General features: G+C 41.2%; 2 protein-coding genes across 17 annotated transcripts; one reads left to right on the top strand and one right to left on the bottom strand.

Annotated features, from left to right (window-relative positions):
• The first annotated feature begins 384 nt into the window (after nucleotides 1–384).
• Nucleotides 385–125,428, top strand: Slc25a26 (solute carrier family 25 member 26). 13 transcript variants are annotated; one of them, XM_074044173.1, is made up of 12 exons: nucleotides 400–568; nucleotides 3,290–3,446; nucleotides 6,269–6,378; nucleotides 32,619–32,723; nucleotides 34,432–34,479; nucleotides 98,184–98,228; nucleotides 112,156–112,225; nucleotides 118,074–118,138; nucleotides 119,247–119,320; nucleotides 122,366–122,548; nucleotides 123,515–123,695; nucleotides 124,907–125,428. In XM_074044173.1, the coding sequence occupies exons 1-11, from the start codon at nucleotides 536–538 to the stop codon at nucleotides 123,630–123,632; spliced, it is 1,008 nt and encodes a 335-aa protein (XP_073900274.1). In that variant the 5' UTR covers nucleotides 400–535; the 3' UTR covers nucleotides 123,633–123,695; nucleotides 124,907–125,428. The 13 variants fall into 13 exon arrangements, with proteins under 13 accessions (XP_073900286.1, XP_073900280.1, XP_073900275.1 ...); XM_074044175.1 differs by having other exon boundaries at nucleotides 401–568; nucleotides 122,366–122,511; XM_074044174.1 differs by lacking the exon at nucleotides 98,184–98,228 and having other exon boundaries at nucleotides 396–568.
• On the bottom strand, nucleotides 124,323–232,702 carry Lrig1 (leucine rich repeats and immunoglobulin like domains 1). 4 transcript variants are annotated; one of them, XM_074044169.1, is made up of 19 exons: nucleotides 232,478–232,702; nucleotides 196,769–196,840; nucleotides 187,433–187,507; nucleotides 158,576–158,713; nucleotides 156,300–156,443; nucleotides 154,511–154,654; nucleotides 151,654–151,797; nucleotides 149,118–149,261; nucleotides 146,191–146,271; nucleotides 139,994–140,065; nucleotides 139,161–139,232; nucleotides 134,595–134,758; nucleotides 130,789–131,109; nucleotides 129,279–129,560; nucleotides 128,575–128,994; nucleotides 127,976–128,101; nucleotides 126,942–127,088; nucleotides 125,992–126,276; nucleotides 124,323–125,903 (listed from the first exon to the last, which is right to left on the bottom strand). In XM_074044169.1, the coding sequence occupies exons 1-19, from the start codon at nucleotides 232,696–232,698 to the stop codon at nucleotides 125,644–125,646; spliced, it is 3,312 nt and encodes a 1,103-aa protein (XP_073900270.1). In that variant the 5' UTR covers nucleotides 232,699–232,702; the 3' UTR covers nucleotides 124,323–125,643. The 4 variants fall into 4 exon arrangements, with proteins under 4 accessions (XP_073900270.1, XP_073900272.1, XP_073900271.1 ...); XM_074044171.1 differs by lacking the exon at nucleotides 232,478–232,702 and adding an exon at nucleotides 208,368–208,439; XM_074044170.1 differs by lacking the exon at nucleotides 187,433–187,507.
• Nucleotides 232,703–288,358: the final 55,656 nt, after the last annotated feature.

Here is a 288,358-nt window from a genome sequence, read left to right on the forward strand (position 1 = left end):
TTTAATAATTTCTGATGATGAATTAATAGAAATTCAGACAAAATCAGTACAGGTAAGAGCAAGGAGATACACCAAATGAAATAACCGATTTGGGTTGTGAATAATAGGAAACTACTGGTCTCACCTGAAACTATCCCTGACCTTTTGCAGTCCCTCCCTCCACAACAGCCATTCCTCTTTTGGGTTAATAATTCGAATCATTGTACCCTAGGGGCAGGGATCCTCTCGCCTAAATCCTAGCCAGGCTCATTTTCTCGCGAGAGTTCCTACAGCTAGCTGCAACACAATTGGCGGCAGGAAATGGAGGCCGAGAGGAGCCACGAGACTTGGCACGCTGTGACCTCCCCAGGCCCCGCCCCTCTAGCCACGCCCTCCTCCTGGCTGCGTCTGGTGGGTTGCACGTGCAGTTGTTGTGGCTTGACGTAACGAGATCCCGGAAGTCGTTAGTGTAGGTTCCGCCTCCCAGATGGCGGCGCCCGGTGCACCGGTCCACATCCTCCTTCTGCTCAGCCTTTAATTATAGGTTTGCGGGACCATGGACAAGCCGGGGCTCACGGCCTCTCTGGTGGTGAGTGCGGGCCGGTGGGGTGGGTTGTTTGGAGTGATAAGAGGTTGGCACTGGGGCCCGTGGGAGCTTCTTGGCGTAGCCGTCTTCTTCCGGTTTTGCGCGTTGGTCTCTTCTCGGGTCACCAGAAGCGAGGACTGGGAGAGAGCACAGAGCGAAGCCACGTGTGTCCTGTCAAGGAGACTGAAGGAGGACGACCTGACTTCTAGTCGCCTGCATGCTCGTTTTCTGAGAGCGAAAACAGCTTTCATTATGTACATCACTTTGAACTTGGGAATTAAATAAGATATATTTAACTAAAGAACCCCTTATTCAAATCGCTCACAGCCCCTCTGTCCCAGGCTACGGTTGTCATTTTGCTATGTGTATTTTTTTCTGTCTCAGAAAATGTCACATCCAACCGTTCATTCAGCACATACTTAATCTGCTGCTTCTGCGCCAAGTTTAGGCTTGAAGGTCATAATTGAGCACAAAGAGCTGTGCTATGGATAAAGAGCCTGTCAATAGATAGGCTTCTTATTTAACGCCTTTGAAAAAATATGAGAAGCAACACGTTTTAACATCAAAAAGGAAAAGAGCAAGTGCAAAAATCCTTTCTCAAATATTGTGGATCCTCTGTTGTGGAATGCCTGATACGGGAACAGAAACACAGCAGTGATCAAGACAGATTGGCTGGCTGTGTTTTCATTGTGCAGGAGTGGGCAGAGACAAACAATAAACACCATAATTTAAAAAATGCTTCTTTCAGAGCAAATAGAGACCCAGAACCATTTATTGATGTTAAGTAGCTAATGTTGGAGTGCAGGTGTCCAAGATAAAGCGGTGAATAAGCTAGGCCTGCCCCAAAGGGTCAAGTGTTAAGAGTTTTTCTTCTGAACATTCAGTAGTATTACAAAGTGTTTTGTCATCTTACAGTTCTGTGTGGGAAGCTCTGCTATCTCAGAGGTGCCAGGTGAGGGATGTAGGAAGAAAAAGGTGACTGTGCTGGCTTGTACTCTGAAGGATCATAATGTCAGATGTCATAATTAGTATCAAAGTAAAATAAAAGAAAATTATATGGAGGACTCAGGAAATAGCTTTTAATTTTGACTTGGAGCTGGGAATGGCTTTATAAGGAATGGGGTGTTTGGTTGCAGCCATAGAACTTTGGCAGAGGTGTGTGTGTGTGTATAGGGTGGGGGAGTGAGGAGTGTAGTGAGGAGAGTGGTCTGCTGGCAACAAGGGGCATAAGAAGGGCATTCCAGACCTAAACACAGCACAGAAATGAGAGGTAATGTATTCACATGGTTCAGCATTCAAAAGATAGGAAAAGTTAGCAATTCAGTTAAAAACTTAGTATGTAGGAACCACATATAGAGTTTCCACTTTATGGCTTGTCTGGTTTTGATTTACATCTGTAAATGATGCCCTTAGATATGTGTTGACCTTTCTTTGGCACTATCTTTGTGATCATATTTTTCCACATTTCTTTTTTTTTTTCACAAAAGCATATCAGTTTGGAAATATTCTGCATATAGTTCACTATGATGAGGTCCAGACTTTAGTTTTAATTACATTTTAATGTGCAGCTTCTCTTAAGCAATGTGATGTTTCTTGGGAGATGACTAGTTGGAGCCAGCTCCTTAGTTTTGGTCACTTAAATTTAAAATTATCAAAGAATTTTTAAATATAACAAACAGTAGAGAAAATACTATATGAATCCTTGCTGTGTGTGTGAATGTGCGACTTAAAGTTCAAATCTAGATAAAGATTATTAGCTGTTTCAAAATGCAAGTCTCAAAGTAGTATTGCAGATTCACTACTTATTACTTAAAGCAACAAAAATATAACATTCAGGGGAAGACAGGGAACTGGGGATATAATGGAGGTGGTGTACTTGTTTAAAGTACACTGTACACATGTGAAATTATGAAAATAAACCCCATGTGTTATTAATGTATACCAATTCAAAATGCAATGAAAATAAAATAAAAAGATAAAAAAGATTCAGTGTATTTGGAATCTGAATTTGAAGAACTTTTTAAGAGTATCTTTTTTTATAATGTTTATATTTTCCTTTTAACAGATGTCCAAGCATTATAATTTAAATCCGTGTCTAGAATAATACAAAATAGCTTTTCAATATATGTAAAGTGATTATAAGTGAAAAAAAATAGCATTGGGTCTGTTATGAGAAGGTGGCCAAGATAAAATTGTTAAGTGGAATAAACAAAGTACAGAACAGTGTATATTGTGTACCATCTTTTATTTTTAAAAAAGGGAAAAAAATACATCCTCAAATTTGCTTGTATTTGCCTAAAGTAACTGGAAGGTACAGTAGTAAACCAAGAAAAGTGGCTGTTTGCCTGAGGTATTAGGAGACTTTGTACTCTTTACTTTTTTGAGGTTTTTTTTTTTAATGTTAAAAAATGTTTTTGAAACATGTAAGTATATTAAAAGTGAGTCAAAATTGTTTTAAAAATAAGTTAATTCATTAAAATTAATTCAAAAAGTAAATTTAGTTCAAAATTTGCAATTTGTAAATATAGCACAATTATGGTTACTTTTCCAAGAAACTGTTTGAAGTAGAAAGCCTTTTGACTATTGTAAAGAAGTTTGTGGACCAAAAGGTATGAATATATATTTAGAGACTTCTGTCTTCCTGTCCTGTTCCATAAATGGCAGAGAGCTTATTTTATTGTAACCTTTATTTTCTTTTCTTTCCCCTCCAACCTTTTAAAAAAGGCTGGTGGAGTAGCAGGTGTCTCTGTTGACTTGATATTATTTCCTCTGGATACCATTAAAACCAGGCTGCAGAGTCCCCAAGGATTTAATAAGGCTGGTGGTTTTCGTGGAATATATGCTGGCGTTCCTTCTGCTGCTATTGGATCCTTTCCTAATGGTAAACATTATGTTAATATTCTCACTGCTACAAAGGCAAGATAATGGGATTTATTTTCAGCATGGTATGCGATATTGCCTCTAGACAGAATTCCCCATGTGTTTTAGCTTATCTTCTGAATTTATTTTTTCTTTTTAAAATCCATTATTTTGAACCGATAGTATTGTAGATGGTGTTCCAATATGTTTATAATAGAGAAAAGATTAATTTTTAAAATAGGTTTTTGTTGTTAAAATTCCTAGGCAAAATCCTTAAAATATTGCTTTATCATAGATTGTGATTCTATAGAGCCGTGGTTCTCACCCTTGCCTGGACACTGGATCTCTTGTGAGGCTTAGCAGGTTTGATAGTTTCCCAGGTGGTTCCAGAGTGAAGCCAAGTTGTCTGACCACTGCTTTGGAGAGTATGCAAGTGTTGGTTTTTTCAAATACTGGCCTTGTTTTAATTGTTTATTCATGGCCTTTGTGTGTCTGTGTGTGTGCTGAATATTGAATCCAGGGCCACCCCACACATGCCAATAAGCAGGTGATCTACCATTGAACTATATCTCCAGTCCCTAGTAGATGATTCTAGTGGTATTTAAAAGCAAATTAAGTCAACATGGACATCACATGTCCCCAAAATCATGGCTCACTGTGATTCTTAAATTCTGCGGTTTGCTTTCTCTTATTCCAGGATAAATAATGAGAAATTCTTCCCCTTATGCTAACCTGACACTTAAATGCCTGGCCTGTGAACATAGCATTCTCATAAAGATTTTTAGTGGAGAGGGGAAAGAAGTGTTTCCATACTTTTGATTATCATTTCCTTTCATCCTTCCCCCCAGCATTCTAAAGGAGAGCAAAATATTTTGAGGTTATCCTTGAATTTTGTGTATCTTAATACTTGAATAATGGGTTACAAGTTATTATTGGGGACCCACTTGATATAAAGCATGGCTCTAAGTATGGGAGGGGGCATGGGTTTCTCCTGAGTTTGTCCACATTGGAATCACCTGTAGCCCACCCTCAGAGATTATGGCTCAGTTGGTTTCAGATGTGTCCTGGGCATTGGTTGCTTAAAAAAAATTTCAGTGTGACTCTAATATGTGGACAAGTTTGAGAACCTCTGGAATCATAAAGGAATATGCCATAAGTCCCTTACTTTTGGTCACCAGATTTTGTAGTTTTCTCCTTCACTTAGACTCATCATTCCTTAGAATGTTTTCTCTTACATATTGCATGTAAGGGATTGTTGGAGTATTACCTGTAGGGTGTAGGGTACACAATGCTGACATTAAGATCACAGGACTATTTCATAATCTTCCCAGGACTTATGTAATGCATGGAATGTGGTTTTGAATTCATGTGCATGTGTCTGTGGGAAGGTGGTATTCTTTGCCTTACTTTTTTTTTGGCTGTATGAGGGTAAAGAAGTTAAAGCCTAGGGTTTCAGAGATGGCTTTAGTTTTCTACAAATTTGGGGTAAATGGAATTTTTCTTTGTGGCTCCTTTTTTCCTTTTGCTGTTGGTTAAGGTTCTTGTCTGAGTAGAGAACATCACTGTAATCAAGCCTTTTTCCCTTTTTAGAAGAGAATGTACAGAAAGCATAGGTTTTGTGTGTGTGTGTGTGTGTGTGTGTGTGTGTGTGTGTGTGTGTGTGTAGGACAGGTAGAAAAGACTAGGTGTCAGACAGCCCACCTCTTCTTTGCTTTAACTTGCTCAGAGCTATACTTGGAACCCTACCGTGCTATCATTTCCAGCTAGTGGAGCTTTCTGGTGCAGGGAGGGGGGTTAGAACTTAGATTCCTAAAGGACAAGAGTATCCAAAAGTAGCTATAAATTAGACAAGCTTGAGATGGCTGATGTGAAGCCCAGGAAGTTTTGGCACTGTCTTTCCCATTTTTCCCTGGGTTGGGATGATGGTGGTGTGGGTACAGGGGTGCATGTAGAATTTACAGCTGAATGTGCAGAGCTATTGTATCTGTACATTTATTGTGTGGGCCAAAGCGGGAAAAGCTTTGTGAAGAATCACACACGGAAATTGGCCTGCATACTTGAGACTGCTGAATTGACAATTATTCATGTGTTTAACTGTGCTCCTCATTTGGCCTGGTGCATCTTTGTTGACAGCCTGAGGGTCCTTGTAAACTTGTTGACTTTGGAGAAGTTTGGAGAACTGCTTTTCACTCTCCAGCTGTTTTTCTGAGTGTTTGATGTTCTCATGTCCTTCCAAACATGAATTAGTCATTTCTTCATCTTTCATGCCTGATCTTTTATGGAAGTGATAAACATCTTTTGATTAATAATACGTCGAAAGTTATAAATTCCTCCTGTGCAACTATGATTAGTTTATGGTTATGGGGTAGCTTTTGAAAGATTGCTATTTCTGTTTAATTAAATAGTTGATTATTTCCTTGTTAAGTTGAATTGAGAAAGTATAACTTTCTTTTGAGTAACCAGCAATAAAATGATAGACATTTGAGGAGTATGTTTGCATTTTAACCTATTTAAATGTAGCTGATTGTTTTATGACCATATGCAGTGATATTTTGGATCATAGAAACCCATATCATTTTGTAAAGAGTTGACTGAAAAATGTGAAGTCACTTGTCGGTACAGCTTGGCAGTGCTGGGTTTTCTCATAGGTTTCCTAAGGGCTGGGCTCATGTCGTTTGCATTTTTCAAAGTCCAGGGCCAGGCATAAAACCTGGCTTCAGTAAATCCTGTAAAAGTGAGGGTCGAAAGAAGGTGTACATTTATCTTATCTCCTAATTGAATAGTTATTGTCATGCATTATTCAGAAATATTTCTTGTAAAAGACTGACTTATTTTAAATTTTAGCTGCTGCATTTTTTCTCACCTATGAATATGTGAAATGGTTTTTGCACACTGATTCAGCTTCCTGTTTCGTGCCTGTGAAGCACATGTTGGCTGCCTCTGCTGGAGAAGTGGTAAGTAACAAGTTACGTGAATAAATATTTCAGAAATGCAAATCGTGCATGTTTTTGGTACAGATGGTTATTTCATTTGTAAAGTTTAAAATTTTTAAACTGATACAGAAAAAAAAAGTTAAACAATTTTTGTACCTTGTGATAGTTTAATACATTTGTTTATTTGTTTTGGTGCTGGGGATTGAACTTGAGGCCTTGCGCACGCTAGGCAAGCACTCTGCCACTGAGCTGCAACCCTAGTCTTCACTGTGTAATGTTTAAATGAAAGTAAATATATTTATCTTCTTAAATTTATTATTTATTTCTTTATTGTGGAATTTATTTAATTAAAAAAATTTTTTTTTAAAGATAGGATCTTGCTATGTAACCCAGGCTGGCCTTGATCTTAGAATCTTCCTGCCCAGTATACGTGGTGTGTACAACCATGTCTAGCTTTAGCAGATCTTTTATTAATTATAAAAATGATAAAAATCCCAATAAATTTAATGGATTAAACATGACAGTTAAAAGGTTTAGTCTTAGGATAAAAGAAAAATTCAACTGTGCACTATTTACAAGAGTTAGAACTAAAACATAATTACACAGATAGAGATGGAAGAAGATATTCATGTAAGTTGTGTTAGCTTTGGGTCAGTATAAATTGAGTTGGAAGTACTTTTCCAGAAATTCCATCTACAACATTTTTTCAGGTTAGGTTAGCCACAGAGAAATTTGCACAAGATTTATAAGGTGGGAGTGAACCAGCAGCTGTGTTTATGCTTAGAAGGTGGACCTGGGGTCAGGCACTGGTTTAGCTCATGCACCCTGTCACTATTCTTTGCAGGTTCACTTTCTTGGCCTCTGGCCTACAACTTCTTGAGCTCCTGTCTTTTCCTTCAGCTTCTCCAGATTCTGGGTCAAGTTTATAGGGTCTGCAATGAAGAATATTAGCTTTTACTACAGTTCATCTCCTATAGGTTGGTGAGAAATAGATGTCAGTTTCTAGAAATTATGTATTCTCTATTAGTGTTACTTTCAAAACACATAGTCTGGTATTTATGCAATAATAATAGACCCCTAGCCTTGTGATAGGCAGGGCACATAACAGGAATAGCTATACAGGAAAGGAAAGGGTTTTGGTCTATAAGTTGTTTCTCAAACACTGTCTTTTCTTCTGGCCAAGCATGGTGGTACATACTTGTAATCCTAGCACTTGGGAGACTGAGGCAAGAGGATTGCAAGTTCAAGGCCAGCATGGGCTGCATAGTGAGCTTGATACCACCCTGAGCTACATAGTGGGGCCCTGTCTCAAAAATCCAAACAAGCAAACAAACCAAAAAAACTCCCAAACCAAACCATAAAAAATCCTACAAACTTTTTTTCTTTCTGATTGGAAAAGCAATGGTATATGTTTACATCAGAGAACTTGGAAAACAAATCAGCCTTTAGAACATTTATGTAAAAAACAATTGTGATAGGGTATGGTCTTGTTTTTTATGCATTCTTTTTCCTTGGCAAAATTTGGATCGGAGGGCTGAGCATGTAGGGGCATACCTATAATTCTAAATACTGGGGATGTGGAAATAGGTCTGAGGCTGGCTTGGGCAAAAGTTTAAGACTGTATCTGAAAAAAATAAACTCAAGCAAAAAGGGATGGGGATATGGCTCAAGTGGTAGAGACCCTGTCCAGCAAGGGTAAGGTCTTCATTTCAAACCCCAGTACTACCAAAAAAAAGAATATAGTGAATTGGCAGTAAGGAAAAGAGAGGTCTTAAGAGAAAAGTAGAAGTAAATATTACTTTAAGAAGGTAATTTAAAAAAATGGCTTTTTTGAGACAAAATTTGTATACAATTCCCCTATTTAAAGTTTGCAGTGCAGTGGTTTTTAGTCTATTTGTAATTGTACAACAAACACAAGAGTCAGTGTTAGAACATTTTCATACCTAACAAGAAACCCTTGTATCTTTTATCAGTCATTCCTCATTTTACTCCAGACTTCCCTCATAGACAGTCACAAGTCTGTTTTTTGTCTCTTATGATTAGCCTATTCTAGATATTTCATATAAGTGGAACCCTGTAATATTTGGGCATTGTGACTGTCTTCTTTCAATTATCATAGTTTTTTCCAGATTCACCCATACTGTAGCATGTATCAATACATTTCTTTCTTTCTTTTTTTTTTTTGCAAAATATTCCATTATATAGATATGCTGATCTTATGCACTCATCAGTTGGTTTCCACTTTGTGGTTCTTAGGAATAGTGTTGTTGTGGATGTTCATGTGCATGGTTTTGTATGGACATAAGTTTTTTCTTGTCTTGGGTTTATAACTAGGAGTTAAATTGTTGGTCATATGCAAACTGTGTTTTACTTTTTGAGGAACTGACCAGGCTGTTTGATAATGTGACCACCAATTTATGTTCCTACCAGCAATATAAGGGTTTGTCTACTTGCTAAATGTCTAGCAGCTGTCTTGTTGGGGTTTTGATTTGCATTTTCATGATGGCTAATGACTTAGAGCGTCATCTGTTCTTCTTGACTATTCTCATGTCCGCTTTGGAGAACTATTCAGGTCCTTCCTGTCTTATTAAATTCTGCTGTCTTTTTGTTGCTGAGTTGTAGGTGGTTTTTTTTTTTTAAATATATATTCTAGATAGAATTTTCTTACCAGACATATAATTTGAAAACTTTTCCTCCCCTTCTGTGCATTGTCTTTCCATTTTTAAAATATGTGATCTGAGACGCAAGCTTTTAATTTTGAAAATGTCTCATTTATCTATTTTATCTTCTGTTGTGTGTTCTTTTGGCCTCACACTTAAGAAACTGTTGCTTACACAAGGGAGGGGTGAGGATAGGTAAGACACCCAAAAAACTAGATAGCATTTGTTGCCCTCAATGCAGAGAAACTAATGCAGATACTTTAAAGTGACAGAGGCCAATGGGAGAAGGGAACTAGGAACTAGAGAAAAGGTTAGATCAAGAAGAATTAACCTAGAAGGTAACACCCACGCACAGGAAATTAATGTGAGTCAATGCCCTGTATAGCTATCCTTATCTCAACTAGCAGAAACCCTTGTTCCTTCCTATTATTGCTTATATTCTCTCTTCAACAAAATTAGAGATAAGGGCAAAATAGTTTCTGCCTGGTAGCAAGAGGGTAGGCGGGGGAGAGGGAGGAGGTGAGGAGGAAGGGAGGGGGTGGGGGGGAAGGAGGGTGAAATGACCCAAACATTGTATGCACATATAAATAAAAGAAAAAAAAAAGAAATTCTTGCTTAATCCAAGGTTGTAAAGATACACACTGATGTGTTCTTGTAAGAGTTTTATATTTTTAACTCTTAGGCTTAGGTCTTGTATCCATTTTGAGTTTTAATTTTTGTGTATGGTGTGAGGTAGTAGTTTCACTTTATTCTTTTGCATGTGAATAGCCAGTTGTTCCATACCTTTTTTGGAAAGACTTTCTCGTCCATGGAATGGCCATGTCAGTCTTTTCAAAAACCAGTTGATGGTTAGCGTGGTCATACACAGCTGTAATCTTAGCATTTGGGAGGCCAGGGCAGGAGGATTTTGAGTTCCAGGCCAGTCTTGGGTGTATATTGAATCTTTCTTTTTTTTTTTTTTTGGTGGCACTGGGGTTTGAATTCAGGCCTCACACTTGCTAGGCGGGTGCTTTAACTGCTTGAGCCACTCTGCCAGCCCTTGGGGTGGGGGACTGGGGGGGTGGGGGTAGGGAGGGGTATATTGAGACACTGTTTCAAAAAGCCAAAAAGAAAGAAACAGATAAATTCTACAAATCAATTAACCATAGACCTGTTTATTTCTGCGCTCTCAGTTCTATCCCAGTGCCTGTCCTTTTGTCAGCACCACACAGTCTTAGTGTAGCACTGTAGCTTTGTAGTAAGTATGAGAACCATTATGACTTCTCCAACTTTGTTCTTTTTTAATGTTCTGGCTGTGCTGGGTGCCTTACATTTCCATTTGAATTTTAGAATGAATTTGTACATTTCTAGGACTGGAGGCATGGCTCAAATGGTAGAGTGCCTGCCTCGTAAGCATGAGACCCTGAGTTCAAACCCCAGTATTGCCAAAAACCTGAATTACATAAGCTATATTCAAAACAAAATAGAGGCAATTTGTACATTTCTGCAAACAAGGTAGCAGGAAGTCTGAGATGTATTATACTGAATTGTAGATTAATTTAGGGAGTATTACTGTCTTAGCGATACTGCTTCCAATTCCATGTGTTGGAATTGATAACCCTCCAGTTCTGAAAACAGACACACAAGATTCAGAAAATCTTGGCAAGGCAATTTCTCTTGATCAAGAGGGTGCAAGCATGTGCTCACTCCAGCTGCACAAACACGAAAGCACAAAATGGCTGACCGTGGGTCCTCCTTATATCTGTGACGCAGTCGTACCTGTTCCTCACCTGGGATTTGTCCAGGTCAGAGGTTCACAATTTTTCCCAATTGGCTAAAAGGATTGGGGGATGGGTTAGGCATGCAGTTTGGTGGGCAATGGAGTTGTACAGGAATCCGGAAGAAGAATCAAGGACCCTTTAAACATGCAAGTCACTTAAGATGTCGAAGTGAGGAATTTTTAAGTAATTTAAGAGAGTAGCAAATACTTTGATAAAAAAGATCCTTTTTCTTACACATGCAAATTTGTCCTTCCATTTGTTTAGGTTTTCAATTTCTTTCAACAATGCTATGTACTTTTAGAGTGTAAGCACTGCACTTCTTTCATTAATTTATTCTTAAGTAATTTATTTTTGATGCTATTGTACTTGAATTTTTAAATTTCATTTTCAGTTAATTCACTGTTACCATATAAAAATAAATTGATTTTTGTATTTTACCTTATATCCTGCAACTTTGCTGGATTCATTTATTCTAAAAATTTTTTACTGGATTCTTCAGGGTTTTTTATATACAAAATCATACCATCTATAAATAGTTTCCATTCTTCCTTCTCATCTGTATGCCTTACCTTTTTGATTTTTTATCCCCCTTTTTTGGCCTGCTTCCTTTGGTTGGAGGCCCCAGTAGAATGTTAAATAGAACTGGTGAGAGCAGATAATCTGGTCTTATTATTGATCTTAGGGGGAAGACACTCGTTCACCAAGCAAGATGTTAGATGTGAATTTTTCATAGATGCTCCTTATGAGATTGTGGAAGTTGACTTTTATTCCTGGTTTCTTCAGTGATTTATTTATTTTTAAATCATGAATGAGTGTAGAATTTTGTGAAATGCCTTTTCTGCTTCTCTGAGAGATCATGTGCTTTTTTTTGTGATTTATTTTGATGTATTGATGAAGGCATGCCCCAGTGACTAACTTCTTCCAACTAGACTGTACCTCCAAATAGCCCATTCAACTATAAACTCATCAATGGCCATAACATTATACAATATGTTTTATATTGCTGAATTTGGTTTGCTAATATTTTGTTGAAGATTTTTATTTCCTTATTTATATGAGTTTGTAGTTTTCTTTTTTGTGATATCTTTTCCTGGTTTTAATATCAAGATTATTCTGGCCTCATAGAAAGAGTTGGGAAATGATAAGATAATAGTTTGTTTAAAGGCTATCTTAGGGACTAGGGTTGTAGCTCAGTGGTAGAAAGCTTTTATTACCTAGTATGTGCAAGGCCCTGGGTTCCACTCCTAGCTACACAGGCACACACACACACACACACACACACACGTATGCATGTACACACACATACAAAGAGAGGTTGTTTTAGAGAAATGTAGTGTAATTATTTCATTTTGGTTTTAAAAATGTATGAAAGTATGGAAAATCTAGGAGAAATGGAATTATGGAGGAAACAGTCTCAGCTCTAAAGAAAAGCAAGTCTATTCTTGTTCATGTGAGAATTTGAATGGTTGAGGTTGTGATGAAAAAAAATGACCTCTAGCCCTTTTTGGTATTTTTGCATTTAACCTAATTATTTTTATATATCTGGGTCATATAACACTTTATACTTTGCTATTACTGTAAAGTGAATTTCTTGGACAAAGAAATGAGTTATTTCTTTTAGCTGTATTATTTATTTATTTACTGATGGTCCCAAAGGTTGAACTCAGGGCTTTGAGTTCAACTTATGCGTTGTAATAAGTAATAAGCATAAGTGCTACTTATGCGTTTGAGCCATGCCTCCAGCCCAGTGTATATATATATGTATGTATTTTTGTCAGATGTCTCACTATACGTAGCCCGGACTGGCCTGGAACTCAGGATCATCCTTCCTAAGCCTTCTGAGTGCTGAGATTACAGGCATGCACCAGTACATCTGGTCTTTAAAAATGATTTTGTGGAGCCCAAATTAACTTTAGATTCTAAAATAAAATTGTTTTCACCATTTGCTGCAGTTGTAAAAGTTATGGGTCTAGCAATACAATAATTTTTTTTTTTTTTTGCAGTACTGAAATTTGAAGTCAGGGCTTTGTGCTTGCTAGGCAGGGATTCTACCACTTGTGCCATGCCTCAAGCCTAACATATATCGATGTTGAATTTTAATCAACTAAAAATTCATTTACAGTTTATTATGTTGAAAATAATATGCCAGATTTATGAAGTTTATGGAGATGTTGGTTTTATTACTCTAATGATCTTTGAACATTCTGTAAAACCTTCTCAATGCTGTTCAAAATCAGTTTTTCAATAAATGCTTGCGAAAGAAATAACCCTTTTGTGTTTTAGTAACTTGTTTCTGTTTCGTAGAACACAAATTTTTGGTTTCAGATTCATGCAAACGTGATTGCTAAAAATAGGAGAAACAGGTGAATTTAGAGAAAATACATTTTCTTTTCTTTTTTTTCTTAGTATATATTCATTGTACAAGGGGGATTCATTGTGACAGTTCCAAGTGGACTTACATTATACATTGGTTAGATTACCCCCACTGCCCCTCCCCCTCAACCCTCTCTCAGAAAATACATTTTCATATGTAAAATAAAAAGATCAGAAAGGCATAGAATCCTAGAAATAAGAGGTAGTTTAGTGGGGTCATTATTCTGTAACACATTTGCTTTGATATAAGCTTATTTTGCAGAGAGGTCCTCAGAAACAATACCATATTTTGTTGGTATTATGTATGTCCACAGTCACTTTGTAGTAGCAACTGTGGAAGCAACTCAGAAAGAAAAGAACACTGCCAGAGTCATAACCGTCCCCGTACTACCAGCTTCATTAAATCCTAGTGATGAGTCAGTACAACTGTAATTACAGCCTTCTCCCGTATGCTTGCAGTTTGGAACACAGTAAACTCGGCCAAATAAGATTTAATACATAACCAAAGCAAGATGAGTCACATTTGTGCTGTTTTTATTAGGAACTTTGCTTTACCAATTCTCTAAATCCCACCTCAGTTATTTTACAACTCACTTTTTTGTCACACAGAATAAGGTCCATGAGAAGCAGAATTCATAATTAGGTCCAAAGTTGGGGCTGGTTTCATTTAGTAGTATGGATATAATATGTAATATTATGTATTAGAGCAGTAGTGATTTTTTTTTTTAAGGTTTTCTGGTTTGACTTTTCTTGTATCTTATCCTACTTTTTGCTTTGTTCATGTCATTTTCAGAAGTAAAAGAACACTGAAAGTAGCCAAAAGTAGCTGCTGTGAATTTAATGTCTGTGCATGGGTGACATGAGATATCCTCACACATAGATGCTGGTAGACTATCCTTTTCAAGTCTCTTTTTTGGTCCCATTCTTACTTGAATTATGTCATATTTTTTAAATGTCTTTCTGACAGCTAACAAAACTTTTCCAGGGTGGCCCAAGGCGTACCTGCTTTAGAACTAATTTCCTGCATAACTGGTCACAAGTGAAGGTTTTTGGTGATGGCACTGGGGGTCCTGTGTTATAAATGAGATTCCTAGATGACTGTGTGATTCACTGCGGTTTAAGTACTGCTGATTGAGGATTATCAGAAATTTAATTTATACCCAGTAGCAAGTACTTTAATCATATTGACTCAGTGGACTCCAACAGTAGAAGTGTCACATGTACGTCAAACTTGTCATTCCTTTGATTTTCCTCAGAGTCACATATTTTAGACCTACTAAAAACTTTAATAGACTGATTTTTAAATTTCTAAACAACTTTGTGTACAATTAATATATAAAACATTTGCATATCTAGCAAAGCACTTGATGATTTAGAGAGATCTGTATGTAGAGGTATTATTTTTGAGAGTGGTATACTACTTGGACGTGTAGATTGGGGGTTTACCAAAGTTCAAGTAAGCGTTACAGCCCATGCTGTTGTAGAGCCTTGTAGATACATGCACCTTGTGTTAAGGTTGACCTACTGTATAATAAGGTCAGTGGACTCCTTTGTACTACAGTCCATTCATGGATCTTATTGGATTCCAAATATGGTTAAGCTTCCCACCAAACTGGCTGCTTATGTGATGAGGTGCATTGATGATGTGAGGTGTAGTTGTCACTGACAAAGCACAGAGCATGTGTTATTGTTAGTGCAGCTTTAAACTATTTTGTTTGTGCTGTTAATACCATATTTGAAAATGAATATGTAATGTTCTTTATTGGCCTTTTCCAAGATGAACCACTGAGCAAGGTAATTAGAGAAAGACTGTTAACTTTTGAAATGTATTTTATCTTTTGAATTAATTGTGATAGATTTTGAAATAGTCACAGATTAACACAGATTAAGTCTTGTTTGCAGTTGTAATGTTTTGCTAAACTCTTGCATAGTTGTGTAATTGAGTCGTAGGGGATAGGTTGAGTAGAAAGTAAGATACCGAAACTCATAGTACTGCTGCAGATGGAAAGTGCTAGTGTGTAAAAGTGAATGGAGGTAGAAGTGTTTGGGTGTTACCAGGAAATGTGTTACAGTTAGACCACTCTCAAGTCAAACAGGCACTTTTCTTTTAGATGCCTCATAGCACATCCCTGTGCTAAGGGGAACTGTTACCATGTTTTCCTGTCTCTGGACTTTTCAGTGTGTCTGGCATTCAATACGTGATGCAGGCTGACTTTAATTCCTTAAGACTGTAAGCCGTAAGAAGTATACAAAAATTATCTCAACAATATAAAAAGTAACTTCTTTTCTATTAACATCTTTTAAATCTTTTCTTTTCATATCCATATGAAAAGTCCTCATAAAAGAGTCTGTTCCTCTCTAGGACTCCTTGATTCCTTGTTTGTCACAGGCTGTTTTTGTTTAGCTCATCTTAGTTACATCTATTGTTTTTGTTGTCCTTGCCTGTGGTATTCTTGCCTGGCAGTATGGATTTAGATGTGAAGTCCTTCATGTGTCTAGGATTGAGGGTAGAATGACAGAGGTGCTATGAGGGGCTTTCCATCTAGAGCAGATGAACACATGTGTGCATTAAAGTACTACAGGTGCTTTAAGGAAGAGAAGTACAACGTCCTTCTTTGAAGTGAGAGTGTGAAGGTAAGGAATGGTTGGTTTTGTCTTGATTGGGGTGGGTGGATGGGTGTTGATTTGGAAAAGGCCTCACTAAATAATCTTTGAGCCACATTTAATAATAATAAAAGCAATAATAATAATAACAACTACTAGTATTATTGTTAATGGGACTGGGGTTTTTGAACTTAGGGCTTTGTGCTTGCAATGTAGGCACTGTACCACCAGTCCACTTTGCTCTGGTTGTTTTGGAAATGGGGACTCACCAGTTTATTTGCCTGGGCTGGCCTCAAGCCACAATCCTTCTGATCTCAGCCTCCCAAGTAGCTAGGGTAATAGGCGTGAGCCTCTGGCACCCAGCTAATTAATTTATTTTTACAATAAATTTTGTTTTGTACATTTGTGTACATGTTATAGATACATATAGGTAGTCAAATATAATTTTTTTTCATTTTTCTTTTATTATTCATATGTGCATACAAGGCTTGGTTCATTTCTCCCCCCTGCCCCCACCCCCTCCCTTACCACCCACTCCGCCCCCTCCCTCTCCCCCCCCAATACCCAGCAGAAGTCAAATATTATTGTAGTGAAGCAAATTAATACACGCATCTTCTCCTCACAGTTAACTCATTTTCCTTCCTCCACAAGAGCAGCTAAAACCTACTCATTTAGCAGGAGTTTCAACTGTAGTGTACTTTTACTACATAGGTTTTAGAATGGGGTGGTTTTTTGGGTGGGTGAGTGCAAGAAGGGGTCTAGCAGTTGTGAAAAGACTCTGTTAATATTTCAGGTTCGGTTGGAGTGTGGGTGATGGGGTTATTGTGAGGTGAGGGGGATCTTGCCTGCTGTAGTGAAGAGCTTGACTTTTCTTCTTTGAGGGCCTACACAGAGCAGAATCGTGGTTGTCAAAAAGGTTGTATGCTGCTGGGTGTGGTGATGCATGCCTGTCATTCTAGCACTCAGGAAGCTGAAGCTGGAGGATTGCAAGTTTGAGGCCATCCTGGGCTATATAGTGAGTTCATGGCCAACCCGGATTACATAGTGAGACCCTGTCTCAAAACAAAGCAACAATAACAAACCAACAACAACCACCAAAAGAAAAAAAAGAGTGAAAAGAACAAAAGGTCATCTGACAGCTGTGTGAAGTTGTGACTATGGTAATCTCCAGGAGAGATTGCCAGAGTAGAGGCAGGGAGATGAAGAGAAAGAAAGTTCAATTATGACTAAAGAGGTAGAATTGACAGGAAAATGATAATATTTCACAAGCCCTTCCAAAACATTTCTTCAGTGCATTTTTTTGTGTGGCCAGCTTGGATTCTCAGCAGTTAACTGAGCTAAATTCAGTAAGCATATCCCATGTTTCCAGCTGTCCCAGCTATCTGAAGCTGAGCACGAAGAAGGAAAGGAAGGAGAGAGGGTTTGGAGTGGGCAAGGGTCAGGGCTTGCCCTGGCTCCCCTTGGCTGTGTTTCTTAGTAACCCTTTTTTTTATGGTCTGTGTCTGAATATGCTGAAGGCTCCTCAGGGATGGGGGGGACATCTACCATGTGTCTTAACACATGGTAGATGTCCATGTTAAGGGCACTCATCTTTTCTTTTTTTTATTATTCATTTATTCACATGTGCATACATTGTTTGGGTCATTTCTCCCCCCCTGCCCCCCTCCCCCACCCTCTTCTCCCTTCTCCCCTCAGTTCCAGGCAGGTCCTGTTCTGCCTTTATCACTAATTTTGTTGAAGAAAAGAGATAAGCCTAATAAGGAAGAGAAAAGGTTTTTGCTAGTTGAGTTGAGGATAGCTATACAGAAATATTCCTAGCATTGCTTTTGTGTACACGTGTTATGACCCATGTTGATTCATCTCTAACTGATCTTTACCCTGGTTACTGATCCCCTTCTCATGATAACCTCTGTTGCTTTAAGGTTTCTATATTAGCTCCTCTGGAGTGGGGACATCAAACGCTTTCATGTTTTGGGTTTTCTGCCTAATTTCTATATCACCCAAATGTGCTCTCACCTTATCATGTGATCCAAGTCCAACCACCATTGCTGCATTTGCCCTGGATCTAAAGTCCGCATGTGAGGAAGAACATATGATTTTTGGTCTTCTGAGTTTGGCTGACATCACTCAGAATCATGTTCTCTAGTTCCATCTATTTATCTGCAAATGATATGATTTCATTCTTCTTCATGGCTGAGTAAAATTCCATTGTGTACAAGTACCACGTTTTCTTGATCCATTCTTCAATAGTGGGGCATCTTGGATGTTTCCATAACTTGGCTATTGTGAATAGCGCCACGAAAAACATGGGTGTGCAGGTGCCTCTGGAGTAATCTGTGTTGTATTTCTTTGGGTATATCCCCAGGAGTGGGATTGCTGGATCATATGGCAGTTCTATGTTTAAATTTTTAAGGAGTCTCCAAGTTTTTTTCCAGAGTGGTTGTACCAGCTTGCATTCCCACCAGCAGTGGATTAGGGTTTCCCATCATCTTTTCTTAATACACGATGCTGCATCCATTCAAGTGGTATTGATTCATGATCTAGGACAGTGTCTTTCATTAGATGAGAGGGAAGGAAAGCTCTGTGTTGGCTTTTTATCTGTTTTTGGAACACAATTAAGTTGAGTTTGATAGAAACAACATGATTTTCATACAGGATGTTGAAGTTGAAGGAACCATATTAGGCCACAAGAGAGTAATTCTTGTCATTTATTACCACTGTGTTGTAAACAGGGGAAACTTAGTCCTTCTCTTAAAGGACCAAATCACTGAAGGAAGTTAGGATTAGCCACTTCTGGGTGAGCCTGAACTTTCTCAGCGATAAATCTTTGTTTTTTAAAAATGGTGGTTTCTTAAGATTAAAGTTCTTGGTAGCATGATGAATTAATGACAGTGGCATAAATATGCTTTGATTCAGGTGCTTCTTGTATGTGTAGCACTGCATGCAATGTGTACTCAGAAACAGTAGAAATTTTCATCCCTGTTTTTGAGGAACTTATAAATAACTGGTTGAATCCATTTGTTGAATAACTAGGGACTGTCTTGAGGCCCTCTGTAAGATGGCTGTATAGTGTGGACCATTGGCTGTTGAGTTATGCAGATGTGACTCGTCCATGTGTAGACTCATCCATAGACAAGTCACATCTGCGGTGTATGCTCTTGTGTCTAGAGATGATTTACTTCACTGAGCCATTGTCTTCACTATCTAAGGAAACAGGATTGATGCTACCCCATACACAGTTCTTACAGGGATGAGATGATGCAACACTTAAGTGCTCACCCTGTGTCGCATGCATATGTCCAATAAATGGTGGCCTAGTCCTATGTACACACATTGCCCTGTGTCATGTTTTTAGACTTATAGTATTGAGAAGGTTACTGGGTCATAGATGAAAGAATTCAAATTCAAAATAGTTTAGTGAGTTGCTCAAGATTTCCTAGCTACAATAAAACACCATTTATTGCCAGGAACAACAAATCAGTTTAAGAATTCAAATCATTCTAGGTTTCTTAAGAAACAAAAGGCCAGGCTGTTGATTACTGCTATAGGCAAAATCCCCCTCCCCCCAAACCTAAAACTGTGTTACCTTACTTGGCAAAAGGGGTTAGGCAGATGTGATTAAGTAACCCGATACGGGAAGAATTTCCTGAATTTTCCAGATGGGCCCAGTGCAATCACAAGATCCTCATACCATTTAAGCTGCTGGCTTAAATATGGAGGGAGGGGTCACAAACCAGGAATGCAGGTGACTCCTTTGTAGCCTATGGAAGGCATGTTGCCTGATGTCTTGGTTTTAGCTCAGGAGGATCCATTTTTCAGTTCATGTAAAAATGTACTGTAGCAAATTGCCACTAAGTATATTACAGCAGCACCATTACAGTCTGCTCCACTTTCAGGTTTTAATACTGGTAGAATCTGTAAATCCATGCCTGGGGCATTTGTTATATTTTGTAAAACTGTGGCTCATTTCTATTATGGAAAGGTATAGAACTGAAGAAGCCACTTTAGGCTTACCTCTTGGGTTGTATAAAGTTCTGTGAACAATTTTTACACACAAGGCCTAAAAGATAATGTAACGATTTTCTTCAAGAAGACTGTTTGTCCACTTGGTATATAGTCTGGGTTACCAGGGACAGCAGTGCTTATGACAGGAAGAAAAGACTGATACCTATGGAAATTTATGTTTTTTCCTCATAATACATAGTGGCTATTTGTGTAAGTGGAAGGACTCTTGAAGAGATGGTCTATAAACTTATGCCCTAAAAGAAGTAGCTAAATTTTATTTTTTAAATTTTTTTGCTTTTGTTATTTTTCTTTTTTCTTAATTAAAGAAGTAATTTATTATTGAGACTATAACTTTTCAGGTACATAATTTTTTTTTCCACCAACCTTTTCTGTGATGAGTTTTTCTTTTTATTTCTTTCTTTCTTTCTTTTTTATTATTCATATGTGCATACAATGCTTGGGTCATTTCTCCCCCCTGCCCCCACGCCCTCCCTTACCACCCACTCTGCCCACTTCCTCTTCCCCTCACCCCCTCGATACCCGGCAGAAACTATTTTGCCCTCATCTCTAATTTTGTTGAAGAGAGCGTATAAGCAATAATAGGAAGGAACAAGGGTTTTTGCTGGTTGAGATAAGGATAGCTATACAGGGAGTTGACTCACATTAATTTCCTGTGCGTGTGTTACCTTCCAGGTTAATTCTTTTTTGATCTAACCTTTTCTCTAGTTCCTGGTCCCCTTCTCCTATTGGCCTCAGTTGCTTTTAAGGTATCTGCTTTAGTTTCTCTGCATTGAGGGGAACAAATGCTAGCTAATTTTTTAGGTGTCTTACTTATCCTCATATCTCCCTTGTGTGCACTCGCTTTTATCTTGTGATCAAAGTTCAGTCCCCTGTTGTGTTTGCCCTTGATCTAATGTCTGCATATGAGGGAGAACATACAATTTTTGGTCTTTTGGGTCAGGCTAACCTCACTCAGAATGATGTTCTCCAATTCCATCCATTTACCAGCGAATGATAACATTTCGTTCTTCTTCATGGCTGCATAAAATTCCATTGTGTATAGATACCACATTTTCTTAATCCATTCGTCAGTAGTGGGGCATCTTGGCTGTTTCCATATCTTGGCTATTGTGAATAGTGCCGCAATAAACATGGGTGTGCTGGTGCCTCTGGAGTAACCTGTGTCACATTCTTTGGGGTATATCCCCAAGAGTGGTATTGCTGGATCATATGGGAGATCAATGTCCAGCTTTTTAAGTAGCCTCCAAATTTTTTTCCAGAGTGGTTGAACTAGTTTACATTCCCACCAACAGTGTATGAGGGTTCCTTCCCCCGTCCCCCCGCCCCCCCCCCGCATCCTCGCCAACACCTGTTGTTGGTGGTGTTGCTAATGATGGCTATTCTAACAGGGGTGAGGTGGAATCTTAGCGTGGTTTTAATTTGCATTTCCTTTATTGCTAGAGATGGTGAGGATTTTTTCATGTGTTTTTTTGGCCATTTGAATTTCTTCTTTTGAGAAATTTCTGTTTAGTTCACTTACCCATTTATTTATTGGTTCATTAGTTTTGGGAGAATTTAGTTTTTTAAGTTCCCTATATATTCTGGTTATCAGTCCTTTGTCTGATGTGTAGCTGGCAAATATTTTCTCCTACTCTGTGGGTGTTCTCTTCAGTTTAGAGACCATTTCTTTTGATGAACAGAAGCTTTTTAGTTTTATGAAGTCCCATTTATCTATGCTATCTCTTAGTTGCTGTGCTGCTGGGGTTTCGTTGAGAAAGTTCTTACCTATACCTACTAACTCCAGAGTATTTCCTACTCTTTCCTGTATCAACTTTAGAGTTTGTGGTCTAATATTAAGATCCTTGATCCATTTTGAGTTAATGTTGGTATAGGGTGATATACATGGATCTAGTTTCAGTGTTTTGTAGACTGCTAACCAGTTTTCCCAGTAGTTTTTATTGAAGAGGCTGCTTTTTCTCCATCGAATGTTTTTAGCGCCTTTGTCAAAAACAAGTTGGTTATAGTTGTGTGGCTTCATATTTGGGCCCTCTATTCTGTTCCTCTGGTCTTCATGTCTGTTTTTGTGCCAGTACCATGTTGTTTTTATTGTTATTGCTTTGTAATATAGTTTGAAGTCGGGTATCGTGACATCTCCAGCATTGTTCTTTTGACTGAGTATTGCCTTGGCTATTCGTGGCGTCTTGTGTTTCCATATAAATTTCACGGTAGATTTTTCAATGTCTTTAATGAATGTCATTGGAATTTTGATGGGAATTGCATTAAACATGTAGATTACTTTTGGGAGTATCGACATTTTTACTCTGTTGATTCTACCAATCCATGAGCATGGGAGATCTCTCCACTTTCTATAGTCTTCCTCAATCTCTTTCTTCAGAAGTTTATAGTTTTCCTTGTAGAGGTTTTCACATCTTTTGTTAGGTTTACACCTAGGTATTTGATTTTTTTTTAGGCTATTGTAAATGGAATTGTTTTCATATATTCTTTTTCAGTTTGTTCATTATCCGTGTGTAGAAATGCTAATGATTTTTCTATGTTGATTTTATATCCTGCTACCTTGCTGTAGCTATTGATGGTGTCTAGGAGCTTCTGAGTAGAGTTTTTTGGGTCTTTAAGGTATAGATCATGTCGTCTGCAAATAGGGATATTTTGACAGTTTCTTTACCTATTTGTATTCCTTTTATTCCTTCTTCTTGCCTAATTGCTCTGGCTAGGAATTCCAGTACTATGTTGAGTAGGAGTGGAGATAGTGGGCATCCTTGTCTAGTTCCTGATTTTAGAGGGAATGGTTTCAGTTTTTCTCCGTTAAGTATAATGCTGGCTGTAGGTTTGTCATATATACCTTTTATAATGTTGAGATACTTCCCTTCTATTCCTAATTTTCTTAGAGCTTTTATCATGAAATGGTGTAGATCTTATCAAAGGCTTTTTCTGCATCTATTGAGATGATCAAGTGGTTTTTGTCTTTGCTTCTGTTAATGTGGTTTATTACGTTTATTGATTTTCATATGTTGAACCACCCCTGCATCCCTGGGATGAAGCCTACTTGGTCGTGGTGAATAATCTTTTTGAGGTGTTGTTGAATTCAGTTTGCCATTATTTTGTTGAGGATTTTTGCATCAGTGTTCATTAAGGAGATTGGCCTATAGTTCTCCTTTTTGGAGGTGTCTTTGCCTTTTGGGATAAGTGTAATACTGGCTTCATAAAATGTGTTAGGCAGTTTTCTTTCCCTTTCTATTTCATGGGGCAGTTTAAGGAGGGTTGGCATCAGTTGTTCTTTAAAGGTCTGATAGAATTCAGCAGAAAATCCATCATGTCCTGGACTTTTCTTTTTGGGGAGGCTCCTGATTGCTGCTTCAATTTCATTTTGTGATATAGATATATTCAGGTGATTAATTTCCTCTTGGTTCAGTTTTGGATGATCATATGTATCTAGAAATCTGTCCATTTCTTTTAGATTTTCAAATTTATTTGAATATAGGTTCTTGAAGTAGTCTCTGACAATTTCCTGGACTTCCATGGTGTATGTTGTTATCTCCCCTTTTGCATTCCTGATTCTACTAATTTGGGTTTTTTCTTTCCTCATTTTAGTCAGGTTTGCCAGAGGTCTGTTGATCTTGTTTATTTTTTCAAAGAACCAGCTTTTTGTTTCATTAATTCTTTGTATGGTTTTTTTGTTTCTATTTTGTTGATTTCAGCTCTTATTTTCGTTATTTCTCTCCTATTTGTTTTGGGATTTGCTTGTTCTTGTTTTTCTAGGAGTTTGAGATGTATCATTAGGTCATTGATTTTGGGATCTTTCAGTCTTTTAAATATATGCACTCATGGCTATAAACTTTCCTCTCAGGACTGCCTTAGCTGTGTCCCATTGGTTCTGGTAGGTTGTGTTTTCATTTTCATTGACTTCCAGGAACTTTTTAATTTCCTCTTTTATTGCATCGATGACCCATTGTTCATTAAGTAATGAGTTATTCAGTTTCCAGCTGTTTGCGTCTTTTTTGTCTTTACTTTTGTTCTAGTTTTATTGCATTGTGATTAGATAGTAAGCACGGTATAATTTCTATTTTCTCATATTTGCTGAGGCTTGCTTTGTGCCCTAGGATATGATCTATTTTGGAGAAGGTTCCATGGGCTGCTGAGAAGAATGTATATTGTGTAGAAGTTGGATGAAATGTTCTGTAGACATCAAGTAGGTCCATTTGATCTATTGTATATTTTAGATCTTGAATTTCTTTATTGATTTTTTCATTTGGATGACCTATCTACTGATGATAATGGAGTGTTAAAGTCTCCCACAACGACTGTGTTTGAGTTAATATATGCTTTTAGGTCTTTCAGGGTATGTTTGATGAAATTGGGTGCGTTGACATTGGGTGCATATATGTTGATATTATTTTCCTTTTGGTCTGTTTCCCCTTTTTTTAGTATGGAATGTCCTTGTTTATCTCATTTGATCAATGTAGGTTTGAAGTCTACTTTGTCAATGGTAAGTATTGCTACTCCTGCCTGTTTTCGGGGGGAATTGGCTTGGTAAATCTTCTTCCAGCCTTTCATCCTAAGCCTATGCTTATTTCTGTCGGTGAGATGGGTCTCCTGTAAGCAACAAATTGTTGGGTCTTCCTTTTTAATCCATTTTGTCAAACGGTGCCTTTTGATGGGTGAATTAAGTCCGTTAACATTAAGTGTTAGTACTTACAGGTTTGTGGTGCTTCCTGTCATTTAGTTGTCTTAGTTGTTTGAAGGTTTGATTGTGTGTACCTAAGTTGAGGTTACTGACTACTTTCTTGCTTTTTCTTTTCCTGTAGTTTGGTGCTGCCTGTCCTTTCATGGTTATGTTGGGTTTCACTTTCTATGTGCAGAATCCCTTGAAGAATCTTTTTTAGTGGTGGCTTTGTGTTCACATATTGTTTTAGTTTCTGCTTTTATTGCTCCATCTATTTTGAATGATAATTTTGCTGGGTAGAGTATCCTGGGGTTGAAGTTATTTTCATTCAGTGCCCAGAAGATCTCACCCCACGTGAAGTAGCTAAATTTTAAAGAGGCAGGATTTACACATTACACTTGGTTTATGAGAAAGTGCAATTCCTTATATAACCAGAAGATGGTAGCCCTGACACACAAATGAAAGTTTAGTTGTAGAGGTGTTTCATTTTAAGTAGTAGTATAGAAAGATATGCTAAGTATTCTTAATTTGAAACCTGCTTTCTCAAAAGAATTTTGGGACTTACAAAAAGACTGTGGAATAAAATACAAGTAAACTTTGAATTTCAAAAACTTCAGTATTACGAGTAGTCTCCATGACCCCCTTGTAGTAATTTGCCATAATGAGTTTGTTCTGCAAAGTCCAGCGTACATTTTACTTTGAATGTGACTAAGCTTTGATTGGCTTTGTATAGCAGATTGTCAGGTTCCTGTTGAATATTCTAGAGTTGCCAATTGAAATATGAAAATTTCGCTAATGTTAAACTCTATAAGTCTAATAAGTATGTTTAAATATGATATAGTGTAAGTGAAAAGTAATTTTGGAGACTGTAACAAAAAGATTTAGATTTTACCTTTGCTTCCTATGCCAGGTACCTCTCTATCCTCAGATTGATTTACATATAGAATGCTTACTAACTAGCTTCTGATATCAGAAGAATGTTTATTTTGCTGATTCAATTTGTTATATTAGGTCTTAAATCAGATAGTTTTTTGGCAGGGTGGTATGGGAATTGTGCTCAGGGTCTTCTACTTGCCAGTCAAATGCTCTACCACTTGAACCATGTCCCCCAATCCTTAAATCAGTTAATGTTTTTATAAAATAAATGGACGTAGTTGGGAAAAAGGTACATTAACCTAAGGTACCAATGGGCCAGTGTCTTTAATGAACATTTCCATAGCAAGAGGACAGAAGTGAGATTGTAAAACTCTGGCAGTTGATGTATTAGAGATTTAGAACTTGGCTGTGGCAATGGAAGAACCAGAGATTTTAGCAGTATCCATCTCTTTCTCTCTTTTCTTCCTTTGAGTCCCTTCAGTCATTTCACCTAAGTGATGGTAATGTGCTCTGTAATTTATTACTTTCAAACTGTTGGTCTTATGATTTATAGTTTTGCATCTTTGTATTTTGTTTAATAAATATTACAAGGACACATTCAGCTCTATTGCAACAGCCAGTGAACTTTCAGAAAAGTTTTTCTTTATGTCAGAGAAAGAAAAGTCTTGGTAACAACATCAGTATTAAATCAAAAAGATAATCTGTAGTTTATTACATTGTCGGTACTAATTATAACAAGTCCAGCATTCCATCTGAATGTATTTTCTTTATGGAAAGCCTTGATTGTCTTGTGTCTTGATACAACTTTTAACAGAAAGTGTCCTTGGGTTTCATGAAAATGCCCCATTCCTGTGTCAGGCTCATTCTGAGCCCCAGATGTGTGAGCTCTGGGAAAAAACGCTCTTTCACAGGAGACCTCCAGATGACATTACCTTTATTTCTTTTCTTAGAACCACAGTACTGTAATGTGGTTTTGTTCTTGTGCAGTGAAATACTCTGTTGTAGCTCAAATTCAAATCTCAGAAAGATCAGAGTTAATTGGAAACCAAGTGGAAGGCACCTTGAGGTACTGGTGAAACACACGAAGGTATTATTTTCTAGCCTCTCTCCCAGAATGTAAGGAAGCCATGCTGGGTGCTTTGTACCCCTTCAGTCAGTCGGATTGCTTTTCATCTGAGAACCTTTTCAGAGTTTTTCTTCTGCATCTGTATTTTTAAGAAATAAAAACATAATATAAGAACATGGAGGGTTATGAAGCATGAAGTTCCATAAATATTTATGCCAAACCTCAAAAGTAGACAATTCCTATTTTCTTGACATATTGGTGTCATATTTCACTATTGACCTGTTGAATTGAAAAATAATAGGAGTTAGTATACCCTCTTCTTCCTTTTCTTTCTTTCTTTTCATTTCTTTCATGAGTTTTAGATGCTGGGAGCTGTCCTTTAGATTCACAGACGTTTCAGTGGACTTTATTTACTATCTTGACTGGAAGTTTACACTCTTACTAATAAAAACTATTTAGGTTTAGGCCTGATGAGTGAGTAATCTGTTTAATCTGTTTTTGTGAATTTATTGTTACTAAATTAAATACATGTTCTTTTTGTTAAGGCTATTAAGTAGGTTTGCATGTAAAAATGTTACTTACTTTCTATTTTTATGTCTTCATGGTGCTGGAGATTGAACACAGGGCCTCACACTTTCTGGGCTGGCGCGCTCTCACATGAGCTGCCTCTGGTCCCTAAAAGCATATTTTTTAATTAGTCCTTTAATTTTGAGCTGCCTCTGGTCCCTAAAAGCATATTTTTAAATTAGTCCTTTCATTTTATTTCCCTTCACTTAAAGACTTTTGTCCTTGGTCTGAGACTGTGGCTCAAGTGGTAGAGTACCTGCCTAGGAAGCACGAGACCCTGAATTCAACCCCACTATCACAAAAAAAAAAAAAAAAAAAAAAATCTTTGGTTTGTAACAGATATTTTTGTTCTTTGAAATTGTTAAAAAAGAAAAACTCAAATGTTATGAATATAAACACATGGTAACTCGAGAAAATGTAGAAAATACGGATAAGCAGAAAGGTTGAAACACAACTGGTAATCACACTCTTACTTTTTTCTAGTCTTTATGTCAGTATATGTATGGGCTGTCCAGTACAAAGAAAACATTTAAAATTATGGAGTATTGATAAAGTCATTGCTGGGGAAATGATTGATTTTTTTAAAATTATGTGGTATAAGTTAATAAGTAAAGAGTGTTAGGTAAGACATTTTATTTGGAAATTAGGGATAACGGAATCTTTTGAGGTAGAGACGAAAAGGTATGACTGGGGGAAACTAAGAATTCTAGAATAAGTACCATAAATATTTCTGATCCAGGAAAGTTGCACATATGTACTTACAACTGTTTATGTACACAGTTATATTTATCAATTAAAAAGTAAGCTCACTTTAGTAAAAGTAAAAAAAAAAAAATCAGACCCAAGGGAGGCCAGGAGAATGCCAAGAAGTCACTTTGAGCTGGGGCCACAGTTACAGACCTTTGTGGGGTTGAGTCCTGAATGAAAGCAAAGTCTGTGTCAGTGCACTGTGACTGATGCTTCTGGCTGGAGCTCCTGACTGCCTTTTTCACATTTTCTGGGTCTTTGTATACTATCTCATTTCTTTCCCTGGTCATCAACCTCTGTCTTGCTGTTACCAGTCCCCCCATCATGTGTGCGAGTATTACCATCTGAAATAAAACAAGTCTGCCTCTTCCCCACCATGACCCTCTTTAACTATAAACTCATCTCTTCCTCTGTACCTTCCCCCCTTCAGTCCTCCCTCTTTCTCCCTCTCTCCCTCTCTCTTTCTCTCTCCCCACTCTGTCTTTTTTCCTCTCTCTCCCCCTTTTCTTTGTTTACACTACTGGGGAGCCAGCTAAGGGCTTCATGCATGCTAGGCAAGTAAATGCTCTGTCATTGAACCACCTTCAGCCATCTCTTACTAGCCAGCTTTCTCTGGCAGTAGCCCACACTTGCCCATATGTGTCTGTAAGTCACTTAGGAATTCAGTGTCTTGGATCTCCTGCCCAGCCACTCTGTTGAAACAACTCTCTAGTAACCCTCTTTCGTACACTGCTCAAGTCTCTTGATGCATTGCTCCGCAAGTCTGCATGTGAGACTTCTGGCCCCCTAAATGTCAAGTAGGTTCTTCGTTGTTTGCAGTTGAAATTGATCCTTTGCAACCTACAGAAAAAGATTCTCTTTTGGAAGGTTGGCAGTTATCGTCAGCTCTCCCTTGCCAACAGAATACTGATTTGACTTTGGCACAGTGGTCCTTAACCTGCATGTTCTCAGCTTCCCTAGCAAAGGGTGGCTGTGTCACACGATTCTAGCCAACAAGAAATGGCATGTCTGCTGGAAGGACATCTGAGAAAGAAGAGGGGCTTGTTCTTTTTGGCTATGGGCCAGTGGTGTGAAGGGGAATGGTGAAGGGGATAAGTGCTATGTTTTACACACCAGGCCATAAGGCTAAGGAGTAAAAGCCCGTGTGCTGGAGTGGCAGGGGAGAAGGTTAGGAGCTCTTGTGTACTTTATTGAGGCTCTACATTAAGTGTTGAATTGCTTGTTACCAAACAACTTATAACATAAGTACATGTTATTTGCTGATGTAATTGAATCATCTTTCATAACCAGTCTTCTGGTATTTGTGCCCAAAAAAGCTGTGCTTACCTTAATTGACTCACAACACTATTTTGGCCTTCGAATATGTGGAAGACTGGAGAATGAGGTTTGGGAAGTGAAGGAGGAGAAGACCACAGTAAGAACCACACCTGAGGAGGATTGTGGCTACTCTGCTACCTCTGGCACACCCTAGAGAGCAGACACAAGTCTGATGCCTCCCTCTCTGGATGCTGCATCTGTGGACCAAAGTCAGTCTGTCCCAGCAGCTCCAGAGTGCCACCATTTAGGGAAGCATAACAAAGGACATAGATACCATTTTCCCTTTTCTAGTAGCCTCATTAAAAGTACAAAACAGGGTAATTTTATTATACTGAACACATTCATAATATAACATTTCAACATACCAGTATAAAAGAATCATTAATGGATTGTTGTACATTACTTTTTCTGACCTTTTATTTCACCTTTTCAGAATGTAATATGTACTTTATACTTACAGTATGTCTCTATAGTATAGACATACTATACTTAGTATGTCTCAGTTGTCCTAGCAAGTTTTCAAGTGCTCTGTAGCCTCATGTGGTCAGTGCCCTGTGTATTGACCAGCATGCTCTAGGCTCAACCCCTGGTGGCAGAGTTTGATTAGCCATAATGAACTCACCTGGTTCCAGTCCTTCTGCAGGAGGAAAGTCATCTGCTCTCTTTGATTGCCCTCCCTGGGAAGCCTTTCCCAGGAGAGTTGGGCAGCCAAGGAAGAGGGAGGTGCTCACTGTAGCCATATGGCCCTCCTGCTCCTCTTGTGTAGTTGCTCAGTTCTCTGTTTCCTGGCCTTCAAAAAAAAATGTTTTTCCATTTTTGGCCTTTTGCTCTTTTTCTCTTGGCTCTTTTTTTTGGGCAATCAGTTCTTTTGGTATAAGCCATCACTTGTATGCAGATGGCTTCTGTATTTCTAGCTCTGGTATTTTTCTAGTTTTATAACCATATAGTCACTTCTTGGCTGGATATAGTTCCTTACATGTCCCACAGTCTTCTCCCACTTGGCATTTCCCATTTCAAACATACCATCTTTTCTCTAATAACAAATTTCATCTTCCTCTACTAATAACAAATTTCATTTAATGGGACCACCATATACCCATCATCCAAAATCAAGCCTAGGGCATTTTATTCCTGACTTTTCCTTCAAATTTGGCCCTTTTCTGAACCATATTCATTTCCTGGAATCTTTTATCAAACTTTTGTAGTGATCTCTTATCTCCTGCTTCTGGCTGATTTTTGCTTCTTATCTCCCCCCCCAGCTCCACTGTTCCATACACTGCAGCCATAGTGATGTCCTAAGTACAGGTGCTCATTCCTCTGCTTAAGATTCTCCCTTTGTCTGTGCAGTGAAGGTCAGGCTCCTTCAGATGGTGTATAGGGCTTCCTTGTCTTTGTGTCCAGACTTTCTGTTACTTCTGACTTTGACCTGGTGCTTTGGTGATAGGGAATGGCTCAGATGGCTACAGAAAGTGGGATTCTGTGTTGATACAGGCTGGCAGTGTTCTCTGAACACTCTCCTTTCTATTTATGTGTTTTCCTTCTGTTGTTTCTTAATCCCATCGTGCCCTTCCCACCTTTCTTGCCAGCTCATTCTGGCTCATTTGGAAGGTTTTCTGAAGGTATAATATCTGGCAGTTTCCCTGAGTCTGGAGGTTAGGCTGAATACCCCTCTTCCATGTTTCCCATAATCCTTGTCTGTGCTGCCTCCTTCTTCCTTCTTCCTTCTGTTATTATTAGGTGGCTGTATATTAGTGAATCACAAGACCCATGGGGGTCTTGTGCAGTGTCTCGCTCAATATATTTTGTTGAACTGATTTAAGCAAGTTTGAAGGGAGAATGGGTAGAAAATATTTTGGCTCAATTGCTGACTTCTTTATGAATAATAAGCTTTCAAGTGTTTGATGAATGAAGCAATGGAAATCAAATTTTATTGTCTTATAAATGCCATTTTGGGGAGAAATGTAACTTATCTAATGAATCTTTGGTTCTCATAACCATATCTGTTGTTTTGGTGCATCATCATAAAGGTACTGTTACTTTTTAACTTTCAGAGGTGATACGCCCATGCTGGCTGATTCTATAACATCTAATATGACATCACATGTCATCTTTGTATCTTGGGATACTGAGACTTACACCTTTTCTGTACCTGTTCTGCTTTTTCCAAGGGTAGTTCCAAAGAAGAATTTGCCAGTGTTTGTATCTGGAACAGAGGTTGGCAGGTTAGCACCTATTTTTGTAAATAAAATTTTATTGGAACACAGCCAAATAATCCATTTGTGTGTTATCATCTGTGGCTGCTTTGTGCTACAACAGTGTGGTTGAACAGTTGTGACAGAGACCACATGGCTTGCAGAATCTAAAATGTCTACTATTTGTTTTTTGACATCAAAAGTTTGCCAGTCCTTAGAGCCACTTAATTTTGGAAAGACAAAGCCTTACATTATTTCCACATTGGGTCGTAATCTTGGCTTAGTATGTAAAGGTGTAAGTATAGGATTTCAGTGGAAACAGTTGATCAGTTTATGTGTTTCCCGCCCTGTATCCGGTCTCCTTTTCCTCTGCCCTGCCTCCTGTCTTCTCTGGAAATGTACCTTCTGGTTTGACCAATTCTTTATTCTTCATTTATCTTTCTCTTCTGAAAATAAGTAGGCTTCATTTACAACGTAAAGGTAAAAAATCCTGGAAGTGGCAACATTAGAATCGTTTATTGACTGGTAAGGTGTGAGTAAGGGATAGTGTCAACTGGAATGCTGGCACTGGGCCAAGAATGCCTGGAGTCCCTCCTCAGGTGTTGCATGGTGGGGACATCCAGCAGCATGGTGGAGGTTGGGCTGGCGGGGAGGGGAGGGTAGAAGGGCAGAATTACCATATGATGGTCAGTCTCTGCCGATGTGTTGCATTGCTTCCAGTAAAATGTAAAGCAAAAGTCCTTTTGGTTCATCCTTTGATCAAACTGGATTGAAACATTTGTCATGTGCCACATGTTTTTCTACGTGTTGGAGATTGATAAAGTGTAAATGCTCTCTTGTCACTGAGTGGCTTATGGATGCATGTAATGGAAGGACGTGTTAGGAGGTAAGAGGCATCTACATAGGACACAGGAGGAAAGATTTGGGGCTGACAACACTCCAGGCATTTTTTTTTTTTTTAAATATATTGAGCACTTGCTAGGCAAGCAGTCTACCACTTCAGCCATGCCCCCAGTCCTTGGACTTTTAGTTTGTTTTTCAGATAGTATCGTGTGCTTTTGCTGGGGTGGGTCTGGGACTGTGATCATTACCTCTGCCTTCCATATAGCTGGGATTATAGGTGTGCACCACCATTGCCAACTTGTTTTTGAAATAGAGATTCACTAATTTTTTTTTTCCCAGGCTGACCTCAAACCTTGATCTTCCTATCTCTACCTCCCAAGTGGCTTGGATTGCAGATATGCACTATATGCCTGGCACTTGCATTTTAGGTTTATTTTTTTAAACCTTTTGATGTCTTGCACTAAGCTTTTACATGATATATTCTTACTATAAATTTTGCTTTTGAAAAGCTTTTCAAATTTTGCAACAGTTATTTTCTTCTTAGGATATAATTAAGTATATGTATTTTAGGTTGCCTGCCTAATTCGAGTTCCTTCTGAAGTGGTTAAGCAGAGGGCACAGGTATCTGCGTCGTCAAGAACATTTCAGATTTTCTCAAATATCTTATATGAAGAGGTAAGATGTGGTTTTAGGTTCTCTCTCTCTCTCTTTTCTTTGTTAAGGAAGATTTTTATAATTAAGAACACTGTGAGATGTGTCCCAGGAAACTTAGAGGAAATTTCAGAGCTGAATTTAATGTCCAATGATAGTAACTTTGGGGGAGGGTACTAGAGCTTGAACTCAGGGCCTCATGCATGCTGGGAAGCACTCTACTACTTGGTCAGCCCTTTTGTGTTTTGTTTTTGAGACATGGTCTTGCTAACTTTACCCTGGCTGTTCTCAAACTCATGATCCTCCTGCCTCTGCCTCCCAAGTAACTAGAATTACAGGTCCGTTATGGTAACTTTTTGTGTGTGTATGTGTGTGTGGGACTGGGGCTTGAACTCAGGGCCTACATGTTGAGCCAGTCCACCAGCCCTTTTTGTGTTAGGCATTTTCAAGATAGGATGTCACGAACTATTTGCCTGGGCTGACTTCGAACTGTGATCCTCCTGATCTCTGCCTCCTGAGTAGCTAGTATTACAGGCGTGAGCCACCGGTGCCCTGCAGTAACTTTTTTTCTAAGATTGTCTTTGCCTTTCCTTTGTTTGTGAATTTTTATTTTCATATTTATTTCATTGTCAAATTTTGAGGCAAACATACATTGAGTGTTTCTGCTGTGTGTGCCCTGAATTTAATCTTTATGCCGTTATTTCAGAATTAGAGGTAGGACAAATGGTAATTATGTAAAGTAAATTAAAATATTATATTAAAGCATCCCAACAGAATTTGAGGGCTAATAGGATAAAACTTTAATAATGGACTGATAATAACTGGTGTGATAATATTTATCTCAAAATATGATTTCTCTTTTTACTCATTAGTGTTAGCCATGGGTCAGAAATTATTTGTCCTAGCCATGTAACTGGGAAGCATTTCAATATTTTCCTTTATAGTTTTTACAGAAGCCTTTTGGTATTGTTTGTTTTGGCTTTTTGTTTTCTCACACAAGGTCTTGCTATGTTGCCTAGGCTGGCCTCAAACTCCTGCCTCAGCTTTCTGAGTAGCTGGGATTACAGTCATGTACCACTATACCCAATGGGTTTTTTTCTTTTTTTTTCAAATGCGAATCAATCTCAACGAATCCAGGTTTTAGATGAGATCGGGCGCATTCAGGGTGGTATGGCCATAGACTGAGTCCAGGTTTTAGAAAAGTTATTTTTAATACTCTGTCACCTAGGTAAAGAAACACTGAATATCTAATTGTACAAATGAGATCAATCCTACAGGGTCCCCATTGGACCAGTTTGGATAGTTCAGTAGCTAAATCAAGATTTGTCTGGAAATATATACTACTGCTTTGTTAAGAGATTATTAATAAACTTCTGATTTTACAAGCTACTTAGTTATCTTTTTTATATGAAAGAATAACTGGCATTTGTATGCATTTGCTTTTGGAAATATATTTAAAGCACATCATTTTTTTTTCCAAGAGAAAAATGTTGAATAATAGCAACCAAAACTAGATTATTGTGGAACCCTGTTTTATTTTTAGAGATGCTCCACTTTAAAGGGGCTAGCCTGAGCTTCAGATACTTTCAGCTAGCTTAGAACCCTTAAATTGTGGTGGAGGAGAATGCTTTAGAATTCAAATTTTAGAGGATGTAGTCTGCTTTTTTCAGATTGTCGCACAGAAGTCTTCACTATTTAACTTTCTGATCTCTTGACTTTTTGTTTGTTGCAGGGCATCCAAGGATTGTATCGAGGCTATAAAAGCACAGTTTTAAGAGAGGTAACTTACTCAGTTCCACTAATGAAGTACGAAAGAATGATGAATTTGTTCAGTAAACTTAACGATCAGAAATATGTTTGGAGAAACCGGTTTAAAGACCCAAGGGAGATCCTGGTCCCTCTTAGAAACACTGTTGAGTCTTATCTTGGTTCTTACATCTGAAGGAATGAGAGCTGGGCTTGCTGGAAGAGCCAGTAGTAAGAAGAGCCACCCATCATGTAGCCTCATTATTATTCTAGGGTGGCTTAATGTCTCTTACATCCAGAATGTTAAGAAATAACTACTAAGAGTAAGCCATCAAGTTAATTGGTGTAATATGGAGAAATAATGAAAAATTGATGATGAAAGAAGCACTGTAAGGTACATGTTTCAGAAGCCTGTATCAGGGAGGTTGCACTTGGTTCTTTGATAATGAAAAGCAATGTGCTGGGAAGTTCATTCTGGACTGGAGGTCTGGCACTTGAAATGCAGTGGGCCCCAGGACAAGCCATTTCACCTTTCCCTGCCTTATAAGTCTAAAATTCTGTGATTCAGCTTGTGAGAACCAACCACCCGATCTTCCTTCCTTCCTTTCCTTCCTCCGTCCCTCCCTCCCTCCCTCCTTCCCTCCATCAAAAAAGCAAAATTGTACTAGCAGAGAGTAATTTCAGTGCATTTCTTTAGGCAGCATGTTTTCCTCTTTGCCTCTCATAGGGGAGGCTCTTTTAAAGTGCAAAAGTTAAATTTTTAGATAGACCCAAAAGAAGTCTTTGGTTTGGGACAAATTTCTATTAAAGAAAACACAAGTGAGAATCTGTGTATGTCTCCTCTGCATCCATGTTTCCTATTTGGAGTTCCTGGGATGATTAATATTTTAGTGGTAAAGTGTTTTGAATGTAAATACTATCAGAATTATCAGAATATTGAAAGCCTTTGAAGTGACTCATTCTTAAGTAGTTTTTTGTTTTATTTTGTTTTTAGCTCTAGATTACAATCTTTCTTAAGGCACACCAACACTGTCACAAGTGACTTAAAGCTTTTATTTTCGTAAGGTTACAGCCTACATTGTAGCCTAATTGGTGTAGATCTTTGAGGAGCTTCTTTTGGTGGCAAACTGTATGTTCCATAATTATTTGTGTGAATATGACTTCTGTCTTTCACAAACATCACCCGTATTGTGCCTTCATTCTGTAATTTTTTTCTGACTTGCTACAACTGTGTTATTTACTCAGCTTTCACTGGGTTGGAGAAAAAAGTGAGGGAGGGAGTAATAAACCTTTATTATTTTTCTGAAAGGTGCTGAATAAATGAATATATTTCCATTCCAGAGAGTACTTTGTTTTGCATACAAAAAGATAAAACACATGGTTACAACTATATTCTGTTTTTTAAAAATTTTGTTTTGACATATGTTATATTAGTAATTAGTTTTTCAGCTGCAGTCTTTGTAAATAGTGTGACCTTACTGAGATGACTTTGTTTACTCAAAATGGCAGTGCTTTGTTGGAAATTTAATTGGGGTCTTCTGTATTATGCATATTCATAAAAGATCCTTCAGACCTGATTTTATTTGAAGTATTGCTTCTGTACATATTCTGAGATGGAATGAGAGAAGAATTATTGCTGAATGAAATAGAGCTTCTTTTCCAAGTGAGAAAAATAAGAAGTGATATGTTTGCTTTAAACAAAATTTCTGCATTATAAATAGTTTCGATTCTTACATTATCCTGACAGCAATATCAAATCTTTTTGCAAAGAGCTTGTTTGATTGTTTCAATAAAAAGTACATGGAAGCTTTAGTGGGAACCACTGGGAAACTTACACATTTATTCTTTGTGCAATTTTTTTCTTAAAAATAGTTTTATCTCCCTAGCAGTAGCCCATTAGAATGAGATTGAAGTTTGAATCCATGTATTATAAGATAGATTATGTTTGCTCTTTAGGTTTTGAGAATGCTGTCACACTTTTTTTCTTTCTTGCTGCATTTGATGTTTGTGGAGATTGCATGCTTATTCCTTATGTTCTTCTAAACTATTTTAGTTACTGTGAATTTTACACTGAGTCTAGGCAAGGTCAACAGATGATACTATTTACCTCACCCTTTCGGTTTTCATTTTCTCGTGGTGCTGGCTAAATTAGACGTGGCTGTGCATCTTGGTGCACTGGTTTTACTGCAGTACAATGAAAGCAGAGAGCAGGAACATAGCTTCTGTCATAGCCAAGATGATTTCAGATGGTCCATTGGCCTGAAAATTCTGTGCAGGGCAGACTAGTCCTGTTGAATATGAGTTAGAAAGATGTCTGTATTGAAAGCAAGCAGAGAAATGCAATTTGTTTCAAAAAACATTGGAGTAAGTTGAGTTTGGCAGATACCTTTTACCCACAAATTCTCAAGAGTTGGTTTTAGATGCCATGTAGTGGGTATCATGCAGCACATTTCTGTCCTGAAGGCTTCATGTGTGGTGGGGAGGTAAATAGGAAGTGTATACTCCTAGCACAGGATAGTAGGGGCTACAGTGTGTGTGTGTGTGTGTGTGTGTGTGTGTGTGTGTGTGTGTGTGTGTGTGTGTGTAAAAGATGCTTCAGGAGAGCATTCATAAAGTGAGTATTTGCAAGGAGACTCAGCTGATGTTTGCCTGGAGACTGGAGGGGAGCACATGGGAAAAGTCCTGGAAAGAGGCAAACTATGTTCTGGGAAGTTCAGAGGATAAATTCCTGGTGTATGGCTCCAGACTGCACAAATTTGAAGGGAAGAAGCTGGTTGGAGTTGACTCAGTGGCATAATGTTCCATTTTAGCAATGAACAACTCCTGCCTTCCTTGAGTTTGGAGATAAATGAGGATTATTCTCTATAATTCCACTTTTGCTATAATAAGCAACCAAGTAGGCCAAACAAATCATTTCAGCCTGCTCATCGAAGGCCCCAATATTTAGGTCCAAAAACACCACTCCTTGAAAATTTTACTCCAAAGTAGATACAGTAGCTTTCCAAACCTGTTTACCCTCATCATCCATTTGAGGCAATGAGAATTTCCCCAAATCCTGGGGCTGGACATGAGACAGATGCTTTAGTGTTCAGCTGACCTTGAAAGTATCCTTCAGAGCTCTGCTGTCTGTCCACTCAGTGCCTCCCCCAAACTCTTCATGTTATGGTAGTCTCTCCTGTGTCTTCCAGAGCATTCTGTACCTTCTTGTCATTTGTTAGCCTAGTATATTTGTGATATAATTTTAAATCACTTCATAAAGAGTGCTGTCATTGTATAGTACTCCATTATACAAACGAGCCATTATTTACTTAATCAGTACCCTGTTGGTGGACTTCACAGATATGCTACAATGTTTAATATTGTTCCTATGTCATTTTGTACATGATTGACACTGTTTTTAGGTTACATGCCAAGAAGTAAAATTACTTGGTTACAGATATAGGCATTTATAATTTTGATAGCTAACACCAAGTTGCTGCTCTTCATGGAAATGCAGTTGACACATTTGCCAACAGTTTGGGAGCTCTCTGTTTTCTCTGCCTCACCAATTGTACTAGCAATGTGTGAAATGAAAAATGATGCCCTGTGGTGTTAATTATAAGTAAGACTGGGCATATTATCTTGTATCTCAGAGCTATTTTATTTCCTTTACCTTGTACTGATTATTTGAGTCATCTAACCAGTGAGACTTAAGTGGCGAAATTCATGTGTGTTCTGTGGTACCTATGACAGTTTGTACTCAAGAAGTATGAACTGTGGTTATTAATATTCTTGGTAACCGAAAGAGCCTTTGACAGTAAAGGACCCCTAAGTGTAATATACAACTCTGCTTCATCTCTGCCTGCCATTGACATGTTACCTGACATTTTGGAACTCAGGTTTGCCCATATGTGCTGGGAACTTTGTATTGTCCGTTCTCCTTGAACTCTTACAGCAGTTCTATGCCACAGTGTTATAGCAATGCAGCCTGCAGGAAACTGAGAAGGTAAAGTTGGCTCTAGGTTGTTAGCCTCCTGTCACCAGGATCTGTCTGCATTTAAATGTGTGACTACTGTTTCATGATACTGAGTAGCAATTGCCTTGCTTGAATGAGAGATCATACAACTGTGATTGTTGGTAAAACTTGTTAGCTATAGTTCAGTTTCTGTAAACTTTGGAAAAATAGTTCTTATAAATCTGGTTTGATTAGAAAAGTAGTTAGTGCTGTAATAATTCATTTATTTTCTATATCTTAGTAATTCTACTGAAAAGGGAAAAAAGTGATGAAAAGCCTTTCCAAACTTTTAATGTGAAATTGTTTTTGAGATAAAATCCAATGCAAACATATTGAACCCTATTTTAATCCTACATAATTCACTTTATTAACTATGACTAAATAGAACATCTGTTAAAATTCCATAATGTTAACTTCATGGGAAAAGAGAAAAGAAATTCCTGTTTGCTTTTGGAATTTGTCCATTGTTTTATTGTTCAGGCTTTTAGTAGCTGTGTAATGAGACATTCTTACTAATGGGAATATTAACAAATTAAAATGAAATTTCCCTTTTAATCACAGAGGCTTATAAAATGAGTCATCTAATTGCATTTAAGTTACTGTAACTACTGTAGAGATGTTCTATGAAGAATGAGGGATAGTTCATTCAGCTAATCCTTTAATGCAGGAACCTAAAATTATTACTCCTCAAATATGGATTTTAGTCTACAGTTTTTCTCTTTAGACATTTTCAGGGATGAACAATTTAGTAAAATTATCTTATGTAAAAAAATTACTTTAACTCTTCAGTACATATTTTCTCATGTTTTGTTTACTTGAAACCAGCTGCTATTTCCTTTTGTCATTCTTTGAACAAATTTTGTTTGCACTGTAAAGTTTTGAAAATGCTACATATTTTATTTCTTCACATTGGTCATGTCTTCCTGAAGGGGCACCATTTCCTGTGTGTATGGTTTACAAGAAAGTTAAGTGAAGAAGGAAATTATCTGTTAATTCTTCATTTTAAATGTTGGAATTATAAAAGTTTTGAGTGAGGTTGGGTCTTTTTTTTTTCCCCCTTGTGTTTTTTATCCCATGTGGAATATCTTTTTCATCTCTGTGGGTTATTTTGGATTGTGTTTAGGTTGCAGATAACAGAAAATCTGACTACAAAAACCTCAGCAAATAGAGTTTACTTTCTTTCTTCAGAAATCTGAAGGTGGTTAATTGAAGGCTGGTGTATTTGTTAAATGATACTGAGGAGGATCTAGTCTCTTTTCATTCTGCTTGGCTAAGCCTTTATGCCCTGGCTAATTGGCTGATAGCTGTAAAATGTTGGCTGTGCTTTCAGGCATTGTGGCTCCATTCCAAGCATGAAGAAGGAGAGGGCAGGAGAGTACACTAGTTTTGTCTGTTCTGTTTATCTGGAAAATAGATGCTTTCTTGGCCTTCTTGAGTTGCATGGGGACTGGAGAGTTGAGCAGGTAAATTTTCAGTGCAGAAGATGAAGGCAGTGAAAGAGAGGGCTGGCAGTACTGTTACTGAGCCACCCTACAGTGTCTGCCATGTTCTGTCACTCAAATCCTTCAAGCTAAAGTTCCATCCCTTCCTAAAGGAAACCATTTCATGCATCTCTGATTTCAGCACATACTTAGGTATTGTGTTACCATCTATGAGTGCTTGTCTGTATGAAATTTTTTTTCTTGTCATTAAATTCTACTTTGTAAACTTTAATGTCTGTTTTTATTCTAGTCCTGCCACCTTTGTTCTTTGGGTCATGAGTGTGGAAGCTCTTCTAAAAAATTATTATGTGGTATCTCTGAAATTATTATTTTGAAGACATGAGTTTACTTCAAAATTACTTATTTTTATTACTTTTGATTTTAAAGTTAAAATCTCAGTCCTAATCATACATAAACACTTTCCTTAAAAGGTATGTAAATTGCATTTTAAATTGGGGTAATAGCTTATGTTTAGTAAATACTTAAATTGTTCTAATCAGTGTGTTAAGTTCTTTGCATGCATTATCTCATATAATCCTCACAATAGCCCAACAAGTGATCTCTGCTTTACAATAACCTAAGCTTAAGGTTGTGGTTGGCTTAGGGTCTCACATCCAATAAGGGAGACAACTGAGGCGTCCAGAGCTCATGATCTTAACCACTGTGATACGTTATGTATTGTGCATTTTATATGTAGATAAATTTTTCTGGGGAGGCAAATATATATTTAAAAAGAATGGTCCATATTTGTATCTCTCTTTGGTCTTTAATCCTTTAGATAGATTTTAGTGCCAGGAGTTTGGGGAATATAAATTTTCACCAACCAGAAGTCTCTATGACAAAAGATGTAGTTAGAGGACATAACTGTTGAGAATCTGATTTGATAGAACTGTTCATGGAGAACAGTAGCTTCTAAGTGCATCTTATGCAGTATTTGCAGATGGGCTCATGCCATGTCATTGTCAGCTCACACGCCCCATCTCTTAGGGGCCTCCTGTGACTACTCAGGCTAAAATAGATCTGTGACTAACAACTCAGCTGTTCCGCTAGTATGCAGCATTGTCTGACATAATCTGTATTTCTTGATTACAGATTTATTACTTGCCTCCTTCACTCTACTGGAACACCCATACTGTGGGTGTAGGTGCTTCCCACTGTTAATCTAATGCCTAAGAGTGTCACACGTGGCACACTCAGAAAATATTGAATGAACAAACTGATAATCATACTTCTCAGATGTAGATTGATTTCAGGTACTTAGATTTTTAAGATTTCTGGCAGGTGCTTAGGCAAACATGCATTTGGCAAGAATTTGGAGTCCTCACTTAATTCTCTGGCAAATTAATGATTTCCTTCTTCCCTTTCTCCTTCTCTCCTTCTTTCTTTCTTCCTTCTTCCCCACCCTTTTCTTTTCTTTCTTCCTTCCTTTCTTTCTTTCTCATAGTACTGGGGTTTGAACTTAGGGTCTTTTCCTTATTAGGCCATTAAATTAATGGTTATCTGACAAATAAATGTTCTACTCATCCAGTAAGGTCAGTTTTCTTTTTTATCTTTTCTTAATGCATTTCGTTGTATTTTTGTGCCTTCCATAGATAGCCCTTTTTAAAATTTTGTCATTTTTTTGTTAAGGTTGCTCCTTCAAATATTTTATGTGTGCAAGACATTTTATGAAATGACATGTGAAAATAGTAAACACCTTATTCATGATCCTTTATCAGGGAGGTGCTAATTATGTCTATTGAACATTGTTGGTTAAGGGTTAATCTTGAGATTCTTATACTATATATTATCTTACCACCTGAGTAAATGCTGTCTCATAATGAGGATGAAAAAAGAAACTATGTATTAAGGAAACTAAATATGAAGTCAAATCAAGGATAGTGGTTGAAGGAGATTGTTTAAAGGAACTATTGAAAATTGCCAAAAAAAAAAAAAATTGCCTGTGGGATTTGATACCTGACTGCAGATTACCTGGGCTCATATAATGAAAATAGTTACAGTTTGAATACTAATTATAATCATGCACTTTACATATGTTTTACAAATCTTTAAATTAAACTGTAAAATACTAGCTTTTTTCAGATTAGTAAGCTGGGGTTTAGAAAAATTAAGTAATGGAGGTAGGAAATGGTGGGACTGAAATTTGAGGTCAAGCATGTAAAATTCTAAAGCTTGTGTTCCTTGTCACAGTGTGCCTCCTGCTCAAGTCTTATAGATGAATGCTGTGGTTTATTCGTCTTAAGAATTTTTCAGTAAATCCTAGGAAAATAAAATGCTGGCAGATCTGCAAGACTTGGACCAAGATCTGTTGAGCTGAAAGTAGAGCACAGTTTCTGAGGATTCTAAAAGATAGACCTAAATGAACTCATGTGTGTGGGCAGAACCTATTGAGATGTTTCTAAATTGTGCATGTATTAATATTGACTTCAGCATCCTCCTCTATCCAGCTTTTACTAAGGTTGCTTAAAAATGTTTTGACTGATTGGCCTTCTGTCTTCTTTTCTTCTCTGGCTTTCAGATAACAGTGCAATTGGTGAGAAAAAGTTGATAATTTTGGCATTGCAGTGGTTTTGGTACACAGCCAAGTATTCAGCAGATAACTTACTGACTATGACTGGTGAAGAAGAAACCAGTGAGGGAAGGATATTTCTTTTCTCTTTTAAACATACTTTGCTTTTTGTTATTGAACTTGTTGATGCAGAGCTGGTGGTACAGAATAAGACACTAGAGGGTGTACCATGCCTGTCTTAAATGTTGATGGCAGAACCCTTAACATGCATGTCTGCAATCTTGAGTTGCTTGCCTGGCAGTGAGAAAAATGGTTCAAATTAGAAAGTAAAAATCCAAGCATGAGAAATATTTGTTTAGGTTCTATTTTTATTTTATATTTTACTTTATTTTATTTAGAAAGGGTCTTGGTATGTAGCCTAGGCTGGCCTCAAACTTGTGATCCTCAGCCTTCCAAGTGCTGGGATTACAAGCATACTCCCTTCCCAAAGCTGCAGCAGCTACTAGCTGTTGAGCAATTATTGTTCTACCAATACCCATACCTCCTTCCTGCTCCTCTACATTACTTTGAAACAAATGTAGACATTGTCTTATTTTATCTAGAAATATTTTACTGTGACTATCTTAAAGATAAGACCTTTAAGTATATTAAAATTTCAAAATGAATGTCATATCAGAAAGATTAGTGTTACCTGCTCTTACTTACATGAGATATCTAAAAAAGGTGAACTTGTAGAAAGGTAGAGTGTGGTTCCCAGGGGCTGAGGAGGGTGGACTGGGGAGATGTTGGTCAAAGAGTACAAACTTTCAGTTACAGAATGAAGCTCTTCTGGGTATTGAAAGTATAGCATGGGAGTGATGGATGTGTTTTATTAATTTGATTATATGGTAATCATTACAAAGTGTAAGCATATATCAGAACATTTGGCAATCATTTTTTAAATGAATGTTATAGTATCAAAGTATTTTCCCCAAGCTACTTATCAATTACAGAGAAAAATAGTAATTTTACAGTTGGAAAAAGTGGCATATGTAGCCTTATCCAAGTGATCAAAGGTAACATTGTCACTAGTAAGATACAGTGACATAATTCTCAGTACAGTGAATCAAGAGGGACATGATATCATTTCTTTGGTTTTCTTACCCCCCCAAAATGATTTAAATGTAGTCATGAGAAAATATCATACAAGCTCAAATGGAGAGCTATAGTACAAAATTGTCAAGATGGTAATAAATAAAGCTGAAAGAATTGTAACAGATAGGAAGAGCCTAAGGAAACAACAGAAAATGCAATGTGAGATGGCTGCTTTGGATCCAAGATCTGGAAAAAGATGTGTAGGGGAAAGCTGGGACATTCAGATAAGGTCTACAATTTAGCTGCTGGAATTGTGGCAGTGGTGGTAGATGGTTTTGATAGTTATCCTCTGGGTAAGTTGTTAGAATTAGAGAAGCCAGCAGTAGAGTATTTATGAACTCTGTACCATTTTAGCAACTTTTAAAAAAAATCTATTAATTATTTCAAAGGCAGAAAGCTAAAAAAACCAAATTTAAACATTATGTGCAATATTTAATTTTAAACTATTTTCTAACATAACGATAAGGTAAATTTAAGACTTAATTTTTATTTTAAAATTTTATCAAAGAAATATGTACAATCAGTTAACAAGTCAGATGATATGGAGCTAATTTGATGAGAACAATCACCGTCCCTCCCTCTCAATTCTGCTCCCACTTTTGAGATAACCTTTTAAAACTGTTTCTATCTTTAGGTTTCCTGATTATACCATTCTTTTGATTAATATGTCTAACTGAGCTTCTTAATTTTTCTTTACTGTCTGTGGTCTTTGGGACAGAAGATGTGAGGTTGCTAACACTATCTCATTCTAACATTCCACACAAATAAATTTCATTCCTTCGGTTATTTTACAAACTTTAAGTTGTGTATTTAGGCCTCTTTGCCATCTTGCCCTCCCTTTTCTTTCTTTTTTTTGTACATAGGATGAAACCTAGGGCCTCATATAAACGAGCACTTTACTACTAAGCAGCACTTTGCCTCTGTGTTTTTGTTTCTTATGCCACAAACTTTCAGCATCTTAACACGTCCTCTTCACGTGTTAATTCTTTTTTTTTTTTATTTACTCAGCTTAACTTGCAAATTCCACATTTTGGAAAGACTTTCAGCTGTAATTTCACCCGACATTGTGAAAGTGGTTGACGGTTTTATTCTATCCCTTACTCACAGTCACTTCTTCCATGATTTTTGTGTGGATTCTAAAAATTGAATACTGGTGAACTGGTGTGTGTAGTTTACTGAGACTTCAGAGTGCTCACCAGGCCTGAGTGTGCAAGGGCTATTATTTCCTTTGGTGTTACTCCTTTGTCACACTGAAAGGTGTTTTCAGCATCAGAGTCACAGAGATCTTTTCTTTTTTCTTTTTTTATTTTATTCCTATGTGCATACATTGTTTGGGTCATTTCTCCCCTCTTCCCCCCGCCCCACAGAGATCTTTTCTTGTACTCCAGCCATTGTTTAGATTTAATCCCAATAAAAATTTTTTAAAAATTAATCCTATAATTCAATTTCCTGAACATTTGGGACATGAACTTTTTTTCTTGGAATTTCTAATTGTCCTTTTTTGGGAGTTTGGGGGAGGATGTGTATTATCTGCCTCTTTTCCTATATTTAAGTGTGGCAACCCTGAAATCATACTGTCTTTTGTACTGAGTCTCTGTCCCTTGGGAATGTTGTACTCTTCCGTCTTCCTCTTCTAATCTGATATTCAATGTGTCTGGTCTTCCTTCATTGCTTTGCTGAGTTGGATTTGCTATTTCCTGAAGGCTACAGAGCCCAGTGGTTCACACCATGGACTTTGCAGCCAGGCTGCCAGCTCTGCCTTTGCCAAGATTCATTAGATGAAAATGATAAAAGGTATGATAAATGTATGACTATAGTTCATTTATTTCAAGGCCCTTTCTTTTTTTCCCCACAGTTTTGGTTAGATAGTTGTTGCTCTCTGAGTCATCTGAAGATAACCATTCATAGTGACTCTTTGGCTCAAACGTCTTTCACTGGTTTTTTAAATTTTTAAACTTGCTGTGCATCTTAGGCTGGTTTTGAACTCACAATCCTCCTGCCTCAGCCTCCTGAGTGCTGAAACTATAAGCGTGTAACACCATTCCAGGCTCTGGTATATATATTTTAAACAGGAAGAAATAATGATGAAAGAAGCATTTTGATATTGACAGTTTAGCATGTATTTCAGTTATGTTTGGGAAATGAGTAAGTGTATTTGCCTGCAGGGATCTCATAATCTGATTACCACATCCTGAAAAAAGCTCATCTAAGCTTTGATCCACATATTGTCAGTGTTTCCTGCTGTTTGTAAATTATCCTGTACTTCTGCTTTGGGTAACAGACTGAGGACCAAGTTACAAATCACTTTGGGATGAAGGTGATTCATCCTCATAGGGTAAATTCCATTTGTCTTGTGGAATATACCAACAATATCTGTGTGATATGTCTCATATTAACTAACAGATCTTATGAAAGTGACACTGCTCATTTATCCATTGGCTTATACATTTGTTTACCAAGGGTTTTTCTTCATCCTTTTAGACACTGAGTTTGAAAACAAATATTTGTAATGCACAGAATACACCTCAATAGTAAAAGCCTTACAGCTTTTGTATCTTCACAGGATCCTGTAAAAGATTACATGTTGCATTTGTTTTTTTTCCCTGGCATTGGCATTCTTGTAGAGTCTAGGGCACTTATCCAATAAAGCCCCATAATGTGGATTACTTTATGATTAGCTTCATGTTATTTTATTTTCGCATGGGTACTACATAAGCATCGTTGGGTATTTTATATTGTGTTATACCAGAAATTAGGTAAGTCCTGCTCTTTGTAAGGCAGAGTTAATCATTTGAGGAATGTGGGAAAAACTGTTTCTGTACACTAGAGATTGACTACTACCTTGTTATTAAGAAGTGATCCATGGGGCAAGTTTTGGAGACCCTGTGATTGTCCTGTTCCCCAATAATCTTTTGCCTAATAGTTTTAACATCTGTGGATACTTCTTGCTTGAAACATTTATTACAACAGTATTACACAGTATTACAAAACTGTTTTCCTAATACTGTCTTTTTCTCTGGATTTATGAACTGGTATTCTGTGAAGAAGAGCTTTCCTCTTTCACCCTCAGATTTGTTTTTACTATCCCTGTGGGCTAATTTTTAAAAAAAATAGCTTCATTGAGACATAATTCACATACCATACAATTCCTCACTTAAAGTGACAATCTAGTAGGTTTTAGTGTACCACAGATAATGCTACCCATAACCACCATGAGCTACCCATCATGAGTTCTCTTTTATTCAGAAATTAGGGTTCATTACCAGTGTTTCTCTTTTTGATGCTTAAACTATGTTACATGTGACCGGACGCAACCTCTTCAGACCTACCATCTCTCTTCTTACATCTGCCCATGAGTCATTGCGAACCTCCTTTATGTTATCACAAACCTTCCCAGCCCTACCCACAGCCTCAGTGTCGCAGTTCTGAAATTCTCTGCAGCCCTTGATGGATTTCGGTGGGGAATGACATTTGGAAACCAAGACTTGGGTGCTGGGTGTATCACTGCATCTATACTCGCGTGTTGGCAGGAAAAAAATTTTTTTAGTTAAGTACATTATATCCTACTTCCCTTTCCTACCCTTCTCTATGTATTTATGCCAGGCAAAAACAGCATGTAATTACGGTTTATTTTCAAAATTGTGATATTGTGAGAAGCTTATAAATATTCACTTCTACAGGCAGCATGAATGTATGAGGTTAATTTAAAAATGAAAAGGTAGTAAAGAAATAGTTTATAATGCTAGTGTAAAAGACTGATTAATTGATACTAACTGATTGTGAAGACTGCACATGATATTACAGAAAAATTCCATGGCCTGTTGTAATAAAACAAAGGCAAAATATATCATGCTTGATACTGATTTGAATGTCAAAACTTGTTTTATACCCAACTCTAATTATATATAAATTCTTATTACTAAGGACACAAAATACTTTATCTTCATTTCTATTTGAAATGTTGAACAATTGGCTTTGTATGTGTTTGCATGTGAACTTTCAGTGTTCACTCCAGAAACAAAATTTCTGCTTTCAAAATAGGACATTTGACTATCCACTTTTAAACATACAATTACATAACCTTGTATAATATAAATATCACGTTAATATAAATATATTTATTTGAACTTTAATGAATTTTAATGAATATGTAAAATGATTCCTTTTTGTAGCAAAATGACACAAGCTATATGACTTAAGTGTATGATATCAAGACTTTGATTACTCTAATAATTATTAATTTCACTGAAGCTGAAATAAACTGATGTATTAATCTACCCTTTTAAAAATTAAATGGACTTTTTGTGGTGTTCAGTACTGTGAATTTTAACATATGTGTAGATTTATATAACCACCAGCTCAGTCAGGTACAGAGCATTTCTCTCACCCCTGAAACTCTTTTGTGCCATCTCTTTGTAGTTTCACCCATTTTCCTACTTCTGACTGCCGGCAGCCACTGATCTGCTCTCTGTTGTGGGGTTCTTTCTTTTTAGGAATGTCATTTCAATGGCATCATACACTATAATATTGTAAGAGTGGTTTCTGTCACTCAGCATAATGCTGTTGAGGTTAACCCCAGTCACTGTATGTGTCAGTAGTTTGCTCCTTATTGCTGGTTGCTGGTCCATTGCTTGAATGCACAGTAGAATACGAAATAGAGTCTGTTTATCCATTCACCCATTGTGGGACATTTGAGTCCTTTCCAATTAAGACTTAAAAATTGTTATGTACAGTCATGTTTTGGTTTTTGTGTGAATATAGGTTTTCATTTCTCTAGGATGGATACCTAGGAATGGGATTGCTGGGCTGTAAGGTAAATACAGGTTTAACTTCTGAGGAAATCAACAAACTCCTCCGTGGCTGTACGGTTTGGATTTCCACGAGAGGTGTTTGTCCTGCATCCTAATGAGCACGCGGCATTATTGGGACTTTTTATTTTGGTCATTTTAATAGGTGCATTACTGATATCCCATCCAGGTTTTAGCTTTCATTTCCCTGGCGGCTGATGATATTCGACATCTTTTCATGTGCTTATTTGTCATCCTTGTATCTTTTTTGGTGAAGTATTCATTCAGGTGTTCTACCATTTTTAAATTGAATTGGTGTGTTACTACTGAGGTTTTTTTGGTTTTTTTTGCACTTGGGTGTGTAGTTGTTCAAACACTATTTGTTTAAAAGACTGTCTTTTCTCCATTGACATGCTTTTCATTGTTGTTGTCTCTTTGAGACAGAGTCTTGTTATGCAGCTCAGGCTGGCTTCGAACTGTCCTCCTACCTCAGTCTCCTGAGTGCTGAGACCACAGGCATGCACCACCATACCAGCCCATTGAATTGCTTTTGTATATTTATTAAAATCAATTGAACATATTGGGTCTGTATCTGGAACAAATATGTACTAGTTTCTTACTATTTGCCAGACAATGTCTTTGTTTTTGAGCAGCTGTCATGAAAGATGGTGTTTTGATTTTCTAAGGCATTTCCCTGTTTTTTAAATAAACTTTTTTCTTGGTGTGGTTCTAGTGTTTGAACTTGGGGCCTTGGGCTTGCTAGGTAGGCTTTCTACATGTGAACCATAACTCCACCCCTTTTTGCTTTAGGTATTTTTCAAATAGAGACTCACATTTATGCCTACGCTGAACTGGACCATGATTTTACCTCTTTTTGCTTCCTGCATAGCTGGATGTCAGGTGCATGCCATCACCACATGCAGCTTTTATTGGTTGAGATGGGGGTTTTGTGAACTTTTTGTCTTGTCTGGCCTTGAACTGGAATCCTCTTGATGCCTACCTCCTAAGTAGCTATGATTGCAGACATGAGTCACTGCACTCAGCTTGGCTTCTTTTTAATTTTTTTTTTAAGTGATAGGATGAGCTACATTAAAAAGTAAAATCCAAATGTGTGTGAGTGTGTGTGTATGTGTGTATGTGTGCCTTCCATTTTTTCCCCAGAAAAACTTTTTTTAAAAACTAATACAAGTGTATGACTAAAAACATTCCAGATTTATGCATTTTCATATTTTTTCTTTCATTTTTCCTAGAATGCCTCTTTTCTCTTGACTTCCTATACTGTTACTACATGTGCATCAGTGGGTTAGGTTAGCTCCTCATCTAATTTTGATACATAAGATAGTACTTTTTCCTTATAGAGATTGGACCACTAGGTTGTTTTAGTTGCTATTACATCATCATATAGTAAAAATAATCTGAGCATTCACCTGTTTGAAGATAGGTGCTATGTGTTTTAGTTTCTCTGGGCATGAAACATCTTGGCTTTCAGTTTTCCTATTCATGATATCCTATAAAACCAAGACCTAACGTGATCTACTAGGGTTACTCATCTGCTTTGTGTTAGAGAAACCTAAAACCCAGATTATTTGACTGTTAATCTAGCACTACCTTCCTAGAATAGAAACTGCAAACTGTGCAATTAATACGAGCTTTTTCATGAAAAAGGCAGATTATGGAAAATTTCTTTGTATCCTATGACTCAAAAGCACCTGGTTGCAAGAACAATATTGTTACTGAAGTGGTGACCCTGTGCTTTTGAGTTCACCTAATATTTGTGGAGTGGGATACAAAGCTTTCCTTATTTGTGTGGCAGGGCACACATAGGCACTTCATTAGCAGGTGAAAGTCTAGTGTTGGTGAGTGTAGAAGTGAGTAGTTAGGGAATGAAGCCTTTTCTCTGTGGGAGTTCAATTAGGTTAATGCTTTTACAAAACTTCCAAAAAAGGAGGACAGACTAATTGGCATGTTGATGTTTTTAGCATTATAAAAAAATTATATGTTTAACCGCCTTTAAGACTATTGAGGTGGTTGGGGGTGTGGCTCTATTGGTAAAGTGCCAGCCTAGCAAGCATGAGGCCCTGAGTTTGAACCCCAGTTTTTTAAAAAAAAGTTAACTGAAATCTTTTTCAAAGACTTGGACTCTAGACTTAAGTTAGAATTCCATCTGCAGTGAGGGAAAAGTAGAACTCCAAGTTGCAGTGTAATTTGTTTGAAAGGCCCTGTATATTACTCTCATGTAAGTCAGAGGAATGAGTCATCTTAGAATATCAGTATTGAATAGAAAAGCTTAAAAATGACCAAATCTAATTTCATTCCTGTCCGTACTCATCTTTGAATGCTGCCGAGAATGGTCAGTTTGTTGAATTAATTAGCATGGCTCTGATGCCTACTTCTTGCTCTTCAAACGTAGTGATAGGCTTTGTTTAAAATCTAGTAACCTGCTTACTGTGGATTTTTCATTGATTGCCACAAGTAACAGGAAAATCATTGTAGCAGATGGGGTCATGGGCTCAAATGTGTGGAGAACAGAGGCAGACACTTTGTTCTTAGCTCTGAGGTGTGGGATTTCATGTTAGAAGGTCTTCAAGAAATGTACTGTCATTGCAGTTAAAGAGTAAAGTTCATCAGGAATACTTGACTAAAATTTATGTTGAGATGATGTTAGATATATGCCAAGACCCACAAAAATGATTAGATATACAAAAGTTATTGATATAATGTAATGCAAAACAAAACCTCAAAATAGATTACCATCCATTTCACAGCTTAGAAAGTATTAAATAGATATCATTCATGTTTTGGGCTTTTTGAGGCATTATTCAGTATATGTGGTTTGGTCAACTTGGATTGGCCTTTGCTTTTTCTGAAATTTGCATGTATTTTAAAAACTATTATTTATATACTGTTTCTTAAAGAATTGGGGCCATCAAAATTGGCAGGCATTAAGCATGCTAATTAGTTCAACATACTGACCAATTCTCTGAATTATTAGTTCAAAGAAGTGTGTGGACAGGGATGAAATTAGATTTGGGCGTTTTTCACTCTAGTTGTTTTAGGATACTTTGGGTTGCTTTGATCTGTAAATAACAGATGTTTTTCATGCATGGTTCAGGATACATCAAACATATTCAAAACGATGTCTCAGATTTAGGATTCATTGTTTTTATCCTGAATTGGATATGCACACTTTTAAATTCAGCTACAAAAAAAAAATTTGAATTTGTGTTTGAGAGTTAAAGTTAGCGATTTTATTTTTCCTAGCAGATTGTAGTTTTTCCTAATATGCATGCATTAGGTTAAACTTGCATAATGTAGCTAAAGCAGTACATAAGTTACTTTCTCATTTGCTAAAATATATTAACTTATTCAGATATTAAGTTTTAAGAATAAAAGCTTAGGCAGCTATTAAAGCATGAAGATTGCATGTTTGTATGTGCATATGTTTGTATGTACACAAATATAAAAACACTTATGTGTGTATATGTATAAACATACAGTTACATATTTTAGATACATGTAAAGGTAAGCATGTTTACTTTAATGTTTGCTAAATATTTCTGTTTTACTTTAATAATTAGTTGAAAACTAAAATTTAGATTAAACTTAGTCTGCTTTCATACTGAAGTGCACAAAAGCATTGTTTTTAACTTAAGTATCATAATTTACAGCTCTTTTGGCTTGTATGTGAAAAAATTTTAGTATTGGGAAGAATTTTTATAAGGAATGGTATCAAATGAATTAAGGTAGGTGGGGTAAGGAAAGTAAGAACTGAGAGATCCTTGAGTCCTTGTTTTCTACACTTGCTGATCAGGAGGCTCAATTGGTGTAGGCCCTGCAAGATTGGTATATGATGCAAGAAAGCCATGTGACAAGAGTCCAGACAATTTCTCTGTGACAACCACCTACTTGCAAGTTAATATGGGAAATAACAGTGTCTTGTATTAATTCTAGAAATGAGGTATCATTTTGTTTGATAAAGTCATCTTTTTTTTTTAATTCATTCAACTGTGTGAGGTTTTATAATGCATTCCATTTGTGGCTTTTCTTTATCAAAATGTTACCACGGTAGTAGCCTCTTTGTTACATCAGTCATAAGGATAGTGAAAATCTAGTTGTAATTATACAGTTTACTGTCTTGTGCCTTCTGAGGTTGTTTAATCATCCTGGAATTGATTTTTTAAAAGGTTGGTAAATTTTGACTTGTGGGCCAAATCCAGACCACAATTTGTTTTTGTAATAAAGACTTATTGGCACACAGCCACTCTCATTTATGTATTGTCTGTTGCTTTCATACCACAAAGGCAAAATTCAGTAGTTATGACAGATACTGTATGGCTTACAAAGCCTAAACTATTTATTATCTGGCTCATTATAAGGAAAAGTGTGGTGGATCCTGGAGTAGGTAATCTCTAAAGCCTGTGCTCTGCCTGGAATGGATTTCCTTTCTGTCACTTTCTCTCTAATTCTAAAGTCCAGAAGTCTTTCTCATTACCAACTTATCAATTATGAAGAGGGTAAATTGTTGAGTAGATTATTGGTTCCAGAGTGTGGTTCTTGGACCAATAGCAGCAGCCTTACATGGGAACTTACTAGAAATGCAATTTTTAAGGTCCCACCCCAGACTTTCTGAGTCTGGTTCTGTGTGGTAGGGCCTAGAATTTTTGTTTTATATCCTCCAGGAGATTCTGATATGTGCTGAAATGTGAGACCCATTGGACTGGATGATACCAAGTTCATTTAAAAGATTTTTCTTATGGGGCTAGAGGTGTAGCTTAGTGATGGAGTGCTTGCCTAGCATGTGTAAGGCCCTAGGCTTAATCTCCAGCCTAGCAAAACAACACTGCCCCCCACCCAAAAAAAGTTTCCTTTGTTCTGTTTTGAAATAAAAACATAAATTCTATAACCTTTTGGGGGATAAATCAGGAGAAAGATGATATTAATTTTATTAGAAAAACTGGTAAAATTAATGGTTTGTTTTATGTAATAAAAATTTCTGTCATAAATTGTGAATTAAAATATAATGACAAATAAAATAAATGAGTGATGTCATGAGGCTTTTTTTTGGTAGGATGTTACTTTGAATTATTTTCAAGCTAATGGTTTGAATTAAATAATTTTCAGAATAATAGAATGACATTAAGAATTACTTTGCTTATAAAGAAAATGCCTTAAGAAAAGAACATTTAATTAGCTAGTCTGCCAAGTTATGGAAACAGCCAAGATGTTCCACTACTGACGAATGTATTAAGAAAATGCGGTATTTATACACAATGGAATTTTATGCAGCCATGAAGAAGAATGAAATGTTATCATCTCAGGTAAATGGATGGAACTGGAGAACATCATTCTGAGTGAGGTTAGCCTGGCCCAAAAGACCAAAAATCGTATGTTCTCCCTCATAGGCGGACATTACATCAAGGGCAAACACAAGGGGATTGGACTTTGATCACATGATAAAGCGAGAACACACAAGGGAGGTATGAGGATAGGTAAGACACCCAAAAAACTAGATAGCATTTGTTGCCCTCAACACAGAGAAACTAAAGCAGATACTTTAAAGCAACTGAGGCCAATAGGAGAAGGGGACCAGGAACTACAGGAAAGGTTAGTTCGAGAAGAATTAACTTAGAAGGTAACACACATGTACAGGAAGGCAATGCGAGTCAACTCCCTGTATAGCTATCCTTGTCTCAACTAGCAAACACCCTTGGTCCTTCCTATTATTGCTTATACTCTCTCTTCAACATAATTACAGATAAGGGCAAAATAGTTTCTGCCTGGTAGCAAGGGGGTAGAGGGGTAAAGGAGGGAGCGGGGTCGGGGAGTAAGGGAGAGGGTGGGGGGAAGGGGGGAGAAATGACCCAAACATTGTATGCACATATGAATGAAAAAAAATAATTAGCTAGTCTGCTGTGGCTGGATTTCATACTCATTTTAAATACGATCTCTGTTGAATTGACTTTATACTCAGTGCTAAAAACCACTAGAAATGAGCACCAGAATACTCATCTTTGTTAGGAAAGATCACAAACACTGTGCTTTGTATTAAATCTCAGAGAGAAATAGCAAAATCGAACATGTCAAGAAAGCATTACAGGATGACATTGTTATTTGGAGAATTACTTTCATCTCTGAGCTATCTCACACCTGCTTCATTTGGCACAAAATGTTTCCATCTCGTGAAAAACAGTCTGCCTTCCCCCACATCCAAGGTGTATGGATTCAGCACAGTAATAAGGAAAATGTTTTAACACAAAAACTCACTTCAAAGTGCCGTCTGAAAATTCAAGGTATATAAACTGGGTTAACCAACTTACTTTTGTCACAAGGGACCCTTGCGAACGGGGTATGTGTGTGTGTATGTTTGACTGCATACACATAAAGATACATTTGTTACATTACATGTTATATATTTATGGTTACGCACTTCCAGATACATTTAATTTGATAAGTATATGAGTGGGTATGCCCATGTTTCTTTATGTATATGTACTTAATGCATATAGCAAACTTTTGTATGTTATTGGTTCTAAGAGCTGTGTTAACCCCTCATTCGTTATTTTCTGAAGGCCTATTTGTTTGCTGGTTGATTTTACTTTTCTCATTTTTTAATGTGCCAAACATACAGTGTGATTCTAGGTACGTGTGTGCGCGCACGTGCATGTTTATGGAGAAAGAGTTATATGTCTCCAAATGAGATGTTAAATTTTGTGAAGCTGCTTTTTCTCTGAGACACTGGCTTAAATATTCAGGTTTATGGTTTTTTTTTTTTTTCATTAAATACCATGCTTATTTGACTGTGATCATAGTTGTTTGTGTAACTCCTCGAGAAGCTTTGTCATGCTGGTGGGTTTGCAAAAAGGAAGTATTTATTTGCTTCAGTTTTTTGGGGAGTGGGCTCAGATTTCTTTTTCACATTTTATAGATGACACATTTGACTATCCTTGGGCAAAATCTAGTTAAAAATAATAGTACTTAATATTTAATAAGCTACCAGGCTTTTGCGCCATCTGGAACTTTTTTTTTTCTTTGCACGAAGCATCTGAGTTTCAGCTGTTAGCATTTCTCCTTTGCTCTGGGAAGGGTCAATTGCTTTAAAAGTCTTTGATGCTTGCTGTGTCAGCCCTTTTCATATTTTCAAAATGGCCATGTAAAAGGGCTTTTCATCCATTCATGCTGATAATTCTTTTGAACTTGAGGCTTGAACCAAACTAATCAAATTTAATTACGGCTCAAGACCCGTTACAGTGAACTCCAGTAGACTTATAGGCTAGGTTTTTTCTCTTTTATTCTACTTCTTCTTTTTGTTATACTGGAATTTAGCCATTACCAATATTATATTAAGTGAGTAAGCTATTGACTACAATTTGGAGGAATATTTTTACTTGCCAGATTTTTGTTGCATTGATATTTGTAATATGACTTGAACTTTATTCTTTTCTAAAGGAAATAGTGGATTAGTCACAACTGGAATGTCTCTCTTGCATAATACTTTAGGTGATCTTTTCCTGTTCATCTGTAACAGTTTAAATGATCAAAACCCACAATTAAAATTGAAAAGCATTCTTAAAGCATGCTTTGGTTTTATTGTTGCTAATGCTTATTTTTGTTCTTAAGATCCAAAAATAAATAGGATTTATATACCATCCTCATAGGAATATCACGTGATTTGTATATATTTACCTAGCATTCTGAATGAGATTGCGTTCTTTCTTTTCACTTCACTAAAAAACTTTTTTTTGAACAGTAGTATTTATTGGAGAGAAAGTAGGAAATATAAATGTTTAAGAGTACAGCATCTATTAAGGGGTGGATTAGTATCGATATTTTTAGTACTTCAAAATGATTGCTAACACATGTGTATTATACTTTGGTGTCTTGTTAAATTCACCTCTTACTCTGTATTTATGCTTCTGTATGTGCAGAGTGCTTTTTTCCAAATTCTGTCCATTTTAAAATTAAATTTTGTTTGGATTTCTAAGCAGATTGGGGAGTAATGGCACTTAAAATACTTGGAAGTTTGTTTTCACTGCTAAATAAAATTACATGTTTTATAATACTGGACCAATTTTTGACCAGCAGGAATCAAATGACATAACTCATTCTTTCCTCAAGATATTTGATTCTAAAATGGAAAGAAAGGTTCATGAAAAAGCACATAAAGCAGGGCTCCTGTTAAGGTGAAAATTGGCTTTTCTATTTTTTAATTATACTTAAAACTGTTGTCTGAATTAATTCTAACAAGGGCTCTTGTTTAAAATGAAGTGAAATATGAAGTTAATTTACATACTAGCAAATATGAAGTTGATTTACATACTAGCTACTTTGAAGTATAATTTTGCTTGTTAAGTACCCATATTTAAATGAATTTTAGTAACAGTGCTGCCATGTGTAGGACAAGTTCACTCCATGTTAGCTTCAGAATTGTTTGCTTTGGTTAGCCTTAGAATTGTTGGCCACAGTTACCACTCTGGTAGAGGGTATGGCCAATTCTTGTATGCCTTTTGACTCACATGCCAGGGAGCACGACATCTGCATCTGTTTGTCAGTGTTCTTGTGTAAGCAGAAGTCCAGACTATGATTGGGAAAATAAAACCCCAACTAACAAGAGGAACTGAATCTTGCTGGGCCAACAGAGAGTAGGGGTTAAAATTTTAGAAAAAGTGCCTCCAGTTCCATACATGTTTAGACAGAGTACTCTGAACATTCTTTCAGTCTTTTCTTGTCTAAGTATTGCTGTTAAGAACTTAACGTTGGCAAAATATGTTTTCTCTATAGGTACAGATGCCGAGAGATATGGAACTAAATACCTAGAGCCATGAGCTTGAGAATCATGATAGTTGGTGGTTAGGAGCATGGATTTTGAAGGTCGCCTGTCTGCGTTCAAATCTCAGCTCAGTACTTACAGCTGTGGGGCCTTAGGAAAGTTGTGTTTAAACTGTGTTGTCTCATTTTCTTGGTCTTTGAAAGAGCAATAACAATATCTCCCTCCTAATGTTGCTGGGAAGATCACATATGTTTATACATGTTAGGTGCTTAGGACAGTGCCTAAAGTATAGTCCTGTATAAATTTTCTCTTGCTTAGTCTTGTTACTGCAACCATAATGTGCTAATGCCTTGTACCACTCATGTGTTTGTGGTGATGCGCAGATGTAAACAAATCTGTTGTGTTAGTCAGTTTTGCATTACAAAACTAGAGACAGTCACCTTAAAGAGGAAAATTTTATTTTGACTCTGTTCCAGTCCATGGCCTCTTTGTTTTTGACCCTGTGATAAGGCAGTAATTCATGGTGGGGGGTGTGTGGTACATTACCTGCCTACCTCACAGTGGCCTGGAAGAGAAGGAGATACTGAGGTTCCAATATCTCCTTCGAAGGTAATGCTCTCCAATGACCTAAAGGTTCCACTTCCTGAAGGTTCTGCCACCTCCCGGTAGAGCCACAGGCTGGGATCCAAGCCTTTAACACATGGAACTTTGGAGGACATGCAGAATCCAAACTATAGCACCTGTTTAGATATGTTTAGATAGGTGAATACTTAACCATTTTGTCACAGTTGCCCATAGTATTCAGTATACTAACATGCTCTACAGTTTAGGTATATTGTAGGTGGTTTTTGATGGATTGTTCAACAGTGCCTTTCTAGAACATGTCTTGGTTATTAAGTGATTCATGACTATATCTGCTCAAAACCCCACTTTCTAAAGCACATATTTATTTTATAGGCATTTTAATGCAGTAGCAGAAAGAGGCTATACTTTTACCCCTTAGCCCCTGTAGTCAAGCCCAAGTGTTCTGTCTGTGGGAGGCCACCTGACATGTCTGAAGACCAATGGAGGGTGTGGGTCTGGTCCCTCTGCTGTCAGAAGCTCTGTAGGCCTCATGGGGGCACCTCCCTTTCTGTGTTTGACCAGAAGATAAGGTGGCTGGATCAGATAATCATCAGGATGTCTTCTGGGTAACATTTTGGCCTGAATCAGGAAATATTTAGGATTTCTGAAACTTCAACACTTAATCAAGATCATCAAACTGGTATGTTCCATACTTTTCACTCCATTAAAATGACTAACTTCAGTAAAGTGTGATGTCATATCAGGATCACTTAGGGGAACATGTGGAGGTGCTTTAGATGACTATTATTGTTCTACTGCTGTGTAACAAATTACTTCAAATTTAGTGGCTTAGAATATGTGCTCTTGATGTCACAACACTGTAGGTCAGCAGTCTTGGCATGGTGTAGCCGAGTTCTCTACAGCCAAGGTATTGGCTGGAATTGGGATCTCATCGAGGCTCTGGGTTCTCTTCCATGCTCACATAGCCATTGGCACATTTCATTTCCTTGTGGCTATATGAGGGGGACCCTGCTTTCTTGTTAGCTATTGGATTGGAATCACACTTAACCCTCCAGAGGCTGCTCTCAGTGCCTTTTCATGTGGCGCCATCCATACGCCCTGTCACAACATGGCAGTTTCTTTCTTCAAAGCCAGCAAAAGAATCTCTTGTACTTCTCTTTAGCTTGAAGAAGACAGGCCTATCCAGGAGACGCTGTCTTGATTAACTCAGAGCCATGTCATTGAGGACCTTAATTACATCTTCACAGTCCCTCCACTTTTGTCATGAATGTGACCTCATCATAGTCCCATCTACTTTCAGGGCAGGGTTGTTGAGGGCATGTACAGCTGAGAGTAGGAATCTTGGGGGCCATTCTAGAATTCTGCCTGCAACAGTGACTTACTGAAAAGGATTCAAGAGTATATCATATCTAAGATTAAAAAAAAAAAAACTTCCTTTTTGAACAGCAGTGTTCATCTGCCCACTTTCATGTTTTGTTTCTAGTTTCAGAGAAGGAGGGCTAGAGTCTCAGGAGTTGGTGGACTCTGATCTGCTAAATGCTGTGTGTTGCTCATGTGAATGAGCTGTACTCACAGCAGGGGGTGCTCTGCAGGAGCAGTGCTGAGTATGCTCACTGACACCTGTGCTGCACAGTTCCTGGCATTTTCAGGAGCCACTGGAGTATAAATGGCTTGGGATTCCTTGTGCACTGATAGATTTGAGAATGCTTTGAGAATCATTGTATGTAGTCTTGGCTCTTCTCTCGATGTGTATGGAACTGATTGACCACCTCTACCATGTAGGTAGTAGGTAATGCAGAACTTTGCAGTTTTCTATACTTTGCAAAACTCCCCTACTTACCAAATGAACTATAATGAAAATTGATATGTTAGTATCTAGAAAATGACTTAGGATAGTTGCCGGGTGCTGGTGGCTCATGCCTGTAATCCTAGCTACTCAGGAGGCAGAGATCAGGAGGATTGCAGTTCGAAGCCAGCCTGGGCAAATGTTCTGGAGACCCTATCTCGAAAAAAACCTTCACAAAAAAGGGCTGGTGAGTGGCTCAAGGTGTAGGCCCTGAGTTCAAGCCCCAGTACTGCAAAACAAATAAACAAAAAACTTAGTAGACTCATCAACATTTCTCTCTATAATGTTAAGCTTAAAAAGATTTTGTCACCAAAAAGTGAACTTTTGGTTTTTATAACATGGTCATATCATTGTTAGAATCCTGAAGTTCCTTACTAAGCAACTAACAATTTTTAGGAACTAAAATTTATGCTTGCAATTGCAGAAGGCCCAAGAATTTTGGAAAGATCTCTGTTGCATTCCCCATCTATGATAATTCTGAAGCTCATTAGGTTGGTGGTGAGAAGTTTGGGGAAGGAGTTCTTTTCCATTACTAAGTATATTGCTATATATATATATATATATATATATATATATATATATATATACACACACATATATTTATAAATATTTAATAATATATATAAATATATATATTTATAAATATATATGTAAATATATATTTATAAATATATATTGCTATATATTTTTTCCTGGTCCTGTGGATCAAACCTGGCCTTGGGTATGCAAGGCAAGTGCTCTGTCACTGAATACACCCCAGCCCTAATGCTCTAATTAAAAGACTCTTGAGGTATCTTTTTTTTTTTAACCTCAAGTGCACCGGCATATTTTTCTGCTTAGGTGGTTCTCTTAAGAGTAACATGGTTACAAAATTCAATCAATGGTGTGAAAACTGGAACTCCTTGTTAGGATTTTAAAGGCTATATTAACAGAGAGTTCATTGGGTTAAGGATAGAAGGGCTTTTAGATTGATATATTTGAGTGATACTTAGCATTTGTCACTTAATGCAGATGTACTTGCTGGATGGCAGAGATGAGAACAAAGAGTATATATAAAGGCAGAAAGAGACACAACCATCATCAAGGAGCTTATAGTCTTGAGGAAGGAAATGAAGAGTTAGCATCATCTAGATCAGGTTGATGTTTAGAGAACTAGTTAGTGAAATAGGAAAGTGTATCTATGGCATAGCCAATTATAAATTTCCCTAGACTTGGAGCTTTTCTGCATATAACTTAAGTCTGATATAATTCCTCCCTCTTTCCCTCCTTTCTTTTTCAACTCTTCTTCTTTTACTCCTCCTCCTCTCTCCCTCTTCCCTCCTCTCCTCTTGTTGAGAGGGGCTAGAAACAAGGAACACCGTATAGGACAAAATAAGACCAATATGACATGTCTTTATAATTTAAGAGCTTAGCTAAATTGATATAAATGTACTGATGACTGCAGTCTTAATTTTTTTTTTTTTTGAGTGAGATCTCACTGTGTTACCCTGGCTGGCCTCAAACTTGTGGGTTCTTGTGATCCTCCTGCCTCAGCTTCCTGAGTAATTAGTAGCTATAGATGCTCATCACTGTGCTTAGCTGCAGATAATGATTTATTTCTAGTGAGTTTTTAACTACACTTAAGAACTTTTTGTGATAAAATGTGCATAACATAACATTGGCTATTTTCATCATTTTATGTGGATAATTCAGTAGCATTAGTAATATTCACAGTGTTTTACCTGTATTGACATGTATATTTCCAAAACTTTTTCATTACCCCAAACAGAAACTCTATAACCATTAAGCAATAAATCCCCTTCTCCCCTTATCCCAGCCTGTAGTAACTTCTAATCTACTTTCTCTGTCTAAGAATTTTCTCAAACCCTAGCCAACTTTCTTGAAAATTCTTACATTGAAAGAAATGAACTTTAAAGGTAGTTATAGGGTGGTGGATTTTGAGATGATTCTATAGTGAATGATCTCTCAAGGAAAGAGTCCTTTGTATTAATATTATTTCATTAGTTTAATATGACCTTCAGTTTTTTGTTAAATAGGACACTTTCATCCTGTAAAATTTAAATATACTACTAGTTGAAGATATTTAAAGTTGTATAATGCACTTTTTATTGAACAAGTAATGAGATCTATGTTTTCCAATTTCTGGAATAAAAATAAAACTTGATAAGTAACTGCCACAGTTCCAATCTCATTACAACTTCAGTGGAGTTTTCTTATTAAGTGAACTACTTTCCAACCATAGCTACACTGTTTACTGTAGGCTTCATAAGACCTCATCCCAGAGGTTGTATTGGAATTGAGTGTCTTGCCTTTAACAGACTTCTAGGGCTCTGTTTGTTTCCCACAATTTTCTGCATGTTTGCTTCAAATGAACCATAAAATGATTCAGTGCCAACATGTGGTTTTCATAAGAAATAATCATGGGCAAATGAGTACTGACTTAGAATTTGAAGTTTTATACATATGCTGTGGCATTTACTTCCAAGTAAATTTACAGCTCAGTTACCCAGTCAGTGTTAAATAATGATCAGTTATTATTTGGAATTTTTCATTTTAGGTATCAATTACTTGGGGTTGCCTGTTGATTGAAAACCATATATTTATTGATGAACAATTTTAAGCAAGTTTTTCATAATACATTTGTAGTCAAGTTTAAGAGGGAACAAATTTCGCCCAGGGCTTTTTCTTTTCTTTTCTTTTTTTGCCTTCTTGTTTCTGCATTGTTCTGGCTTACATTGCATCAAAATGACAATTTCAAAATGACCAAATATGATATTATAAAACTCACTTCTTTACAAAGGTTGCTGTTGAAAGTGAGACTTTTGAAGAAAGAATTTACATTGGGATTAGGTGTAAGTGGTGATTCCTTTCTTCCCACTCTGTGGTAGAGCAGCAGGAGACAGCTGTTCTGTGTAAATGCCTCTCTTCTCTCAGGTGGGTAGAGGGGCCAAGGAGATGGAGGTGTGGTAAGGGGTGATGAGAGAAAGAAAGCTATGGAGACCACACTGGAATTGAATGTCTTGCCGTTAACAGGCTTTGACTAACCTAAAACCACGTTTTCAGCTTGGGAGTAATAAAAATGATTTCTAGTCTAAAAAGTAGAAACGTACAATATCTAAAGCAATATACTTTACCAGTTAATTAAAGTTCACTTATAAGTCCAGTTTTCTTTTGTCTTATATTTTATGTCAGTTGGGAAGAAAAAAAACCTTTTCCTTGGCTCTTAGATTTAATGGTTGAGAGCCTAGAAATTACACAGACATATTAGTAAGAATAAAGAAATCAGATTTAATTATTGTGTATACACAGAAGGTCATAGGGAAACGCAACTCAGGTGGTTAAAATTTGGGGTCTGTATACCATTTTAACACAGGACGTGGAGGAACAGAATATGCGACTTCTTAGAGTGGGGAGAGGGGCGGGAAGGGCACTTAAGGAAAAACAAATGGCTGTTTGGCAAGATAAATGACAGGGGAATAAGTGGGAATTGTGAGGATGTCTGTTGGGGTATGGGATTGACCTCTTCAAGAAAAGAAGCTTTGAGTTGTTCCTGGGGAGGGGATTTATGACAGTGAAATTCTTCTAAGAGATTGTGTAAATGTGCCACCATTTGTTTATCCATCTTCCTATAGAAGAACATTGGGTTGTCAATCTGGTGCTCTAAAACAACTATGAATATATTTAGGCAAGTTTTTGTGTGGATATTTATTTATTTTTTTGAGTAAATACTTGGGAGTAGAATTGTGGGTCATATTGTATGTGTGCAACTTTTTAAGAAACTGCCAAAATGTTTTCCAAAGTGATTGCACCATATTATACTTCTGCCAGCTATGTGTGAGAGTTCTAGGAGTTCCGTGTCCTTGCCAATACTTGGTGCTGGCAGCCACCTTAATTTTCTCTTTTCCATTCCAATATGCAGTTATTGTATTTCTTTTTCTTGGTTTACTGCATTGGGTAGGCCCTCTAGTGACATGTTGCATAGAAGTTGTCACCATGAACATCCTTTCTGTTTTCCCAGGCTCAGGGGAAAAGCGCACCGTCTTTTGCCATTCAGTGTTGGGGTAGCTGCAGTGGTTCTTATAGATGTTCTTTGTGCAGCTGTCTTAAATGAAAATGTCATTTTTTTTCTTTTACAATATCAGAGAACAGGAGGACAGAACAAGTCCTGTCTGAGGGCGAGTTGGTACCAGTGGGAAGGGGGAGAATGTGGGGAAAGGGTGTAGGAGGGTGAATATAGTGCACAAGCTGTGTGCACATGTATGTGAATGAGAAATGAGACCTGTTGAAAGTATTCCAGGAATGGGAGGAGGGGGGAAAAAGGAGAATGATAGAGGGGGTGAATTCAAATATGATATATTTGATATAAAAACTTTTGTAAGTGCCACAGTGTACCCCTAACACAACAGTAAGAAAAAAAAATGTTCTATATAAAGTTGTTCTATATAAAAGTTCCCTACTGTTCATAGTTACCTAATGGCTTATTTAGTTACAATGGGTGTTTAATTTTTCTAAATAATTTTTGTGCATCTGTTAAAATCATGTGGTGTTTCTTTGTTCCAGTAACATGGCACATTCCTTGACTTTAGGATGATGAAACAACTTTGTATTTCTGAGATATATGTCACTCCTCATGTTGTATTACCATTTTTATAAAATTTCTGAACTCCCTTGGCTAATATTTTGTTAGGCATTTTTTCCTTATCTTTTCCTTTTGCCTGCTACTTTAGGCTTACTTTGCTGTTCGCTTTCCAGATTCTTAAGTTGTAAGTTTAGATCATTGATTTGTAGACATTTTTTTTCTTATGTAAGCATTTACATAAGAATGGCCCAAGCGATAGAGCACCTGCCTAGCAAGGGTGAGGCCCTGAGTTCAAATCCCAGTACTGCCCCCACAAAGGTAACTTATAGTGTCTCCTAAGCACCAACTTAGTTATATCTCCCTAAATTTTTTGATATGTTGTGTTTTCATTTTTGTTCATTTCACAAGATTTTTCTTTTTTTTTATTGTTTTATTATTCATATATGCACACAAGGCTTGGGTCATTTCTCCCCCCTGCCCCCACCCCCTCCCTTACCACCCACTCTGCCCCCTCCCTCTCCCCCCCACCCCCTCGATACCCAGCATAAACTATTTTGCCCTTATCTCTAATTTTGTTGAAGAGAGAGTATAGGCAATAATAGGAAGGAACAAGTGTTCCTGGTTGAGATAAGGATAGCTATATAGGGAGTTGACTCACATTAATTTCCTGTACGTGTGTGTTGCCTTCTAAGTTAATTCTTTTTGATCTAACCTTTTCTCTAGTTCCTGGTCCCCTTTTCCTGTTGGCCTCAGTTGCTTTTAAGGTATCTGCTTTAGTTTCTCTGTGTTAAGGGAAACAAATGCTAGCTAATTTTTTAGTTGTCTTACCTATCCTCATACCTCCCTTGTGTGCTCTCGCTTTTATCATGTGATCAAAGTCCAATCCCCTTGTTGTGTTTGCCCTTGATCTAATGTCTGCATATGAGGGAGAACATACGATTTTTGGTCTTTTGGGCCAGGTTAACCTCACTCAGAATGATGTTCTCCAATTCCATCCATTTACCAGTGAATGATAACATTTTGTTCTTCTTCATGGCTGCATAAAATTCCATTGTGTATAAATACCACATTTTCTTAATCCATTCATCAGTCACAAGATTTTTCTGATGTGCCTTTTCACTTAGGATATATAAAGGCCAGGTAGAAAAAGGCAGTTAATATATGAATATTTTTCTTGTGTTTATCACAGAGCTGAGGCTGCAAGGGACCCAAGTGAACCGAATTACACAGGGTACAAGCCCCTCCAAGAAGAGGTAGAACCCAGAAATTGTTTCTCCTTTGGCAAAGAGAGAGAGGTGGTGACCATAAAAGTGGTGAGAAGGTTAACGGAAATCTTAACACACTCTTATAGGCAGAGTGTGGTTTTCATGGTAGTTTAGAATTTTCAGATGCTCTCGTATCAGGAAAGTCTGCATGCACTCATTAGGTCATTGCCATGTTACTTCACCAGTGCATACAAGAAGGATTTGGGGACAGGGCAGGAGACTTGAGGGAGCACCCTTGTGGTACAGAATTTGGGAGTGAAGCAGGAGTACCCAGAGAAGCCCCTATGCTCTTGAGGCCCTGAATAAATCTAAGATTTTGATTGGGTGCCACTGGAGAACAGGCACAAAACTACCTTCCTGAGATCTCCTCACCTGCTTGCAGAAGGACAGTAACCCACTCCTCCCCCAGTCCCAGCAGAGGTTGACTGCTGCTAGTAGAAAAGGGGTTAGAAATCCTACATTAGGGCATGGGGACATGGCTAAAGTAAGAATGCCTGCCTATTGTGCCAGAGGCCTTAGGTTTAATTCCCAGTACTGGAAAAAAAAAAAAAATCCTACCTCAGCCTTGCAGTTACACTAGGAATTGCCATCTGCCACTGGGGTGTGTGGGGGTGGGGCTAAGTATCTTAGCTGTTACCAAGTAAATGATTGATTCCTTATAGGATAATGGTAGGTTCCAGAGGACTGATTTGCAGCCTCATTGCAAGATACACTGACTGGTACACTTCAGGACTGAAGGAACATTGTTGTTTCTTTTGATGTTTGCATGTTGACATCCTTTGTTGGTTTTATATTTGAGATGTAATTATTCTTGTGTACTTAAGGTATACATAGAATTGTGAAGTTTTTATTTAGAATATCAGTCCTTTATCATGAACCTTGTAAATACATACCCAGTTTCTGTAAGACTTTTCTGTTCCATACAGAAGTTTTATACTTTTTGCAAAACCCCATCATTTGCTTTTATGAAAAGTCCTGCAGTCTGCAATCCCAGCACTTAGGAGACTGAGGCAAGAGGATCATGAGGTTGAGGAAGTCCTGTTGTGCTTTTTTTCTGATGCATAATTTCCATAATCTAAAGTGCTTCTCTTTTAAGTGTACAATTGGGTGCCTTTGTACCCATGTGTATATGTTGATAACCACTACCCAGACCAAGATACAAAACTTCGTCATCACCCCAGGCCCCTTCCCATTTCATGTTCATCCCCGGTGTTAACCTTAGGGTCTTACCCCTAAGAGTTAACCACTGTTTTGATTTTCAGCACCACAGATCAGTTTATCTATGCCTAGCCTTCATATATAAAGAATCTCATAATATTGTGCTCTCTTTTTTTTTTGTCAGTCTTCTTCCACTCTGTGATTCAGCTATGTTGCTGAATGTATAGTAGTTCTTTTTAAAAATAGTTTTACTTTGTATATTCCATTGTATGAATAGTAGTAAATTAGTTTTTCTGTTGGTGGATACTGAGTTATTAGTTTTTGATTAATTGTAAATAAAGCTGTTATGAATACTCTTGCACATGTCTTTTTTGTGTTGTCATTCATTTCTCTTGGGTGTATGCATAAGGGCAAAATGGCTATGTCATACAGTCAGATGTATATTTAGCTTATTGGATACTGCTAAACTTTTGTCCAAAGTGGGTGAAACAATTTGCATTCTCAAAGAAAAAGTGTATATTCATTTTCTATTGTTAGAGAGGTCCTTTTTGTTTTCTATTTTACTTTATTTTCAAACTGTAATATCCAGTGTAAGAAATAATTTGTGTAATTGAGTGACAAAACAGTTCTGTGGAATATGACAGTTGATCAAGGTCTAGCGAATCTCAATATTCTTAAAATGTTGTTACAGAAGCAGTTATTCTTTCAGTATGTTCCTTTTAACAATTTAATTTCAGCTCATGCAAGTTCTTAAGTAGGGCAGGGATTTTTGTCAGGGAAAATTTTGTGGTGATTTAAGTGTTTTGGCATAGAGGAAGCTTTTCACTTATCTCATTTATTTGATTGTATTTGAAAGGAAAAAAAGATTTATCTTTCTTTAAAGGGAATGAGAGGATAGTAGTCCTGTGGTCTCTAAGCTCCCCTTCTACCCGGAACTCTGTAGCATGTTTGGGGCTCTCAGGACTCTGAGTCTTTTGTTAACCCTCTATAAAGCAAGCTCGTCCTGTGATTGCATCATTTGTACTTGGCTTAACGCGTGAAGTGGTATGGTTGAGGACCATTGTTTAGAAAGTGGTATTGTCACAGGGAAAGAAGCACGGAGAATGTTATCACCTGTAGAATAGTCAAAGTGCTTAGAAAGTCTTCCAAACCAAAGAGGAGGACAGGCTTCTCCCGTTAGGAGACCACACTGTCTCTGTTAGCTTCTGACACGGGGCTTTTTATCTCACTGGATTGGATATTTGTAAATAATTTAGTCTCACAGGGGCATTGATTCCTAGTCCATCATTTTGTTCTGTGGCTTTTATGCGTGACCCTCTCTATTCGTAGATATTCTGCATGGAAATTTCCTGTTTTCCCCTTTCTTGCTCTTGGACATGCTGGCTCTGACTGTGTACTCTGGATGAGGTGTCGGGAATAGCAAAAGGGAGCAAACTCCCCTTTACTGGTCTACAGTGCCCCACAGCCATCTGGCTCATAACCAAATGGCATGGTACTTCTGCTCTTAGTTGCCTCTGTTTCTGGCAAGAAGTAATGCTACAATGATAACGTATATGGTCTTGGTCTTTTAACTTAACCATGTGCCTATGGGGCCTTGCCCTCTGTGAAGTGGAACTCCACTGGGAGATTCCAGAGCTAGGCTGTTTGGTGGAGCCATGGTAACAAAGGCTATCCTGGAAAGACAGGAAGCAGTAGATTGTCTTTTCTATAGCTTTCCAAATTCTGCATATGGTTTTGAGTTAGCAAGTCACAGATTTAAATCTTACACATTGTGTATGACACATACATATGCGTTATGTTAGTACATCCACACATAAGAGCTTGTTGTGTTACAACAAGCACATAGATATGTAAGCATACAGGAAGGCTAAAGAGATTTACTAATACAACACAATTGGAGAAGCTCCATAGACCAGGCGCTTACTCAGGATTGCTATTTCATTTTTCTTTCAGGTTGGAATTTGATAGCATCTCAAAGCAGAATGGTTTGAATGTTCACAGACCTACATATTCCTTTATTCTTTATTTCACTTTGGTGATTCTTAAACTTCAATGTGCATAAGTTACTCCATAAGGTTGTATGTGGAAGATATTTTGAGCTGACTTGAGTACTTCTTCCTATACTATGCTTAATAGTTGCCTTTGTTCTTGCCTAGCTCATTGTCTGAAATGGACATTGTTTGAGTGTAGTGAGTGCCTCACAGGTGGTGTGAGAATGTGCAAGTAAGGCAGCTAATGTAGTCTGAATCAGTTAGTAGCATTTTCCTAAAGGTAATGCTGTTTTTGGTCTAAAGTTCTCTGTGTGAGTAGTAATTAGATGAAAAAAATTGTGCTGTGGAGGCTGAGCATTCTAGGTGGAGAAAATCAGATGTATAAGGGCTCTTGGGATAAGGCAAGTGTAGCATAGAGCACTGAAGAGGATAAAGTGGCTTGAAATGGGCTGGTTCTTGTAGGGCCAGGAACTAAAAATAGTAGAAAATCGATGGAGGTTTTATACAGAAGGTTCTGTAGTTTGAATGGTAAGTGTCCCCCAAAAGCCCAGGTGTGGCCCTCGAGGTGGTGCTTTTGGAAGGCTGTGGAACTTTTAAGAGATGGAGCCTCATGGAAGGTCTTTAGATCATTGTTCTTTAGATCACAATCCCCCTTGAAGGGATTGTGGGACTTTGGCCACCACTTCTTTTTCCCTTTTACTTCCTGGCTATGACGTGAACTGTTTTGCTCCACCGCATGCTCCCACCATGGTGTGCTTGCCTTGTCCAAGGGTCACAGGGTCAAAGCAATAGGGCCAGTCATCATGACTGAAACCTCCAAACTCTGAGCCAAAGTAAACTTTTTCTCTTTATAAGTTAATTATTAGAGGTATTTCATTATAGTGATGGAAAGCTTACTAAACACCGAAGGTAATCATTTTTGTTTGTTGATCTATTTTTTTAATGCTGTCTCTTGCCCCCATTGGAGAATGGGTTGAACTAAGGGTGCTATGGAGAAAAATAAAACTGACAGGATAGGATTGGTTTCTATCTTGAGAAGAGAAAGGAGGTGCCAAGAAGGATCAGCATGTTTCTGCCACAGCTACCTGGATGTGTAGCGACCACAGTCAGGGAGCTAGGGAGCCCAGGAGAAGGCTGGGCTTTGTAGGCTGGGTATTGGTCTATGAGATAGGTGGTGGGGCATACTGAGGTTGAGTGTATTGCCTATGAGATAGCTAAGTGCAGCTATTGAGTAGGTTGATCATAGGATCAGGAGATAAAGGGACTATCTGGTTTAGAGAATTTTGGATGGATTTTTAAAAACTGAGTTGATAAATAGTTTTCTGAGTCTTAAAGTTTTTATTGGAATATCCATTATTACAGAAATTTACAAATATCAGATTATGCTAATAATTTTTTTCTGTCTTGATTTTTTAATAGCTTACATGACAGCAGCAGTACTGAAGGAAAGTAGAGTGACAAAAGCCTTAAAATAAGGTATTCTCTAGAATCATATGTAGAGACGCTCCTAGCCATCCCTGATGCCCAGGTCTTTATTATCTCTGACTTGCCTAGTAAGTGTTTCTCTTTTATGGATTAAATACTGAGACTTACAGGGCATTGAGAAACTTGCTGAAGGCCATTTGGCTGATGTGGATTCCAATAAGAGTCTGCTTGGCTTCATAGATTTTTAACTCTTTCCACTAACCCTGTTGCAGTCCAAAAAAAAGTTAAGCCAAAATTATAATCTGTGGTCAACCTAAAATAATTTCTTGCAGCATCCATGGTCCCATAGATATGTGGACTATTTTATAACGGCCCTTAGCCGTTTTAGCCCTTGCCTACCTTTCTTGGTTTAGGCGGTATATAAAGCAAATAAACAAGTCTGATCCTGTGGTGAATTAGATCCACCCCCCAGTTCATGTGCAAGTGTGTATGTACACACACACACACACACACACACAGAGTTGTGATGGCTTGGTCTGGTTCAGGTACTCTAACATTCTAGAATACAGGTTTAGAGTTTCCTGCTTTTCTCTCTGGATTAGCTTTAGTAGATCATCCATGTAGGTCTCAAAGTTTCTGCCTATATTATGTGAAGCCTTGGAATTATTTCTTATTTTTTTGGAATGATACATTATATTGATCAACTTTTTAAAACTATGTTCCTTAAATAATCAGGGATTTTTTTTTTTGGCATTCTTTACACTGAAAAGACCAATTATAAAAGGGTTCCACTAAATATTTTCCTTAATTTGGAAAATAAAACAAGCAAATTCTTGGTTAGTTCTGCACATTGAGCACAGCTTCGTAGCTTATGCCAGTGGAAAAGGAGTAATTTAGTCCTGCCTGCATCACAGAAGTGTGTCTTAAAGAGTTTTGACAGACTCAGAAAGACAAGTGTCACATGTTTTCTGTCACATAGCATTGGTAAAAAGAAAAAGATCATGAAAGTTGAAGGAGACTACTGGGGGAAAGGGGATGGGGAGGGAGGAATTACGATTAAGGTGCGCTATGTACATGTGAGAAAATGTCATAATGAAACCCATTATTTTGTATCACTAATACATGCTAAAATAAATACAGTATAAAGAGTTTTGTACTTTTGGCAATTGGTACTATTATTCTTTAAAATTTTTTTATCAGTATAAACTAATTGTATAAAGGGGTCTCATTGTGATATTTACAACATGCATATAATGTACTTTGATCAAATTCACCCCATCTGTGTTACTTTTTCTTAACCATCATCCCTCCTCCCTACTCCTTTTTAACAGTTTTTGGTGGGTTTCATTGTGTTGTATTCAAAAGATACACAATATATTTCTATAATATTCATCCGCACACACCTTCTCCCCCCTCCCCCCTCCACCTGCTGGTTCTCTCCTCCCCTAACAGTTCCCCTTTTATAATCATGTCATATCTTTTCTTTGGGTCTAGATTCTGCATATGACCAAAAACATGCAATATTTGTCTTTCTGAACTTCGCCTGTCTTGCTTAACTTGATCTCCAGTTCCATCCATTTTCCTGCAAATGACGTAATTTCATTCTTCTTGTGGCTGAATAGTACTCCATTGTGTATATGGTTTGGTACTTTTTTTCTAGTGCTTGAGCCACCCCCACCCCAGCCCTCTGTGCTTTGATTATTTTTGAGGTACCCTATCAGCTCACTTATTTTCAGATGGTTTATTGTTATCCTGGATCCTATAAGGATGGGACTATAAAAGGTTTGCCATCTGACATATTTCTTTCTCCTGTTTAACAACATATCTATTCATCTAGAACTGCTCATTTACATTACAAGACTTTTACCTTATAGATACTCCCCCTGCCCAGTGTTCAAAAAACAGTACATAACATCTTTATAGTTCTTTAAGCAATGAAAATCATGTGTTTTGAACCTTTCATTGAGTGGGGAGTTTGTATTGGGGTTTGAACTCAGGGCCTTGCTAGGCAAGTGCTCTGCCACTTGAGCCATGCCTCCTGTCATTTTTTTCAGATGGGGATCTCACATTTCTGTCACAGGGCCAACCTGGACTAGAGTTCTCCTACCTGAGTAGCTGGTACCACCATGCCCAATTTGTTGATTGAGATGGGGGTCTTGCTAATTTTTGCCTGGGCTGACTGTGAACTCTGATCTTCCTGCTCCCTCCCTCTGGTATTACAGACATAACACCTGAACACCATACTAGTTTGAACATTTTTAGTTAGCAAAAAAGCACTATTGACTTCTACCTTTAATTTTCCATTTGATTAAAGATATAATTTAAGATGTCTTCAGAAAATATTGATGTTTCCTCATCAGAGGAAAAATTACCCTATGACAAAGTGATTTACAATGTTACTTTCTCCTGGCCAACTTTTGTTAGAAATCAAAAACACACACTGGTTAATTTTTAAGTTTAATTGGAATTAATTATAATTTATAGCCTATTTGTAAATATGTAAACAGGCTTGGTCAATCCCTGGCCATTCATACATTTTAAAGATGGGTAAAGTGGAGAAGAAATAATTGTTTGGGTTTTAAGCTAAATTTTCCCATTAAGTCAGTGGTACTTTTAATAAAATTATAATTTCCTCTAAAGTTTTGCATAAAAGATTTTCTGTATTTATATTTAATTTGCATATATACCATAATTTGTTTTACTGTACTTTCCCCATTGGGATTTTTCTGTAGAGTTTTAAATTATGTCATTCTTAAGAAATCTTCAGCTGGGTGCTGGTGGCTCACATCTTAATCCTAGTTACTCAGGAGGCAGAGATCAGGAGGATCAAGATTTGAAGCCAGCCCAGGCAAATAGTTTGCAAAACTCTATCTCTAAAAACCCATCACAGAAAAGGGCTGGTGGAATGGCTCAAGGTGTAGACCCTGAGTTCAAACCTCAGCACTACAAAAAAAGAAAAAAAGAGTGTCTTCATATTCTTAAAATTCTGCGTCCTTCTGCTGACCAAACACATTTATAAAGTTATTCATGTTTTATGCATGTAAGTAGTGCTAATTGGAGAAGCAATGGATTGTTTCCCCAGGAGCAAGCTAGAGTGTATGCCACTTAATAACAAGGAACACTGCACTAAATTTGCTTCTTAAAAGTTCCTTTTTTCCCATTTCCACCTTCCAGTAGTGAATGTGCTAGGCAAAATTCAGACTAGTTTCTTTTAGAGTTTTAATTTAATTTTTGCAATGCTGGATATTGAACCTGGAGCCTTGCACATAGTAGGCATATGTCCTACCGTTGAGATGTATTCCCAGCTCTCTACTAGAGTTTTAAAGAGAATTTAAAAAAATTTTTTTAGTTAATTTTATTTTATATTTTGTCAGTACTGGGGTTTGAACTCAAGGCCTTGTAGTTGCTAGGAAGGTGTTCTACCACTTGAGCCAGGTCTTCAGCATGGGAACTTTTCATTATAAAGCAAGTATATATTTATTACATTTTAAAATATAAGTAAATCGAATGAAGAAAATCACCAAAATACATTTGTTCCAGTCTTTTTCCTCACTTTATTTTAATACGATTTAGGTTTGAGATTGGAGATTATAAATCAGCTTCTAGATTTAATAGCTATGGCTTTCTTTTTTCTTTTTGAGGCAGGGTCTTCCTATGTAGACCAGGCTGGCCTCAAGCTAGTGCTTCTTTTGCTTCCTGCTTGTGAGTATAGCTATGGCATTTTATTATAAATGCCTTAATATGCTGCTTCTAGGGATCTATTCATTCCTTCAGTAAATTCCTTATTGAGGACCTGCATTGTGGCAGATGCTGTTCTGAACACTTTGACTTACGACACCTCACTTCCCACATCCTTAGCTTTCCTGCTTTCTCCTGATTTTCTGGTTGACTCCTAACTTTTGAACTTTCCAGTAAGTTGGCATGACAGCTAGGATGTAGTTTTTGAGGGAAACAGAGCAGCCAAAGGAGACTCTAGGTTAGGCTACCTATCCATCTGGGTCTTTGTACTTGCTTTTAAGATTGGAGATACAGGAGCAGATTTGTAGGAAGATCAGGAGTTGGGTTTGGATGTGTTTAGTGAATGTTACTTATTGGACATCCAAATGGAAATGTTGAGTAGACCGGAAACACTGATGTTTCAATTATATGTGAGAAGATGTTGGAGAAAACTTTAAACCTTATGTGTACTATATTATAATTTAGTTTATATGGAGCCTTTTAAGAAAGGTGCCTCATTTAAAAATGCTTACTAATTATCATTTTACTTTTTATAGCTACAGACAATTCGGTGGTATTTTATTATACTCCCAAAATAAGGTTTTATATTCTGAGCACTATTCCAAATAGCTTTTAAGTCTTTAAGATGTTAGTCATCTTTTTTTACTCATTTTATAGCTCTTGTAGGTTTAGCACATGTCCTTGATTTGTAAAAAGGAAATTAATTAAAATGTTACCATAGTTACAATATGAAATAGAATTAGCAAATAATATACTTTTTCATTTAGGGTATTTCTGCCTGGAACAGTTAAATAATGATTTTGGTCTTCTGAGTTTTAATTTGAAAGGCTTGTTCTTTATTATTTTAAGAAGAGAAAATGGAGATTTTTCTTTTTGGCTATGATTATGCTACAGAATGTGAATGAAGTGGAAACAATCTTCAGATAAGCATTTTTTCTTTTTCACAAGGATATGTTTATTCACAGCTTTATCAAGCTGTTAGTAAAAGTGATGTAATTTATATGTCATTGTACTCTTGTTTTAAGTGTACAGTTTAGTGATTTTTACTATAGTTATCCAGATGTAATTATGCAACACTATTTTTCATCATTCTAACACTGTGCCCATTTATAGTTACTGTTCTATAATGTTGTTACATTATCTTCATTTAAAAAAACTTGTTTGAGTCTTTTCCTTTTTTTTAAAAAAAAGTAAATTTTAGGTCTAGGGGTGTGAGTAAAGTGGTAGAGAGCCTGCCTAGCAAGCACAGGCCCTGCGCTCAAAACCCATTAGTGAGAAAATCCCCTTTCTTTTTAGCTTTTTTTGTTTCTGGTGGGACTGGGTTTTGCACTCAGTGCTTCACAATTGAGAAGCAGGCACTCTACTACTTGAGCCTCCACTCTACTTTGCTCTGGTTATTTTGGAGGTGAGGTCGCCCAAAGTATTTCCCAGGCTGGCCTGGAACCTCCCAAGTAGTTAGGATTGCAGGTGTGAGCCACCAGTGCCTGACCAGAGTGGTCTTAATTTATAGAATATTGCATAGTCAACACAGAGTTACCATAGACTCCACATCAAGTTTACCTCCTATTGTACATTTGTAGTAGTTGTTGAGCCCGAATCTGTAGGTGCATTATCGATTAACTGCGAAGTCCACACTTATTCACATTCCTTTGGTTTTTATCCAGTTGTTTTTTTTAATCTGTTTTCTGTTGTAGGATTTCATCCAGGTTATCATATTGCATTTAGTTGTCATGTGTCTGTAGACTCTTCTTGGCTGTCACAGTTTGTTAGTATTTTCTTATTTTTGATGACCTTGACATTTTGGAGGCGTCAGGTATTTTGTGAACTGTCTCTCTTTTAGGATTTGACTGATATTTTTCCCATGGTTAGACTGGTGTTAGGGAACATAGTACCAACACGATTTATCCCTGTAAATGGTGACCTTGATCATCTGCCTGAGGTTTGTCAGGTTCCTCTGTTTGCCATAGTGTCCTTTTTAGAAGGAAATCACTGTGCATAGCCACACTTAAGGAATGGGGAGTTAGACTCCTCCTTCTTGAAGCCCCGCAGAATATCTACATTAGTTATTTGGGAAATATTCAAATTTTTTCATTTATTGCCTATGGTCCCAGCTACTTGGGAGGCCCAGGCAAAAAGCATGAGACTATATTTGAAAATAATTAAAACAGAAAAGGTGACAGGTGTGTGGCTAAAGTGGTAGAGCCCTTGCCTTGCAAGTATGAGGCCCTGAATCCGAGTTCTAATACCACAGAAAAATACTTTTACTCATTTAGGAGGTGTGGCTCAAGTGGTAGAGTGCCTGCTTTGCAAGCATAAAGTCCTGAGTTCAAACCCCAGTCTCAACAACAACAACAAAAAAAGTTAATTAAAAACTTAGTCATTTGATTATTTATTATAATAAATAATAATATAATAAATGATACATCAGTTTAAAATCCTGGATGTTTATTTTGTACTTGGGTGGTAATCCAATACTACTTTATTTTCTTGCTCAGTTTTGGTGATCATGTGCATTTTCATTTGGCCCTTTGCCCCTGTCCCTTTGCCGCTTTCCTTGATTGTTGTGGGTGAGTTGGTTTGTTTGTTTGTGTGAATACTTGGCCATATTCTTACTGCAAACTGTTCCAAGCTCATCTCCTAACTTTCTTGACCCTGTGCTGGAATCAGTCATTTCTCCAAGGAATCCTGGTCTGCTCTCTCTTTATCCTCTCCACTAGTAGAGATGTAAAAACACTTTTGAATGTATGTAATATGCTCACCATTGTGGTAGGCACTTGAATGTCCAAGGTGACACCAGTTGAATTGTATACTAGTATTATGGCACAAACTTAGGGAGTCCTAGTACATTTCTCTTGTTCCCCCTCTTATGTAGAGCTTTTTAATTACAAAATTTAACTCACTGATTTTGCACACTCATGGGTATCACTGTGACATTTCCATATATGTGTACATTGTGCTTTAATTGCTTCCATCCTCCTTACCCTCCCCGCTACCCCGACTTCTTCCCTTTCCCAAATAATCCCTCCTCACGAACATGGTCTATGTACTTTGTATACATGTGTGAATATAGAACAGTGAAACCTGTCCAAATTGTTACAAGAAGGGGGGAGGATGAGGAAGAATGATGGAGTGAGGGGAATCTAAGCTATATTGTAAGTACATATTTAAAATATCACAATGAATCCCTGCTATGCAACTTATATTTGCTAATAAATTTTTTTAAAGCCCCTCTTCTACTTTAAGGATTTTGTTTTTAGTTTGCACATATTAGAGAAAATATGTGATGATCGTCTTTCTGTATTTGTCTTATTTTACTTAAGATGATCTCCAGTTCTGTCCATTTTCCTTCAAGTGACATGATTTCATTCTTTTTTGTGGCTGAATAAGATTTCATTGTCTCTATATATCCTATTTTCCTTATCCTAAGTGTCCATCTGTTGATGAGCACCTGGGTTGTTTCTTTGTCTTGGCTATTGTGAATAGTGCCACAATCTACACGGGCATTAGGTATCTAGCTAAATTATATGGCAATGCTGTCTTTAGTTATTTTAGAAATTGAAAGTTTTATTACAGAGTAATATACTAATAATTTTAGTTTTTAACAGAATTTCTGTACTGTTTTTCATAGTTGATGGACCAGTTTATATTCCCATCAACAGTGTATAAGGTTTGTTTTTCTCCACATCCCTACCAATCTTTATTAATTTTGTTTATTGGACACTAGCCATAGTGACTGGGGTGCAGTAAAGTTTCATGTCGTTTTGATTTACATATCTCTGATGACTAGAGATGCTGAGCATTTTTATGTATTTGCTGTCCATTTGTATTTCTTTTTTTTTTTTTTTTGAGAAGTCTGTTCGGGTCCTTTGTCCATTTATTGATTGGATTACTTGTTCTTTTGTTGGTAATTTTCTTGACTTCTTTATATATTTTGGCTATTAATCTTGTGTCAGATGAATAGTTAGCAAAGATTTTCTCTCATTCTGTAGGCTGTCTCTTCACTCTGGTGATTATTTCCTTTGCTGTGCAGAAGCTTTTTATTTGATGCAATCCCATTTGCCAGTTTTGCTTTATTTTCTGAGCTGTTGGAATCCTATTTAGAAAGTTGGTGCCTTAGCCTATATTTTGAAGTGTTTTGCCTATGTTTTTCTCTAGTAGTTTTAAAGTTTTAGGACTTACATTAAGTTCTTTGATAAATTTTTAGTTTGTTTTTGTATAGGGAGAAAGATAGGGATATAGTTTCAGTCTTCGATGTGTGGATGTACTGTTTTCCCAGCACCATTTGTTGAAGAGGCTGTTGTCTCTTTAATGTATGGCTTTGCCACTTTTTGTAAGAATTAGATCACTACAAATGTATGGGTTTATTTCTGGGTCCTTTATTCTGTCCTGTTGGTCGACATGTGCGTTTTTAATGCTAGTACCATGCTGTGTTGTTACAATTACTTTGTAGACTATTTTGAAATCAGACATTGTGATACCTCCAGCACTGCTCTTTTTTGCTCAGGATTACTTTAACTGGGATCTTTCATGCTTTCGTATTAATTCTAGTTCTGTGATGAATGTCATTGGAATATCGATGGAGATTGCATTTAATGTGTAGATCACTTTTAGTATAGCCGTTTAAGCAGTATTTATTCTGTTGATTCATGAGTACTAGAGGTGTTTTCATCCTCTAATGTCTTTTTCAGTGCTTTGTAATTTTCACTGTAAAAGTCCTTTACATCTTTGATTAGGTTTATTCCTTGGTATGGTTTTTTTAGGATATTGCGAATGAGGTGGTTTTCCTGATTTCTTTCTCAATGAGTTATTTATGTATAAAATAGTAGTGACTTTTACATGTTGACTTACTACCCTGCTTCTTTGCTGAGTGTGTTTATTAGATCTCAGGAGTCTTCTGATAGTCTTTAGGGTGTTCTAAGTACAGAATCTTAATTTGCAAACAGGGATAGTTTGACTTTTTCCTTTCCTATGTGTATCTCTTTTATTTCTCTTGCTTTATTTTGTTCCTGGTTATAGAAGAAATGTTTTTCAGCTTTTCTCCATTCAGTATGAGATTAGCTATGAGTTTGTTTTATATAGCTTCTATTATTATCATTACTATTTTGATGGTACTGGTGCTTGAACTGAGGGCTTTGTGCTTGCTGGGCAGATGCTCTAACACTTGAGCTACTTCCTGCACCCTTTTACTTTATTATTTGAATAGGTCTCATGTTTATGCCCAGGCCAACCGGGACAACAATCTTTCTGTTTATGCTTCCCACATAGCTGGGATGACAGCTGGACGTGACACCATCACGTCCAGCTTTTTCTTGGATGACTTTTTTCTTGCTTTTTGTCCGAGCTTGTCCTGAACTCGAGATTGTCCCAATCTCTGCTTCCTGAATAGCTAGGATTATAGGCATGAGACACCATGTCTGGCTAGCCTTTATTTTGAGGTATGATGATTCTATGCCTAGTTTTATTAGGGCTTTTGTCATGAAGGGTTATTGAATTTTGTCAAAGGCCTGTTCTGCATCTATTGAGATGATCGTGTAATTTTTATCTTTGATTCTGTTGCTATATTCTGTTTATTGATTTGCATATGTTGAATGATCCTTGCATCCAGGAATGAAACCAAGTTGATCATGGTGCATGATCTTTTTAGTGTGCTGTTGAATTAAATTTGCAAATATTGTTGCGATTTTTTTTGTATCTGTGTTCATCAAGAGTATTAGCTACTTTTCTTTCTTTTTTTGTTTTTGTTTTTGTTTTGTTACTGTGCCTTCATCAGGGCTGGCTTCATTGAATGAGTTTAGAAGTGTTACTTTTTATTTCATGGAATAGTTTGAAGAGCATTGGTGGGAGTTGTTTAAAAGTCTGGTAATACTTAGCAGTAAGTCTATCTGGTCCTAGGCTTTAATAGTTGAGAGACTTTTTATTACCACTTTGTTTTTATTTACTGTTATATTCACTTTTTATATCCTCTTAATTCAATTTTAGCAGATCATATGTGTCTAGAAATCTGTTCATTTCTTCTAGATTTTCTAATTTATTGGAATATAAGTTTTTAGCATATTTCCCAATGATTCTTTGGGTTACCGTGGTCTCTACGATAATAACCCCTCAATTGTCTCTTGTTTTCTTAATTTGGGTCTTCCCTCTCTTCTGGTTAGTTTGACTAAGATTTGTTAACTCTTGTTTATCTTTTCTTTTTTTTTTTTTTTCATTTTTCTTTTATTATTCATATGTGCATACAAGGCTTGGTTTATTTCTCCCCCCTGTCCCCACCCCCTCCCTTACCACCCACTCCACCCCCTCCCGCTCCCCCCCTCAATACCCAGCAGAAACTATTTTGCCCTTATCTCTAATTTTGTTGTAGAGAGAGTATAAGCAATAATAGGAAGGAACAAGGGGTTTTGCTGGTTGAGATAAGGATAGCTATACAGGGCATTGACTCACTTTGATTTCCTGTGCGTGGGTGTTACCTTCTAGGTTAATTCTTTTTAATCTAACCTTTTCTCTAGTTCCTGGTCTCCTTTTCCTATTGGCCTCAGTTGCTTTAAGGTATCTGCTTTAGTTTCTCTGCATTAAGGGCAACAAATGCTAGCTAGTTTTTTAGGTGTCTTACCTATCCTCACCCCTCCCTTGTGTGCTCTCGCTTTTATCATGTGCTCATAGTCCAATCCCCTTGTTGTGTTTGCCCTTGATCTAATGTCCACATATGAGGGAGAACATACGATTTTTGGTCTTTTGAGCCAGGCTAACCTCACTCAGAATGATGTTCTCCAATTCCATCCATTTACCAGCGAATGATAACATTTCGTTCTTCTTCATGGCTGCATAAAATTCCATTGTGTATAGATACCACATTTTCTTAATCCATTCGTCAGTGCTGGGACATCTTGGCTGTTTCCATAACTTGGCTATTGTGAATAGTGCCGCAATAAACATGGATGTGCAGGTGCCTCTGGAGTAACAGTCTTTTGGGTATATCCCCAAGAGTGGTATTGCTGGATCAAATGGTAGATCGATGTCCAGCTTTTTAAGTAGCCTCCAAATTTTTTTCCAGAGTGGTTGTACTAGTCTACATTCCCACCAACAGTGTAAGAGGGTTCCTTTTTCCCCGCATCCTCGCCAACACCTGTTGTTGGTGGTGTTGCTGATGATGGCTATTCTAACAGGGGTGAGGTGGAATCTTAGCGTGGTTTTAATTTTCATTTCCTTTATTGCTAGAGATGGTGAGCATTTTTTCATGTGTTTTCTGGCCATTTGAATTTCTTCTTTTGAGAAAGTTCTGTTTAGTTCACCTGCCCATTTCTTTATTGGTTCATTAGTTTTGGGAGAATTTAGTTTTTTAAGTTCCCTGTATATTCTGGTTATCAGTCCTTTGTCTGATGTATAGTTGGCAAATATTTTCTCCCACTCTGTGGGTGTTCTCTTCAGTTTAGAGACCATTTCTTTTGATGAACAGAAGCTTTTTAGTTTTATGAGGTCCCATTTATCTATGCTATCTCTTAGTTGCTGTGCTGCTGGGGTTTCATTGAGAAAGTTCTTACCTATACCTACTAACTCCAGAGTATTTCCTACTCTTTCTTGTATCAACTTAAGAGTTTGGGGTCTGATATTCAGATCCTTGATCCATTTTGAGTTAATCTTGGTATAGGGTGATATACATGGATCTAGTTTCAGTTTTTTGCAGACTGCTAACCAGTTTTCCCAGCAGTTTTTGTTGAAGAGGCTGCTATTTCTCCATCGTATATTTTTAGCTCCTTTGTCAAAGATAAGTTGCTTATAGTTGTGTGGCTTCATATCTGGATCCTCTATTCTGTTCCACTGGTCTTCATGTCTGTTTTTGTGCCAGTACCATGCTGTTTTTATTATTATTGCTTTGTAATATAGTTTGAAGTCAGGTATTGTGATACCTCCTGCATTGTTCTTTTGACTGAGTATTGCCTTGGCTATCCGTGGCCTCTTGTGTTTCCATATAAATTTAACAGTAGATTTTTCAATCTCTTTGATGAATGTCATTGGAATTTTGATGGGAATTGCATTAAACATGTAGATTACTTTTGGGAGTATAGACATTTTTACTATGTTGATTCTACCAATCCATGAGCATGGGAGATCTCTCCACTTTCTATAGTCTTCCTCAATCTCTTTCTTCAGAAGTGTATAGTTTTCCTTGTAGAGGTCTTTCACATCTTTTGTTAGGTTTACACCTAGGTATTTGATTTTTTTTGAGGCTATTGTAAATGGAATTGTTTTCATACATTCTTTTTCCGTTTGCTCATTGTTAGTGTATAGAAATGCTAATGATTTTTCTATGTTTTGTTTATCTTTTCAAAGAGCCAACTGTTTGTTTCATTGATCATTTGTATTCTTTTAGTCTCTGTTTCTTTACTTTCAGTCTGATGTTTATTATTTTTTCTTTCTACTGGTTTTGTACTTGGCTTATTCTTGCTGTTCTTAGACCTTGAGCTGCAGCACTAGTTATTTATTTGAGATCTCTGTGAAATTTTTCATGTAGGTACTCATAGCTGTTAACTTTTTAGAACTGCTTTCACTGTGTCCCACAGGTTTTGGTATGCTGTGTTTCTGTTTTCATTTTGAAGGTAGGAATTTTCAGATTTCCTCCCCTATTTCTTTAAGGACACACTATTTCTCCAAAACTGTGTTGTTTAATCTTCATATGTTTGCATAGTTTCTCTTGTTCTTGATTTCTAGCTTCATTCCTTTATAATCTGATAAAATGCAAGAAATTATTTCAATTTTTTTATGCTTGTTAAGACTTGCTTAGTTGCCTAAGATATGATCTGTGTTGGAGAAAGCTCCATGAACTGCTGGAATGAATATGCATTCTACAGCTGTTGGATGCAATCGTCTGTACATGTTTGTTAAGTGCAGTTGATCTACAGTATAGTTTAACCCTGATGTTTCCTTTGTGAATTTTTTTGTTTTCATGATCTATATATTGGTGAAAGTGGAGTATGAAAGCCACCCAATATTATTGTATTCATGCCTATCTTTATTGCAGTAGTGTTTGTTTTATGAAATTGAATACACCAGTGTTAAGTGCGTGTATATTTACAATCTCTGTATGCTCATTTTTTGAAGATACAGGGGCTCTGCTTTGTAGGCAAGTGCTTTACCACTTGAGCCAAGCCCTCAATCTTTTTTGCTTTTGTTATTTTTGAGAAAGGATTTTGCACTTTTGGCCATGGCTAGCCTGGGACCAAGATCCTCCTACCTCTGCCTCAAACATGGCTGGGATTACAGCTGTGTACCACCATATCTGTTTTATTTTTTGAGATAGGGTTTCACTAACTTTTTGCCTGGACTGGTCTCAAACCACGATTCTCCTATCTCTGCTTCCCAGGTAACTGGGATTACAAGTGTGAGCCACCACAATTTGCTGATTGTTCCTTTCTTTGTAGTGACCTTCTTTGACTCCTCTAACAATTTTGGCAGGAAGTCTGTTTTGTTGAATATTAGTATGAATATTCCTGCTTGCTTTTGTATCCTATTTGCTTGGAATATCATTTTCTATCCTTTTACTTAATCCATCTGTGTCTTTGCCAGTTAGATGAGTTTCTCACTTTTTAATTGGAGAAGTAAGGCCATTTATATTTTGGGTTATTATTGAAATACCTGTCACATCATCCTTTTCCTTCTGGTTGTTTCAAATCTGAGTTCTTTTCTCCCTTATGCATCTTAGTGGTTTGATGGCTTACTGCATTAGCCATTCTTGATTCTTTCCTAGTTTAATTTGCTTATCTGCTCTTCCTATAAGACTTATTCTTTCCTGTGCTGTCATGGCTGTGTGCATCCTGCTTCCTCTTCTGTGTGTAGGGTTCCTGTAATGGTGGTGTAGTGGTCATAAATTCTTTTACTTTTTGCTTATTTGGAAGGTCTTTCCTTGACTTTGCTGGATATAGTAATGCAGGTTGGCAGTTGTTTTCTTTCAGGGCTTTTCATTACATGGCCTCCTGGCCTTTCGAGTTCCTGCTGAGAAGCCTGCTGTTTTCCTGATGGGTCTGTCCGGTGGTCCCCCTTGCAAGTTTCAGTATTCCTTCTTTTCTGTACTCTTCCATGGTTCTAAATGACTCTTATACTAAAATGACCTTATCTTTGCCAAGATCTTATGAATTTTCTCCTACAATGTCACTGAGTAGGTTTTCTATGCCTTTAGCCTATACCTTGGCTCTTTCGTCTATACTGAAAATTTGTAGCTTTGATCTTTTAATAGTGTCTCATAGTTCTTATTTGGTCATTTTTTTCTTATTTTTTTGATTGCTCTCTGAATATGATAATTCTTCAACCTTGTCTTCAAGCCCTAATAGTCTTTCTTCCACTTAACTTAGTCTGTTGGCGAGACTTTGCTGAGTCTTTCATTTCACTTAATGAGATTTTCACTTTGAAGATTTCTGTTTGGCTCTTTTTCAAAATCTGTATGGAATTTCTCATTCATCTTACATTGTCTTCCTTAATTCACCCATTTGTTTTTCTGGCTGAGCACTGACTGCACATACCTATAATCCTAGCTACTCCAGAGGCTGAAGTCGGGAGGAATGTGATTTGAAGCCAGCCCAGGAAAAGTTTGCGAGACCCCATCTCAACTGATAGCTGGGTACAGTGGCATAAACCTGTCACCCCAGCTATGTGCGAGTCTGAGACTGGGAGGATCACAGTTCCAAGCCAGACCAGGCAAAAAGTTTATGAGATCCCATTTCAATAGAAAAAAGCTAGGTGCAGTGGTGCAGACCTGTTATTCCAGCTACTGTGGGAAACATAAGATAGGATTGCAGTACAGGCTGGCCTGGGCAAAGGCAAGACCCTATATCCAATATAACTAGAGCAAAAAGAGCTGAAGGTGTGACTCAGGTGGTACAGCACCTGCCTAGCAAGTGTGAGGCCCTGAGCCCAGTACTACCAAAAGAAAAAATATTTTTTGTATTCTCTTACAACTCATTAATCTTTTTAAAAAACAAGTATTTTGAGGGCTTTAACCAGCCTTTTATCCACTTTAGTATCTCTGGAGTCAGTTATTAGACACTTACAAACTTTTGAAGGAGTTATGTTGCATTGCCTTTTCATATTTCTTATACTTGTATTTTGAGATTGGCACATCTGTTGGGATGGATATCTCTTCCACTTTTAAGTGAGGACCTTCTTAGTGAATAGCCTTCTCTTGATGACATGTCCTGGGCATCAGTTTGTTGTGGTGTTGAATTTATTTCCAAATCTGCTTAGTATAACTTCCCTGTGGCTTCTTTGGCTGTGATTGGTGGGTTTTGGTAAAGTGTGTTGAAAACCTGAGAGCCTTGCTCTCTCTCTAGTTCTTGCAGGAGTGAGGGCCTTCTGGTAGTTAGTTCAGGCAGATGTGTTGTCAGCAGTGGAGTATATGGGTTGTACGCTCTGTGGTTACTGCTCCATTCTTACCAATGATGAAACTAAGGGTATGGGACTGATTTATGTTGAAGACTCTTGTAGCTATGGTTCACATAGTTGTTATTTCTCTCTGCTATTGATTTTGGGGGAGAATATCTAAAGGTTGAACTTGAAGCCCTCCTTAGCCATGTCTGCCTCACGTGGGTCATTGGCTAGCAGCATATCTCCTATTCTTTAAATTGAAATTTCTGTCAAGGTGTAAGTGGAACTATGTCATGGCTGGAGTAAGGAGAAATTTCTCAACTGTGGCTGTAGCTCTGTAGTGACATACCACCCATCGTGTTCACTGTGCCAGGCTTCATCTGCAGCTCCACTCAGAAGGAAGGAAACAAACAATGGCAACAACCACAAACCAATCAGATTCAGAAATACAGTGACTATTGATGAAAAATGATCACAACACTAATAATGAAGGAAGAAAAGGGAGCAAAATACTACAGAATAAACTAAAAAGGTAAAAATTAACAAAAGTGAAATAGTGTGAAAGGGAGAAATAGAAAAGAAAAAAAATACTAGTAAAATATAAAGAATAAGGAAAATATAGTGAAATCAAAAATTGAAATAATGCTAAAAAAGAGAAGAAGAGAAAATAAAGTAAAAAGTTTCTCATAGCTGTTTGGGTTGGAGACCCTTCTGTCTGGGTATGTACGTACTCATTCCAGGACCCCTCAGTTTGTACACCCCAGTGGGATGGTGTCTGGTGGCAGCAAGCCTTTGTCACCTGTGGAGGTTTCTTATTATGTGAGCAGCACCTGCCAAGTTCTATCTGTGCACCCAGGAGCATGCCAGATGTCTTAACCCATGGAGTATTTCTTGGAGGCCTCAGACCAACCTCTTGAGAGCTCTGCTGGGGTAGAATGTGGCAGAATGTGAGGGGATAGAGCTAAGAATTTTCCATCCTTAGTCTCACAAGGGATCTGGCTCCCTTACGACACCTCACCTAAGTGGTCTTACTCACTGATGGTGTTCCCCACTGCTCCTACCTCTCTTCTGGCCCATGTCATTCACTCCCTTTAGCCACTGCTGTCATGCTCATCCATTATCTACCCACTTGATGTGGTGGTGTCTACAGAGGCCTCATTTATCACTGCTCTGTATTTTCTGCTCCCTTTGAGCTGACTCATCTTAGGATGGCACCTGACTGGCTACAGCACTCTGAGTTTGCTGGGTGAGGTATTGATTCTCTTCTCTAGAGAGGGCTAACTTGCTAAGACTGCTGGTGTGTACTTGGTGCCAGGTTGATTGCACAGTTCAGTGGCTTCCCTTGTGCCAGCATGGTCTTGTTTTCCTCCCCTGGCCTGGAGCCCTGTGTCATCCTCAGCACCTTTCTCTGCATTGCCTTTCCTGTTCCCCATGCCGTTTAGATTTGCCGTCACTTCTCTAGTGGTTCTCAGAGTTTCCCTCACTTTATCTTTAGGGAATGCAGTCCTTCCTTTGTGGCCCTGTAGCTTTTCACTCAGAGTTACATGAAGGTTACTTCTGACCTGCCATCTTGCCTCCTGCTCCCTTAAGCCTTTTCTTTTTAAAATTTGTGATGCAGCTTCTAAAATATATTTATATATATTAATTTCCAAGAAATGTCTAAGAGTGATTATATCAAGAAATGTCCAAGAGTGATTATATTATATTAAGAACTGGGATTATGCTGTGAACTGGGATATTTTTCTTTGTCTTTACTTATTGCTTAATTTCTTCTCTTCCACTCCCATATGTATGTTTTTTGTGTGTATTTTCATATTTGCCACCATACTGTCACGATCATATACAAATGCAGTTTTTGCTTTGTACTTTATAAAGGGGGCTTAATATGATACATAGTTTTCTGTATTTTGTTTTTCTTTCTTAATACCTGCAGGAATCCCTCATGTGACCTGTTAACAGTTCTAGAATATTCTTTTAAATGGCTTGTAACTCTTATGTGGTAAAGGATTATTTTAGTGTGTCCAACTGTTTCCCAATTAATGACATTTGCTTCTAAGTTTTGCTTACTGTGAACAGTGAACAGTGAACAGTACTGTGAACAGTGTTGGGGTAAACATCCCAGATATCCTTACTGATATTTTATTCTGGATTATACTTTTCTTAGAGTGAGTTTATTATATCTTAATACATATATCTTAATAGATATTTCTAGATTACATTCTTTAAAAGCTAGCAATTGACACAACTGTCAGCAATGTATTGTGAGAAGACTTTTTTCTTGTATTCCTGTCTTTGGTAGATAAAACAGATCCTATAAATTTTACCAGTCTAATTGAGGTTGTGATACCTCATTGGTAGTTTTGTGTGCTTTTCTCTAAGTTTGAATGTTTTCTCCTATATCTGTTGGCAACATTGAACCTTGTAATTTGCTTTTCTCTGAATTTGCTCCTTTTCTGTCCTCTGCCATTTATTTTTCTGGTTGTTCATCTTGTCATTTTGTAATAGTTCTGTGTGTTAGTAAATATTAAGCTCTGTCTTGTATTTTGTAAGAATTTCCCCAAATGTATTGTCTGTCTGTTCTTTTGCTTTTTTTCCCCTATTGCTTGATATAGAACTTTTAAATTTGTTATGTAGTCAGGTATCTGTCCTTTTAGCCATAGCTTCAGAATTTTAGGTCAAATGATTACTTTTATACTTACTCTGTCTAGTATTTATACATGACCTAGAGTAGATAGGGTCTCATTTTCTTCTACTGCCATTAGTGAAATATGCCAGCACCTTTTCCCCACTTTCTCATAAATTGTCACATATATTGAAATTTATTGCTTTTTCATTATTCTGGTATAGTCATGCTTTTATCCATTTTTAGGCTAATAATGTATTGATTTGATTAGAATGGCTTTATAGTATATTCTGATGTGAGAAAATCCCTTAGTCTTTTTTTTTTCCCAAAATATTTTTGGCTGGCCTTTTTGCATACAAATGTTCAGATTAGTACATAATTTACTTTTGGGGAAGGACAATACCAGCATTTGAACTCAGGGCTTTGTACTTGCTAGGCAGAAATCTATTGCTTGAGCCATGCCTCCAGCAAGATTAGTATATAATTTAAGAGTAAGATCTGTTGAAACTATTCCAGGAATGGGGGGAGGGGAGATAAAGGAGAATGATGGAGGAAGTGAATTCAACTGTGATATATTATAAAAACTTTTGTAAATGTCACAGTGTACCCCCAGTACAATATAAATAATAAGTAAAATAAATAAAAGAGTGAGAGTTTTCTAAATGAGATCTAAATGCAAATATTAATCTTGGGATAGCTGAAAAGAATACAGTGTAGTTTCTCCATTGTTTTGATATAATACCATAGTTTTCTTCAAATGTTGTAAGTCATATTCCCCCTCTGGCTGAATTAATTTCTAGGGTTTTTTTTTTTTCCTAGTTTTTGCTACCATTGTGAATGTACCCCCCCTCCTTTACTACTAAATCTTTTCAGGAGATCATTAATATAATAATTTTTTGAAAAATGTATGCTTTCAAACTTTTTTTAATAACCAGCCACATTGCTCAGTTTTCTCATTAGATGCAGAACAGTCCGCTTGTGTGTATGTGGTTTTTTTTTTTTTTAAAGGCAAAAGTCATTGTATGAGAGTGAAGATTCTTTTCTTTTTTTTCCCCTCTTAACCTGCTTTCCCCATATTTCTACCAAGTGATCTCATTTTCTTCCTGTCTTATTGTGTTTACTAGCACTTTTAAGAAATGTTGACGAATGCTGCTGACATTAGGCATCTCTATCTAGTTTCATTGTTGGGATCATTTACCTGCTTGGTTTTGGTTGACAGTGGTTTATGACATACATTCTTCATAAATCATGTCTTTATAATTACTTAATGACCTTTATAAATTCTGTTTAACGTTTTTAACCTTTTAATCTTAGATTCTATGCTTATCCTTTTATTTTCAACACATCACTTTGTTTTATGTTTTCCTTTTAAACAGAATATAGCCAGTTTGTTTAATGGAATAATTTATTTTCTTCAAATATCACATGAATAGTTTGCTTTTATCTTGCTTTGTTTGCTACATATTTATTTTGCTTCTGTTTTGTTGTTGTTGTTTTGAGATAGGGTTTCACTGTGTAGCCCAGGCTATCCTTGTACCAGGATCCTCCTACCTCCACCTCCCAAGTAGCTGTGACTATAGGCATACACTAGCCTACCTGGCTTTAAATTCTTGTTACTTTGGGAGTTCCATACATTTCCATTCCATATGATTACCTTTCTTTACCTGTACTTGTAATTAGAAACATTTGCCATTTATTACCTGTAACCATTTACACACCCTGAATTTGCCATGTTTGGTTCATTGTATTTCCTGCTGATATCATTCCAGAGTAAGGCAAGAGCTTTAGAATGTTTTCACTTCCCTCCTCTTCTGCTTCCCCCACAATCAATGGAAAAAATTAGGATATTTCTACTCCCCCTGTAGTTAGCCCTTCTCCCAGCTCTTCCATATTCCTGACATATTTTACTTTAAGTTTAATTCTTAATAGATAACATGTTACTTTATATCTGTATTTTTTCAATATATTCTGCTAGGCATGTATTGAATGCTCATTTGGATTAATATATATACATATATATGTCACAGTACCATATTTCATAATTTTAAAACACCTTTTTTTGCAATTTTAACACCACTGAGCTTGAGATGTACCTTACCGTTAATGGTTTCCTAGAATCAGACTTATAGTTGGCATTTTTCTTTACTTTTTTAAACTCAGTGAATTCAGGGAAATATGTACAGATATATGAAATTGTATTTATAGATATATAGAGCTGTATATATATAGAGAAAGCAAGTGTGAACATAGACAGTTTTTATTTCTTACTGATACTTTCTCTTATAGTCTGCCTTTCTTTTAATTCATTTGTTCTCCCTGGCTTCCTAACTCTCCCCCACCTTTTTTTTTTTTTTTTGCATTGAGGCAGGGTCTTGCTATGTAGCCCAAGCTGGTCTAGAACTCACTATGTAGCCCATGCTGACCTCAAACTCATGACCATCCTACCTCCTGAGAGTTGGGTTTGCAGGTATGTGCCACCAACCCTAGATGTGTCCCCCCACCCTAGATGGGGTCTCACTATGTTGCCCAGCCTAGACTCAAGAGCTCTGCTGCGTCAGTCTCTGTAGTAGCCAGGCCTATACATATGCTGCAGCTTGGTTCATTTGTTCCTGACAGATCACAGGTACAGTGTTTGGGCATTACCATTTTTCTTCCAGTAGCAGTGGCTTCAGTGGTGGAGGTGAATAATCTGGTGCCTCCATTCTTTTTTCCTCCCTTTGTTCTATGAACTCTACCACTTGAGCTATTCCCTTAGCCTCCTCCCTGATTTTTTCCTTTTTAAGTTATATGTTTTTCAACCTGAAATCTTGTTGGGTTTTTTCTTAAGAGTTCAGGAACTAGTAGGCTGTGTTTTTTTTTTTTTTTTTTTTTATTCATATGTGCATACAAGGCTTGGTTTATTTCTCCCCCCTGACCCCACCCCCTCCCTTACCACCCACTCCACCCCCTCCCGCTCCCCCCCTCAATACCCAGCAGAAACTATTTTGCCCTTATCTCTAATTTTGTTGTAGAGAGAGTATAAGCAATAATAGGAAGGAACAAGGGGTTTTGCTGGTTGAGATAAGGATAGCTATACAGGGCATTGACTCACTTTGATTTCCTGTGCGTGGGTGTTACCTTCTAGGTTAATTCTTTTTAATCTAACCTTTTCTCTAGTTCCTGGTCTCCTTTTCCTATTGGCCTCAGTTGCTTTAAGGTATCTGCTTTAGTTTCTCTGCATTAAGGGCAACAAATGCTAGCTAGTTTTTTAGGTGTCTTACCTATCCTCACCCCTCCCTTGTGTGCTCTCGCTTTTATCATGTGCTCATAGTCCAATCCCCTTGTTGTGTTTGCCCTTGATCTAATGTCCACATATGAGGGAGAACATACGATTTTTGGTCTTTTGAGCCAGGCTAACCTCACTCAGAATGATGTTCTCCAATTCCATCCATTTACCAGCGAATGATAACATTTCGTTCTTCTTCATGGCTGCATAAAATTCCATTGTGTATAGATACCACATTTTCTTAATCCATTCGTCAGTGCTGGGACATCTTGGCTGTTTCCATAACTTGGCTATTGTGAATAGTGCCGCAATAAACATGGATGTGCAGGTGCCTCTGGAGTAACAGTCTTTTGGGTATATCCCCAAGAGTGGTATTGCTGGATCAAATGGTAGATCGATGTCCAGCTATTTAAGTACCCTCCAAATTTTTTTCCAGAGTGGTTGTACTAGTCTACATTCCCACCAACAGTGTAAGAGGGTTCCTTTTTCCCCGCATCCTCGCCAACACCTGTTGTTGGTGGTGTTGCTGATGATGGCTATTCTAACAGGGGTGAGGTGGAATCTTAGTGTGGTTTTAATTTGCATTTCCTTTATTGCTAGAGATGGTGAGCATTTTTTCATGTGTTTTCTGGCCATTTGAATTTCTTCTTTTGAGAAAGTTCTGTTTAGTTCACCTGCCCATTTCTTTATTGGTTCATTAGTTTTGGGAGAATTTAGTTTTTTAAGTTCCCTGTATATTCTGGTTATCAGTCCTTTGTCTGATGTATAGTTGGCAAATATTTTCTCCCACTCTGTGGGTGTTCTCTTCAGTTTAGAGACCATTTCTTTTGATGAACAGAAGCTTTTTAGTTTTATGAGGTCCCATTTATCTATGCTATCTCTTAGTTGCTGTGCTGCTGGGGTTTCATTGAGAAAGTTCTTACCTATACCTACTAACTCCAGAGTATTTCCTACTCTTTCTTGTATCAACTTAAGAGTTTGGGGTCTGATATTCAGATCCTTGATCCATTTTGAGTTAATCTTGGTATAGGGTGATATACATGGATCTAGTTTCAGTTTTTTGCAGACTGCTAACCAGTTTTCCCAGCAGTTTTTGTTGAAGAGGCTGCTATTTCTCCATCGTATATTTTTAGCTCCTTTGTCAAAGATAAGTTGCTTATAGTTGTGTGGCTTCATATCTGGATCCTCTATTCTGTTTAGTAGGCTGTGTTTGTAGAATAACATGTGCTCTTCTGATCTGCAGACTGAAGTCTTCTTTGACCTTTGTGTATTTTATTCTTGCTTCTATCTTTTCATCTTTCTTCTGCTGGGACTGCTGTTCATCTTATTAGATCTGTCTTCCAAGTCGCTTATCTTTTCTATCATTGTTTCTGTTTTGCTGTTTTAAGTTGTTTTCATATTTGATTTTCCAGATCACAAATTTGTATCTCCACCATGATCCATTCTTTCCTTAAGTTAAGCTGCTCCATGGTTTATTTGGAGAATCATGTTTGTAGATGCATGAAGGCTTAACTCTGCTGTGATTAAATCTCCCTCACTTCCCTTGTTACTTTTCTGACCCAGATTGCCTCCCTCTCTTCTAGCAGTACTGTTTGGTTTGGGTTTACTTCCTGTGTCCTGACTGATCACTATCTTTCTGGATGCCCCACTTCCCTACATGAGCTCTTTATGACCCTGCTCTGCTCTTTGCCTCTAATGATTTCAGGGCACATAGATATGCTACCCCTGTTCCCCATTATAGGATCATCAAATCTCTGTCCACCAGGTTTTTCCTAGAACCATTTATTTATAGTCCCTATTCCAGGGTTCTAAAACACTGGTTTCCATATACTTGCCCAGATCTCAGACAATCCAACACATACACACATACACACACACACACACACACACACTCTCTCTCTCTCTCTCTGTCTCTGTCTCTCTCTCTCTCTCTCTCTCTTTCTCTCTTTCTCTGTCTCACACTCTTCAGTTCCCTTCTCTCTCTTCCAAAGAATCCTTCTCTGTATTTCACTTCCATTTAGCGGTTTGCAGGTCCCAGGCTTCTATGATCTAGCTATCACAGGACGATTATAAAGGGTAGGGGAGATAAAGGGAGATGAGCTCATGCTGTCATCCTCTGGAATCTTTTGAAGCTTTTGCCTATAATATCAGAAGTAAGGAACAAAGCGGTGATCACAGAAGTTAGTTATCACTCTCAACTGTTCTCTTCTTTCCCTGTGAGAAAGTTGATAATCTTTTGTTCTTGTTGGGCATGATTTGTAGTGCTTGCCTGTCCCATAGTCCTCTTTGGTGTTACGACTTCTTCTGGGTGATGGAATGTGAGTAGAAGTGATACTGTGCCCATCCTGAACAGAAGCTTTAAGAGATCTAATGAATTTTTGTTAGCCTACTTGATTCTGTCTTTTGCCTTGAGGATGGCATGTTGCAGAAACTGTCAGTTCCTCCTGGGAAGGTCCTGGAGTGCAAAAACAAATGGAGCAAAAGCCACAGCCCTCAGGGTGCCCACAGCCAGCCTATAATGTGACGAGGAATAGAAGTTTGGAGTGTTCCACTGAGATTGGAGGGCCCCTTTGTGATTGCAGCAAAGCTGACTGAGCAAATCCAGTTTAGTTTTGTTGCTCCTTTTATTAGCTAAGCATCTGACTTTACCATCTTTTTCTGTCTCCTAATTTAATCTCTTAATTGGCTAATATGAGTGAACAACTGTTGAAAGTAGAGGCAAACATTGATTACCCTGGTAACTTTTTGACCAGGCTGGTCTTGAACCATGATCCTCCCAATCGTCACCTGTTGAGCGGCTGGAGTTTCAGGCATAAGACCGCACCTGACCCTTACAGTGAAATTTGCTTTTAGGACTTCAGAAGTGTGGTGAACTACAGACTATTTGATATTGCCATTATCTTCTTTTACAACAGTGTCATAACTACCACAGTAATGTGTGAATTGATTTGCTAGGAGCTACTTCCACCTCCATGAAATTACTATGATGATTCTGTAGAATGGAGAGACAGAAAGATCTAATCATTATCTTTGTGTATAACATTTAAGTGCCTCTTGAGTCTTGTGTGCTGGGCAGTCACCTTGATATCCCTGCCCTTGAGATCCTGAAGGTTTGCCTGAGCACCAGACGGCTAACTCTTAACCTCCTTTTCTTTGTTAGGTTTGTTTGCTCTTCTGTCCATATGCTGCTTGCTTTGGAAAGACGCTTTCAGAATTTTAGTATGTCTTATTAAAAAAAGAGTTCACTGTCAGTTATCTACCCTCTTAGTTTTTCCTTTTTTCATTAGCTACATTCTTTTCTGTATGTGAAGTACACATAGATGGACTATAGTTGTTAAACACTGGAAAGATATTTACTGTTAAAATTCTCTGGTGGTATTCAAACTCAGTTTGAATGGTTCTCACTTGTACTCTTTTTTTTTTTTTTTAAAGAGTAACGGTCACTTGGGCAAGGTGTTCTTAAGTCTCACCTTCACTTACCTTGGCTACCACTGAGGTTGAATGGGAAAAATGGCACAGGGTTTTCAATGGAAGAGTAACTTTGTTAGCTGCAGGATACTAGGATGGAAAACCTTGAAGCAAGCATAGCAGTTTGGAAACTATCATGCAACAGAAGGGAGATTCCCTTTGAGCCACTTGTAGCATCTCTTGAAAGTAGGTTGGGCTAGCCCTTGCATCTACATCTGTATCCATGGCAACCCCCTCCCTCCCACTTTCATGCTATTTTTCAAAGCCCTTGTAACTTGAAGTGTTGCTCACTGTTTCCTTGATTTTCAAAAATCTCACTCCTGGAGAGGTTTGGGTCATTTCTGCCAAAGGTGATAGCATTCACAGCTTTTAAAGTGCACTTTTTTTGTTCTTCAGGTTTCCTAGGTCACTTGGTGGCATTGTGTTTATTGCAGATCACAGTCAAGGCTTATTTATCTTAAAAATGTATTGATATTCTGATGTGATTGTTCCATTGAAAAATAGAATTTTAGAGGTACATGATACCTTAGAGATCAGCTTTATTATAAATCACCTCACTGTTTATAAAAGGACCATGAAGTTACAGACATACATTTTAAGATCACAGAGGTAGGAGAATAGATTGGCTTCCAGATGATTCCAGTCCAGTACTAGATGGGAGTGCTCATATGCAATTTTGTAAATTGTTTCTGTCATTAGTGATGCCTAACACTTCCTCCCATTTGGCACACCTAGTTTCACTTTCTCTCCTTCATCTGGGGTTCTCATGCTTACTCTGCTAGTAGAGTTGTGGCTATGTTTATGCTAAATGGGATCCATGCTGAATTTTAGCAGATTCCCCCCAGCTACATCTGTATGTTTGATGGTATCTGGGTTTATTGCCTCTCACTTATTAGTGCCCTGGGTCTTAACAGCCTTATTCAAACAAAACATCTTAGATGTAGGCATGAAACAGGTCACAACAGTGAGCCATTTTGTAAAGTTTGGTGCAATAAAATGGGTATGTTGTGTTTTGGAATATAAGACCTCTGAGTGCAGCTATTCATTTTCTTCATCTATAAAACATTTTAGAATAACAGCTTACATCTGTTTGGGGTGTAAAATTCCACATTTTGAAGAAACATCAGTGTTGTGTAACTCCAAACCAGACATGGGGTGAGAGTTAGCTCTCTGGCAGGCCCACATTCTGTCAAAGCTGGGGAAGTGTTTGTGTGAGCAGTGGAGCCCTGTTTGTTGATGATCCTCCTTTCACACATGTGCAACACATTTCCATCCTGTAAATGACAGAAGGTGTACAACACAATTGTGACTTGAAGACATCAGAAAAACTGTCACATATCAGGAGTTTATCTGATGAAGGGTATTTTACAACTAGAAGCCAAAAATAAATGTAATTATTTAATAATTTGTAATTATTTAATTATAAATGCTTACATTTATAGCATATTTAATTGCCTTAGGCTGTCAGTTAATCTTGTTTGAGAGAGTAAAGTTGGATTTACTGTTGACTCACTTTTTAAAATAAACACCCAATAGAATAGTTTGTCCATTCCAAATATGTGATTTTTAAATTACCACTTTAAACTGAAGGAATAATTTAATGAATAACTTTTAATAGAGAAAAAATGTGCAAAATGTTCATCCATGGAATTCAAAATCTAATAATATTAAATACCAAATAAGCTCAGATAACACTCAATTTTATGGGTTATTTTCATCAATGATTTTAGCAAGGATTGTTACATTCAATTTTAAGCTTTTTTTATCTTATAAATTTTAAATATTGACATTTTTGTTAGAGTGTGATATATTTACATTTGAGAGGAGAAAGGCTAAAGAAGAAAATTAAAATATTGTATAATCCTACCAGGTAGTCCTCTTGGGTATACTTTATTACATATCATAAGTTGTTAAAAATTTAGAAAAACTTTTAGAAACCTATTATATACTCAGGTTTGGAGGTTTTGGTAATTAATTTAATTGATAATACAACTCATTAGCTCCAGAATAGAGAGCGTTAGATGCTTTTAGTTTTGGTGACCAAAAAAAAACTGAACTAAATTTGACTCACCTTGTGGAACTGACTGATATTCATGGTGTGATGGCTACTTCTTTAGGACAGTGACAGACTTCTCTGAGATTCTAGTTTGTCTGATTAATCCAAGCTATTGATGTTAGTTTTTTTTTTTTTCTTTACCCTTTTTCTCTCTGCCATCTCCTGCTTGAATAGAAGACAGATTTTTTTCCTGTGGTCATTGTCAACCTCAGGGCCACCATTTGCTCTAGCAGAGTTAGACAGATGTTGTTAGACTTTAAATTTCTGACTAAATACAAAAAACTCAGAAATAACTTCATGCCTTTAATTCATGTGAAAAACATGTTAATTCCTCAAAAATCTTAAAAATCAGTCTACATTTACTTACCGCCAGGAACTAAAGTGAATACAGAGGGGCTGTCATCTCCACTCGTACTTGTCCATGGGCAGTGACTGAATATCACATAAGCTAGTGGGTGGTGGGACCCACTGGAGTTGAGGGATTTTTATGTTAGGAAATACAGAAATGGCTTCTATTTCTGAAACCATAATGAAAAGCGAATAGATTTTACTGTGGGTGATTTTATCTGTAGATAAATGTGGTTAGCTGAGTTTTGAGTAGAGTAGTAGTTAGACAGGGTTTTGAAATTAGATTGTCTGACTTACATCCTAATTGTGTATCTTTCGTAATAACACAGCTTCTCTGAACCTCAGTCTCCTCTTTTGTGATTACAGTCTGTCTGGTAGGGTGGTGAAGGGGATTCAGTGAAGTAAAGCTTAGGAAATACTTGGTGATTCTGTCCTTGTGTTAAGACAGCATACTGTGAGTACTTCCTATGTAAGGCTGGTGACTACCTTGACCACTTACTTCATGACCAGTGATCACTCACTCTTCTTTCCAGTGGCACTTGGTACTAGTCAGGTGTTAAAGCTCTCTGCTCTTCTAGCTTTCCTTCCTTGTTCCTTCCTTGAGGTGCTCAAGCCCTTTCACCTGTTCCTGGAGGCCTGTTTGTCATTGTGCTTTTGCAGGTGGCTTTGTCCTCTCTTTTCTTCCCTACCTTCTTCTTCCTGCCCTTGCCTCTCTGCAGCGTGTCCTTGCTTTTCTCCTCCTTCCTTTCTTCTTTGCTCCCTTCTCTCTCTCCCCTCTTCTCCCTTTTCTTCACTCTCACCTTCTCTCCTCTCTTGTTCCCTTGTCCCTCTCCCCCTTCTCTCTCCCCCATCCTCACTCTCCTTTTTTTCACATCTTTTCTTTCTACTTTCTTCCTTTCCTTCCCTCCTTTCTCTCTGTCTGCTATTTCCTCTTTTCTGTTGTCTTCCCTCTCCTCCACTTTTCCCCTCATCTTCCATCTTTTCCTCCCTATTTCCTTTAAATCTTATTCCTTTGCCTGATAAGGAGTAGACAGCCTTAGCCCTTTCACAGAGAAATGTCAAGTCTTTAAAGTCCTTGTTACTTATGAGAAATACTTACTCTGTCATTTCAGTGGCCAGACCCTGTGCCTCTCTCCCCATTTCACAGGGCTTCACAGCATCATTTTTGCCCTATGGGCTTGAAAAGTTAGAGGACCTATGGCTACAGTGCACCTTTTCCTAAACGTGAATTTGCTTAATATTAGCTTTGTTACAAAAGTAAAGTTAAAATGAAATAATGTCACTAATAATTATAGGTTTTTATGAGAATGCCAGGCACATGCTGATTTTCCTGATCTAATTATTTGATTTTTTTTTCTCTTTTCTCCCAGATTCCTTTCTCTTTGATCCAGTTTCCCTTGTGGGAGTACTTAAAAGTAAGTTTTTCAGTCTTCATCTAAAACCTCTTTCACATATGCCCAGCAATTTGAATGTGGACTAGAACATAATGGTGACTAAAAGTTTAAAAACTCAAAAGTGTTAATAGCTGAAAAGAATTTTTATGTGCCACTCCAGTTGAAACTATTGCACTTGTAGGTATATCTGGCATTAGGAATAAGCATAGTAGGTGGGACTCAAACCCATAGATGTTGAAAAACACTTTTGTCTTCCTTTCGTATTGTTGCTCTTTCTAGTAGAATTTTATTTCACTTTGTGTGTGTGTGTGTGTGTGTGTGTGTGTGTGTAGGTTAAGGAGTAACAATGAAGGTACATGGAAAAGGAAACACAAAAGACTGTGAAGGCCCAGGCCTACCTGACCCTTGTGTCAGGACAAGTCAGAAGGGGAGCAGTAAGGGTCTGGAGTTCTCACTGTCCTTAATCTCTATTCCTGACCCTACATAAGACTAGGATCTCCCAGTGAGAAGCATCTGAGTTTGGGCACTTGTGACCCAGTCCTGGAACAACCACTCATTTGTTTAGGGAGAAGGAAGAACATAAGAACTGTGTTTATGCATAGATATAGCATTAAGTTTTCATTGTCGGGTGCAATAATACTGAAAATTGTGGCTCATGATAGGAAATGCATGGGTATTGGTCAGCATTGTAAAGACCTCGATAAAAGAGAGCTTCTTACATGGTAAATGTAAGTAGTAGTTTGTGAAATTTCAGTGTGTACACGTGTGCATGTGCTCCCATATGCATCTGTACAGAGTTTCAATGTAAAATGTATTTCTTGCTGGGATAATAGTCAAGAAAGATGAAAGATTCTTGGTCAAGTAAAAATGGTTCATAAATGACCAAATGGTAAAATGAGAAAATACCTAGGTAGGCATCAGATAATATAAACTAAAGGAATTAGCTGCATAATTTTATAGAGTGGTCATAAAATAAATCTTCTGAGGAGTATCATAAAAGTCACTTGGACTGTAAAATTTTACTGAAGTTATATATTAAAGGGTGAAAATAAAACATTATAAAACATTAGTCTTAAAAGTAAACCCTGGAACATGTTGAGAAGAATTTCTTATAAGTGATCTGATTTTAAGGGGTAGTATTGCTCCTTTAATATTATTTCTGAGTCCTTTATTGTTGTTTTGTTTTATTTTTACAATTTCTGATGTGGTGCATGGTGAAAATAGATTTTTCAGGCAGTGTTTCCAGGCATGATGTAACATCTATCCAACGAGAAGGTCACATTCCGTTAGCATACCAGTTCTCTTTCTTAGTGTGTGACAAAAGAACAATGAAGCCAACAGCTGCGTGGCAAACAAGTCTGACTTTATGAGTGCTCAATAATCAGCCTTCACACAGCTTCTACACACCCACATGTCCTGGTGCCCTGACTGCACAGGAATGTTAGGAGGCCCAAAGAGGGAAAAGCTGTAGGGGTCACTTCTTTCCAAGATTAAGGACACTGGTAGGATTCTAGCTAGTTAAGAAATGTTTTACATTTTTCAGAGTAATCATAGATAACAGTGCTATGCTTAAATGAATCTTAAAAGCAGTTGTGAAGATGCTATGGATTTTTAAAGTTGAGTGTCTTGAGGAATAATGTACACACTGTAAACTTCACCATTTAAGAGTGTACATTTTTATTCTGACAAATGTTTACAAACACCACCATAACCAAGATAGAGAATGTTTCCATAAGCCTAGAAGTTCCCTCATGCCACTATCAGCATTCCCTTTGTCCCCAGCCCCAGCAGTGACTGTTCCTGTGGTTTTCCCTTTTCCAGAATGCCCCATTAAGTAGATGCATTTCATACCCTACTTCGTATGTTTTCTGTAGTACTTTTGAGATTCTTCATGTTGTTTCTTATATCGGTATTCATTCCTTTTATAGCTTTGTAGCACATTTGAGCTGTTGTTTGTGATGTTTATAAATTAAGCTACTTAAATATTTACATATAGGATTTATGTGGACATAACTTTTTTATATTTAATGGTATACTTAATTTTATAAGAGGCTGTAAAAGTAAGTTCCTTCCAAGGTGGCTGTACCATTTTACATTTCCATGTGAGAGTTTGAATGGCTCTGCACCCATGTTATTGTTTGTTAGTTGATTTTTAGAAGTTTTGTAGCCATTCTAATAGTTGGATACTAGTATCTGATTGTGGTTTTAATTTGCAGTTCCCTCAAGTCTAATATGCTGAGCATATGTTCATACAATTGTGGTTAAAAACCAGACCAAAAAAAAAAAAACCAGACAACAAGCATCTGAATGTGAGATCAGTATTTTTGTAAAAGTAAGCAGTCTTGGGCACTACTTTTATTTTTGTGTTTATGGTTATATCCATTTTAACTTGCTCTTACAACCATGTAGAGACACTGTGTTGTGTGGGAGTATCTCTCTAATAGTGCTTATGTGGGAACACTACTCAGAAGTTTCTCAGCCAGGACCTTAGCAGTACACAGGGTACCACAGGGAGGAGGGTCTGGAAGTGGGTGGCAGACTGTCCAAAATCAGTCATTACCTTTCTTTAAAATCACTTCCTCCCGCTGTCCCCCACTTCCATTAATTATACTACTGTTCTCTGGACTACCTGGTCTTAAACCCAGGTTAAGATGGGATTCTCTTGGGTTTTGTTTTTTTTTTTTAAAGATTATGAAAGCTTTTTAATTACAGTATTGGTCACACATACATTAATTTGCATCACCATTCAGGAACACACACTCATAAGGGAAGAAAAACAGTGTGCTGATAACAATACACTTTATGACAAGGGTTTCAGAAATTCACTGTGGCAAAAAAATTAAGAAGTGCCTGAATCTTTTTGCTTGGAAAGAATAGAGAAACAACAATGGGAAATTGTGGTAACTGCTACTACTCAGGTTCCAAACAGGAATTCAGAAGAAAATTAAACCACAGGCAAAGTTACTCATATTTAAAATAACCTGTTAACTCTCAGGTAAAAAATAAACTACACATTAAGGAGATTTTGAAAAGCATTTTCAATGTTTCAGTGAAAACATTGTTTATTGGTAAGCAGACATTTCAAACTTCTAAATTACATACATCTTGCAAAATGACTGTCAAGTCATAGTAACCACAGTAGTAAAAAATAATTCTCAGTGAAGCCAGACACTATGTAGCACATGTGAAAGTCTTGGTCATCCATTCTGGATGTTTCAGTCTCTCTCCTGATGTAAATCTTTATTTTAGAAGGCTTTTATTAAAAAAGTGGCAGTTGTCTTTTGTATATGCATCCACAGGGATGCCACTGAAATCATAAAAAGAAACTCTAAGAAGAGAATTTCAAATAATTTTATAAGGCTTGATTTTTTCCCCCTGCTGTGTTAACCCAGAATAGGGCAATGCCCTTTTTAAAATGTCCATTTCTTTAAAGAAATCATTTGCATAGGGAGATTGATTCTGATTTTCTTGTTTCTCTTTTTCCCATCTTTTTAAAACTCTAAACCATGAAGTTGTTGATACCAAAGGATCTCCACACTGTGTCCCTAACTGTTTTTCCCAGCTCCGCCCCCTGCCATATTTATTTTTGCAAAATCTTTTCCCTCCAGCCAGAACAGCCTCCTTACTACTTCTAAATATGTCCTCCCCTGGTCTTCAGCTCCTTTCTGGAATGTGCTTCCAAGGATCTTTCAAAACTCAATTGAGTTTTGATCTCCTGCTTGAAATCTTCCAATCCAGCCTTGCACATTGACCATTGCTTCCCTAATGTTTGTATCCCTGATTTGAATTTGTAACACGCCATATTGTGTTTAAGACATCATAGAACCAAGTCAGAAGCATTCAACTCCTTCCATTGACAGACAAATGGCATAGACAGTGTCTTTATTGGCACCTACTTTGAGCCAAACAAGAACAAATTAAACAAAAAAGATTTATGTTTGCTTTAGAACTAAACACGTGGCTTTTTTTTTTTTTTTTTGCAATGGTGGGATTTGAACTCAATGCATTGTGCTAGCCAGGCTCTCTACCATGTGTTCTACCCCCCACCAAGCCCTTTTTTTGCTATAGATGGTTTTTTCTAATACAGTAATGAATTTTTGCCTGGATTGGCCTCCAACCATGATTCTGACCGTGAGCCATTGTGCCAGCTAACAGTCACCTTTTATTTCCCTTCTCCCAACCTGTTTCTTGCTGTCCACTTCTCTAGTCTGTTGCTTGCTCAAATAGAAACTGAGGGATTATTGCAGAGTTTCCCCCTTTCCTTCATCTTTCTCAGTCTAGTGTGTAAGCAAATCCACTGTTCTGATTAAGCTTGTGACTCAACTCTTGTGTGACTTGCTGCACTGACCTCTCAGATGTTCTTCCTGGTTTCACTCTTGTTTGTGCCAGGGTCTTGCCAAGTTGCCCAGTCTGGCCTCAGTCTTGCATTTTTCTTCTATTTTGGAATCCAGAGTGCTAGGATTATAGACATGAGCCAATACACCAAGCTTGGTTTAACTCCTTTTTTTTTTTTTTTTTTTTTTAAAACTACTGGGGTTGAACTCTGGGTCTTGTGCTTGCTGGGCCAGTGCTCTGCCACTGGAGCCATGCCCCCAGCCCATTTTTGCTTTAGTTATTTTTCACGATCTTGGGTTTTGCTGGGGATTGGCTTCAGGCAGCAGTCCTCCCACCCATTACTTCCTTAATAGCTTGGATCTCAGGCATGTACCACCACACCCAGGTTATTGGTTGAGATGGGGGTCTTGCTAACTTTTTATCTGCGCTGGCCTTGAACTGTGAACCTCCTGATCTCTGTCTCTTGATTATAGGTGTGAGACCTGGTACCCTGCTCTTGACTTCACTTCTGATTTCTTAAGATACCTTCTTCACCCAGTAGGTAGAATAGTCTTTTAATGAGATAAATCACATTGTACCCCTTCCTGCTAAAACCTTTCAGGGACATCTCTTTAAAAGAAGAAAAAACTCATGAGTTTAAACCCTGACCTCTTCCTCCCCAATCTTATCCCATTTTCTTGCCCACCCAACCACCTTCCAGGCTCTACCCAAGTTGAGAAACTTGTGTTGTTCTCTTAGTTCCAAACATCATTTATCCATTCATTCTACAATCTTTATGTGTGTCATTTATTTTTATTTTTTAAATGGACAAACAATAATTCTATACACTTGTTCTTTAAAGTATGTGCATGTCATACATAGCATTAATAAAGCAACAATGATACTAGGTGTTTTCTAGGATCTTGGGATAGAACCTCAAACCTAGAGGATTGAACAAAAACCTCTCCCCTTATGAAGCTATTCTAGCTCTTCCCCTAGGCCTTCTCATGTCCAGCCTGTGGTCATTCCTTAGGTCTTAGCTCAGCTGTCACCCCAGAGAGATGTTCTCTTTAAGGTAAGACATTCTCTTCCTCCTCAGTGTTCACAGCATCTATTTACTTCCTCACTGGCATTTTGATAATTTACATAGTTATGTATAGTTAATAATTACCAAGATATCAGTTGTAGGTGAGCAGATACTGTGGCCAAGCCCTGGGCTAAGTACCATCCTTTCATTGAGATCTTATTCCCACCACATACAACCAGAGAGATGGTTTATGCATCAGTGTAGAAAATTGTTAAGGATATTGTCAGGTCTGTAGTTTTGCTTGAAGATAATCAGTGTTTGAAGAAAAATGAAAACAAAACCAGTATGGATATATAATATCGTGGCATTCTGCTGTTGCTTTTTTACAATGAAATCATAGATTTGTAATAGAAATCAGGGTCAGTGGGACTCTCATTTCACCAATAATTCAGTGTGTAGAATAATTACCTAGTTCTGGTGTAGTTTATAAATATTTAAAACATGTACTGTATAGAAATTATGTTTTCAAGTTAAAGAGAAAATAACTTTTTTTGTTGTTGATCTTCTTTTTAATAATAGCTAAATGTCTACTGACATCTCACCCACACAGATATCTCCCACGCTTGGAAAAATGTAAACAAAACATAATAATCATTAGATGCTCCATCTTCACGGTCTCTACAAATGCTATTTCATGGGACTGGAGGGTGTGGTGTCTGCATAGATGTACTTGCTTGGAACATATCTTCCAGTACAGGCATGTTAGAGATTGAGAAGGGAATGACAATAGAGTGAAAAGGGGGAGTGCACACATATGTGAGTGATTATGATTTCACTAAGGTCATTCCCTAAATTAAGTATACCACGTCAGTGTGGAAGTGAAATAGCCCAAAAATAAGAACAAGGTGCTTATATTTCCAGATTACCAGTTAGTGATGATGATTAAGATTTAACAAGGACAGCAAGTATAGCTCAGTTATAGATCACTTGCCTATCTGTCTTGTGTGAGGCCTTGGGTTCAATCCCAGCACCAAAAAAAAAAAAAAAAAAAAGCTTAGTACCATCACTTTATAATGAAGTAGGCACCTTCTCCCTTCTCTTCCTTGTCATTCTGGGCATGAAACCTAGGGTGTTGCATATGCTAGGCAAGGAAACTAGCATCTTCTAGCAACTCAAAAACTCTAAGCAAATTTGAATTATGAGTTTGTATCCTAGAAAACATGAGACACTGAATGGAAAAAGAGGAATTAGAATTCTCCACCATCTTCCATTCAAATTATAAAAGTAATGAGCAACATTTTCTTGTTTATGAGCCTAGAGCACGACCCATATAAGGAATGTAGAATTGGAAAACTTATGACAATCTTCCTACTTTTAAGTGAGATTCAATGAGTTAGCAAGATGTCTAGAAAATACTTGTGTTTTATAGTTTTGCCAATAAAAGATAAACACAGATGGAGGAAAGGTAGTGAGTGGTGTGTGCCTAGAGTCCTAGCTACTTCAGAGGCTGATGCAGGAGAATCCTTTGAATATAGGAGTTTGGAGGCAGTCTGGGCAACATAGGGAGACCCAGTCTCTTTAAGAGGGGAAAAAAGGACGTGACAGAATCAAATAGGGAGTCTGAGAAGGTAACTCAGTGGCAGAGCACATGCTTAGCATTCCCAGTGTCCTCAGATTGATTCCTAGAAGGGAGGGAGGGAGGGAGGAAAGAAAAGAAAACCCAGTAGGGAAGAAAGAACATCATGTATGGCAAAAGCCTGAGAGACTGTGGGTTCTGGAAATCTGGGTTCCTCTCCTAGCTCCTCAGTCAGGGCTGTGTACTCAGCTGCCAAGCATCCTGCCGAAGTTCAAATTGTGGAGCTGATCTGTTTTAACACCTGCAGGTTTCATGACCTTAACCTGAAAGTGAAATTTAGCTGTGCCTTAGGAATCCCATAACACAGATGTAGCAGGTTGGGATTCTTTGTCTAAAAAACGGTAGAAAGCACAATTAAATATTTCCCTCCCTTCTCAAATCAGGGCCTAATATGTGCTAGACAAGGGCTCTATCGGGGAAGTGCATGCCTAGATCGCCTTTTCATCTTTCTTTTAGGAGTTTTCTTATGTATGCAAGTTGCTGACTAAAATGAGATAAATATAATCCATGAAGATAAAAATGGTTCCTATGAGGAGTCACATTGACTTTTTTTAAGCTAAGTTAAAGAATGAGAAAAGGGGAATTTTTCGCACTTTAGTTAAATCAGATTGTCAAATACATATTAAACACTTTAAAAAAAATGCCTATAGTAATTAATAGTTCCTTGGAAGCCCTGTCAGTATTCGATTGCAAGGAGCCTCTCTGTACATTCACATATAACTTCCTTTAAAGAAAGATTGTGAAAATGTGAGTGTACACTTTTGATTTTACTTGTTTCTTTCTACTTACTTACTCATACTCTGCGTGTTCTTTTCTTTCTTCGCCTTGGCAGACATCACCAGTTGATCACAGCCCTCATTCCAACTGAGCACAGACACAAACTCTTGGACCCATCTTAGCACAGCTCACTGGAATGCTTTATCTAGTAATCTGTGACATGGAACCTGTTTGTCATTCCCAATTTTTAGGGTTCTCTACTGAACCAAGAATTATAAATGGGGGATTAGGATGGCTAGCCAGTTCATATTTTCTCCTCTCTATACGTAAGGGTAAAATCAACTACTTCCACTGCAGATATTTATGTAGGCAGTAATTATTTGCTTGCCTTTTTTGTATGAGGAACTGTCCAGGGCCCTTTGGGGCTCCAGAGATGAAGGTAATGGGTTATTGTCATCAGCGAGCTCTGTCAGAAACATAGATGAACACACTTGTATCTTCCACAGTGTCAGAATTTATTAAAGAACAGTAGATCCGCAAACTATGCCAGTTTTGTTGGTATCATGAAGTACTGCTGATATCACTTGATAGCTAGACATCAGCCATTGGCAAGCATGTTCCTTTATTGCACTCTTAATTACTGATATTAACTTTCAGGTTACACATTACTCTTCACAATAATATATAGGTTACAGATTGGATAAAAAAGGATTAAAGCAGCTGTGGGGTTGAAGGAGGTCTTGCTAAAGGCAGGGGCAGAGAGAGTCACTGAAATGATAAAATAATCCTGGAAGATCCCAGTCACAGTGTTGTCCAGGTGCAGTGGTGTTAAAATATACAGCCTGTTCAAGGTGCAGAGTTGATTCCAAGCTTACTGGATCCTGACTGTGATTGTAGTGGGTCATGTCAAATGGGATAGTGCTAAGATACAGCCCCAGGGATTAGAGTTGGGAGTTCATCACCTACCCATCTATGACCTATGCACCGTAAGTGTGCTCCCTTTCCCCAGTTTTAGGGGTCCTTCGTTTTATATGATCCAGATGAGGGGGTTGCATCATTTGTTGGTCTGATGTGTTTGATAACTTCCTTGGCCTGGTTTTTCTGATTATGCTTTTTATACACCCATGTGTCCATGTGTTCTTGATTAAATTTGGTAAGTTCATAGGTAGTAGTCTTTTATTTATATAAATAAGTTATCAGTCTGCCCCCTCATGGTTTGTGCTGACAGATGGTTGTTCACTTGTACAAACAAGATGTTGGGTCATTCTGTCTCAGCATTTGCACTCAAGATGGAGAAAACTGCTATTATAAAATGGAGCCACCCAGGGCAAGGCATGGCCTGAAAGCTACTGTTCTGTACAATATGGAGTAACTATGGAGCAGTTTGATGTCCACAGACCCCTGACCTGTAGAATCAGAGGTGAGCTAAGAGAGCTCTGAAAGGGTAATGAAAGCAAGTGACTCCTTTACATTTTTCTGTTGCTTTGGAGGAACAGGCTTGCTATTGTGTTTACTTCCAGATAATGGGGACTTGTTAGAGCAAGCCCTTTAACTCCTTCATTTTAACTGTTTTGGATAAGCATTCTTTTAAAAAGTTTTATTTATGTGTTGTAAAATTTACTGTGGTCATAGACTGTCAGTAATGACACCTATCCAGAAAAGACAGAGAGCAAGTCTAGGTTTGAAAACCTTACCACTATTTTTTGTTGTCTTAAGTGGTCATCTGATATAGTTCATTTGGAATTACATAGATGACTTTTTATACAACCTCTCATCATGACCATAAAAACATGTAGTAAAATTTTATAATCTTATGAGACTGGAAACCACGTGAGTCCTTTTGAATAGATCATCTGATGAAGTCTGAATTACGAATTTTCCTGCACTGGAACCAAATACACATTGTCTTTTTAAGACAATAGTGTTCATTTGTGTGGATCTCAAGTAAAAATCAGCCTTCCCTTCCTGCTGTACTTTCGTAGAAGACACCTGCTCTAGACTTGGACTCTTTGAGTTGTCTCATGGCACCGTGCCTGTTCTCTCTCCTGTGAATACTAGGACTGGGGCCTGCCACCTTGGAGTGGGGGAACCAGAGTGACTCGTGCTGCTCTTCCTCTGATAGGCCTTCATCAAGGAGTGAAGAATCATTCAGCAAATTAGAACGACCTGATTATTTTTGTAGTAGTGCCATTGAGTATCCTGATGAATATTAAAAATGTCATTAATTAAAAAAACAGATGGTTGAAGAGTATATGTTTTAAATAGTAGTTATGATGAAATTCAGTTAAGGTCTGTAGCAGTTAGTAGAGGGAGGGATGGGGGGAATTAAGAGATTCCTGATGCCCAGTTTTCGTATTTAAACTTGAAATTTCTCATTGATACAAACAAATGGCAATAAATTTATGGGAAATTTTTATTTTTATTTGAAAAGGAAACATGACATGAAACTGGACAAATAAGAAAACACCAGGGAAAGTATGCCCCCCCTACATTTTTTACTTTTGCTTATTTATATTTTGGTATGTGACTTCCATCTCATGAGTTGAGACTCCAGTACTGGTTCTTCACATTGAGCCTTCTTCCAGCCCCCCACATCTGCCTCTCCCAGTCATCTGCCTGCCTTGGCAGAAAGGGTCATTAGGCCTCAATAGCAATGGAAATACTTATTTAGATTGAGAAATTATGGCAATTTAAAATTTGTTGGTATTTAGACAGATCTTTAAAAAAGTCTTCTCTCTTACAAACCCACATTATTTCAGCAAATTGTACTGACACGAGAATATTTTCTGTAGTAACTTGCACATTCGAAGTTAAACTGTGCAGTAGTGAGTAATCTGGTAGGGTGGCATATGTACCATTCTGTTTGTCTATAAGACACATGGCTTTGTGGGGAGGTGAACAAACCAGCTCATCTCTTAGCATGTTGCCCTCAACTGTTGTAAATAATAATTATATACTTCCCACAATTATATTTTTTTCCACTGGCTCCTCAGATATGCCTTATCGTCACTTAAATACTTTCCACAATCAAATGAGATAATATATTTAAAATCTTCAGCATCATGCCTGTAACATGATACATACTTAGTGAATGCTAACTGATATTGTTAGTAATAATCATTTATACTGTTGCAAATACTATATTTTAATTCCACTTTCCAATCTAAAGTTATTTAAGTATCATAATCAATATTTAGTCTTTCTCTTCAGCCAGTTCTGTGTAGCACAATCTTCATGCCCCTTCAAATACATGAGCATATATGTAATTTCAGAATATTTTCCTAACTTATACACAGTACTTTTTACTGACATGTCCTTGGCGTTTTATGAATTTAAAGTTGCTCTGGAATTATTTGTAAATGGCACTCATGTAATATTTGTCTCAACATTACTTCTCCGCAGCTTTGTGTCCTAACAGGTTCTCATTTAAAAAACTCATCTCAGACTCCTACTATTTAAGCTATTTTAATAGCCCATTCACTTGGCTATTTTAATATTCCAGTAGAGACTGTGATCTGTGTGAAGAAGTAAAGTGTCACAAATGCTGCCATCAGGACCACTGTAATCTGTAGCTCCACTGTAATCCACAAGTGAATCTGTAATCCACTTCTTTGCGTGTAGTCTGCACCATCCCACTCAAACCCCAGTTCTGCTAACTCATCGCCTCAGCATTGGCAAGTTACTTAGCATCTCTGAGCCAACTTCCTTGTCTGTGAAGTGGTAAAATGATCAAAATTATACATACTTCAGAAGATTGTGGTGATGAGTCTGAGTTAACGTGTGTAAAGTATTTAGTATCTAGAACACAGTTAAGTTCTACCAAAATGTGTGTTGTGGTTGCTATTAGATTAATTATTTATATCATAATCTAAGTTTGCCACTGAAGTGTCTCACTTGACTTTAAATCTTTTGGTTCCTTAAAGATTTTTGGTTTGTTTTTCATATTTATTTGTATCCATTTCTAATACAAAATTATGTGTGTGTGTGTAGTCTAATTCTGGTAGAAAGTTAGACTTTGTACAGATTCTATTTTCAAACTGTCTTCAGATATCTGAATCTATTTTGTGCCTCCCCCCAACCATCCAAATCTCTTTACTTCCTAGACACAGCAGGCAAGCTGTGAAGCTTGTCCATCGCCTCTCTTTTGTAGCTTCTTTCCCCACAGTACTTCCCTCAAGTTAGACCTAGATGCTCTTAGATTTTTTTTTTCCTTGGAGCTGCAATGTCTGACAACTTCTAGGTACTCATTAAATGTCTGCTAAATTTATGAATTACATAGCATCTTTGATTTCTTTCCCTGTGAGATGTCATTCACATCTTGTTATTTGTTCTTCACTGTTGCTTATAAACTGAGCATTATTGCTAGTATTTTAAGTCTCTTCAAAGTAAACTTTTCCTCTTAGGAAGATATCAAAAGATTAACTGAAGATGACCTTCACTCATCAAGGAAAGTCTAGTTTACATTTACATTCCTTTTTAAATAAGTATGTGAAGTGAGTAATGGTGTTAAACCTAGCTTAGGGGCTGGAGGTGTAGCTCAGTGATAGAGCTCATGGTTAACATACAAGGTTCTAGGCTCAATCCCTAGCACTAAAAACAAAAACAAAACAAAAAATGAAGCTGAGAAGACTAGCATTAGCTTGATAAAAATGTACATTTCTCCACTTTAAAAGAAAAAGCTGTTACTGTTTCTTATTCGATCTATAATGCTTATAAGAGCTCTGGGGAAAATAGTGTTTTCTACAAAAGCACCCAGATTTATTTGCAAACATTAAAGCATTTCTGAAAAGGACCTCCAGTCCTTTTTGCTCTGGTTACTTTAGAGATGTGGGGCGTGGTCTCACTTTTTTGCCAACGGACCCTGGACGGTGATTCTATTTTGTTTCCTGCCATTGCTGGTATGACAGGTATGTACCACCATGTCCAGTTTTTTTGTTGTTGACATTGGGTCTCACAGATTTTTATTTGCCTGGTCTGGCCTGGAACTGTGAGCCTTCCTATCACAGCCTCTTGCATCTCTTGGGATGACAGGTGTGTGCCACCATACTTGTTTGAGATGAGATCTATTTTTTTTTGGTCTTCCCAGGCTGGTCTGGAACCATGGTCCTTCCAAGTGGCTAGGATTACACAGGCATGAGCCACAGGTACCAGGCCAGTATGGCAATTTTTAAAAAGTTAAACTTATCCCCTCAATGTGTTCTAAAAATGAAATCATTTATCACTATAAAGATTTATTTACAAATGTTCGTGTGGCTTTATTTGTAATGGCCCCAAATTGGAGAACTGTCCACCAACAGGTCAGTAAACAAATTATGACACAGCCACACAATGCAATATTGGTCACCAATAAAAAAAGGAATGAAGTATTGATAACCTGTGATGACCCAGATGAAACATAAAATAATTCCAAAAGAAGCCAGATGAAAAAATTATTGTGAGATTATATTTATGTGAAGTTCTAGAAAAGGCAGACTAACCCATAGTAACAGAAAAGTCACATTGCTTAGAGGGTGGGAAAGACACAAAACTTTGGGGTCATAGGTGAGTTCACTACCTTAATTGTGGCAATAGTTTTTTGTGTGTGTATCCATCAAAACTTATCAAGTTGTGTTCTTTGGATGCCAATGATCTCAGTACAGCTAAGGCTTTGCTCTTAGAAAGCCTGGGTAAGAGGTGCAGAATGCACAGATGGCTAGAGATTGGAGCGGTGCCTCACCTGGCCTGCTTAGCATTTTATGTGCCATGACTCTGTCCAGACCCTACTTAGCATGGAGTTTGTGTGGTCCTCACCTTAACACATAAGCAGTACTTACAGTGCCTTGACAAATTTTAAATTAACTAGCATCCTTCAAACCTGCAGTGTGGGTAAGGATTTTAAAAATAACCAAGGAATTTGGCACATGCTATTCTGTCCTAACCTGTGAATTATAGTATTATTTGTTTAGAATTATATGGGAAATACACAAAATAAACTTGATTGTCTTAAAGGCATATCATCTTTGCTTTAATCTGTGTATATTTGTACTATTCCTGAAAATTGTTTCCTTTGAGCACTCTACTGTAGCTGTTGCCCTTGCTTCTTTGACTTATTTTAGAATGTGGTTAAGTCCTTGGGAAAGTCACTTATGTCATCATTGAAGAATGCCACCAAAATAGCTTCTCACTTAAGTTCCCATCCCCAGACCTAACCCACAGTAGGTTCCGATAAATTCAAAGATTTAATAACGCATATTTTTCTTTCTCCTTCCACACAGGCCCTCTGGTCCTGGCGGCAGGATCATGTCGTGGATTCTTGGCAGTCAGCGGTCTGTGGAGCTTTTGCAGGTGCAGAGGATTACATTATACTGGGAAGACCGAAGTGGGGAGAAAAAGTGAAAATATTCACTTTAGGCATTCCACATTGTTTAGATGAAGAAAGCTTTGCTGGCTATTTGAGAAAAGAAAGCATCTTAGGGGGGAAAAAAAAAACTCACTAGAAAGGTGTCTGCCTGAAAGACAAGCAATTTGTTTTTGACAAATTTTCCTTTTTCTTTTTATCTTTATTAAAGCCTTCACTCAGGCCCTTGGATTATCTTAAAGATGATTTATGAAGTCCTATGTGGCAAGGGCTTGCCGTGGGTGCATGGTACCCCGTGCAGCTGTCTGCCCTGAGCCTGCTTCAGGCTGTAAGCAGTTTCTGCAGAAGGCAATGATTCACGGTCTGTGTGACATGTCTGACAGCCCTGTAGATTAACTAGTGTTGTGAGAGCAGAGGCTACTCAGCAGTTTACCGAAGGCTAAACTGTGCTGAGGGGAAAATACAGCCATGCAAACATCTGGGCATGTTTGAGGCTTTAAAGTAAGAGCAGAGTGATAATATTGATAGCAGTTTAGTGCCATCCATAATAAGTCACAGAACTTTCCAGTGAGGTTTTAAGGAGAACTCAGATGCTTTAAAGAACAAAATAGGTGATATGTTGAAAAACCTAAGAGAGAAATGTGGATTGTCATTAGAAATAAAAGTAAATTAGAATTATAGTTACAATAAAACAAAGTGGAAATTTGCCAGAAAATTATAAATTGTTTAGATGCTAAGCCAGCAAATTGACAGGTAGGTAGGTTTAGGGAGTCAACATTACTGGGAGATAATTTCTTTTCCAATTTGCTTAATGGCAAACAGGACTGGGGTTTTTGTGATTAGAAAAACAGAAGTCAGACATTTCACAGAATTCTTTATTAATAATTAAACCCATTTGCATTGTCAAAATGACTGGCAAAAATAAGAATCTTGCCTCTAGCCCAGCGCTGGTGGCTCATGCCTGTAATCCTAGCTACTCAGGAGGCAGAGATAAGGAGGATCTCGGTTCAAAGCAGCTTGGGCAAATAGTTCCTGAGACCCTATCTCGAAAAAACCCATCACAAAAAAGGGCTGGTGGAGTGGCTCAAAGTGTAGACCCTGAGTTCAAACCCCAATTCTGCAAAAAAAAAAAAAAAAAAAAAAGATTATCTTGCTTCTAGATACATCAGCGCAGCTTGAGCTTGATCCTGATGGGTAATTGTTTCCATAGACAGATGGTTATTCTTTATGTTAAAGGACTAGGTGGCCTCTGTTTATCTTCCAGAGGTCTGCAGTCTTTGTTTCCCAGCCCCTAAGAGAAACGTGTGTTTTTGTTTTTGTTGACTCCCTCCTGGGCCCTGGGGACAAAGTGAGCACTATGGAAATTTAGTCATTCTTCATAAGGAAAGCCACTTTTTAAAGTTAACAACATTTTAAAACTTGCATGTGTTGAAATAAGTAGGTAGTCTGTATTCACATTCCTTAAATAGCAAATTCAAAGATTTGCTTGCAGATGTGTATTTAGGAAATTGGCATTGCTTACATACAGTTCCCTTTAATGGAGAATATTCCCGACTAAGCACCAACATTGCCAGAGGAGAGAAGGAAGGAAAAGTTTCTGTCAATATGCTACATGATGGGAACCTGCCATCCCAATGCTATCGGTTGGGTGTCTCACTGAGGGCTGCAGCAACATGTCCTGTGCTCCCAAGACAACCAAGGATGCTGTGGTGTGGGGCAGGGGCAAGAGGTATCCAGAGCCTCACATGTAACATAGGCTGAGCTGTCAAAGGTTAGCGAGTCTCTGGTCTGCATCCAACTTGGGAAGGAGTCTTTTTGGCCAGTTGTTTTACCTGTAATAAAGAAACAATTACCTCTACATGAAAAGGGATTACAGCAGGTATTAAGTGAGATAGTGTATGTGTTAGCTCTTTGTAATCTGTAAAACTGAACAGATGTATGGAATTGTTACTCTTTCATTAAGAACAAACAAAACCCAGAAAATGAAAAGCTGTTATAATAATTCATCCTCTAAATCACATTGAAAGAATAATAATGTTAATAAAATAACTGTATAGAATAACTTCTCCAAAAAGCTTATAGATTTTAAGTATAGTTACCTTCCCTTTTAAGGTGAGGTTCTGGTAAGTGAAGGACCTTGTCCCAGGGGCCTGATAAATTTCTTACTCCTATTCCCTTTCCTTTGAAATTTTATTTGGTACAAATGCTGATCTAGAGAAACATGGTTACTGTTTTAAAACATTGTTGAAGGATAGGTATCATTTAAAAGCAATCCATGTTGTGAGAAGCTGACGTATTCTGGGAGAGGTTGTCCAGCGAAACGAGGAATGGCTGCCCCAGGGCTCCCTTTCAGGTGCCTGTACACTGTGCTTACAGACTCCTTACTCCTGCATGGCTCATAAAGACAGTGCTTAAATTGCCCTCAAATCAGAAGTTAGATTTCTCATTCCCAAGACCATTCTCTCTTGCCGTCCTCAACTCTCTTCCTTGCCCATGGTTGTTTCATAAACTCTTGGCACAGATAATCAAAAATGTCTCTTGAGATTGGAGGTGTTGATGGCTTGTCATGCTCAGAAATTCCCTTGGCTTCTGATCAGGGGTTAAACTAGGGGAAAAAAGAACTTTGTCAACTTTCTCACTTCCAATGAAGTTCTAAACCTAAAACCATAACGCTGTCTGAATAATTATGATGCTTCCTCCTGTAGTGATATTTGCTGCTCTGGTATTTTTAATCAGTTTCTCCTAAAAAATTTGTCTTTATGTTCTCTGAGAGAAGGGCTGGGGGAGAGAGATCTATCTGTCCTTGGGCTTGAAATTCTAGAATGGGGTGAAGGATTATTTGGGTAACAGAGGCTGGCACCATCTTTAACACAGAGGCAAGTACACTGTGGACTCTTATTTGGAGATTATGAATGAGGATGCTGGAAGGTATACTTACTCCTCCCAAAGTAACCAGAGCTGAGAAGAGCCTGGAGAAGCAGCAAATGCAGGAGGGCACCCATGATGGGCTTTGGGCATCCTACTGCTTCACCCATCTCATTCTCAGCTTCTGCTTGCAGGTGACACCTCCAGGCCTATGGTAGGAAGGTGGCTCCTTTTGTCTCCAAGAGGGTCAGAATCGCCTTTGTTTCCCAAGGAAGCGTGAGAGGTGGTCATAGTCCTGTTTTCCCTGGGCATGGTTTAGAAAGCAGTGGCCTGTCGGTAACACCCACCCCAAGTGGGGGCAAGTGTCTTCACATGCTAGGCAGTTATCTTCTGTCCAATACGGTAGCATGTTCTTGTAGTTATTCCTGTAGTGAAATGTAGAAAATACGTTCATTTTAACTGGAAATCCGGCTCTCTACCCTCTCCCGTTACGACCACTTACTCTGTATGTTCACAAGTCCTCCTTGTAGTCTTCTCAAAAAACATTGTGAGGTCTGTGAGCAAAAGTAATCTGATAGTTGAAGACCTACAAATTGATTTATTAATGACTTACACAAAATGCAGTTTCTATCATGGCAGTAAAATTAGGGCACATCAAAGTGTTTTTGAGCTAACGTGTCTCCATATGACTTTCATGAAACTGAAATCTCTGAGAGAATATTAGCAAGTATCCACAGTGAAGAACAGTAAACCTTTGCCAGTGGCCAAAAGAATTTTGAGTTCAGGTAATCAAATTTATTAAATGTTCCTGGTCAATTGTTAGGCCATTTAAATTGGTCTTGTATAGTTTGTGAACATTCTGAAATACGAAAATGAGGTTTAACAATCAGACTTTGATTTGTCTTATCTTGTATCAAAGTCGTTAGGTTGTAGAAAGCATACAACTTTTGGGGTCAAGACACACTTGACCTGGAGTCCCAGTTCCCCACTGTCTCTGGGAAGAATGATTATAAACGGGAATAGTCTCACTTGTGCAGATGAGATGAGATGAGATGATAGAGGCTGGCGAGCTTCTGGAGAGCCAGCTAGGAAGCCAGCACAGCATGGGTATGAGCCTCCACCCTTTTCTTCCTCTGCCTTTTAGAAGGTGAGTTCCTACCCAGATGAGTTCATTCCTTGTAGCACTGCTGGAGCCATGCAGTATTCTGAACACTGAGTCTGCATAGTGGTCTGCATGCCACATGTGAGAACACGGAGACATCAGGAGACCTTGGCCAAGAGCTGCAGTGTTGGAGTCAGACATAAGAGCAAGCGTCAGCTCGACACTGAGTTGCATCTTATGCGAGTTAGATTCCAGAGGCTTAGTTTCCCACCTGCAGCAGTGGGTAACTTGTAAAGAAATGTAGCTAGAGAGTAATTTATCACATCAGTCACCTATCCGGTAGAGCAGAGATCTAAGCCTTCTGACTATAGACTGGGACCTTTCAGACGAGACCCTGCTGGAGCTGGCTGTTAGGGAGGGAAACCACTGAATATGGAATATGTTGGAGAGGGTGCCGGGATAGTGTGTTCATTGCCTTCATTTCCTTTTCCTTTTCCTCCTTTCTTAGGATTTTTGTCTTCTTTGTTTCTGTGTTTGTTTTTTGTTTTGGATGGGTGTGAAGCTGTCTTGGACCCTGTATTTAAAAGTGTATTTGTTTCTCTAGGCAGAATATGTATTTTTAAAAAATTACAAGAGTAGGATTTCATGGCTAGATCCACAAAAATTTTAAATACCTGAAGTTTAAGCAAGTCTCTGAATTTTGGGCAACATTAGAACAGTTTACATAGTTATAATTCTAAAGGGCCTAAAACAAAGGAGATACTGACAGTCTTTAGCCCTAAGGTATTTGACATTCATGGGTAACCAAAAATAGAACATTAATGCATATAAATGGGTATACTTTTCTGAAAGTGTTATAGCAAATGTGACCGGATGGTGGAGGTCCACTGTAATGTTCTTCTTTCAACCACATATTTAGAAAGGTATTTGTCAGAGATCAGATGCCTTTCTTGTCCATAAGTCATGATAGACAGCTATTTCTGGAGCCGACTTTATACTTGCGTTCTGTTCAGCCCTCATGAAACTGCCTCTCTCCTCCAGTTCCTGGGAATCAAATGTTCTGAAAACCTTCAGGGTTTATTATTTCTCTATATAGGGCCTCTTGGAGGTTAAAATGTATCTTGGTACATATTAAATAAAATGTTGACACCATAAACTGTAGTTTATGCTAACAACAAAAAAGTCTTCCAGTTCCTCTGCCAACAAAGGACCCTGTTAAAACCTTTGGATAATTTAGTTGTCATAATATTTACATAAAGAGAACATAAGAGAGAAGGTAGGAAGGAAGTGAAAAAGCAGAATGCCTGTTGAACAAGAGGGATTCAAAGAAAATGCAGAGGAGAGCCTAGAAATGTAGTAGCACTGGCCTGTTACAGAAATGCAGAAAGCTTCACTCTTTTAAACTTGAAGAGTCCAGCCATTTATACTAAAAATCTTGATATTATATACATGATTGGGCCCATTTTGCTCTATGCACAGCAGAGACTGTAGAAGCATTTGAGTCAGTTTATAGAAGAGTGGCCCATAGAAAGGCGTGCCCCTGGGAGCTGTGTGCCTCTCACACTGCAGAGGTATCTGGTCATGTTCACGTGCATCCTGAGTGCACTCTGGTTAGCTTGCCAGTTCCATGAAAGAGCCAGATGGATTGTAGGATTGTTTTCTTACTTCAGTAGTAGAGCATTGTCTTTTATCTCTCATTGCGAAAGAAAGGAAGTATGTGGATGAAAATTTTGTACATCCTCTTCCTGAGGCAGGTAGACATGATGAGAAATGATTTTTGGTAGAGTTAGGATTATAAAGTAAAAATGATGTTGTTACCAGCAAGTGTGATATTAACATCTCACCCCTGTCTTGGGTCTTACACACAGGTGGCTTTGCAGCTGCAGTCACCACGCCTCTGGATGTGGCAAAGACAAGGATTATGTTGGCGAAGGTGAGTGGTAAGAGTGTAACGTACATGCTGTGTCTGTGAGCATGAGGACTTGCCAGGGTATGAAGTGAACCATTAATAAAACTGACAATGAGAGAACAGTAGCCATAGTGATCACTGAGAGGTATGCGCGTGGCACTTTCCATTTCAAGATCATTCTTACCTGCATTATGGAAGCAAGTAGATCTGAGGGCCTCTGCCTGCTAATACTACTTTCAAATCTCTGTTTCTCCTGGTGACAAATATAAGGCTCAGGGAGGCTGGCTTAATCCATGTTATGCAGCAACCAAGGAAGTAGCATTTGAAGTCAGGTCATGGTTGGCCTTAACTAGATAAGACAGTTGTCAGATTTAAAAAAATTGTTAAAAAGAATTGTTTAAAAAAATATAAACAGCTGGATCTATTTCAGGGCCTGCCAATACAAATAACATACCTGGACCAGAACAATTTTTTAAAGTCCTATCCTTATAGAAAGGCAGAGCAAATGTGAGCAGCACTCTAGTGCACAGTAGACAGGACTGAGCCTAAGGTGTAGGCCATGCTTTAAACTGAACCTAGGTTTTTTTCTTTCTTTGCGGTTGAACATAGGTCTTTGGGCTTGCAAGGCAGGCGCTCCACTGCTTAAGCCAAAGCTCCGGTCCTTTTTGCTCTGGTTAGTGTGGAGATAAGGTCTTACTTTTTGCCCAGGTCAGACTGGACCGTGATCTTCCTATTTTAAGCTCCCCACTATTGCTGGACATCCAGCTTTTTTTTCCCAGTGGATATGGGGACTTGCAAACTTCTTGTCAAGGCTGACCTCAAACTGTGATCCTCCCCCATCTCAGCTTCCCAATTAGCTAAGATGACAGATGTGAACCACCAGAATGCACCCAAACGTGGTATTTTTTATTAAATGTGTTTATTAGCTACTTAGAAAAGGTTTTCATTTGTACCATTTGTAGTTGTTCTTTGTCCTCAGGTCAACTATCTTGCTTTCACTCTCCTCTTAAGTAGTTGCGTGTCAGTAATCTGCGTGAGCCCTGAAAAGCAGCTTCCCTGTGGCACAGGCCATGCATCCGAGGATAAGTAAACATCAGAAGGTAACAGACTTCTCCCTTGTCTTTTCCTGCAGGCTGGTTCCAGCACTGCTAGTGGGAACGTGCTCTCTGCCCTGCATGGGGTCTGGCAGTCACAGGGGCTGGCAGGGTAAGGACAGAGGGAATGCTCAGTTGCCTTGCCTCCTCTCCGCCAGCTCTAAAATCCTTCTGCCTGCTATGGGATGAATACCTTCTGCTTTCTGTTCTGGTTGGGGTCTCTATATTTAGAGTATACAAAATGTTCTGTGTGATGCTGCATATGTGAATTAAAATTCAGCACAACCTGATTGATGAGTGTTCTAGCCACGTGTCTCGGCCTGTTCATCTTAATGTTGGCTGGCATTCATGTCCTTGCTGTGTCTGGGCTATACCATGGAAGACGCAAGCTACCAGTTGCACTATTGTCAGCAACAAAGGCAGCCATGCATTGCCCTGTGATGTGGATAGGCCCTGCATCAATAGGCTTTTTTGTCATTGTGCAAACATGGCAGAGTGTGCTTACACAAACTTCAGCGGTACTGTCTACTGCATACCAAGGGCTCCCTGGCTGCAAACCTGTACAGCAGGTCCCTGTGCCGACTGTTGTAGGCAGTTGTAAGAAGGAAACAATTGTGTCTGTAAACATATATAAACATAGAAAAGGATCAGTAAAAATAAGTGGGTGGAAGGAATCTCAGTTTCATTATAATTTTAGGGCCCATCATGGCACATGCAGTCTGTCTTTTGCAAAAACATTTCTGTGCAGCGCATAACTGTACACTGAATGTTCCAGAGCACACCTCAACTGTGCATTATCTTTTTAATTTTATTTTTGAATTCTTATATATTAATAATACAAGGTACTGTTCCATACTATTGGGTAAGTGGCTCAAATTTCTAGCTTCATGTCCTAAACAGCTCTCTTCAAGATGTTATTCCAACATTGCTTTTACAGTTCAGACTCAGAAAACTATGGTGAGCTGGGTTGTTAAGTAAGTGGAACTGGATTGCCTTGGATGCTCTGCCGGGGACACTGCTGCAGGACAAAGCAGCAGTCTGCTTGGAGAGGGAGGGGTGAGCTGGTGTGCTGTGGCCCCTCATCCCTGATTGCAGCTCTGCGTGATCTGGACAGTTGTAGTTTCAGCTAGCTGACAGTCTGGGGAATGCAAAGCAGGGATGTCAGGCCCTATTCAGGGCTTTGTCTGGAGAGCAGCCCTGCGCTTGATTTAGATTTCCAGCTGAAAGTGTGAAAAGTAGGTAAATTTGGGTGATTTTGTTGATTAGCAACTCTGATGGATTGAGACAAGGAATGGGGCGAAGCAAGAATGGACTTAGTGGGTCCAAGCCAGAGCATGGAAGGCAGCATGGTAGCATCTGTGCTGAGCCATTCATGGCTGATACCTTGGTGAAGGAATGAAAATGTGGTTACTCGTATCTGAGGCCCATTCATTTTGATAACAAGTTTGCATTAAACAAAGAAGTGGTGTGAAGAAAAAATACTCTGGAGCCACATATTCAGAGAGAATAAGATTCTTAGGTGTATGAAACTGTGATTGAGCCACAGAGGCAGAGAAGTTTATGTGGTAACCTTTGATATCATAAAGGTATACTGTCATACTTCACTGCCTTTCCAGATAGTTCATGTTAGATCAGAAGGCAGCTGTTGGGCAGACCTCTGCTGTTGACCGTGGCTCTGTGAAGTTGGGGTGGAGCTGTAGCCTGTCTCCCTTGGTTGAGAAATTGGTGATGGGGGATGGCACGATGGGCCACATCATGGTCACAGATACTGGCAGAGAAAGAATCATCTTGTGTAGATCGAGGACATTCAGCCTTCCCCGTACGAGTTGTGTGGCACATACTTGATATTACAAAACTAAGAAGTGCCAGGATCATGGACAGAGGGGGGGAGTTAAAAAACAGGTCAAAAGGGCTGGACGCATGACTCAGGTGTAGAGTCCTTGGCTAGCAAGTGCAAAGCTCTGAGTTCTAGCCCCAGCCTCCCACTCTTCCCCCTGCCAAAAAAAAACAAGTCAAGAGTCTGTCTGTCTGTCTCCAGTGGTAGCCTTGAAAAGGTAATTTGGAATTTTTGCTTATCTTCTTGGGCTGCAAAGGTTGGATAGCAAGACCATCTCACTAACAACAAACCCCCAACCAAACTTAATAAACCACAAACCCATCCAATCCTGGGCAGCTGTTCTAGTCATGTTCCTGGACATCCTCAGCGCTGAAGTGGCTCAGCGTGCTGCTTCCTCTGTTGCATATCCAGGAGAAAAGCCATGGCTGCCTCCTATCTCCACCCTCTACTCACCAGTATTCACGCTGCCCTGCGGTGAACGTGCTGCTCTCTCTGGGTTCCTACAAGTCTGGCAGTGTCTGAGGCGCATGCGCTGGAGCAAACTGCTCTCCCATGCTCCTCCTTTCCAGTGGCTGGAGAGCAGATGGGAGGCCTGCGTGTCCCGGACTGCACTTTCATCCTCTTCTGCTAATCAACTGACTATTCGTTCTCCTTGACTGCTGTTTATGTAAGAACTGCCCCTGCCTGAGCTCCGGCTTTGTGCCATCCTCTGCAAGATACTGTACATTTGAGGTCTTGTGATCTGTTGTGACTGGAACCTATCTGTGTTCTCCCTGCAAGTCTGCCTCTGTGTTTGGTTGGGGTGCTCCCTGTACAACTTGCTTTAAAGCTGAATTTATGTTAATAGATTCATTGTCATCTAGCCTCTCACCAGGAGCTGCAAAGCTTGCTAGTGGCCAAAGCCGAACAAGATGCTGGCTTTTAGAAATCAGTACAGTAGTTAAGGGAGGCAGAATTTCCTGGCAGATGTCACCTTCTGCAGCACAGCCACTTCCCCTCCCCCCGCACTTTCCCTGTATAGGGCAAGGCCAGGAAAATGAATCCATTTTTCAGGCCAGAAGGACACAGTGGCCTCAAAGCAAGAAATTATTAGTGTTTGCCCTCAACAGCCACCTCATGTAAAAACAATGTGTTTGGAGCAGAGGTGAATGACTCTTTTTCTTCAGTGTCTTTTGGTCTTCTGTAGAATTTTCAGTTATTCCCATAGAAGAGAACGAGGTTCTTAAGTGTATATGAAGTGTTTTACACAATGAGTTAAGTCTTGAGCTAGCTAACTAAAAGGGCCCTGCAGCATGTGGTAAGGCCCCTTACTTTCCTCAGGTGTCAACACGAGTGGCTTCAGTGGGAGGTTGGTTGGCCTGTCCTCCCTCACCTTTCGGAACCACATAGCCAAGGGCCGCAAGGATCCAGCAGGAGTTCCTTCCTGGCAGCTTTCTCACTCAGCCACCACCTAGCTCAGCATGGAGGTTTGTCTGAGTCTCCACAAGATGCTATTGCTGACATGTACGGCATTTTCAGTTTTCTGCCCTAGATCTGAAGTCCACCCTCTAGTTCTGATTTTGTAACTCTGTGCATATGGAAACTCTCCTGTGAACATGATAGAAATACGGGCAGGGCTGTCATTTGCATCCCTAGGACATCTCCCTTCCATGTTCTCCAGAATTGTGACCCTATAGAATTGCTTTTTGTAAGACCTGTGTTGTACATTTTTATGATTGGATCTGTGTCCTGGTTCATCCTTTTCAGCTGGTTGGCCTTGTGCTATGACTTGGGTGACCAGGCAAGAGTCATTTGCAGATTCTTAATATGATGTTATAAAAAACATCTTTAAAGAACTACCTGTGCATAACTATCAGCAGCTCTAAAGAATAAATCCCATGTCCACTCTCCGTGCCATCGTACTTTGTTTTGGATTATTCAGTGGCACCTGTAGTGCCTGGGACTAGACTCCTGCAGAGGTGCTGCTTCCTCCCTGCCACAGCCGTGTGCCTGTATGTCCATAAACAGACTGGCCAAGAAAATTAGTCTATGGAGACTTGATTCCTTTTTGTGGGGTCATAGTTGTGTCTCTCCGAGGACAAAATGTGACCAAGTCACCAGAGGAGTAGCAGAGTTGTCTAAAAACCTGCTTCTCCTCTCTGGTCTGTGCCTCAGAGACCCCTTCAGTCTCATTGAGAAGAGCCCCTCCAGCCTTTCCTTTGTGTCCTGTAAAAAGTTGATTTGGTCACCTCTCAAGACCTAGCACTGCTGGGGTCAGTTGTTACTGTTGTAGCAGTGAGTGTTCACAGGTAGACTATGTGGTGTTCAGCTGGGCCCCAGCTTCTGCATGCCTACTTAGGCATGGAACTTAGTGTGCTACACGGAGGAAAGCAGTTTTAGGTGCCATGGGTCACTTCATGAGCATGGTGTGCTGAGTGAGCTGTGGGCAGTTTTTATGCACATTTTTTAAAAAGTCTTTCTTTTCCCTAGATTGTTTGCAGGTGTCTTCCCACGAATGGCAGCCATCAGCCTGGGAGGGTTCATCTTTCTGGGTGCTTACGACCAAACCTACAGCCTGCTGTTAGAAGTGGGCAGAAAGAGCCTCTGATGTGGAGCGACTGCACATGTGCTTCCTTGAAGGAGGAGGCTGTTGTGTGGACTCTGCCTTCTGGTGAGCAGCTGCTTTATCATGACACTGGGTCCTCCGCAGTGTAGACTGGCTGGAAGGTATCAGTAGTGGTGGCACTCTGAACTGTCTCTGAGGCCCCTCAATGAACGAGCTTGGCCGTGCTGGGGCCTTCAGAGCAGTCCTTCGATCAGAAAGGCAGCCTTCCCTTCCTGCCACGTGATGGATTTGCCAGAAGGCTGAATTGGGAAAAGGAAGATGACTTGGGGCAGAAATGGTCTCTGTGGAGGTTTGTCCTTGTGTCAATGCCTATTGTGTAAGATTGTAGCTTTGTTTATTAGGGACACGCTGGAGCATGCATTCTTTCTGGTAGCCCAGCTACGTGCTCACCCTCAGATTTTGCCTATAAAAACACATAATTAGAGCCGTGTCCAGCAACCCATGTGCTAGGTGAGAGACAGCACCCTTTGGGGAACTCGGCTTGACTAAATCAGATGCTGAAACTCAGAATGCTCAGGACCCCGGCAGTGTTGGGGCACTAGTGTATGATTCGGTTTTCTTTTCCCCATTTGGGAAAACATTACTAAAAGCAGAATGACCACATTTATTTTTTAAGGGAATCCTTAAAAAAGTGTTGGTCATGTATATACAAGAATGACACCAGCCATACACTTAACATTTATAAATGAACGTTTATTAAAGACACTTCAATATTTTACATGTTTTTTCCATGTACAATGTACCAAAATTTCTATAAATAAATAACTTTGTACATAAAAGTAATACTTCCTTTTTTCACATTGCCTCTCAGAAGCAGCAAATTCACATATTTTGTGGAAGTAAGTAACATTGAGAACAAAATTTTAAATGTGCTTACCTTTTGGAACAGTGACAAGCTCTGACAGTAAAACTTGACATAGGTAACCATTTTGTCAATACCTCCCTTCAGCTTTTGGCCTAAAGGAATCTGCTTTTTGACATTTTAAGGACCTTGGTTCAATGTAATTTTTAGTGATTTACACATTGGCACTCACAAGATGGTTAGCTCCAGGTCTCAAAAGTGCAAATATCCCCCAGGTCTAGGGCTAAATCTTGTATGGTCCGTGCCCAGTTCCGTTTGTGTGAGGGACTGGTGGGGACAGTCCTGCTCCTCGGTAGAAGTAAGGTAGCCCTGAAGAGTGAGAACTTTGTCTTTATTGTCCCCGATGTAATGCTTTACTGGCAGAATTAAAACATCACTATTGGTAAATCCACAGGTACCAACATGAGCAGCCTTAATAAAAAGCCTCGATCCAACGCCACTGACGACTAAATCTGCTTTTATCATAAAACAAGCTCCAAAGACGGGAGAAAGGCAGTACTTAGTTGTTCTACCCACTGCTTGTGGTGGATTATCAACTTTCATTCTCCTCCCTGAAGAACGAACTTAAACTTACAAGGAGCCATCCCTCACTGCCAGGACAGATGAAACGCACACCTTGTGCGCTGCATGGAGGTTGCACCTGCAGAGTCCTGCAATGCACTTGGAATCTGATCACAAAGTGCACAGACTTCTCAACCCACCAGAAACACCAGCCAACAAATGCTGTTTTCACCTCTCTAAATTTCAGCCATGCATTAAGGCACCAGAACTATTTCCCAACCCCCTGTCAGTCAAAATTAGCAACCTGATATGAAAAATAATATTGTCAAAATTGTATAATTCTTTTGTTAACCATGCACTAAAGATTAAAATAGCCTCTGTAAAAGATATATAATATATATGAAATCTCTGAAAACTCTTATGTACAATGGTATCAAATACTCTGCCTTTTGTACACAAATAGCCTCTTGCATTTCTGTGCTGCAGACACATGTCCTGTGACCAACTGACACTCCACATGGAAGTTAAAACTATGTACACATCAGTGACGCTTGAACCCAAGCTTCCTCACAGCCTCTCCTACCTCTTTCCTGTACAGACTACTATGACAAGAGCTGAGGTAGACGAAGCCTAGCTTTTCGGTGCCAATAGCAATGGTCCCCTCCGTGTGCCAGGGAACTGTCCTGTCAGTGGCGTGGACTCAGGACTGGAGTCACAGACCTTGGGGAGGTGGCCATTGGAAACAAGCAAGTGCTGGGCTTCACTGGGGACAGCAAGAAAGCCCAAGGAGGCATCTGTGAGCTCCGGGTTGCCTGAAGTTAACACAGATGAAGGCTGTAGGTCTGTGGAGTCTGGTTCATACAGCCTTGCTAAAGTCCAAGAAGAATCCCCTATAAGCAAAGACAGCTCATCAGACCCTCTGACCTGACCATTTAAGTGGCTCCCAAACCACCCGCTAGAGACTCCTCAGAAAGTTACCTTTTCCGTCCAGGGATGGCACTGGCTGCTTCTTCAAGGAGGGCAGCATTCTGTCATGGTTACTGGGGTAGAGGGACTGCCTGCAGTCAGCATGAGAGCCATCAGCAGTCCCACTCCCAGGATGAGGGGAAGAAAGTTCTCCATCACTCTGTTTGGGCTCCTGGCCACTTAATGTACTTGGTTGTGCACTGTCTCTAGACATAGGCTGAGGATGGAACGCTTGCTCCTTGGAGTAACTGTCCACATCAGTGTTGCAGTCACTGCAGATAGCAGGGCCACTGTGTTCTGAAGGACAGAAGTAAAGCTGGATCAGAACCATCCCACAACAGGCTAGCTGCTGCCTCTCTCCCCATCCCCCACTACCGAAGGCAGGAGTCCTGTTTACATTCCCTGTGTAATCCAAGAAGAGGCTGGGCAAACAGCAAGCCCTTAGTGAAGAATGTGGTCATTTGTGCTGAAATGCTCCAGGTTAAATTAATTTTGTACTCTGAATGTACTCATACTATTGCAATTGTAGGGGAGAAAAAACTTATTCTGAATCAGGTACCATGCTGGGTTAAAAGTCTTCTCAACAATTAGAAATTTAACCTCAAAAGAGCACTAGTGAAAAGGGCAAACTGTCGTCTTTGCCCTTGCACATTAAGTTGCTTGTAACTTTAGGAAATTCATGCTGAGGGTTGGGGCTGTCATGGCTTGCTGACAGAGCTCTTGACGCATGTATGTGAGGCCCTAGGTTTCAGTCCCGACTCCACAGAAAAACCTTACTATGAAAGAAGGAAACTCATGTTCCCACACCATAAGCTTAGCTAAAAGTGAGCCAGGCCAGAGCTTCCTGTCTGTATAGTGAATACCAGCAGACAGTATGAGACCAGTAGTAAGTCTCATTTGGTGACTCAACCCACATTTTGATTTCAAAAAGAAACTACTTTTCCTGTGAAAGCATCTCCTACCCATCTTGTGTGGACCAGTTGTCCTGGCGGTTTTCTCCGTCACTTTCCAGGGCTCTCTGTTACATCCAATGCAGAGTTTGGGCTGCCTACATGCAACACCGCGCACATCAACTTCTGGAAAGAGGCTTGCGTCTCTCAGACACACACCTGCAAAGGAGCCGCCCAGTTAGAAACTGTGCTCGGTACAGCTCAGCCTCTTGAGCAGACCGGGCAAGGCTACAACAGCTTACTCTTACAAATTTGCTTTAGCGCAGCAGACTACGCTGCCTATCCAGAGGTCCAGCACACAGCGTATTTTGTAAGACCACTTGGCCAGCAGGCAGGCCTCCCAGCATTCAGAGCCTAGTTAAATGGACAGGAGGACAGAGCTCTACGGCCCCAGATAGCTGCTGAGTCCCACGCCAGCTGAGGTGGCTCAGCCTCCTGAGATCTTTTTCCTATGAGAATTGAACCCAGAGCAGACCCAGGCGCTCGCGCTCTATTGTAATCCCTCGGTCACAGGGCTTTGGTTTCGAAGTCCCACATGGACACCAAAATCCAAAGGTGCTCAGGTCCCTTATATAAAATGATGCACTATAGCCTAAGCACATCTTCTTTGTACTTTAAATCCACTAGTAACACCGAACACGGTGGAATGCTATGTAAATAGTTATGCTGTGCAGGAAATAACAAGATGAATGTGTACATACTCAGCACAGTTTTTTCCTGAACATTTTCAATCTGCGGGTGGTTGAACCCGTGGACACGAAAGCCTCCCTATAAAAACAATAGGTGGCTGGACTGTCCTTTGCAGTTGTTACTCTCAGCCATCATATCTTATCTTGATGGCAGAATTACTGATATGCCTAAGACTGACTTCCTGGGGGATTGGATGTTAAAACCTTCCCAGAACTTGCACAGTCCGTGTTCTCCATCGGCCACACAGCCTTCTAGCTCACCACACATGCCCCTCTAATGCCATCCCCTCCCTGTAGAGGAGCTGGAGGCCAAGTCCAGGACCAGGGGCCACACACACACAGGCCTTGAGGCCTTACCATTGCTCTCGATGTGCCCGTTGGCCTGATGGCCACCCTCAGTCCTGACCACAGTTTCCTGTCGGTCAGAAAGAGTCCCCTGAGAAGAGAGGTAGCTTGGTACGTCTGGTGGCACAATGGTTTCATCTGCAAGGAGATAAAACAGTGAAACAACAGGGTTGCAAGCACATACTCACTGTCAGGCCCAGCACCAGGATCGCCCCAACAATGACCACCAAGGCCCTCTTAGCCTTCCTTCACCCCCAGAGGTACAAAGTGTGACAGACATACATCGGAGTCCACAAAAGATGGGAAGGGAGAGGAACCTAACAAAAGCACACCACTGTGAGGTTTCATAAACAATCACCATGTGTCAACATGCGCGGGCCGATGACGCCTCTGAATTACCATGAGGCTTAAGCTGTAGAGCTCACCAGGCACTTGTACGAGTGTTCTCCCAGAAAGTTAAGTGGTGGCCATGGGCCGAAAGCCTCGGCCTTCCAGAAGCGCTCTATTCCCAGAGGTTACCAGGGTTCTGAACAGACCGAGATTCCCAACACAGCCTCTGGACCTGCCCTCATCCACGTCACCGCAAACCCAGTGTGCCCACCGTGCCAGACCTGTGTTGGTGACGCTGTACTCCTCGCTCTTCTTCCTAGTGTGGTAGATGATGCACACCCAGACCAACGACGTCAGAACGATGCTGCACACCACAGCGATGGTGAAGATGCCCACGGTGGTCCCATCCTTCCTGCAGCCGGGGGTGGGCAAGATGCTCAGCAGGCTGTGAGCTCGTTCTGTGCCCAGGGTGTTGGACATCTCACAGGTGTACCGGCCTGCGTCCTCTGCCACCACATTCTGAACGACGAGTAGCTGGTTGCCTGGAGTGAAGTGGTGCCGCTCAGTGAGGCTGAGGGGATGGTCCCCTTTGAACCAGGTGATGCGGGGTGCAGGGCTCCCGGTTGCCTTGCACTGCAGAGCTACCGTTTCTCCCACAGACACCACACGGTCTTCCAAGGGCACTGCCAAGGATGGTGTCTCTGCAAGAAACCAGTGCAGATTGCACATTTATTCTGTGGGCCTCACTTGCTACAGATTTGCTTTGTTTTGTTTTGACACCCCCACCTGTCAGTAAACTGCCACATGGTAAGAGTCGCAGAAGGCCTTCTAACATCATGATTAAATCGTTACCATTCTGGAGGTACCCACCCCAGGGCTCCGTGGATCAATGGGAAAATCTTCCTGTGAGATCTCTGGGTGCCTACAGTAATTGAGTCTCAGTCACCCCCCCTCTCGCACAAATACAGTGAATCTGGAGCCAAACCTAAGACAGTCAGGGTGGCATTTGCAGAAATGGAGCCAGCCACATTCTGGGCAGTGCAGCTATAAACCCCCATGTCATCTGTTTTCACGTCAGTGATAAAGAATACGTCGTCATCTGGCATGACGTGCATGCGTCGCTCGCGAGCTGCAGGGAAGTCAGTGCCGCCATCCTTCTGCCAGGCAATCTGGGGGTTAGGGTGACCGGTCGCAGCACATTCGAGGCGGGCCATGGTGCCAGTCCGGATGGCAATGTCATAGGGTATTTTGGTAAACGATGGCAACACTGGAAAACACACAAGGTGAGATCAAGGGGCAGGCAGATGCAAAGGGTCGGGTCTTCTGGAAAACTCATCTCCCTAACAAGCCTGGGGTCAGCTCCCTCCCCTTCCCCCCTTTGTGCGAGTATCTGCCCAGGATCACCACTGCCACCTCTGAGTCAGGAGTAGTACATTTCCACACAGACCCCAGCTTCTCCCTGCCACAGGAGCAGCACTGCCCTCAGCCTCTCCCACCACACTCTAGGCTGGCAATAATCCCTCAAGGTGAGGCTCTGCCTGGAACATCTTTCGGGAAGATCAGTCAGCACAGGGGCTCCCCAGATAGGGAGGACACTCGCTTGTCTTCATCAGCTTCTGCTACCTGCTCTGCAGAGATGGCATTACAGAGTACAGAGGAAACGCTGCAAGCGCATCCCTCCCAAGACACCCACTGTGGACAGGGCAGGTGGGAGCCATATTACCAAGCACACCCACACAGAACTCAGCGTGAACAGCAAAGGTGACACCATGATCAGCATCAAGCCACCTCAGGAATCACTGTACTACATTTGTTGTCAAAGATACTTTGGTGGAGAGTCTAAGGGTTGTCTGAGTCTTAAGGAAACACTGAGGACTCCCTCAAAATAAGCAAGACAGCACAGCTAACGTGTAAAGAATGCTCTCCTGTAGTTTGAGGTCTGAAAGAGCACAGAAAGCTAGCACGTCTCATGATCCCCGACCACCATTCATGCTCTCTACCCCTTCCCTCTATCCCATACGGCTGTCTTGGAAAAAGCCCGTGACAGGTTGCAAGGCTGGGTCCTGACTGAAAGGACCCTGGCACAGCCTCCCCAACAATGCTGTCGGCCAGGGGCTCGTGCCAGTCCTGCTGCCCACAGCCTCCAGAGCAAAGGACTTGCCCCCGGCTGGCTTCTGGCTGTGCCATCTGCCCAGAGGAGAGCAGCGTCCCCAGGAGCCATGGATGCTTGCAGTCTAGAAGCTACACTTCTTGGTTCAGAGAGGACGATTAATAAAAATGCAAGGCTTGGCTCCACAACTTCAACTAACTCTTAAGTAGAGCTATAAAAAGTCACCCAACCCAAAAAGAATTATGCTTTGATATGCAACTCTTGCTTGGGGCAAACTCAGGGTGCTGTGTGACTGAGGAAGTGTCTCCTGCCTCAGTAATCTCTGCGTTGGTAACAGGGCAGCGTGGTCATGGGAGTCTTGCACGAGAACCAGACATTCTCCTACCATTCACAGTGAGCCTGGCCTTCTGCGAGTAGGTGGAGCCAAAATGGTTGGTGATGACACATTGGTAGCGGCCCTCATGCCCAAAAGTGACACGGCGGAGGTGCAGGATGGTGGTGTACTCCATCACTTCCCCATCCTGTGCACGGACGTGCGCAAAGTTCTCCATGTCTGCATTGGCCAAGAACTCATTGTCCTTTTTCCAGGCAAACGTCATCGGGGAGCTGCTGCTGCTGGCTGCTGAGCACGTGAACCGGATATCCTTGCCCATCACAGCCACGGTCATCTTCGGCTGAGTGATGATTTGTGGCTTTGGGAAGTCATCTAGGGGAGAGAAGTGAGAACAGTAAGGGAGCAGGCTCTTCATATGTAGAGGGACCAGCTGCTGCTCACAATAGTAAGAAACTGGGTTACACACTGAGCAAGAGACCAGATCTTTCATGGTCCCTGTGCATGGTTTACTCCAGACAACAAAAGGGCTGCACCATACATCAGCTCCTTGATTAGAAATTAATCCATCAGTATTCAATCATCAAACCACCAGCAGTTTCCTTGAAACAACCATACTGGTGTTACGGGCTTACTTTTTTTTTTTTTTTTTTTACATGAAACTCAAGAGAGGTACCAGCAGTCATGGCTACACAGACCTTACTCCAAAAGGACTCAGTATTGTGTGTTTCCAGAATGTCAGGATGCTCAAAAATCTGCATCTCCATGCAAACAACGAGAACACCCATACAAATGTTCACAACAGTTTCAGATTTCTGGAGAACAAAATGCTTACAATAATCCATGGAGAGCTAAGTCGAGAAAATGGTTCCATCTAGGAAGAAAAATAAGCTCTCTTGCTATGTTTTCTTATCCTAAGTTGCATTTCTCTGTCCCCAGGTCTGTGACAGCCTGAATCCCAGCAGCAACCACTGAGGGGGACATGTGGTTGGGCCCCCTAAAAAAGCCCATCCTATGACATTTCACTGTGGTCTTGACAGCAACATGGAAAGCTTCCTCCTGAGGTTGCGTTTACCTGACCTGAAGGAGTTGCTTACACTGCCAGGCCTCTGATGAAACAGGCAGCTGCTGTGATTTAGCCATACAGCTGCTGGGGTGACCATACCAGCTGGGACAAACGAGACTGGGCAAAAATTCAAAGGAAAATCAGGTGAAGGAAACACCAGTGAGTAGCCTTGAAAAGGTTCAACAAATCAGATTCCTGGAACGTAGAGTGCCACATGCAGGCACAGCACTGCAACAACCCAGCTGAGGCTGAGTCTTCACATTTCACCTGTGGCTGACTTGAGGCCATGCTGGCTCAACCCGACATACATGGACCTGGGAGAGGACGGGGCCTTACTGACTGACGTGACTTTGGGATTTATGTGTCCACTTGTTACCAAGCAGGAACCAAAGGGGCTGTGCAGAGCAGGCTTTATGGCATGTGTCCAGGAAACAGCACTAAACAAACTAATGGTAAACAGCAACCAGACCCCCTGAGAATCTGATTTCCAGATCTGTCACGTTATTTTTATTTTAATGCCTGATTTTCAACAAATTATCAAACCCTTAAAGGACAGGGCAAAGGTAGAAATACAAATTGCCCCTGAAAAGCTGAGGTCTTGGACTTAACTGACTTTACATCAGCTGTTAGAAGAGAAGGAAGAGATGAGAACATTCTTACCCAACAGTGACTATCAATACAAATGACAAAAACGAAACATATAAATTGTAGAGTTTGAAAGTACAGTAACTGAAGTAAATTCACTAGAGACTTGACAGGAGAACTGAGTTGGCAGAGAAGTCAGTGAACTTCAAACTATCCAATCAGAAACAAAGAAAAAACAAGAAAAGTAAGCAGCTGGGTGTGGGTCATGGCTTATGTCTGTAATCCCAGCTACTCAGGAGGTAAAGATGAGAGAACTGTGGTTCAAAGCCAGACCAGGGAAAAAGTTAGCAAGATCCCTTATGAACAAACAAGCCCAGACTGGTGGTAAATAACTAATTCCAGCTACCTGGGAAGCACAGAGGTAGGAGGATCACAGTCTGAGGTTGGCCCAAGGGAAAAACAGTAAGACCCTATCTGAAAAATAACAAAGGGCTGGAGGTGTGGCTCAAGTGGTAGGGTGGTTGTCCAGCAAGCACAAGGCCCTGAATTCAGACCCTACTACAGCCAAAAAGGCGGGGGGGGGGGGGCGGGTGTGCAGAATGACAGAGACTGTGCAACAGCATCATGAAGCACAGCAATGGACACGTGGGAGTCCAAAAAGACGAAAGAAAAGTGAAGAGTGTTCAAAGAAATAAACCCAGACATAGCAAATTCGGTGAAAAACATGCATCCACACATCCAGGAAGCTTAATGACCTTCAAGTAGAACAAATTCCAATACCTGTGCCTGCTTGCATCACAGTTGAGATGTCAGATCCCAAAGACAAAGAGTCTGAGAACAGCACAAGAACAAATCAGCATACAAAGGATCCCAAAACACTAACAGCTGGTTCCTCAACTTGTGGGGCTCAGAAGGCAGTGGGAGCTATAGCATTAAAAGTGCCGAAAAATTGTCAGCTACGACAGTTTTTTGGGTTTTTTTTTTTTTTTTGCAGAATGTCAGGTACATTCAGCAAAACTAAAAAAAAAACCAAAACCATGCAATCTGAAACAGAGACTGACTGTACTGCTCCAAGACTGCACTGTAACAAATACTACAGGAGTCCCTCAGACTGAAGTGAAAGCCACTCAGCAGTGACTGAGATGTACACAGTGGTGGTGGTGCAGCACACCCGGTCCTACCAGCTCCCCCGCAGAGAAAGACTGTCCTCCAGCAGGAAAGAGAGGAAGTGACAGAATGCTTTGTTTCAGGGTCTTCTAGAAATAGGGTAATGGCCACCAACCAGACGAGCACCGGACTGATGAACCATGGCCTGCACAGCTACTCTGGCCCTGGAGGACGGGAGCCATGCACAGCCTCAGATTCCAAGCAGAAGGCTCCCAAGACTGACCAGCCGGGGAAGCCTAGTGTTGGGGGCTGTGATCACACGCTTGGTGGTTGCTTCTCCCTGGTGTGGTGGCCGGGAAGTGCTGTGTGGATGGACGGAGGACACTTGTTTACCCATATCCCTACAACAAAAGTGGGAAAGAGAAGTGGCCGACCAGGACCCCAGGAGCTATTCGAAATTCATCTTGTTCTCTAACCCCATCCTCTTGGCCATGAGGCTGGTTTCCTGTGTGTTTTCATCTCTTCAGCATTTCCTGCACTTTTTGCAACCAAACTGGGAGTCCGACCACCCCTGGTTAAAAAGATGGCAAGAGCTCTGTTGCAGCAATCAGAGGAAGAAAGAATTCCAAGCTTCCAGGGCAGATTTCAGTGGTGTGGAGAAACAGCAAAAGAGCAAGTCAACATGGAGGAATTATTTTTACTACAGCAGTTACTCTCCTGAGACCTGTTCTTCCTGTGTTTAACCTCTCATTCTTGGGTCTGGAAAGAAATACACATTAAAAAATCTCAGCCTCACACCCGGCGTAAGTTCACAGCCAAGCACAGCACCAGAGCCGTTCTGAAACACCAGCGCCTCCTGTAGCTGATTTGCAGACGAGCCCACTTGTACTCCCTTCTGATTCAGTGCATGAACCTCAAGAACCACAAGCTGTGGCACCGTTTGGGAAATTGTGTGGTTTCAGGGGGAAATAAATTGCATCCAGCAGCTGGTCTGTAACCGCGGGCCGAGTTTACTCAGATCACAGGAATTACTCCCATAATGAGGGGTTCCCTCCTCGCCTCCTTGCCCTTCATGAAAATAAAATTTCAAAGACAGTCTTACCACACACGAAACTCTCTGGTGGCACGGAGAAAATGCTCTGGCCCTTCAGTGACTCTGGGTGGGCACAGGTGGCTGTCACGGAGGCCTGCAGTGCCCTGCCCACTAGCCATGATGGCAGCCACTTCAGCTGGCAGTCACACAGGAAGCTCTCACTGCTGATGTGGCTGGAAGAAAAATGGAAGTGGGCACTTAATTTGAGCCTGCGGTGGAGGGGCCCTTGCTCAGAAAGAGTCATTGCCTCAACTGGCTTCTGATGCCAACACGGGCAAGCTGTGGGGAAATGCTTTTACTCACAGTTTCTTTCCAGTAACCCAGAATGGCGTGTGTGACCTACCTGGAGAGCCTCACGAAGTGCAACTTCTGATGGAGGTGGGTCACAGTGAACCACAGCACCTGCAAGGCTGGTCAGGCCCTGGGTAATGCTGAGGCTGCTGGTCTGGAGACCACAGCAACAGCCCACAGGTTACCCTTGTTTCTGAGGCAGACACTGCTCATCTGAGAACTTGGGGATAACTTCTAACTTTTGAACCTTGGATGCATTCAGCAACGACAAGAGCTCTGGTTTTTCCACCTTTCTGATAAGCTACTGCCAAATCAAATCTGAGTCTTGGATCTAACTTCTGCAGCCAGTTCTGAGACATCTTCTTGTCCTGTGTGGCTGTTATTTTTGATTTGGCAAAGCTGTGTGTTTTTTACGTGTCACCATTGCTTGTGCATTACCTCTACAGCAGCATCATTAAGGAAGCCAGCAGATTCAGCTCAGCTCCCTGAATAGTGCTTGTTAGCTTACTGCTACTGCCCAAGGAGCAGGAGAAGGCTCAACTTTGGTTTGGGAGGCTCCAACCAAAACAGAGTATTTTCCTTTTCATTTCTCAGCAACTGAGGATAAGCTCTGCAAACAAATTGGAATGGCCATCTGAGTGGACATTCCTTCCTGAGGAGTCAAAGATAAGTCACTCATAGAGCTGAGTTTCCCTCATCATGGAGGATTCAAAGCTTGAGTGAAAGAGTAACCGCCAGCCCACGAAAGGGAAAAGACCAGAAAGGAAACATGTGGCTTCCCAGTAACAAACTGCCTCTGGTACTTGGTGACAGAAGTGGGGCACTTTTGCTTAGAATTCACAGGTCATGCTGGCCACGAGGAAGCATCAGTCCCTTCTCCAGCTATCAATGTCCTCATATAACAACAAAGCAGCCATGGAGACGGGCTTTCTACTTTCTGTCAGTCTAGACTCCTAAGGAACAGTGAAACTCAAACAAACACAACCCAGGGACGATGGCATTCGTGAAACTTTCTCCTCCCTCCTGTTCCTCTTTATCCCACATGAGCAGTGCATTTTAACTTCTTAAAACCATTCATGGAAGTACTTTCCCAAAAACTGAAATAATTTATCTAAGTCATTTAATAGGGATGCTGGCCCATGTCAGACTACAGTTGGTATGAGATTCTCCATTTCTATTTGATGAACAGGCAGCATCTGTTAAGAGGCATCCTGAGGTCTGTCCTGTTGAGGAGTCACTGGGACGGCAGAGGGATGTCACCACTACCCATAAGAGGATGGCTGGTTCTCACACCAGATATAGGGGGCAAGCGTGGCAGGCACAAGCTCTGTGTGGTAGCTGGTTGCTGTGGAGGCCTGGTGAAGAGCCAGAAGGAACTCCCCACTGTCAAAAGCCCCTTCTGTCCCCATCGAGAGGTCATTTGTGTGAGGTCAAGCAGGACAGCCTAGGCACTGTACAGGAGAGCCTGGAGGCCAGGCTACTGCTGTGAGACTGAGGTACTTATGCGAGAACAAGGACATCTTTAATTTGAGCCACAGGAACAAATTTGACCTCAGTCTTTGATGAGGATTATGGAAAGGGTTAGGCCTTGTCCCACATTCCAGATCTGCTGGGTCCAGCTCTTTGAGGATTTCTCATACACTAACACTACCCCTAGTGAGGCCCACCTTGGAGAGGGCCAGACTCCAGTAAGACTGTGAGTACACAGAGTGGAGGTGGTTTTCCTAGGGAATGAGTTAGGGGTCAAAGGACAGACAGGGAGGAATTGGAGCCAGCAGTAGTGAGGACACTGACCCCCTAACCACACCATCCCACAAGTTAGAGATCAAAGCCAGGCTGACTGAACGGTGGGCTGTGAGCTGCCCCGAGCTCTGCGGATTCCTGCCCCTCTTCCTTCACTCAGCCTCCTCAACTGCTAACAGGTGCTGCCATCTGTGGCTCCCGCTGCCAGCTAGCCCGGTATGCAGCTGGCTCATACCGTACATTTTCATGACTCCAACTCAACGTGTGTTTCTAATCACTGCTTGCGGAAATTTACCCAGAGGATGACTAAGTGTACAATACATGCTGCTGTGATCTGATGGGGAAGAAAATGACTTAGTGGAATTAACCTATTTCTCCAGTCAAGGACTGGGCACAGGGCCAGTTATAGTGGGTACATGCAGCAAACCACAGAGCCCAGGCAGGAGACCAAGACTAAGCCTCTAAAACTAGGTGCAAGCAATGTTTTGTTTGTTGGGGGATGGGTGTCCAAGCTTCTGGAAGGGTTCATTTCTCCACAGCTAGGAAACTTTCCTAAGAGACTAAAAGGAAAATCACTCTCTCCTTCCTCTCCTCTTCCCCCTTAATCACATCTTGTGTGCTCCCAATATTATATTTGGAAGTTTTAAAGACAGAAAAGTTGTAGGAACTGTATACTGAATGCTCCACGTACACCCCCACACACATACACATTGATCTTTTACAGCCAATGATGTTCTGTACTTGTTTTATCATCTATGTCCACCTGCAACCAGATTATTCTAAAATAATCTGGAGTCACTTTTCCCCCTTCCCTGGAGTGGGAGCTATAGCGTCCTTTCTTCATATTCCATCTGCAGACAAACAAAAACTGCTGAGGTGGGAAGCAAGGGAGATGCTCAGAACCTCCAGGACCTGCAGAACCTGCAGAACCTGCAGAGTCCACAACTCCAGTGAGCCTGCTACAAACTTCCACACCACATCCCGACATCTCAGCAACAGCTTCTACTGGGCAGCCTCGAGTCCCTCAGCCAACTGACTATCATGAGGCAGCTACACAAAGCACCTCTTATCCTCTCAGGAATGTCATCCACCTGCCTGGGTTCTCAACCACAGTGACTTCACCTGTTTCCCCACCAAGGGTTCACCAGGAGAGACCTCAGCAAGGGGATGAGGCTGGAGTACAGAAAAGCCATACTTTGGCCTCTGCCAAACCCATGGTCAGTATCATCCTGAGTGAGGTTAGCCAGGCTCAGAAGACCAAAAATCATATGTTTTTCCCCATATGTGGACTTTAGATCTAGGGCAAAGGCAGCAATGTGGTTGGACTTGGGTCACATGACAAGGGGAGAGCACATACGGGAGGAATGGGGATAGATAGGAAACCCAAAACTTGAAAGTGTTTGATGTCCCCACTGCAGAGGAGATAATACAGTAACCTTAAAGCCACAGAGGTCACTATGGGAAGGAGTGAAGAGGTCAGGTAGGCATGAACCAATTTGGGTTATAACACACTTGTACATGGAAGCAATGCTAGGAATCTCTCTGTATATCTATCCTTATCTCAACTAGCAAAAACGCTTTGTCTTTCTTATTATTGCTTATGTCTTCTCTTCAACAAAATTGGAGAAAAGGGCAGAATAGGTTCTGCCTGGAAGCAAGGGGGGTGGAGAAGATGGAGGGGGCGAGGGGCAGTGGGGGAGAAATGGCCCAAACAATGTATGCACATATAAGTAAATGAATAAAGAGGGGAAAAAAAAAGAACCCATGGTCAGTTACACTGATATTATAGCTAGAACTAACTGACCTGAGCCTCAGAGTCACATAGAGGAGAAAGAACGAGTACCTAGACTCACCTCTCTGCCAAAGTCTGTGATATAGGTAAGCTCCTCTAACCCTTGTCTTCTGAGAGCCCATGGGGAAGTCAATGGCAGTAATACCAGCTGTGTACCACTGCTGGGGCTTTGGGACTGGTGTGGCTGGGCACCACCATTTTTGAGTGTGCCATTGCTGCCTCTATCCTGCTCACAGCTCACCAAGCCCCATCAAGAAGCCCCTCTCATTACAGGTCCTTCATTTTAAGCAAAGCCAAAAGATGAAAACTTGTCTCTGACATAATTAAAGGAGTGACTATTCACTTTATTAGAAGAAACTTTATTTCACATTTGTAGAACAGTGGTTAGCAAACTATAGCCTATAGGCCCACTGCCTGTTTCTGTCGATATGGCTTTAATGACACACAGGCACACCCATTCTTTATTATTTATGGCTGCTTTCTGCTACAGCAGCCATAGCCAGGTGGTCATGACACAGACCCTTTGGCCCACAAACTCCAAAATGTTTACTAGGTCCACCTTCAAAAAATAAAACTTTGCAAACCCCTGATGTAGAGTACACCCTATAGGACATTTTTCTTAAGGACAAGTTAACTTACACCCTCCTATAGAGGATCACAGCCATTACATAAGGTGCAACACAAGTTTAGTAAAGTGTGTCTGACTCTGAGTCTCCACTAATCAGGGCCAGGGAATCCCAAGTACTTACAGCTCTTTAAGATTCTTCATCTTCACAAAGGCATCAAGCTGGACTGACCTGATGGCATTCTCTCCCAAGTTCCTGAAGCAGAGCACAGGGACTTTACAAAGCAGCACTGGCTCCCTTTCCAGTCAGCGGCATGTGTGCACAGGGCACCCACAGATGACCCACAGTGGCAGAGCCTTTGTATTTCTTGTGTGTTAACACAAGCACACAGTGACAGGGACAAAGCCAACCTTGAGGCTAGGTGGAGGCACGTGCCACCTAAGTTGATGGGCAAAGTCCTCCCTAGCAGAATAAAGCTGAACTTGATTCAAAGATGAACTAAACGAAGAACCACACACTATAGGCATCTGTCCCAGGAGCAACAAGAATGTCTCAAGGCTGGCTCTGTCCTTCATTTCCAAGGTCCCATGGGCAACCACCCCAGCAGAAAAGATTCTAGTGAGACCCAGCACATACTCAGCATGGCTGAGCTGTTCAGTGGAGGTAACTGGCTTGGCCAGGATGAAGCACCCTATGGATGGGGCAATGAGACCAGGTACGGAGGAACCTGGTACAAGGGTGACAGACACAGTGCAGCAGGAGGGAGGAAGGCATTTGTCTAGATACCAATTGCATTAATTGGGAACACACCAACAAGCCATATGTTCTGAGACTGTTCTTGGCATAGGCAAAATAAAGGCCAAAGTTGAAGCTGACTTATAATGAGAAGGAAGCAGCTGGCGTTTCCAAATAGCCTGTTTCTCCATTTACAAAGATGTGATTAAATTGCTAGCAGACTTCCCCGGCAGTCACATTCAGCAGGCCTGTGGGTCAGGAAGATCTGGTAAGATACTCACAGGTGCTCCAGGCCTTCTAGCCCTGAGAATGCTCTCTTGGCCACGGACTTGATCTTGTTTCCAAACAGAGTTCTGCAAATTTCCAAACATCCAGGCATGGTGGGGGATGAGGAAGGGTGGGGAGAAGGAAAACATACAATTAGGGCAGTGCTACCAGGTGAGGTTAAATGCTGACCTGTGCCGAGATTACAGGTCTGCAGTGTGCAGGCCATCACTTTTCTGACATTAAATACCTATATCTTTATTAGAATTTCAGTGATAACAGGCTGCAATTCACATACTACCCAGCCCCAACAGTCCCCTTGCAGTATCAAGTGGATGTCACTGTGTCCAGCCCAGGTTATTTCTCTGCAAGGACCACTCAAGGGGGTGGAAGGTTGAGGCCAGGCGGTGGCCTTACAGGAGAAATGGGACTGGTTACTATTTCACTGATGAAGCAGTCAGAGAAGGTAATGACAACTGAGAAACTAAAAACTGTCACAAGCTTCTGACAAGTACATCCTGGGGATAAAAGTTCCCACAATAGGCAATCAAGAAGACAGGACAATGGATATCTATCATGGTGACTCCACAGCTCTGGCTGCTCAGATGCACCATGACAGCTAGGAGGCAGCTACCATGAGCTATGCCGTTGCCCTTGGCCTACGGGAAACGCGGCTTCTCGAGCAAGACACCAGGTTTTATATGTAGTCAGCCAGAAGTTTATTAAATCCAAGGTAGTCTGGTCCTCAAAGGCCAACTGTAGAGGTTAATGTCTGTACCCTTAGACTCCTAACCTAGGAGAAGTGGCTCAGGCCTCCAGGCAATTCTAATGCTAGCTGGAAGAGTTAAGTGTTAACAGTTTTCTCAGAAACTAACCTCTGGCCCCGGCAACACTATACAACAGTGCTCCTTCCACTCCAATACAGGGACTGCTCTGATGACATACCATCAAAGACACTGCTCAAATCCTAACATAGGAACCCGTCTGCCAGTGAACAACAGGGTGACACTGTCAGGTCTATGGACCCTTCAACCTCAGGTCTTCTCTGAAGGACCTGATGAGGTGCTTAAATGCCTAGGAATTCAGAATCAGCAGATCCAACGGAACTACCAGGCAACAGTGTGCAGCTGGGCAGAGGACAAACCCTTGAGAGAGAGGACCAGTCTAGCCCAGCCCTTCCTGAGTGGCACGGGAGGGAAGGGGAGGATTCCTTGTCTGGATCTTACTAAGAATCAGAGAAAGGATAGACTAGAAGCCAACTCTGCCTCAGCTTCATGAGATTGGGACCCATGAGAGATGACGACAAGCACAAACATCCCTGAAAGGAGAAAAGAAAGAGGCTCTGAAAAAAAAAAACAAAGATGTCAGGGCAGCCTGGACATTACCCACCACACAAGGCGCACACTTCAACCTATTAACAGGCTCCCAGGGACAACCCAGACCCAAATCAGAGGCTGACCTCAGGAACATGGGTCTAGGCCTAAACAGGCCCAGCCAGCTCACAGAGCACAGACAGCAACTCCAGCTCCACCTGCTCCCAAGGACACTGCCAGGCCATGGCCCAACTTCTGGACAGCCATGCCAGGGGGCTTCCTGACCCCATCTCATCAGAAACAGACTCTTACCCTGGGGGCCTCCATTTCAGTAGCCCAAACAGTCACTCTGGTTCAGGAGCCATACAATGCCCACTCTGTTTCCTGCCTCTGGAGGGTGAAGGGCCAACAGGCCAAGGACCCCCGTGCCTTTTCTTTCTCTCCCAGGCAGTCTGCATGGATGTGAAAACAATCTCATCCTGAAAGTATTTCCACAACCTCTCACAATCTGGAACATTTATTTTAAATAAACCAAATGCACAGAATCCCAGTGGGCATGCTAACTTTTGGACCCCTTAATCACAGAGCTAGCAGCAAGTAACAGCTGGTGGGGCTGAACCCCAAGTGCGTCTGAGGGAGCTGCCAACTTCTACACTTACTCAGATCCCCCACGCCGGGGCACTGTGTGCTCCAGGTCCTAGTAAAAACCCACTGAGCTGTTTGTTGAGATCTCCCGTAAACTGGATCCAGGAAAAAGCTGTGCTTCATGTCAGCCATTAAGTATTAGTCACGTTGACCTCTTTTACAATGAGGGCAGGCTGTTATTTCTAATGGTGACAATAGCAATAAAATAAATTCTCCAATTCTCAATTACGCAGAGCCAATCATCCTGATGGTGGATTAAGGCAGGCCTTTACATTCTCCCAGCAGACACTGGGGGTGGGGGTGGCACTCAAAGCTAGTAGACTGTGCCCGTTCTAATAAGGTCAAAGTGGATGCAGACAGCTGGGACTCTGGGCGGGAGGGGTGCTCTTGTCCCAGCCAGGCTCTAAGAAAGGGGTGGCCTGACTTCCCCAGCACTGATTTGGAACAGACAGGGCCCCGGGGCATCTCCTCTTAAACCTTCATGAGTCTCCTTGCCAGCCCTACCAAGGGCTCCCAAAGGCCAGTTCAGTGCACACTAAAGCAATCACGGCAGGCCCCACGGCGAGGGCAGGGGGCAGTGGTGGTCCTTGTCCCAGGTCCTGTGGAGGAACCATGACATGTACATCGGCTGTGGGAACACCACCCAGGCAGGAAGCCAGAGGCCTTGCCTCACAGCCCACTTCTGCACACCTCTACACACGCCCTTCACACGGGCCCTGCATGTGGGGCCACACCTGCATCGCTCATCCCTACACAAGTCACTATTCTAATGAAGGGCCTCATCCGAGTCCACAAATTCTCCCTTCCCTCCTCGTGTGCTGACTACGCCCATGTGCAGGCCTCCAGCAGTTGAACATCAGAGCCATTTTGGAACAGTGGCCTTGGGGAGTGTATGACTGTGCAGAAACGAGTGGGCTTCAAACAAGGACAAAAGGAACAGGCTGGAGTCTAGGAACACTTCCATACCACCAGGAAGTTCCAGTTTGCAGAACTATCCAGAGTAGCCGGGGTCAGAAAAATGAAGGGCAGGCCCACGCTTACCCAGTGATGGAAGGAGGCCTCTTAGCTCTGCTGCTCACTTCGCCCTTTCTTAGAAAACATTTTCACTTAGGCCTGACCTCCTAATGGCAGGGAGGACCCCAGTTCCTCAACTAACTCAGTGCAGGCAAGAGCTCCCTTCACCTTCAAAAGCAGAGCCCTGAATATTGTCTTCTCAAGGTGGTCAAAGGCAAATCCAGGCCAGCTCGGAGGTACTCAGAGCACTGCCATCTCACAGCAGCTATGGGGAGCAGCCCTTCTGTGGGTAAAAGCACCCCACTTCTCAGAGGCCCCAGCAGACTTGGCCCACAGCACTGTGTGGTGGCCACTTCTCTCAGCCCTGCCAACCTACAGAACTTTCCTGGCAATGTGCTAAAGAGAATGGGTGGGATGCTGGTTCTCTCTCTTCTTTTTGTTTAGTTTTTTTTGAGATGGAATTTCACTATGTAGCCCAGGATGGCCTTGAACTCATGGTCCTCATGCCTTAGCCTCCTGAGTGCTGGGATTACAGGCCTGCATTGCTATGCCTGGCTCTGGTTCCCTCTCCCAGTGTTTACTCAGCACCTGTGCTACCCAAGCCCTGTGGACTCAACTAGAACTGCAAACCAGGATCACGTGGAAACCATTTACTTTTCTCTTTCCCTTTTAATGTGCAAACTAACTTGCACACACCATCATGGAAGAACAGAACCATGAACCCATGTGGGTCACACCCTTACAGCCACCAACACATAGTGCCAATCCTGTTGCTCCCGTACCGCTCACCATTTCCAAACACAGAAGATTACTTGGAACCCAATTCAAAGGCATCACATCATTTTTTTTCCTTTGCAACATAACCACAGTATCACGACACTTAGGCCACTGACTGCATACATTTAAACACATGAAGGAATTTTGCTGTCCAATTTTCACCAATTAAGTGCATCTCTCTCATTCTCTCTCTCTTCTTTGGTTGTACTTGGGTTTGAACTCAGGGCCTGGCACTTGCTAGGCAAGCACTCTACCACTTCAGCCACACCCAGCCCACTTTGGTTTTAGTTATTCTTCAGATAGGGTCTTCAGTATTTTGTCCTCAGATTGCAATCCCCCTACTTCTACCTAGTTGGGATTATGAGCATAATCGCCATGCCCAGTTTGTTCTCTGAGATAGTCTTACTAGCTTTTTTGCATGGCCTGGCCTCAAACCACAGTTCTGACTCTGCTTCTTGCTACCATGCTTGGTTCCCTTATTTCTTTCACTGTTTTTTTGGGGAGTACATATTGGGGTTTGAACTCAGAGCTTTGCACTGCTACGCAGGTGCTTATCATTTGAACCCCATCCCTAGTCCTTTCTGCTTTAGTCATTTTTAGAACGGGTTCTCACATTATTTGCCCCTGCCACTCCAGACCGTGACTGTCCTGTGTAGATGGGATGACAGGTGTGCACCACTACATCTAACTTCGTTGGTTAAGATGAGGTCTTGCTAACTTTTTCTTTGACCAGGCTGGCCTTGAGCCATGACCCTCCCGATCTCTGTCTCCCAAGTAGCTGGGATTACAGCATGAGCCACCATGCTTGGCTTCTCTTTTTTTGTGCCACCACCCAGCCTCAAATTACAGATTCAATGGGGCTGGATGACCAAGGTTGAGCCCCTGCACTGCACATCCCCAGGAGTCTCAGGCTAGGTCAACATGGAGAGCATGTCTCAGTGGATGGAGCCTGTGTCAACAGAGTGAGTGTGAGTAGGAAGAACTGGGCTGAGACTTCTTTTAGCCTCTGAAAGAGCTGCTCAGTGCGGTGCACAAACAAGAGACAGAAAGGGCACCAAGGAACACAGGGCAGGCGGGCATTCAGGAAGCAGCAGGCCAATTCACACAGCTCCACAATCCCCAGCGCTCCCAGGGCTGCCACACTTCGAGAGCTCTCTTCACTGTGTCAAGGAAGAACTTCCTGGAAGCCATAACACCCACACAGTGGCTCCAGGTCCCACAAACAATATGGCAATGCTACCCACTCTTCCCCACCTCACAGGTAATCTGGTTCAGGGGAGACAAGGTGAACGGTAGCTCAGGGGCCCTGCACCCAGTAGCACCATCCCAGCCCGGAATTCCTCGTTACCAACAGGCTGTGCCCTGGTCATGTGACTTTTTCTAGTCTGCCCAAGTTTGGCATATGGATTAAGGGCCAGGAGGTTGTTTTGGGGAAGAGAAGAAGAACTGACAGTACCTCCGACACACTACCAGAGCAGAGGATGCTCAAGGAGAAATCCTCAGAGCCAAATGGGCTGTTCTTACTCAGCACCCTCCCACAGTGTAAAAGGTGTGAAAACTCACACACTTCAAAACCCATCAGTAGTTACTCCCCAGATTCTGCACTACAGGCTTCACAGGGCCTCAAGTTTTACCAGGGCTTCAAAATATTTACTTCACTCTCTCTCTGCTCAGTTCGGTCACTGGGACCAGGCTCGGGAGTCAGTGGTGACTATCTTGTCTCTCTCCCCTTCATGCAGACATCACCCCAAGCCCACGTGCTCCTTGGTGCCATCAGCAGAAGGTGCTGGTGAGATGCAAGGGAGCAAAACGCCAGCTCTGGTGCCACCTCCAGCTATGGAGGCCTCGGCCAGAGCCCTTCATTTCTCTTAACTCTCAAAAAGATTGCATGATGGACCCTGCCCCCATGAGACACATACCTCTTGCACGTGTGCACACACACATCTAACAGAATAACTGGCAAAATCTAGGAATTGGGGGTTAAAAGGGACCCAAAATATTGAACTCAAAATAGCTACTACTATTGATTTTGGTAGTGATGGTTTCTATGTGAGATTATGATTGGCAACAAAAATACTACAGACACTTCAAAACCACCAAGTTACTCAGCAGGAGACATTTCACACTTTTCTAAAAACTGAGTAAGAAAGCAAGACTCCTTTGCGCAAAAGACAACAAAAAAACTTAGCTGTTTTTAGGTGGGTTGTAAATTGACCCCAGAGAGCCTGCTCAGGCCACCAAACACCAGGTCTAAAAGCTGGGCATCCGCCAGGGGCAGGGAGGAAGCTCTTATCCTAAATAGGCTGGAGTCACCCGCTCATCCTCAGCATTGTCTCCCCACATACAGCAGAAAGTCTCAGTAGGGCCCGCACCCCAATGTGGGCCCAGGACAAAGAGGCATAGAGGAGCCACCAGTGACGAACCCTGCACACCAGTGCTCAGACCACACACTCAAAAGTACTCACAGCTTGCTGAGGCTGTCCAGCCCCATGAAGGCGCCACTGGTGTCCTCGATTGTGCCTGAAATCTCGTTATGGTCCAGGTCCCTGGGGAGAAGACAGAATGCAAGTTCACCCTCTAGTCAGCGCCCTCCCTTGTTACTCAACATGAAAGGTAGACCAGCCTCACACCATCAGGCTCACCCACGTGCACCCCAGAGGCCCAGTCATGAGAAGCACAGCCCTTAGTGTGCGCCTGGCTTCTCAGCCTTCCAACAAAGCCGATTCCCCCACTCCCAGCTGGGAACCAAGGTCCCTAGTCAGCTCTGCCAATCCTGGGGAGGGAAGCGGCTTGTATTCCACCTCACCCCCCACACCCAGCAAGTGAACATCTGGTTCTGGCAAGGAGCAACAGTCCCAAAGGTTCCTTAAGGTTCCTGTCTACCCTCACATCAACCAGAGTCCCTTTTCTGTACTTCACCAAACAACTGTGGAAGGCACATGGAAGACAGGGTTGGCAAAGGCCCTGGCCTGGGGCCCCTCCACACTGGCCAGTGGGTCTGGAGCCTAGAGCCTGGCTCCTCATAAGGTCTGCATAGCACTAGACTCTGAGCCAGGGAGGACATCTGGGTGCTGAGTCAGACCTGTGACCCACTCGCCAGGATGGAAGCAACGAGGCCAACTCCACAACCCAGGCTCCTCCGACATGCAAATCCCAAGGCCGATGAGTCAGCCGCCTCCTCAGCTTCCAAGGGCAGGTCATGACGCCCAGGCGAGACACCACACCTGGCAGCCAGGCCCCCACTCTGAACACTACTGCCCTTTCCAACTTCCCACAAAGCCCTTGGTTCCTGAACTTTCCTCTCAGAGCCCTTGCAAACCTGGCCAGGGACAGACAGAGAACCTGCAGTGACACTGCCAGCAGAGGGGAGCGCTGATTGAAAAGCAAAAGAGCTTGCTGTGACCTTTACAACAGGAAGCTCAAGAGTGAGACTCTGCTGCTGGAAAGGGCTTCTCCTTTCAATGAGTGGTTCCCTGTTATTTTTAGACTGAACAAATCAGGGGCTGGGGCCAGGGCTGGGGCTGTGGCTTTGTGTGCCCGTCTCCCTGCTCCAAACCTTTGCTGCCAGAGTTTTTCTCTTCTTTCTGGCCTGCTCAGCCTGACTGTTCCCAGCTTTGTTATTCAGGCCTTGCAAGAGCTCACAGGCTGACCTCGGCTGGAATAGCTTGGCTTTGGCTCTAGCAGTGAGTCACCACAAAAGCCTACTCTGCCAGGTGCAAGTGCAGAGGCCTCCTCCAGGCACACTGGGCAGGCAGCCTGTCCTCATGGAGGGCCATGCCTGTGGAGGAGGCCTCAGAACTTGCCACCACTGTCTGGTGACAAACCACAGGCCACTCTTTCAGGATTTTATGCTTTCTCTTTCTGGCCGTGCTGAGGTTTGAACTCGGGGCCTCACAGTTGCTAGGCAAGCACTCTACCACCTGAGCCACCCTGCCAGCCCTCTTTGGGGACTTCATGCTGATAGTTGTGTGGAAATAGTCTATGCAAAGTCCAGAAAAGCATCCTGCAGAAACTTCTGGCAACCCCACCTAATTAGACAGAGGAACATGGTACCATCACCTCCCAGGCTCCACAGTTCCCTAATAAGCCACAGGAAAGCACACAGGGATGGCCCCCTCAGTTCCACCTGTCCTGGATGCTGGGTATGCTGAAGCTCAAATGCTAGCACTGAGAAATGAATGGTGGCATTGGAGGAAAAAAAATATACACAGGACTTAAAAATGTTAGTTACGACATGAAGGCTCAAGACTGGAAGGACTGACATAGTGTTTGGTGTCCGGGAAGCTACTGCAGGCACCTGGCTTGGGGACACTTTTCCCACCAACAGAACCCCAGCATCCTGCCAAGTGAATCACAAGAACTATTGCTTGATAACAACACTTAAAGAGCTGCCATACCTCACTGGGCTTGGTGGCAGGTGCCTGTAATCCCAGCCCTTGGGAGGTTGACACAGGAGGAGCATAAGTTCAAGACCAGCCTGGGCTTCACAGTGAGATTCTGTCTCAAATAATAATAATAATAATAATAATAATAATAATAATAATAATAATAATAATGGGAGGGGGAAGGTGAACAGAAAGGGGGAAGGGGATCATGGTTAATGTACTTTGTATACATGTATGAAAATACAACAATGGCAGCTGTTGAAATTGTTGTGAGAAGTGGGGTGAGGATGAGGAAGAATGAAGGAGAGAGGAATCTAATCAGGGTACACCATAAGCATATTTGGAAAGGTCACAATGAAACCCCTGAACAACTAATATATGCTAACAGAAAATGGCAAGGGAGAATATTTGAAGGGAGTGAAGAGACCAAAGTGGGGCACACCCATGGAGGGCATGCATTGGGATGCACCTTTGAACGTCAACTTGAATATTAATAATGAAAACTGGGACTGAGAAATGGGCACAGTGTGTGCAGGGTGAGGGGGAGGGTGAAGGAAGGAGATCAAGGGGACGGTATATGAATAATGGACTTGCAGAGCTGAACAACCTCTTGCAATGGCTTTGGGGTGAGGAGGGGATGGGGGGGAGGGGACAATGGGGGCAATGTGGACATTGTGCAGTGTAAGTCTGATCAGAGTTGTCACTGCAAATCCCCCGTGTAGCGAATGTTCCCTAATAAAATATTTATTTTAAAAATGTTTTTTAAAAACCAAAAATAAGAGAGAGTTGTCACTGCTCTACAGGTTCCATCCTGGGGAGAGAGGTACATCTTTTTGCTCAACGTTCTCTTTCAGTTGGTGATGTGGAAGTTTGGACTGTGTGTCCACAGAAGGTCAGCTAGGGGTCCAATTCCTGACCCAAAGGCAGTGAGAGTGGGAACTTAATGAAGCAGCTGTTTTGCTTTGTTCTGCTCTCCCACCCCAACACCCAAACAGTGGGAGCCGTACAGGATGCGCAGGTTCTTGAGTCCCTTGAAGGCGCCCTCGGCAATGTGACTGATGGCATTGTGGCTGAGGCGCAGGGTGGTCAGGCTGCTCAGCTCCGCCAGGCTCTCCGCATCCAACCGCGTGAGGTTGTTGAAGGACAGAATCCTGAGGAAGGGATAAGGAGGCAATTGTCACCACTGGGCCACATAGGGCACACCTACTTTCTTTTTTCCTTCCTGAACAACTGAGCCACAGTGACTGGGACTCAGTGGGAAGGGGACCCAGGAATCCTAAGTAAAAGTGGCTATGTAGCTAGATACCAATTGGGGCCCAGCATCATTCTCATCACGGAGACCAATGAACTGTGAAGACTACACAAGGTCACACAACACAAGAAGCCTCAAGGCTCCAGCTACCTCATACTGGTGTCCTGACTGAGGCTCCTGGCAGAAGCCCGATACTCTGGTCAGGACCAGGAGGGGTTCTGCACAGAACATGGGAGTCCTTGTGACATTCCCTGCATCAGCCAGCAGAGGGCACCAGGAGTCACCACCTGGGGCAGTCACATCAGGGCCTCTCACCTTTGCTGGGTGAGGTGGGCAGGGACTACTTCCCCAAGCATCCACTTTGCCTTAGTGTCAAAACCAAGCCTCTCCTAGCACTCCCAAACCTCTCACATGGCCCTGGGCCGGTTACTGAGCATTCTGGTCATCTATGATTGAAAAATGGGAAGCCTGGACTAGGACAGGAAAATAACTTCAGTGAAGATTAGTGCGTTTTTAAAACTGGCAGTGAGCAATGTCCCTTTCCTCCTGGAGAAATAAGTCATGGTAGCTATCAGTGACAAAGACCTGGCAGGAGATCACAATTATATCCTCACCTGCAATTAAAGATTTTAGTTTAAAGGAAGGGCAGGAAACACACAGGAAAGCAATCCTGCATTTTGGTCTGAGGTTGCCTGAATATGGGCCAAGCTGCTAGGACTGAGCCAGACAACTTCAGTACCTTGTGCCCCTCTAAAGGGCATAGGCAGCATCTTCACATGGTCCATCAGCCAGAAAATGGAGCAAGGAACTCAAAGTAGGCCTTTCCCAGGGCCTCATGCACACTGGCGAGTCACAAAGGATTTATCCTCACTGTGGGAACTGGTCTGGCTTGGGGACCTCTCTGCTTCCCTATAGCTTCCAAGCTTGTCCAACAGAAAACCATAGGGCCTTAGAGTTCCCTGGTGGAATCCTAGCCTGAGCCAAGAGCTGATAAGAAGCCATCCAATAGCACGTCAGTGGACAAGGGCAGTACCTGGAAGCATCAGGAAGCTAATCTGAAAGGGCTAACACTAAGACACACTCACAAAATCCCAAGGAAGCAAGTGCCAAAAAAAAAAAAGGCAGGCCTATGGCTTTTTGCACTACATCATGATGGATTCAATGAAATATAAACTCTAGGTTGATGGGGGCGAGGGGCCGGTGGGGGGTGCGCACACACACACACACACACAGTGAGAAAGGAAGAATACAGATAACCAGGTAATAACACAGACTACAAGAGTCCAGAGTAAGTTCAAAGGTCCCCCTGAGTATGCCTGGTGAGGTCAGAAAAGACAAGACAGAATAAGGCTCGGCACTCTTAATCACTCACTTTAGTGGGTGAATCTTCTCCTACAACCAAGTCTAGAAGAAGAAAAAATGGAAGAAAACTCTCCTAAGCTCTTTTGAAAATAAACCTATAAACTAAACTAGAGCCTATTAAACTGAAAGAACTAACATAGTGAGGACCTGGGGTTTTCTTCTAATAACCCAGTGTTCTAAACATGGGATAGGCTCACTGAGTCCTTGGCTACTGTGTTCACATCAGTAAGTACATCTGCCCTGAGATCCCAGGCCGTGCCTTCCCAGCACAGTGGAAGAGTGTCACTGCTGTGCTCTGAAGCTTGGGCATTAATGAGCTAGGATGTTCTCAAGCCCAACCCGGGAACCCTGTCTGGAAATCTCCCAAAGGGACGCAGGGACCACACGTCTCCTTCACATCCAATGCAAACAGAAGGGCAGCAGCCAAGTGTCCAGAGAACTTGTCTGAGGGAAGGATGGTGGACACGCTAAGGACACACAAATTCTTCCGCCACCAGAATGTCGTCATCTTAGCTTCACTGTCCTACTCAAATGTGACTTTTGGTGTTTGAGCCCAATACGCCCTTTCTCTAGGGAAGTGCTCATTCCGTGGTATGGGCCTAAGGTACTGTCACTCTCAAAACAGCTACAGTGACAACACTCTAGGCTGTCCTCTCCTTCAGGAACTGTCTCCAGACCCAAGAAGGTCCTGGGAACAGAAGAGCCCTGTGGGGATCTATGTGCCACTCCTGGAGTCCCTGCTAATCCACAAGCATAGAGGGTGGGGAAGGAAAGGACTCAGCGCTGTTCCAGGTAGGCTGCTGGCCTGCCTGAACCCCCCAAGTCTACCGTGCTATTAAGGGGGCCAGGCCTACTGTTTCCTGGGCTCTGGAGGACTGCCCAGGCACTGTGTCAAAACACTGTCACTGACCAAAGCCGAGGACACTTACAACTCATGCAACTTCTGACAGAAGCTCCACCCATCACGATGAATGCGAGAGATGGAGTTGTTGCTGAGATACAGCTGGTGCAGGGCCGTGAGGCCATACAGGGAGCCGCTGTTCACTTCCACCAGGCTGTTGGACTCCAGGTGCCTACAATGACAGCCACACACAGGTTAAAGAGGGGACTGTCATTCATTCGTCAGACAGCAAATAGGAAGCCCCCCTGTACCAGACACCAGGGTCACCAGCGAGGCGGGAATGGCCTAGGGAGGGAAAGTGTGTATGCAGGCACATGGGCAGTTGGAAGAACACAACCAGAATGACAAGAGAGAGCCAAGGCAGACCAAGAATGTCAGAGGGCAAGGGGACGAGTAAAAGTGAATAAGGCAAATAAAAGGGCAGAGGTGTTCTCAGGGAGGGCAAAGCCCATAAGAGGAACAGAGAGGAGAAAAAGAAGGCTGCCCTCATCTTCCCCACCTTACAGTTATGCAAGTAGTAAAGAGGACAGAATGGAGTAAACCCAGGTCTCACTAACAAAGTCTGGACTCCAGACCACTATGTTAGGGGACCCAGCTACAGCTCTGTGGTTTTTCTGAAACTTGCATTTAAATCTTAATTTTGCCACTTTGATGACTTAATGAGCCTGAGCATCTGTGAAATGGCAATATCTAAGAGTGTCAACTTTATAGGCCCATACAGGAAGGAAGGAAGAAAATGTACATTAGGGCTAGGAGTGGTGGCTTACACCTATAGTCCAGCTACAGAGAAGGCAGAAATTGGGAGAATCACAGTTTGAGGCCAGCCCAAGCTGAAAGTTAGTGAGACTCCATTTCAGTCAATAAGCCAGGGATGGTGGTTCACACCTGTAATCCAAGCTACTCAGAAGGCCTTACATGGGAAAATTGCTGTCTGATGTGGCCCTGAGTAAAAACACAAAACCCTACCTGAAAAATAACTAAAGCTAAAAAGGGTTAGGGAGCATGGCTCAAGTGGTAGAGTGCCTGCATAGCAAAATGTGAGGCTCTGAGTTCAAACCCCAGTGCTGCCAAAAGAAGAAAATGCTCATCAGGATGCAAGCACAGAGCTCAGGAGTTGGTGCTCAACATATTATGGTCCAACTCAAGATTTCTCCACTTTACAATGGCTCCTAAGCGATATGCGTTCAGTAGGAACTGTACTTGTAACTTCGAATGTGGATCTTTTCTAGGCCAGTGCATGAGGTCCAATGCTTTTGCAATGGCTGGGCAGAAAGCCACGGATGGCTCCCAGATGGCCAGTGGTTCACCAGTTGAAACAATCCATAGTATAGGGTTCTGTGGCGTTAGGCTACAATGTTCCCAAGACAAGGTGTGTTAGATGCATTTGCAATGCTGGTATTTCCAACTTCCAATGGGTTTCCCGAGATATAGTCCACTGTGCATCAGGGAACACCTGTATGCCACTGCCTTGCTTCACAGGACTCACGCTAGCCACAGATGGCTCCAGCACAGACTGCGGGCCTTTTTAACAGAAGTTACTAATTCAAACCTTACTCCCTGTTCAATACGACAAGGGCTTTGAGCAACCAAGTTTCGCTTTTTTCTGCCTTACTTTTCCAAGTGCTCAAAAACCAAGCACTTAATTTATAAAGCTCTAATGCTTTATATTAAATGCTTTTAACCTCAGCTTATCCATCACATGATCACTTGGATTTCAGATTCCAAAATGACAACTTTAAGGAAAGAAAACTGGTTTTTAATACATAAAACTGAGATTCCACTATTCAAAATAAGGAGAGTGAGAAGTCAAGCAGCAGGTTTGTGTCCTCGTAATACAAAGTGTGTGTGGGTGAGGAATGGTCAGAAGGACGTGCTTCTGTCTACAGCACAGCAGGGGCCTGGACCTAGGTCTTTGGCTTTGGTTTCTGTTACAAAGATAACCAATAAAGGATAAAAAAGTTGCGATATAATACTGGAAGGGAGCAGGATGGTAGTTAGTTGAACCACTGACTCTACAGTAACCAACTGTAGAGTCACTGACTCTACACTGACTCAAGTTCACAGTGTGTTTACATGGAAGTAACCACCAGCAAAAAGAAAAACCCAATAAAAACACTTAGAAGCAACAGCCCCTAGAGAGAACCACTGGCATGAAGAGGGGATGAGGGGTAAAGTGGTGGGCAAGGACTGCTTTTCTATACTGATTTTAATTATGCAAATGCACTGCTTCTGATTAAGAACAAATTTAAATGTTTGAAAAGTGAAAAGCAGCGACTGCTTTTCTATATGTGTCTGCTGTTGTTTCCAGTTACTCTGGCAGTTGGGCAGCTCTGCGGCTGTACGCATCTGGCTGAAGAAAATGTCCCTTGGTAAAAGCTGCACATATGCACCAAGGGTTTTGATTAGCTCACAAGGCAGGAATAAATCTCTCTGAAGATGAACTATATATTTTTGGCCCATGTGCACAGCAAGAAAGACTGTCAAATCCAAAATGAGGAGAGAAGGAACTTCCTGTAGGGTGTGGGGAGGAGTTGCTCTGCAGTCAAGGGTTCCCAGAGGAAGGGGGTGGGAGGGAGAGAGCAGGCCCAGAGAGCAGGAGGCTCCTTCCTTCACCTCCTTCACACCTGACAGAACCCACTAAACCTCTTCCAGGAAATGTTCCTATTCTGCTAGGAAAACACCTGAGGTTTGGTCCAGTCTGCAAAGGTAGTGAGCTGGGCCTAGAGGCAGGCCCACGACAGGGAGGTGGCCGTGTCTAGGTAGCCTCCTCAACACACCTTGTTCAGCTGAATGAATACACATGGGCACCACACACGCAGGTGCACACACACAAAGAGCCCATGCTGAGTTCTCACACCTGAGCCCAGCAGGGCTTGCACACTTACAGCACGTGCATCTTAGACAGCCCCCAAAAGGCGCCATCTGTCAGCTTGCTGATGTTGTTTCGCTGAAGCTTCAGCACCTCCAAGCTATCCAGTCCCTGGAACGTGAGTCCCTCGATCAGCCGAATCCGATTCCGATTGAGGTCACTAGGATAAAGCCATAGGGTCAGAACATCACCTGCAGACATTCCGAGGCGGGCCCAGCTGGGATTTTGAGCCAATGGAGAAACAGCGGCCAACGAGTCACAGGAGAGCCTAAGACACACCTCCCTGGCATTCAGGCACTGATGATGCCACCAAGAGAAGCATAGCGGGCACAAACACAATTCATGATTCTGCAGCTGGCATGGGCGTAACTCAGGAAGCCTTAGTGAGGTGTCTCAGCTCAGCAACAGAAGTCCACACCAGATCCTTCACTGGCTAGGCTCTCCGGGAATGGAGAGAAGTTACTGCATATGGGGGAAGAAGGGTTAGGGGAGAGAAATCTATGAAGCACAAATATTCGGCTTCTAGCCCCAGAACAACAGAGCCTCAGTTGATAAAAGATGCCAGGAGTCCGGCGGGCTGGGTTCGTAACAACTGAAGGGGAGGGAAAGGAAGCACACGGTAACCAGAACACCCTTGGTTTTCCCCAAACTTTTCAACCATGTCTCATGACTCAGCGTCACTGAGATTCCATAGATGAGAAAGAGCAAAGCTCAGGACCCACCATCTAAAGGAGGTGATGGACGGCAAGCAGCACTGAAGACTGGGGTGTACCCTATCCTATGCTAGCCCGCCCTTCAACAATTGTTATGTTCTGTTTAAACAAAATTTCCAAAATTGCCTTATGTTTCTGAAATACACTCTGTGGCTAAAAAGAACCTACAAAAAAACAAGTAAGAAATGGGGGTCAGACATGATGGCTCAAGACTGTAATCTAATCCTAGCTAACTACAAGATGAAGATTGGGACGATGACAGTTGGAGGCCAGTCCATGAAAAAAATCCACAAGACCCCATCTCACCCAATGGCTAGGCATGATGGTAGTGTGCTCCTGTAGTCCTACCCATGTTAGGAAGCACAAATAGGAAGACTGTGGTCCAGGCCAGCCACGGTATAAAGCAAGACCCAATATCAAAAAACAGCCAGTGCAAAAAGGGCTGGCAGAGTGGCTTGACAGGTAGAGTACCTGCCTAGCAAGCTCAAGGCCATGAGTTCCACCCACAGTGCCACGAAAAAAATAAATAAATAAAAAAGAACAAGAAGAAAACAAGTCCATTAGGTTTTGGTTAATGAAAGGATTCTTGAATATAAAACCCTGGGCCATTCTAGGAGGACACTTGGCCTTGGTTATGGAAGAACTACATAAATAAATCTTTTTAAGAGAAAGTAAATCTGCTATCTTGTAAGACTGAGGAGGCAAAGACAATAGTCATTTCTTGCCAGATTGTCTGGGCACTGTTAAACGTGAGGCTAAAGCTTCTGAGATAAGTAAGAAACTAACACACAGCCTAAGCATCAGCCAGCATCAGCAAAGCAGCAGGATTCCTCGTCTCACTTTGGAAAACACCAGCGAGTACAAACACCTATGGACTCAGTGGATCTTTTCCTCAGCAATCTGAAGCAAATTAGGACCCAGCTCCTAATTTGCTTTTATTAGGTGTTGCAGTAGGGCCATTAATGATAGTTTATGCAGAGCTTTCCTAAGGAGGAGTGAAGAAGGGGTTGCAATTGGTATGAAGTCTTTGGGGAAATCTAGCCCCCATAAAGTTTAGCAAACCTTAATTAAAGCACAGGTTTCTGTACTCACAGTTGGGTCAGCCTGGGTAGCTTGAATGCTTTCACAGGAAGCTGAGTGATCCTGTTTTTGCTCAGGCGAAGAGTCAGCAGCGACCGTGACAGGCCATCAAATGCTCCCAACTCCAGGGTGCCAATTCGGTTGCTCGCCAGGTTGCTGGAATGATTTAGAAGAGAAAATGTAGCAGCAGTGGGAGGCTTTCCTCATTCTATTACCAACACTAGACCAGCTGGGTCTGAGCCGGAAAAACATACCATGATGCACCCAGAGAGGCGGGTTCCCACTGAGAACCTTTGTCATCACAAGGCTTCAGGGCTTCCCTGATCCCTAGATGAGGAACCAGAGAATTGCAGGTGACAGGACTGTCCAATGAGGGACTTGGAGCATGTCTTGTACCAGCCTGGAGCACAGTGTACTTGTGGCTGGTGGCCCATGAGAGTGGGAGAAAGAGTTACACACCTCCACCCATAACCCTTTCCCACAACAGCCCCACTATGCAACGGCTACCTGAGAAGCCACCTGCAGGACTCCTCCTTCACCACCCACTACCCTAGGCAATGAAGAAAGCCCAGGAAAGCAGAAAGTCAATTGCTTTCTAGGCAAGGACAGAGCGAATTTAATACTGTGGAGAAACAGCCTTTAATTTTTAAGTAGGTCTCACTGCATGACTTACATAAGTACAAACCAATTCACTGAAATAATTTTAAATGCCTCAAAGAGACATTCTACTTAGAGACCTGCACAGAGTCCCTTAGAAAACAAGCAACCCTCTTCCACAGTGCTGTATTCATAGGTGATGTTTGTGAGGGGTGCCTCTAGTGACCACACAGAGGACAGATACTTTCTAAAAGAGCTGAGCACTCCAGTGTTCAATTCAGATGTATGCATCTCAAATGTATGCAAATTATTCTATCAAGCAGCAAAACAGACAAGAAAGAAAGCAGAGGAACAATACGTTACTTCTGTGAGAAGTTACCCCCAGTACCTCTCTTCCTGCCTTTCCCAGGCAAGAGCTCATTTTTTCAGCCTGAGTGAAAAGGAGAGACACCAGAGAGAATCTTATCCCACGGTTCAGGGGCAACAAGGCACCTTCAGTCTCTCCGTCAGGCAGTGGCCCAGGACAGGGCACACGAGGATCCTCTACAAATGGGTCAGGCTGTTTGTTATTAACACTCCAGATTAAAGAACAGTGGTATGATGATGGTATGCCAACCACTAGCTGTCAAAACAGAAGGTTGTGTGTAAACTACCCTCTTTCATGCAGGGAGAGAGAGGTCACAGCAATGCAGTTCAGCAGCTGTGGTTTCTTTGTCCGAAGCAAGGAAGAATCAGGTGGCATCTGGATACCTTTTGAAAGCCTCCACATAGGACTTAACAGAGGCCACGGCCTTCAGGTCCCAGTTCTGTCACCTTTTGCAGCTTAGGAAATAAATTGCTCCTCTGCCCAGGGCTTTGAGAAGACTTGGAAAATCCATGTGTCAAGCCTCGTCTTCCCTGAAGAGAGGATCATGATGACCCCTAAACTGGCCTTGATAACAAGCTCTAAAACTATTCAGAAATAGTGGTACTGAGAATGAAAGTCACTCATAATTGGAAAATGTGCCCTGAGCCTTGCCTTTCAAATTCTTCCTCAACGTGTCATTCTCCTACCTGCAAGTAGTGGATTGTATAGGTTTTCAACTGTTTTACTCCATTTTGTGTGAGATAAGCATTAAGATGGGTAAAAGAGAAACAAATCTCAGAAGGCCCTGAAAAAACACATAACAGAGTAACTTGCCCTTCTGAACCACGTGACTAGTTTTAATGGTGCCTTATACTGAAAGATAAGCACTTGTCAGTTCAGAGAAGTGTCCTTCCAATGTGAGTCCTCAAACTGCCCTGACTTTTTTCTCCAACCTTTTCTGGGAGGCAGCCCAATAAATAGATATGAAAGCACTTTTGTGATCAAGACAGACTGGTATCTCTAGATCAGAGTTCTAGATGCTTCTCTTTGAGGGGTAAGCTCCTCGGACAGGCTAATAAACCCTATCCTGCCTCAGTTTCCCCTTCTGCCTGTAATGTCAGAAGAGGGCTGCTGGATTTGGAAGTGCTCTATAAACTGGCACCCAGAAGACAATGGATAGGGTCCCCTCCGTGGGCTGCTAGGGAAGCTAAAGATCTGCATGACCCCTGCTGACTCAGCCAAACCAGGCTAAGAAGGAAGGAAACACTCACCCCATAGCACACTCACACCTGGCTGTTACCTGGCCTGGAAGTAGAGGGGTGGCTTGGGTGACAGAAGTACTTACAGCTCCCTTATGTGCAATCCATGAGGAAAGCAGGTGCTCCGGATTTCTGTGATGTTGTTTGAACTCAGATCCAACACTTCTAAGGACAGGTAGGGCTTCAGTTGACTCCCCTCCACACTTCGAATCTTATTGTGCTGCCTGAAACACACATAAGGAAGTAACATGAGCATTTCTATTTGCAAAAAAAAAAAAAAAACTATAACAAACCGTAATCCCCCTGACTTTTTTACTAGTTGTTTTGCTCTCCCATAAAATTGAAGTTCAATGATACACAAAATGAGACCTCCTGTTCCTTTTCCCATCAAGTTCTCATCTGCTGGCTGTGTGCTGGATTTTCTGTCTGGGATAAGCTATCTGCCAAAGTACTAATGCCTCTGCACTCTGCCAAGGGCAACAACACAGGGGTGATGTTTAAGATCATCTGAGAGCATCATGACAGGACCAGCAACTGATTGCCAGTCCAAACCAGTTCCCATCTCTAATCTTTGAAAACTGGTCTAGTATCCTAACTTACAAGACTATAGGCATCAGAGCCCAGAGTTCAGTTTAACCCAACTTAATACATCATTACACACTTCACACTGTACCAGCATCTTCCAAGTACCAGGCATGGAGACAAACATAAGGGATGTTAAAAAGACCACAAAGATGATGACAAAATCCTGATCATCGAAAAAAGGAATGAGGAGCTTGCTGCTTGGTTTACTCTTCTGAATCCTCATCCTTAATGGTTAATGGCTTTGTGCCTCAGTTTTCCCATCTGAAATATAGGGCCACAACATATCATATTTTAGGGATATGAATGATCCAAACTGAAATTACACTAAAGCATCTGGCAGACATTCAAGTAAGTGTTCAGAGTGTTACCCCCCAAGGAAAGCAATTTCCATCATGACTTATTTACACATTTAATCCTCCTTCTGTCAGGTCCAAAAATCTAACCAGTCAGTCAGTAGTCACTACTCAGGAGAAAGGCAGAGGAAACCGCTGTTGTGAATTTGGCTCTTCGTGGTAGAGTCAAACCACTTGCAGCCCTAACTCCAACAACAGACACTTAAGAGTGTGCTGGGTGGTAACGCTGGGCCTGTGGGTTCCAGGCAACACTCAGACCAGTTCTGAGTAAACAGGGGCAACTCTCCAGCCAATCAGAGCATTCTGGAACACAAGACAAGTAAGCCAGGCGTTGTGTACCAAGTGGCATCTCCTTTAAACAAACACTTGACCAAATTGGTTCCAACAGGCATAAACAAGGACCTCTTTCCCAGAAGCTCTGAGGCTTCTCCTTGATTCCTTTGTTTTTTTCACAAGTCTCCCAGGCCCTAAACTCAGATATCTATTTATAAGGGCACAATTCTGCCCACAGAGAAACCTCCCCAGAATGAAAGGACCTTTTCCCTCCACCTCTCTTCCCTCCTGAAAGCCACTTCCTTTGAGTTCTTTATTAAGTTCTTTAATAAAGAGAGTCTTCAGTTTTCTTTTTCCAAAAGAAGAAGAAAAGAAAACCTTTATTATGTAAAGTATGGGAAGAAAAAGAACAATAAATAAAGACCAGGGCACTGAGTATCCAGGAACTCTGAATACAGTACCAGGGAGCCAGGAACAGAGGGTCTGGAATCAGAAGGGATGGGATTCTTTGGCCCAAGGCTGCACAAAGGGGGGTCTGGCATGCTGAGGCCTGACACAGGCAAAGTCCTCAGGACAGCTGTGCACCCCATACTTCTCACCCAGACATCTCCCCTCCCCCATGTCTTCCCTCTCTCCTTGGTCTCGGTCTTTGTCTTCTGCCTTACACCTTTTTCTTCCTTCTTGTCAGTCTATTCACCAAGTCAAACACATTCTGAGCCTGGCTCTGGATGAAGGACACTGTGAGGAAGACAAGTCTTTTTCACAAACTGGGAAAAGTTCTCCACTTAGCAAAAGAGGCAGCCATGGAAATGAGAAACAAGGGTGTGTGGTGGGAGGGATAGCATAGTGCTTTACTTGCCTGGAAGTTGCTGGGGAAAGGGCCTGGATGTGGGATGCTGAGGCTGGGCAGAGCCAGGTGAGACGCCTAGGAGCTTGGATCAGGCTGCATAGCTGGCAGGGCAGGCAGGGTCACACCAGGAAATGCCTGCCAGGCCACACTAAGGAGTTAGGAACTGACCTCACAGCAGGCCTGGGAAGAGGGGTGGCAATTGGAGACAGGCATAGAGAATGGTCAGAGGAGCCACAGAAACTGGAGCTGAGAGCTGGTGGCCCAAGCTTTCCAGTTTGACAGGGAAGAGAGTCTGACGGGCAGGTCACCTTCCACCCTTACCTACTTGCTGTCTACACCCAACCCAGCAGCCAGAGGTTTTGCTAAAAACAGGTCAGTTCAGAAATCTCACAGAATAGAAGATATCTGCAAGTTAAGTGTCTGCTGACGTGGGACTATCCAGAACACAGGCGATGTCTGCATCCATCTGCAGTCAACCAACTGCAGGGAGAAAATATTCAGAAAAAAAAAAATCACTTCTGTTCTGAAGGTGTACACTTTTTTCTTGTCATTGTGCCCTATCGATACAGTTTAACATTATATAGCTTATGCTGTATAGAGAGTACAGAAGGATGTACACAAGTTATGTATAGACCCTGTGTCAGCATCTAGGGATTCAGCATCTGTGGGGGGGTCCCAGATGAGAATACATGAAGAACAACTAGAACTCAACAAAATCCTGATTAAAAACAGCAAAGGATTCAAATATTCATTTCTTCAAAGATAGACAAATGGCAATAAGCCCATGAAAAGATACTCCAAATCAGAGTTTATCAGGGAAATAAAAATCAAAACCAAGAGATTCCTACCACCTCACACGCATTAGAGTGGCTACTAATGGATGTGGAATAAAAAGAACAAAACCAACAATAAAACAAGCATGAGTGAGGATCTGGAGACAATGCTAGAACATGAAGTAATGGGGCTGCTGAAGAAAACAGTGTGGCAACTAAACAGAAGTCACCACATGGCCCACCACCTCCACTCCTGAATACCACAAGGACTAGTAGACAACATCTGTGTGCCCATGTCCACAGAAGATGAAGGAACTCAAAAGTCCACAAAATGTGCAATAACACACAATGAAATATTACTCAGCCTTAAAGAGAAGAGATGTTCCCATGTGCTACTGAAATGTGCGACCCTCGGGGACATTATGCTTTATAAAACGACCCTTATGATTTTACTTCATTGCTATCAAAAACAGTCAAATTCACTGACGCATAAAGTAGAAAGGTGATTGGCAGAAACTGGGGAAAAAGGACAATACAGATGTGTTGTTTAATGGACATAGAGTTTTAATTTTGGAAAAAAGAAAAAAGTTCTGGAGATCAGCAGTACAACATGAACGTACTTAACTCTACTGAGCTCTATCTATACTTACATCTTATGTTATGCATATTTTACCACAATTTAAAAACAAAACAAAACATGAGTCAGTTCAAAAGACTCTTCTTCTTAAAACAAATGACGACTCCTGGGTCTTACCGGTGAACTTTTAAAATGGCCACCATGGCCTACATTGTCCACCACACACTCGCCTAACCTCCTACTCATCCGCCTTGTACACTCTGTTTCAAAGAGCTCAGGCCTCAGGATCTTTGCACTTATCCTTCCCACAGCTCAGAATACTGTTCCCCAGAAATCCATTTGCCTCACCCGCTTCCTTCCCATCTTTATTCAAATATGACCTTCTCAACAAGGCCTTGCCCCACCACCTTCTCTTAAACCACAGCCTCTCTGAGCATGCACATGCACACGGGCTCTTTCCATCCCCTTGCCTGCTTTATTTTACTCAATACCCCTAATTATTTCTCTCACCATGATGTGGTTTCATGAAGAAAAATGTGTTTATCTGGTTTTTTTTTTTTTTTGGTGGGGTGGCTTTTTTGAGTTCCTGGGATTTAACTCTAGGCCTTGTGCCTGCTAGCAAGCACTCTACCCCTTGAGCCATGCCCCCAGCCCTCTGTCTGCTTTGTTCTGTAGTATTTCTAGCCGCTGGAAGAGCATGAAGGACATAGAAGGTGTTCACTAAATGCCTGAATGAATCACGGAGAGTGAGTAAATGAAATCAGAAGGGCTGAGGGTAGGCACGCATGGTGGGACTCACCAGCACTCACACAGGAGAAAAACAGGCAAGCAGATGGCAGCTCAGGCAGGAGGACCGGGAACAGGAGGAGGGTAGTCTGCCCGTGCGCACAACTACCCAGGCCTCCAGCAATTCCAGAGCCCCACAGGGTTCCTGCATGCCGCCCACAGCTACTGAGGACACATGCTACCTTCTCTCCAGGGACTGGTCTCTACTGTCAACTGCTGTCCACGTCCCGACCAAACCTTCCTGAACATATGTGCTCAGGAAAACTGATGCCAAGGCTCTGTGTTTCTGCAGGACTCTGCATCCCTCAGTGCAGACAAGGGCCACTCTGCATGAGATGTGTCTGAGGACCCTGGTAATTCTATCCAAGGCCAGGAAATTCCTGTTCTGGGACAGTGCAACACTGTTGGAAGACGTGCTGTGAGTGTTGCCACCCAAGTTCAAATCCCAGCTATCCCACTTGGATAAGCCCCAATTGTAAAGTGGAGTGTAACCTTCTTATGTTCTATAGGCTGATGTGACCTGATATGTAGCAGGTGCTCAATAAAACAAGCCCTTGTTTGTATTAGTCATATTTGTATCCTCAGAACCAAGCTCAGGATCTAGTTTACAGAAGGTGCTCTGGAAAAAGAATGAAAGAATACGATTAATGAATGACTGGTTCTCATCTATTCTTCTGCCATATTTCAATGCAAACCAGCAGGCCTGTCTCTCCTTGCCTCTCAGAACAAAGGGCTGACTCAGAGCTCACTCTCTCTTAGCTTTATGCTTCAGACAGGTCTGCTCCAGCTGCAGAATGTCAAGGACAGCCACTGGGGTGACCAGGCTGTCTTAGGGAGCCACACTTCAAAGCAAATCTCAGCCTGCAACTTGTGCAGGACTCAGGGGCGAGACCTGAAGGACCCCTGACTGGATTACATCCCCTCTCACTCCCACAGCAAATCCATGTCCTTGACCCAAGAATGCCAAACTCTCTCATTCCCACCTCTCCAAGGGTGGCTGCCCCATCCACAATGGCCCTCCAGGTCTCCATGCACTAGGTCTAGAGGACTCGGCTAGTTTTCAGATCACATAAGTCCTCCCCACCAAGAACCCATGGCTATGATGACTGTCTGCTGTCCTAATCAAGCCGGCATTCCACTTTCATGAAGCTTCCCATTCTTCTCCAAGCCATGTGCAAACACAGGTGGTCTTCACATCACTCATTTAACGTAACTAACCATTCGGTTCCCAAGAAGATCACTTCATCTTTCTAACCTCTGAATCATACACCCAGTTCTTTTTAACGACAGTTGGCCAACTGATCAATGCCTACTATGTACATAGCAGGCTATGGATGAAACTCCAATGAAACCACACATCGATCTAACAAGGTAGGTACTATTATCATCTCTATTTAGATGGCTAAAAAAACCCTAAGGTTCAGAGATCTACTGGAACTTGCCTGATGTCACACAGCTGGGAAGCAAGAGGAGCCAAGATGTAAACCCAGGGGAGCATGAGTCTTTACCCAGCCCACAAGAGAAGCTCCTCTCCCCCAACAGAACTGTCAGGGTGCTGCCCCAGATGACATTCACAAGCTGCAGTAAAGCTTGGCTACATCTCAATGCTAGCTGCCTGTTTCTCGATCAGCTCACACTGGTCTGGGTAAATTGGTCTCTGCCAGGTGGCCCAGCTTGTGTACTACTTTCCCAGAGTCCTGCACGGGCAGAATGTGTACACAGGGCCTTGCGGGCCCCCAATCTCAGCAAGCAGAACAGATGCGACCAAAGCTCTCACGGTAGATGTTCTGCAAAGGAAAAAGGAGTGGCTCCCTTGACATGATGTCTTCACAGACTGCAGGTAAAGTTGCAAAGGGGCTATTTAAGTGCAAGAAAAGACGAGGTCAGTGCATGGAGGGACAGTGTTGTGCTAGGAATCTGTCTCACTGGCCTCATCAAAGGAGCACTCCCCAAACCAGTGATTCTGCAGTTACAAGGACTGGACAAAGCCAGTGGTTGCCAGGTCACATGGCCTTCGCCTCTATCTAGTGTCAGTTTACACCTCGGCTACCCTCTGGAGAGGGGAGAACTTAATACAGCAGAAGTCTATTAAACCAACACCTGTTAAAGGCCTCAAAAATAAAATCAGTCTTCAAAGGCAGAGAGCAGGCAAGATAAGCTGTCCTCACTTGGCTATATTCTCAGAGCTGATGTTAAATTAGACAGTAAAACAGACGGAGGCATTTGAAACCAACCCTTAAAACTTTCTATCATAAGTGATTGTTTCACTCTGGTTCTGTGAAAGCCTCACTTACAAAGTACTCCCGTTAGTGGTGGCAAAGGTCTCATGTCACAGATAACAGCCAGGAAGAAAGGGCAAGGAGATCAAAGGCAGCAGGGCAAGGTGGGTCAAGTGGATCATTTCTGGTTCCGGAAATTATGCACCCGTTGTCTACACCAGGGATCAGCAAAGCTACTCGATATGGGCCAGTGTGTGTTTTAGTATCTGTGTGTTGTTCAGTCTCTGTTATAACTACTCAACTCTCAACCAAGCAGGCAGACACAGTCTCTGATCCGTACAGTTGTATTCCACTAAATCTTTACTTAGCAGTGGACCAGGACTGGCCCACAAACTAGTTTCCTGCCGTTAATGCTACCCACCTTGGACTTCTGGGGGGTGGAGAACCCAGATTCTAATTCTAGCCCTGATGCAATTTTGGAACTGTGTATAAATCTTAACCACCTGCAATATTGGGCCAAACATCTCTCTACTGCAAAGAGAAAACGCTTCTCAATTCCCCTCCAGTGCCCATGTCAGATATCACTACTTAACTGTTCTGTAGATGTATCTCTTTGGAAAATGAAATGGAACTTCATTCTTCATCATCATGTTCCTGAAGAGTTGACCCAGGTTCTTCACTGTAGCCAGTGGAGACAGACCGGCAAATGGAGTTATCTTACAGAACACACATATCCAAACTGTGTCTCCTTCCTCTTAAGTTCTGCCAATTACTGTGAAACATATGGATAACTTGCCAGTCCTAATACCTATGCAGGAATGACCTTCGGTTCTTCCAAACTATTACTGTTACTGTCTACTTCTTGAGTGTTGGACTTAACCAGAAATAGCAGATTATCCATAATTTTACTTTAAATTACTTACCAAGTCAGCAAAATCCAAATTAGAGCTCTTTTCCTGGGTTTCTAAAACATAGTTTCACATAATCTAGCCCTGGAATGGGAAAAGAACTGTAACATAGCTGCCATAACCCCCAGCCTGCCATTCCCTACAGTGGGCCTGGCAGACACAGTTAATCAAACTCTACCCTGAATGGTTCTGAGTACCTGCAGCACTCTGCCAATCATGGCATTACTGCATGTGGCACACTACACACCACCCCCATGCAGCAAGGACTCAAAGATCTGGTCAGGTACGATTGGCACAATGGTACCCACCATAAACCACAGCATGCCATACAGGTAACCCTCCAATTGTGAGACAAGTGGAAACCCTGATATTACTGATTGAGGGGAAAACTCAGAGCAGAACAGAGTGGACCTGACACCTACTTATGCAGGTGTACTGTCTTACTTAAAACCCCTAAAGATGTTAACCATTTCAAGAATACAATGAAGATAATGAGTGCCCCTTTGTCAAAGCAATACAGCACCACCAGACAAGCCACATGGCCAACGGCTGGCTGTTTTATTTGTAAACATTTTTATTGAAGTATAACAGTCACACTGAGAAATGCATGTATCACATGTGCAGAGTTCAAGGTACTTTTACGTCAGGCATACACTCACGTACCCACCACTCAGGATCAAACAGAGAACACTGTCAGCACCCCAGAAGCCTCCCTTCCTGCCATTATCCTAGTTGTTACCCTTCCCAAAGACAACCTCTAATTTCTACCCTCATGATTAATTTTGCTGATTTTTGTGCTTTATATATGCAAAATTGTTCTGCATATGCATTTGAGGTCAACCCAAGGTTGCTCTTTCCTATTGTAATGTAACATTTCTATTAAAGAAATATATACAGCGATTTATTTTTTCCATTCCATCACTTATGAACACTGAGTTATTTCCAGTTAGACTATTACAAAAACTACAGCTATGAGCTGGGGTGAGTCTTCTGCACGGGCCTTTTGGTACGTATTTACATGCTTTTCTAGTTGATGGAGAAGGTCCAGAGATGGCACTATTGTACAGATTACTAAACATGCATCTGTTCAGCTATACTAGACACTTGTAGTTTTCTTTTAAACCAAATTCCCTGGGGTTGAAATGAATCTGAAAAACCAGTTGATGCAAATGCCTGGTTGCATTCTGCTTCATTCAACCACATTTGCAGATGCCAGTGCCTCATGTGTCTACCCTGCCTCCCCCACAATACACATACACTCTAAAAAACATGAGCAATACAGCCGGGGGCCAAAAACAATGGCTAAACTCAATCTAATCTGTCAAACAGAATTATTTTATTGTAAATGAGGACATGATGAGCACCAATAACAATAACTGTTAAGTTCCAAATTGGCAATAATAATGTCAAGACCAGTGCCCATGTGCAACCTGAAAATGTAGATAAGGAGATTTTTTTTTTTTAAGAGAACAAGTGAGTGCAGAAGTTTTCCTAAGCCAATTTAAGGAAGTTTCTCTTCTCAGTATGACAGTCAAAGGCACCACCGTCTCACCAGCCTGTTCTGTATCCATCTTCTTACAAATGAAAAGCAAAACCATCTGCTCTATTGCACAAATTGATAATCCACTAGAAGAATTTGGTGTCTCATAAGAAACAGCCCAGCCTAGATTATTTGTGGGACAGGAAATGAGAATCAGAATAAGCAGGTCCCTTTCTTGCTTACTCCCTCCCTCTCTTCCCCTCCTGCTGGTGAATCACCAGTTCCCTAGGGAATTTTGGCAGATTCTCAGTCTGTCTGCAGATGACGTTCTGGATCTGTTTATTCAGGTGGAGATTGAATAAAAAAAACAAGAGCAGCCCAGTGGCCGGATAAACAGCCTCCGCTAGGCGGGGTCAACCCCTCAGAGGGCAGGACTGGGTTGTGTCCACCAATCAGCCAACCCCCTCACTTCCTTTGGGGTCACTGTCCCCTTGGGGTCTTCAACAGACAGTTCCCATTAACTTTGCAGATAAGACCTGATGCCCCATTCCCATGGGAGTGCATGGTCCCAGAGACCCTCTGCAGCAGATCCACTTGCTTCTCCTACCTGTCAGCTTATGCCTATTAAGCTGAAAGCCCCAGGTTTGAACTTTAAAAACCTAAGGATAATCAAGAGGCAGTGACCACTGATCTGTGAAGTCCACAGCAGCCCAGAGCATGAAGGACTGAAGGTCATCAGAATGCTTCTACATTTCATTTTAAAATGCACAATTAACAATAAAAACTCTCCTGAGGAAATAAATGCACACTGCTGAGTGAAAGAAGTCCACCTGACAAGATTACCTACTGTCTGATTCTAAATGCATGACATTCTGAGAAAGGTAAAACTTCAGGGATGGTAAAAAGATTAGTGGCTGTGGGGTAGGGGGAAGGAATTAGGTGGATGGGGGAACACCGGATTTTTAGGGCAGTGAACCTTATTTGTGATACTGCAGTGGTGGGTACACGTCATTATGTATTTTTCAGAGCCATAGCACATACAACAAGAGTGTGCCCTAATAGAAACTAGACACTTCAGTTAGGAGTAATGTGTCAGTATTGGTTCAGCAACTACAACCAGCATACTACACCAAAACAAAAAGTTAATAACAGAGAAAACAAACACTGGGGCAGAACAGAGAAGGCAAGAACAGGAGGGAATGTGGGAATGCTCTATACTTTCCACTCGATTTTTCCCATAGACCTGCAACTGTTGTAAAAGTATATACATTAAAAACAAAACTTCCTTAAGTGGTAAGCAGTCCTGAGGGAACATTTGTAGAATGAAAGCTGCACATAGGCTGGGATATTTAGCTTATCTTATTTACTGCTGTATCATTAACACCCAGGGGGAAAAAAGCTGAGACTATAAAAGGTGTTTGTTCAACCAGTATTTGTTGAGTAAACAAATGAACTACAACTCTAATTCAATCTCCTGAAGATTATACAGAATAAAACAAAGACCATCATTCTGTTAAAATTTTTTACAAAGACAAAAAGTAAAGGTATAACATAGGGATGCTAACAGACCTGTTTGAAAGAAAATGTTGGGGAGACATGGATCTTTGAGTTTACTTCTGCATTTCCCCACACACTGATATTCATTTATGAGCCTGGGATGGCAAGGTGAGACTCTTACTTGTCCAAGGCTGGCACTCTACCCTGGCCTCTGAATAGCTCTGTCAGAGCAGCTGTGAGAAGCAGTTCGGGCGCATCTGAGCTCCACCTGCACAGCTGTATCCCTACTTCTGGCCCGGGAGTTTCAGGAAGACAATGCTGACTGAAGACACCCTGCAAGCTGTGTCTGGCCTGCACTCCTAAGGACAAAGGTTGAGCCATCCCAACACTGGCAGGTAGGCACTTTTAAGAGCTTGAGCATCTCTTCCATGCCTGTAGAGAGGGAATCTGTCCTGGCATCTGGGCAAGACAAAGTGGTACCAAGTTGAGTCAGGAGAAAGTCAGGAACGAGACACACCAGAATTCCCATCCACATAAGGACACCTCTGGATGAGCAAAGTCAGAAGTATTTATCTTTCCTGGCCAGGGCTAACACAGTCATCTAACACTCTCTCTCTGCTTTATCTTCCCTTATATGAGTCAACACATAGCTCCTTTTCCTTTTGTTTCCCTTTCTCTGACAACTTGCTACCCCATATGACCTAGCACACTAGTGGTGATGCTCTCTGCCACACAGACACCTCTCCACAAGACCTCAGTGCAGGCTCTAGCCAGCAAATAGGCAAAGCACCAGGCTGCCAAACTGCAGGTTGTTGAACCACCAACCCCGGCACAACCAGGAAGCTGGAGGTGCTGAACAGCTGGCCTGGACTTCCTGACTTCTCACTAATAACAAGTTTAAGATCACTTTCCTTTCAACTTTGCAAGTCCTGGGCCGGGGCCTCTTCAGCTCTGTCAAAGGAAAGAGGAAAGAAAACTCTGACACAGAACAACAAGAGGGTGGCACAGATTCATCCAGACTCCAAGTGCTGAGCTACTCTCTCTGTTCAAGAAAAGTGGACACGGAAGGAGATGGGGGTAACCAAGAATAAGGTGGGGAGAGGACCCCCTAAGGCCAGCAACAACCAAGAAGCTGCAGCAAGTGGTTTTCCACCAGTGAAGGCTCTACTCCAACAAGGGTTAGATGAGGAAGATCCCAAGCCTGAAGTGTGCAAGCTGGAGCTACTGCACTTCACTTGGCAGGAACCTCCTCCCTCCAAAGTCCACATATGGGGGCAGGGGAAGATCAGAAAAGTCCAAGTTCAGTGGGCTCTGTCACTAGCTCTTGTGGGCTGTCTGCCTGGTGACTTCACCAACTAGGACCTGGATAAATGGAACCATGGATGAGGCACAACAGGGTGACCTCATTCTACATTTCCAAACAGAACGCAGTCTCTTTCTCAAGGATCACCCTTCCATTTCACCGTCGGGCATCGATATACCCAATCAAATGTCCACACCACCATGCTAAATCAAAAGGCAAGTTACAGAGCAAATCAATGTGCATGACTGCCACTTTAAAAGTGCTAGGTAGAAAAAGGCAGGAAATACTGTGTTGCTCTCGGACAGAGTGTGGTGACAATGGAATTTCCCTCTCTATTTTGCACAGAATTTCAATGTGCTTCTCAATATTATGTAAATAAATTTTTATGTTTACAGAGCAGCTGATGTGAATTTAGACACTGAACCATGGACCTCATTCGTAAGTGTTAAGAACAGCCTGGTCTGTGAGTTGAGAAGTCCCTGCGCCCAGCCTCAACAGCACTACCATCATGTATCAACAAGGATTCTTCATGCAGATGTAGTGCTGGATTCCAGAGTCTCCTCTGGGCCCCCCAACCCCCACCATCTCATGGCACATGAGTCTGCTCCAGGTGGTGACAACTTCAAAGAGCCTTTGTGCTGGAGCCTGGGATGGAGCCCCAGGGCATCTGCAGCTGCCAGGAAATGGTTCTAATGCCAGAGTAACTGTGCAGGGCAGGGGAACCTCCCAGGCGGTTTCCCCTTGCCATTTGGCCACAAAGGGCGCCCTGCACCTTCTTTGTCAGCAGAAAGCACAGAGGGGAGCAATGGCCTTCTCACAAGCCCCCCATTTCACTGGGCTTACACAGTCAGGCTCTGCTCCCTGTTCTGCACAGGGGGATACTGAGGGAGGCACAGGAAGCTAGCTTAGTTGCTTAAGTTTGCTAAGTAGGCAGTAGTGAGGCTGGGAAAACAGCCCAAACATAAAGCCACATCCCACACTCCTACTGGGGATGTGGAACTGCCTCATAATGGAGGTGGGCAGGACCCCTGGGGAGAATAGCTTCTCTGGACAGAACCCCAAACCTCCTACCTCTTCTAGGCCCAGGGAGAAGCATCCCTTCTAGTGGCTGAACCATGTGACTAGAACAGATTCTGCACAAGCCACTGCACACCTCCTAACCCATTTGACTGGGCCCCCAACCCCTATCTACACACTCACATGGGGTCCTCCAGGCAGTCAGCCCCTAGTTTGACAACCCACACTTGCTGCATGGCCTGGGCAGACCTCAACTGTTCATACTGAAGATGTCTGAGATCTTCAGCATCCTCATCCCTCAACAGGTGAGGAGAGATGCTCCTAATTTCCCCAGGCAACGAGTACGACAGTACAGAACCAGGCATTCTCCAGCAAGAATAAACATGCCCACCCTCTGGTCATTACCATGCCAGACAAGGCATTTCCTGACCAAGACTCAGATGAGACCCTGGTCGGGTTCACCCAGCTAACCTGGATACAAGCCCAGGTGTCCTGACTCCTGGTTGTGCCGTCCTGTGGGTCAACAGACGCACATGAAGCTGGACTGACAGCCGTGACTAAGAGAACTGAGAGGGGAATGAGGTGCTAGGGTGTCCCTGAAATTCTCTCAGGGGCTATAGAAAGGCCACTGATTGCTGTCTGCCCTGGCACATTCCCCGAGATCCATATGCCAGCTTCTAGACAGCTCTGCACTTTCAGGCAGAGAAGGAAGCTGTTTTAGCACTGGGTGCAGCTGCCAAGGCAAAGTCCTCCTACCCCTGGGGAGTGATACCACTGACATGCCTTTAAAAATAAAACCAAGCCTGTTTCCTGCTCCATCTGGAAGACTTCTGATCTCCCGCTCATATGATTTAGGGTATCTCTTACCATGCAATTTCCCAAGCCTTTCAGTATATGATCCAACTGCACTTGAAGAGTTAAGGATGTATATGGGGGGATTAAGAAGCTAGCCCTTTAATGTAGCCTTTCTGATCCACCCCACAGATGATAACATGGTCACCACATCAAAGTGGCACCACAGCCAGCACTACTGCTCTACACCCCAAAGACACCCATCTCCACATCTAGTCTGATCCTCATTCCTACAAGAGCCAACACTTGCTTTGTGTTTCTTGGAACCACATGCTTTAAAAACATGTCATTATGGCCTTAAATACAAAAGGTAAAACTGCAAAACTTCTAAGAAAACACAGAGGAGAAAATCTTTCAGGTCTGCAAAGAGGCAAAGTTCTTAGACCTGACCCTATAAGCACAATCCATAAAATGAAAAATTAACACATTAGACTTTATTCCCAAATTTAAAATGTTTAGCTGTAATCCTAGATACTCAAGAGGCAGAGGATTGGGGTTCCAAGCCAGCTTAGGCAAATAGTTCTTGAGATCCTATCTCCAAAAAATCCATTACAAAAAAGGGCTGGTGGAGTGAGTCAAGGTATAGTTCAAACCCCAGAACTACAAAAAATAAAATAAAATAATAAAATGTTTATATTATGATCAACCCTGTTAAATGAAATTACAAGATACAGACTGGGAGAAAACATTTTCAAACCACATATCCAGTAATGAACTACTATCTAGGCTATAAAAAGCACTCACAGAACTCAAACAGCAAAAAATAAAGTAAAATAAAATAATCCAGTTAGAAAAACGGCAAAAGGCATGAACAGGCATTTCACCAAAAAGAACCTATGGATGGCATATAAGACATAAGAAATCACTGGCCTCAGAGAGACAATTACAGACCCATCAGAATGTCAACTACAGACCCATCAGAATGTCTAAATTCAAAAACAAAATGCACCACCAAATGCTGTATTGTTCATACATTGCTGGTAGGGATGTATAATTGTACAGCCATTCTGGAAGACTCGGCAATTTCTTTTAAACCTAAACATTCAATTACCATGCAACCTGTTGACTACGCTAGAGAAATGAAAATTTATGTTCACACAAAAACCTGTACATGGATGCTTATAGCAGCTTTCTTCATTAATAACCAAAAAGTGGAAACACACCAGATGTCCTTCAATGGGAAAATGGTTAAACAAACCCTGGTACATCTACCTCATGGAATATGACCCCAGAATAAAAAGGAATGAACTATCAATACACATACCACCCACATGAGCCTCCACAGAATTATCCTGAGTGGAAAAAGCCAATCCTTAAAGATTATACATACCATATGATTCCATTTACATAACACTTTCAAAATGAAAAAAAATGTATAAATTTAGAGGATGGATTCAGAGGTCATCAAGGGTATAGAGGGTATGACAACCTGAGGGACCTTGGTAGTGATGGAAAAATTCTGTCTTGACTATCAATGTCAATATCCTGGTTATGAAAGTCACCACTGGGGAAACTGGGTGAAGGGCATGTAGGGGATCTCTCTTATTATTTTTCATAGCTGCCTGCCGATCAACAATTGTCCCAAAGTAACAAAGTTTAATTAGAACAACAAAAACAAAATGCTGTGACAGTCACTGGCATCAGAGAGAAAGCCTGGTGCTCAGCCTGCAAACAGATGTGTTCCTGCTACTTCATTTCATTTCCAGCTTTTATGTCAAGCCAGCAGAAACTTACCTGGAGTGTTTTGGTTCCAGAGCCAACTATCCAGCACCAATGGGCTCTGTGAGACTTCTGAAGCCTAGAGACATGTGTGAATGTTTAATTACTTTTCATTATTTAGGAGAAGGCTGAAAGAGAGGTCTGGGCTCTCAAAGATAAAAGCCTAAGTGATAAATAAAGCTTAAGACAGTGGTATGGCCCTTTCCTGGCATTAGGTCTGTCATGTAGTCCTGGGTCCTCTCCCAGCACCTTGCCAAGGAGGACAGCTTGCTGGATGTCCATATCCAAAAACTGAGAGTCACTGGATGCCAGACGTCAGATTCCCAAAGTGTCATTCCTGTGATACTAGTCTTGGGGGTATTCCATGAAAAGGGTTCAGAGCATAATCAAGTTTGGGAACAGGTACTTATATTCCACACCCCCCTCCCCCCCGCAGACTTCCATGGCAGGTCGGCAGAGAAAGGTGCTAATGAGCACTCCAACAAAGACACATTTCATTCTGCTTGATTGTACAATGCTAAGCTTATATGACCACAAGACCCTTTTTTCAAGAACCAACTGTTAACATCCTACAGAAAGGGTATACCAGGTGGCTCATTATTTATGGGAAACATCATGCTTTGCCCCCTCATTAGAGGTCTCATGGCAGCCAAAAACGCACACACAACACAGAGCCCAAGGAGTCTGGTGGCAGCTTGCAATAAGCCTGCATGGTGACAAGTCTACACTGAGGCTGTGGATGGAAAACAGCTCTGGACCATGGTAACAAAGTGTGACACTGGAGGACATACATTTAGAGAAAGGAAACAGCACTCCTCCCTGACAGGGGTCTAAGGAGCTGAGTCTATCAGCCTAAAGAAAATGAATACATAACAGTGCAGTAATGAAAGAACCAGAAGAGCTGCTCTGTTCCTTGGAGACCAAAATGAACACTGGAGCATTAAAAGTTCTGATGTGTCCTGTAGCAAAGAGAGATGCTTGCCTTAACTCTGGCTTTTCTGAACTTATCAAATGCGTAACATTCTCTTTGGCATCTGCTGTCAAAACCAAATGCCCCATTTTTCCTTAACATGGGTGAGAGAAAGATGGCGTCTTCAGCATGGGCTAGATGCCTGGAGGTATGTGCAGCAACTCTTCATCTCCATTTTGGAGAAAACTTGTGCCCAAACCATTTGCTGGTACTGGAACAGGTGAGCAGAGCCTTCTTGGACACACCTGTCAGGGGATCGGCATTTTTTATGTCTCTCTCTTGGCTAAGGAAAGCCATGGCCTCCAGGACTCTCCAACAGACCATTCTGATCTGCCCCAAGCTCATCCCTTCACTATGATTAAAAAAAAAATGTTTAAAACTACCCAATATCTACCCCATACTCCCCAATCACTTATTTTTGAGGTTATACATTCATTTATCCTTCATTTATTCTTTCCTTCACACATGCTGGGGTACCATTAGGGGCACCTCTGTAAGAAAAGAATACATGTGGCTGCATCGAATACTTGCAGCAGAGTATCCCCGAGCTTCATGGGGCAGCAAATGTGCAGTGGGAAGGAATGGGATCCTACAAGGCCTTCGGGGAAGGGAGGGGAGAGGAACAGACATGTAGGGGTCAAGACCCTGACAGCCCCTTCAGAGACAAGTTACATGTCTCCTATGGCTGTGGACCAGAAGGGCTGGCTAGGATGCTAATCCTTAGCTTCATTCCAAGACTTCTCAATGCAGAGCACACAGCTCAGCTGGTCCCTCCACAGAAGTCACAAGCAGGGATCCTCTTGGCATGGACCTAGGATCCAACAACTACTGGGCTACCCACAATCCAGTTATCAACTAGAGATGATCCCAGATATAGGGGAAGGGAAGCAGCCATGGGTATTCTTAGCCCTGGTTGAGAGCACTACTGACAAGAACCAGCCCTTTTCCTTCAAGTTGAGCTAACAGAAGCCCAAAGAGGAGACAGGTTTGAAAAGAATCCTATAACAGGGTCACTGGTGGTCAGGACTAGAGGCCAGCAGTCTGATACCTGTTCCTGTCTACACACTACCAGTGTTAACAAGGGGACAGAGGCCATGTGCATTTACGGAAAGGATCCTCCTCTTTGTTCCCTGGGCATCCAGCAGCTCACCTCACCTACCCTGACCTGCATTCTTAAGGTCAAGAAGTTAGAGATGTGCCTTGTCAAGTCCAGATCAGAGGACTAGGAGGAAGCTTCTACCTGAAGTCACTCCAGACACACCAATATCCAGCTCAACATGAGCAAAGAATGGATCCACATTCTCTACTATAATGCCCAAAAAGGAAACAGCCCTGGGAGAAGCACCATGGGCCTTACCTAAGTGCCAATTCCGCAAGCCTGTTGGCTTTCCCTTCCCAAAGGAACCTGGTGAGGCCACAGAGGCAGGGTTAGGATGAGCCCTGTCCTGTCCTGTCCAAGATGCTGGACTGATGTCCACAATGCACAGCAACACCTCGTGCTTTGTACGCATTTCCTCAGACAAGGTACGGAACCTCTTAGGAACTTAAGCTCTTTTCCAGGGAGCATGGGAAGTGAAGGAAGGTGTTAGATGCCTAGTTGGAATCATGAAGGTGCTAGACAGTCACCAGATCACAGCCTGTGCTAACACAATAGAGAACCGGGAGAGGGAGGTCAGGGCCAGCCAGGCCTCCAAAGAAACCCGCTGGCAAAAGAGTTTGTCAAGACTGTTGGTGAGATCATGGACGGGGGGCGCCGAGCCTCGCCTCCTGAAGAGGCCAGTACTCTTTCTATATCAAAGCAGAAAAACTTCACTGTGCATGCTAATAGCCATTATCTTTCCACTTATAAAAATATTCTTTATTTGGAGAAATAGTCATACTAAAAAGTCCAAGGATAATTTTTCAGTCATTTCCAAAATTATAGTTACTCTTTGTGACTTCACTAATTAACCAGTTTCAAATAAAACCCTCACAGAATCTGCCTCAATCCCTACAAATTATACTGCTGCATTACAAGACAGCTTCAGGGGAGGGGAGGGCTTTCATTTTCTGTATCATCTACTACCAAATTTTTTAAGAGGCACCAAATCATTTGGAATAAAGGGAAAAAAATATTTGAAGAGCATGAAATACAGATTTTTACCTGGTGCTTTGCTATAAAGAGTTTTTCACCATCATAATGGGGCTTGTCTGACTCACAAGATGACGTACACCATCATCTTGGGTGGGCTTTCAGGAGACAGAAATGACCCAGATTACGGGCAAATCCCAGGCTGATTCTGTGATCACCAAAAGAGGGGGTCAGGTCTAATCAAACCAAACACCCTACCCCAACACCACAAAAGCAATTTCATAGTCATTTTAAGTAGCAAAACTGTACAATAACTTCACCAAAAAATGGTGAAAGATGTATCTAAAAACTACTGGGGACCCCCAAAATTAAAAGTGGTAGATTGAAGGTCAGCCTTCTACACCTGTTGAGAAAGAGAAAAAAGAAAATGATAGGTGTGAGAGGGAATAAGAGAAAGAGTGGAATAATACTTTTCACCTGAAATTACCCAGATGGTGGCTTATTAAAACTGCTGGCTGCAGACTGAAATGACCTGGAGAACTTTGAATGACAACAAAAATACTAAAAACTCCAATGCCCAGGCCCAACACTGCTCCTTGCCCCCTTTTGATTTAACCGTCCCATGATATAGCTTGGCATCTAGTTTTTTAAAACTTCTCAGGTTCCTCTATTGTACAGCTCAAGCTGAGAGCCAATGCTTGCACACTTAGCTAGTTTTACTGAGCTTGTCCCAGGTAAAGAAGCAGGCAATGAGAAAAGAAGTGGAAATCAACTCTGCTGTTGTAAACAGCAGCTCCTATAAGAAGAATGAAGACACCCTAAAGCTAAGAACTTCACACACACACACACAACTTCCTGTGAACTTCACCTGGCTTATAACAGAGTAAGCCACAGGGCAATCTGCAAGTAAGACCCATTTTAAGGGCATGTAGATTCTACCCCTATCTTGACAACAGGTCTCTGGGCTCTGGTTATAGAACACCATAACCTTTCAGGGCAGAGCAGCAAAAAGAGGGCCCACTTCACCCCAAAACCCAAAGCACTCACTGCAGTTGCCAGCAGCACCAGAGTATCTCACATCTGGTGCACCCTCCCTACCTCCCAGACACTATACTCAGGACACATGTTGTTTAAGCCTAATAACCACTTTTACCTGTGATATCGTTGTACAACACCAAATCACTCTCCCTGCCCGCACTGGCTCAGCAAGGGTGATGGAGGCAGGCCAGAACTCAGCCCCCAGCCACAAGATGCAAGCCCTCTTTTCAACATGGTGCCACACCGCCCCCTTTCTGTGAAGTGATAGGATGTAAGAGTTGGCATAAGGTGAAGGTTACCCACCTTCATCCTAGAGCCATATAGGGAAGGAGCCCTGGTCTCTACAAACTAACAAACAATAAAATGCTTCTAAGTCCCCAAAAGACTCTGCACCTATGCAATGAAGCTGCAAGTGGCCCTGGAGAGGACAACCTGAGCACCACAGCACTGCAGCCTGTATACCACACACTTTCTTCTCCCAGTTGGAGAAGTAGGGAAGAGAAAACCACAAATTGGCACCTCTGCTTCAGCTGTTTGGGCTTGAAAAGCATCCAGCAAGTGAGGAAACTACATGGGAATCTGCCCTGAAGTGATGTCTTCGAGGGCAGATAGCCACTATGTGCAAAGCTGCTGACACAGTGGCACAAGAAGTTCGGTCTCAGCTGAGGCCTGACCACAACATTGCTTTTCCTCACTGTGCACTTAACAGATGGCTGATCACAACCCAGCAGTAACAACCATTATGTGTGATCAAGGTTGAGAGGTGAGCTGATGGACCTAAACTACAGGGATATGGGACACTTCCTGTTGCTTTACATAAGGCAGTAAGACTCATACCAAGCACTGCCCAAAGTGAGCTCACCTGAGGCCTAAAAGAGCCTCGTAAAGCAAGGACACTTGGGGAGATGCCTACTGCCTTTCCTCGGCATGAGCTTCTCACCCTGGACCCTAAAGCCACTTCAAAACACTGAAGCCACAAACTCAAGGCATGCCACATCTAATACAATTTAATATATCAGCACTGGACACAACAAGATCCTCCCAGGCTTCCAGAGCACATCATTCTAAGGGCAAAGTCAGAAATGAGATCAGGATACATCTTAGCTCTCTGTAATCTCAGCGAAATCACTTGCCTTCTCTGAGCTTTAAGCTTCTTAAAGCACTGCTGACACAATACTATGAGGAGGCCTGGGAAGGCACATGGAGCAATGCCTGCCAATGTCAGTGGACAACATCTGCTGACTGTTGCTATTTTTGCATTTCAAAAGGCTGAACGATATGAGACTGCCAACATTTGACATTTTTGCACTACAAAAAATGGTCATTTCATGACTTAATGTACTAAGTATACTATCCTAATAAACCCCTGTCTCTGCACCAACAAGGTCAATCCACATTCACTGCCCAACAATGACAGTCCTTATGAAAGAAAGGCCCAGTATAAACACAAACACATTTCTTCCACTTGGGCAGTAAAAGCTGAAAATGGCTCCCAGGTGTGAGCAGACACAATAGCTCCGCCTTCCCTGCAAGGTCATCATGCAGGTCAAAGTCAAGCGAGCCATTTTCGGATTAGGTGCATATGCACATGAGGCATCCCCAGTGGTAACTGGATTACAGAAGCCACCTGCAGGAAGTGAGGAGGGGGAGGAGGGGGAGGAGGAGGAGGAAATGGTCCCAGTTGGAATGAGACTGTTGATATGGGCAGGGGCCAGCCCCTTTCACACGGGTGATTGTGCAACCACAGAGCAGCTCTGCTTGCAGCTCCATTTCTCCAGGAGCCCTGGAGAGTTTTCAGCACCCACTGCTGGAAGGAGCAGCACTTCCCTCAAGTCCAGCCAGGCTCCTTCAGCAGCAGGACCAACCCATATTCCCACCCATCTTGCACTATACTTAAAGGTTACATGGTCATCATGAGCGAGTGAGACAGACACTAAAGACCCAACAAAAACCAACTCTCAACAGAATTTAAGCTACTGAGTTCCCAAAAGGGGCGGGGATCTCCATGACCAAGTTCGTTTTCCATGGGCTGTCCCCTTCCTCAGCTCCCCCAGCCCTGCAGCTGGTGTTCCCTTCACTTTCTCAGCAAATAACTTGCAGATGTACCTCTCATCTGGCTGGCTCACCACCCCCACTGTGGGGGGAGGGGGAAATGACAAGTCATGACTGTGTGTAATTTGGCAAGCTCTGGAAGAGGCCTCAGCAGCTCCTTTCCCAGCCCCAGCAAAAAGGCTTGCTTCGACTGGGGGCAAAAGGACGTCTGTACTACAGATCCCTGGGAAGTTTCCGGGACGGAGAACTGCTTTCTTTGCAAATTGGGTGTTTAATTTTCTATTTTGAGGCTCACTGGTGATATCCAGCATTGGACTGGGCTGCAGTTCTAAAAACCACGGGTCCTGCTCTGCCTTCCAACAGAAGCTTGCTGGCTTTCATAACAGCCTGCCTGTTGACAAAGAAAAGAGGAGGGGAGGGCAAACTGGCCCCAAAATGGAACCGGCCATGTCCTTTCAGTGCTCCCCTGAACACTCCAAGTTCTCAATGTGCTGCTGAGCATTTAGGGTGTCCCACTTAATGCCTGTAAATTACGCCTACTTGAAAAAGGGAGAGGAAATCCATGGAAAAAGGAGCCTCAGCTACAATGTCACTCTATCCGGGAACCTTCCCTGTCACACACCCACCAACAACTTGGGAGTAAAGGGTCCCTGAGACAATGCCACTGCTTGTATGGCAACAGTGTGTTCCTCCATCTTTCTCTGCAGTTAGATGAAGTTTGAGTGCAGGAACTCAGCCTGGAGACCACACCTGTTTGTTCCTACTGGGCTTCACGTGGGACCCAGCTGGCAGCCTAGAAGCTCTAGCCTGACAGGTAGAATCTGCACCTGCATCACGAATGAGCCCAAGTTTCTCTGCTTTCCTTTCATCTCTTTTGCCTACTGCCCACCAGGTCTAACGCCTCCTCGTGTCAGAAGGCTGGGAAAATGGGAAGAGAGTAATCAGGTCACACACAATGTGGGGCTGGGAAGAGGCAACAAGACAGAGGGAACTCCTTGATTTTGATTGTCCCATTACACAAGCAGGAATTGCATGCCTCACCAACCCACCTCACCTACACTCCTTTTTGCTTCTATCTGGAACAAAGAGGTGCCCTTCAAAACTTAGACAAGGCCAAAGCCCTATCAGATACTGGTGAATGATAATCAGCAGGAAGGTACGTGGTGTTAAAACTGACTCCTGTCCTGAAATGAAGTCTGTAAGTGAGCCTGGAGCCACCAGTGCCCAGGCTTTGAGATAACAACAGGTCTTTTGCCAGGTCAGGCTGCTGTGAATACTCCCTGCCTCTGTAGTAACTGGGGAAAGTCAGCTGGTCACCAATCAACAGCAAAGTTAGCAGAAACAAACAATAGCTGTAGGCCTCAAACTATGATCCACAGCCAGGTATGTTCTGCCTGAGGAACTTGTACTCAGTGTCCCCTACCCCAGAACTCTCCTTAGAAGTGACTGCTTCACCAGAGCTTTGCAGTCCCACTGTCTTAAGACAGATGCCTGTCAGCACACAAGTGACATTAGGAATTGTCTCAGTAACTTACTGTCTCCCAAAGCCCAGGTGACTAGATAAGCACACACAAGCTTTAGGGCTTTCTTCCCCAGCCCATACAAGCCTAGCTAGTGGTTTACCTAGACAGGTTTCCAGACCAGAGGAAGCAATGTCACCTGGGAACCTGTGAGCAGACAATTCTCTTGTCCACCCAGACCCCACTGAGTCAGAATGGGTGGACCAGTCATCTGTCTCAACAGGCCCTCAGGTGATTCTGACCAATGCTCAGGTCTGAGAACCACTGGTCTACAGGTGAGGGGGGAAAGCCGCCATCTCCCCGGGGAATGGGGAAAAGGGTTTATCCAGTTTGACTTTTAATGTGGGAACCAAAAGCACTGTAGGCTGCTCAAGGAACAAAAGAAATTTACTTAGACTTAGCCTTCTGAAATAAAATTTTGTTCATGGTTTCTTACTAAGGTGGATGGAGTCAGTGTCAACTCCACAGTTTGATGACACTGTGTTTTGTTGCCAGAGCAAAGAAAATGCCAATGGCCTGGGTAAACTGTCAGTTTTTTACACTGACATCCAAAAGAACTGGCCTATCTTCAAAAGTAAGGCTAAATCCAGCTCCCATGTTGGGGAAGACTCCAAAGTGACATGGGGATAGAGCTATTCCTTATTTTTCTAACACATTTGATTAGCCCTCTCTTAACCTGATAGTTGGAGGTGGCCCAGCAAGAAGGAACATACACTTTATTTTGAGAACAGCTACCTCCATCTCACCTGTGTACATACCCACAAACCCACAGGTTCTACTATACACCAAGGCTTTTACCATGTGAGATTACCACTCAAATTTTAAACGCAATTATTATTTTGTACTTCCAGAGATAAACAAACACCATGTGCAAGAATTCACATGAATTCTTTACTATACCTGCAAATGCTGATCTTCTTTCAGGGAATGCCATATGCAGGAAGCTGGGAGGACAGCTAAGTGAAGAGAAAGGCAACAGGCCTCATTTAATTTCACTCCAGCCCTCACACATGCACACATGTGCACACACAGTTCTAAGAATGCCAGCAACCACTGCATAGTACAGTTTCACCTGTGCTTCAGCGCCTAATTACTAACGGCCTTAACTCAGGTCCTGAAGTCGAGCCTAATTTTCCAAAGTTGAATTCTAGCTTGCTTTCTCCACTGATTCCAGAGCGGGCCCTCTGAGAGATTCTAATTATTCTCCTCTGCTCTGAGCAGCAGCAGATCATGGCTGCCTCCCCGCTAAGACTTGCTCTTTAATTATGCTTCTATGTGAATTGATCCTTGAGCCGGTAAAGAAGACTGACTTTATCCCTCTTTTTTCTAGAGGGTTTGCTACAAGAGTTAAGTGTTCCTATTGATTGAACTTCACCAGTGGATCCAGTCAAGAAAAGAGCTCAGGCTGTTGCTACCTCTGATCCCTCAAACTCCAGGTTTCCCTCACTCCCCATGGGGTCACAGACAGGATGCCATGTTTTAGTCTCTGCAAGTCCAATAAAGGGATGTTAAATATTCCATCAGTTTTTCTTTAACTAAGAAGTCATAGCAAAATAGAGTTAGTAGTTAGAACCATTTCAGATATTTTTATTTAAATTATTTATATTCTAAGTCTTCCACATACATTTGTTAACAGGAAAGAAAAGGTTTTCCTCAAAAATAAATAATAGGGCTGGGGGCATGGGTCAAGTGGTGAAGTACTTTCCTAGCAAGGACAACACTCTGAATTCAAACTTATCTACTGCTAAGGTTTCCACTATAGATACAATAAAAAAGTGTCCTTTCTGTCTGTCTGATTGTGGCAGCTAAGACTGAGCAGAGGAATACATGGGGTGGGGGGAAACAGAAACAGTTCTACCAAAAATAAGTAAGTTTTCAGACAAGTGGTTGCCATGAGCTGGAGTGAGGGAATGAGGGGGAGATGCTTAGGGAGATGAAGTTTCTTTTGGGGGTGATGAAAATGTGGAATTGGTGGTAGTTGTTCAACAGTGAGACAGTACTAAAGCAGCTGAACTGTATACTTTAAAATGGTGAGTTTGTATTATGTTTATCTCAATAAAAAACTGTTCTCAAGTGATTTTTTTCTCAAAATTCAAAGTATTTCAATGTGTTTTCAAATACAACATTAGTTTAAGGAAATGTAACAGCAATATGATATGACAAACTCACAAGTTAATTATGTGCAAGTAATTTTTGCTTAGATCTCCCACCTGGTGAAGGGATACGGTCAGAATGTTCCATACCTGGATAGGCAAGGCAGGCCCAGGGAGGGCCACGTGGAAGTACATATGGCCTCTCTACACAGGAGACAAGAGCCAAGGCTGACTTTATGGCAAGCTTTACTCCTAGGACTGAGCAAAATTCAACCATTTTCACTGCAACCAATCTTCTCAATGATACAAGTGCAGCAACACCACAGAAAAAGTGGAAATTTTTCTTCAACAGAAATGACACTTATTCATAAGACAAAATTACTGTTGCCGTGGGAATCGTAACTTGAGCTTCCTAGACTTCAAATTTTTTGTAAAAATCTGACAGTTTCTGTTCCCACTTAACAAAAGTCTGTTTCTTTTTCTGAGAACTATTTTTTATGAAATTAGTTGCCTCACTCCAACCCAATCCTATTAAAAACTTCCCTGGAGTTTTATGCTTTCTGTTACTAAGGACAAATGGCTTCAGCACTATCCTCAGAATGCGATACAAACAAATCTGTTCCCTGACAAATACTTTAATTTGATTAGATCCCTTTCACCAGACAGTATTAACCAATTGAAATTGTGCTACATGACTCCAGTTCCCAAAACTCTGAACTCCCTTCTGAAGCCTCCATATTAAAATCAGGCACAACAAACCCTCTTCCCACAAGGCCCTTGCAAGCATGACACCCAGCAAAGAAGGGAGCTGGTGTCTGAGAACTCAGCAATCTCCTGTGTGAGCAAGGATGAAAAGCTCATGTCAGGGCTACAGTCCACAGTTGCAGGTGTTAAAATTAAAGTCATGAACCTGCTACTTCTGTCAAAAGGTCTAAAGCACCAACAGTGATTATCAGACAAAGGGGTAAATGTGTCTTTTGTGACATTATCATTCCCTTCAAGATTTTGAGTCACAGGACAAATATGAAAACACTGAGGATATTTTTATCATCTCTTCCAACGCCCACATCCAATAAATTTTTTTAAAAAACCAACTTGTTCCAGATTATATCTGCATCACAGAGAAGGATATATATCAGGTCCCCACATTTCCCTGATGCAGCTGCCTAGAAACATTCCAATAAAGTTGTCCCAGATCCTCTAACTCACATGGTCCCAGCAGATATCTACTCTATTCCCTGTGGACACACTGACTACTTTTTTGATCCTCTACCTACTGAAAAAGGAGGAATAAGAGTACAGAAATTAAGGACTCTAAGTGTCTATTAACTATCATATTTACAGACAATATGTTAGGGCTTCCATATCACCTTGTGATAGTCCCTGGGCCACAAATGCACTAAGGGCAGAAAAGGTTCCTACTAAATATATGCAGAACATTTGATACCTTTTCATTCTGAATAGCAACAGACACATCAGGAAAACAAAATTTTCAAGCCCTGAGTGACTGGAATCACCACGTGGATGAAGATGCTACGGCCTCTTCCACCACCTTCCGTCAGGCTGGAAAAGGTGGTCCTTTGGCTCGTCCACTGGCTGCTCTGTTACACTGTCTCCCACGTTCTTTGCATAATCCACATGGGAGATACGGAAAGGCATGCAGGATGGAAGCAAAATTGTCTGTAATCCTCTTCCCCAGACATCCACTGCTACCTAACTTTTCACAGGCACTAAACTCAGGCATCCAGCCTAAGAACAGGGAGCACAGGTATCTTAGAGAAGACGAAGAGAAAGACCCTTCAGTCTCTGTAGTTTCAGAGAAATCACTGGCCAAGTCAGATGGAGACCAGCTTCAAGCCAAAGAGGTGATGGCTGCCAACACTAACCTGCATTTTCCAAACTGAATCAAAACAAGAATAATTTTTTTCTTTCTTTTTTGCATTTGCTTTACATATTTCAGTGCTGTCTCATGTTTCTAATGGAATAGCAGGAACAAGGCCAAAAAGCCCCACTGCTCCTGGCACTGGGGCCAAGGAGCAGAAATGTATTTTTAGTCAGTAAAGCAAGGTGAGATTCAAAGTACCACAGGCCCAGGGACACATCAGGGGCTTCCTGCCTCTGAGATAGGGTGGCTCACAGTCAACCTGCCATGCTCCTGAAGTGAGTGAAGGGGGCAGACAGAGAAGCCAGGAAGGGGTATCTGCATCCAGTTTCAGTTCCACCTCTCTATCTTGCAACTTAAAAGACCGTCAGGGAGCCACAACTTCTAGGGCACTACAAAGAAATTCTCTCTGGCCCTGGCTTCCTCACCAAATGAAGAACAAAAGGAGTAAAACCAGCACTGCTCACACTTTAACAAGCGGGCTTGTCAACTGCAGCTTCTGATGGATTTGGCTTGAGATTATGCATTTCTAGTATGTACAGAACTGACAGGACACTGCTACCTGAGCTTCCAGCAGTCAGAAGTTATGAGCATCTTCAAGTGTTGTGCTTTATCATATCCCTAATTAGCCTCACATAAGGCTAACTTATTTAATTTAGCCAATAATTAAACACCTTCCAGATGCTGTGTTCAGGCCAAGTGGGTATGAAAAGAAAGCCAGACCTTTGCTTATCTATCAAGGGCCACAGAATTCATGCCCACACTTCACAGAAACAAGGATGGACTCACAAATCCTGTGGTCCTAAAGGTGACAGCTCAGCAAAGCTCAAGAAACTGACAGCTCACCACAAGTCAGAAGCAGCAGCCATGCATCATAAACTTCCTAGGTGTCCCACGTGACAACAAGCACTTCATGTCCATTCTACTGCCCTCTAGCCCTGGCCTCCCCATGCATAAAATGGGTCAGAAGCACTTTTTGTAAATGAGAAAATGAGGTTCAGAGAGAGTAAGTCATCTATCCAGGACATGGACAGTGAGCCAAAATTCTACTCCAGATTCTCCAGCAGTGCTATGCCACCAGGCCTGGTCAAGGGTTATGCTCAAGAGGACTTCTGACAAGTACACAACACCCCCTGAATACAGGGCCTGTGAACAGCCAAACTCATGTCTGCAAGCTTCACCAGCAACCTAATTAGCAATACTTTCTGCCAAATCCCTCTGCTCAACCTGCCGAGCCCTAGTGGTGACAAAAAAGGTATACATAGTTGAGCAAATGAATTCTAAAACCACCAAAATCAAAATAAAGTAAAAACATGCGGGAATGGAGTGAAGACAGGAAATTCAGTGTGCAGCGGGAGGTGCTGTACTGGAGATGCTGCCAATAAAACATTGTAGAGAGTACTCTTGACTCATGGCTGGTGCGTCTACAAAGAGCTCTGGATGAGCCTAAAACCAGCACTCACCTTCATCTGACAACCACCACAGGAAGGGAGCAAGGCCAGCACTTAATCTCTAGGAAAGGCTAGAGCAGCTCAGAGGGGATTATACCCCTGAAGCTTCCACCCTTTCTTTTTCAGTTACTACTCTATATCCCCTTTTTCATTTCCAGTGTTTTCTCTACAGTAATACATAGGTTTGTTTCATCAAACACTTGACCATGACAACTAATTCCTCACTTTTACGTTGATTTCAGAGGTTTGGGGGCACTTAGTTTTTTTAGTCATAAAAGTGAAAATTAAAAGTAATATGACTACATTGCCAAGTTTTCTGGCCCAAAGATGAACTTGCCATCTTTTAATTCTCACAGCTACCCTTAATTTCAATTTATTCACCTAAGTTGAAGCTTAACCACTAAGAACAAGAAATCTAGTTCTATCTAGGCAATTAAAAAAAAAAAACAAAAACAAAACTATTTTCCCCCAAACTAGAGATGGGACAAAACGTTCAGCTTTTAATTCTACAAAACCCAAAACAAACCATTTGCCATGATCATTAGGTTACATAAAGAAAGGGCAATCTTCACCAGAAAGCACATGAACATAAGTCCTTCATGCCACCAAGTGTCAGCAAAATAACACTGTGGCCCTCCCCACTCAACCCAAGGCTCCCAGATGCCCATACTTACAGAAAGAGAGAGACAATGTGCATTGAGGCAGCACCCAGGGAAGGTATGACTGTCAACTCATTATTATTGAGGTATCTGTAACAACAAGAAATTAATCATGTAGAGCATTTAAGTTACTAATTTGAAATCACATACAAGTTAAAAAAAAAAAAAAAGAATTGCTCGTTAGTCATGGTAAGGCTATAATCTAAAGTTAGATAAAAGATATTTCTTAAGAGAGAAAAATCATGTGAGGTCACAAAAACATTTATTACAACCACTTTCATGAAAAAAACACCAAAGAGAAGCCTGTCCTATCTCCCACTAGCTTCCCATCGAGTTCAGAAATCAAGACTAACAGACAAGGAACAGAAAGAACCTGCCAAGAAGCAGGTTCAGGTGAAACGTGGTCTTATGGCTATCAACAGGAATGCTCTTGTGGTTGGGAAAGGATTTTTTTTTTGGGGGGGGGGGCGGGAGGCGGGGAGCAGAGAAACCATTCTATCCTGGTTTTTCCAGTTCTCTGCCCTTGCCAAAGGGCAACATGCACAAATAAGAGCTAGAAACCACTCACTCATGTGCCTGGCAGAGCTCTGAGGGACCAATTATTTCAATATGCCTGAGGGGGCTGGACTCAGAGACCCTCATCCATTTGAAGTGCCAGCTTCTCTGGACTCTGATGAAGCTCTAGATGGTCTTCCAGGGAAACAAATACCCGTGCTTTTGCACACAGACGTTTTGCAATTCCTCTGCAAACAAGATTTGCTCTCCAAGCTCCCTTCCCACTAGAACATTCTAAATCTGTATTTCCATCGTTAATATCTCTTAATGGAAGGGAAAGCCCAAGAACCAAAACAGAGCTTGCCTGGTCTGCCCCCAGAGGCTATGTAATCTGGCCTCCTTACATGGAGATGTATTTCCAAATTTGGGAAGGCAACCCAAAATCAGACTTGCAATGTGAGCCCAAAAAGCCATAAGAAAGCCAAAGCACAATGTTTGGGCTTTCTGCCGGGTGACAGGCTGGAAAGAAACTGCATCTGAGATTTGAAGTCACAGGGACAAAAGTGGGTTATCTTGTTCTCAGTTTTTTAAGGAAGGCACATCTTACACAGAGCATCTTATTACTGTTTAAAGACAAGGCCACTGAAATGACAGCTGTATTCAGACAAGTACACAGCTTGCATTTAGAATAATCTGGTTGTCTGCTATCTTTTACAGAAATGAATGATAGAGGTTAAAAAAAAAAAAAAGGCCCTGAATTATCCTATTTGCCTTCTTTGGTGCCAGAACCAGCGAAGGATGAAGCTTGGCAAATACTAAACTGTGGACATAGAATACCTGTTTGAATAGTTTCGTGGGTGGAATATCTGGCAGAGAGGAAGCAGATCCATATCATGTGGTGAATCTCTTCTCCACTTTAAGAGCCCTTGTTTGTGTGCTGAAATTGACAATTAATTACTTTAAAGGGCTCTTATCTGACTGCCCCTAAACAAGATTGTTTCTGTTTCATCTTTATCTCTTCCAACCCTGTCACGATCCATTTCCCATCACTGGTGTAGGGGTACTGGAAAACGCTCCACCAGTCTAATCTCAACCAATAAATCTCACATTGCCCATCGATTTACTCATTACTAGAAGGGACCCTCAGGTTTTATCAGAGGTAAAAAAAACCAAGATGAGGGATCTGCTGCCAATAAGGCAGGCTGCCTAAGGACTCTTCATTTCTTAAGATTTATTCTAAAACAGAGGATGGTAATAACAGCAGCAGGTAACATAGAGGAGGCTTACTATGTGCTAGGCACCTCTCTAAGAGCTTTTCAGTGCATTAACTCATCTTTAGATGATACCTAGAAGTAGGTACCAGGAACATTTTGGTGCACCAATGAAGCAACTAAAACACTGAAATATTCAGTAATTTGACCAAGGTCACCAGCAAGAGGCCCAGGGATTCAAGCCTCAAAGTGTAGGTTCTTAACTACTACCCTCATTTCTTTATAATTAGAGCAAAACTACATATGCTTTGTGTAATTTCATCATCACAACAACTTCACATCAGGTATCAGATACTATTACTATTACCTACATTACAGTAAGTTCTCTAAAGTCAGTCTAAGTAGTTAGCCTAAGGTTACATGACCAGCAGGGGACAGCCAAGGGGTGAACAAAGGATGACTGCAAAGCAGAGAAGAGAGACAAGCTAATAGGCCACCAGCACAGGGCTGGTAATCACCTAGGTAACAGTGAAGTTGTTTTCTGCCTGCCTATGATCTGACTTGATTTTGAACCTGAAACCAAGAATATGGACATCTCTGCAGAGGAACTCTGGCTGATGAGCCTTGTTTTGAGTCAATCCTACTGTACATATGACAAAATGCTCCATTCAACTTCACAGAAATAACTGAACAAGGAAAAGCAGCATAGTAACATTTCAATTCTCGACAGACCTATTAGAAAATGAAGTGTGCAAGGAGGTGGACCAGGGCTAAAGATTAACGGGGCATTGTAAGTCTCAATATGCAGCCCTGAGTCAAAAGGCTTGGTCAGAATTAGCAGGCGCTAATCTCAACAGGGCTGCCTGACTTATGAAAAGGACAGCTGAAGCCCAAAGGAGAGGAACTGTGCAGCTAACTTACTTTTAGATCACTTCTATTTAAGAAAGAAGTGCTGGTTCAATGTAAGTTGTTAGCTCCGATACTATTGGCTTCATTATTCCTTGTGTCCCCTGTTGAAATGAGAATGTGATCCTCAGAAGGCAAGAGAGGCCATACTTACTCTGAGCCGTAAAGAGTTTCTTGCCAAACTGAAATAGAGACTGGTCAAAAATAGCATCATTGGAGCATTGAGGGAAAGGCACTTGGGATGTTTAGCAAAGTCTCCATGAATACAGAAATTTCAGGGATTAATGATGGTGATGATGAAATCTTTTCACTATCTAGAGTTGTTCAATTTTCTGCCCCAAATACCCTCCAGCATACCTCCAATTTACTTTCCCCATTCCCCTCCCAAGTTTACTTTTACCCACAGTCGTGAAAATTTGAAGTGTCTGGCTTCTATAAACCTTTTCCTGATGATTCAGGACCAAGAAGTGCCTCGGATGCATCAGACCATGAATCATGGCCCAGCCCTGGAGTTGGAAGAGGTGTGAGTAAGGTCAATGAGCTGCATGGGCTGCCCAACCTCAGGGCACAATCTGGAGATGGGATGCTTCCCACTCAATCCTTAAGATCAGCTGGGACTTTCTAGCCCCTCATCTTTCTCCCTAAACTTCCAGTTATATGCTTCTTTTAAAGGATGTGTTATATTTTATAAGATGCAAAATTTAAAAAGGACATTTCACAGTACATCATCAGCAGTTATTATTTTAATCAAATTTGTCTTTTACAAACAATATAAAACCCACCCAAGGAGTAAATGGGGCTACAGTGATTTTTTTCTTGCAGTATTGTGATATAGGCACACAGTAAAAACTTCAAACCATTTCAAGACAGAACACAAGGAATATTTAGTGAAAAAGAAGGCTTTCTTACACTTCAGTCCCCTGTCCGCCTCCAAGAGAAAGCTCTTGCTGCTGCCTGTGAGATGTGCACAGTTTTGTTTTATGCAAATGAATGGGTATTATGCAGCCTGTTCTACACTGCTGTTTTCACCTCAGTAATCTATTTTGCTCTTCAGAAATCTTTTAACCAGCTGCAGAGTAGTCCACTGCTGGTATGAATGGTAAGAATTAGCCAATCCACCCTTGGTTGACAGAGTGGCTATTTTCAGTTGATTCCAGAGACATAGCTGCAATTAGTAATAGTCAAGCTGGGCAAAGGTTAGAACTTTGGTAGGTTTTGTTTCTTAAGAGGGAGAAAGCTATCAGTAGCAGGTAGGAGTGCAGGTTTTGGAGTCAGGGCCACTTAGTAACTTATTATGATTTAGCTAGTGGAGAATAACGTGTACTAAATAGTTGCTTTGGCAAGACTTTATGATACCTGATGACCAGGTAAAATTATTTTAGCATAATGACATAGGAAATACAGTTCTCCTTTGGCACCCATCTGGGTTGGTCCCAGGACCCCTGAAGATAGCAAAATTTGCTCAAGTCCTTATACAAAAATGTGTATTGTTTGCACAAAACTTCTACACATCCTCTTGTGCACTAAAAATCATCTCTGGAAGACTTAGAATACCTAATAAAATGGGCATGTGATGTAAATAATTGCTATATTGTATTGTTCAGGGACAAGAAAAAAATCAGTACATGTCAGTACAGACATAATTTTTTTCAGATATTTTTGATCTGAGGTTGGTTGAACTCACAGATGCTAACCTATAGATACGGGGAGACAACTCTAACTACTGACAGTTAATAATTATATATAACAATAACACTGAATGCTGACTATGTGCCAGACTCTGTCCCGAGCCTGAATGACAAGCCAACGAAGATACTAAATAATTACACTACCTCATAAAAAGAAACCAGGGCAAAGTCACAACCAGAGTAGAGATTTTTAGGAGGGGTTATACAGGTTGGTTTTAGAAACCAGATGGGCCTGGTTTTTCAACCTTACTTCCTCCCCTCACCAATCAAGTGCCTTCAGCATGCCATTTGACCTTGCTGTGGCTTACTTTCCTCCTTTGAGAAATACAAATACTACAAGTACCAGCCACAGAGGGTTTTGGCAGGACCAGCTGAAATAACTGAACTTGAGAATTTAGGCTATAGACAGATATATGGGAAATGCTTAACATGTGGTAATAATTCACAGCCAAAAAACAGTACCTCAAAACAACACCTTTCCTCAAACATACAACCATCACAACCACACTACACATGGATTTGGGGAGCCACAATTTGAGACAGAGCAGAGGGAGCCATAAATACCCATGGCAGGGCACTCACAAGGCTTCCTTGCTGCTCCAGGAACAGCTCAGGTCAGTGGCCCTGGGCAGCACAGGCAGCTCCGGCAGCAAGCACTCTTAACGCAGGCAGGGATAATGCGATCCAAGCACCGTTTTCAGAGGTCTGTATAAATAGCCCTCTCCTAAAGGAGCTTGGCATCCAGGGCTTGGGTGGAGGCCCTCCCTGGTGGGCTTTCCTTGGGACTGTGAGCAGTTAAGACTGTGTGGCTTGGAAGCAGCTGCTCAAGTGTCCCCGTGTCCTCCAGGGGCCTCCAAAGGGCTCATCTTCTCTTTCCAACCAGCCTGCAATGTTATGTGGTTCTCGGGCCTCCAAAATGAAACCACTGGTAAGCCATCACCCACTCCTCTGACAGCTTGTGGCTTAGAAGACTCTGCAGGGTCTGAGAGAGCTGACCACTCCTAGGAAACACTTGGGCTCAGTTAATTTGGTAGTAATGTTGTATCAACTGATTGTTTTTTTTCTTCCATATCCTTCCTTACCTCCACCTCTTCCCCCTCCTGATGACTTGTGTGTGTGTGTGTGTGTGTGTGTGTGTGTGTGTCCAGAATATATCACAATTCCCTTAAGGATTGCCCTGATTATCTATCAATGAAAAATTTTGCTGCTCTAGGCACCACGAATTTATCTCACCATTCACAAGGCAGGAAGCAACACCAGGGACAGGAGACAATCACAGTGGTAGGAGATTCAACCTTTTAGCACTCAAACATATGTTTCTAAACCCAATGTACAGTTCCAAAAGTTGCAGAAGGGAAGCAAATAATATTCAACAACTGGCCAAGACCCTGTTCGTCATGTTCAATTAATAACTACAAATACTACTATACTGTCATTGTCACAAAAGTAGGAAAGAGCTAAGTTGTCCAGGGACACAGACTCCAAACCAGAACTCAAATCCATGTCTGCTTCTAACAATATGAGCATTTCCCCTACTTTATTATCGTGTATCCATAAGATAGGATCTCTAGTGCTACAACTCCTGCATTCAGGAAGGCAGCATTGCCACAATGAGTACAGGTGGGGACACAGCCTGGTTCTGCCACTTACTACTTATGGGGCATAAGATCTTATGAAGCGTGGAGGAGAAGAAGACTATAAGCTGAAGTCAAGGGAGTGAAACTAAATGAAAGTTGAATGCCTGTCTGACCAAGGAACGAGAGTTACAGAGGCCAATGCTCTCGGGAGCATCTACCACAGCTCTGATTGACATGATAAAGAATATAGTAGCGCAATATTTTTTAAATATGTAAATGGATGCAAAACAAAACACATGGTGAACAAAATATCAAAAGTTTGAATCAAGACAGATCAGCAACAGCACTGTGTCAAGCCATTCTGGAATCTAAGATAAAAGAAAGAAAATCAGCAATACTGATCCTGTCTTAAGTGTTTATATTTTGCTCATTGTGGACAATTTTCTGCATTCATCTTTATTTTTTAATATCACATCAACACATCCATTATCCTGATGGGTGAGTTTTGGTGCCCTTATAACTTCTGTGTCTGGAGAAAGTATTTCACTAGCCACTCCCTAGTCCCAGCCCCATATGTGCATCTCAGTTGACCCAGGACAGCACCTGGCTCAGAGCAGATGCTCAAGTGTTAATTTTAATTTTGTCCAATTCAAAAAGAAACCACTAAGCTCTGAGACTGACACAGAATTTGAATTATTCTAACCACAAGCATCAAAGAGCCTGGATCAAGGAAAAACACTGGGTTATGAACCCAACTGGTTCCTGATAGACTGAGCTTATCATCTTGAGTGACTGTGATGGGCTCAAAATTCTTATGCTGTAGCTCTGACTTCCTCAGAGTGTGACTGTATTTTCAGATAAGGCTTTTAAAGAGGTGATTAGGGGGCCTGAGGAGGTAGCTTAGTAGTAGAGTACTTGTCTAGAATGTACAAAGCCCTGGGTTCAAGCCTCAGCACAGAAAAGAGAGAGAGGATACCAGGGATCCATGCCCACAGAGGAGAGGCCATGTGAAAACACAGCAAAAGGCAGCCATCTGCAAGCCAAGGAGAGAGGCCTCAGAAGAAACGTCCCCTACGGGCACCTTGGTCTTAGACTTCCAGCCTCCAGAACTCTAAGAAATAAATTTCAGTTGCTCAAGCTACCTAGCCTGTGCTATTTGTTCTTGAGGTCCGGGGAAAGCAACACAGTGCATCTCTTCCAACGTCCTTTCCCCTGCCACTGCCTTATTGACCCTTTGGGAAAATGAGGGTCCTGGACAAAGAATTTCCAAGGCCCCTTCCAACCTTGATGTTGCTTTAACTTTGGAAGTCTAAATGTTTTGTAATCAGACATGGAAATCACAAAAGCCAATTTGAAAAGTTTGGAGATAGGGGTAGAGAATGCAGATATTTTGCAAATTGTGCCAGTTGATGAGATTAGATTTTGTTTAGATAAGACACCAATAATGGAATCAAAGGATAACAACCAGGGACATATACCAGTGACTTATAACAAAAATGTGTAAAGAACTTATTTAATAATCTCTATCAAAAATATCTAATAATAATAGCACTGGGTGAATAGTTTATAGAGATCCATGGGTAGTTTTACATAAATATTAAAATAGGGCATTCAAAAATTTTAATTTATATAAAAAGTATTCTTAAATGTAAAGAAGAGGAGGTAAGGCAGATTAAAAAAAAAAAAACATAAAGAAGGCCAAGCATGGTGGTACATGCCTATAATCCCAGTGCTAGGAAGCTGAAAACATAAAGAAGGCCAAGCATGGTGGTACATGCCTATAATCCCAGTGCTAGGAAGCTGAGGCAGGAGGATTGGTTTGAAAGCCAGCCTGGACTACACAGCAAGAACACCTGTCCCCCTACCCCCCCAAAAAAGCTGTAATATACAGTTTGATCCTAAAATTATATGTAAGCAGGTAAGTGTGTACAATGGCTATGCCTGAATGAGAGTACTGGTGATTTTCATTAGTCCTCAAACCATTCCATAGCTGCCAATGTTTCTACACTATACCTACATGACACATGAGTTTCTGTAAAGTCCCTCTGGGGCCAAAATTCCTGATAACCCCAATATCCATGTCAAAAGAATTCTTTGCATTAAAAAGAAGAAAAGGTGGTACATACATGTGACTCCAGCTATGTGGGAGACTGTAGGAAGGAGAATCAAGAGCAGAGGTCAACACAAGGCAAAAACAAGACCTCATCCAAAAATAACTAAAGCAAAAAAAGGCCAATGGCATGGATGAAGAGGTGGAGTGCCTATAAAGCAAAGGCTCTCAGTTCAAACCCCAGTATCACCAAAAGAGGAGGAGAAGGAAGAAGAGGAGAAGACACTGAGACCTAGATTAAAGGATACTGAAAGTATTCTCATGGTCTAATACCTGACCCTTTTGGGGGATGAAAGGGAAAAAGTGAGTCCCTACTGTCCACTCTTCTGTCCCTGACTCCTACAAAACAGAAAGGGTGAGCTGGCACCAGGTACCACTGCTGAATAAGTGATCCTCATCCCTGGGAACTGAAAGTACCAACCCAGGTGTGTTACCCCAATTAGTCCACCAGGCCTCCTACAAGGAGGGCACTCTCCTACACACCTGGCTGGAAGCCATGATTTCCAGTAACTCTATAACTCTATGCCTACTGGATTGTAACATGCCCTGCACCGGCTGCCTAGGAACAAGAGAAGGGCTGCAGAAAAGGGGAAGTAAATAGATACTGCCTCGCTTTATCTATGGGGGTTAACATTCTAAGATCAATGGATGTCTGAAAGCACAGATAGTACCAACCTTACATATACTATGTTTTTCCCATATATATCTATTTTTAAAGTTTAATTTGTAAATCAGGCATAGTAAGAAATTAACCACAACAGCTAATAAAAACACAGCATTTGTACCAACATGCTATAATAAAAGTTACGAGAATGAGATCTCTCTCACTCAAAATATCTTACTGTACTTTCACCTTTTCACTTAAAGGAGCCACAGTATAGCTTCTCCTTACATATGCATATTTCTAGCATCACTGCTCTCCTGCTTTGGTAAAAATAGGTAAAATAGGAGTTACTGGAATACAAGCACTGCAGGACCATGACAGCACTATGATAACTGCAATGACTACTCAGTGACTAACAGGCAGGCAGCTTGTACAGCATGGATGCAGTGCACAAAGGGATGAATCCTGACCTGGGCAGAACGGTACAAGATTTTATCACACTACTTATAATAATTTAAAACACATGAATTTTTTATCTCTGGAATTTTTCATTTTGTGTTTTTTTGGACTGTGGCTGACCACAGGTAACTAATATATGGATAAGGGAACATTACAGCACTGTTTATCACTGATGGTGCATATGCAAGTGCAAAAGCTCTTTCCCACAAACTTACACTACCAATCTAGGAGAGTGAGAAGGCTGCAAAAGGAAAGGAGCTCTCCATCCCCCACTCCCCAGAGGTTTGGGGAAAGCACTTACACTTCCTGTAGATTCGGCAAGTCTTCAAAAACAGCAGGGTCAATCTCAGAGAGTTTATTGTAACTCAGGTTCCTGGTAAAGGGAGAGAAAAAATTATGCATCAATACATGACAATGCACCCAAGATTAAGGAATATCCCCCTTTAAAAAAAAAATCTCTCCCTATAATATCCTATCTCCTGCATTACTTTAAATAACATTAATACTGAAATTTACAACTATATCTCTCTTCTCCACTTGCATCCATAAACAAGGCACTCAGAGCAAGGCTGTGAAATTTTAAACCACTTGAAGTTGGCTAAACTCAAATGGATTACTACCTAGCAACTTTAAAAAAAAAAAATTCTAAGGTGAATCAGTTCTCTAGCTACACTGAAGTCTCCTGGTCCAAATGCTTTCTACAATATGAAGCCAATGCTGTTCTGTCATTTTTACATTCATGCCTTACTAAAGCATCAACATCAAGCAGCAGTAAAGAAAAAGAGAGGAAGGGCGTGTGGGCCCACCACTGTTAGTGGTTCTCCACCAGGAATGATTTCCCCACCCCCACCCCACCCCCTGGGGACATCTGGCAATGTGTGGAAGCACGTTTGGATGTCACACTGTGGTGGAAGGTGTGTTAACAGTGGGCTGGCTGGTAAAAGCCAAGGATGCTGTTAAACATCCTACTATGGCCAGGCGGAACCCCCAACATCCAGCTCTAAATGTCAGTACTAGCCAGAGATCGAGAACTCCTAGTCTAAACAAGAATTTAAGACTAAAAATTGCTCAGATGAAGTCAAAGTTCAAATGACAATTTAGGAAAAAAACCGAATACTAAAGATTCCGAATCATAAAGTTATTTATGAACACAGTATTCCTACCATCGGTGAATAAGTATCGGGAATCACAGTCACACAGAAGGGAGCCAGCTGTAGGAAATTCATGTTGGTGTCACCCACAGGCCGGGAAAGCCTCGTGTGAGCAGCCTTCTCCTGGTGACAGCACCAGTCTCCCTTGTTCAGAGCTGTGCCTCTTCCCCCTTCATCACCCGGCTCTAGTCTTAGAGGCAAAGAGCAGGCTGGGCAGTGTTCAGTCAGCTGAGGTTCTTTCCCAGCTTCAACCCAGCCCTGCTGAGTTTTTTTTCGGGAACAGAAGCCCATAGAAGGTGATCGAAGTGATCCCTAACTTCTCACTCTGCACTGTCCTGCTTCCTGCTGCCGAGTCTACCAAGCCCTGCATGAGCTGAAGAGGTTAACGTTTTTCATCTTAGCTATTAATTCCATTAACACTACTCCCAATTAACAGTATTACTAATCATTAATTTAAAGTCTGTTTCTTAGAGAGTCATGTAAGTGGCAACTGTCTTTTAACCTTACTCCAGAGACATTTCAATCAATACTAACCTAGAGCTGATAGCCATTTCACTGTGAACTCAAAGACATTCATCTAAATAAAAGTCACACTGCACTTGAAACTAATGGTCCATCTGTGTTCACGGCACAGCCTGAATTAAAAGCAATTTGTCCAGAGATTAAGTTACCATAAAGATTGAAGGTAGTAATTTTTAAACCACATGTAAAAGTCAAGTATGAGCTTGTCTGTGCTTGGGGGTATTTATTAATGGGTAGGTAAAAATCAACAGGTTAGACCTGGGGAAGACCTGGGGAAGAAAATGGACAAATCTGGAGTTTGCTACATCAGAAAAGGACCTGGAGAGGCAGATTTTCTTCTGTTTTCAACAGATTATCAAAAGATGGGGGAGGGGGGACTGTTTCTGGTGCTAAAGACACTGAGAGCTTACAAGACTGTAGCAGACCAACACAGGTATCAAGAGTGGTCAAGGTGCAGGCGATATTAGAGGAAGACTTTCAGAAACCACGAAGGCAAGAGGCTAGCAGGGCAAGAGAATCAGGCAAGTGGGGAATGAAGCCGACAGGGAGACCCATCTGCCTGCCCTCCTGAAGGGACATCCTCTCAGTTTTCCAGAGAAGCTCAAATCTGCATTCTTATAGGAAAGCTTTTAAATTCTTTTTTTTTTTTTTAAAGTAACTGAGGTCGAGCCAAACAAAACCTGTCTGCCAGTCACATATGCCTGAGGACTTCAATCTGGTGGCTGCTGTCTCGGGCTCCACACATGTCCAGGGGTCAAGCGGGGGTTCATACAGTGTCCTACAGTTAACTGATGGCTCCATTTTGAGCCATCTGAAATAAAATCGCTTCCCTCCTTCCCCTCAGCAAGTGTCCATACTCTTTAGTAACTTAGAATAAATTCATTTGAAGCCACACACCCACTGGTTTGCCTTCCCCTAAGGCTGCAGACAATGTATATCTGAATTTCAGAAATGCTGTGTAAATTCTGCTTCTTGGATCAAGCTACTTGAGCAAAGGGCCTTCCTCCAACTAGAACCATCCAGAAGCCAAAGACCATCAGGACTTAATGAGGGAGTGCCAGCAAGGAGCCACAGAAGTGAAAATACTTTAAGTGGAAACGTTGGCTCTCCAGCGGGTCAGCTGGATGTGGTGACTTTGGATTTAAGTGAACTAGAAAAGCTGCGGATCAACACACGAGCATCAAGGGACTGCCTAGAAAGGTCAATTGTCCTCTCAGTGCACCTACAGGCAAATAAGAAAGAGCGCTGAAAGTCATGTGCCTTGAACACTTTCTGCCTCTAGATACAGAGCTGCTCTAGCTTTTAAGCTTGAAAAGTCAGTGGTCAGAACAAGCTGCTGAGCTTCAAATACTTCACCAGGAAATGAAGACAATCATTTACTATATTCTCCCTGGTGAATAAAATAAGAAATAAAATCCTCACAGACACTTCCTCCTTAGCTCGTTTTTAGGGAGATAAAACTCCCAGCATTTTTTTTGTTGTGATAAAATGTACACAAAATAAAATTTATCATTTTGACCATTTTAAAGTGTGTTTGGTGGCACTATGTACATTCACACTGATCACCCACACAAAGAGCTTTCTCAACATCCCAACTAAGGCTCTGCACTCATTAATCAGAAGCTCCCCATTCTGGTCTGTCTCTGCCCCCAGCAACCACCACTCTGTCCTATCTCTAAAAACCTGACTACTCTACGAAACGCATGTAAGTAGAATCATAAAGTTATTTGCCCTTCTGTGTCTACCTTATTTTATTTAACACAATGCCTTCAAGCTTTATCCATGTTATGTGTATCAGAGTTTCATTTCTTTTGATGGCTGAATAATATTCTTTCTATAAACACACATTGTGTAACTATTCATCTGTGGACAGACATTTGGGCTGTTTTCTACTATGCTACTATGAACATCAGTATATTTTTTTCTCCAAATTAAAACAATTTTAAACAAAGGTTTTGTTTTGTTTTAACCACTGACTGCTATGCTTACTGACAACATTCAATGACAATTAAGGAAAAACACTCAGTCCAAGAAGTCAGCAGAAATAGGTGTCAATTGTCATGTCAGACCCCAAAGAACAGCCAAAGGGTTAAAGTAAAACCTTTAGTGAGGACTTTCCTCCAGGTGGCAGCTGACGGGCACACACATCTAAAGTATCTCACTTATTTTAGGAACACGATCGCCCCTTCCCAGGCCTGACATCTGAATGGGTCTTCAGTTAAAGGTTTCGGATTCTCCTGTCAAAACAATTCATCTGTCAGCAGGACAGATGCTGTCAAAAGCATTTCTGCACCTTTCAGTAGCAGAGAACTGGAGAGGAAAGAAACCTTAGGGAATTTAGTTCCTGCCAAATGCAGCTTTCATTAAACATTTTGTCAGCCATTGTCATAACACAAATTTTCCCTGTTCTTGCACAAAGGGTTCGCAGATCCTCAAACAATTGAGCCCAGCCATAGATATTCTTTCACCTAATCTGCTGAAAGATGACCGTGCGGCCCACCATTTGCAGCACACAAGAGGCACTGCTGCAGAAAACAGCTCGAGTTCTATCCAGGCGTGTCTGAAAAGCACGCTGTTTAACAGAGCACAACAACACTCTGCTCACTGAGCATGTCCCCTGACAAGACCCCCTGCCCAGAGCACACAGATTTTGAAGAGCTTAAATCTTTCAATAGCTGATAAATCCCTACCGCTATCTAAACTTAGTCACTACTGGTGTGGCTGTGTCCATTTAAACTACTTAATGTTACGTACAATTATGAATTCAGTTCCTTGGTCACACTAACCATATTTCAAGCATTCAGTAGACAAATGTGGCAGGTAGCTACTGCACTGCCTGATGCAGGTGGGGTGTTCCATCATCACTGAAATATCTATTAAACTGCACTAGATCTAAATCATATCAACAGATATTTCTAAATAACTAGGTATCAACAAATATTCCAAGTGAAGAAGAAAGTCGGATTCTAAAGCTAAACCTCTGGAGATAGTAGCACTTGCATAGCATACATGAGGCCCTGGGTTAGATTCCCAACACCACACAGAAAAACAATCAATAAATAAACAAATAAAATAGCACTGGTTGTGTAGCTCAGTGGCAGAGAGCTTGTTTAACATTCAGAAGGCCCTGGGTTCAATCCTCTGCACTGCAGAATAATAAAAATAATAATGATTATACCTCAATTTCCTAATAATTTGAGAGTTTTGGTGAAAAGTGTGGAGGATATGTACACTGATATTAACCTAAGTCCTTTAAGCACACAAAACTCTTGACCATCCTGAAACAGGAAAGGGCCTTTGAAAGCTCAAGTGCCTAGGAAGACAGTACTAATAAAATGACCCTTGGAGTGTAATTGTATAGGCTTAATCGGTATTTACATAGCCTATTTCCCAGTACTCAATTCTGGCAGGACTCCTGAACACCACAGTATTCTGCACAGCCTAAGCTTTCAAATGTTTGCTAAACTGAATAATACAGCTGGAAAAGAGGTAGAGGCAATCCAATCACCTAACTTCCCAGCACGAGTAGGCACCCTGGATGGCCCAGGAAATCTGTTTTTCAGGACACCATAGGCTCCAGCTACCCACCTCTTCCTCAACCTCAGAACTTGTACCATTTGCCACTATTAAAAAGGAAATCACCTGCTCAGAACCAGCTTGTAAAAGGACTGGTCCTTTCAAGATTTCCAGGGGTGTGAGTAAAGAAGAACATGTGACCTGCTAAAGTCATTTAATTCCTTCAGCTTTTAGGGCTGTTTCTGCTGCATTTTTACCTTCTGGGGAATTACATGTTGTACACATCAAGTTCCAATGAAATCACCATACTATGTTTCCAAGATCACGTTGTAAGGTATATGAGAAAAAGATTTTTTTTTTTCAATACTAGACCATCAGATGTCCTTACCTTCTTTTCTGTTGCAATGCTTTCTCCTCATTAACCAAAATCCACAACGACCTGATAATACACAATAAAGGCTTATACTAACAATAATGAAGGGACTGAAGTCATAACCCAAGTGGTACAGCACTTGCCTAGCATGCAAGAGGTTCGAATCCCCAGTACTGGGGGGAAAAAAAAAGATGACTTGCAACTTAAACTAGAACCATTCCTCTGATTCTCACTCAGGAGAAGGTGCATTCTTTTAAGTAAGCCATGTGAATGCATGTTCCCTGAACTGCAGTGGAACACTGTGGGAATAATGAAATGAAAAGTGACTGGGATCACAACACAATATATACAGCTCATTTTGTGAGCTTTTGATCAACTTCATTTCAGGAAGTCAGTAATGAGTCACAATTATTTCAAAAGTTCTGAAAATATTAATCAGACCATCCTCCCTGCGAATAAGGGAGGCCTACAGGTGTCTTGAAAGCAACAATATGCACCAGCCATGTAAGGACTCAAAGTCACTGCCTATTTCTACTCCTAATCATCCAGGCCTCTGAATTCTAATGCCTAAGACAAGAACTAAGAGCAGTCCCTCATGCCTGCCTCTGTAACCCTTGAGGTCTTAGATTTACTTCTCTACCCTAATGGTTCACACATCTTATGCTGTCTGTGGTTAACTGATATAGGTATATATCCATCTATTTCCTCCAGCACCCAATAAAAGCCAAAGTCAACAAATACTTGAAAGTTTGTCTACAATGTATATTGTGTTGTGATAAATTCTGATATAAATTAGGATAAGATCTAATCTGCGACCTGAAGAAGTTTACAACTTACTGGTCAGGTAGGATTCCTGACCAAATAACCACAGCCACAGGTTCTGATATGGTAAGCATCCCACAGCAATAGACCAGAAGTTGCAAACTAGTAGCTCTTTGGCCAAAGCTGGGCTGCAGGGAAACTTGTTTGTTTCTGATTAAATACTGTTTGTAAAAACCTAAAAATTTTCAACAATAAACAAATGTATGTTTCAGCTTCTCATGAGAATAATCACTGGGTGAACATTTCTGATACCAATAATGGCCTACATACATTTAGCAAGCACTTCACTGCCACAGACCTCACCACTCCTTATTATGTCACCCAGGCCCTCTTCATTCACTGGCAGCATTTGCCTGGCCCCTACATGAATTTGGCATCCCTGTGTGAATAACACTGAGTCCAGAAGGCATGCAGAGCAGGGAATACCAGGTGTGATGAGAAAGGTTTATCAGAAAATGCAAGACCTCAGCTAAGCCCAGAAGAAGAAACAAAGAGCACGTGTTTTGAGGAAGAGTCCCGGGAAATAAAACCAGAAAAGTAAAGACAGACCTAGGGCATATGAATAAGACAAATAAATAAAAAGGTCAAGAACTCAGGACCTCGTAGGAAGGAAAGGAGCAGGGTGGAGACCCACAACCCAACAGGCAGCTGAGTTGAGGGTTATGTAAACCTTGACAAGTCCCAGTGCCGCAACCTTCATGAACCTTACTCTTCAGGACCACTAAAGCCAATTTCCACAGGAGCAGAGAATCTCCTTGTTCATCTACATAAGTTTTAACCTTAATATTCAAGATGCCCAAAATGTTTTCTCACCATCACTAAAGACAGTCAGCATTTGCTTTCTGTATCATGCATTAAAACAGGAGATTTGAGGGTGATTTATAAAACCTTAGTTTGGCGTTAGTTAGTAGTTATATATAATGTGCTTTTATTATTTAAGCATATTTGGTGGAAGTTGGTACCAGGGAGAAGCCCACAAGTTTCTCATAATGGTCATTCATTAGCATGGTCCATGCATCATTAACCTCTAAAGATTAATTAACTTTATTAAGGAGAACTGTACAAGCAAAGGCATCTGAGCCTGGAGGCTGCAGACCACAGGCCTGACCTTCCCACAAACCTGCCACCTAGGGAGCATCACCATGATCAACACACAGCAGGGAAAAGATGCCCAAGGCCACCATCATTTGGTTTTGCTATTAGAATCCAGGAGGAGGTGGAGGAGCAGGTGGCAGAAGTCTGGCCCCTCAGGATTGCCTTCTTCCCATTTCCTACTAATCAGCTTCATAAAGGAATCACAAATTCATCTTTCCAGAGCCCTTAAACTCTACAGAACTTTACAAATTCATCACTTGTACGGTACCCACCCACCCCCAATCCCACTCCAACTCAACCCAATCTTTCTGCACAATAGAAGTTAGCTGTGCCTCACTAACCAACAAGCCCACACTCCCTGCCCCTAAGATGGCCCTGGAGGCCTGAGGCACAAACTGTACAGTGAGAACAAAGAAGCACTCACCTGACCACAGGAAGCACCAGCCTCACCTCTGGCCACATGCTCACTGGCCAGAACTTCGCCCAGTGAAAAGGAAGAAGAGTCTCCTAAATGAAAACCATGCTCTATAATAGAGTATCGAGGCCTTTGGAGTAGTGAAAACAAGTCAGGCAAAAGGGACAGGAAGTGAGGGATGAGGGAAGCTGAGAAACAAGATGCATTAACCTGGTGAATGAATTTGAAATCCTATGGTTTCTGAGCTCTTTGGAAAGTCTATCAATGTCCCTCTGATCATGAATAACCATTTTCCTTTCCTAACACATGTACCTTTACCCTTCTGCCCTGACAAATGTGCACTTCAGGAGTTTTAGTTTCCTCTGGAACCACCAGTGTAAACTACAGCATGCTTCTTAAAAATGTGATGCAGCCTTAAAATTTGCTAATTATATACAGGAAAGACACAAATCAACAACTCCTATGAATACCTGATAGGAGTACTAATGTCATGCATCAAAACTTAATTGTACAAACTTTGGTACAACTATCACCCATAAGTGATGCTGGGATCAATATCCTTTCCCTAAATACTAAAATGATTCTCTACTTAACGCTCAGTGATTTCATACACTATGTGCCCACACCTAAGAACTGTGAGAGGAAGGCTGCTTCAAAGAGGAAAATAACTACGTTAACATAGCTGCATAAGATTTACTCCTGGTCCCCAAAACAGGCTGCCCAAATTTCAAGCCTGTCTTTCTAGCAGAAGGTACAACCAAGCATTTCACTGGAATAAAGAGATAAGGAAAACTATGCCAGTGACTCTTCATTCTTCAAGAATGAAGCCTCCAAAACTGTGTTACTTCTTCTGAGTGCAAAAGACAGACTGAAATATCAAAACCAACAAACGAAAACCCTGTCTTTTCTATCTGAGTCATTACGTGCTGCTCTAAACACTGTCGTCCAGGAGTCTCTTAGAAGGAGGAAAACAACAGAGGCATTTTGTGCCTTTTTAGCCCTTAATTCTGATAATTCACTAAACATAATCTTATCAATTAAAATAATAGTACAAAGGCCTCAAAAAATAAAAATTAAAAAAATAATAATAATACTTGGTGGTGATTCACTTCTGGACATGTAATAAGCAGGAATTTTTGTTCTTGCTGTTTTTAAAGTAGGTAGTTAGAAAGGCAATTATGGGCAAATAGGCTTTTGGGTTACAAAGGAACAATATGTAATACCTTGCCATTATATGTCCCCTAAAGGGGAAGAAGGAAGAAAAAGAGTGGTTTGTTTCAAGCAGATTTGTACAAACAACAGCTAACTTTGGGGTTACCAGCATGTTCCCCCCCACTCCCACACAAAAACTAACGACAAACGCCATAAATGGATGCGATGACCTTCTAGACCGGAGCTGCAACTAAGGAAAACCCTTGCTAGGAAGCTGGAAGGCACAAGGGGATGCCCTGGACCGAGTACCAGCTTCTGTTATTACACTGAAATCACACCTACTGCTCACTAGCATCTTTGGGCCTGTGAGCCCAAGCACCTGGAATCTATAAAGCGAACATAAAAATCCATGTTTATATGCATTTGCCACGATGCTCTACATTGTACACGAACAAATTCAAGGTTCTTAAAAAACTATTTTCTAGGTTTAGCCAACCTTCCTTTCCTGGCTACCCCGAAACTTAAAAATGAAGATCACTCAAATCCAGAGAGCAGAAACCTATATTGAATCAACCAAATGAGAAAGCTAAAGTTACCCACAACTTTTCAAGAACATATCTGCTGTATTACAGGGAGGCATGCAAGTATCTCTAGCTAAGGATTTCAGAGAAAATGCAGAGTTTTGAAACGTCAGCCGCCTCACCAACAGTTAAGTTGCTGACTTTATTAGTTAGCTTATCAACCTGGCCTCTCACTCTGCCCATTTTTCCATGGGGCTTTTTAAAGCTTATGTGTGTTATGAAACACTTAGCTGAAGCCAACAGGCAAAGTTTCTCTTTCTACAATACTAAGACGTCATGAAACACTCTAAACTTGAAAGACTACCCACTACATCATTTTCTCTGCTTGAAAGGGGCTGGGGCATTAGCAATTTCTCTGCTTAAGGTTGTTGAAATGCCTGATAAAATAGGAAGTCAAGTTCTCAATGAGGAACAGAGTATTCAGCTTACACCATTTTACACAGCCTGCCATCTGCTATTAAAACATGGAACTTTCTTTTCACCGAAACTTCAATCTCAAAGAATCAGATGATTCGTGCAACCTTCATCCTTAAATATATTAAAATTTTACCACGTCAAATGGAAAATTGGTTGTGAACAGTAATACACTTTTTGTTTCTTTTGGGTTTTTTTTTTTTAACTCATTTATCAAAACTCCTCCAAAATATGCCCCTTCTATATGGTCCCTATCTCTATAGTCAAGGAAGCTCAGTGTATCACCTCACCCACTCCTCCTGTACAGTTTACAGTTCCAGGTCATTTACTCCCAAAGGATGTATGTTAGAGTTAATCCTACCAGTAAATTCTACTTGTGAAACTATACCGAATAATGAATACTGTACCTATGGAATATGAGTCCAATTCTAAAAGCAAAGGTGATTAGAAGGCTACACATGAAACTTCCCTTTCACTGAAACTGCAAGTGCAAAGAATCAGATGATGTGTGTAACCTCCATCTTTAAATATATTAAAGTCTTATAGGCAGAAACTTTATGGAACAGGACAAGTATTTCTAGCTAGTTCATATCCTCTCTGTGTACCAGGGAGAGCCAAGTCACTCATCTCACAAGGCATCTTCACTTCTCAGCAGGAACTCAAAGGCCATGGGTCACACCAATCCCAGACACCCTATGAGGTCAGTAATACTTGGGCAGGCACACTATGAACAGCCAAGACTTCTCTGCCTACAACTTGGTATGGAATGAACACACGCAATCTTCAGTGCTTCCAATCACATCTTTTCAAAGATGAGAGAATCAAATCTAAGTCTGTCGAAGTCTCTGCTTCTAACATCAAGTGACTAACACAACTTCCCTCTTAGCAAGCATATAACCTTGACTTGTTGCTGCATGCGGCACAGTCACAAAAATAGCATCATCAGCCCTCTTCAGTGACAGGCTGGCTCTGTTGCATAGGGGATAAAAGTATGGCTTAGGGTGCACAAATGGTTTATTCAGAAGGCATTCAGCTATCAGACTCAACCTGTTCCCCAGCAAAGTCTCCACAAGCTGGCTTCCCTTTCTCTCACTCCCCCACACTCAGAACTGAAATCCTGTCAAAGTAAACAAAAGGTGCTCCAAACCCAGGTCTGTCTGCTTGGTCACACAAGCATGACTCTGCAAAACTGTGCTGACAACTACATTCACTTGCAGCAAACTCAACTATGATCAATAAGCCGAAGCAAGTTTAGTTTGGGCTAGGTTTAAGCTTGCACAAGCACAAAGAGAAAACCACCCACTCTCAAACCCCAAGGACCAATGAAGAAAAGCACCTGCACAAACTCGCCTTTCCGGGCAGTTTTACAAGGTCAGAAGCAACTGAGAAAAGACCTTTTATTCTGAGGGGCATGAGACAAATGGTAGGCCTGTCATACTGCTGGTGTCAATATTTATCTAAGGACTGGGTATTCATGATGGTATAAAACCAGGCACTTTTTCAATTCACCCATTCACATAATTTGCCATTACAAAGCCCCAAAACAGAGATTTCATTTACAGCTTGAGTTTCTTTCTCTTCCATTGCCATACAGGAGGCTGACTGTGGGACCCATAGTCTATATCAGCAATAACTCCCAGCAGCTTGAGAAGAAGGCATGCAATGCATTTCAGAACTGCCAATATCAAATGGCAATGCACCTGAGGACAATAAAGAGGCAGGAAGAGAGACAAAGCACCTGCTCTCGTCTTTCCCATGGCACACATGCTTTCTGCACTGGAAATGGGCAAAGCTTAGGGCTTGCAGTGAGATAACTGAACCCCAAGAATCATACCCAGAGATTTCAAAGTATGACTTACCCACACTGCCAGCTTACTCAGCCACCAATACCCAAAGGCATATGAAGCTCACAGGAAGACCTGTGCTAGTGAGTAGCTCTAATTTTCTTGAACTGCTTCCTCCTTTACCTCTTCTCCCTTAGCTTCCCATACCCCTCCACCCCCAAATGAAGGCCTAATCACAATTCTCCTTCCTAGGTAAAACTCAGAATAAATAACTAATCCATTAGGATCAACTTCAAGAGGCCCTCAGGACCTCTGAAAATAGCTATGCCTGCTGGAAACTTGTTTCACAAATGGCTCTCTTCAAGTGCCCTCCTGTGACTCCAAGTCCTCAATGGAACTACACTGCAGTTCTTTCGCTCAGCTCTGCCAGGTTCTTCCAAGGAGACACACTGGTGGTAGCAACTGAAAAACTACAAAGGGATGTCTCTCCAGCAACAAATTAAAGAAAGAACCTACCTCAAACCTTCTTCCAAAGTTGCCAGCAAGTGACACTAGACAGATTTCTCAAGCCAGCTCTCTATGATTCTCCAAACCTACTTTTCTGATGTCACACACGTGACTTTTCCTGACAAGCTGGTACCCCTACCAACCAAGCCCCTCCCTAGGACTCTGGACACTGATAAGGATCATCACACATGTTCATCCCAGCAGGCTGCAAAGCACTTCCCTTCCCTTCCCTTCTTCCCTTCCAAGCAAACAATGACAACAAGTGATGAGTTACCACACATGGCGCACGTGTGGTCTGCAAGAGCCACATTCCTACCTCTGCTTTAAATATGCCTGCTGAGGGAGAGAAGGCAAATAACCCAGCCCCAAATGGCAGCAGCTGAGGGTGTGGTTAGTTTTTTTTTTTCTTACATAAAAATACACCCGACACTTAAGCAGACAGTATTTCCTCATGCACACTGAAGTTAATAATTCACAAACCAACTAACTTTCATCAAGGATCAAAAAATATGAAGGCTGTTTGTGCAAACACTCCTGTTCTTGCTCTTACTTAACAGCTGGTTTATTTAACTGATGGCTTCTGTTGTCATGAGGAGTAGGTTATTTGTGCAGCCAGACATGCCTCTACCCAGGTCCCATGGTCTCTAGGTTCCACAACCTCTTAGATGGAATAGGGAGACAGTTATAGTAATACAAAAATATACCACAAAATGATCCGACTTGGCTAATGAGACATTACTGTGATTATTTTCCCATTTCTAATTTGACTCCTTCAAATGGACAATCCCCAAAGATGCCAGGGCACAAGGGAGCAGCAGGTATATAGCTAGGATGACTGTCATCCAAGAAGCAAGCTGCCTGTGCCTGTGCCTCAAACCAGACAGTCTTACCACAGGCACACCATGGCTCCTCAGCACCCCGTCCCATCTTCCCTTCTCTGTTCAGACCTTGTCTTCTCTACCTCTCTTTCTTAGTCTCACTCAACTTCACTTTCCCTCATTTTTCAAGGAGATACGACAGTCAGAACAAGAAACCTAAAACTGTGTGTATGTGTACTGGGGATAAGTTAAGGGAGAGAGAATCTAAAAATACACTCTCCAGCCGCTATCTGAGTGTCTCCAACCTGCCGCTGGGCAGGAAGCTTACTAGTCACTAGCGTTGTTTCAATCAAAGGAAATTAAACCTGATGGTATGAGTCAACTGCAAAGCCTTACTACAAACCATGATGCCCAGTGTGGGTTTATGATTCCACAACAGTTGCAAGGCCACATAAAGGTACACCTGAGCCTTGTTAAAGAGGTTACACATTAACCACCAAACACCTCACGGAAGATCCTATCACCTCCACCATCTCCACGCCTCTCATATCATGCCTTTGAAAGGACTTTCTGGAAGTCATTGCATGGAGTTTGGAATAAATGGAAATGGGTCCAGGTTTTAGTTTTGGTTTTGTTTTTAATCAACAACTAATGTCAGTGCGTACAGGTGGTCCTGAAAATGGGTAAAGCTGTGCATTTTATCTTAGCACAGCTGAAAATAGGAACTAACCAAAAGAACAGATCTGTACGACCGTCAGCTCATGGTTATCTCTACGTGTGCTGTGCGCAGGCATTTGAAGGACAGGAGAAAACAGTGTCCTGGATAAGAAAACACAGCAGCAAGGCCCAGGGTCAGGCACAGTTGGTTGGGAAATGAGTGAACACACAAGTGTTAAAGCACCTATATGTGCCAGGAGTGGTGCTGGACTCCAGGGCCACACAGGTCAGTAAGGCCAGCACTGCCTTCAAGGAGTTTGCAATCAGAGGGGAAAGACATCGCGAGGCAGGAAACAGAGGTATGTTCCAAAGGCCATCGTGGCACAAGACAGTGGCCATTCTTGCACCTAGGTGTTCTGGCATGGCCTCTCTGAAAGGAAGTTAACCTTGGGATCTGAGGGGGAAGTACCAGGCACACCATTGAGGGCAGAGGCAAGGATCCCACAGAGGAAAAGTTTGGCTACTGAGGAAACCACCCAGTCCTAGGTGGGCCAGAGCTCAGAAAGCCCCTGGTATTAAGCAACTACAAAGGACAGCAAGGATGCAAGGACTTGGACCACAAGGCCATACAGCTAAGCTAACGCCAGCGTACCTTCTAGGATGGGGCTCTCACACTTAACATTGCAAAGCAATGTCCCTGTAGCTTTTAAAGATTCCCCATCCAAAACACCATACAGCCTATTCAGGAGCCTAAAAATGCCTACTGGCTACCTAAAGGTCTAACCAAGGGCCAATGTGTAACTATTATGAAACCTGCCTAGAGAGGTCAGTCCAGTGAGCTCAGTGACCAATCAACCTCACTGCTTTGGTTCTCTGAGGATAGGGCTGTCAGTGATCTTTCAAATTGTATCTGGAGGCCTTCTTGCAAGCTTACCACCGCCACCCAAAAATCCCCCCTCTGTTTACTCAGTTCTTCTAGAACAGAAGTAAGGAGCAGGAAACTAAAAACAAAAACAGAGGGGCTGATTGCCTGCACCAGGCCTGAAGTTCTAAATGCTAACAGAGATTCAGTACTAACCTCCTGAGTCACTCAGTGAGCCACTTTCCCTCTCGTTTCTTGTTTTAAAGAACCGTTAGGAGGCCTTGGCTTCCTTTCCCATTAAAAGCCACCAGGGCCACAGTTTTCAATTAGCTGTGTCAGCCAACCACCCTGCAGCCGCTCAAGTTCAATATGTTGTCCCTTCCCCAGTTCCGGTCTCCACCAAGCACTTCACACCTCCCTATTGTAACCTGTCCAGAGCAATTATCCTGCCTGCATTTGGACTGCCTTAGCACTGCATTTCTAATTTATAGCTGCAAAGCTCAGTCTGCAAAGCAGGCTTGCTCCAGAGCAGAGGAAATACAGAGAAAATGGTCAGACCCAGTTATAAATGCATATGCATAGCAAATTTCCTTAGGTAACAGGAAAGTAAATCCTTGAATTCTATTCTAGTGGCAATCACTGATAAACTCCCCTATTGATTCTGGAATATGAACTCACTGCAATAACCACTGCTGTTTCTTGCCACGTTTACTGATTCTCTTAGGATTTATAAACAAGCGGCAAGTGACCAGGCAAGTATGGACAGTTATTAATTTAGGATGGCTCCATTTAACCACTTTTTTAACTTTACCATGGTTCAACAGCCAGATGCATTCATTAGAAACTGCACCTGAAATTGTGAACTGTGATCTTTTCCCAGGCTAGCAATATGCTGTCCAATCCTCACTCTTGATGCTGGGCTGCAACAGCAAGCCATAGTTCCCAGCAACCAACACTCCACATGCATGGTGTTGCTAATCTACAATGCTCAGGTCAGATATATTACCAACTTTCCATGGGTTACTGGAATATAACTCCATTGTTAGTTAAGAGCATCTCTTATGTTTCCCTCAGATCTCCATTCTTACAATCCTTAAAAACGAAATTCTTACCAAGGAAGACAAGCTAGAGAAGAGCACCACTACCTAGGGAATACCCCAAACCATCTTAAATTGTACTAATTTGTCTCTTTTTGAAAGGTACTATACCTACAACCGACCAAGCAAACAACAAATGCTCCAATTAAAACATGGGCAAAAGAATCTAAGCAGACAATTCTCTAAAGAAGATACGGAGATGGTCAACAAGCACATGAAAAGATGCTCAGTGTCATTAGGGAAATCCAAATCAAAACCACTTCCTATCCACTAGGATGGCTAAAATAAAAACAACAGGTAACACTAAGTATCGGCAAGGTTGTGGAGAAATGAGAACCTTCATACAGTGCAAAATGGTGCACACAGCCTCTCCAGAAAACAGTCTAGGGGTTTCTCATAAAGTTAAACAGAGTTACCATGTGACCCAGAAATTCCACTCTTAGTATATTCAAGAGAACTGAAAACGCAGGGAGAAAACTGCACAAAGAACAGCATTATCATAACAGCCAAGAAATAACCCCAAGTCTACCAACCAACAAATGGATAAAACAAAATGTAGCATATCCAACATGTTATTCAGATATAAAAAGAAATGAAGGACTGATACACACTACACATGGAAGACCCTTGAAAACATTACACAAAGTAAAAAAAAGCTGGGCACAAAGGGCCACAAACTGTGTGCTTCCCTTTATATGAAATGCCTACAATAGTCAAATCCACAGACACAGAAGACAGATGCTGCCAGGGGATGAAAAGGAGGAGTAATGGGCAGGGACGAGTAATGGGCAGGGACTAGTAATAGGTACAGTGTTTTGTTGTCAGGTATAAAAAGGTTCTGAAATTAGTGGTGATGTCTTCGTGACTATGAATATATATTTTTAAAAATGACTGTGGTATTTAAATTGTATCTCAATAAAATATTATTTAAAAAAAGAAAAAAAAGCCCTGCGGCCTTAGCAGGCTCTCAAAATTCCAAACTAAAAATGCTACCTTGCTGCTCTGTGCACAAAAATGAAGAAATAACCTTTTAAATGGTAGAAGGTAAAAGAAATAGAGGCCAAAATATCCACATTTAGGATAAAGGCAGAACCATGAAGCCACTGTCAACAATCCCTCCCCCAACTCCTCCTTTCTGCTTCCTGAAAAGAACAGGCTCACTACCACACTCTGCCTGTGAATCCACAGAGGCGGAAACACTCAGCTGGAGTTTATCCTCCAGCAGAAAACAAATTCTCAGGATTTCGAAAGAGCAACTTTTTTTCTTCATTTGAGTAATTATTTAATAAGGCTGTGGAAAGCAGGGTTCCCAATGGCCAGCCATTCAAAAATTAAGAATAAGTCAGAAGGCAGGAGGAAATGTCAACACAATGGGGAGAAAATATTATTTAGATTAAGATTAGGATCTAACCCCTTTCTGTGGATGGGACAGGAAGATTTTAAAATAATAGCATGCTGTTTCTGGAAACATCCTTCCAGAGGAAGAGTGGGGAGGTATAACTGACTATATGTTTCAGTGTGACATTAAAATGTGTTAAAGCTGACAGAAAACGAACGTAAGTGGCCAGTAGTTCCCTCTGCACAAGTATGCTGGCCCTTCAAGGTTGGGGCAGGTCCCGCTATACCCCAGGTACTGCACCTCAGCACTGCCCTGGCCAGCAAAGATGTAGTTAGCTGAGAAGACCCAGAGTAATAGAGCCAGGATGCTAGCCAACATCAAAGAGATTCCACTTGCTTCTCTTGTGCAATAAACTCCTTTCACCCAGCATCATTCACACTTTTGAGAGTGCAAAGTTCACTGTGATATTGGTGGCTTTCTCACTTTGTAGCTTTTTTGGCAAGTGCCCCTTGGCCTGGTTGTTCATTAATATATAATCACAACATTAAAAGCATTGTTTCGTCTTCTAGGGAGGCTGTGGCCAGTTTAATAAAGCTGACATTGTCCGTAGGGTGGGGGAGCCACCTTGAACCTGGCAGAGAATTCAAATTCACACAGCCCAGAGAATCTGGGAGTGTGCATATGTACAAGTTTGCGCACACACACACACACACACACACACACACATTCACAGAGTTAAGTATTTCACAAGAAGTTTTTGATATTCCCACATGGCAAAGGGGCAAAAGGAAAAGTTATCTCACCACAGGAATTGATCTGGTATTTCTTTCCCCTTAATGCTTTCAGCACTAAATGACTCCTCTAAAACCTTTGCAGGAAGTAGTGATCTCTGCAGCAGGAAGACAACTGAACAAGCAGCAGTGTCTTACACAATATCAGAACTGTCTCTAAGAATGCTGTTTCAGTTCACTACTTTTACTTTTCAAATCAGACACACACAATGACAACTCACTTTCGAGACCATGTTTACTTTGCTGAAAGCCACATTCTAAACATGGGCTCGTCTGGAAGGGAAGCAGCTTACAGTCCAACCTTGTTTATGCTCCAAGTAGGTTTGACAGAAAAACCACATCAATTTGTTTTAAAATAATTTCCATTTGCTGGAAGCTGTTCCTGAAGGGTTCTCAGCCACGCTAATCTGCTCTGATTCCTACCAGCTGTAGGTACCAGGCACAATGGCCACAGACAGGGCAGCCAAGGCACAGGCGGGCTGAGTGGGCTCTGCAGAGCCTGTAGCACCCTGGAACTCACGGAGCACTGCAACAACAGCCATCCAGAACACAAATGCAAAGTGGGTTTAAGAACAACATAAAAGCATGTCCTGGTTCAGAAGCAAACCTTATGTCATGCCCATAGTGAGCACAGTTTTCTATGTAATTACACCTGTGTTCTTTCAGAAACACACCAGCTCTGGTCCTACACCTATGGATTTGTACTCAAGCCCAAATCCACAGTTGAGGATACCAAGGTAATTTATTGGACTCAGCATCAAAACAGGAAGAAAACTCATAAAGGAAATGTCTGTGAGTAACCCATGAAAAGTGTTCAGCCTTATCATCCAAAGAAATACAAATCAAAAAATCCAAGGCAGAGCTGGTGGAGTGGCTCAAGTGGTAAAAGTGCCTGGCCCTCAGTTCAAATCCCAGTGCCACCAAAAAAAAGAAATTTTTTTTTTAAAATGCAAGGCAATTCTGATGTATTAAATTGGTACATGGTTACAGGAATAAAAAGCAGCATCTCATGCTTATAAGTGTGTGAGAAACACAGGCACAAGCTCCCATATAAACTGGTAGCCTCTTTCTTATGGGAACTGGTACCAAAAATCTTAAGAATTTGCGTACCCAGAGCACTCTGGACTTAGTAACTCAACCTAAGGAAATAACTGCATAAACATTTATGGATAAAAGCAGGTCTAACAAAGTTTAGGGGGAAAACTTGACTGCCAATAATAGGGTAAGTTTAATTATGAATTAAGCCATACTTTTTAAAAAGTTTAAACCTAGAGAAAATATTCATGATATTGAGTCTTCCAAATATAACCTGAAAGAGGTATCGAAATGCAGCTATTACTACAAATGCATACCATCACTTGATGGTATTTACCATTGGAAAATGAGGTCAGTTATTCTTTTTTCTTTTGCAGTTTCCTTATTCACTAATGCCTGACATTTATCACCACATAAATTAAAAGTAATTAAATATGTGGTAACTAGGCTAACAGATCAATAAGTCAAAGCCTCCTCATAAAGTAGCTCTCCCTTTCCCCTCCCAAACTAGTGTAGCTCACCAGGTACAAAAAGGCCTGCCCTGAGAATTGAAGCCAAAACCTCAGTAATAACCAATAAAATCATCATCTGAGGCTGAGCTCACAGGCAGAACACGGCTTCCAACTGCCCTTTGTTAGCATCTCTGAGAAACTGCCCAGAGAAGACCCATACCAAGCTGGATCATCAATGAACCTTCTTCCAGGCAGGGAGAACCTATTGGTTTGAGGATGTACAGGGGGCTGAAGCCTCACACCTGGGGTCCACACAAAAATGTACCATATTTAGAAATCTATCTTCCCTTAGCCCTCTGCTATAGACGTTCCTATAAATCTGTGCTATTACTTTCACGGTGTCCGCTGAGGGTGTGGTAACCTGCCCTGAGTGCTCTAACAACTCCCTCTGGTGAGGAGAACAGTCATTCCCTCTGCCAATAGCAAAAAGGAAGAGAAACCACCTTGGCCTGGTCATTGTTTTTGTCAATGTAGAGGTCTTAGCAAAGTAACTCAGAGCCCAAACAACCAAAACCAGCTGCCTGGCGAGTGCTCAGCATAAACTGTGCAGAATAACCACAAGGGGAAGGGTGTCTAGACAGCCTTGGTCTATGTGAGAAGTAACCCTCCCCAAAGCAGACTCCACAATGGGGCTCCAGCAAAAGAGCAAATGAGAGACCATGTCAACAGCTGGGAGATGCACAGAGAACACCTTGGCCAAACACAACTCAGAGGTGTCTAGCCCACCTGCCAAGGAATCCACCGAAGATCCAGCATGGAAGCAGCACCCAGGGACCCCACGTGGGAGACACAGCATCTGCAGTACTTGCACTGAAAAGGAATTTCAGTGAATATAGTGCACACGGGATCTAAAAGCCACCTTCCTAAAGTTCAGAGGGACTGCTGGACGTAGTGCTGTGCACCTGTAAGCCCCGTACTCTGGAGGCTAAAATAAGAGCATGAATGCAAGGTCAGCATGGGCTACATATAGAGACCCTGTTCGAAAACAAAAGCAAAAAAATTATGAGGGAATAAAAAGACTGCCAGCCTGCCTGTCATCTTTTAAAATCTGGTACTATCTATTAGAATCTTTTCCATTCTTCTAAGTTTTTCAACATGAATATTTTGATGGGAGATGGAGAAGACTATACCAAACAAACAAGGTTGATTAGGAAATGGACAGACACATGAGCCTTGGGAGGTCTAAATCATTCTACTCGCTTGAGAAAATTATTACCATAGGATTTGCAGAACTATATAGAAAGAACAACAATGTCTTTTATCAGCATCTACACTGAGCATTTTGTATGTCCCAGGGTTAGTGCTAGATTCTGGGAAAATGATGGTAGATCAGAAACAAAGCCAGTCTCTGCTTTCAGGGAGTTTACAGATGAATAGGGGAACCATTAATCAAATAATCATCTGAAATGTCTGTATAAAGTACCTACAAATCATCTGCATGAGACTCCAAGCTAAAAAGAACATCAGCAATGGTTTCCTGGGGAAAGGCACTTAAGATGGACCTAAGGAGTCTGCAAGACAAAGATGGAAGAACCTTTCTCCAAACAGAGGGAACTCCAGGTGAGGTACACAGGACATGGGCAGTATAGTCTAGAAAAGGCCCCCCCATGATAGCCCAGGCAGATGAAACCAAGTAGGAAGGTGACATGAAGCTGAGAGGTGAGTAGACAGTCACCTCAGGACTCATGTGTTCTAAAAAAAAATTTGTGACTCTGCAAAGACCCCTGTGGCTGAGAAGGGAAGGCCAGAAAAGATTTATAGAAAAGCTCTCCTCTCTAAAGTCTACATAACATAGCAGAGAAAGAATACAAAAGTTTAACATAAAATTTATCACACAAAATCACTGACCATTTCCTTCCTCCCTCCCCTCCCTCCCTTCCATTTCTCTGCTGTATTTCTTTAATAAAAAATGAAAGGGGGGGCCAGTGGGTCACTGGTGGCCACAGCATTCTCCCAGCACCACCCAACCCAAGACATGCCAAGGATTTCAGGCGGAGTATAAACTCCAACAGCAGGCTAAACTGTTTATATGTTCTTGAGTTAAAAATACACCACTAGAGTCAGCGTTAACACCAGGGCCTTATCACCAAGGCTGTTTGTGAGCTGGTTACACAAGACTGGACTATGACTTGCCCATCTTTTAGATGTGCCTCATTCTGCAAGCTGTCTAATGATACATCAGTGAGATTATAATAAAGCCACCAAATATACACGCATTTGAGAAAAACACTTTCCAAACCCAAGGATACTTTACTGTTTATAAATAGTTTACTTTTTTTGATCCCCAAGCATATAATATTCGCAGTTGCTCCAGAAACCAAAGAAACATGGAAAAGGAACACAAACCACAATCTAACAGAAACAATAAACAACAGATGGCAAGACATATGTGCATGCTACCACCCCCTTCACCAAACAGCCAAACCAAAAATGGATTTTGACACACAAGCCTACCAACGAAGAAGCGTGCTCTTCAAAATCACATTCAAGACACCATTAATAGAGCACCAGCTGTATGGTCAAAACTGTGCTAGGTGCTCCCAGCCACCAAAGAGTTGGACAGATGACTGGCCTCAAGGAATTCAGACTTGAAAGAGAGGCAAGGAGAGGCAGGACTAGTCCTTTAGTAGTCTTTGTATATACAACCATGACATGAAGGTTTGTGTTCTAACTCTGGCAAATGCTAGACCCTGGTAAGTCATTCAACCACTCTAGACTTTGTGCATGAGACAGCACAGGGCTAGTATAATGATCACATGAGCTAACATAGGTGCATCCTGTTGTAAAATGTGAACTGCTAGTACCGCTACAATTGTAATAGTAATCTTCCTCAAGCCTCTGCTATGTGTTAGGCTCTATTCTACAATTTCTGAGGTACTTTATTTTTGTCCTCATAACAGCTTAGTGAGGTGGGCACTCAGGCAGCTAAGTACACTGCCCAAGGTGACCCAGGCAGGCAGACTCTAGAGGTGCCATTCTTACCACTGAGCCACATAACAACATGACTGCCCCACCCCCATCCAAGTCCCCACCCCCTCATAATCAGACATGTGGAATAAAGGACCTCAAAGGATGAAGTCACAAAATTATGTCCCTCTAAGTACCTTGAAACATGGAATTGTTCTGGGCTTTTAAGTTCAGAGCCTGAACTTAAAGAGCTCAAAACAAATGCTTAAATAAATTCAGACTCTTACATCACTTTTGCCTTAACTAGTGACTCTAATTAGCTGGTGCTTATGACATATCTTTAAATGTCATCTGTCTCAAACAAAGGGCAGGGGTCCCAAATATAAGTATGGCTGTGATATCACTTTCCATACATGGACATGTCTATTTTAGGTATCATAATCTCATGTCTAATCACTGCCAATTTCACCTCAATACTAATTTTTTTTAACTATGACTAGAATTTTCCAACTACACTGTAACTTTAAGCTTTTATGTCTCTTCTACATTTAAAAAGAATGCCATTTCCCAATATATAACTCCCAGATGTAGAATTCACAGATGATTCATCTCACAGAACAAGTGTTCTGAGACATCAGCTCCAAATAGAGGAAAAACTTGGAATTCCCTTCTCCCTCAAAGTCACAACTTGCCTAGATCTGCTTTGCTCAACCAAGTTTGTTTTCAATTACATTTCCAAATTCTTTCAGCAATAACTGCACAGCTCTGGCACCAACACATCTGATTCTTTGAAGTGGTTCTCAAGCAGAAAGTAGAAACTAAGAAGGAAGGGAGGGACCATCCACAATTTTTGTTGTAAGTTAAATTTTCTCTTCAAAAGTTTTGACATATGGAGTCTGATGAGCCACAAGCCGTGACTTCTCACTGAGGGTCTATGCTGTGAGGCTTACTAGCAAATAAAGCAAGACTGAGTTTATCCCTTTGCCCATCCACCAGCTTATAAGGGAAGCACAGATCCTCAGCACAAAGAAGACTGGCCCTTACTCATATCTGAATTCCAAACACACTTCTGTTAAGTATTCCACACAGGTCAAAGAGGAATAATCACACTTGAGGGGGAACTTCAGAACCCCTTGAAGAAACAAGGAAACCATGATATTCTGTCTGCCCAGAAAGTCATGCCCAAGACACAAAGTCATGAGGCAACAAACAGATCATCTTTAAGGACTCCTAGGGACATGAAATTGAACAGCACCTATGGCTTTCAAGTCTAACTAGACAAAAAAACAGATGTACAAAAATTACTTAATCAGATGATAGACTGAGAATCCTCTGGCAGAGAACTAGACATAAATGATAAACTCACCAAAAGAAGGTCCTGTGAATAACAGACAGAATGACTGACACTAATATAAGAGGTTCATGGGAGGGTAGGAAGACTATTTGTCCTATTTTGATCTCAAAAAAAGCACAACAGTAAAAGATCATCTTTGGGGTTTCTTTTTTGTATGTATGGTACTGGAATTAGAAATCAGGGCCTCACGCTTGCTAAGCAGGTGCTCTACTGCTTAAGCCACACTCCCATCCATTTTTGTTCTGATTATTTTGGAGACAGGGTCTCACTTTTTGCCCAGGCCAGCCTGGACCATGATCTGTCTATTTTACATTGCCTACAGTAGCTGGGATGACAGGCAGGCACCACCAGGCCTAGCTTTTCCTGTTGAGATGGGGTCTTGCAAAATTTTTTTTCTTGGGCTGTCCTGGAACCTCGTTTCTCCCAATCTCAGCCTATATGTAACTTGGGATAACAGACACAAGCCACGGAGCCCAGCTCAGAACTGAGTTGGGGTTCTGCAAACTTTATGCCCAGGCTGGACTCAAACTTCAATCCTTCCTATCTCAGTCTCTCAAGTACCTAGGGTTATAGGCATGAGCCACTGGTGCCCAGCTGACTATTTGCTCTTGTCCTAAAGTAGTACCTAGTTCTTGTTAAACTTCTCTCAAGAAATCCCAAATTACTAATTGCACTTCTAATTTTACTGTATTTTAGCTGTGTGCCCAAACAAAGATCCAAGTTCCAAGAACTTGTTCTAAAGAATAGGAAAAAAAAATCCAAAAGTTTTCATCTTATGAAAACTTATATGATAAAGAATTCCTGAAAGGAAGGAAAAAGCCCAAGAATTTCTAGTGCAAGCAACAGCAAACTCTGTGTTAAAGAAAGGTGGAAATGAAGAACACAGAAAATAAAAGCTTCTAGATTCTGCATGATAATCTTTAAAGAGTCCAATTATGACAGAGAATCAAGATTTTCAAAAAGTAGTGTTGAACCAAAAGGAAACCTGTGCAAATCTAGATATTCAAACCTTTGGTATAAACTAGACACCACCACCACCCCCAAAAAAGGGGGAGAGACTTTCAATCTAGAGCAAGAAGTCACTAAGATATACATACTAAGCTGCTAAGTGTCCACGTTGAAAGGTACGTAAGGGAGGGTTCCCTGCTAAAAGGACTGAAGGCTACTCTGAAATCTAATGCATCCTTTGCATAACCAATAGCGCACTGTCTTTGTGGTGGGTACTGCTGCTACTGAATCTGTCACAGGGCAGTTTAGCAGCATTGCCTACAATTTCACTCACCCCAATATTCACTGAAGGCCTGCTTGAGAGATGACACCAGCAGTGGCCCTAAGAAAGGTCCTAGGAAATGAGCCTTTCAGAAAATGTGCCTTTAATTCATTTGCCTTTTCTCTAAACCTAAGTTTGTAAAAAAGCTAAGTCAAAGATAAAAAGTTTCCAGTTTCTATCACGGTTTTCTTTGAGCCAGAGGAGAAAAAGACGCAAGGCTAAGAATCCCTTATCCGAAATGCTTAGGGCCAAAATGTTTCAGAGCTCAAATTTTTCTGGATTTTGGAATATTTATGGGGATGGGAACCAAGTCTAAACATGAAATTCATTTCTGATTCATATACACCTTATACACATAGCCTGAAGGCAATTTTATGCACTATTTTTAACACTTTTGTGCATAAAAACAAAGTTTCACAATATGAAATTTTCCACTTGTGGTACCACATCAGCACTCAAAAAAATGTAAGGTTCTGAAGCATTTTGGTTTTTAGATGTTGAGACTAAGAATGTTCAACCTGTGCTTTCTTTGTGTAGTACTTGCTTCTCTGCAATGATACCTAAAGGTCCACCAAAGCATTCCACGCAGAAGCACCAAGCATGCAGAGAGTCATTTTAAATAAGTATCTTAGACACCATCAATTTACAAGACTTACCAGTAAACCCAATGAGCAGCAAGCTCATCCCCTCCCTTTTTGCTTCAATTAGAATGGAATCATAAACCTGAAAACAGGGAGTTCTGGAAGTCACACGTCCCTTTATAGACAAGAAATCAGGTGAGCAGCCCACGGCCATACTGTAAGTCAGCAGCAGAGCTGTGACAAAGCCCCCAGTCACCTGAGACCCAGCCATGTGCTCTCTTCCCATTCTGACACATTTCCCACCTTTCTAGCTTTAGAAAATTGACCTCTTCCCTTTTGGTCAATAGTTTTTATCCCTCTTTAGTCAAGAACCCATTTAAACTTAATAAAAATGTGGGCTCCTTTCTGCAAAGCATGTACTAAAAACCATGCTCTCATATACAAGCCGTTTAGAAAAGGGAGCCTCAGCCTGGTCTCCTTTCCTCCTGTGGCATGAAGAAAACAATGAAAGCTGAAAACTACATCTTTGATTTAGCTTTTTAAGAACTTAGTTTTTTTTTTTAAGGCAAGAAAATTAAAGAACATACAAGAAAGTTCCCTAGACCCCAAGTAAATAACATTTGAGGCAAGCTAGTCTTTATTTTAAGATTATCCATAACATAGTCTTTTTTTTTGGTGGCACTGGGGTTTGAACCCAGGGCTTCGTGCTTGCTAGGCAGATGCTTGACTGCTTCAGCCAAGCCCCCACCCCTCCCTTTTTACTTCAGTTACTTTGATAGTCTTGCTTTTTTTGCCCAGGCTGGCCTGGAATGCGATCCTATTATACCTCCTCTGTAGCTGGGAAGACAGGCATGTGCCACTATGCTCGGTTTGTTGGTTGAGATGTGGGCTTGCTAACATTTTGTCTGGGTTCACCTGGAACAGCCATCATCCTGATGGTTGTCTCCCATGTAGCTCGGATTCAGGTTTGAGTCACTGCACCTGATCTAATTTAATCATTTCTAAGTACTATTTCACATGGCCATGTGAAGGAATGCAAAAATCTCCTATAAGAGTTCCTAATTTTTCTCTTGATAAAAGCACAGGCCTTGATGAAGCCAAACTAACCAGGGCCAACAGTCCTATACTGACACTAAATTCAAGAAAACAGCCAGAGGAATTTCAAGCAAAGCAGCCCTTGATCGCTATAAATATAACATTTATTTCACTTTGCTCTCTGGATCTTGGCTCCTCCAAAGGAGGAGGAGACCCCATCCCGTTTGAGCAGTGGCTTCTGCATCCATCATGGTTGCATCAACAGCCCACTTCCTGGAAGCAAGGAGTTCTTCTGGCTGTTTATAAAAGTTTTGCAAGCACTAGGATCTTGTGTGCCAGAAACTCACACCAGCCCAGGTGGAGGGAGGAAATGGCAGACACACACAAAAATTATTTTAGTTACAAATAAAATGAAAAGATGTAGGCATGATGCTGAACCAAGGTTCCACGCTACTGATATCAGACAAAAGAAATGTTCTCCAGATTTGCAAAGTATAACTTAAATGCACAGTCAGAAGCTCTCGAGTTTTCCTGTACATAAATTTTTGTTGAACTCTTTGGTATGTGCTTCCACTCTAGGAAAGAGAAGCTACTATAAATGTTATCTAATCAAATATCATGTAAGTCTAACTAAGCTTAATAGGCCAATGAGTTTAAACTGACCATGTTGGGCAGGTTTTAAATCAGCAAATACTCTAGCATCTACCTGGAATCAGATTTTCACGGACAGAATATGGAAATGATTCCACATATATGGCAAAGTGAAGGGAACTTACCAAACTTCTAACTCCCATTCAGAGTCCTCACTAAGCTGCTGCCAACATGAAACCTATTCTAAAGGAAATCCCAACCAGCAGAGTAAGAAGCAACAGAAAATTAAACTATGGACTTCTACAACACAAAACAAACCATTCAGCAGCTACTTGGAAAAAGCATTTTCAATGCTGAGAAGTTTAAATCAAGCACAGAGGGTTCCAGGAACCTGGTTCTTTGCTTTCTGAGTATTTTCTTACAGGGTGCTTCTAACTCTATTTAAAGCAGACTAGAGTAGACACAGCTGAAGGGTCAGGCCTCACAAAGTAAACAATAGCTAACTCAATTCAGACTCAAGACTTAACTATAACCAATGGCTAATTATCCCTATATTAAACAATAAAATCTGAAATATCATCTTAAAATGATCAATGTAATAGCGTTTATTCACTAATGGATGTTAATCAACAATTAATAGCTTGGTAGAAGCCTCCCAATTAAGGGCCATGTGGAGAAAGAGAATTGAGTATTCTGGCAAAGGATTTCAGGACAAAAGAACTTTCTAAACACCTCCCACAAAAGAAAAGGGGGGAAAAAGCCCTGTGTTTTGAGAACATATAAATGAGTGTCACAGCATGTATGCAGTAAGGTAAATACATACTTTACCAAAATTCCCTTTGAGAAAACACTTAAAATAACTCCAATTTTTTTTCCAAATATGCATTTCTTAAGTCATCCTTTAGGGATTAGTACGATATGTGAATTAGATCTCAAAAAAAGCAGTTAATTTTTCTTTAAGTCCTATACATTTACAGAGGAAATAATACACTTTGGACTTAGTTTTAAAAAAAAATGGAGGGCTGGAAGTATGGCTCAAGAAGCATAGACAAAGCCCTGAATTCAAACCCTAGTCCTACCAAAAAAAAAAACCAAAAAAAAAAAAACAAACATGGAAGACGTATTGGGGCATAGATTCAACAAGACATGCCAGGAGTTGATGACTGTTGAAGTTGGGTGACAGCTAATAGTTTATTACATTGTTCTGTCCACTCTTATACATGTTTACCTTTCTCTATGGAAAAAAAAATAAGAAAAACACTGTTTATTGAGAAGGGAATAAGTTTATTTAAAGTTTCTGGCAGCACATCAAATTTCCCCTAACTCAAAATTTAAAAAAAAAAAAAATCTTAAAATCTTAACTTTTAGCTCATCAGATCACAGGAAAAAGCAGCTGTATGTGCAACAGGCTTCTTTCCAATCAGTTGGTAGTTTGGAGGCAGAAGAGGCCAGCCTGTCAATTTCTTGTTACCCAGCCCAAAGTGCTAATGCTTGTGATACAAATGCTTTCAGATAAAGAGCACTGGAACTGTAAGATTTGGAAACAAAGCAAGATTATCTAACCCCCAGTTCAAAAGTGCTCAGTCCTTCTCATTGTATCTAACAGACTATCATCAAGTAGGTAATCCAGGAGAGAGAATTATCAGTGCTTTGTGTGCTCTGACCAAGATAAGCGGTAAATTATTTGAACTGCAAATTATAAATTACTGGAAGGAGCAAAGGACAGGAAGGGGGGTGGAGACACTTTCTAAAGGTAGCATAAAGGAGTCTTAGAAGATAAAGTTCTGAGGGTTTGTTTTTTTTTTTAAATCATCGAAGGAAAGAAGGAAAAAGGGAGGGAGGGACGGAATGAGGGAGGGAGGCAGGGAGGAAAGAAGGAAGGAAAGAAGGAAGGAAGGAGGGAGGCAGGCTCTATTATCTCCACTGCTTCTCAACATGGAGCTAATTCTCCTAGTGGGAAGAGACCCTCACTCATTTCATTCATTTTCAACCTGTAGACCATAAAAGTTTAGAGACCTATGCACCACAAGTTTAAAGAGTAATCAACGCAGAGCACTTAAAGAGGACAGGCCATGCTTTCTTAAAACCCTCTGAACACTGTTCTTTGCCAAAACAAACTGAACCAGTAGTGAATAGAACCCGCATCCTGGTTCATAGGGAAGCTGGGATGTGTTAGGCCCTGCAGAGATGAACGGATTGGTTGTTCGCACAATGGGCCCTTACTAATTAGGCTAGATTAAATAGTAATAAAGGTGCAAACAATCATAGCCGTTCATGTGGGCAGGGCTGTTGTGAATCGAATCATGGCCATTCACTGGGGAAGGGACTCAGGTACAGGTGCACCAGGGGTGAAAGCAAACAGTAATCTGCTTTTCAGGAAGCATCCTTGCCAGATTCCTCAAATGACCCTGAGTTCCCAGCCTGTGCCCCCCAGTTACCATGCGATTGTGAATAAACCAAAACAAATGAAACGTGTTCTCTGCATACAACTCAACAACCGTTCCCCCCTCCCACGTCCTCCTCCTTCAAGTCTTTCCAAAAAGAAGTGGGTACAGTGAGGATGCAGCTGGCCCTACAGTCTGTAACCCAATCCCACTGCAGAGCACACCTGCATTTTTCCAAGCTATTGAGCAAGAGGCACTACTTGCATCTTGATAGGGCTCAGTTTCAATGAAATCTCAGGAAATAATAGGATAAAATGATTAGTTTAAGGACTTCTCACTTGCCTGCCTTTTCCAACCCCCTCTTCCCAAAAGAACAATGCTAAATAGTCAGCAGTATTTGTACAACTGGAATAGATTTAAAACTACTTCAATAATTTTTGCTAATTGTATAATTTGCTGCAACTGTTTATAGCTTCCTGCCTATTCGTCTGAGATTTCCAAGCACACTGTGGCACTAATGTGTACCACCAAACTCCTAGGGGAGAACACTGCTTGGACTGTGAGCTCTGCTATCCTCCTACCCCGAAAGACTCCTTCACATCAGAAAGGTAAACTTTTCCCAGGAAAGCCTTCACCACTAGGAAATCCAATTTGGACAGATTGGGCTTGAAAACGGATGCAACATTTGAGCTACTGAGGCCTTAGCTTTCAAATATGCTCTGGAATCATCATCAACTGGATGGATCCACATTGAGAAACTGGGCTACACACATGCATCCTCTACTTTTTCTTCCTGGCAGCTGTAAGACAGAGCATTGTATCCCCACTGTACAATGAAGGGGTTTGCTAGAATCACAAGTGTAGCTGGAGAGTGGAGGTGCCAGGAATGGACCCTAAAAACAACTTTCAATCTCTCCATCGCTACTCCCCAGTAAAGGATGTGAGCTTCATGTGGACTCCCCCTCAACTAGGAACAATGGCACCAACATATTTAGCAGAGTAAAAGTTTCATCCTCATACATCCTGTGCCCCATTCAATCACCCAACCAGAGACCAGGGAATTAAGTGAGCAGTAAGTGCTCATTCATTAATTTTTTTGCTCTTTTGAGACAAGCTCTCACTATATAGCTCAAATCAGCCTCAATTCGTGATCCTACCGCCTCAACCTCACCACTTCTGGGATTACAGATGTATACCACCATGCTTAGCACAAATGCCCATTTACAGGATATAAAGAACTCAAGGCAGGAAAATGGAGATTAAGTGTACAATCTCTATTTCAGAAGTACTAGGATAAAAACCACAGAGAATAACCCCTCAAAAAAAAAAAGAGAAAAGAAACAAGGACACAAATTGGCAACTTCCAATTTGACCCATAAAAAAATTGCAATTCTCATTATTTCCTGCAGTCTTTACTGACCAATTCATTTTGCTTAGTAACAATGACCATGTATAAAATTCTTCAGAAGAAAATCATTCACCCCAGTTACATTATAATTATTTGGTCAGTCTGGACTGCAACCCTAGACTGTGCAGGTGTATGAGGTTTCTTGGCAAAAAATTAGATGCAGGCTCCAGAGGAGAAATTTTTACAGAAAGTTTCTCCTCCGGTCTTCAAAGTCCTACTTCTTTGCAAAGGAGATAAGAACAAATCTTGAGTTTCATTCTGATTCCTTGAAACAAACACAGAAGATAACCACTTTTTACTGACACACAGCAAGAACTAAAGAGCTGAATTGGAGGGAATGGACCCCCACTGGCAGAATATTATGCTAAAGTCATTAAAAAATAATACTAATGATCCCTAAGCCTCCCACAGGCCAGAAAACATCTGAGAGTTTCAGATAGTTCCCCTCCTCTGCCTGGGAATTTTTTCCTCTGCCCTGCCTCCCTCCTGTCTCTACACAATGTCTTCAGCCTTTGAAACTGCATCCATTGTAAACAGCTCTGAATATTAACACAGCCCAGGGTCCTGCTCACTTTTAAAAGACCCCTAGGGTTTCCAATTGCAGTTGCTGAGGAAGGAAACTGTCCCCAGTGAGTAAATGTCACCAAGTGCATTCAAAAGGAATTGAAAGTTAGGCTTGCTCATGAAACTTAAAGTCCTTCAACCTATGGGGTAAATCAGAGGAACCCTTTTTATGTTTTAAACAAATGAAGGGGAAAAAACAAAGAAGACTCTGGTACAGCCAATAACATCTTTTAGTGCTTACTGCAACTCAGTGAATCCCCCTCTTCTGGATTTCCCTCTCCCATGGGTGTCATTTTTAAAATAACCACAGGCTACTTTAGCCTGCCTCTTAATCTCACAGGTGCACAACACTGGGCCAGGTGCATAAGTCACATAAACCCTGGTGTGCTCTCTGGTATTCGCCTACCCTGAAAGAGAGGATGCTGAAAAGGAGACACCTCTGCAGAAAGAGAGAGGGGCCCTGTCATTGTGAGCATGGTGTCTGAGGGCCAGAGGTCAGCCAGAGGCTGTCCCAACTGGTCTGAAAGGCTGCACAGGGAACCCTAGGCAAACTAATTAACCCTGGGGGAGGAAGCTGAAGAGCAGGGGCAGGCCAACAGCCACTAGGAACTGGCTCTCAAAACACTACACTGCATTTTCCTCATCGTTTTGAAGATGTTTCCAAGAATTACTGCCAGTACACACTCGAATGTCCACTTTGTGAAATCTAGCAACCAAATGCAGTTTTAAAATAGACCCTTGAAAAGGGGAGTAGGAACAGCTCAGACACATACATACTCCTGCCAATACAGGGTTAACTTATATGGATGGGGGGGAGGGGGAAGACATTTCCTAATTTTGCAGTATTCAAAAATTGTATTTTATGGCCGTAATTTTATATTAGCAGGATTTAAACAATATGCCTTTCTCTAAAGGGAACCAATATTATTTACCAAGACAATATTATTTGCCAGAAACCTCCTCTTACTCAAAAAAAAGGATCAAAGAACTAGCAACAAGTAAGTTCTCCACCATCAAGAGGAAAGTGAGGCCAGCCTTCAAGGCTTGCTGCAAAGTAAAGGACTGTGAGCTCAAGTTAAACACTCTAAAACCTTCAGCACTTGCACCTTTCAAATTTTTCTCTGTCAAATCCCCATGTTTAAAGCGTTCCCTACGGCTGGGCTCAGTGGTAGAACAAGGTTGTGAATTTAATTCCCACAATCGCAAAATAAATAAATAAATAAATAATCTCTATTCCTAACAACCTAAAAAAATCCAGTTCTTCATAAGTCATATGGAAACAAAAGGCAAATGGACAGAAGGGAATATTTAAACACCGCCTAGAAGTTATATACATTTAAAAAAAAAATCTTACTTTAGGTACTGGAAGAATTTGGTCATTAATTTGCATAAACAGGATGGGAAGTAATTTCCAAACCCTTAATTCGTAACACCCTGCACACCTGGGCCTTGGAGCACAGTTGTAAAATTTGAAAGTCAGGGTCATCTTTCCTCCAAGGAGAGTAACAATCAGTGTTTGTCCTTGACTGCCTTCCCACTCACAACCCCAAAAGGCCACCATTTTGCTCTCAGAACGTTCAAATTTATGCCATAGGTAAGAGTCTAAGGTAAACTGCATTCAATAATACCTCTTAAACAGCTTCTGAAGCCATGCTCTCAAAAATAATTTCAAAGAAAGCAAACATCTGAGTCCTAAGAAGCTGAGAGTCTTCTAGGGTTCTGGGAAGCTGGAATAAGGCCTGGCAGTGGTTGGTGCTATTTATGAATGTGCTGGTTGGACCAGGCCAATCTCACCTATGTAATGGGATGAGAGACTCAGTTATGGCTCCAGTACTTTCAGTTACTGTGCAGACCAAGTTATCCTCAGGTACCCTAGGAAGGAACCTATTTCCCCCTCTACCAGCACCATCCCAATTTTCCTAAATTCACACTACGTTTATATTCACTATCAAAAAGTTGTACTTTCCTCATCCTAGGTCTGGAGCAACTCAAAAATCAGATGCACTATTTACAAAAGAAAAAAAAAAATCCCATAAAGCTACAGGTCCCCTGCTATCTCAAGCCCGAAATTGTTTGAACTGGCTGCAGTAAATCTAGTTCATAGGCTTATAAACTAGCTCAAAGCATTCTCTAGACACAATGGAATTAGAGGAGATAAACTCAGTTATATTATATACAGAAACTTTCTTCACTCATGTGTTGTTGAATCACAGCCAGGAATATAAGCCACAGAAATATCTTCATGGAAATTTCAGAATAAAATTAATGATTTAAATTGGGACATCTGAAGATGGGGGGGAACATGTTTGATTTCTCTTTAATCAGAAATACAACAACTTCACAAATATTTTTCAAAGGATATCCATTTTTTTTTTTACTGTACGCTGTGTTGCCACATACTAACCAGAAATCACATTGCTCAAATCTTAAGATCTAATCAGTTAACACCATATTCAATGTAATCAAGTCTCCTGAAGCTCAAAACACTCAGTTTGGTATTTACTGATCATCAAACATGTGAGTAAAAAGAGACTGTAATCTTAAAGGTACTTATGCTGTGTGAAATGTCACTTCTAAGCAACAGAAAGCCTAAAAAATGACCAGTGTGTTCTGCTCCAAAAAAGGACGAGGAAATGTGGGTCTTGTGACCACAGGAAAGTGCAAATAAGAGAACACTCTGTCCTCTCCCGGAAGTTACAGCTTGGGAACTAAGTGCCTTCCCCACAATGCCACATGGCATGCAATGCAATGACACATGGCATTGCAAGTCATTCTTCCAACAGGTGAACACTTGAGAAGTTATTCTAATTCTGCACACGTGGTTCTATTCAATTAAAAAAAAAATCTAAGTATGTCAAGGAAAAACCACAATTCCACAGACTGCCCAAGCAACATAAAATCCTAAGGGCACTAGGTTTCAGCTCCAGTACTTGACAGGGTCCCAGCCTCTGTTAAAACTGGCCCTAATACCACACACCACCAAGTGAATGTCTGAATCCCACAGCAGAAGCAGATACTGAAGAGAAAGCCTAATCAGAGATAAGAGGACCTGGCCAGTTCAGAACGCTGTAATACTAGCTCAGGCAGCAATGCTCTGTGTGGGCCAGTCTAAAGACCTGTGCCTCATTCTGAGAACCATGGCATCTTCATGTTGGAAAGGAATTAACTTCTTCCCTGTATGGCAGTCAGATACTCAGATCACATTTTCTGCTCCCCAAGCCACAGGTGTTGGTTAAAACTTGTGTCACACATTTTCTCTTTTTTTAAACTGTGAACGTCATGCCTGAAGTTACTGCTGTGACTCTTCTATGTTCTAGCAAAGATGTCCAGTTATTCAACTGAGAATCGAATTACTCAAGCTAGGCCTTTTCTGGAAGGTACCAGTAGTTCTACAGAGATGCTAATTACTAGTAACTGGACAGGATTTGACTCACGAACCAGATTTTTTACAAGTAAGAGAGACTATTTTATTTCTCCAAGTTTACATTAGTATGTCTTCCTTCCCATTCCCACCCAGGCCAAATCTCTTGTAAGAAATGTCCCACCAAAATACTGACAGCAGGGAAAAGAGTCTCTTTGGGGTGAAACAAACTGTTAAAATCAGCCAAGCTCTGGCACCCTCTCCTGAAGCAGCATCACTCCAAAACTAATTTGCACCATTTATGGAGGAGAAACTCCAGGGTGGGCCCCACCCCACTGGATCATCAACAGGCCCTAGAGAACAGACAGGAAGGATCTGGAACACAGTTCCTAAAATGCCAACCAGGCGGAAAAGGAAAACTCCACAGATCTGCAAGAACCCTCAAAGCCCCCTAACTCCTGGGTCCTCCTGGGAAGGCTGCCTTCTGCCCCAGCCAGAGCCAAGTCAGGCCATCAAGGTCCTAAGGATCAAAAGGCAACTACACACACACACACACACACTCACTCACTCACTCACTCACTCACTAATAAATAATGTAAGTGGAACACTGGAGCCAAGAGTCACCTTCATTCATTACCCACTGGAAGACCAAGGCGCTCAGACACCGAAGAGCTGGATTACAGGAGGAGAAAAGAAACACAAGACCAGACTCCATACACAGGTATCTTCACTCTCCTTCAGACATTTCCTTCCCCACCCCGCACCTTTCTCATGCACAAATACGTTCACCTCCACTATTCACCTCCAGACACCCATCACCCTCACCACGCACACTCACTCACCTCCAAACCTGCACAAACAGCTCGCCTCCACACGCCTAGGACCCACCATCGCTCACGTCCAGACCCCCACACCATCACCACCCACGCCCTCTGCTCCGGACTCCCATGCGCGCACGGTCTCACTGCGGCCACCGCACGCGGACAAGTCTTCCAGCACGCTCGACTCCAAACAGAGTTCAAGGCGCATCTCCTTCCCGAGCAAGAACCCCCGCCGCCCCGTCCCAGTGACAGCGCCCAGGGGAGCAGGGAGGGCGGAAAGGTAGAACTCACAGGCTCCGCGTCCAAGCGGGCAGGTCCTCGGGCAGCGTCGCCAGCCCTCGCCCACTGCAATCCAGCGAGTCCCCGGCGCAAGTGCAGGCGGCCGCGCAGGGCGCCCGCGGGCCGGCCTCCGCCGTCGCCGGCTTCAGCGAAAGCAGCAGCAGCAGCAGCCACAGGAGAAGGCAAGACGAGCGGCACGGGGCCCCGAGCGCTCCCCGGACCGGCCGCGCCATCTTGTCTGGAGCGCGCTGCGAACTCCGGGCGCGGGTACTGCGAGGTCCCGGACGGTCCCAGGCGCGAGGGGACCCGCGGGGGCTCCTCTCCGAACTAGGCTGCGAGCCGGGGCATGGCCGCCGGCATAAGTTGTCGCCGCACTCGCGGCTCCGGCGCTCAGCGGGCCCCCGGTGCCCGGGCCGCTCCGCAGCGACCGGCGGGGGCCGCGAAATCCTCGCCCATCCGGGCCGACCCGCCCGCGCTCGCTGAGAACCCCACGGACCCGGGCAAGGAAGGGGTGCTGGGCTGGTGCTCCTCGTCCTCCCGCGGAACTCTAGGTCGGCTTCCCAGTCCTGGCGCACGCCAAGTGCCGCTGCCGCCACCGGCCTTGGGCTGTGCAGCCGCCGCGGCTGGAAGGAAGGCGTTCAGTCTCGCAGCCTGAGCTCGGCGCCAACGGGCATCTTCCTCTGGGAGCACAGCGCAAAACTGTAGCCCCCCTACGGCTGGACGGCCACCCACGCGCTCGGAGGGCCCCGTGCGCCTCGCTGTCCCAGCGCCACAAGCGGAGCGCGAGCGCGGGCAGTGTCCGGCTCCGCACCGCTCCTCCGCACAGCGAGAGCTCCACGGACCTCGCGGCCGAACAATCAGCCGCTCGCAGCTAGCCTCCTGGCGGTCCAGCCCGGGCCAGTCCCCCAGGCCCCGCCCCCGGCCGCTGGCCCTCACACACCCCCTCGACTCGGCGCCCCGCGGCCGCCTGCAGGCCCACGTTGGATGCTTTGCAGGAGCGCTGCGCCACGCCCCGTCCCGCTGCTCATTGGTTGTCGGGGTCCACGGAGGTCAGCCTCGACAACCATTGGAGCACTCGACAGGATCCCGCCCCCGCAGCCTAGCCGGCCACCCCGCCCCCACTTTCTTTTCCCACCCAAGGTGTGAAGGGCGGGGGACCGGGAGGAGAAAGGGAGGGGCTTCCCCCGCCTCTTAAAGGAGACGTGGAGGTTGTCGCGGGAGAATACGGACGCGGGCCCTACGCGGGAGGTAGGGGAGGAGTTGAAGTTGGTTAGCCAGGTAAAGCCAGACTGCGTTTTGGTGCAGTCTGGGCCCTAGCTTTATTCACTCCTCCCCAAACTGCAGAGCCTTGTAAATTTAAAGCAAACGTGCACCCATTTTCCAGGTGTCTTATTTATTTGTTTAGAGGTGGTCCCCCTTCCTTCTCTCACAGCCTGAAACTCCTTTCTGCTCCTCACTTGTTTTTGACATCTTAAATCCAGCAATATGTGCTTGATTACCAAAATGAATGCGTACTGCAGAAACCAAATCTCAAAGGTACACCCCCTCCTCCGCCCCTACTAAGTGGGAGGGTACTTCTGGAAATTCTCCAGCCTGGATATAGGGGTTGCTGTGTTTAGTTTGTTTTTAAAATTAGAACCTTTTAATGACAGTTTTCAAGAAGACACCGAAAGTTAAGAGACAGAGTAAAAGAAATAATAGTAATATTATTTGGGCTCTCACAGAACATATGTCATAGTGAATGAAAATGGCAAGGCTGAGCGTGTACACACACACACACACACACTTTGTGAAAAAAGGAAAAGATTAGCCCTGTAATACATAACTGCCCCTCTGGGCATTTTGACTTGCTGGTGTCTCATATCCCTCCCCAAGAGTATGCAAGTTTCTGCATACATTGTCACATCAAGTCTGCTGAACAACACATGCTCCAGCACATTAAGTCTGACTTGGGTTTTATGGAAGCACAGTGGAGAAGATGGTTCCTCATGAAAAAAAAATCAAACAACAACAAAAAGAAAAGCAAAGGAAAAATAAAGGGTTTTGGTCTGTATTTGACATATCTTAAGAGGTTTGCTTTTACTGACATACACTGAATGTGTTCAACTTTCCCTCGGCCATAAGATCACCTTTTTTCTTTTTAGCCAAATTGGACCTGGGCTTGGGCTTGGTATTCAAGTGATTCCTGATTGCTTTTTTTTTTTTTTTTTCAGACTGAGTCTCACCATGTAGTACAGGCTGCCCTCAAACTTTTGATTCTTGTTTCAACCCTCTGAGTGCTAGGATTACAGGCATGTACCACCACACCCAGCTTTGGTTGACTTTCTTTTTCTCCCTTCTTCACCTTCTTTTTCCTCCTTTCCTTTCTTCTGATTCATTATGCTATCAAATAATGGTGCCTCATTTCTTTCTCATTTTTTTCATGATGTCAGCAGTGATGCCAAAGCAGTACTCAAATATGTGTGTAAATCAATCCAAATAGGATTGCCAAGAATCATTATGGAGAAAATACTGCACCTGACCCATTCTCTAAAGTTATTTGTAATTCACATAAACATAGACCTTCCATCTAAATGAAGAGAGATATGTCTCTTTGTCTTCATGGCTTTGGGTGAAAATAACAGTAATACACAGGGGGAAAGGAATGTAAAGGACCCCAAATTGATGAGGTCCTCCATGTCCATGCTTAAGTTTTTCAAGACCAGAAACACACAAGAGTAATGCTGAATACTCATAATCATTTCCTCAAAATTGTCAGATCATGCTTACTCCATGTCCCCCCAAAACAAATAAAATATAATATGCAGCAAAAAAATAAATGGAACTAATTGTATTCTGTGAGATTCAGACCTCACCTCAACTGTATCTTTCAGGTTTGTCCCATTTTGAGTTTATAAAAGGTTTCTCAAACGCTTATGGTGTACCTATGAGATGCACTTTGGGGAACCCAGAATTCCAAAGGAGAGGATTTGTGAATCTGCAAGGTAATTTGTCCACAGATCTAAAACATCCCCTGTGGTCTGCTTACCACACAGTCAGAGAAAAGGATTCCAAACCAAGGAACACTTGGGGGGACAGGGCGCCTGAGCCTTGGCAGTTCCTCTTGTCTACAGCAAAGCATGAAGTCATGTCTGCTCCTTATACCATGTATGGAAGTTTGCCCACATACTAGCAACCTGCATGTGATTGCAGTAAGAGTGTGGGCTTGCAGAGCAGAGATATCCAGCTCAAGGGAGAGCAATATGTGACTACAACCTAAAATCAGGAAGAAAGCAACAGCCAGAGCAGTCTCTAAGGGAATCTATGTTCCTGCTTATAAGAGAGCAAATCTTGGTCCTTTCAGCACAGAGCAACAATTGACGTCAGCATTCTAGATCCTCGTTTCCTCCACTGCCATTTTCATACTTTTAGTTACTTATTTCTTGAATGGGTCATCCTGGCATTTTAGATTTTCCAGATCATTTTAATCTACCAGAAACCAAACCCCGGAGCCAGCATGTACCCAAATCCCCTCTGAGAATCACTGCAGGTCTCTATTGAAAGCGGAAATCCCAGCAGTAAATCATCTTAGATCCACTGCTAGAGGGAGGAACCCCAAATTACCAAGAAGTGGAAAGGGAAACAAATGACAAAATAGGAAAGCAGGTTGATCACAGGAATTGTTTTTATAACACAACTTTCAAGAGACTGAATTGTGGCAATTTGCTGGACTTCTAGGTGGTGACCATCGGTAGTTTTAAAGAATGCTGAAATTCACAGCGGCCTTAGTATTAAAAGAGATTTTACACTATGTTCAGTATGCTAAAAGAGCATCAGGGGAGTTGTGAGTAGAGCTTAGTACTAGAGTACTTGCCTAGCATGCACTAGGCCTTGGGTTCACACCACAAAAAAAGAAAACAAACAAATAAACAACAACAACAAAACAGTACCAGGGCATCATTCAGAATACATGAGTTTCAGTCAGGCCTTATTATCATGAAACCTTTGTCATTTCCTTCCTTTAAGCCCGTTTTCTGAAATGACAAACAAAGAAAATGGTAACTTCTGACCTGGGTACTAAGAGAGTTAAGTAATGATCTATTTTGATAGAGGACACAGCGGTATTATAAACTGTTTAGGGCCACATAACACACAAGGTTTATTTTCAAGGTGTTACTGAATTTTAACTTTGAAAAATTGAGAGCCCATTTTTCTATTAGGGATGGAAAAATCTTAGTAGGTTCTTTCAACTCCAAGGTTTCTTTTCCAGGAATGCCATAAAGGGTTAATAATTACCAGTAAAACCCCTGAAGACTTACAGGGTGATGACAGCCTGCTTTGAGCCTGTCTTGTGTCTCTTTTCCAAGGGAAATAAAAGTGTGTACTCATTAACTCCTTCCTCACAATAATCTTGTCAAGGAGATGGATTGAGGGAGAAGGTAAGAAAAAGCTAATGAGTCCAATGATGGAATAAGAAGAGAGAATTGTAAAATCTCCCTGACTGGGTTCTAACATTTTCCTTTGGGGAAGTGGGGAGAGGTATGTTTCCTTGTGCTGTCCCTAGCTATTGGCAGATTGGTTAGTGCCCATGCAGTGCCAAGATGAAGCTACTATGGATCTGCAGATAGAATGACTAATACCTAAAGCCCAGCTGTGACCCTCACAGGCCTCTGTCCTACTCTGAGACTAGCTTTGACAAGGGGCCAAAAACCCGGAGAGCCCATTTCCCAACACAAACTAGAATCTGGACACTTGTCCTTGTCTTGTCATTTTGAAAGTTTAACTAGTTCAGGGAAAGAATTTTTTAAAATTACCAAAGTTATGAGCATTTCAAAACTTTGAAGAGGATGCAGCCCCTTAGTTCCTACAACAATGATGAAAGGATGGGCTGATGACATCATCACCAGAGGATGCACCTCTCACCCCTCATCTGCTGTCTTTCCAAATGTCACTTGGTAAAGCACATGAAAGATTGGGGGTGGAGAGAAACAAAGTGTATGCCTTACTGCCAAAGACTCAGAAGCAGCACTTCCATGTACACTAAGAATAGCACATTTATCACAACTTTCAATAATAATCTCCATCAAGTAATGGACTGTGTGTTTTTCAAAGCATGTCACATCACAGCAACAGCTGTCATTTACTGAGCTCATATTATGTGTCTGTTGCTTTGCTGAGTGCTTTATATACTTTTTTCATTGAGGGGGGGAGTCAAGGAAATGCTCAAGGCCACACAAGGAATGAGTGACAGAGTCAAAACTAAGCCAACTCTGTGGACACCAAAGACTCATTATGACAACGGAGACTCATAAACTCTGGGGTTGGGGTGGGGGAGAGTTGTTGTTGTTTGAGGTCTCTCTATGTTGACCAGGCTGGTCTTGAACTTCTGGATCAAATGATCAAGTGATCCTCCCACCTTACCTCCGAATATAGGTGTATGCCACCATGCCTAGCAAGCCTCACAAACTTTAAATATGACACTTGTTATTGTTCCCACTTTATAAAGGAGAAAGTTGAGGTTAACTATTATTCTAAGATCACACAAGCTCAAGAAGAAATAGAATCTTAAATCATGATCACTGTCAGCTATGCCTTATGTTCAGTATATCTCATAAGACATACTATGATGCCTTTTTCTCAGGGTTTTAATGAGAAGAGACAAAATTATCTCCTTTTTCATATCCAGAATTTCTTCTATGATTAATAAGCTAAAAACTTTTGGGAGAATTCAACTATGATATATCGTAAGAACTTTTGTAAATGTTACAATGTTCTCGCCCAATACAACAACAAAAGGAAAAAGAAAGTTTTTAAAGATACACATATTGGCCTTTTCCCTCACCGTACAAAGCAGTACTATAATGGATAATAATTACAGAGCACTTACTATGCGGTAGGTATTACTTCACGTGATGAATTAATTTCACTGAATTCCATGCGGCTGTGAGTTGCACAGTTGTAGAGTGCTTGCCTAGCACATGCAAGCTAGGTGTTGAGCAGGAATCCAGCACCTGTGCTCCCAGCTAATCCACTGTGATCCCACGCCTTCTCTTATCATTTGCTGTTTCAATTCCCTTTCCCGTTTATCTCTCCTTCCAAAATGGCACAGTCCACAGACCAAGTTTCAACCTGATCGTGGTATTCCCACTGTCCAGCTCAGCTTCAGGCACCACTGAGGGACAGAAGCAATATTTGCTGAATGAGCCCTACCCACTCCTTAGAGAGGGAGACTTGTCAGCTTACTCTGCCCAAATTCGATACATGTTCACTATTCAAACCTGTGCACCCTCAGCGTCAGGACCCTGAAGCTTCTCAGTGACCTCAACCCAGCCACACCCCAAGCCCACTGGATCTGAATCTGCCTTTTAACAAGTTTTCTGAGCAAGCGATTCATTTGCACAGTTAAAGATTGTGAAACACCAGGTCATCTATCACACGTGCACCACACATGAACCTCACGCACCCGTCTCTCTGTCACTGCCCTAGGACAGACCATGCTCTTCTGTGCATCCTATGTTTTTGTGGGCTTGTGTGTTTACATTTTCCATATTTTCACAAGCCCTTAATAGAATAATTTCAAAAATAAAGGCAACCATGTGGTTGGCATTATTGCCCCTAAACTGAAGGAGCATTCAAAACATCTGCTGCCTATGAGATTTTGGTAAAAATCCTCTCGTGCCATTCACGTCTCTTTTTCTTTGAGATTCATTCAGACTAATAAGAAGCATTTGTGAATTTTATGGCCTGTTATATTTGTTTCCAAGAGGACAGTTTATGACACATTTCAAATTTATCAGAAACATGTAGACAGACACATGTTATATGCTTTACACTGTCATTCTTATCTATGAGCTACATTCTTTAGGTAATCATCCAAATATCCTTATTTTCCTAGGGGAGTTCTGACACTCTTCTTAAATTTAGATGCTGTAAATTAAAGTCTTTGTCTTGTCATTCACCCCAACCCTCTGGCCCCCACCTTACACACACACACACACACACACACACACACAAACAAAACCCGGCAATGCTTTCTTATTTGAAGACTATTGACAAGTAAGATTCAGAGAACCCAGTGGCATAGATGTTGATTAGTCTGCAAAGATGACACTGGTTGAATCTATTTTTCCTTCATCCTTCCATCTAGGTTGGCCTTGTGTATTGTGGAAGTGGTGGAATGGGACACTGTACCAGTTCTGAGTCTGGCAACCTTGATGTGTGCCCACATCCCACCCTGGGATGCCATAAAAGGGAGTCCAGGATGTTCTCCCGGAAAGAGAGGCCTGGACTAATAAACACACAAAGAAGGGTTCAACCATCCCTAGCCACAAAGGAAACGCAAATCAAAATGTCATTTAGAGTCCATCTCACCCCAGTTAGAATGGCTGTCATCAAGAAAACAAACAACAAATGCTGTACACTATTGGTGGAAGTGTAAATTATTCCAGCTACTCTGAAAGTCATCATGGAGGCTCCTCAAGAAACTAAAAATAGAACTACCAATATGATCCTGCTATAATACTCTTGGGCAAATACCTGAAGGAATGTAAGTCAGCATACAATAGAGATACCTATACATCCATGTTCACTGCAGCACTATTCACAATAGCCAAGCTATGGTATCAGCCCATATGCCCATCAACAGATGAATGGGTAAATATATATATATATATATATATATATATATAAAATGGAATATTATTCAGCCATAAAGAATGGAATTATGTCATTTGCAGAAAAAGGGATAGAACTGAAGCTCATTATGTTAAGCAAAATAAGCCAAACTGAGAACGTTTTTCCTCATATGAGGAATCTAGATCTTTAAAAAAAAGACACTAGTAGGAATTGAGTGGAGGAGAAAGAGAAGGTGATGGGGAGGAGAATATAATGGACAGATGTATGCACATACGAAAAAGATACAATGAAACTCATTTTAAAATATGTAAGATAGGTAGAAAAGGGGAGTTAGTGAGGGGGAATAACCAAGAACAATAAAGAGGGTGAATATGGGCAAAATACATTTTATTAATGCATGAAAATATCACAATGAAACCCCTCACACTGAACAATTAATATAGGCTAATAATAATTTTAAAATAAAGGAAAGAGGACTGGAGGAGTTGAGACCAGGGAGAAAGAGCAGAATAGCCAGCAAACCTGAGAGTGAAGCCATGAAGAGCCTTTCGGCTCAGTCCAGTCGCCAACTAAATGCAATACACAGATGTGCCTGGCCAATGCCACACAGAAGCAGGAAGGAGCCATTCTCATAAGCCTTGCTCAAATTCCTGCCCCACAATTTCATGACTTGACAACAGACTTTGTTTCAAGGCCATTAAATTTGGGGGTGATTTGTCATGTAACCAAAGATAACTGAGACAACAAGTGTACCTAAGTGGACATGCAATGAAGCATGAGTGAATTTTATTTATTTATTTATTTTTATTAGTGTTGTGTTGGGTGGAGGTACATTGGAGTATGTATCAAATATATCATACTTGAAAGCATGAGTGTATTTTAAGGGAAAAATAAAGTCTAATCAAATAAACCTGCCACTAGGAGTGCCAAAAAATTTAGTGTTGTCATTGACCTTCTTGACATGCTTGTCAGGGCCCTTAATTGAACACAACCTGCCAACCAGCCGATGCCACTGAACATAACTTCTTGGGTAGTAAGTGCTCTGGTTCTTTAGCCACAAAACTTATTTCCTTGCGTGGAAAGAGCATCTGCCTATTTGTGAAAGGTAGGTTCTCCCCTATTACCTATGGCAACAAAATAAAATAACTGATTGAGAGGATGAAATCATTGAAGTCCTCTTGCATTCTTCCCAACAATCCCAGGTAAGGATTAAATGGTTTATCCTATTTTCCAAAAGGGACAAATGAGGGAGTATTTTAAAAATGGAATCCTAGGCATAAGACTGATACTGAGCTGTGGAGTTTCGGTGTGTGTGTGCTTGGCATCAAGTGAGAATAATGAGGGCTCTGTCACTTGGACTACTTCACCTGCCTGGCATCTGATTACCTGGAGGTCTGCAAGGCACAGCTTTCTGCTTCCTCATGCATTATCTTCTACTGTTTGTTAAGAACCCACACTGTGCAAGACATGGGGAGCAGCAGAGCACTGGGTGCTACAAAGCCAAGTCTGCTAAGTCTCTACCATCAAGGAGTTTACAATCTTATGGTTCTATTGACTGCTGTTCCTGTTGAGTACCTGACAAATCGAAGGTACTCCATATTGGCAAATGAGCAAATGACTGACTGGATGGTTTTCTGAATGTGAATCTCATTTTCCCATCAAGACTATATTCAGGTCCCAGGAAGCAAGTCATGGAATCACAGAACATTTGAAGACAAATGGACCTTCAGGATCACCTGGCACAGTGAGTCAGGCCCCAGCCAGCACTGCTAAACCAGAAACATCTGAGATGAGACATGAAATGTTAAGCTTTTCATGTTTTAACAACAGGTGATTTTCATGCACAACAAAGTTTGAGGTCCACCTATCTAGTCTAAATTCATCATTTTACAGATCCTAAGAAAGAATAAGATGGTCACAAAGTCATGCAAGCTAGGTAGTAGTTGGGAGTAGAATAAGGGCAACAAACCATCTGGGTTTGCTCAGAACTGCTAGTTTCCTAAGCCTTGGGACTCCTTGTGCTAATAAGATGTCTTAGTCCACTTCTTGCTATAACAAAATATACCTAATCATTGAAGTTCTGGAAGCTGTGAAGTCCAAGAGCATAACACTGGTGTTTTGTTGAGTATCTGCCGAAGGCCTCCTTGCTGAGAGCATCACATGGTGATTTACAAAGTGATAGCATGGGCCCTACCCTGATGACCTCATCTAACCTCCCAAGACCCCCCCCATCCCCCGCCTCGAAGTACCATTAACACATGAATTTGGGCATATGTTTCTAACACATGAACTTTGTGGGACACACTCAAACCATGCTTCTAGGAAAATTGGGACAAGCAGTTCACCCTAATTAGAACCCTAGTTTCTAAATTCCCATTTGGAAGCCTTTGCATGCCATCTTAGCTAACCTGTGTGAAAACCTACTATGCGCTGAGAAATGACTTGAACACCTTAAATGTGTTAACTCATTTAACCCAACAGCCCAAATGTGGCAGAAACTATTATTATCTTCATTTTTATAAAATAGAACACCAAAATGCAAAGGGATTAGTAGCTAGCCCAATGTCACAAAGCCAGGAAATTGGACTCTAGGACTCACGCTCTTGATTGCCACTCTCACAGACTTTGTTCTCACTATAGTCACTCACAACTACTCTCTCTCTCTCTCTCTCTCTCTTCAGTACAGGAATTTAAACTTCATGCTTGCTAGCCAGGCACTCTACTCCTTGAGCCACACCTCCAGCCCTTTTTGCTCCGTTTATTTTGGAGACAGGGTCTTGCTTCTTGTCTAGGCCTGGCCTGCTTGGACCACCATCCTCCTATTTTATGCTTCCTGAAATAGATGGGATGGCAGAATGTGCCACTGTGCCCAGCTATTGGTTGAATTGGGGTCTCATGAACTTTTTGCCCTGATTGGTCTGGCATCTTGAGCCTCCTGATCTTAGTCTAATGAGTAGTTAGGATGACAGGCATGAGTCACCAACACCTGACTTGTTTTTTTTTTGGTGGTACTAGGGTTTGAACTCAGGGCCTCACTCTTGCAAGGCAGATGCTCTAACATTGTAACCACCCTACCAGTCCTGTATTGTGTTGGGTATTTTTGAGATAGGGTCTCTGAACTATTTGTCTGGGCTGGCTTTGAACCAGGATCCTCCTGATCCCTGTCTCCTGAGTAGCTAGGATTACATGCATGAGCCACCCGTGTCTGGCTTGCTTCTCAGTTTTTTAAAAAACCTCATCCCTTCATCTGCATATCATTCTTCACAGTTTGTAGTTATTTTTACAATTTATCAGTCTGTTTTGTACCCCAACTTTAATGGCATAAATGGAGCCTGAGGAAGGGATCTCTGCTCACCTCCAGTGTCTCCCACAGCACCTGACAAGGAAGAGGACTGAGGTCAGCTGTATGGAACACAGATAGTGACATGAAACAGAGTAGGCTGGCTGACCAGTTGAGGTGGGTTTCCAAACCAAAGGGAATCTAATAGTAGCCAGCTAACTAGCCACCATCCAGGTAAAATAATGATGAAAATTAGGCTTCAGGTGGAACTGGTATGTTTATTTTCAAATTTTGGGTTTTACCTACATTTGGGAGGTGGCATCTGCTGACTATTTTAATTTATATTTCCTGCCAACTGACCCCTGCAGGCATTTGACTTTACAACTATGATCCCAGGCTTTCTTTACCCTGGATTCATTTCTTCCTTACAACAAGACTATGTGGTACGCATTCTCATCTACACCCCATTAACACAAGAACTGAAGTTTGGAAAGTATAGGGAATCCAGCCATGGTCAGGTTCACTAGTTCACATACCAGGAACCAGGACTCATTCAGAGCTTGCCCCTTGGTATCCCTCTAACCCTCCACCCCTCAGCCAGTTGGGTAGCCTAGGAATGACAGGGTCAGAGGACATGTCTGTTTGAGAAGGCTAAGGCTTGTACAAAAAGGAGAGTCCTCCTGCTGTCAATAGTCTTTCAGGTGCATCCCAGGGGCTCTGAATGACATAGCTCCCCTCCTCTCAAGAGAACACACAGGGTTCTGGAAGTGATGTGGGAGGAAGAGTTCACCAGGTCTCGGTGAGGAATAAGAATTGACCATTGCATTTATCAATAGATTTCGTTTGTGACCTTGATAAGAGCATTCCTAGTGGAGTAAAAGCAGATTTGGGGTGTTAAAGAGAGTTCTGAAGAGAAAAAATGGGCACCATGAGAATAGCGCTTTTGAGGAATCCTGTAATACAGGCGGACAGAGAAATAGGGTGGAAACGAGGGAGGAAAGTGGAGTCAAGAGTTGATGTGGTTTGGCTGAGATGTGAGAAATAACATAACATTTGTAATGATGGAAATAATCTTGTAGACAATGGGAAAAACCAGGGTGTAGTGGCAGGAGGGTTCCAAGTTCAAGGCCAGCATTGACTTCATAGCTAACTTGAGAATGGAAAAAACAAGTAACTACTAAGGGGAGAGGAGAAATATAAGAGCAATATTCTTGAATAGGCCACAGAGGACAAGTTGGGGGGTGCGGGGCTTACCTCTTCAGGACCATAGAGCTTGAAGCAAGCTGGGTAGTTGCTACATGGCACAGAGCAGGGAGCTATGGTGCTGGAGTCTGCACCTGTTCTCTTCTAAATGCTTCTATTTACTTAACGAAGCAGAAGTCAAGGTCATTGGCTGAGATTGAGACTAAGGATGATGGAGGTTTGACTAATCATGGGAAGGCAAAAGAAGAGATGTGGTTGTAGAGACCAAAGCTTGACTGTGGAGGGGTGGCTCTATCAGCAAGGATAAGGTCAGTTGTGACCTTGGGAGTAGATGCCCAAGAGTAGAAGAACCAGGTGCTTCATTAATATTTACTGACTGTTGACTGGAAGTAAAATCACTGGAGATGACCAGATTCAAGACCTGAGAGGGCAGAATAGACAGATCTCTTGTATGGTTATCACAAATTTTGATGGGAAGATTATTGAGAGAATGACAGTGAACCTTCAGGGCTCAGCGAATGACTGCCAGAAGGCAGTGGGAAGGTTAAGAGTGGGAGAATCTGAAACCTTGGATTCAGAGCTGAGGGCTTTGGGGCAAGGAGTAAGGAGAATAGTCTGGAAATGGTGATGATGGTCAATTAAAACATCTACCCTATCTCTGGCCCAGTCATATAAGAGGTGTGAGAGAAAGAACAGACATCCCATAGGCCAGTAATTTTCCCTGGAACTAAGACAAGTATTTGTTGAGAGAGTTATCAATACCAGGGGCAGACAAACTTTCTCTATAAAAAACCAAGTAGTAAGTGGTTTTAGATTTGTGAGTCTGTGGTTTCTCTATTTCAAGTGCTCTGTTCTGCCCTAGTAGCACAAAAGCAGCCATAGACAACATGCAAAAGACTGAATATAACTCCATTCCATTAAAACTTTATTAAAAAATAAGCCTCAGGCCAAATTAGGCCTGCACGTAAAAATATACTAACTCCTGGTCAATACTGCTTCAAAATGCCTAGCTTTTCAGAACCTCAAAATAAAATGAATTTCTTACAAAGAAGAAAATAGGCTATGCTTACCTAAGGACCAAGGATAAAAACATATTTAAATTTGAGATACCAGTTGCAAGCAGAGTGGCCATATAGTTATGAAGGTTGTTGACTGCACAACTGTAGGGGAGACTATTCACATAGATTCCAATGACTTCCTTAGAAGCCGTGCAGGGCATAATTTGTATGGCCACACATAACAGTCCTCATTGCAAGAATAGTGGTTGCAAGGATTTTAGTGTAGTAAAATGGTTGAGCTCCCAGCCTGAGACAGTCTTGTAGAAAAACAACTGCTCTATATTATTATTATTATTATTATTATTTTATATGAACAGGGATTGAATGCAGGACCATATGCTTGCCATGCAAGGGCTCTCCCACCTGATCTATGCTCCCAGCCCATAATAACCACTTTTAAAGAGCACCTGCTATGTTTGTGGCTATGCAGACATTATTTAAAATAATCCTCCTATCAACCCTGTATATATATTTTTCTACATTTTACTTTAGGATTCCAAAAAGCTAAGCATTTTGCCTCATGTACAGGAGCTACAAAGTATTTACACTGAAATTTACCTGACTCCCAAGTCTGGGTTCTTTCTATTCCCCCCTACTTCAAATTGGTTACAAGATTCTTTAAGGATGACCTACCTAAACATGAATTAAGAATATTTCTTCTGGAAACCTAATTAAAAATAATTACATACCTTAAAAGACACTAAAAATACAGCAGACACGCCAACAAAGAAGACAGTTCTTATTATATCAGTGTCTTTATGGATTTGGAGTTGGTTCAGAAAAGCTCAGGCTCAAAAGGTAATTGCTGACAGCATGCAAAATCCATCAACCCATAATTAACATATGACAATTATTCTAATTGCCTCTAACAACATTTCTATGTTTTTAATTGTAGAGCAATTTGCCAATCGTATCGTTAATTGGCAATTCATATTTTAAACATGTCAAGGACAATAGGTCCTTATTTCCTCCGAGGCAATCAAAAGCATTAATTGAATTTTTTAAAGCTATTTTCTTTTTTCCTCTGACCCCAGGATCCCCCTTAGATGGTTCTGACTACAGTTCCTTCTGGTCTAAGCGTGTTTTCCCAGGGTAACTTAATCTCCCGTTAGCCCTTTAATACATTTTCCTAACAATTCACGTAGACCAGAGCCTAGGTTCTTGCTAGACACCCTGAACAGGGCTCCTGTTCACTTCAAAGAGAAAATTGAGGGTGTGGGGAAAACTAGGAATCTGGTTCATGGTTCAAAAAACCTCCATACACTGTAAAACCTCCTGGTGTCTTCCTGTGTGTTAAGGGCCAATTAATGCACGTGAGGGAAGTCTCTGTATGAAACCACCCTGGCAGCTCAGGAACTTGCTGGAAAGCACAGCAGTTAATATGAAACCGTGCTTAGCGGACCCAGTTCCATACAGACCCCCTTCCCCCCCACACACACAGGGAAGGAGTGAGAAGACGAAGAATTGCCTCAACAGGCAGAAAAGGAATAAAACACCCATTGACACTCTCCTCCCCCTCCCTCTCTCTCTCTCTCCTTCTTTCCCTCTTTCTCTTTCTCCCTGTCCCCCTGACCCTTTCAACATGCATTTACAGCCCACCATGGACCAAACACTGACCAAACTATCAAAGATTAAAAAAATAATTCATCACCCATGCATCAACCTCCTGTCCCAACTTTAAGGGTCCTTTTCCTCTGGGGTGTTTGCGAACAAAGCGATTTGCCTTGAATTTGCAGCTGAGACAACCCAACATGCTTTTCTGGGCTGCAAACTGTCCCTCTGGGCTGCTGGCTATCACCTGGGCCTCCAAGGCTTCAGTCCTGTGAGCAATGCTGTTTTTCTTTGAGGATACCAGTGGAGGGGGCTGGAATGGCAAAGGGCCTTTATTTTGTCTCTTATTTCTTTCATCAAAACCATGGCCATGACATCTACCTTATGAAGCTGTATTAGGCTGTAAGAATTTAGTGGCAACCCAGAAGTTACTGATGGAAACTGGAAGACCAAACTTGTAATCATGTCAATCTCTTCCTGTTTACATGTTGACACCCCACAGACAAAAGGAAATCAGGGAAAAGCCAACACTTTGACATGGGGTTCTAGCCTAGCTTTGTTCTCAGATCTGGGTATCATCCTAAGCCCCTCTCTTTCTCCAAATACAGTGGGGCTCAACTCCAACTCCAGAAGCTGAGGGTGTCCACCTGCCCGGCATCAGTAGATAGCTTTTCTTTCCCCAGGTGATTTTAATGTGCAGCTGGGGCTGAAAAACAATGCCCCAGGTTAGATCCTGTCCTTCCAGCAAACCATGGGGTGGTAGGGATGGGGTAGGGAGCGGTTCCCCAAGCTGGAATCACTCAGTCTAGACCAGAGTTTGCAAATTGGAGGCCCACCCACAGGCTAGATCCAGCCAGCAGATGTGTTTTGTTTGGCCCACATGGGTTGGTTTTTTTTTTTTTAATTGAATTTAATGGGAATATATTGCATAAAACTCTGGAGATCTGGCGTCTTTTGGAAAACAGGACTACCTAGCTACTGTTAGTCTGCATTCCTGCATGGCAACAATTGGCTAGAGAGGAGGAGCCATTAGCCCTGTAGGTACAGCTGGTGTTCGCTGGCTCACCACAGGCCTTATCCCTCCCTACTGTCTCCCATCAGGCCTGCCTCATTCAGAACTTCTTAATGCCTGTAGCTCTGACAATGGGGAAGTAGCAGAGAGAGGAAGCACAATACACAAGCTCCTTAACTGATCTCACAGGGTAAGGTGCTGATCCACCCTACAAGGAAGAAAGGAAGAGAGGGCTGGGGGCATAGCTCCACATTAGAGAGATCGGGTTCAATCCCCAGCATCACAAAAGAAAAGAAAACAAAAGAAAAACCAGTGCGAGTGTGTGTGTGTGTGTGGGGGGGTCACCTGTAATACCTAATAAAAGGTAAATAATCAATTACACTGTATTGTTTAGGAAGTAATGACAAGCAAAGCAAAGGTCTGTGCATGTATAATACAGGTAGAATTTTGAGCTGGGCATAGTGGTGCACAGATGTAATCCTAGCACTCAGGAGGCTGGGGCAAGAAGATTGAGAGTTTGAAGCCAGCCTAGGCTACATAGCAAGACCTTGTCTCCAAAAATAAAAGGAAGAGAAGTAGTTTTTAATATACGACTGAATAGGTGCAGGCCTCTGCCTGTAACAGAAGAGCACTTAATACAAATGATCTTGTCGTGGAGCGGGTTTGAGGCCCAACCTATCTCCATTCTTACCTCCACCTCCACTTCCACTTCCACGGCTTTACTCAACCTCAGGCTTGGGCTTGCTTGCAGAGGTAAAAACAAAGTCTCCTAACCCCAGACTACCTACCCACTCAGTGATACTCACCTACTGATTACCAATGCCTTAGGCCAGGTCACATTGCCAGGCCAGATGGCCCCACACCTGTCTTCCTGGGGCGGTATTTCTTAACGTGTGGCTCCCACACCTCCTGGCAGATTCTTGTGCCCCGCCCAGATGTACTAAATCTGGATCTCTCATAGGGTCAGGCATTCACCCTGGCAGGCCAGGTAAGATGTTTTTGCTCAGTATTAACAATAGCAGCTGCTAATCACAGCTTTACATGTGTTATCTCCTGGAATCTTCACAGAAATGCTTGCACTGGGGAGTTGTAACCCACTTCACAAATGAGGAAGAGGAATCACAGAGACATTAAGGAATTTACCTAAGGTCACACAGCTAGTAAGAAGCAGGGCTGAAATTCCATTCCCCTGGTCTAATTGCTAAACCACAGCAAAAGGGAGGCAAGAAGTGGATTTGTAATTTCTCAGGTAGGTCAAGCTGTTCAAGGAGGATGGGGTGGAATTTTGACAATTGCAATGATAAAACAGTAGTCTTGCTTTCTGTTACTTGCAATTATTTGGGGGTAGATACTACACAAAAATTATTACCCATAACACATGTTACCATCTGATGAGATGACAAAAAGTATCCTGTGTCCTATCAGGTCTGTTTTCTGCTGGTTTGTCACACACATCTTTGTCTCTTGGTCCCTGTGCTGGGACTTAGCATGTGTTGTTCCCTCTGTCTGAAAGCTCTTCCTTCAGGTCACAAGTCAGCACCTCTCTCTCTTTTTTTTTTTTGAGACAAGGTCTTGCTTTGAACTTTTGGAACTTGTGATTCTCCTGCTCAGCCTCCTGAGTCTTGGGATTACAAGGATACATCACCAGGCCCCCCCAGCAAAAATTGGGGACTTCTAAATTTCAGTGCCAATCTCACTGGAAAAATATCAAGTAAGCTACTCTTACTGGCTTCCATTGGCTAAGACTTATCAATTTCATAATTTGTGTCTTACCTTGTTTAATTCTCACAAGCAACAGATGAAGTAGGTTCTGTTATTGCTGTTTTATAGATGAGGCAACCAAGGATCAGAGATGTAAAAGAAACGTGCTGATTTACACAGCTGGTAAGTGAATACAGGGGATCCATTAGGGGCTGTCTAAAATTCATATAACTTCATCATGAAGCCTTTCCTCACATTGAGCTCCTGGGTTGACTAACCCAAAGGCGCAGGTTGAAAGTCTTTCCTCACTAAAATTAAAAGCACTGTCTTGCTTCTGAAAGGTATGATTTTACCATTGGAGATTCCTTGCTTTGGGGAACATCTAGATCTGTTGGTAAATTCTAAGTGCTCCTTCAGAGGAATAACACATCATTTATGAACTTTGACATATTGAGAAGAGGCAACAGAGAAAGGAAGGTCTAGGGGGTTGGGACAATTTAGAGAGGGCTTTCAGAGGATTCCCTCACTAAGCTTGTAGTTTGAGGATCCTTGGACATCTGACTGTAGAATAGGGACCATGGACAGTGCAGGTCAGCTTTCTCTGCTCCATACTTTCACCCTAGGCCACCCATTATATGTGTTCTAGTCTTCTTGACACGAAGCTGTGCCTTTTATATTAGTCAGATTTCTATCACTGCAATGAAAAACCAGAAGTAATTAACTTATAAAGAGAAAAGGTTTACTTTGGCTCACACTTTTGGAGGCTGTAGCCCATGATTGGGTGGAGCTGGTGGCAAGGCAGCACATCATGGTGAGAGTACATGATGGAGCAAAACTTGCTCCCCTCATCAGCCAGAGATCAAAAGGCAGAGTGAGAAGTTTCCACAGTCCCCTTCCCCATGACCTGAAGACCTCTCACTAGACCCTACCTATTAAATTCTACTACCTCCTAATAGTGCCATGGGCTGGGGATCAATGCTTTAATGCATGGGCCTTTCAGGGAACATCTAAAATCCATAGCACCTCCCTGAGAGTAGGTGTGGCCTCACTGGTACAGGCTGGTGAACCATGAGTAAAAGTGAAATGAGCCTAAAAAAGAAAAGTGTGGGGCTGGGGGTTTGGCTCAGGTGGTACAGCACTAGCCTAGCAAGTGTGAGGCCATGAGTACTACCACCAAAGAGAGAGAGAGACAGAGAGAGAGAGAGAGAGAGAGAGAGAAAGTGTGGGTCCCTAAGTAGTCCTTGCATGGAAACCTCCTCCTCTCCATGAATGATGATGAGAGTGAGGCATACACTTGGTGTATGGCAGTCACTAAACTCTGGGTACTATTTATTACAGCAGAGAGCTTCCCCTACCACATGCCCTATGCTCTCCGTACTGCTTGCCTCTTTGCCTTACCAACCCTTTGCTGCTGTCCTCATAACCGTGTGGAAAGAAAGAGTTATTTATTTAGAGTTGACTATATAAGGTGTATTAGATTGGTTAGTGTTCCTCTCAGAATTCTTGCCCTTCCCAAAACCTCCAACTGTAGTCTTATTTTGGAAACATTGCAGATGTAATTCATTAAGATGAGATCATACTGGAGTGGGTGGGCCCTTAGTCCAGCTGACTGGTGTCCTTGTTAGAGGAGAAGGAACATGGAGAGGCACAGGGAGGACATCTTGTGATGATGGCAGCAGAGGCTGGAGCAACGCATCTACATGCAAGGAATGCCAAGGGTTTGCAGCAACACTAGAAACTAGGAGAAAGACAAGGAACAGACTGTCCCAAAGAGCCTTCAGAGAGAGTGTCTATGACCTTGATTTTGGACTTCTAGCCTCCAGCACTGTGAGAATAAAATATTGTTACTGTAAGTCACCTTGATTGTGGTCATTGGTCATGGCACCCCTAGGAAATGAGTGCACAGGAGAGTCAGGGACTCAAAGACAGTTCAGGGAGTGGGAAAGGTTGATAGTAAGAACCAGGGAAAGTTCAGGCATGCTCCTGGGTCAGCCTAGGACACTGAAGCAGGCTGATAGGAGGGGACATTTTGTGTGACTGGTATGAAAGCATACTTGGCTCTCTCTCGCTGGCTGGTCCTGAATCAGAAATGGTGGTGGTGGTGGTGGAGTATGTGCACCAAACAGAGACCTTGGCAGTTGTTGACTGAGTCCTGAATGCAGAGGTTAAGGTTTGTCTTCCCAGGGTGGTTACTGCAGAAGTGTGTGTCAGAATTCTGTTGCCTATTTGTATAATCTGTCTCAGTCTGAATCCATGAGGATCAGTGTCCATTTAGACTGCATCCCTGACCTCTACTGGTGTCCCCAATGCTTCTCTACCAATGTCCCTTACCCAGGTTGTCAGTTCTGAACCGTTGATGCCTTTTTCCTCTTTCTCCTTTTTTTCCCCTTCTTCCTATTCTTCTTTTTCTTCAACTTCCTGCTCCTTTTTTTCTTTAGGGACAGTATCTTTGCTAATAAATTACTGAAGCCTGGGTGTAGTGGTACACACCTGTAATCCCAGCTACTAAAAGGTAGAAGTACAATTGTGGTCAGAGGTTGGCCCAGGCAAAAAGTTCACAAGACCCTCTCTGAAAAACAAAATAAAAGAAAAAGACAAGGGGTGTGGCTCAAACAGTAATATGCTTACCTAACAAGCCTGAATCCCTGAGTGTAAACCCCAGCACTGCCAAAAAGCAAAAAGGAAAATGAAAGAAAGCATTAAATAACATGATAATATGAGCTAATATCTACTGAGTACATTGTTCATTTAATCCTTCCTACAACCCCATGGGTTAAATATGATTAGCTCTGATTGGCAGATGAGGAGCCAGAGACTTCAGGATAATTAGGATATTAGCTAGAAAGTGGAAGAGCCAGAACTGGGTCTCTAAGAGCTCTTTCTCAAGATCATGGGTTTTTCTACCCTTCACATTACCTTCTAAGAATTTTCTCTCGATGAAACTATAATTGCCTTATTATGATAAGTATGACTACTATTAAATGTATTTTTTATATTTCTTCAAAACCTTTCAATGCTCTTCTTATAAAAAGAAAGGTAGTGTTTTCCCATGATACAATTCTAGTTAAAATTGGAAGGGATAGTGCTAAATACATAGTACATATTTAGAATTGTATTTTTGTAAAAGGGTTTTTAGGATCAGAGGTGTGGTTCAAGTGTGAAGTGCTGAGTTCAAACCCCAGTCCCACCAAAAAAAGGTGGGGAGGGTGATTTCTGAATTTCTATGTACACTTAGAGCTCAGATGATTAAAACCAATTGAGAGGCAAGCCCTTTATTCAGTTATCACAGATTAGAATTTTGACTCAGTAAAAGAAACTGAGAAGCAACACTGAAGATCAATGTGAAATGGGCTTCTGTGCACCATGCCCACTCGTGAGCTGGAGTTTGACAGAATGCAGGTGCTTCATTGGAATCCAATTAGAAAGATTGGTTCAATACAACTCCAAATTGATTACCCCTAATTCATGTCATAAATACTATAGAGTCAGGCTTCCAGTCTGCATTTCGACAACCATGGTCATCTATGTCTATCTGTGCATCTTTAAAATCTTTCCAGTGGCTTTAAAGAAAAAAGAATAATTCTTGGATCTCTCTCCCCAGGTTTTTTTTTTCACTCTGTAGAATGTAAAATTAAGTGTGTTTGACTTTGGCAAGAAGTATCTGTATATTAACATAATGAATCCGTTCATTAATACACAAAAATTACTGAGCCTCTGTTATGAGCAAAGCTTGATGGTATATACCTGGAGGGCTTCTCAATGAACCATGGCCTGGGAAAAGATCAGGTGTGCATTTAAGTACCTAGAAAATGATTTGTGGTATTTAAAAGATGACTTCAAATTCTTTGATTCTCTTCCTGTGGAAGGATGGGGATCTATACTTCCTTCCCTTTGTGTGATTGCTTTGAGCAATAAAGCCAGACTGAAATAAGGCTATGTCAGGTCCAGGCTTGCCTTTAAAGGGATCAGCAGCTTCTATGTGGGTCTACTGGAGCCCTGGGTGGCCATGTAAAAATAAATCCCATTACCCTGAGGACGCCATGCTTTGAGGAAGCACAAGAGTGAGCAAAAGATACCCATGTCAACCCAGCTGTGGCTCTAGAGGTCATGGAACAAAGACAAGCCAGCCTTGCTGTGGCTCTGACTAAAGTTTTGACCAAGAATTATTAGGTACAATAATAAATTGTAGTTTTAAGCCACTAAGTTTCAGTGCTATTTGCCATGTAGTAATAAGCAACCTGAATATGTTTAGGGTGAATGAAAAGGAATAGAGGAGGTCCAGGAGGTCAAAAGAATTGTTTCTAGCCTTGCTGGTGGGGGAGAAAAAAGGAAGGTCTCAAGGCCATGGTGATGTTTGAGTTGCGTCTGTAAAACTTTAGGATTTAGAAAATCAGAGATGGTGGGAAAAGGAATCCCAAGAAAAGAAAATCATGTGGACAAAGGCAAAGAGGTGAGAAAGTATCTGTGCCTATGAAGATTGAGTGGTTCACTTTGGCAAAGGAGAATGGGTTGCCAAAGAATTCCTGATATGACTAACAGGAAGACTGGAACCAACTATCACGTCTCTGAAGGCCTGGAATACCAGAGTGAGAAGTCAGGTTCAATTGACAAGGAGGAGTCACCCTCTGTCCGGTGTGATGGAACGAGAAAGTGACTGGAAGAAAGGAGCCAATTCTGAAGATCAAGCAGTTGGGTGAAGGGGCTGGAGGCTCACCCTGGTACTTCTGTGGAGTAGAGGTGGGGTCCTGGAAGAACTGGCTTGGTTGGCAGCATAATAAACTGCAGAGCTATCCACACCCTGATCCCTGAACCCTGTGAATATGTCAAAGCAAAAGAGACTTTTGCAGATTGATTGAATTATGAATCTTGAAATGGGAAGATTATCTAGAATGAAGCAGATAGGCCTCATAAATGCCCTTAAAATGGAGAACTTTTTAAGCTACTTTCAAAGAGATGTGACCACAGAAAGGTCAGAAACACATGACATGTCAAAGACTTGACCTGTCACCACTGGCTTTGAAGATAAAAGGGGGTGGCTACAAGCTAAGGAAAATGGCGGTTTCTAGAAGCTGACAGGTACCCTTAGTGTACAACCAACAAAAAAACCCTGGAACTTCAGTCTTACAGCTGTAAGGACTCAAGTTTGCTAACGATGCACATAAGCAAAGAAACAGATCCTCCCCTAGAACCTCCAGAAAGGAACTAGCCCTGCCAACGCCTCAATTTTAGTCTGACTTGTGTCAGAACTCCAGAATTCCAAGATCTGTGTTGTACATTTGTTGTGTCAATAGAAAACAAATACAGATTCCAGTCAGTCAATGACATTTATTGAGCACTGCTGCACAACTCATTAGATCCGGGAGTTGACAGGCCCTCGTGAGCTTCATCTCCTTTGGGCCATGGTTCTCTTTTTTTTTTTTTTTTCCGCATTCTATTCTTTCTTTCTTTTTATTATTCATATGTGCATACAATGCTTGGGTCATTTCTCCCCCCTTCCCCCACCCCCTCCCTTACCACCCACTCCACCCCCTCCCTCTCCCCCCCCTCAATACCCAGCAGAAACTATTTTGCCCTTATCTCTAATTTTTGTTGTAGAGAGAGCATAAGCAATAATAGGAAGGAACAAGGGTTTTTGCTGGTTGAGATAAGGATAGCTATACAGGGCATTGACTCACATTGATTTCCTGTGTGTGTGTGTGTTACTTTCTAGGTTAATTCTTTTTGATCTAACCTTTTCTCTAGTTCCTGGTCCCCTTCTCCTATTGGCCTCAGTTGCTTTTAAGGTATCTGCTTTAGTTTCTCTGCGTTTAGGGCAACAAATGCTAGCTAATTTTTTAGGTGACTTACCTAACCTCCTGTCTCCCTTGTGTGCTCTCGTTTTTATCTTGTGATCAAAGTCCAGTCCCCTTGCTGTGTTTGCCCTTGATCTAATGTCCACATATGAGGGAGAACATACGATTTTTGGTCTTTTGGGCCAGGCTAACCTCACTCAGAATGATGTTCTCCAATTCCCATGGTTCTCTTTTCATGCTACATGAAAACACAGGCTTTTTGTCTTTGTATGTTCTCTAGCTAGCTAGATGACATTGATTCAGTGACCTAAACTCCCTGAGTTTCAGTTTCCCTACCTGTTAAGAGAGTAGAGTAAGCAGGAATATCTGCCTCCAAGTGGCTCCAAACTTCACCCTTGTTTTTCACCATGATATGTTTGATGTTATCCCTATTTGCAGATGACATGATTTTATACCTAAAAAACCAAAAAAACTCCACCAAAAATCTTCTAGACACTAAAACAGTTTGGGCAAAGTAGCAGGATACAAAATCAAGTTACAAAAATCAGTAGCCTTTCTGTACACCAATAATGAACAAATTGAGAAAGAATATAGAAAAACAATTCCATTTATAATAGCCTCAAAAAATTTAAATACCTAGGAATAAACTTAACAAAGAATGTGAAAGACCTCTACAAGGAAAACTATAAACCATTGAAGAAATTGAAGATTACAGAAGATGGAAAGATCTCCCATGCTTATGGATTAATAGAATCAACAGTGAAAATGGCTATACTACCAAAACCAATCTACATGTTCAAAGAAATTCCCATCAAAATTCCAGTGACATCTATCACAGAGATTGAAAAGAAACCCTAAAATTCATTTGGAAGGACAAAAGACTGTGAATAACCAAGGCAATATTGAGCAAAAAGAGCAATGCTGGAGGTATCACAATACCTGACTTTAAACTATACTACAAAGCCATAGCAATAAAAATAGCATTGTACTGGCACAAAAACAGTGGAGGGCTGGCAGACTTGCTCAGAGGTAGAGCGTCTGCCTAGCAAGCATGAGGCCATGAGTTCAAACCCCAGCAACACCAAAAAAAAAAAAAAAAGAGGAAGACCAGTGGAACAGAATAGAGGACCCAGATATGAATCCACACAGCTATGCCCACCTTATTTTTGACAAAGGCACCAAAAACATGGAAAAGACAGCCTCTTCAACAAATGTTGCTGGGAAAACTGGATATCTGTCTGCAGAAAGCTGAAACTAGATTCCTATTTTTCACCCTGTACTAGTATCAACTCAAAGTGGATTAAGGACTTTAATATAAGACCTGAAACTTTGAAGCTAGTGCAGGAAAGATCAGGGAATACACTGGAAGCAATAGGCATAGGCAATGACTTCCTCAATAGAATTCAAATGGCTCAGCAACTAAGAGAAAGGATTAACAAATGGAACCATATGAAATTAAAAAGGCTGCACAACAAAAGAAATTGTTTCTAAATTGAACAGGCTGCCCACAGAATGGGAGAAAATCTTTGCCAGTTATACATCGGACAAAGAATTGATAACCAGAATATACAGGGAGCTTAAAAAGCTAAACTCCCCCAAAAATCAATGGCCCAATGAAGATATGGGTAAATAAACTGAATAGAGTTTTTTCAAAGGAAGGAGTCAAAATAGCCAAAAAACACATGAAAAAATGGTCACCATCCTTGGCAATAAAGGAAATGCAAATCAAGCCCATGTTAAGAGTCCACCTTACTCCTGTTAGAATGGGTACCATCCAGAAAAACATTAACAAATGACAAGGATATGGGGGGAAAAGGAACCCTCATACACTGCTGGTGGGAATGTAAATTAATTAGTATAACCATTATGGAAAACAGTGTGGAGGCTTCTCAAAAAACTAAAAATAGAACTGCTATATGATCCAGCAATACCACTCCTAGGGATATACCAGCAGGATGGAAGTCAGGTTACAATAAAGGCACCTGCACACCCATGTTTATTGCAATACTATTCACGATAGCTAAGGTACAGAAACAGCCCAGATGCCCCACTACTGATGAATGGATTAAGAAAATGTAGTATTTATACACAATGGAATTCTACTTAGCCACAAAGAAGAATGAAAATTTGTCATTTGCAGGTAAGCGGATGGAACTGGAGAACATCATCTTAAGTGAAATTAGCCAGGTTCAGAAGGCCAAAAGCTGCATGTTTTGTTTCATATGTGGAATATAGACCTATTATAAATACAGCAATGTTATGAAACACTGATCATGCTAGGGTAGGGAAAAAGCAGGAAATAAAGAAGGTGATTATAGTTGGTATTCTTTATACAAGAATGAATATAGAATTTTTAAACCAGTGGAAACCACCATAAGAAAGGGACTAAGGTAGAATGAAGAAAAATAAAGGAGTTGGATCAATTTGGGTTCTAATACATATATACATAGAAATGTCACAAGGAAACTCCCTGTGTAGCTATCTTAAACAAGCAAAAATGTCATTTTTTTTCCTGTTTTTTTCATCTACAAAATTGGAGAACAGGAGGGTAGAAGAGGTGTGTGTGTTGGGGGAGGTGGTGGAGAAAGGGTGTAGGAGGGTGAATATGGTGCAAATACTGTGTACATATATATGTAGATGTAAAAATGATACCTGTTGAAACTATTCCAGGAGTAGGGAGAGGGGGAGATAAAGGAGACTGGTGGAGGGGGCTGAATTCAAGTATGATATATTTGATACATTATAAAAACTTTTGTAAATGCCACAGTGTGTGCCTCCACTAAGCACAACAATAAAAAAAATAAATTTAGAGAACAAATTTTCCTCTACCACTGTTAATAATTTACCAAATCTGAATAAAAATAATCATCTTATTAAAGTGTTATTCAAAATAAACAATACCTCATAAAATTCTGAACATTATAGGTACTACTATGTATCCAGAATTAAAAAGAAATAAAGACAAAAAAAATGACATGTTTGATGGAAGATGTTCCCATCATTCAGGCACTGATGGACATAATCTGTGTTTGGAGAAATTCTCTGTACTCAAGAGATAACTCATTCCTCTTTCCATCAAGAAGTCATCTCAGGGGCAGGGATGTAGCTCAGTGGTAGAGCACTTGCTAGCATGAGCCAAGTCCTGGGTTCAATCCCCAATAATAGGCATGCACACAACACTAACAGCAGCTGGGAATGTTGGACTTGCTGTTGGTATGCTCTTCCTAGCACTGACACTGAACAGTTTTAGGAACCAAAAAGTGACCTGAATTAGTTGAGAGTAAAAGTAGTTGAAAAGATGGAAAGAAGGTGAGGGGGGAAAAAACCAAACAAACAAATTTTCAAAACCTTTTTAAAAAGAAAATCAACCCCCCCATCATCATCCCCACCTAAACTGAATAAGTCATTAATATGGCTATGTATTATTGTCCTTCTATTTAATTAGGAACCGAAACCTAAAACTCAATTTATCTTAACTGTGGAGGAAGCAAAAGCCAAGACCTCCTAGTAATTCTTAATGAACTTCTTATTGAATAAGAATGAACAAAATAAGGGTAGCAAGGAAACTGATCAATATCCCAACAGGCCTGCCTATTTAATGACCTTGGGGTTGTTTCCTGTTGACTGTCTATGCCGGGAATTGTTCTAAATCTAAACATTTCAATATTTTCAAGGTAGTTCGATCCAAGTTGGGCATCCTGACACAAAGCCCATGAATTTCTAGGAAAGAAGTGATATGACGTTGGAAGAGGAGCCTGTACATAGGGGTAAAGTTATAGGGTGGCTACGACTGTGGGCTCTGGGGGTCAAACATCCTTGTGTACAAATCCCTGTTCTGTTACTTATTCTGGGTACATCAGGAAAGTGATTCACTTTTCTGTCTCCACCGACCTTATCTGTAAGGTGAAGAGAGTCGCATTGCCTTCTTTATGCTCTTGGGGGCTTAGACGCCTCCTGGAGAGGAGAAAGGACTCAGAGTCAGCTCCTACTACTCCAAAAAGGCCACAATGTCTGAAGGAACAGCCAGCCACCTGGACTAGATGCTTTCTTGCCCGTTTGGTAAAATATTAGGGCATTTATATTCGAAAATTTATGTCCTGAATCTATGCTCTTAATTACTTTTTTTGGACTCCGTAGTTTGGCTCTTTCAATTTGGATCTTCGTAATGTTTGACTTGAGCTAGACTTCTTGAGAATAGGGTCTTGCTGGGTCTTGTTCAGTTTGCAGAGCACCATTGGTTATTGAAATCTGAAGTGTCTAGGTTAGAAGAACTTCCTTCTCACTCCACAGGGTCCTGAGGGAGAGAATGAAGAACAACACAGATAAATACAGGAGGCAGAGGGCTTTTGTTTACACACAAGTGATACTGGTAGTTCCAAACAGATGACTAGATCAGGAAATTAATACAGTAACACCGCCAGTCCCTAGGAGGAGAGAAATGTGAGCTGTGCGGAGGAGAGAAGCTGCATTGGGATGAGAAACCAAGGGGGATAGGTTCTCTTCCCTGACTTGCCCCAGAATGCTATGTGACCCCAGGCAAGCCACTTGCTTTTTTTGCACTTTGTTTCTTCTCCATAAACTGAAAAAGTTGCAGTACATCAGTGCTCTCTAAGACCCAACGAACAATCCTGATGTGTAATATGACTTAGCTAATTTTGTTATGTATTTACTTTAATGTGTAGTTAGAGAACATATCAAGCATATCAGACCCACGTTTCCATATGATATGCTTTGCTTTAAACAAGGCTAAAAACATTTGAGTTTAGAAAAAAAAAAAGCAAAAACAGATGACCACATTTTATATTAGACATTGGTCTGATTCCCCAAGATGTATATCTCAGCTGGTGACCTTGACTGGTGTGTGTTAATCATTTTTTTCTACATTTTATGATGCTTTAACATGTGGGGGACTTTCAAACCCAGAGATGGATTATTGCTTCTCAGAATTGGCTAAATCCTACAGATAGCAAAGAAGAGCTTTAGAGCACTGCTGTGATATGCAAACCAACCAATCCCGTGTCCCTACCCCCATCCACCTCATTGTATTAAGCTCCTATGATCTTCTGCCCTATGTCTCTCCTTCTGCCCTACATCAACTAGGGCCAGTTATCAGACATCTAGAGCCCACTCCTAGAGCCCAGCGTCCACTGAAATTTTCCAGACCTAAACTTCTCAGCCTGCCTACTCTGTCTTGTCCATTTTTTCAGTGAAAACCACAATAAAGGCTGTGGCACATGCTTTCCCTTCATTCCTGCCTCCTGACTCAGCCTGGTGCTTAAGTGACAAGCTATCTTTCCTTCCTCTTCCTTCCTTCCTTCCTTCCTTTGACAAGGACTCACTATGTAGCCCACACTGGTCTCAAACTCCTCCATATCCTCCTGCTTCAGCCTCCTGAGTATTGGAATTACAGTTGTGCACCACCATACCTGACATAAGCTATCTTTTCTATGGTGATATAGTCTTTTCTTATCTGATGGCTTCAGCATCAGATCAGATCAGCATAAGATTCTGAGTATATCTGAGTCCGGGGACCTGTGACACCTGTGGACTATGCTTACTAGTTCTGAAGAACTACTTCCTCACTCTGCAAGCTGGCTGGCTCTCTGTTTTTAAAAATTGTCCTGCATAGAAAGGTGATTAGTTGCTAGGGGCAGGAGGAAGAAGGAATGGGGAATGTCTGCTAATGGATACTGGCATTTTTTTGGGGGGGGTAGGAAGGGATGGTGAATGTTAGCTATGGATTTAAATAGTGAGGATGGTTGCACAACTTTGCAAATATATTAAAGACCACTGAACTATATAAAAGGGTGACTTTGGGGCTGCAAGTATAGCATGCATAGGCCCTGGGTTCCATCCCCAGCATCACTTCCACCCCCAAAAAGGGGATGACTTTTATGATTTGTGAGTAACATCTCCATTTGTTCATTCATTTTTTACTAGTGTATATTATTCATACAAGTTAATGGGCTTCGTTATGATATTTTCCTACATGTACCCTTCCATTACCCTACTGGTCTATATCTTCATGTTTAAAATCTGTCTGCTCAGGCTCTTTTCTTCTCCTCCTAACTTGTTATTTGTCCTGCAAAGTTCAGTTTAAATTGTCACCTCCTCCTGCAAGCCTTTGCATGCAATGCCTACTTATAATTCTTCCTGCTGTACTTTAAATACTTGCTTATGAAGGGAAGTATACAGAAAAAGAAACACTTTGGGAGAGTCTGCTCTGGTGCCTGTAGAACTCATCATTTGATACCACCACCCCATTTCGCACTCTTGATCCCAGAAGTTCCTGTGCAAATCCTAGTTCCCACCTCAGCAGAATAGAATCCTGAATGTGTGATTTTCTGGTGTGACTTTGCCACACTTTTTCCTGGGGCTTCTAGATTAAAAAAAAAAAAAAAAGTGAAGGAACTTTTTGTTTTCCAATTAGAAGTACTGGTTTTCAAAGATTCAGGGCTGGGCAGACTAGTAAGATCCAAGTCTTACCTGTTCCATGAATTTATACTGGGAATGATGTAACCTCCCTGCCCCCCCACAGGCAGAGCCCGTGACCTTGGGAAGAGCTTCACTGCACAAATACCCATCCAAAGGGCCACACTTCATGTTTAGCTGTTTAAGCAGATGTTGGGTCTTAAAAAGATCCACAGACTTTGGTAACAGGTTTTGTCAGCTTGTCATTGGTTCCTAGAGAGGGGAAAACCAACCAGCCCATTTCTACATATCTGTTCCTATCTTGTCTCTGCTAATTGTTTGTTATCTGCCCCTTTTTCTTGAAAGGATACAGTAACCCCCTCATAATAGAGAACCCTGATTAAACACTGATTAACTCTAATGGTGCCTTCTAGATAAGACAGCCCCCCCCAACCCCCCAGCCTCCTCTGCATAGGTAAAGAAATTTGCAGTGCAGAGCCCCTGCTGAATGAAGGCTGGGTTGTTTAGGAGCCGTGGTGGGTGGAGTTTAAGGAAGTAGAGGAATAGGTCAGGGTGTTCACTCCCCACCTGCTACCCCAAGCTAGGAAGATTCTAGTGCTTCTCAAACTGTAATCTGCATGCAAATCACCATGGCACCCTGTTAAAATGAAGATTCCAGTTCAGTAGATCTTGGTCGAGCCCTTAGGCCACACTCTGACTACAGAAAAATCATCTGTGATTTCCTATGCATCTTTTAAACCAAAATTCAAATGAATTTAGGCTGGCACTTTGGGATTCTTTCAACTTAAATTCAAATGAAAGTCATGAAAGCTGACACTTTGGGATTCTTTCTTGCAGGTAAATATTAACGATAGCAATGATAATTACAATAACAATTATGACTGGTGCTGATGGAAGGTTTTGTACATGCAGGGCTGGCCAGCCTAGCTATAATTATCACCATCATATAAAAGGACCACCTGTGGTTTAGACACTAAATAACTTGCCTATGGTCTCATTTCTGGTAAGGGGCAAAGTTGGAACTCACCGTTTGACCTCTTGGGTGGGCTCATAAATACAACAGGTAGAGCATCCTTCATCTGAAAATCTGAAATGCTCCAAAATCAAAAACTTGTTGAATGCCCCAAGTGGAAAATTCTATATTTGACCTTATGGGATAGGTCACAGTCAAAATGCAGGCACGTGAAAAATATTGTACAAATTTCCTTGAGGCTATGTGTATAAGGTATAGATGAAGCTTAAATGAATTCCATGTTTAGACTTGAGTCCCATCTCTAAAATATCTCATTATGTACATGTAAATATTCCAAAATTAAAAAACACCTGAAATCAGAAACACTTCTGGTCACATTTTGGATAAAGCATACTCAACTACTACTGTTTCTCATTTTCCTTTGTCTTATTTGAGGTTCAGTGGGATTAAACTTGTGAAGTTTGTTGGATGTTGGTGTTCAAAACAAAGGATTTTCCATGTGCTCCAGGACTAAACTGACAGTGCAGAGTTGCTGAGGAAAGAAAATGGAAGGTGCACACAGACGATGCATGGTTACATATGAAAAACTCAATGAAGAATGCTTTGCAGACTTAGTCTTGCACTGATAGCAACATGTTCACCTTAGTGCCTGGTGTTGCCCCCCCCCGCCCAGAACATGAGGCTTCTTCAACATTGGTGGGGTGGTAATGAAACTGTATCTATTATATATATTTTAAGTCAAAATTACATTGTCTTGAACAAAAATGAAAATGCCTAGTTAGGACATGAAAATCACAAGTGATTAGAGAAAAAAACTTATGAATTAGATTTCATCAAAAGTAAAAATCTATACACTTAAAATGACAGTGTTAGGGCTGGGGGTGTAGGTCAGTGGTAGAGCATTTGCCTAGCATTCTCATACCCTAAATTCAATCCCCAGCAAGTCATCTGTCTGATAAAGGGATTCCCTTAATCACCTAATTAAATAATGACCAATGTCTATGAATAGACATCTCACCAAAGATGTCATACTGATGACCATACACGAAAAGGATATTAATACATTTCAGAAAGGAGAATGAAAACCACAATAAGCTACCACTTCACATTCATTAGAGTAGCTGTAATAAAAGACAGTAACAAGTGTTAACAATGATGTAGAGAAACTGGAACCCCCAAACACTGCCAGTGGGGATGTGAAATGGTTCAATTATTTTAGAAATCAGTTCCAGAGATGGACATGGTAGCACGTTCTGTAATCCCAGCTTCTTGGGAGGTTGAGGTAGGAGGATTATGGTCTAAGGCTAGCCAGGGTAAAGTAGTGAGACCCTAAAAAAAAACCTAAAAGCAAAAAGGCTGGTGGAGAGTCAAATGGTAGAGTACTTGCTTAGCAAGGCTTGAGTACAGTCCCAAGTACTACAAAAACACATAAAACAAAACAAGAATAGTTCCAGTCTTACAAAGGATTTTGTTTCCTAGTTCTTACATATTGAAATGTTGTTTTGTGATATGTTTCATATGCTATTTCTTTGACTTAAAAATGTCTTTATATAAATAGACTTTTTATTTAAAAAGTGAAATAGCCAAGTGTAGTGGGTGTCACCACATAACTCAGGAGGCTGAGGCAGTTTGAAGTTAGTTAATTTTTTTAAATTGTTGTTACAACAATTAACTGAATTTGACTTCAAATTTTTATAGCTGTTAATTTTAGTTTCTAATTTGCCCTTTAAAAAGTTAATAATTTTTAACATTTTAGAATAGTAGTGACTGTAAAATATTTCACTGTTATGTGTAATTTCATGTACATTATAAAAAAATGTACACATGTTTACGTACACTGAGTTTATTCATTTCCCTTCTGTTTCTTCCTTCTTCTCTACATTGCTTTTATATAGGGTGTGTTACGGTGGTTAACTTTGTAAATGGAGCCCAAAGGTTTCACAACATGGAGATGGGATCCAGAAGAATTAGAGAAATGGTCATTGTGTAGAAATCCTGGGCTTCAAATTGGAGGCAGGACTGAGGACACTTTGTGTTGCCATGCTCTGGGACGTAGGGGAATATATTTTTGGCTCTATGGGATTCAGTTGCAAAATGTTAGCTGGAACCTTTTTTTATTATTATTTTTTGAAATAGAAATATGGAAAGGCGTGATAGGAAGCCGTAGGCATGAGCAGTGTAAACGTTGTTATTGCTCAGCAGCTTACTCCCTTTGTAATGAGGGAGTCAGTAATGGTGTGTGCTACGTGTCCTACCATAGAAGCCAGATAGAAGACAAATTGCCCCTCTTTCTTCCTCTGGATGCCTGTGAAATCAGAAGCAGCCATAGAGTCTTCCTTGGGGAATGTACTTTCCTGCTTTTTCTAGCTCTTTTTCATTCTCAATAAAACTCTGTTGCTGATTTGCAAAAAGAAAAAAAAGTCTCTCCTGTCTATGTCTTAGGGTATTGGTCCTGCCTCCTCTGCCTGGAATGCCCAAGATCTCCCAGATCTCCCAAGGCTGCTGCATCTCTCCTTCCAGGTCTCTCCTCCCTTGTCCCTATCCTGACTAGCTCGTGGATGATAAGCCACCTCCCAAGGTCCTCCTCTCTGGTCTCTCCCTCCTCTCTACTTTTTGTTGTTTGCTTCTGTTTGTGGTGCTGGGGATCAAACCTTGGGCCTTGTGCATGGTAGGCAAGGGCTCTAACACTGAGCCATATCCCCAGTCCTTTTGCTTTTAGTTCATCTTTCACAAAGGGTCTTGCACTTTTGCCTGGGTCAACCTTGGATGGAAATCCTCCTACCTGCACCTCCCAAGTAGATGGTACTACAGGCCTGTGTTACCATGTCCCACTATAGCTTTACTTTTCTATATGGCACATAGTACAACCTAAAATTATATATTTATTTATACCACAACGTATTTTCCTTGAGGATACACTTTGCTCTGTTCCCCACTTGACCTTCAGGGTTCAGTTCTAATATAAGATAGCACATGATACATTTCAGTTAAGCGAACAAGTAAACGAACCCAGCTCAGTGCTTTGCAGAACAATAAATATGTGTTCAGCTGAACTGAATTAGCATTAACTCTCTTCCAGGCTCACCTGGGGGAACACTGAATGGAATAAGTGGCAGAAAGATGCATGCATGATTAGAGGTGACTCCCGGCAGTGACTTGGTCCCTTACAGTAGGAAGCATGCCTACTCTAACTTAAAACAGCGTCTGCTTGCAGGCCTTGACACAGGGTCTGCTAACTTCCACTCACAAGCTTATGAAAACTAAGAGAAACACAGAAACCTGTCCTGATAGACAACCGAATACAGAAGATCACAGGAATTTCCACCCACTGTAAGTCAAATGGCTCAGCATTAGTGAATAATTTGCAGTTCTCATGAACATGGCTTCCATAAAAGAAAGTCAAAAACTCTTTCTTCACTATTAATACAACAGGTTGCTTACAAAATCCACACCCAAAAGAAATTAATGTTTATACAGAAAATGATGAGTAAGACTTTCCTGGAAAATGGAGAGAGAGAGAGAGAGAGAGAGAGAGAGAGGGAGGGAGGGAGGGAGGGGGAGAGAGAGAGAGAGAGAAAGAAGAAGAAGAAGAAGAAGAAGAAGAAGAAGAAGAAGAAGAAGAAGAAGAAGAAGAAGAAGAAGAAGAAGAAGAAGAAAATTTTTCTGACAATTCCAAATCTGAAATTTAAAAAAAGTGTTATGGGATGAAAAGGTGATTTCATTCTGATGACAGTTACAATTCACAGCAAAGATAAAACATTCAATAATCTAAATGCATCATTTACCACAGATCCAGAGAAAAAGGAGAATTGTATAAAATGGAATTGTAGTGGGAGATTTAAAAACTTTCTCCAGCTGTGTGTGGTGGTGTACATCTGTAATCCCAGAGTTTGGGAGGCTAAAACAGGAGAATTGCAAGTTTGAGGCTGGTCTGGGCTATAAAGCAAGACCCTGTCTCAAAATGAAAACAAAAACAAAACCTTTCTTTACACACTTTTACAAATTTGATAGTTAAAAAAATAATCAAAATAATCCTGTCTTGTGGCAAATGTTTATAATCCCAGCACTCAGGCTGAGACAGGAGTATTGTGAGTTCAAGGCCAGCCAGTTTGCGACACTGTCTCAATAAATAAGTAAATAGACTTTGAGCAATAAAATTAATGAGGTTTGATATGTATACTTGCAGTACATAGTGCTAGATAGTATCTAAACATGTATCTACATAGTATCTAGAGCCCATATCCTCCAGGGTTGACCATGAATGGTCATCCATTCATGTTTATAAAAATTGACAATACATTAGCACATTGAACAAATTTCTTCCCTAAATAACAGCATGCAGGTCAAATGCCCTGAACATAGGCAATAAAACTAGAAATAAATAACAGAAGTATAAGAAAGAAACTTTAGGAATAAAGTATTTTCACCAAAGGAAAGTATTTTGAGTCAAAGGAGAAGGAAAAAAAAGTATAATTTTTGGCAATTGAGAAATTAATGAAAAGAGTACTTTTAGAAAGCCAGCAAACCCAAACTCTGAACAATATTGTTGACTTAAATGTTTTCATTATTGAATGAGAAAGAATAAAAATACATGAGGTGAATATTCAACACAAGAATTTATCAAAATGACAAAACATACACATTGAAGATAGAAGGACAAGTAGGAATTACAGTGAAAGTTTGTCAATTTGAGAAAGACTAACTATATAACTGATAAATGAGTCTATGGGCTTTTTCATTTTATTTTATTGTTTTGGTGGGACTGGGGTTTGAACTCAGGTCTTTGCACTTGGAAAGCAGGAAATCTATTGCTTGAGCCACATCTCCAGTACATTTTGCTCTGGTTATTTCAGAGATTAGGTCTCATGAACTCTTTGCTCAGGCTGGCCTTGAACTACAATCCGCCAAATCTCAGCCTCCCAAGGAGCTAGGATTATAGGCATTAGCCATTGGCACCCAGCAAGTCTGGGCATTTAAAGAAAAAGTAAAATAGACAAATGTTATGAAATTTTCACTCAGAAAATGAGGGAAACACATAAAATTGCAAACAACAAAAAGACATGGGAAAAACAAATGCCCCTTTCTCTATTAATATGTCTGAAGTTTTCAAAGAAGTAGATAATTATCTGTGAAAATATAAAACTACCCAATAGCCAGGTGTGGTGGTACATTCCTGTAATCCTGCACTGGAGAGGCTGAGGCAGGAGGATTATGAGTTCAAGGCCAGTCTGGGCTACATAGTAAGACACTGTCTTTAAATAAATAAACAAATAAATAATCTATCAAATAAATGTGGCAAAGAATTGAGCTGTTTATCAGAAATTACCTCTAATGTAATTTCTGAGGCCAAATAAGCAAGGGTTCAAGCCTTCAAAAAATAGAAAATTCCTATATTAAATATATAAATTTTTCTAGAGTAAGATAGGGTTGGCTCTATCAAATCAAATTAAACATTATGTTATAATAATCATACATAATGCTCAAGTAAGATTATTCTATTATTTCAAAGAAGGTTTACATCAGAAAATTATAATGTGATACTCAAGTAGGTTTAATTCAAAGATTAGTGTTTAATAAATGTAGACAGTGCACCTAATACTATCCAGTTCATATTGTTAAAAAATATTTAGGAAAAAGCAAGTCTCTTTCCTCAATGCACAAAGAATATTATATCAGCAGCAACCCATGCTTAATACAGAAATACATCCCCAATCTCATTAGGTTGGAGATTGTTCTGGTCAAGCAAATAAGACAGGAAATAAAAATATGAGAAATATTACTGGAAAAATCAGAGAAAGTTTATAGGATATGTAAGAGAAGTTATAGTAAATTGCATTGATGTGATATAAATAAAAATTGGTAACTTCTTCATGCCAGGAATACCCATCTAAAAGATGCAATCAATAAAATACATTTTATTCCAAATAAAAGTAATGACAACAACCGAGGACTTCAACCTATGAATTGTGGGTAACAAAATTCAGTGTACAGCAGATATAATTATGAATGAGAAAGAACTAATAGCATCAACAGGAGTAATGATAATAAATATTCCTTAATACTTGGCAGTTTATGTAGCTTGCTCACTTATTTCTCAAATCACCCAAATACCACCTCATCACTGAGGTCTTCTCTGCATGGCACCCTCATGAATCATATATTATTATGTGTCTAATGATACCCACAACCATTGCTGTCTAACCCCTCACAGGCCTTTACTTTCCATTTAAATGTTATTATCTTATCATCAGTGGATACATTTCTTTGTTCAGATTTTCAGCTTTACTAAGATATAATCGACAAATAAAAATTATCTATATTCAAGCTGTACATGTAATGATCTGACATACATATACATTGTGCAGTGATTATCACAATCAAATGAATTAACACACCTATCACTACCCAAGTTATGATTTATGTGCACGGCGACTATACTTAACATCTGCCTTCTTAGCAAATTTCAAGTAAACAAGGTTGTATTAATCAGCACAGTAGCTCTCCAAGGTTTATTTGCCTTATGACTGCAAATTTAAACCAATAGATCAACTGCTCCCCATTTTCTACTCTCACCCCTTCAGTTGTTGGCAATCACTATTCTATATTTTACTTCTTCTATGAGTTTGACTTTTTAAAATTCTGGCTTATTTCATTTATAGTAATGTCTTTCAGGTTCATCTATGTTGCTGAAAATGGTAGGATTTTCTTCTTTTTTAAGGTTGAACAATTTTCCATTACAGATATGTGTGTAATTTTAAATGTTATATGTACATATATTGACACATATGTCATGTTTTCTTTATCCATTCATTAGTCAGTGGATATTTAAGTTGCTTCTATATCTTAGCTATATGAATAAAGCAATAAAGTGAGAATGCAGGTATCTTTTTAAGATATTTATTTCATTTCCTTTGAATATATACCCTATAGTTGGGCTGCTGGATTATATGGTAATTGTGTTTTAAAATTTTTGACAAACTTCCATATTGTTTTCCATAATGCCTGTACTAATTTACACTCTACCAACATTGTACAAGGGTTCCCTTTTCTTCACATCCTCTCCAACACTTATCTCTTGTCTTTTTTTCCACTGGAGCCATCCTAACATGTGTGATATGATAGCTTATAGTGAGTTTGATTTGCATTTCCCTGGATTATTAGTAATGTTGAGCAACTTTTCACAAACCCGTTGGCCATCTGTATGTCTTCTTTGGAAAAATGTGTGTTCAAGCCCTTTGCCCACTGTCTAATTGGGTTATTATTATTTTTTTTTGTGAGTCATATGAGTTCCTCACATATTTTGGATATTAACCCCTGTTAAATAAATGGTTTGCAAACATTTTTCCCCATTCTGTAGCCTGCCATTTTATTGACTGTTTCCCTTGCTGTGTAGAAGGTTTTTAGTTTGATGGAGCACCACTTGCTTGCTTTTGTTGCCTGTGCTTTTGGTGTCATAGTCAAAAAAATCACTGCCAAGAATTTTTTAGTTATTTATTGCCTGTCTCCACTGGAAAATGCTTCCTGAGAACAGAAAACACCTTGGTTTTATTCACTATTGTATCTGTACTCTATCACAGTGCCTGGTGCCCAGAAAGTGATCAATAAATTATTATACAAAAGATTGGGCTATCACATGACCATCTCAATTAACTTTTGGTAGCATAGGTAGTGTAGGTGCTATTTATAGATGAGAGAGGGCTGGGGGTGTAGCTCAGCTCTAGCATGCATGAGGCCCTGGGTTCTATCCCCATCACTGCCAAAAAATAAAAAATAAAATTCAAAGTGTAGATTAGGGACCAGAAGGTCACAGTCATAGGTGAGGGCTTCTGATTTCTTGTCACATACTCTTTCTCTTGTCAGACACATGGCTCATTTCTTATCTTAGACCATTAGCTAAACACTGGTTTTTTTTTTGAGGGTGCTAGGGATTAAACTCAGAAATATCTTCAAGAATAAAGCTTTTTTGAAGAGCTTTATTGAGATACAATTTGAATCCTATATAATTCATTCACTGAATGTGTATAACTCAGTGATTTTTAGTATACTCACAGAATTATATAATCATCACAATCAATTTTATAATATGATCACCTTCCAAAGAAACTCCACACCCTCTATGCAGTACCCCTCAATTCTTCCATCACCCCCACCCAGGAACCACTAACTTATCTGAAGTCTATCAAGACTTGCTGATAACTATACTTGTATATACAAACATATGAACATATACACATTGCTTGTTGGAATTATTTTTAGATAGTTTATATTTTAGTTGTTCTTTTTGGATGACATTTAGTGCTTTACGGCTGTGTTGTCACATCATGTGTGGCTATTAAACACGTCAAGTGTGGCTGCTTCCTTTTATTTATTTTTATTTTTTATTTGATTTTATTGTTTCTACATTGACTCACATGTGTGTACATTATTTGGGCAACCTCCCCCTTTCCCCACCACCAGAACCTGTTCTGCCCTCTTGTTCTCTGATTTTGTTGAAGAGAAAACATAAGCGATAATAAGAAAAACAACGTTTTTGCTAGTTTGAGATAAAGATAGCTATACAGAGAGATTCCTAGCATTGCTTCCATGCACTTGTGTATTGCAACCCACATTGGTTCATCTCTACCAGTCCTCTTCACTACTTCCTAGTCCCCTTCCTATAGTGGCCTCTGCCAGTTTAAGATTACTATATTTGCTCCTCTACAGTGAGCACATCAACCATATTCAAGTGTTAGGTTTCCTTCCTTTTCCCTATTTCTCCCATGGGTGGGTCTCCCCTTAGTGTGTGACCCATTTCCAATAATAGTACTGCATTTGTTTTTGGACTATAACCCGCATATGAGGGAGAACATGCGATTTTTGGCCTTCTGAGCCTGGCTAACTTTGCTTAAGATGTTCTCCAGTTCCATCCATTTACTTGTGAATGACAAAATTTCATTCTACTTTGTGGCTGAGTAAAATTCCATTGTGTATACATACCACATTTTCTTGATTTATTCGTCAGTAGTGGGACATCTTGGCTGTTTCCATAGTTTGGCTATTGTGAATAGTGCTGCAATAAACATGGGTGTGCAGGTGCTTTTGGAATACCTGAGTCACATTCCTTTGGGTATATCCCTAGGAGTGGATTGCTGGATCACATGGCAGATCTATACTTAGTTTTTAAAGAAGCCTCCATATTGTTTTCCAAAGTGGTTGTACTAGCTTGCATTCCCACCACCAGCGTATGAGGGTTTCTTTTTCTCTACATCCTCACCAACATTTATTGTTGGTGGTGTTTTTGATGATAGCTATTCTAACAGGGGTGAGGTGGAATCTTAGTGTGGTTTTGATTTGCATTTCCTTTATGGCCAGGGATGGTGAGCATTGTTTCATGTGGTTTTTTTGTTTTTTTTTTTTGCCATTTGTACTTCTTCCTTTAAAAAAGTTCTGTTTAGAAAGAGTAGGAAATACTCTGGAGTTAGTAGGTATAGGTAAGAACTTTCTCAACAAAACCCCAGCAGCACAGCAACTAAGAGATAGCATAGATAAATGGGGCCTCATAAAACTAAAAAGCATCTGTTCATCAAAAGAAATGGTCTCTAAACTGAAGAGAACACCCAGAGAGTGGGAGAAAATATTTGCCAGCTACACATCAGACAAAGGACTGATAACCAGAATATATAGGGAACTTAAAAAACTAAATTCTCCCAAAACTAATGAACCAATAAAGAAATGGGCAAGTGAACTAAACAGAACTTTCTCAAAAGAAGAAATTCAAATGGCCAAAAACCACATGAAACAATGCTCACCATCTCTAGCAATAAAGGAAATGCAAATTAAAACCACACTAAGATTCCACCTCACCCCTGTTAGAATAGCCATCATCAGCAACACCACCACCAACAGGTGTTGGCGAGGATGTGGGGAAAAAGGAACCCTCTTACACTGTTGGTGGGAATGTAAACTAGTACAACTACTCTGGAAAAAAATTTGGAGGCTACTTAAAAAGCTAGACATCGATCTACCATTTGATCCAGCAATACCACTCCTGGGGATATACCCAAAAGACTGTGACACAGGTTCTCCAGAGGCACCTGCACACCCATGTTTATTGCGGCACTATTCACAATAGCCAAGTTATGGAAACAGCCAAGATGCCCCACCACTGATGAATGGATTAAGAAAATGTGGTATCTATACACAATGGAATTTTATGCAGCCATGGAGAAGAACGAAATGTTATTATTTGCTGGTAAATGGATGGAATTGGAGAACATCATTCTGAGTGAGGTTAGCTTGGCCCAAAAGACCAAAAATCGTATGTTCTCCCTCATATGTGGACATTAGATCAAGGGCAAACACAACAAGGGGATTGGACTTTGAGCACAAGATAAAAACGAGAGCACACAAGGGAGGGGTGAGGATAGGTAAGACACCTGAAAAATTAGCTAACATTTGTTGCCCTTAACGCAGAGAAACTAAAGCAGATACCTTAAAAGCAACTGAAGCCAATAGGAAAAGGGGACAGGAACTAGAGAAAAGGTTAGATCAAAAAGAATTAACCTAGAAGGTAACACACATGCACAGGAAATTAATGTGAGTCAACTCCCTGTATAGCTATCCTTATCTCAAGCAGCAAAAACCCTGTTCCTTCCTATTATTGCTTATACTCTCTCTTCAACAAAATTAGAGAGAAGGGCAAAATAGTTTCTGCTGGGTATTGAGGGGATGAGGGGGAGAGGGAGGGGGTGGAGTGGGTGGTAAGGGAGGGGGTGGGGGTAGGGGGGAGAAATGACCCAAGCCTTGTATGCACATATGAATAATAAAACAATAAAAAAAAAAAAAGAAAAAGTTCTGTTTAGCTCCGTTGCTCATTTCTTTATTGGTTCCTTGATTTCGGGAGAGTTTAGTTTTTTGAGCTTCCTGTATATTCTGGTTATCAGTCCCTGGTCTGATGTATAGTTGGCAAATATTTTCTCCCACTCTGTGGGTGTTCTCTTTAATTTAGAGACCATTTCTTTTGTTGTGCAGAAGCTTTTTAATTTCATGTAGTACCATTTGTCAATCTTTTCTTTTAGTTGCTGGGGTGCTGGAGTTCTACTGAGGAAGTCCTTATCTGTACCTATTGCTTCCAGAGTATTCTCTGCTCTCTAACTACAAGGTTTCGGGTCTGAAATGAAGGTCCTTAATCCACCTGAGTTGGTTCTAGTACAGGGTGATAGGCATGGATCTAGTTTCAATTTTCTGCAGGCAGATAACCACTTTTCCCAGCAACATTTGTTGAAGAGGCTGTCTTCTCTCCATTGTATGTTTTTGGTGACTTTTGTCAAAAATAAGGTGGGCGTAGTTGTGTGGATTCATATTTAGGTCCTCTATTCTGTTTCACTGGTCTTCATATCTGTTTTTGTGCCAGTACCATGCTGTTTTTATCGCTATGGCTCTGTAGTATAGTTTGAAGTCAGGTGATGTGATATCTCCAGCATTGCTCTTTTTGCCTAGTATTGCCTTGGCTGTTCATGGCCTTTTGTGTTTCCAAATGAACTTTAGGGTAGATTTTTCAATCTCTGTGATGAATGCCATTGGGATTTTGATGGGAATTGCATTAAACATGTAGATTACTTTTGGTAGTATAGACATTTTTACTATGTTGATTCTACCAATCCATGAGCATGGGAGATCTCTCCACTCTCTATAGTCTTCTTTGATTTCTTTCTTTAGGGGTTTGTAGTTTTCCTTGTAGAGGTCATTCACATCCTTTAAGTTTATTCCTAGGTATTTGATTTTTTTTTTAAGCTATTGTAAATGAAATTATTTTCCTATATTCTTTCTCAATTTGTTCATTGTTGGTATATAGAAAGGCCAGTGATTTTTGTAAGTTGATTTTGTATCCTGCTACATTGCTGAAGTGGTTTATGGTGTCTAGGAGTTTTTGGGTCTTTGAGGTACAGGATCATGTCATCTCCAAATAGGGATACTTTGACTATTTGTTTACCTATTTGTATTCCTTTTATTTCTTCTTCTTGACTTATTGTTCTGGCTAGGAATTCCAGTACTATGTTGAATAGGAGTGGGGATAGTGGGCATCCTTGTCTCATTCCTGATTTTAGGGGAAATGGTTTCAGTTTTTCACCATTAAGTATAATGCTGGCTGTAGGTTTGTCATATATAGCTTTTATAATGTTGAGGAACTTTCCTTCTATTCCTAGTTTTCTTAGAGCTTTTATCATGAAGTGGTGTTGGATCTTGTCGAAGCCTTTTTCTGCATCCATTGAGATGATCAAGTGGTTTTTGTCTTTGCTTCTATTGATGTGCTGTATTATATTCATAGATTTGTGTGTGTTGAACCATCTCTGCATCCCTGGGATGAAGCCGACTTGGTCATGGTGAAAGATCTTTCTGATATGTTGTTGAATTCAGTTTGCCATTATTTTATTGAGGATTTTTGCATTAATGTTCATTAAGGATATTGGCCTGTAGTTTTCCTTTTTGGAAAAGAGGGAGACTCTGTGAGTGAGTTAGCCACAGGCAAGGCCCAGCACACCAGGCTTTGGGGGTTGCACCTCCAAGCTCTGCTTGTTTCCCTGTGGGAAAGCTGACTGTGAGAGATTGATTTCAAGTTGCTGATACATTTTGTGCCTCTGCATTTAAGAATTCATAAATAACACAATGGAGAGATGAAAACAGAAATTTTTCCTTTGATAAGCTCCAAGAAGGCTAAGATTGTATATACCAGCTTCATCCTGGAATTACTAGCAGTGAGGACGATGCCTGGGACACAAGAATGCTCAACTCATTCATTCATTCATTCATTCATTTTACTCTAGGTTAGGTACCATTATAAGCAGCTGAGACAAAAGAGAATTCTCTCTCCACAAGAAGTTTACACTGTAAGCAGGGAGATTAAACAAATAAATAAATAAATAGTATATTCTCCACTGATAATACTTTGGAGAAAAATAAGTCAGAGAGAAAGAAGTCAGGGCTGGAAGGTTGAGAAGGGCTGCAATATTACCTGAGGATGCTAAGGATGTTCTTACTGAAAATTTTGGCAAAGATTTGAAGGAGATTAAAGCATGAGCCAAGTGGATATGAGAGGAGAAAGGCTTTCAGGCAGAGGGGACAACAGGTGCAAAGGCCCTGAGGTAGGAGGATGCCTCTTGTGTTTGAGCACATCATGGAAGCTGGTAAGGAGTGAAGGAAGGAAAGGAGGGTAGTAAAAATGACAGGTGGGGCTATTGGAATTTTAAGTCTGAGACGGGAGCCACTGGAAGGTCTTAGATAGGGTAATTCATTAAATGATTGATTAACTATGGCACCTTATAGACTACACAGCATTTTAACATACAGGGGATTGAACTCAGGGCCTCGTGCTTGCCAAGCACTCTCCCACTTGAACCATAATCCCAGTCCTTTTGCTTTTAGTTTGTTTTTCAGATAGGGTCTCTTATTTTTGCCTTGTCTAGCCTTGGACTGCAATCCTCTATCTCTACCTCCTGACTAGCGGGGATTATAGTAGGCATGTCCCAACATGCTTGGCTCTCACATATATTATTCTATTTGATCTTTACCACAACATTAAGAGGTAGGGAGAATAGTAACTACTGGCCATATTTCCAAAAGCTTGTATCACAGAAGAACATGGGCTTTGGACAAAAGCAGACTTGGAGTTAAATTCTGACTTAGCTACTTATAAAAGCTGGGACTTTGCACTAGAGTCAGCTGTGGTTTGCCTGTCTCTGCAATGAGACAATATAGCTGTTGAGAGACAGGGTTGGCTAAAACTACTGATTTATATGTCCAGTTTAATATCTATACATGCTATGCTCTGTAAGTGACACTCAGTGCTCCCTTCCCCAGCTGGAAGGGGCTATCAAAATCATCCAGCTCATAGTTCAAAGAGATAATCCGCAGACTTCCTCAGTACAGCAAATACACAGATGGTTGGGCCAACACCAGACCCACTGAGTCTGTTGCCTTGCTGCCTTATTTCAATGATTAACAGCTTAAAGCAGTTGTATCAACAGAACAGAACAACAGGCCAAAGAAGCTCTGATTCCATAACGGAGCAGGTTACTTACGCTCTTTGAGCCTCATTTGTCTCACCTGTAATTTAAGAGTAATAATAACATCTGTCCCCAAGGTTTTTCAGGATGATGGCCACAAGTGGCAAGCCCTATTTGGATCATACTAAATACTCCATCCATGTTAACTACAAAGAAAGTTTCCTAAAATACCATGCTTTTTACTGAAGTTAACTCACCATTAAAAAAATTAGAATTCATTTGCATGACTCAGATTATTTTTTTCACCTTTAAACATGTCAAGTTTAGTAAAAAAGAACTTCCTTTGGAAAGGTGGTCCATCCAAAGTGATCCTGAAGGTTCCCCAGGGCCATCACTCATGTGGAGACACACTGGAAGGACAGCACCGATGACAAGGAAGAGTATCAAAGGTCACGTTTCCTCCTGGCACATTTATTAAGACCTGGATAAGACCTGGCACATTTATTAAGACCTGGATAAGACCTGGCACATTTATTAAGCCTGCTGCCTGGGTAGAGGGAGAGAAGGGTGGTTTCTCCTAGGAAGGGTGAGAATAAATATGTTGGTGCCAAGCTCTTGAACATTTACACAAGACAGGAAATTTGTTGTGCATAGGACTGCTTTTGCTTGGCCAGACCTTGGACAGTTAAAATGCTTGTCAAGCTGCTGTGCGTGGAGTATACAAAACACAGAGGTTAAGATTTATGCTTAATCTGCAGAGGTTAAGATTTCTGCTTCAGGACAGTGGGAGAGCCATTCCAAACACACAACACATGGGGTTCTTGGACCTGATTGCTTTTTCTCTGCCTTCTTGGGTTAAAGTATTACTCAGGTATTTAGGAAAGGGGAACATAACATTTGCTTGAGGTCCAGCAGACTTCAGTGCAATCCACTTGCATCAAACTCTGAAAGATTCTAGCACACTCGTTTTGTTATTAAAGAGGTGGACAAGAATTGGAGAGAAGCAAACAGAATCACATGCCATAAAAAGGGATCCCATTGTAAGGATGAGAACATGTTATGATTAAGGAACTTGCTTGAGGTCCCATGAATACTTTGATCGCAGAGCTTGATTCAAATGCTGAAATGCTCCATGTCCACTTTCCATTATTATTTTATTATTATTATTATTTTGATGGTATTGGGAATTGAACTCAGGGCCTCATGCTTGTTAGGCAGGCACTCTACCACTTGAGCCACACTCCTTGTCCTTTCTGCTTTAGTTACATTTTGGAAAGTAAAATTACTTTTGCGTGGGCTGATCTCAGACTGTGATCCTCCTACCTCCGCCTCTCATGTAGCTGAGATTACAGATCTGTGCCACCATGCCTGGCTAAATCCCTATAATTATTATTTACTGTGGAGTGACTTCGGTTCCTTGTATATTCTAGCTACTAACCCCTTGTCAGCTGAACAGTTGGTGGCTATTTTCTTCCAGTTGTCTCTTCATACTGTTGATTGTTTTTTCTTCACTGTGCAGAAGTTTTTTAGTTTGGTGTAATTCTACCTGTGTACTTTTTCTTTTGTTGCCTGTGCAACTTAATCCTTTTCTGGAATATGTTCTGGTGTGCATGGAAGGGTGATTATAGTCAAAATATTATGTCATATAATCCAAAATAGATAGAAGGTAGGATTTTAAATGGTCTCATCACAAAGAAATGATGTTTGAGATTTTGTTAACATAGATATCCTAAATTGAGCCAGGTACTGGTGGCTCACGCCTGTAATCCTAGCTACTCTGGAGGCAGAGATTAGGAGGATCACAGTTCGAAGCCAGCCCCAGGCAAATAGTTTGTGAGACCCTATTTTGAAAAACACCCTTCACAAAAAAAGTGTTGGTGGAGTGACTCAAGGTGTAGGCCCTGAGTTCAAACACCAGTATAGACAAAAAAACAAAAACAAAAACAAAAACCCAGAAAACCTAAGTGGATCATTAATCAATGTATAAGCACGCTGAAACACCACCTTTTCCCCATGAAAAGGTACAATTATTGTCTGTCAATTTAAACAAAGCTTCATTAACCAGATGTTCAACCAACAGACAGGGTTTGAGAGACAAAAAGGAAGACAATAGGCTCCAAGGACGACTGCTCTACCCAGGAGTACCTGGCAACTGAGAGTCTCATGGTATCTTTTCTGGAGATGGTTTGACAGCGATAAGAAAGACTCTGAAATAGAAATTTACAGAATGCTAGACCAACCATCTGGATCCACCCATAACCATGTGAAGCCGTCAAAACTGGGACAAGGAAGGGAGGCAAGTTCACTGTAGAATCAGTACCTTGTTTATTGTGGAATTAGCTCCTCAACCCCCATAGGTTAAGATTTAGTACCTGGGATCAAGCACTGGCGAAGAAAAATGAGAGCGCCACACCCACAGTGGGTCCACTGTCGTCACGCCACTGTTGTCCTAGGAAAAGTTTGCCCATGCCACCTTAGGCCAAAGCTGGAATTTGGTAAGAATGGAGAAGGAGAGATTTGCTAATTCATTTTGCTATCAGAAGCTCACAAAAAATGCGCACTCCACTTCACCACCTTTGAAGGATGGTCAGGTGTTCAGGTATTGAACTCATTCAGCAGACTCCTGGCATCTTAGAGGTAACACTTAGAAACAACCACAATGATGATGCTACGGGCATGGTACTCTACCATTTGAAGTGTTTACATGTGGGAGCATCCTTATTCCCACTTTTCCTGTGAAAGAAACCGAGAAGTAAACTCACCCAGGACCACACATCTACTAGGCAGCAGAGCTTGGATTTAAATTACGACAGGACATCATCTCAATTTTTAGACCTCATTTATCATTCTGAAGACCCAGGGTATGGGAGTCATTTGTCATTCTTCAGAAGCATCAAGTGAAATTCACTTTGTATAAGAAGCAAGTCACTGAACTGGGCCCAGGGACCTTGAACAACATCTGCATCTCAGAAAAGCTTTGCTGTTTTCTGGTCGGTGTGATGTGGACCTATTACAGGAAAATTATATTCCACAATAGATGCAATAATTATGGTGCTTTTGACTACAAGCAATAAAAATATCAACTAATAATGATTTTTAAAAGTAGACAATTAACTTTCTCGTAATCTGGATAGCAATGGCTGTTGGTTAGTACAGCAAGTTAGTGTTTTAGTGGTGCTGCGGTTTGAACCCAGAGCCTTGTGTTTGCTGGGCAGGCACTCTACCACTTGAGCCACATCACCAGCCCTTTCCTTAGCATGGTAGTGTTGATACCATGATGACTCCAAGAGGGCCACAGCAGTTTCAAGAATCACATCTCATACTCCAGTATTTTCAGAAAAGGAGGTGGGGCTGAAATATTTTTTAGAAACTCTCCCATCTCCTTTGTGTCACATGTCAGTCTCCAGGCTGAGTTTGCTAATCCCAGCCTTACTGACATTTTGGGTCAGATAATTCTTTGTTGTAGAAGGCTGTCCTGAGCATAACAAGAAACTCAGGAGCATCTCTGGACCTCTACTCACTAGATGCCAGGGCCACATTCCCCATTATGAGAACCAAAAATGTCTCCTGACACTGTCAAATGCTGTGCGTGTGTGCGCGCGTGTGTCTCTGTGTGTGTCTGTGTCTGTGTGGTGTTGTGTTGTGTAAAACTGTCTGGGTTGAGAACCAGTGCCCTGGATCAGTTACTGGTAAAGAGAAATGAGAGTCCTAACTGCTGCCTGAAGATCCTCCCATTTGAAGGAGGAGAGGGAAAGCTGTGGTTTGGCAATCACTCTTATCCTGCCTTTTTGTTGCTCAAACAAATGCTCTTACTGGAAGTCCAAGCAGAGAATTGAGAAGGAGATTTTCTCCCTTCTCATATCCAAGAAAGCATTTATGGGGCATGGCGAAGAATCAGGTTATAGAAATCAGCGTCTGAATGATATCTAATCCTCAGCTTTGGTGGCCACAAGAAAACAATAGGGAGTTAGGGAGGCCAATCCTCTTTCTTTTTTTAGAAAATCAACACCAAATTGCCTTTCTTTGGGGCATTCCTTTCTTTTATTCTTGCCCTACTTCCCTGTTTAAAAAAGATAAACTTGTATTTGTCCAGGAATATTTGGTAAATAAGGACTTCAAGTGAAAAATTCCTAAATTTATTCCTCAATTACATGCCTTGGGATTTAAAAAACACGTTAGTCAAAGCATAACTGGCCATTTTACTACTAAAATAAGAATAGTTATCTCATTGTATATATGATTTTTTAAGTGTGCAAGAGTCTTTTTTTCTTTTTGTGGGACTGAGGTTTGAATTCAGGGCTTTGTACTTGCAAAGCAGGCACTTAACTGCTTAAGCCACTCCTCCAGTCCATTTTGCTCTGGTTATTTTGGAAATGGGGTCTTGCAAACTATTTGTCTAGGCTGGCTTTGAGCCTAGATCCTCCCGATTTCAGCCTCTCAAATAGCTAGGATTATAGGTGTGGGCCACTGGCACTCAGCTTATTTGTTTGTTTTCCAGCCAGGGTGATATTCCTATCTCAGCTTCTTGAGTAGCTGGTATTATAGGCATGCTCCACCACATCTGCCTTAGGGTGTGAGTTTTAATTCCAACAGCCAATACATACTGTGTTCTGGATGCTTTGAAAAATTGCAGGACACAAACAAATGCTGGGAAGTAGGTACCAGGACTTGATTTACAGAAAAACAGCCACAGAAGTTCAATGTCTTGCTCAAGACATATAGCCAGTGAGAGAAGTGGCTCAGTTCTGAACTCACAGAGAGTGTGAATCATCACCCTTTATTGTTTTAAAGTCACTTTCAGAAAATAAGATTATGGTTGTATCTATTCAACGTCTAGCTAACTAATAGAGCTAGGCAACTAATCTATTTTATTACTAAACATCTCTCTCTAAATAAAAAACACCCCAAACTTTTCAAATTGGTTGTTTGAAAGCCACTGGAAAACACCATCAAGTTGGCAAGCCAAAGTCATTTTAGTCTTACAAAATGTATTTGTAAAATTTCAATTCATCATATGTGTCAGGTGGGATTCAGAACTTTCTGCTAGAAGACATCACCAGGTGTAAAGAGTTACAAGTGTGATTTCTCTGCCTTTTGAAAAACTGCTCTTCACATCATGGATCTCATCAATGTCATTTTCTACATTTTGGTAAACATGTTTAGTAAGAAAAAATTTAAAAAGCAGAAACAATGTGAAAAATTGCTCTAAATATGGAAACACTGGAATGAATGTTATGTTTTAGTGGCTCTTGCTTATGAAAACACTAATTACCCAGCTAGCACTGTGTATCTTAGGGATTATTGCTTTCTAAAAAAATCTTTTCTTTACTATCCTTTAGCGGTAAGAATGAAAGAAAGAATATTGAGAATTCTCAGATGGTAACCTGGTTTTCATTACCAAAAGGAAAACCCAGATTGAATGTGAGATTATTTATGTTAGGGCTATCTAGACTCTAACGAAGTCTGAAAACTATGTATAATAAAGCAACATTCTGTTAGTTTAATCTTCAGGCTCAAAGTCTGAGGCTTAAAATTTTCATAAATTTTCTTTTACTTAGATACTTCATAATGATTCAGCAAAACAAAGTTCTAAATACTTTGGCCCCGAGTAACTTTACAATAGGAGAAGAATTTTCCCTATGTCCAAACCGGTTGGTCTTAGAACAGTCAGCAGTACCAGGATGTGCTTCAGTGGCAGAGTTTATCCTGAATTGATTGGAGCAGAGAAAGCAAATCTGATGTATGTGTATTTGCTCTCCCATTTGCATCATGTGTACAGCACATTTTTTTCCCTTGTTGCATTTTTTTAGTGGTTTGATTCAAAATATTGAATTTGAAGATAAAGCTAATTAGTTTGGAAAGCTAACAAAGGACAGGTGAATGTGTATGTGTATACAGTTGTCCCTCAGTAGCTGTAAGGGATTGTTTCTACTAACCTCTGCTAATACCAAAATCTGTGATGGCTCCTGTCTCTTATACAAAATGGTATATTTGTACATTCTTCTGTACACTTCAATCTCTACGTGACTTATAATACCTCATTCAATGTAAATTCTATATATTTACACATAGACATAATACTGAATTTTTTAGGGAATAATAACAAGGGAAAAAAAGTCATACATATTAAGTAGACACAATTTTTTCCTGAATATTTTCAATTGGTAGTTAGTTGAATCCATGGATACAGAACTCATGAATAGAATGTGGGTATGACTACATCAGACTGTATACACGTGTGAGCATGTGTATCTGTTTGTGGTAAGTTATGTTCTGTAAAGTTTTAACAAACATTCAATTAGCAAATACCAAATCACTCACTCAGCCTAGGAGAAATACAGAGTTAGGTTCCTAAAAGTCTCTGGTTATTACATTATTGTTCACTGATCAACACATAAGCTTGTTTTATGTGTGCTTCTGTTTAAAGGCACCTTATTTAACATATAAGGTCAATTCATTAACCATGAACCCATAGCCAACAGCACTATAACTCAGGTCTGAATGAAATTTATCCAACACATGTCTGCAAGGCACATTATAGTCTTTTCATGCTTAAGAGCATAAGACAATGTATCATTACTATGGCTGAGGACATTTTCAACAGTGAAATCACGGAAGAAAAGCACAAAAATATGGGGCTAAAGAGATCTTGAAAAGACTATTTGTTTATAGTATGAGAGCTAAACCAAGACGTCCAAGCATCACCTTATTTTACCTCAGCTGAGAGCATTCGTGTTGGGTGACTCCAATTTTTCTCCTCTTTACACAAGTCTGTGAATGATTGCAAATGTGACACAGTACTGATTGTGAGGGTACAAATCTATCTATCCATTAATCTATCTATCTACCTATACACATATGTACACATGCACACACATATATACAAACATCCACACACATTCATATATATGTTTATTGACAGTGCAAAAAAATCTGTCCTCTGTTTTCTACAGATAAACCAAGGAAAGCATTCTTTCCACCAGGCCTGCATATATAAGGCCCTCAAGCTGGGAGCAGATGGAGTTTTCAGTGTGGGAGTGATTTCCAGGCTGTAGAAGATAAAGAAAGGGAGAGGCCCTGAGATACAGTGTCCTAAGAAAGTGACAGATGGAAACTGCCCTCCATTTTAAGGTGAATCTAAGGCTCCCAACACACACTACTTACTAGATGTGTAGGCTCAGGCAAAGCATGGAACGGTCAATGATTCAGTTTTCTCAATTGCAAAAAGAGCAAGCACATTTTGGAACGGACTGCCTTGAGTTGCAGTGAGGATTGAATTAGATAAAATTATGCAATCACTAAAAAGCTTAAATCTTTCTTAATACAACCAAGATGGTAGATAATTCCTGATGAAATATGTAAAACATAAAATACAACTATGACATGTTATTGTCCAAAAAAAAAAAAAAGGGAACTTTTGGCTTCCAGAGCCAACTGAGGGGGAACAGAGGAACAAATTAAATAGTTCCATGCTTTGGAAGCAATCAGAAAAGTCTAGAAAGTAGGAGAGCTGCCTTTTTATTTTTCTTTCCTATAGAAAGGAAAGGGGGAATTGATGGGATGTAACCATCAAGTGCAATATGAACAAAATCCAGTTATAAAAATATACTTTTGAAGCAAGGTGCTGGTGGCTTATGCCTTTAGTAATTGTAGCTCCTTGGGAAGCAGAGATCAGGAGAACTGTGGTTTAAGGCCAACCTGGGCGAATAGTTTGGAGGCCCTATCTCGAAAATAACCAACATACACAAAAAAAGGGCTGGTGGAGTGGCTCAGGTAGTAGAGCACCTGGCAGGAAAGCATGAGACCCTGACTTCAAACCCCAGTACTACCAAAAAAAAAATTTTAAAAAGGCACTTTTGAGACAGTTGGGGACATTTGAATACTGACTAACTGGTACACAGTAATAAATCATTTTTGTTAATTTATTAAGTGTGAAAATGGTGCTACAATTTGTAGAGAAATGTCTTTATAGTTTATACTCGTTAGACTAAAATCAGTAGTAAATCTTTCAGAGCAGTTTAGATGTCTTCTATCTATAGTACTTTCAAAGATAGGTAGGGTATTCAGCTCAATTATTCTATGCAGTCATTCTTACTTAAAGAGTGAGCATTTTAGTTTCAGAGAGAGAGAAAGAGAAGAGAGAGCAGAGACTTAATAGTTCTCTCTCTCTTTCCAGGGTCCCTGAGGTCCTTCAAGATTCATGAGTTCAGTACTAGGGAGCTGAAGCTGAGACCTAAAAACTGTTCGGGCAGAGGGAAAAGCAGTGCAAAAGCTCTACAGAGCCCTGTACACGTGGAGGGCTGATGCTAGCAGTTTCAGCTCATGACCCACACACAGCTGAAGGGAATGGATTGTGTAAGAATTCCTTTGTCTTAGGTATTCATTGGCACAGGTTGAAGCCTTGAGTCTGGGTTCCAAAGTCATTGCAATGAAGTGGAACCCTGTCAAGATTTGGAAAGTCTACCTCAAGAATCAGGCTCTGAAATTGTTTTCTCTTGATTACTATTGATTTAATATTAAAGATAGTGAGGTTTGGCAAAATAATAGTAATCACTCCAGTCCACTCTAATAGGGTACCTATGAGTTTACAAAGGCCTTCGACCCTTCCTCTCTACCTCCCTCCTTTCCTTTTTTGTGCTGGAGAATGGGATCCAGGGCCTTGCTCTTGGTAAGTGAGTGCTCTACCAGTTACACCCTCAGCCCTTATAAAGCTCTTTCTTACAGCATTTCTGCATTTGAATTCTGAGCCTATGAAGCAATTTGCAGAACAAGAAACAAAGGTGTTAACCAGATTCATCTAAGTAATGAGTGGCCAAGCCAGAACTTGAAGCTTTGTCTCCGGCTACCAAATCACTAGTAAATCAATCCATTTATTAAAATACCCATTGATTTCATTCTGCTTCTGTCCCAGTTGATGGCTGAGGTTACAAGATGGGTAAGACTACCTAATCCCAGTGGTTCTCTACAGGCATTAGCACTGTACCTGGCACAGAGTTGAGCACTATGTTCTCCCACCACCCATTCCTGATCTATTGCCTTTATAGACTTCATTCTCTGGCACACATGTGGATATGGTATATGAATAATATATACCACTGGGGTGGTTGGTTGCATAGAGGGCATTTCACAATAACCCACTGAATGCTGGACTTTAAGTAACATGGTTTAGGCCTCCTATCGTTGCCCTTTCTAACTAACATTTCATATAACTGCACATTTAAAAAAGTACCAATCCACATGCTGCCCCTCTACATCAGAGCTGTCAATGGTGCCCTGCTTTCTAAGGCAAAAGTGGAAGCATGGTAGCCTACAGGCCCTCAGGTTAACTCAGGATATACTTTTGGGGCTCTTCTTCTTAGTTCTTCACTGTGGTTTTTTTTTTTATTCCTATGTGCATACAATGTTTGGGTCATTTCTCCCCCCTGCTCCCACCCCCTCCCTTATCACACACCCCGCCCCCTCCCTCTCCCCCTCACCCCCTCAATACCCGGCAGAAACTATTTTGCCCTTATCTCTAATTTTGTTGAAGAGAGAGTATAAGCAATAATAGGAAGGAACATGGGTTTTTGCTGGCTGAGATAAGGATAGCTATACAGGGAGTTGACTCACATTGATTTCCTGTGCATGTGTGTTACCTTCTAAGTTAATTCTTCTCAAACTAACCTTTTCTCCAGTTCCTGGTCCCCTTCTCCTATTGACCTCAGTTGCTTTAAAGTATCTGCTTTAGTTTCTCTGCGTTGAGGGCTATAAATGCTATCTAGTTTTTTAGGTGTCTCACCTATCCTCACACCTCCCTTGTGTGCTCTTGCTTTTATCATGTGCTCAAAGTCCAATCCCCTTGTTGTGTTTGCCCTTGATCTAATGTCTGCATATGAGGGAGAACATACGATTTTTGGTCTTTTGGACCAGGCTAACCTCATTCAGAATGATGTTCTCCAATTCCATCCATTTACCAGCGAATGATAACATTTCGTTCTTCTTCATGGTTGCATAAAATTCCATTGTGTATGGATACCACATTTTCTTGATCCATTCATCAGTAGTGGGGCATCTTGGCTGTTTCCATAACTTGGCTATTGCTTCACTATGTTTTAAATATGAATTACTCACTGATGTTTACAAGGAGGGAGAATGGTATATAGGTATCTGAATCCTGGCTTATCCTGAACAATGAAAAGATCTGGCATTATTGGTCCTATCTCTGGTGTACCCCTCTTTGCCACAGTCTCTACCATTCTCTATTGTACTTGGGCTACTGCATTAGTGCACATCATTCTGCCTGGTCCTGGTGGACATGAACACAAACTCCAGCCTAAAGAAACAAGACTTGCTGCGCACCGGTGGCTCATTCCTATAATCCTAGCTACTCAAAAGGTGGAGATCAGGCGGATAGTGGTTTGAGGCCAGCCCAGGCAAAAAATTCATGAGACTCCATCTCAACCAATGGCTTTGTGTGGTGGTAAATGCCTGTCGTCTCCAGCTATGCAGAGGATTGTGGTCCAGGTGGACCTGGGCATAAAGTGAGACACTATCTCAAAAATAATTAACTCAAAAGGGCTGGTGGAGTGGCTCCAGTAGTAAAGTACCTTTCTAGTAAGTGTGAGGCTCTGAGTTCAATCCCCAGTACTTCCAAAAAACAAACAAAAAATCAAAGACTATTTCTGCAGTCAGTTCCTGTGGGTCCTCCATGACCTGCTCTCAACTTGCCTCTTCTGCTTTGCTTCTATTCCACTCTGAACTTTATCTTTGGTAATCAGGCAATGATTGCAGGTTACCAGAATATAGTATGGGTCTGTTTCCTTGGAAGACACTTTACCTTTTTATCAGATTTGCTTAGCCACAGCGATCACTCAAGGCCCAGTTTAGATATCATCTTCCCTAGGAGGCCTTGGCCCTTGAGCTTGTAAAGGATCTGGTGATGTAACCCTAACTGCTGTGCTCCTCCCACCTATGACACAGAAATGGTCTTCTTGCTCAGCTGTCTTCCCAGTTAGGAAGCTCCCTCCCCCAAGCTCCATTCACTTTTGCCCCCAGCATCTAGTGTAGTGCTAGGCACCCTTAGTGGGCAGGAGTCATAAGAAGTCAGCCAGAGACTCTGTGTCCAATGGAGAAGGCCTTGGAGAGCTGGGTATGGTAGTGCACCTCTGTAATCCCAGTACTTAGGAGGCAAAGGCAGAAGGATAGAGGCCAGCCTGCCTCTTGTCATAGCAAGACCCTGACTAAAACACAGAGAGAGAGAGAGAGAGAGAGAGAGAGAGGAGAGAGAGACAGAGACAGAGACAGAGACAGAGACAG

Source organism: Castor canadensis, chromosome 10 (assembly GCF_047511655.1).
Source record: "Castor canadensis chromosome 10, mCasCan1.hap1v2, whole genome shotgun sequence".
Classification (NCBI taxonomy): domain Eukaryota; kingdom Metazoa; phylum Chordata; class Mammalia; order Rodentia; family Castoridae; genus Castor; species Castor canadensis.

Coding starts and splice junctions, on each gene's coding strand:
- Slc25a26 (XM_074044173.1), top strand. CDS start 536: ATGGACAAGCCGGGGCTCACGGCCTCTCTGGTG. Junction 32,724..34,431: donor CAAATATCTTATATGAAGAG/GTAAGATGTGGT, acceptor TGTTTGTTGCAG/GGCATCCAAGGATTGTATCG. Junction 112,226..118,073: donor GGTCTGTGGAGCTTTTGCAG/GTGCAGAGGATT, acceptor TCTTACACACAG/GTGGCTTTGCAGCTGCAGTC.
- Lrig1 (XM_074044169.1), bottom strand. CDS start 232,698: ATGGCGCGGCCGGTCCGGGGAGCGCTCGGGGCCCCGTGCCGCTCGTCT. Junction 156,444..158,575: donor GGATTGCACATAAGGGAGCT/GTAAGTACTTCT, acceptor AAATCATTCCAG/CAACCTGGCGAGCAACCGAA. Junction 146,272..149,117: donor CTCAAGAACCTGCGCATCCT/GTACGGCTCCCA, acceptor TCTTCTCCCCAG/GGACCTGGACCATAACGAGA.